At 42.1% G+C, this 288,358-nt stretch overlaps 11 protein-coding genes across 14 annotated transcripts; 5 read left to right on the plus strand and 6 right to left on the minus strand.

The window, feature by feature from the left end:
* Positions 1-12,629: 12,629 nt before the first annotated feature.
* On the minus strand, positions 12,630-15,343 carry mrpl19 (mitochondrial ribosomal protein L19). The gene is made up of 6 exons (XM_070849440.1): positions 15,248-15,343; positions 14,908-15,031; positions 14,697-14,815; positions 14,048-14,182; positions 13,428-13,609; positions 12,630-13,184 (listed from the first exon to the last, which is right to left on the minus strand). The coding sequence occupies exons 1-6, from the start codon at positions 15,324-15,326 to the stop codon at positions 12,963-12,965; spliced, it is 861 nt and encodes a 286-aa protein (XP_070705541.1). The 5' UTR covers positions 15,327-15,343; the 3' UTR covers positions 12,630-12,962.
* Positions 15,344-16,309: 966 nt separating this feature from the next.
* On the plus strand, positions 16,310-82,798 carry LOC139218085 (protein eva-1 homolog A). Of its 2 annotated transcripts, XM_070849620.1 has the most exons (8): positions 16,310-16,409; positions 35,321-35,544; positions 37,469-37,592; positions 40,001-40,153; positions 48,321-48,464; positions 78,776-78,910; positions 81,264-81,437; positions 82,396-82,798. In XM_070849620.1, the coding sequence occupies exons 1-8, from the start codon at positions 16,310-16,312 to the stop codon at positions 82,773-82,775; spliced, it is 1,434 nt and encodes a 477-aa protein (XP_070705721.1). In that variant the 3' UTR covers positions 82,776-82,798. The 2 variants fall into 2 exon arrangements, with proteins under 2 accessions (XP_070705721.1, XP_070705722.1); XM_070849621.1 differs by lacking the exons at positions 16,310-16,409; positions 35,321-35,544; positions 37,469-37,592; positions 40,001-40,153; positions 48,321-48,464 and adding an exon at positions 58,794-58,862.
* Positions 82,799-85,253: 2,455 nt separating this feature from the next.
* efhc1 (EF-hand domain (C-terminal) containing 1) lies at positions 85,254-89,046 on the plus strand. The gene is made up of 10 exons (XM_070849792.1): positions 85,254-85,319; positions 85,819-86,040; positions 86,118-86,405; positions 86,532-86,681; positions 87,071-87,263; positions 87,576-87,802; positions 87,886-88,026; positions 88,272-88,485; positions 88,625-88,777; positions 88,883-89,046. Exons 1-10 carry the CDS (start codon positions 85,254-85,256, stop codon positions 88,909-88,911), a joined length of 1,683 nt encoding a protein of 560 aa, XP_070705893.1. The 3' UTR covers positions 88,912-89,046.
* Positions 89,047-89,496: 450 nt separating this feature from the next.
* On the minus strand, positions 89,497-97,066 carry tram2 (translocation associated membrane protein 2). The gene is made up of 11 exons (XM_070849059.1): positions 96,889-97,066; positions 94,611-94,674; positions 94,362-94,471; positions 93,447-93,563; positions 93,253-93,311; positions 92,339-92,423; positions 92,055-92,125; positions 91,766-91,870; positions 91,342-91,485; positions 90,542-90,699; positions 89,497-90,300 (listed from the first exon to the last, which is right to left on the minus strand). The coding sequence occupies exons 1-11, from the start codon at positions 97,006-97,008 to the stop codon at positions 90,224-90,226; spliced, it is 1,110 nt and encodes a 369-aa protein (XP_070705160.1). The 5' UTR covers positions 97,009-97,066; the 3' UTR covers positions 89,497-90,223.
* A 1,540-nt stretch (positions 97,067-98,606) lies between these two features.
* Positions 98,607-103,175, minus strand: xkr5a (XK related 5a). The gene is made up of 7 exons (XM_070849058.1): positions 103,043-103,175; positions 101,487-101,670; positions 101,132-101,316; positions 100,797-101,009; positions 100,275-100,444; positions 99,900-100,011; positions 98,607-99,553 (listed from the first exon to the last, which is right to left on the minus strand). Exons 1-7 carry the CDS (start codon positions 103,173-103,175, stop codon positions 98,607-98,609), a joined length of 1,944 nt encoding a protein of 647 aa, XP_070705159.1.
* Positions 103,176-104,251: 1,076 nt separating this feature from the next.
* Positions 104,252-113,138, minus strand: prdm1c (PR domain containing 1c, with ZNF domain). Of its 2 annotated transcripts, XM_070849341.1 has the most exons (8): positions 113,026-113,138; positions 111,244-111,495; positions 109,643-109,762; positions 108,440-108,692; positions 106,053-107,080; positions 105,760-105,888; positions 105,198-105,258; positions 104,830-105,058 (listed from the first exon to the last, which is right to left on the minus strand). In XM_070849341.1, exons 1-8 carry the CDS (start codon positions 113,050-113,052, stop codon positions 104,949-104,951), a joined length of 1,980 nt encoding a protein of 659 aa, XP_070705442.1. In that variant the 5' UTR covers positions 113,053-113,138; the 3' UTR covers positions 104,830-104,948. The 2 variants fall into 2 exon arrangements, with proteins under 2 accessions (XP_070705441.1, XP_070705442.1); XM_070849340.1 differs by having other exon boundaries at positions 104,252-105,258.
* An 11,134-nt stretch (positions 113,139-124,272) lies between these two features.
* Positions 124,273-132,264, plus strand: prep (prolyl endopeptidase). Its single transcript, XM_070849221.1, has 14 exons — positions 124,273-124,446; positions 124,786-124,860; positions 125,298-125,431; positions 125,591-125,721; positions 126,057-126,266; positions 126,481-126,602; positions 126,720-126,825; positions 127,168-127,359; positions 127,484-127,681; positions 128,063-128,166; positions 128,753-128,984; positions 129,232-129,363; positions 129,855-130,011; positions 131,146-132,264. The coding sequence occupies exons 1-14, from the start codon at positions 124,309-124,311 to the stop codon at positions 131,438-131,440; spliced, it is 2,226 nt and encodes a 741-aa protein (XP_070705322.1). The 5' UTR covers positions 124,273-124,308; the 3' UTR covers positions 131,441-132,264.
* An 11,005-nt stretch (positions 132,265-143,269) lies between these two features.
* Positions 143,270-157,233, plus strand: lin28b (lin-28 homolog B (C. elegans)). The gene is made up of 3 exons (XM_070849712.1): positions 143,270-143,451; positions 153,781-153,968; positions 156,850-157,233. The coding sequence occupies exons 1-3, from the start codon at positions 143,374-143,376 to the stop codon at positions 157,157-157,159; spliced, it is 576 nt and encodes a 191-aa protein (XP_070705813.1). The 5' UTR covers positions 143,270-143,373; the 3' UTR covers positions 157,160-157,233.
* A 15,439-nt stretch (positions 157,234-172,672) lies between these two features.
* Positions 172,673-226,526, minus strand: LOC139217459 (glutamate receptor ionotropic, kainate 2-like). Of its 2 annotated transcripts, none has more exons than XM_070848760.1 (16): positions 226,403-226,526; positions 209,361-209,528; positions 208,255-208,512; positions 205,609-205,790; positions 203,982-204,035; positions 202,513-202,686; positions 189,280-189,423; positions 188,360-188,467; positions 188,105-188,218; positions 187,773-187,979; positions 186,613-186,836; positions 182,667-182,785; positions 181,473-181,690; positions 180,336-180,561; positions 175,879-176,129; positions 172,673-172,837 (listed from the first exon to the last, which is right to left on the minus strand). In XM_070848760.1, the coding sequence occupies exons 1-16, from the start codon at positions 226,524-226,526 to the stop codon at positions 172,673-172,675; spliced, it is 2,736 nt and encodes a 911-aa protein (XP_070704861.1). The 2 variants fall into 2 exon arrangements, with proteins under 2 accessions (XP_070704861.1, XP_070704860.1); XM_070848759.1 differs by having other exon boundaries at positions 208,249-208,512.
* A 9,923-nt stretch (positions 226,527-236,449) lies between these two features.
* Positions 236,450-274,859, minus strand: LOC139218327 (cartilage intermediate layer protein 2). The gene is made up of 6 exons (XM_070849892.1): positions 274,835-274,859; positions 239,328-239,357; positions 239,001-239,172; positions 237,671-237,774; positions 237,350-237,524; positions 236,450-236,857 (listed from the first exon to the last, which is right to left on the minus strand). The coding sequence occupies exons 1-6, from the start codon at positions 274,857-274,859 to the stop codon at positions 236,758-236,760; spliced, it is 606 nt and encodes a 201-aa protein (XP_070705993.1). The 3' UTR covers positions 236,450-236,757.
* Positions 274,860-277,701: 2,842 nt separating this feature from the next.
* Positions 277,702-286,177, plus strand: LOC139218065 (single-minded homolog 1-like). Its single transcript, XM_070849599.1, has 11 exons — positions 277,702-277,876; positions 279,597-279,679; positions 279,785-279,874; positions 280,037-280,145; positions 280,591-280,676; positions 281,030-281,229; positions 281,360-281,466; positions 281,647-281,794; positions 284,287-284,443; positions 284,559-284,946; positions 285,435-286,177. Exons 1-11 carry the CDS (start codon positions 277,702-277,704, stop codon positions 286,175-286,177), a joined length of 2,286 nt encoding a protein of 761 aa, XP_070705700.1.
* Positions 286,178-288,358: the final 2,181 nt, after the last annotated feature.

Below are 288,358 nucleotides of genomic sequence, written 5' to 3' on the forward strand. Positions count from 1 at the left end.
CCCTGACCAGCCCGCCCAGCCACTGACCGTCTGTTTCCAACTTTTTTTGTTTGTTTGTTTACTCAAAGACACCAGAGACTGCTGCAGCGGGGAGGGTTATCTTCGCAGAGCTCAGGCTGAAAGGAGTTGAAAAAAATAAAGCCTCCAATTACATGTGATTTAGTCCATCCTGGGGTATTATGAGGCTGATGCATTTGATTGGGAGAGATAAGCTGGACTGTGAGTGGGCTCTAATGACCGACGGACCTACGGGGAAGCTGGGTGTGCTTTGTGAAATTGTCTCCTTACTGTAAATCCTAATTTATCCTAATTTTACAAAGTCTGCATGAAGATTGAGGAAACATTTTCTTCTCTCTCAAGCCTGTTTTCAAACAAATCCATGTTGGGTTAGGTGTGGCCCACAGTGAGGACATGTCAGGTACACAAGGTCTCACCCCAAACTATTGACAGGTATTTGCCAAGAGTTCTGTTTGGAAATAATCGAAGACTTTCATCTGCACTTGCAGTCTGTCCCCAAGTGTTACAGTGTGTTCAGATAGGTAAGGAGACTAAAATCCATGCTTTGCTCCTTATGTTGTGATTCAGTTACATGGCTATTTGCCCATCACGCACTCCCATGCTATCCCTCTTTTCCCATCATTTTGCAGTAAAACCATAGGACATAGTAAAGGGAAAAAAATGTACCACTCATACTTGTGCAGGAGTAAAAGTCTTTACCTCCCCTCCAAGGCCAATGGCACTCAGAAGGTGTGGAATTTGACAAAGCAATAACTCACAGCCCTTTACTGTAGCTCACATGGAACTGCTAACAGAAAACCTATGAAGGCTCGGGTGAAGAGTGGGCGATCAATCACGACTCTCTTCTTTTATCTGGTTTAGCTGAGAGGAAAGCCAGATAAACACTCTCTGGTACCGTTTCTCCAAGGTCAATCCCCATGTGACACTAAAGCCTCGCTGGAGATCCACCAGACCATTTAGGTGAGAGAGGGAAACATAGGTGCGCAGACTGAGACGAAGACAGAAAGACGGATAGATTGAAAGATGCAGGACCAAACATAAATGTTTAAGTTCAGGAGCCAAGTGGGGAGTGTACTTCCCAGAGCCATCGCTCGGGCAGATCAATCATGCTAATATCAGACAGTCATGGGAGGAATGTCAACAGTGCTCACCTCTGACCCCATGTGTGAAGGCATTACAGTGGAGCGGTGACCCCCCGATTCTCCTCGTGACGACCCCCAGGCAGCCTTGCTCTAATGGAGATTTTATGGATGGTGTTCCACTTTATAGAGACCGTGGGCGGCTCTGGGAGCCAGATGTGTTATATGGACAAAGTAAGCCAATTGTTGAGACAGAAAGAGCTTTAGATGCTTTTCTCAGGTACAGGCACTGATGTGTCAATTAAACTTGTTTCAGGGCAAAGGAGACACTAATGTGAAAAATGACTCTCCTGCAAAATACATTTATATACTACTGATTTTTGCCAATTAAGTTGCTTCCCTGGATGGCATTCATCTGTAATGTGTTTTTTTCCAAACTACCAAGTATAATATTATGTTACTGTTAGTCATTGGGTCAATGATTGGACGGGAAGTGCAGGAATTTGACATGGCTCCCAGCTACTACCAGTCCTACCTGCCTGCTGCTGCAATCCACCTACTGTCTCATCAAACTGCTATATACAAAATGACATGATTAACATTAATGGTCACATCCAGAGCCGTGGCAACAAGTTGAACCATCATAAACTCAGGAAGGGAGGTGTGGTTCATGAGACATCAGCCAACAACCTGATTTTACATTGAAATCAATGGACAAAGTATTGACAAAGTTCTTCACGTCAGTGTTGACAACATTTTTATGTTCAGTATGACCATTTTGCATCGGCAGTGAACAGTTTGAAGATTTCTTCAACCCAAGCGTTTCTTTGTTATGTTGTTAAAAGGGCAGCATGACTACTGCTATTGCTAATGCAGATTCGTCATGCATACACATCATTTTAGGAGCTGAAAGTTGTCACAGTGGCTTTAAAAAAATATCTTTTTTTACAGTTATTGTGAATGCAGCATCCTTTTTCAAACCTAAAACTTTGTCATATCCAATCAGTAGGAAATGTTTAAAAAAATACCCAAGCAGCAAAAGTTTCCTTTGTACATAGTTGAGCATCTTCATCTTTACACTAAAGTGTTAGTTTTACCAACTGTTAACACAAAGAAGCATGGAGAAGCTGCCTTTTGTTATTATGGAGTGTGGAAAAAAGTGAAGACTGTGAAAAAGCTTTTATATGAATATCCCACACAGAACCTCTGCAACTTTCTTGTTTTAAATGTGTTTTTTTTTCTGTTGTCCATCCAAATTTCATTTAAAGCACATTGAGCTGCATTTATTGCATAAAAGGTGCTGTACACACAAGTACAAGTTATTACTTATTGTTTTTTTTGGAACCTGAGACGGTGAGAAGATTTTCTTGTTAGCTGGGGTAACGAGAGAGCTGTGATTATTGACACTGGTGATGGTGATGGTGATGGTGATCGTACTGATGATAACTGCAGCAGCTGTCAGACAGTGTTAAGACGAAACTGGACAGACCAACAGCATCCTGATCCCACAACGTCATCACTTTTCCTCCTGTCACATTGAGTTGAGTTTCTACTTCACCCGTGTACCTGTTCGGTGAGGGACGTATGCATTAAAAAGGCTCACAGGCAAAGACCAAGCTGGGCAGGGCCGTGAAACTGGAGAGATATAAATGGATAAAGAGACAGAGAGGGAGATTGAAAGACGGAGCACAAGGGGGAGAGAAGCTGAGGCTATGATGACAATAAGTCGGCTAAATTTGATAATGAAAATGCTTTGGTGTTGTTTTCATGAAGATGAAGTGCATCAGCAGTAGAAGAATGGTTAAATCTCCTCAGTCATCCTCTTTTGGTTGGCAAAAAACTAATTTCTGCAAGCAACATCATGATTTAGTCATTCTCATATCTTTCTGTTTTATTGTCAGATGACTGATTGAGCATAAAAACAGTAATCTGACTGTAGCTCATCACTAAGCAAATGGTGGCATCATTTTTATTACTGCAAAGTGTGATCACAGAGTGGATTAGAAATGGCACAAATTTTGGCTTCTTATCATGTCTGCTACACACTGTAGCACCCCTGTGTATCTGTGTAGATGTCCGGCATAAGCAAAAGCATAAGCACACACACAAAAGGCCACAACAGAGAGAGGGAAAAAAATGCATTTTCAAATTTAGCCAACTCAGTTGTGGACACACCAAGAGCCAAAAAAGACCGAGCAAGAGAAAAAAAAAAAAAAAAAGAGACAGACAGAAAAAGTGAGACAGTGAAAGGAATGATGGAGCAAGACAGACAGAGAGTGAGTGCAGAGAGAAAGAGAGAGAGAGAGATAAAACGACTAGAAAGAGAGGCAGAGAAAGAGAAGAGAGATCAAGTGTCAGGTCCACTGTGGTCCATTTTGCCCGGAGACAGCTGCAGCCACAACTGACAAATCCAGAGGGGCCCCTTCCTCTATAGGCACCGGGAAAGCACCGGGAATTATCCAACGTCTCAGCTCTCTGCTCCTTGGGGAACCTCTCTCTCTCTATCCCTCTCTCTCTTTCTCTTTAGTTAGCATAGAGGCGGAGGAGAGGGTCACGGCCAGTTCCACTTCCAGTGCCTCCACTGATACCCCTGTTCCACATGACTCCCCCCCTCGCAGTCCTCAAACGGGGTAAATCCCGGAGATTCAGGGGGCACAAACCTCTCCCACCCTCCCCTGCTCCCACTTCTTCCTCCATACGTCCTCCCATAATGATTTGTATATGTGTGTGTGTGTGTGTGTGTGTGTGTTAAAGGGATGTGGAAGGAGAGGTGGGGGCAAGTGTGAACAGCTGTGATGTATTGTCGTCTGGGGCATGATAATATACCCTTGTCATTAGGGCTGGACATTGCTAACATGTGCGTGTGTGTATGTGTGTTAAGGTTTGGTTTTAAAACAAGCTAGTCACAGTTCAAAGGAGGCCACAGCTTGCTGGCAAAGCCTGATACCTGCTGCGCCCATAAAGGAAGGAGAATAAAGTGAGTAAAGTGAAATGAATGCAGTCCACCGCCACAGAGCAAGAAAAAACACAGGGCAGACTATGGGTATTAGTGAGAGAATGGGGCTATCAGGTAAACGTGTGTGTGTGTGTGTGTGTGTGTTGGAAGGAGGGAGATGGGGGGGGGGGGGGCGGTAGCTAGAAGGGTGAGAACGGTAGAAGGAGGTTTTGATGTTTGGAAAGGGAGTGCAGCAGGGGAGCGCATCGTAATGTATCTATTGAAGTTCAGGCCTGTGTGTTTGATACAGTACATCTGTACCCCATTTCCCTCTTTTCCCCCAGCTGTGCACTCTCACGTGTACAGGAACAATGAGACCCGGGAACATAAATTCCACTCACTCCCTCACTCCCTCTGCATCTATCTCCCTTAGCATCCATGTTCCTCTCCTATTAATCTCTTTTTCTCTATCTCTTTCCATCAGTGCCCCACACCCAACCAAACCTCTTGCTCTCCTCTACCCCCCCCCCCCCCCCCCCCCCCTTTTTGCCCCATGTCCCTTTTTTGATATAATGTAATGATGCAGCCCTCAGATTGCTGACTTGGCTGGTAGCCCTTCATCGCAGACACCGCGCCGTAAAAAAGCTTGAATTAATTGATTTCCTCCCAGTAAGAGGGGTCATGTCTTTCCGACATCCCTTCCTCCCCACCTCTTCCCTCGCCTCGCGCTCCCCATCTCCTCACCCCTCACTCTCGGTGCGCCCCTCACCTAAATCCCTCCACCGCCGCTCTCTGCAATGCAACAGTGGAAGTATCAGTTGGCCCCCGTCAGGTCCACTGGGGTCTGGGTGCGCGGTAAATGAAATATGGTAGCTGTCGCATTAGGAAATCCATTGAAGTTAATTAGGGCCGGTGTTCTCTGCGGAGCCACATCTGTTGCTGTTTAGGCGCCAACACCCCCCCATCCAGACACTACTATGGGGACTGTGGTGGGGATCAGGAGGGTGGGGGTTGATACTGATGGGGAAACTGGACCTGGAGTATTGAGTGGTACTGGCCAGCGGTTGGCTGGGTAGAGTGGCAAGGAAGCTGAGTGGCTCAGAGGTCGTGACCTCCAGGTAATTCGTAATGGTGGCTGGATGGAGCATCGAGTAATGGATACTACGTTGTTATCAGGGATATCAGCTGGCTAAGCGGTTGTAAAACCACGGAAACCCGCCATTCCACACCCACATGCTATAACAACATATGATATCGACCAGCCAACTGAGATTCTTTCAGGATGTATGATATTTCAGTGCCCACGTTTATACACTGGTTGGTTTCATTGAGGGTCAAGCAGTATCACCAATAAAAGAATTAAACTGTCTTATGTTATTGGCTGGTAATGAGCTGTGAAACAGATCTTTGCAATTTGGTAGTGTGGGCTATTGCAGGGTAATGGGGTGTAATTTTGTGATGGCAGCTCAGATAGAGCAGTCAGAGGGTGTGTGAGGCTTTACCGTACGCTGGAGGAGTTATCGTACACACACACACACACACACACACACACACACACAACACCCAACGGCTGACTTCTACTATCAGGTATGTGGGCAAGAGAGTGATAATGACAACCAAACAATGAAGACAAGACAAGTAAACTTAGTGACAGACCGGACCACTACATCGACAGTAGTCACAGAACTCAAAGAGCAGCGTTTTGTCAAAGAGTGACAGACGCAGCAGGGTCAAAAGTTTAATGATTGTGTGTGTGTGTGTGTGTGTGTGTGTCTGTGTTTGTGTGTGAAGCCCGGTGACTGGGCAGTGTATTGGCATGTAGACAAACGGTCCAGAGTTGCCTTGAATGGCTGGTCACAGCTCTTTAAGATCAGACTCCAGACTGCTGGACTGACAAGTCAAATTAGGTTCTGAGTCATCCATCAGATTGGAGGAGTGTCGGGCAGGCTCACGTGGAGTCTGCCGGCTGCTAAAGGGTTTGTTTTTCTATCAGGCTTGGGTCAAATATTTGCAAATTAGTTTTACTTTTTTTGTTTTGACCTACTAGAGGTTCCAGATGGCGAAGGGTTTACTGTATCAGGATGGTTCAAAGAGTGTTTGGTTAGCTGTCAGTCACAGAGTAGTAAGTTGACATTACACTCCATTCATAGTGCTGCCCCACAAAGGAAACCCCATGATTTTTAATCTGGCATAAATCTTTATGATATATATTCGTAGTCTTGTTATACATAAGGCATCAACCACTGTTTCTAAAAATAAATGGTGGTTATTTTTCTTATGATGATCATTAAAGTTGATTCAATCTTTCATTTAACTGTACATACGTTTTGTGTATAGTTGCAGAGGCACACTTTTCCAAAATTGAGGGTCTAAGGACGGTGTTGTATGCTGTACAGATTGTAAAGCACTTTGAGGCAAATTAGTGATTTAGTCCTATATAAATACAATTGACTTGAGATAGCTTTCAAATATTTTCAGCCAAAGAAAACTTTAGCATATAAAGTCGGAGCGCATAGTTTATCTATGAGTCTACCAATCAGCTGGAGAAAGAAGGTGAAGAAATGGTCACTTAACCTTTGTCAAATCACAAAATAACCCACCCTTGGTCGGCCCCAGCAGGGGGTCAGTACACCCACTGAGGTGGCCGGTCATTTGTCACCTACAGTTCAGTTCAGGGAGCATCTTCACTGTGTCATCCATCTTCACTTTGCATTCTAAGTGTGTGTCCGCAGTGTGTGTGTGTGTGTGTGTGTTTCACGCCATTTGTCAATAGTTCAGAGTGCATCTTCACTCATTCGTCTTCAGCGAGCGTCTTAAGTGTGCATTCTTTGTGTCCATCTCAGGTCATTAGTGGTCAGTGTGTATAATGGATGAATGGGGTGGGTGGCTATCAGGATAATGCAGAGGTCTCTCTTTTCTTGTCCGAAACTGATTGGACAACTTAACACGATTGTGTTAAAACAACTTTTGCATCTGTAATTTGCGTACAAAAAAAAATCATGACAACATTTTCTCTCATAGATATAATATAGATATAATCTATCCTGGATTAAAGATTATATATATAATCCTCTCACCACTCAAAAATATAGTATTTGTTTCCCTAATAGTTAGATTATTTGGATGTTTGAGAATGCAGAATGATGTTTGACACAGAGGACTGTTTTCACATTTATGTGCTGAATGTGGAAATATTCACCTTAAATCTGAGTTTAGGGTTAAATCAGTGTGTACTGGACAAGCATGATTAGTAAAGTCACAGCAAGCTTGGAGCTAATCATGGCCATAAAAAAGTTTGATACATACAGTAAGAATGGACTCAGTGAAGTTGAGATCTCATTGAGTTTTGAGATGAAACACATTTGTGTATTCAGACTCTGGATTTTTCAGTGCAGGAGGGGGGAGAGACGTGCTTTGAAGAATTTCCAACTAGTTCATTCAAATCTTTATTCAATTATTCTTCAAGATAGAGTTTTTATTTCTTTAAACATACCTGGAGGGCATATTTAAGTCAACCGTAACCAAGACCTGATATGATTCACCAGGGTTGTTTGTTGACGCTCTCGACCTCAGGACGTGGAGTGTAGAGTTCACCTGAGTTCCCCCTAACTCCTCTGCCCCCCCCCCACCACCACCACAGTCAAAAGACGAGCATTAAGGCGGACTGCTAATCTCCCTTAAATGTAAAGATCTTTCAATCTACTTTTGCAGCACATGACAAAATATACACTTCAGATTGTCAGACAGTCTGAAGCTATGTGGTTTGGCTGGGAATCAAACGATTGCGAGTCTAAACTTCATCCCCTCCTTCTACGTATATCAATAGCAATTTCGGTAAAATTGCCTCTCAGCTGCTGTTTGATATGAGAGGAGAAAAAAAAACTGAAGCAGTAAGATGAAGCTAGCAGTACCCAGTCCTGTGAATGTGTGTTCCGCCTGCATACTTGGCATCAGATCAAGGTGAATCTGGTATGGGCGAGGGAATGAGCTAAGGAAAGTGTGAGTGTGTGTGTGTGTGTGTGTGAGAGAGAGAGAGCAGTGTGTGTGTGCATTTGCAGCCCTCATTAGTAAACTCCAGCCCTGCATTCACAGTATGAACACGCCACTCCTCCCCTTCCCCTCACTCTCAGCCTCTCAACTAAATGAGGTTAATAAACTCAAGCGTTTACTACCATCACCAACACCATCCCTCCTCCCCTGCTTTCTCCTTCATCTCTCCCTCTCCTCTACCTCCCTTCTCCTCCTAAGCCTCCCTCCTTCTTTCATCTCAGCTGAAACGCTTTCTTCCTCTTTTCCTCACCTCTTTTTTTTTATTGTCATTGTTGCACGGCGAAAGCTCTGGGATTTCCTCCCTCTATTTCCCAGGACAGAGCTGCAATTACTGCTCAGGAGAGAAGAGGACCAGCTGTGTGGGGCAACTGGGAGCTGCACAGGAGTAGCGGCAGGGAGACAAAGATGAGGGCGCCCCTCAGAGGGAAGGGAGTGAAACTGCTTGAATTTCTACCACAATATTTCTTCCTCACATCAAAGAGGAAGCATACTTTCAGACCACATGGCTGTTTTTTTTAAAGTACCAGACAGGGTCATCATGACCAAACAGGAATAACAACCCATCATAACGAATAATGTGCGATGTTATGACTTGGCTGGCATGTCCTGAGTGTTAAAACACAACTGAACACACTTGGCTGGCGGTGGCGGGAACAAGCAAGTGATACCAAGGAAATGTGAAGAATGCATCAACCAGCCTTGGGCGCTCTTATCTTGGACAGCATGTGGACAGGGACATCCTAAAAGAAGTAACAACACAAAATATGATTGAAGAGAACACAGAAGCATAAAGGGAGAAGCAACTCGGACAGCTGTGACCTGAATACGTGCAGGAATGCTGTTAGTATGGACAAAAATACTGCGAGGCACGGTGTCAGTACATAACGGGTTTGTGTGTGAAAGTCTCTGAAACACACATTGTTGGTGTTTGACTTGTTTTTGCTTTAAACTTAATGCTTATAGCCTCCAGGCAGAGAAACAATCAAGCACATTTTTTTACAGGCAGTATTTCATGATTACTTATTATACTTTAAGTACCTGCTGTACAGTACAGGACTTGTGGACTGAAACATTTAAACAGCTTCTGTAATTATCTGACATTTGACTGGATTACCTTCAAACAAAAGGTTTAAGATTTGTTTTCACCTCAGGTCCGGTCACAGTGTTCCTCTGATCATATGACTGAGGGCCTGCTATTTATCAAGGCCCAAGCTGTTAAACCTTCAGCTTGTACTTCTCTGGTGCACATTGGATAATACACATCAGTGACGGTGCAAGAAATCGTGACTTTGCCGATGTTTGGTGCGGTGCGTGTGGGGCCGACACAAGATTGGTACAACAGCGCTTTACGCTCACTGATGTGTTTTTGATCACACAGTTGAGGGGCTATGGCACGCAAGAATAAGCTGCATCACGCTATGATCAACCAATGCTCATTAGTGGGATCAAATCATTGTTGGCTTTGGTCTTTTTGTGGGATTTACTGTCAGTAAAAGAAATAAAATATCACCTTTAAGTTGGGGATAATGCCCCCAAATATGGATGTTAACCTTGTTCAAAATTTTAAAAGGTTCAGATACAAAAACTTACAGAAAGGACTGTACAATTGGACATGTCAAAGTTTAGGTACTAATCACAGAGAGTAGCACACAGCCTGTGAAAACAGTTGCATAATGTCTTTTCTGTAGTTTCTGGAAGAGCTTAGTCAAGTCTGAGTCAGTTACTCAAATAACATCTTGTGGGAATTGACAGAAATGGGCATTTAGCACGCAGGCAGGGTGTAGGATCTGACTCATGTTATTTGAAAAATGTCAGGATATCTAGGCCTCCGCTGCATTAATTATGATCAAAACACTGAATTGCTGGGGTACTCCTAAAGAAAAGTGACCCCAGTCCTGTCTTGTACAGTCACCCTTGCTCACATATGCCATTTCAATAGACACTTTTATCTGTGCATTTTTAAAATGCTTGGCCCCAACTGGAAATGAACCCTTGACCCTGGCAGCGCTGCCAGACCCACTCCACACAGGAGCGCATTATTAAAATGACTGTGATATGTGCCTGTTCAACTTCAGGCATCAGCTGCTTGCAATGTAATGTTTCCTAACAGCTGTCGTACTGTCAGGCTGTCTGTGCGAGTGTGTAACAAAGGGAGAGTGATGGCAGCAGGAGCCCCCGTCAGGCCCATGGGACAGTCGGAGAGGAGCAGACGGTCGTGTCGTTTCACTGGAAACATATGGTGAAACTCAAGTGTGTAATTTACCTAGGACTACGGGTGGCCCGGAGTAGCGCGTACACACATGCGCATGCACACATGTACACACACACACACACACACACACACACACACACAGTGACAGGGTGTAATTTACCTGGGGCCTATGGGTGGCCTAGTATCCCGTTGCACTTGTCATACACAAAGAGAGCTCAAACACAGTTCACACTCACTGGCAGAGACACAGAGAGTGAGACTAATTTCCCCAGGCCTGCAGACAGGAGAGTAAGAAATCACACGGTGACAGAGATGTTCGAGAGCAACACGCGGAAAGCTTGAGAGAGTGAAGCGGCGTGTAGTGTATTGGCGCAGTGGAAGACATTACCCCAAAATCTCAACCTGTGGGAGTTGCCGCACACCCTGTATCACATCCTCTCCAATTCATCAACCTGGCTCCTTTTCAAAGCCGGCGCTATCCTCCCTTAGAGAGAGAAAGAGATGAAGGTCGTGGGAGCACCGGCGGAGGGTGGGGAGGGGGGAGAGACAGATTATAAGGAGTGTGTCCCTCCCTACATTCTTGCACTGACCTTCATAGTAGTGTGGCACTGTAGCTATCATCAGCCCACCATGGTTTACAGTTGGTTGTAACTGGGGGGTGGGATTATGGCCTCCCCAAACCTGCATGCCCCACCCCGATTCCACGGCAACCGTGAATGGAGCATATCCTGTTTCGCATGCAGATTGACAGAAAGGCTGTCCCAGACGTTTACAGTTGGCACTGTTTGAGGTGTCTGTCTGTGAAGCCTGATATGATAGTCTGTCTGCAAGTCATGGAGTGTTTTTGTCTGTGTGTGTGTGTGTGTGTGTGTGTGTGTGTGTGAGACAGAGAGAGTGAGAGAGCTGGTGTTTGATCTCTTTTCCCAGCCAAGGGGCTTTAACTTCACTCCAGGTGCAGAGAAGTCAACCTGGGGGCATGGGAGGCACATACAGTTGAGATCACAATCCTCACACACATCTACACACACACACCCACACACACACCGAGGGAGGAAGTTTCCTTGAAGCGGCAACTCGGCCTGAGTAACTCTGTGGTTTAAGCTGGTTTACCAGTCCAGTGGTGTCGCCGTGGAATGCTTCTAAAGGCTCTGCAGTGCGCTGCATGATAAACATTTCTGTTCCAGCCTCCACATGTGAACATCAATCAGTCCCAAACAGAAATACTGAGAGTGAAGAATGAAAAGGTGAAAGGGCCAGCTGGTCCAGTGGGTAGTATAATGACAATGTGCAGGACAGGCTGTCGGCCTACTGTACACACAAGCAGATGGAGTTGGTTTTCTTTGCTGCAGGTCAGGTCTGATTGGGCAGAGATTAAATTCGCCAGAGTCGACAGTGGGTCTAAACACACCGAGCATGACGCTGACGTGAGGCTGAGACATAGTTGTTCAACAGGTGCAGTAAATTTGGCAAATTGGCTAAAAATAATTGAACCATTAACTCGACTCAGTAACGTGTGAATTTCTGTATATTGACGTTAAAAGCTCTTAGCTGCATTTCTTCCACTCGATTACCTTAAATGTAACCGGAATAATCACTCTCTTTATTCCTCTGCATCTCCACACAGGAAATCTGTGTGGTCCATAATGAGCTCAGTAAACATCTGCTACTCCTGTATTAGAGACCATTTTCTCCGCGTCTCATCCTGTAATATGGAGAAATTAGAGTGCAGGGACTCATTGAGCGTGTTTATACACACACACACACACACACATTCACAGAGAGCAGACATAACATAAGGAGTCCAAGTGTTTTTATACTACCCGACTGACGCTCTAACATACCATCTCAACACCACAATTTTCCATCCACAACAGTAAAACACTACCGGGTGTCCTGGGTGTATGGTCCCTGAATACCAGGTTGTTTTTTTTTATTTTACTGGTGACTCTACCAAGAAGCAGGTTTACTCTTTTATTTGGAAATACTTACCAAGTTAATCCAGAAAGCCCTCAAATCTGGAACATGTGCATATAAAAATAATTTTTTTTTCAGGTTTTCAACCAAAAAAACTCAGTGAATCTGCTCCTTGAGAACAAACCCCTCATCATCTGTTTAACCGAAATAATACACTGTCTGTTTATTTAGCATGGCAGGAGTTTCCCTCAAAACACTGAAGGACTAAACAAAGGCTTTGTTATGCAACTGGTGATGACATACATATATAGAGGAATAGTGCCACCTAGTGTCAAGAGTCCATAACTCCATAGCAACTATAGGTATGCAACTGGCCTTAAAGCAAATTTCACAAGAGAACAAAATGTAATTCAAAGCTTGGAAGGTTTAATAGCTTTTATTATAGAAACCACTTCATGGATCTGCAGGGTGGCAAACGTCATAACTAAGGCCAGTGACACTGAGGACTCCTGCACCGTACAGCGGACTGACGACACAAAAAGAAGGCATGATTCGCCTGAATGCAACGCCATTCCCATATTGGCTCCTCCTTATATGCACGGGTGTGGTTGTCGTAAACCATCTGAATACATGTGAAGCTGATCACAATCCAGCAGAGTGTTCCACGTCCGTGCGAACGTCATATTCCAGTCCTTCCCTGTGCCAGAAAAGTCTGTTGATGGTAAAACTGAAGAACATTTTAGGAAGGTTGTCCTCACTTGGTCATCTTCTGCTGGACCTCACGGAATATCTCCTCCTCCAGTTTGGAGGTGTCGTACTCCTTCAGCATGTCGTACTCCCGCCACGGCTGGCCCCACTCTTGGGCGAGCTCCATCTGCTGTGGGGTCAGGGACAGGTCAAAGCGGATGCCCTGGATGTTGAACTTGGGTCGTTCCCAGCGTTTGGACCACGGTTTGGGGCGCATTCTTACTTTGAGCTGGTGAATAGAAAGAAATGCTGTATTTATACTAGATTCTTCTGTTTTTCTTACTTTGTGTGACATGTGGTGTTTTACTGCTAAGTGATTTAGCAAGACAAACATTACCATTGTTAGGGACTTAACTCCTACTTGTCCTTTTTAGATCAGACCACTTACCTAAGGCACATTTTACATCACTATTACCAGAATAATTACACGTGCAGCTATAACATTAAGTACTCCATCTTGAGGCTCTCTCACCTTGTTGACAGGCACCTCTCCTGTGGAGGAGAAGGGCACAGGCTTCATGTCCCGGTCCACAGTGCTGTACTCGGGCATAGCGTCTCTCAGATACATCAGGTTGTCATCCAGCCTCTTCTCCAGCTTCAGCACCTCAATCTTCTGGATGCGAGGTTGGTACAGCTCGTAGCAGATCTCCACACCTGAGGCACACGGGTGAAGAAATGCATGACTGAAACAGGTGTTTTACCTGAAGGCCAGCTGGTTCACTTCCTGTGCGTGTTAAGTATCTCTGGATGGGGAACATGAACAAGCACGCCTTTCCTTTCCTCTTTATCGAAAGTGCTTTATTTCTACTTACTGTTTTTAAGCCTTTCAGCATTAAGTACTAGCACTATGCACCTTATAAAGGTAACACTTGTTACATTTCATGTATTTCAGGCTCTAAAATTGTGCAGCATAGTGTGTGACCGTAGAAGAAAACCCAAAAATCATAGATATATATGGAGGGAACAGGCAGATTTCTCACTGAAAAGCAACACAATATAACTCAGACAATAATTACAGCACGTCATTGACTTCAAATTTAATATATTTTCATGCCCAACTCATTCCACGAGACATCGTTAAATAAACCTCACCTTGATTATCAATGATGTTCCTCAGGATAAACGTGGCTCCCAGCCCCTTTCCACCCCTCTGGATGCAGATGCCAACAAAGCGGTTTGTTTTGCCATTGGCATTGGGGTCGGTCATGGTCACTGCCATGATACTCCCTTAAAACAATCAAAATAATTCACAGCATTTACATAGTGATACAAACAAACTTTGCACTCTCATCAAAGAGAGAACATTTAATACGTGCAATTACATAAGTTAAATAAAAAAAGGTCAAATTTTACCAAAGGAAAAATAACAAAATGCACTGGAAAATGTTTTGAGGTTTTGAGGAAGGAATTACAAGAGGACACAGGAACTTTGCATGCATGAGATCCTGAGGTAGGAAGTTCTACAACTCAGGTGCAGCAAAGGTCTAGTCGATGTGGGAACTGCTAAAAAAGGCTCTGCCAGAAGATGTCAGTCTGCGTCATGAAGATTAACCAATCACAGATTAGATAAAAAAAAATTGATAAAATCTATTCTAAAATAGCAGAAAACTAGAAATACTTTGTCCAGAGAGCTTGGTGCAGTGATTCAACTTGGAGGAAGCATAAAGCTTCTCCAGGATTGTTTTAGTAACCTTACACCTCTCATCTGTCTACCTGTTGAGTTTTTCCTCTGGTTTCTTACCTACGTAGAACTCGGGGATGTGCAGCACCTTCCTCCTGCGGATCATGTCTGTCCTCTCCATGAAGAATTTAAAAGGGTCTGTTCTCTGTCTGGGAGGGATGAACTCTGGGCTCAGAAACCTGACGGAAGGGAGAGCTATGATTATTATTTTAAACCCCAAAGAGAGAGAGAAATTGTGATGTCGTCGCTGTTTTACAAATGAACATCATACTTCCGCTGAGACGCCACAATCTGTGTTTTATCTATGATGACGGGTTTAGATGGAGGGATGAATTTAGGAGGCTGCGGGCCGTCGCTCCCCGAAGCAAGACGACAGAGAGACGTGGATAGAAACCCTGGAAATAACATGAAGACGAGTCATTCATCAGTCATTTCTGCAGCTAGAGTAAAATCAGGGAAATGGCCTTAAGGTTGAACTAGGTTAAGTAGCAGTCAACTGTTAGCTACGTTAGCTTGTGGATGCAAGTTACATTACAAGTATTCAACATTTTTGAGGCCTAATGATAAATTATAACGTCTGACAGAAAACAGCGCTCATTCGGTTTCCTTACGTTCATTTTGGAGCCGGAGGTTTCGTAACAACCTCAGTGAAAAGATACATTTGTCGAGCCGTTTCCCGCAAGCTGCCATGTCTGACCTTCTGTGGTCACGTGCGCGCTAGTACGGAAGCCGTTGTAGGGCGAATGTCATTGAAACGCGATTTGCCCGAAAATGCAGTGTGAAATATTTTCCACACGATGGCGCAACTGTTCCGTCCGCTACACGCAGGCAGAAAGTCATTTTGTTTAATTTCAAGTGCACAGCAGCACTGGAAATTTGGATTAAAAAATCCCCAGAAATTAGCACTATAATACAATGCCCCTATAATTATTAATAAATTAGATTATTAATCATTTTAATCAATTTCATTTAATTTCTCTTTAATTTAAAGACTCAATTTACTTATCTGACGAAATTAAAATTTGACTTTTGTCTGTAACCAAATAAATGATACTATATTTCATTAATAACATAGGCTTTATGTTAACAACACAGGGAGAGTGGAATTTAAGCATTTTACTGCTTTTATAAAGTTCCTTTTAAATGTATTTATCTTATATTCCACTTAGAATTCAAAGTTGGGGGGGGATTGAGATCCTGTACTTAAGTGTAGGTGTATATAATTCCAGTTTACTCCATTACTAGTAAAAGTCCTTAATCTATAATTTTACATAGAAGCACAAACGTATTAAGAACAAAATGTGCATGAAGTATCGCACGTTAAAATCCTCTCCAGAGGATAGAAGGGTGTTTTACCACTGGGTGATTACATGTGACTGCCTGCTGGGGAACTCTGGGTCTTTGAGACCATGCAGGGGAGCGGCGGTCCTCCAGGTGGGCTGCCTCCACCGCACAGCACGCAGTCAGAAAAGCACCCAGAGCGCAGAGAGCCTCTCCAGCCCAGAGGAACCTCGAGCCCAGTCTGACGGCGGTGCGGTGGGAGGATGAGGGAGGACTAGAGACATGATGGGACCGCGCACATCCCGCATGCGACGCACAACCTGAAACCCAATGCTGCTGCTGCTGGACTTTCTAATGCTACGGAGAAACTCAAAAACTCTGAGGCTTCAAGGATGTTCTTCTCAGATGGGACTCTCTCAGCCGTCATTTATGCGCTCCTGTTGGGAATAACGTGCTTCTGCGATCTCACCAAGGGCTCTCCAGATTTTTCAGGTCAGGAATTCTTGCTGTGCTTTGTGGGAAAAGTAGTGTAAAAACCTGCTGTCCACGCTTTAAAAGGCAACAGGCAACACGTTCAGATGAGCAGCACTTGTTTTATTCTGCGTGTGTTGTGAGCTTCATCCCATTTGACGCTTGAGAGATCTACTATCTCCACCTTTGGAGATGAAATACAAGCAGGATAAGTCATTACGCACGCTTCAAACAGTTTAGCCCGACTCTCAAAACAACCATGAGGAGTGATTTCAGTGTCGCTTTAACTTCTCCTCTGTGGCGTGCTGCAGCATGCACCCTCAAATGTTTGCTGCATAAACCGAGTAGAACAACACTTAAACATGCGGAAAAGGCCCGTATCGTGCTTATCTTTTGGCCAATTCTGACACAGTTTGTGAAGAATGACCCACATAATGCAACAGGTTCTCCCTCCACCAGAGCAGCCTGTGTGTAGGGATTAAGGGTTGCTTTATCAGTACAATATAGTAGATCTGCAACATATCCCATTGATGCAATTGAGATAAATGGGATAATGTGGTTAATGTGTCACTAGATGGGAACTATTGTCTGCCGTCCTTCTCTGCAGAGTTACAACGCAGACAATAAAGCAGAGAAGTTGTGTATCATTTTCTGTCCTTCAAGTGATCATATCATATGTCTGGGACCTGCCAATTACCTTTGGTTATAGGATTTATATCTGCCAAGAAAGGGCAGCATATTACTAAACTAATGAGTTATTCTGTGATGCATTATAGTGTATTGAGCCCAAGGCAAGCCTGCAGGTTTTGTTTACAGTGCCATAAAACAGGAAGGGAGCTATGTGTCGGTGTTAATTGGCCTCTAATGGGTCTAATGGCTGGAAACGAGCAGACTTAACACTGTGGGGAGAGGCGCTAAGGAGCAGATGTATGTATGTAACATGCCCTCTGCACATGATTGTGTGTGCATGTGTCCATGTTGTCCTAATGAGCTGCTAAAGATCAGCACGCATTGAGGGCTGTTAACGAGGCTACATGTCTGTAATTGCCATACATGTTTCAGTGGTTGTTGGTTTGGTCATAAAGTCTGTGATTGCTCAGATCTAATGGTGGTTAATAAGGCAAGAAGGGGAAACCAGCTGATTTCAGATTTGCTCTGAGTGGAGAAGGTTTACCAGCAGCCCGGCTTAGACACTATTATGCAAATGCTATTTCATAGGCAGGAGTTAATTTGCTGAAATCTCAGCTTTGGTATAACATTTCCTTGTTCTGAGAGTTTACCTCTGGACCTTTCAGTGACTCATTGATAACTTAGGGCGATGGGGAGGAAACACAGCTGTCATGTTGGGATCTTTTGCTTTATATGGACCTGAGATCTTTTTTCTTTTTATTTCAATTTAAGATGCAATTTCATTTACCGATCTGGGACTCTGTGCGTCATGCCTTTACAAAAATGCTGACCAAGCATCCCCGTGAATGAAATGAGAGAGGGGACTGCCCCAGAATACCTCAGGGACAAAGAAAACCTTCAGTCCTCACATTCTTGACCAGCTGGAGTCACCCTGGAGACTGAGAGAGGTGCTTTGATTGACAGGTGCTGTCAGGGCGCAGGGTGACAGGAGTGGTGGGTTTAGATCCAACATCTGTCAGTCAGACCTCAGTCAGTCATATGGATGAATCAATGGTCCTCGGTCATAGAGATGAATTAACCCTTTATGAATGCAGTTTCAGGTCATCACATGCTAGTTCATGATTCTCTCTGTGTTTTGCATTTGTATCATTTGTCGAAACGTGGCGTGATGGCAGTTTCAAATTTCATTGCTAAAATCAAAAGAAATGAGTGTCGGTGGGTAATTTAATTCTGTCTGTCCCCCTGTTATCATTTTCTATTATACAGCCGCCTGAACAGCTAATTAGAGGTGTGGAGTGAGCTGTGCAACACTTCAGAGCCCCCAAACCTATCAGAGGTAGCATGTTATAGGTAATTAATGCTCCTCATTTCACAAGACATCAATACTCCATTGTTGATCTTTGTATTGATTTTATGAACTGAAAATTCACAGAGCCTAACACACAGATTGATTGCCTCCTCTGCTGTTTGTATTTGCTCAGGTTCACTCACGTGGCGAGCGCTCAGCTTGTTATGTAACTGTTCTTTATCAGACAGCAAATCATCCATTAACATGCTTCTTTGCTTTTTCGGGCAAATACAGACCACATTTCACCTCAAACACCAAACGGCATCTTAAAAGTTTTAACACTAAAATAGAGCTGAACAATTAGTTGATTCATTTATAAGTGGATCGGCAGAAAATCAATATTGCAGCCATTTTGATAATCGATAAATTGTAGCAAAAGTGCCAGCGTCTCTGCTGTGAGGATGTTTTTCTTTGTTTTAGGTGATATTGAATAGAAGATTTGGGGATGGAGACTTTACCCTGGTCTTTAGGATATTGTGATGGGTATTTTCACTATTTTCTGGCATCTACAGACCAGATAATAAGTTAAGAAAATAGACGGTAGTTGCAGCCCTACACTTAACTCATATGTACGATTATGAATGAAATGTGTTTTTAGTGCTTTTAGGCAGGTGTGTCTAAGGTGTGCCTGAGGTAGTGCCACCGTATGTGGCTGTGATTTCTGTGTTTCTGTCTCCGGGTGCTGATGACTGCTGACATAGACAGAAGGCAATTTTTGCCAACGCATATTTATGAAGGAAAAGGGAAAGGATGAATGGTGGACTGTTTGCAAAAAGGCCGAAACAATCACAGGATCCAGCATTTGTCACAGCGAGGCCTCTTGAGTTACTTCATATGTAAGCATCTCAAACAAAACACAGACACGTTGTATGTTTCTTTCAGCCGCAGAACATTTTAGAATCGCTGCATTGTTAACTGCCAAAGGGGTTACAGTGAAGCAACTTTTCTCTCTTCTCTTTCTCTGCCATAAAACCCCACAGGCAAAAAGCCCTATTTAACCTCAGTCAATGGGATGTGAGGCTGTTGAGGGGCCAAAGGGTCAACTGAGGTCAGTCCATAGTATCTGTGTGAGTGTGTGGTTAGGGGGAGTCGTCGTCATCCATCTTGTTCTTCGTTCCCCTCTGTCGAAGCTCATCAGACACGCTGACCACTGTCGGGAAAGGTGAAAGTCACCACAACACCAGTGTTTAGGTCCTGAATTTGAATTCAGGTCAGAAGAGGCTGAAGATTTTCATCAGTTTTTTATCAGCATTGATGTTTTGCATTAAAAATCTACTGATTTTGATGAAAAGATTTGATCCATTAAAACACTCTAATTTATAATAGACTATATAATTTATACTACCAGAAAGAGTGATGGATATTTTTAACTAACTTCCTCAGTTAACGTCTCCTCCTCACCTTTATAGATTAGATTAATGGAAAAAATAGTTAAATTATGGAATTAATGGTTAGTTGTGGCCCTACAGACAGTGTATTGATGTAATATGTTTGCTAGCATTTTCTTCTTGTGATGTAAAACGACCAGAGAGCTCGATTCTTCTGTGCTGACAGATCAGCTGATTGCTTCCCTATGGGCAAGTGCTCTAAGCTGCCTGACTCTGCAGCCAGCACATAAACAGACACACACATCCACCTATGCTATTACCCTATGGGTAAATCCTGGATTAGGCTACTCCTAACTGCCTACCCCCACACATACACACAAACACACCCCTCCACCTATTACTGAGTCCTACTCGAGGCCCCTCAAATCTTAATCCGCTCTGTTTTTTGAGTGGCCCTGGATAAGGGCAGCACACTGAACCCCATGCTCTCCCCTCTCAGCCCCTTCCCCTCCCCCACTCACACACACTTCAGCTCCCCTGCCTTCTTTCCCCACCACCTCCTGGCTGCCTCCACTCCTCCCTAGGGCTTGCCTGATCACTGTTTCTGTGTCTGTGTGCGCCAGGTGAGCTCTGTCTAAACAAATCCTGCCTCCCGCTTGTTTTGTCTACTGCGGTGGAGGCAGGCGGCTAGGCGGACAGCGAAGGCCTGGCATAAGGCTGCTTTTCTCTCCAGCTGAATAGAGGAGGAGGGGTGGTGCCACTATTCAAAGAATAGTCTCTGTGAATGAGGTCCCCAATGGAGTGACTTGTCAAGAAATTTCAAGTCATTGCATGATGGTATCAAAGCACGCAGTGTTGTTGGGTGTCAACAAGGAAGTGCGTTCTTTTATATCATGAATTAGTTTGCTGCATACTGAATATATGTAGAAGTGGTAGAAGCACCAACCAAGTGATTTCAGGATTGACTTGATTTGGTAAATCCAAACTTCTTTACAGACGGGGGAGAAGTTGCAGAAGGATAGGTTTGGGATTTGATGGCATTCCATCAAATCTGAATCTACTTTTGAATCTGCTCATCCGATCTAAATCTGGTCATATCCCTTATTAAATCCATTTTGGGTGTTACTTTTATAAAATGTAAGCCACAGAAGATGTAGATAACTAATCATTTAAGATCTCCAACTCAGAAATATACATTCAAGGAGCTGAAATGGATTGTTTTCTACATGTTGTCCTTTACCAATGAAAAAGAGAGAGAAGAAACAGCATAAGGATCAATAAGGAAAGTGTTAGTGTGAGATGAGCTTGTCATTACGGAAAAGTGACTACAGTATAAAGATTTCTAGCTGAGCGTTGCTGGTTAGTAAATCCCATCTTTAAAGTTTAGTACAAACAACACTCTTGCACCCACAGTCTAATAAGCAAAGGGAGATGTGAAACTGAAGAGCCTTTGAGCGCACACTGCTTGGAGATGTAATGTAGATACCCTCTGGATGTGTGTGTCCCTGCATGCATTTACGGCACAGTGTGTGGTGTGTGTGTGTGTGTGTGTGTGTGTGTGTAATTTAAGGTGGAAGTCTGGCCTGGCACAACATGATAGCGATAAAAGACATGACCTACTGTGTAAGGCCCTCCCCTGGATACAATAAGTGCATAAACAAACACACTCATAAAGCAGAGCTTGACATCATGCCGGGGAACACCGAGGTGCTGTTGGTGATGAGAGACAGGTGTTTACAACAGGAAACGACTCTTCCCCTCCGCTCATTTTAAGAGGAAATTATATTATCACACATCACACTGCAATAAACACGGAAGCTTGAACGTCGTAGCATCACTTTGGAGTGATTAAAAAGTGAGTTATTGCGCAGTGTATTTTACAACATGAGCCCTTTTTCTTTTACATGGATCAAGTTTCTTAACTGGTTCTCTACTAGAGCATTATTGTGCTGAAGGAAATTCCAGAATAAAAGCTCAAAGCATTTGATAGAAACGTTTTGACAAGATTAATGTGAAAATGTCTTCAAAGGCAAGCTTTGTGTCAACTGAGTCAAGTCCTAGCATATAAGCCATATTAGCGTGCACCAATCAAAATAAGGTTTTGTCTTGTTGCCAAGATATGTGTGGGAAGGGAGCTCATCCAGACTGTGGTAATGCTTAATAAATGATTGGGCTGCTGTTGGGGCAATATTACACTAAATTAAGTCCCGGTATGTCAGTAATGTCCTGGTACCACATGAAGAACAGAAACACACTTGGCAGGCGAACTGTTTTGCAAGCAGTGAAGGTTTTGTCTTTGAGGATTTCTAGAGTGTTATATGTCAATAAAAAACACTGATTCTGTGCTGTCCCGCTGAGCTTTCATTGGGATGATGATTCTGTTTTTCCATTTTGAGGTAACACTTCACACTATGGTGTGGTCCAACACCGCCTGATAATGTGAGTGCCTGAGAAAGTGGAAAGGAGTTAAAACAGAGTTGTTTACTGCAGGTGTCTTACTCCGTGTAGTGAGTCCCCACACTGTAACTAACCCACGATAGTATCATGGTACAAGCGTGCTCCAGTTGCAGTCTAATTATACAAATAATGCTCATAGTCAGTTATATCTTTGCAGGCTCATTGAATTCCCCATGTGGGCTCATGTCATGCTGAAGAAGCAGGGTGACCAACTGGGTCATCGGCTGTTTTGTGTTCACAGCTCAAACAAACTGGACAAGAGCAAAAAGACAACAATTGACCCTTTTTCTTTTTTCCAAACAGAATTACAGGTATGAACACACCCTTAATGTCTCAGCAATATAGGCTACTGTGTTATCTGTATGTTGACTCAGGGCGTATATTGGCTGCTGTCCAGTAAAGAAAATTACCTATCATTTGAGTGAGAGTAAATGTCACTTTTTCAAGCAGTGTCTGGCTCATACCTGATTCTTTTGGGGTGAAACTCCCAAATTAAACCCAGACTGGATTCAAAATTACCTACGCAGGCCGTGGAGGAGTTCTAACTACCAGCTGGATGAGGAGGCTGCGTGTCTTAATCGAGACTTAAAATCAGCAGAAAACTGCTCAACCACTCAGCCCTTAATGTGATAATCATTATTTTGCACAGATTTCTGTTTATCCCTAAAACCACCCAGATTGCACAACCCGATGTTGAGCTGGATGGTTTTATAGTAATAACTGTTATCGGGGAGAGAAGTAGGGGGTGGGGGGGTGGGGGGGGTTCTAATTCCTAAAACATTCACCTGCAAAGATGTATATGTAGACAGTGCAGGTGTGTGTTTGCACTTGCCCTCTCTTGCGTGGGGGAGGTGTAAGAAGCCCCAAAGAAAACACAGTGTGAAGAAGATTCTTGAGTGACACCCCGCCGTTAGCAAGCTATCCTCACATCTTTTTTTTTTATCTCTGTTGAGGCCACAATTGTGCAATTCATTAAGAATGCAGCCTCATTTGTCATATTTTGAACACAGACTCTTATTTTCCAGAGAATGTTGGGTTCACTTTGTGAACAGCTCAGGGAGAAGCAGATAAGTAGTGATACCTGCTGCTGCAAGTACAGGGGGCTGCACCAGCCAGTCTAAACTCCTAAACCCTGCAGTTTCCAGGGTTAAGGTGGGGCTTTTTTCCAGCCCTAACCCATATAGCAGAAGAACTGTAACGTCAAAATGCAAATATAACCTTTAACCCTAACCCTAACCCAGGACACCGGCGTGCAGGTGGAGTTTTATCAGCTAAGGATGAAACTGAGCTGTAGGTAAACAGGAACAAGTGCTTAGAAGGAGACTGGTGGGTGTGTGCACTGGCAATTTACTCCTCGTGTCCACTCCTCTGTTGAATTATGTGCTCAACATTCCCCATGATACACACTCCTTCAAAAACCACCGCACACACCTTTTCTGCTCCTGCATCCCAGAGAATGTCAGCCATGCTTTGATGCCCCTCCTCCTCCTCCTCCTCCTCCTCCTCCTCCTCCTCTCTGCCTCTCTTTTTTCTCTCTTTCTCTTGGTTTCCCGTGAGCTGATTTATGTTTAGTTTAAGAGTCAACATGTCCGCCTTGATGTGGCTTCCTTTTTATTCTTTCTCCATCTGTCAATCCTCCTCACCCTGTGCTTTCAGGAGAGGGAGAAGAACATTTTGAACACCATTAGTTTTTATGGTTTGATTATAACCCCCAGAGGCAAAGAGAGAGAGTGAGAGAGAGAGAGAGAGAGAGATGGAGAGGTAGAGAGGTGGGGCACAGAAGGGCCAGTCTGAACAAGGAGGCATTGTGTAGCCCCCCAACTGTGTCGGACTGACAGTCTGCATTACAGCACGCTACAGCAGCCTGCACCCCAAAGCACTGCTAATCTGTTGCTTACTGGCCCCTCTGGCTAGCTCAGGTAAGGGGGGGGGGGGGGGGAGTCGGAGAGAGGGGGTGAGAGATTTGCTCTTGTTTTTTCCATGTTTAAGCCAAAATCAAATTTTTACCGGGCAACTTCGGACTGCATTTGTTCCATTTGCAGCGTGGCGTCATCGTTAGACGATAAACCTAGAATGCGTGTGGCAGAATGAACTATTAGATTTATCTTTAATGATGTTTATTTTGCTTGTATTTGGCTCACTTCTAATATGTCTGTCTTGGTTAATTACAACTAGTTCAAGATCCTGGGCTGTTGGCTGATTGGTAGGTAGAAGTTGTTATAAATAGCGTCAGTTTATAGACCTTTACTGTGAATCGGGATAGAAGTCAGTTTTAGTTGGTGAGATATTTCTGTACTTTCACTTTGCTTGTGGGTCCACAGCTATGCAGTTCGCTAGCCACACTTCCAATACAGTTTAAAAACAGAAGTTGGTCTCTTCATTTTTTACTGAAAGGAAGTCTAAACCAAGAAGTACAGTAACAAGGAACAAATGAATTGAATTGTGATTCACAAAGGTATTGTGAATATACCAGCTGTCAAATGAGTTACACCGTCCCTCATGCCAGGAAGAACAGTATCAGTATCAGTAACAGTATCAACACTAGTCCCCTAAGTCACTAATCCAGTATAGTCCAGTAAGAAAGAAATGTGTAACAGCTACAGCAAGAGTCATTTAATAGTTATTCACAGTTAAGAGTATTCTGGTCACAGAAAATCTAAACTGAACTAAATCAGCACTCAGTGACCAACAATGAAGATTCCACAGCCACATTAGTACATCAGTGAGGCTGCACTCTGGTGCTTTGAGCTGAATGTTAACGTTGTCAGTGATGCTAACGTGCCCATGCTGACAACAATTCCATTTGATTTGCAGGCATTTTCACAATTCATGTATGTTTGTGCAGCATTTCATGGCAATCCATGTGATAGTCAACATCATAGTGGTGTTAAAGGAAAAGTCATTTATTCACCAAAGTCATTAGAACTAAGTTAAACTTAAAGTTTGTGGCAATCTATCCAGTAGATGTTGAGATCTGTTACCGGATAAGTGAAAACTTAAGAGACTAGCAAGTCTATTTCATAGATATTTCATATTGGTATATGTGCAAAAACAAAAAAATTGATAGATTAATCCATTGAAATATTATGTAGCTATAATAGTAGCGTGGCAGCAGCTGTTAGGTGTAGCAGTTGACATTGCACAAGCCTTTACCCAAGGAGACCCCAGTTAGTTGGTGGCTACATAAACAAGCTCTCCATGAAACTCTGAATGAATAGAGCAAGGTAGGCTTTCACATTTAGTCTGGTCATTCCTGCAGATCTGTCTGGGTTTGTTGTAAATGGAAGGGGATCTCCGTGCTAAGTCCCATTGGACATGCTGCAGATGGCTTTTCACTCCCTCAGCTCCTCAGGAATTGTCCTATTGCTTGTTTTCACAGACCAGCCCCCTGATAAGCTTGTTAATTCCCCAAAAAGCTCAAAAAGCTCAGCCTTTCTGTGCCCACCCACTCCTACCTTTTTTTTTTTAAAGGAAACACCTCTCTTTTCTTCACAGCGCATGCTTGAACCTCGATAGAAGTATGCTGTCTTGCTGTTATTGCATTAACACTAGTTAGTTTGGGGCTTTTTGTTTTTTCGAACAGGGTTTTGTGGGTTTAAATAGAGGAGTCGCCTTTATGTTTTGCATAGAGGAGCAAAATTAGAAGAAACCTTAAAATAATTCAGCAGTATTAATTAATTCAGTCTCAGATTCTGAAATTATTCTGAAATAGCAAACAAAATGACAGGAAAAATGATTTTACAGAACAAAAGTTGAAATAATTCAAACTAATGGTCTTAATATGAACTTATATCGTTGTATAAAATATTGTAGAGACTGTTTCTGTGTTTATTCCTGTTGAGGAAAATAGATGATATTGTTACATACAAGGTTTTTCATTGCCCTCAGTGTACTCACAAAGAATACACTTACAGTTGAAAGCATGGACAACATAGCTGAACAACCATTTAACTACTATGTGCAGATATTTGAGAAAGTATATATTATGAAGTATATATCAGCAACCAAGCAATTTTTTTCCAGTATCATAATGGAAACCTGTCACTCCTCACTATTTCTATACAGATATGCTCATACCAACATGGTTTTCACCAGCCCAACCTCCTCCCTATGAGCTATGGTATTGTTTGGTACCATTTAATGTTCATGTACGTGTTTGTTGAAAGGGGCTTAGTTCTCCAGCAGAATCACATTCACACTCATTGAGAGCCACCTGAAAGCACAGAGCCTTTCCCACCAGCTCTAACTGTACAATCATTTGCTGTAAATGGCATGTGTCTGACTGAACAGCACAACAACAGAGAACACGAGAGAAAGGCTCATTGGTCCTTTATGACCTTTCTGTTACAAGCCTTAGGCTACCACTGCCCCACCCAGCGGTCACTTAAATCCAATCCGCTGTGGTGAGGATGACTGAAGAAAGATACATCTGTCATTCACTCTGTGACAATAAAGCGCACACACTGATGCATCTGTCTGGTGTCTGCTGGACTGGTGTCGGTGATTGGGCAGTCTGGCTGCCACCCAACTCTCCCAAGCCATAAAGGCGATCATTAAAATGACAGATTCCTCTTCCTCTGGCTCTTTCTCCGTGTCTGTCTTTTTGTCACACACTCTCTCTGTGATTGTGTGGACACGCATCCATTAGGCGTGGCGGGTGTTCCCGGAACCTCTGTGCCCCTCACTCTGTCACCCTTCACCCCCACATCCCACCAAACCAATGATAAGAAACACACAGCACACATGCTCGGAGACTCTGAGTAAAAGAGTCCACTCACTTAATGCCCTTTGACCCCCAGGGGTCAGAAGGAGAGGCACGTGCTAACAGAGGTCATGGGAGGGCTTGGGTGGGACCAGTGTTTGGTTTTTGGGGACTCCCTAAGGTAGACTCAGCAGCCGCTGGTCCATGAGGCCATCTCTAAGGCTGGCAGATGCTTTATAGCCACTCACCCCCTCAGGACGAGCTTAGACAACAGACCCACATATGGACGTCCAGCAATTGTCTGTAGAAGTTAGCCGACGGCTATAACCTGAAAGATCAACCGTGGCCTTGTTGCTAACATGACTGAGTTAGCCTTTGACTAAGCTTTTCCTGTGGTTTCATTTAAGTCACACTGCTCAGTGTGGATTTGTTTCTTGGGCTGTGTGTGTGGTTGTGACAACTCAAGAAGAGCAAGCTATGTTCATGTTCTCCTCTGGAGCATGAATTCCTTATCCCGCCTGATATTTGTCTGACTTAGCATGTGACATCCCTCCAGTTCTCTCTCTATTTAATCCTTTTCTCTTGTTTTTTTTTTTTGCCTGTCAGATAAAACTCCACTGTAACTAAAACAAACATCATGCTATCATTTCAGTTAATGCAACTTTCACATAGAAACCCAGCGTTTATTTTATGGGGCTGGAATTTACCACCATCACTCATATCAACTATGAGTTTACATCAATCATATAATAATTCTCATATAATTGTATAGTTATCCAACATTTATCATTGAAATTTGCTTCCTGTCATTTGAAAGTTTAGCAGGAATCTGGTTGTTCAGCCCAAGGACTTGAACGACCAGTATGCTAGAGAGCACTCTCCCCTACCATCATCAAAATAACAAATGAGGGAATATGATTAGAAACAATGATGCTTATCCCTCCAGTAGACCTCTAGGAAGTTGGAGAATCTATGCTAAGGAGCACTGAATCTGTTCTGGCTGTTACTAAGACGATGAGCATGAACTCCTTGCTGCCTCGGCTATCTGGTCTTTATTTCTTTTCAGATTTAAGTTTTCCTTTCCTGTTGGTGTATTGAAAACTGTTTTTATAGTTTCATCCCTTTAAGACCCTTAGACCATAGCACATACAGCCTGTTATAAGCAACGGAGACTGCTCATGGTGTGAACAAATAAATAAGGAAGGAATAGGAAAGCTGGGACCAGAGGTGGAGGTAGAAGTTTGTTGTTTATGTCCGGCAGGCTGAACTTTGTGTGCCTCTGTAGGTATATGTGTGAGCGTGTGTGTGTGTGTGTGTGTGTATGTGCGTGCCTGCATGTGTGTGTGTGTTGGTGCGTGGAGGTGTTGGGAAGATAAGCCGTCTCAGAGGGGAGGAAGGACCGGGCGAGCAGAGTGTTTGTGTTTGTGTCTCTGGTTTTAATGGCTTCAGCTGCTCAGGCTCCAGTCCCTGTTTGTTGGGGGAGGAAGGGAGAGCAACTCCGCCATTCAAATGAAAGAAACAATCACCTGAGGATATTGATACACACCATGAGACGTGATTTAAAAACAAGTTGGATAGCATGCACCCACTCATCCTCTGCCTCTGGATTGCAAACCACAGAATTTTAGTGCATCAGTGAACCAAATCTAAGCATGTGAATTTATTTTGTTTTGTCATATCTGGCTGGCCCTGCTGATGACAGACTCCAAAAAGGTGAGAAAAATACAGCACCTTAATGCTGCATGCACCCAGATGGCCCGTGTTTTGCCACTGTGAATCACATCAAAACAAGAAGTCAGTTTCAGATGAACGCCATAAGCACAGAACCCTCATCTTTTCTGCTGTTCTCCATTTACTCTTCCTCGATCATGTTGTTTGTCTCCTTCCTTCTATTTCTGACGCACTCTTTCCAATTTCATTAGCTGTTGTTTGATCGGTCCTTAGTGAAGTCTGATAGCAAAGTGTGAAACACGCTGGGTTAATATCCTGTGGAGAAGGGCAGGATGCTCTGGAACAGGAACAGTGGGGTTAAATCCGGGGGACCAACCTCATGTGAGTAAGCCCCCTCAGCTGACACCCTCCACCCTCTCAGTAGCTGCGTGTACAGTGCGTCTGTGTGTGTATGTTAACATGTTCAGTAAGTATTCTAGGAAGTCTGCGCCTCACTCACTTCAACCGCCACCATGTGCCGGCCATTACTGCTGTCAATACACAGCCCCGACTCCTCTCTCACACTTCTAGATCACCACGCCACCACTGACTGTATTCAGTCAACTGCTAAATCAACGTCATAGCTGGCTGTGTGTTGGTTTCCACAACTGTAGGATTTGTCTTTCACAATAGTTAAAGGAGAAAGTCCCTGATTTTCATAACTTAAAGTGACTATAATCAATAGTGATATTAACAATGGATCAAATGACTGTGGAATGTCAAAGGAGTTGCTCATATTGATGAACCTACAGGGAATTATCACCCAGCTGTGCAGCTTCTCTCTCTGCTCTACAAAGAATTTTTCATCACCTTTCGGAGATTTGGTTCATTCTTTCGGCTCTCATTGATCTTGTTTTCAGGTTTAAGCGTGAACATGAAATAATTATGAGTAAAGACACAACAATCAGGTGTTATGTTTTGTTAGCATTTAGCACTCAAACACTAATTTGCTCTATCAGGACTATCAGACTTGATCGGCACCGACCGTACAAGATACAGACTATCATCACTTTTTCATTCGAGTGTTGCTAAATCCTGACTGGCACATATATGTAAAAATCTAAAAACATGTGTGAAACATTTTGTGTTCATGCAGGACCCCGCCATGCTTAATAAGAAGCTGATTGAGACAAAAGGCTTTCATGACCTATAAGACATTTTAGCCCATTGAGAGCTGACTCAGTGATGGATCTTCAAATCGTCATATCACAGCAGTCCATCAAATATTTGCAAGCTCTGTATCTAAATGGCACGCAGGTGTATGTTTTTATCAAATCCATGCACAAAATCTTCGACGGTTTAAGTCAACACTCAACTTGAAAGAACATTCAATCAGCTACCCCTTTACAGTATTTGTAGCTCTGACTTGTGATGAATTTAACTGCTTAGGTTTTCGCTAAATATCTCTTGCTCTTTGTCTGCCCCATAGTGCGATTAGCAAGAAAGTAGGCTAATCCAAAATATGACTATGGTAGCAAGACTAATGTATTGTAAGCAGAGGAATGCAATGTATTTTAGGAATGCATTTTTTTAGACACACTACTGAATGGCTTAGAAGTGAGGACTGTACTTGGCACATTTACAGCAGCAGTTGATTGTAGCTTTCCTTTGACATCATGTCCTTTGTGCAGTGTGTCTTTTGTGGCATCCATGTGAACATTTACTCATTTTTCTTCTTAAGTTTGAGGTCTCATTTCATGTCAGCACACCTCATCAGCCTGTCTCATTTATGTATCATGTGTTAAGGTGAAGTTCAGGTCTGAAGAGGTGAATGCAGAGTTTTGACCGCATATGATTTAGGACCAGTAGTTGTTCTGAAAGTCGTGCAGTGCTCCAGGCCCTTCTGCCGCCTCTGTGGTCTGTGGAGAAAAGTAATTACTACAGGGCTTAAAGCCACAAGCTCTGGCCTTTGGACCTATGCTGCCACATCCTGTAAGCAGTGGCGACGCTTTTTAAAGATCTCTTTCCTTTTCTCCGTACTGCTCTTTTTCTCATTGTCAGCACTGCTTTTTTTTAAATCTCTTGTCCAATTAAAACCACCATGCTATTAACGTCTTTTTAGAATTTTTATCAACACTTACTTAGCAACCATCTTTCTGGATTCAGTGTGTGTTTATCCACCTTTTTGCTTCTCCGTCACTCATCTTCTCTGCTTTTCAACATCCTCCTCTTCTCCTCTTCATCTCCACCAGCTTTCTCGAGAGTGTTGCCAGAGCGCGGCCTGCGTCTGTCTTTGAGGGAAACCTCCGCTCTTCCCAGTAATCACCACTTAAAGGGAATTCCTTCTCCAGCAGCAGGCCTGCAGCTCTGCATCTTTGAAGATCAGATGGTTTGATGGCTATAATTTGCTTAAAATAACACCAATAAAGTCATGAAGCTGTAAATGCCTAAATACCTAATGTACCAAGATGAAACACGATATAGCCTTTGAATTTGTAGCTTTCAAGAACGTATCGGTTACTTAGCTCCTGTGGAATGTGTTTTGAGGTGTTGTTGCAGATTTATCTTTATCATACATACCGGATCTATTTAAAGAGTTTGCAGTTACGACTCTTATTCAAACAGCCTTTTGATTATTTCTAAAATGCAGTGTAAACAGGCACTTTTGTGGCTAAGCTATAATCTTCTAATATTTTGCAATATTATACATTCTTGCCCAATGCAAGAGGCTTTACAAACATTACTTCACAAGCAACACAAAAGTGAGTTAAACGAGTAAGCAGCAGTGTAATAAGCAGCATTAAGCACGCACTATTATAACACATCAGTAATACTTCATACTGCAGTGCATTGTTCATTCACCGGGCTCGGCCAATAGGAGGAGGCGGCATCTTTCAAAAGCAGGGGAAAGCCCTGAGAATGAGTAACAGGCAGACTCTCCACCTGAGCTGCCTCTGGAGTCAAAGCGCCCTCTCTCCTTTCTCGTCCTGCCACCTGCCCTCGGTTCATGTCAGAAATGCGTGTCGAACTCGTGCTTAGCAGACACTGAACACCTCAGCTCAGTGGACCATGAGGTGACTTAGTAAGAGCTTCCTCCCAGTCTGACATGAAGGAGAGGCAGGTAAGATTGCAGCTGAGGCTGCTGCAAAGGGGGAGGACTTTATACAGAAGTAACAGATATGGTAATATTTTTATGCATATTTACCTCAGCTGTAAATTTGCTTCGGTATGTGACGTGCGCTAAGTTGTGACTAACCAGTAATTCGCAGGGAGGGAAGCATTCTCCAACAGGCCTCTTTCTGTCTCATGTTGACACAACACAGTGGCCCGTCACTAATCTCCATCATACCTGACCCCCTCCATCGCTGGGTCAGACTTAAGGGCCATCACATGACCATAAATGAGGAGCTAACAATCACAAGGCCCTCTGATTTCTACCAACTGGCTGAAAATCGTGTTGGCTGCTGAAACCTTCTGCCCAGTGGTTGATTAAGTTACATCATATGACAAGATCCCATTCGTGTTGGATGATAGATGCAGAAGGCAGGTGCAGTCATCTGCGTTTATGGTTCGAACAAATCCCTATGCTGCTTGTGCCGAGATTAAATGGACCTCGAGCGCCTTTCAATCCAGCTCACGACAAGAGCGACCTGCTTGTACATGAAAAGCATCGCCACCGCAACCTCCTGTCTTTTAATGACCGAATAAACAAACCAGTAGACATAATAGTGCGGCGCTTTTGTCAAGGGAAAGGGCAGAGAGCTAGTTAAGGAAGGAGTCTGGCCCCACATGAAAAGAAACAGGGAGGAGAAGGGAGAAGGAGAGACGCCTGGGTGTTCCTCCAGCATTGTTCAGCCTTCTGCCTCTGAGGGACACCTGTCATTGGCTGGGCGGTTTACACAGGTGCCTTAACCCCGCCTGATTTTGTTGGCCTTGAAAGGAGGCCTCAGTCAACAGGTAGCGTGAAGGGAACAATAGTGACGATCCTGAGGAAGACAGAGACAGTGGGAGGAGGGTGGGATGGTGAAAAAGAGAAATGGATTCTTTGGAAAGCACCTGAGGGTTTGTGTGAGATAATCTGTTTGCGTTCACCCGTAGTCCCACTTTGTAGGGTGGAGGAAGGCGTATCGGTGTGTTTGTGGTGCTTAGACTGTTGCTTAACAATCCCTCTCTGAAGAAACTCCTCCTCCGAGTGGCCTGTGCGAATTTAATCATCTATCTTCAGACCTCTCTGTTTCACCCTCTTCATAACCTCGTCGGTTTCCATGGTTACGCTGCTGTACCCGAGGCTCGGTGAACTGGAGGGCTGCGCAAACTCGTGGTCTCTCATGGCAGTGGCGCTTTGCCAAGAACCAGCCCTAATAATGTGATACTGTTACACCAACACCACACACCCTGGCTTCGAGAGCCAAGCAGCGAGGCTTGTTCCTACCACGTTGTTTGTGTTGACGTTTTGTATGCATGTGAGTGTGTGTGTGGTCCCGCTGCCAGGGGAAATGCCAGGTTCCCTCTCACCCCGTGTGGAATGTGGCAGGCAGAACAGACCTGTGAGTGAGAGGGAGATTACTGTGGAGGGGGGAGAGACTAGCTGAGAGACTGGAGCGAGAGAACCAAAATTTCAATAGTGACGCCATAAGTGCAGCTTCTAAATCACACAAGGGAATCGGGATACTGTGTCAGACAGCCTTCAGATCAAAAAGGTTCTCCTTTCACGTTCAATTGGGGTGCGTACACACACATGGTGTCGCACAAACAGAAAAACTTTCTTCATTCAAATCCAAACACCTTCATGAGCACACACAGCAAAATGACTAAATTTGGATTAAAATAGATAAATTAAGGCAATTAAAAACAGGTATTGTAGTTATTAATAGTATTAAAATGTAATTAAATCTGAGCTGTAATAAAAAAAAAGGTAGCATGGTTGGTTTCTAGTTCACACACTTATAATCTGGTCTATGGCATGCAAATAATCTCTGAATTAACTTAAAAAAGGATTGAATGCGCACCTGTTCTCCATTTTCACAACCCAGCCACAGGTGGGAACCTGTTGCTGTGAGCAATGGTGGTTTAATAACCATCTCTATTTAGAGTGAGCCTGACCTTTTGAAGCCTGAGAATGTCTCTCGTTTCCCTTCCCTCCTTTTGACTGTGGCCATGGTGATAAGGGGACAATGTGTGTGTTCTGTGTGTATCCATGTGTGTACGTGCACTCGTTCTAATGTGTGTGTTAGAAAACACTGTTTATTTCCTCTTCCCAACCAAACACTAACCAAATAAAGGTAATTGAATCACAGAGCGTCAACTTTGTGAGTGTGTGTGAGCTTGTGTGTGTGTTGACTTCTCTGTTAATGTGTTTGCAGAGCACTTAGAGGGAAGCTTAAGCTCGCTTAGGAAGTTGTTTTCAGTTGTTTAAAAAGTAGAAATAGCTGCATTTTTACTATGTAAGTTGACTAAATTGTGCCAATATGAGTTAGATATCTTTACCTGGACACATTTGGAAGTAGAGAAATTCATTTGTTTTAGGTTTCTTTAATGTTAATATCTTACTTTTACAATACACTCAGTACCCCATGCTTTCCCAAACGCTTTCAGCAATCTTGCCTTCATCAGGGTAGGTTTATGAATTCTAGGATTTGCAGCAAAGTGCAGAAAATTGCAGAAGCCAAGACGTAAAGCAAAGTGTTTTCTCCTCTGCTACAGCCAGCACATAAATGGTCCAGATAAGTCCAGAAAGACATTATATGACAGTGGCGCAGGGATCGGCTCCCTCCTTTATCTGTGCTTTCCTTCTCACAGGCTGGAATGTTAATGGTGGCTTTGTGATGGGTTCAGTTATCCCGTGTGACTGACAGGCTGACTGGCAGCTCTCAAAGACTCTTAATGGGAAAGTAGAGTTAGCCGAGGGACTGCAGTGTCTGAGAGCTTTTATTTGATTTGAAGCAGCCTCCAAGGTTAAAATGGAAGTTCACGTGGTGCTTGTTCCGTGAAACGGATTATGTAACGTTTCTATTCACAGTCTTGATACCAGCTGGTGGTTTGGTGCAAGTAAACATGGTAACTGGCAACTGAATAACATGCAAACTGCCAGAAATTGCCAGAAACTTAAGACGTTTATCTGAAGCACATGGCTCTTAAGTTGGTGTTTTTTTAAATGCAAAAATAAGCAGACCATCACACAGCCTGGCGTCATTTGAGATAGCAATGCCTCAAAATGCTCTCATAACTCTGTTGCAAATCTCTGGAAAAAGTTCAGTAAGTAGGTATATATGCGCTGTATCCTTGTCTAATAGTGCAATAATGTCAGGCTTTAAAAACCATCCTTGGCAGTTATTTTTTAATATTAAACATAAGAGTATGTTCTATGGCCAGGACTGGAGGGCTGACGCTAACAGCTAAATAAGATAAGGCTTTACCTTCTCTGTGTTGGAGCGGTATTCTAGGCCTGGAGGCGTCTTTTAGATGTAAGTGGTGATCTGTCAGGGCTTGCTGATATGCAGCACTTCCAAAAGCCCATGGAAACACTCCATTATTGAACAAAAAAAGATCACTGCATGAGAGAGTAGCATGAAATGAGGTGGTGATTTAGCTCGGGCAATGCAAAAACACTGGTAGCAGCTTTTATCTGTTAAATAAGCATTTTCCTCCTCAATGGTTCCAGTGAAATTAAATGAAACAGCTTAAGGATGCGTGTACTGCATGTATAATGCAGATGCAAATCATGCTACAGGGCTGCAATGTGCAATATCAAGAATGGTGCAGTGGTAGAGAAAGTGTCTGAGGTAATGGCTGCTTTGGCTTTTTTTCTGTCTCACAGGTTACTTGTCCAAAGTGTTGAGGAACTACACCGAGCAGGCCTGTGACGGAGACTTCTTGTCCGTTCGCTGCCCACCACGCACCACCATCACCATCCAATCAGCTTTCTACGGAAGGAGAGGCGCCTCTGACCCCCTACAGTGCCCTCAGACCTACCAGGCCCTCCTAAGCTCTTATAACGCTCGGGAGGATGATCGATATTGCTCTGTGTCCACTGCACTGCAGGTAAATAACAAAGCTCGCATATTTCCTGATTATGTTTTGTATCATGGTCAGTTTGTCATCACTTTGGTTACTTTTCTTCATGTTTTTCAAGAAATAGTTTCCTAAGCCTTTGTTCAGCTCTGTTGAATTAATTCCCAATATCTCCCACCTGTCACAGAACTGGATATCATCTTCTTTTTCCATCCCGTTCCTCCCTCTTGTCACACACACAGTCACACACACTCACTTTTGGGCTGTAGAACCTTCTGCGGAGAGAAAGCGTCCCGCAAAATGGTCAAATCGGCCAAGGGTTATATTTTGGAGGATCACTGATTATGTAATGCTTTGTGAGGACGTTTTCCGGCAAATTACACTCTCTAAAGAGGAAGCTGGCTTGTATGTTCCCATGACACAAAGCGATTTCATGGGGTCTTTGCCTTAGCATCCTCTCATAAATTGGGATGCGGCTGGACTAGAACCCCCGCTTTGCAGCACCCATACAAACACACACAAACATATCCTGTTCGGCATTCATGCCGTTGTTTGGTTTATTCTTAGTCCCCCTGCCTTCTAGCGTCGAACACCCTCCGTTTCCATAATAGACAGGACAGCCATGAATGCACAGACACAGAGAGTGCATTGTGTTGAAGTGAGAGAATGACTGACTGCTGTGCCACCCACATTAGTACAACCCTGAAGAATCCCATTGTACCACCTGTTCGTGACCCTCGGTTTGTTGGAATTGCAGCATGAATGTCTCCATATGAAAACGCTCAGTTCAAGCTTATCCCAACATGGTGCAGCAATGATAATTTTCAGTTTCTGTTAATCTGGTGATTGCTTTTTTAATTCATTTTCTAATCTATGAAACATGCGTACATAAATACCCTACATCTTTTTTTTCATTTATTTTTTGTCACCAACAAAAACCAGCAAAACAAATCATTGCATTTGAGAAGCTGTAATAAACAAATGTTTCATGTCATGTATCATTTTTACTTGATAAATTCCTCATTCATTATTAATGGATTATAAAAATTGTTGAAGGTTGATTTTATGTCAGTCTAGTAATTAGTTATTTGACTAATTGTTTCACTTTTCCAAGTAATCCTCACATTGAAAATATGTCAGCAGCATTTATCAGTGTCGTACTAATGAATGCAAACATTTTGTTCCTTTATTGACATGTGATACAAAGATCTATAAATCCCTGGTTATTTTTTGCTGGATCCATTTTTTTTTATCTTGTTTCATTTTTTAAAAAGCTCACAAAAAAAACCAAAACCAAGAATGTGCCTCATCTCTCAATACTTACTGATTTCATGGCAGCCCAAGCCCATTCCTTCCCACTAGAGATGTAAATCTTCAGGTCAAGAATATATACACATGTTTTTTAAAACCACCCAAATATTTTGATAGAACAGTTTGTGTTAGTTTTTATTGTTGGTTTTTCCAAGTTGAAGTCTCCATTATTATCCTCATAATGAGGATGGTGTGTTTTAGGGGTAAATACATAGACATCCCTTATTTTCCCCACTGCATTCCATGATCCATTGTAACAAATGCCTCCCCTTTATATAAAATTGGAGGGGAGGCTCTGAACAGGATCCATTCAGTCTTTCCTCCAGCGAGTGGGATTTCAGTACGGGAGAATGTATTGTGCTGGAATGTGCTCACCTGGGTTACAGCCGGCTAAAGAAGATGAAACTAGAGAAGCAAAACGATGCCAGGAAATGAGTGGAGTGGAGCTTTCCAGAGATTTCTTTCTCCCATTTTCTTTTTTCTCTTACCTGCTCCTCTCCTCCATATTCCCATGGCCATAAGCAGCCTGTTTGAAGTGGTTTTAGGTTTGCCTGCCGCTGGTCTCACCATCGCTGGCTTATTGTCCTCCCTCTAAACCTCTCTTTGGTCTTCTCCCGCTCTCTGTCACTCTTTCCTTCTTTAGAAAATGCTGGACGAGTGCCAAGACAGAAGGAGCTGTCAGGTCCTTGTCAACAGCCGCGTGTTTGGGGCAGACCAGTGTCCTGGCAGCAGTAAATACCTCATTGTCTGGTACAAATGCAGACCTAGTAAGTCCCTCATCGCCTCAAATCCGGACAGTGACACATATCTGTCCCTCTCTATGCCGAGACACTTTTTTTTCCTCTCTTTTCTCACACACCTTCACATTCAGTCAAATACACCAGAGTTGGGGTCACATCATTTGCATGGAAAACTGAAATACACATCAGCAGTCAAAGGAAATCCACATTCTTTTTTTTTTTAAATTTTGTACAGCTGAAGTTTTAGAGGTAATTATTTAACTGATCAACCGTAGGTCTGCCCTGTAGCAGTTTATAAAGTATCACATTATTAGGAGAAGTTAGGAGAAGTGTTGCTTTGTAGTGAACACCCTCCTTTCAACTATTAGCCAATTCCATGTAATATTCTGTATATGTGCAGTAAGTGCAGGCATATTTCTAACTGAACATAGCTTTTAAGCTTTTTAAGATTGTGCATCATGCACATCAGGCAGAAAATTTACCAAAAAAAAACAAAACCACTTGTATCCCAGTATCAGGCAGCAAAGCAAGATGCTGAAATAGGACAGAGGAATGTAAGTAAGTTGTGATAAATGTCTGATCTGTTTGATCAGTCTGCTCCTAACATTGACTTTAAATGCATTCTATAACAATATATATACATGTTCTGTCATGTTTTGCTCATTCAAGTGTGTTCCACTAAACTATATTAAGGTAATTGAAGGATAAAGTTTGGGGTTGTTTTTTCTTCCCACCAAAACCAACTCAATCTGTGTCACTCAGCCTAAAGCTACTGGCTCCTACTGAAGATCTAAAATAGCTTTAAAAGACTAATACATTTTTTGACAGCTGGGCACTGTGGTTTTTGGCAAAGGTTACTCAAACTGGACAAAATAATGTACTTGTTGGGGACTATTTTAAACTGTGGATTAACACATACCCGGTGCAGTACAGTCCCTGACAAAAGTCTTGTCGCTTACCGAAGTTGTTGGAACAACAAATAATAACTTGACTTGTAGGCTTATATGAAAGGCAAAGGCCTCTGGATTATGTGTATTGTACCAAAATAAGGTTTTGTATCAAGAAGGTCAAGGTGCTCCAGGATTGGCCAAGTCAAGTTATTATTTGTTGTTCCAACAACTTCGGTAAGCGACAAGACTTTTGTCAGGGACTGTAGTGAGTATTAAAGGCACCAAGGTGATATATGTGCAATTGACTCAAAAAACTACCTTCCATGTTCGTCATTATGAAGAATCGTGTCATCTAGAGCACAAATGTGGCTGAATTATGTGTTTTAACAACAGTAATGGTGGAATAACTTAAGCAGGGCTTTGTCTGCAGAGGCAGTACTTGCTATTAGGATCATTTCATTGCATTTGGTATTTTCATGGGATTTGTTGACCGTAAGAAAACTCTGGAATTTTGTCAGCCATATATTTTAGCGTTTACCTCTTATTTAACCAATTTCTTTCATCAATTTCAATCATCATATTTTGCAGTACGTTCCACAATAAATTAACTGTCACAGCATCTATATGAGTCTTTCCTGCTTCATTTAAAAGAAAAAAAAAAACTCCTTGCATGCCTCTCCCTTCATCCCTTTCCTTCCCTCTCTCTGTGAGCTAGGAAACTAAGAGTATCACTCCGGAGGGGAGCCACAACAGTGCAGTAATCCCACCCAGATTCTCGTCTTCATTCATGGCTCAGTGCTGTGCTGAGCCGAGCCGCACTGAGCTGTGCAACAGTTCACACTAGAGTGACCAGAAGTGGGCATTAATCCACTGATCCCCCTGCCCTCCCCACTTTTTCTTTCTCCACTGGACCCCGGGGCCAATCAACAGCTCTTTGTTCACTGTCACTTAACCAATGACTTCTCAGGGGAAAGGAGAAAGGCTGCTTGGGGTGTTAGTGAGGTGCAACGGGCAGGTGTCACTGCCTCTGAAAGGAGAGGTGGATGGAGGGTAGAGGAAGTGAGAGAGAAAGGGAGGGAGTCAGAGCGAACAAGGGTGAATCCATCACCAAGAGATACAGCTAACCAGTCCTGCCCCTTTTCTCTGCTCTCTTCCTCTCTCTTCCTTCTGCATTCCTGTTCCACTCCCCACATGGATGTAGAAACGGCTGCTGTTGTGTTTTTATTTGCTGGCCAGTGGAGCTGCTGTGGCTGTCACAGGTCACTGTGGCTGGATGTGTGTGAGGAATGCCTCTGCATGGCTCTACATGTCCACTGAGCAACTCTGCCTCTGTTTTTGCATGAAAGCTTTTGTCAGGCCTCTGTTTTCCGTGCTTATTCAACGCTGCTCTACAGAAGTTTGATCAGATAAAAAGTGGGAAAAATGTTTACTTCACAAAATGTATTTTTGAAAAAGACCCAACGTGTTGATAAGGCAAGACACGAGGTAGGCTTTTGTTTTTTATGTGTAACATTCTGCATCCTCTCTCTCTCTCTCTATCTTCAGACGAGTACAAGAGTAAGGTGGTCTGCGAGGACGAGAGGATGAGGCTGAGCTGCAAGCGGGGTATGCAGATCGCTGTTTACTCCGCCATGTTTGGCCGAACTCAACAGGGCACCCTGGAGTGTCCCTTGCACCACAGGAGGGCCCCGTCAGTAGGTGAGGCGCCTTCTCTCTCTCACACGGGGGGTAGCAAGATAGTTGAGTGGCTGATCTACCAAAGGATAGATTTAAACTGGATACAGAACACACACAAGCTTTCATATTGAGATTAAATATTTAAAAATCCCGACTGTCAGTCACATGTAACAGTAAAGTCCAGTTTACAGTATTATTAAAGTATTACACACAAACTTAGTAATACAATTACAAATAGATAGTGTGACCCATTCCTCGTTTCTGGTGCTGAAAGAAACTGTGTATTCCTATCAGGGCCAACAGTGCTGTTTTGTAGTGACCTTCCTCTTGAGAGTGTGAGCAAGGGGTGATAATCATATTGACATCAATAATGCTTGACATTATTATCATTCGCTCAATTCGTAGCATGAGTCTTGGTGTCAGCCTGAGGTCAGGAGCGGAATGAAGTGACATGAAGACACAAGCTGGGAATGCAAATCAAGTCTTCTTGCTTTTGCATGTTGTTAAAATGAGTCTCCTTGTCCTGCTAATGTTCTTATACATGTTAATGATATGGGAGAGTTGGGCTTCAGGTCATTCTGGGCTTTGATTTGTCAGAGCAAAGGCGCCATTATGCATGTAACATCGGTGCGTGGGGGAAAGGAAACATTTTTACCGATGAGTTTTACACGTCAGCACTTGAATACCTCTGAGCCACAACTACAAACACTGCCAGGCTCATGTTGAATCTCTCCTTCATTAGCTTTCTTTAACTCTGGTGATATTGTCTTGAGAGAGACTCTTGTGATTTAGAAGATTTTCTAATTCCTCTACAGCTACTTTGCTTCAGAAGCTCTTAAACAAACAGCGGCTTGTCACACCCGTCATTGATGTCATCTGTTTACACTGATTTAACTTCTGGAAACAGATCATCATTTAGCATTTCTTCATCTTGTTAGAAAAGCATGCTGAGATATATAAAACCGGCACTCAAGCTCGGGTAGGTGCGCACACACACACATTGCCAGGGGAATTGGGGTGGAATGTAGATCAGGTGTCTCTGTCATCCAAAGCACTGAGTTTGGCTCGTAGAAAAGGGACAGTATTGAGTTCCCTCCAAGTGTGTGTGTGTGTGTGTACGTGTGTGTGTGAGTGCATGGGATATCCAGATGTATCCTCGCCCTTGTTTAGGGGAATGTTAATGACTCTAAGCTTGGATCCATGACAAGTATTAGTTTAACCATAGCTACCGTGGTGGCCCTGGCCTCTTTGCTGGGCAGCTCATTTATTTTGCTTTGTTTCGTTAATATATAGAAGGAAATGGACACTGAGGTTTGCGCTTGTAAATAAGTAGCCCGAGCAAGTGCAAATTGTGGTGTGTGTATGTGTGTGTGTGTGGCCTGTATAAAGCTGTGAGGGAACAATGTACTCCGGACCGATCCGGTGTGAGTTTGCTGGGGTGTCTGTGTGAGCTACCGTCTTTATGACAGAGGTGACAGGATGAGGTTGAAAGGCTGACACAGGCGTCAGTCACCAGGTAATCAGAGACAGATATAAAGAATGGCATTGTGTGAGTCTGTATGCATCTGTGTGTGTGTGTTATTGTATTCTATCTGAGCACTGAGGGCTGCTTTTAAGCAACCTCAGCCAGTCCTTCCTTATGCAGGTGGACCAGGAATGTGCGACAGGTAGGTGTAGCGGGTGAGACAGGACTGGCCTGATATCTGGTTTCAGAGTCGGGATTAAATACAGTAGCTGAGTTTCTCCAGCCCTGATGGAAAATGGACTCTACTGTTGTAGCTGTACAAAGGCCAGATTAGAGCAGAGGAGCGGTAGTATTTACTGTCAAATCACATGTTAACCTTCACCTCACAATCAACGGCACACTCAGACGTACACAAACGCCTTGTTGTTCCTGCTCACCCGTTATACAGCTTGATGTTCTGTCCCTCTATCACGGACACACAGACATATATGTGTACACATTTCAACCACCCACAAACACCTCCTCAGGCTGTTGCAGGCAGTCTAGCAGTGCCCTAGTGGGATTTTCCCTCTCAGCTCCGTCTTTGATGTGGCTCCCATGTCACCAGGAGCAGGAAGTGAGGGTGTCTTGAGTGACAGGTCAGGCACACACCGTTAATTATTTTTAAATGCTTTCTCCTCTCATTTTGCCCTCCCATCCAAGGTGGTATTGTGCCACGCACACACGCGTGTGTGTGTGTGTGTGTGTGTGTGTTTGCAGCTCTACATGTCTGAATAATTGGGTTTGGCAGTTGCATCATGGGCAAGTTTGTTTTATACCTATTGTGATTTTATGTCTCTTTAAATGTGTGTTTAAATGTGTCAACAAGGTAGTAGAGTGTCGTAATCTCCTAAACCGCACCGTCCTGGCAACCTCACCGCTGCCTGAGGTGTGAGATCAACAGCTGAAGTCACACAGCTGGCTGCGCCTGCCCAGGTGAACTGTGCATAATGCCAGTTAGAAAGATATTACAGTATATGGCAGCTTATTTTCCCTACAAACAATCCCCTTACATCTTCTGTTTCTTTTTTATTGTTAGACTCGGGGTGCAATTCAACACCAGTCTCTTTCAAAATAAAGGTAGATTTTTCTTAGTAGTAGTATTTTTCTTTCTTGTAGCTTGCTGAAAATCAACTTTTAGAGGTGCTTTTTTTAGTCTACAAACTGAATTCAGCTTGTGAAGTCTGCTTTCCATTGGCCACCACGGAGAGCAGCTATCTAGGACGTCCAAAGTCCTGGAAAAATATAAAAGACAACAACAAGTGCACACAGAGGCATGTGCGCACAAAAGCAAGACCTCTTTGATCCTGTCTGCTGCTTGGTTTTGGTTGGGTGGGAGTGGTGGAGTTGGACAGGTCTTGGCGGCGATGGAGGATCCTCAAAGCAAAGAGGCCTGCTTCAGCCCTCCTCTCTCATCTGCCCCATTACCATCACAGACACCTCTTGACATCTAAATAGCCCCCCATGCTTGGCATGCAGCGTCCTCTGACTGCATTTTTTTTTTTTTGAAGACCACTGCGCTTTCACTTTTGAGTACATGCTTCAAACAAGGCCCACAGCGAGATGTTTCAAACTGTAAGCTCATACGATCAGCAGCTTTAAAAAGCCAAGCGTGCACAGCTGCAGTCCAAATTTAACGTTTGGCTTTTAGAAGACCGCTCCAGTTGTTAGGCTGCAAGCTGCTTCACTGTAACTCTATCGGCATTCATCTCAGACTTTGATGCATGCAGAGCAGATAAGTAGCAGGATGTCAGTGTTGTTTTGGTTGTTTGGTTGCTTAGATGAAATGTACAGTTCTGTGTGATTAAACATATCCTGAAAGATAATCTGCAGTCCAACCATAGCAATACTCGACACATTTCACTTGAACACTTGTTGGTGACTAGTTTTCCTACTTAACTTCTCTAAAGTAACATCCTTGATGTTTGTATTCCATCTCTAGAGAGCTTTAAATGTTCCTGCAAACATTTTCCAGGATAATAAGTTCATGCAAGGCTTACCACCACTCAGTACTGATTGAAATTCAGATGTGGCATTTGAATAGATCAGGTACTGTGTTGTGAGTGATGCCACACGTGCGAAGGGTTGACTGTTTTGGTACCATGTGCCTCTGACTCTAGAAATAGCCTGCTATCAACTTGCAAACAAAGCTAAATATGTTTGTTCTGCTGGACACTTAAAGGCTGGAAATAACTTCAGCAATGCTGTTATACTTGGATTCACTGTGTTCCAGTAAAATGAGACCCTGCTGAAGTGAATAGACCATTTACAGTAAATGTGTGGGAGAGTGGTCTCAAATTCATCAATGGCATTCACAGAAAGTGCTCGGCGTGTGCAGGTCCACTCCCCCTATCACGGCATCTGAAAGTCACTTCTGTCTCATACAAAGACTTTTAATCCCATAACAATGACTTAAGCCTCCCTATCAAATGATACGTACCGAGGTGAGTCAGAGTGGGAGAGGAGAGGAGTACTTTTGACTTGTTTGTCCGCCCATTGTCTTGGAAATTCCAGGAAAGGTGTGCGTGGGTGGAATACCTGGAGGATTGTTATGGAGCGTTGCTGCGAGAAATTTCTGGGAAAGGATGTACTGTATCTTTGTGTGTGTGTGTGTGTGTGTGTGTGTGTGTGTGTGTGTGTGTGTGTGTTAGTAGGTGGGCTTGTTAGTTTGGATCTTTGTGTGCTCAGAGGTGTGTTTTTATGTCCGAGTCGCACACGCAAGTGCTCCTATGAAGTAGTTCGGCATTCAGTCCACCTGCATATACTGCACCCACAATGCATTCACCCAACATTAATCTTAATAAAAGGGCTTTGTGACAAGTAAAACTCAACGGTTTCATGATATTATCGTAACGCTATTGCTTTCTGAAATTGTGGCATCAAAACAATGATTCCGTGGAAGTGGTGGTGAGGACACAAGCCAAGGCTGATGCTGGTTTCGAGGGAGGCAGAATGTTGGACGTATGGTGGATGACTGATGTGTCAGAAAAGCAGCTGAGCAGCAACAAGGTGCTGCTGGTACAGGGCGGCACATCAACACACACACACTTCAAATGCATGCAAGACAGAGAAGAAAGACATTAGCAGAAGGTTCCTCGACCTTAGTGCTCTGCTTTACAGCACTCAAAGAAGATGTGGGCAAACAAATGTAGATCATAAAGAAAAAAGGTTTTTTTGTGAGCGGCTCTTAGTATGTGATCTCAGTCTGTGATCAGCCATGAGTGAGAATACGTTTTAGTGTCTGTCCAGGAAACTGCCCCCCTGGAAACTCCTCCCTTTTCCCTCAAGTCTCTGCTGCTCTTGACTGTGGACCCTCTCTTCTGAACCATAGGCCTGTCCTTGTCGGGCGTGTGAGGGCTAGAAGGTGGGTGCACAGGCTCTGAGGTGGTTGAGGGTAAAGGTTAGTGGTATCAGGGGTTATTCATGCCTATTCCCATCTGTGTGTGTGTCTGTGTGTGTGTGTGTGTGTGTTGTATGCCTGTCTGTCTGTGTTAAAGCCACTAATGAGAGCCAGAGGAGGTCAGACCCTGGGGAATGCTCTTTTAAACTGCATAGAAATGCTGTGTGTATGTGTGTGCCCATACATCCACGGAGAGCCAGCGGACAAAGAGTAAATGTGTGTGTCCATCCTCTTGTCTATAGAAGTCTCCATCTTTCTCTGGAACCCTCCAGCCCCACCCGTTCCTCCGCGGGCCCCCTGCTCTACTAATCACCCAGTCACGGAATCAAAGCTGCAGCTAATGGGGGCCTGTCTGTCAGTGGGCTCCCTTGTCAGAGAGGAAAGTTTTCAGCGTCGCACACAGGCTTAAACGAGCCCTCTGGGGAGGAAAACAGAGAGGGAGGGCAGATTGAAGCACATCAGGCGGACCAGGAGGCTACTGAGCTACAGCATCAGCACATAGATGCTAATATAGATACATACACAGATCTGTAGACGGTGAAATGGCATTTTGAGTAGAAAAATGGATGAAACAGACTTTTTTTTGGCCTTCAAACTTGATTTGAAATAGGAAGTTATATGTGATTTAGAGCTGTTCTCATTAGTCGATTAATTGATTTGTTGAAAGCCTAACAATTAAGGACCATTTTTGATGATTAATTAAACATTTTAATAATAGTGTAAGCAAAAATGCCAAACATTTGTTGCTCCCAGCTTGTCAAATAGAATTATTTTATGGTTTTTTTCTTTTTTTATCATATATGATGATCATCAATATAGATCATAAAGATGATCTTTATTTTTTGGGCTGTTGGTTGAAAAAAACAATTTGAACATTTTGTAGACAAAATGATTCTCTAATTAAAATGATTAAATATAAGTTGCAGCCCTAATCTCGTCGGTTTTTACAGTATGTCTGTGATCAGAGGATTATCAGCTGAGAGGGATAACAAGCTCTTACATTCAGTGCTTCCTTGGTTCGGGTACAATGCTGATACTTCAGTCCTGTCCTCGGGATGCAGTCCAGCATGTGATGCAAGACAACGCTCAAGTTAGATTGTTTCTCACTGTCACCCCATAGATGCACACTGGTACTGAAGCAATTTTATTTACCACATGTAAGAACACACATTTTATCTCACTTTAACACTCTAACATTCATTCTGATTACACTGATATCAACCACCTTTCTGTTACACATGCTGTATTTTTGTGGGTTATATTGTATTCCAGTCCAGTGGAAACGCCACCTTTCAGACATCTCCACTGAATTCTCAAACAATTGTTGCAAATTAGGCAAGGTTGTACATTTTCCTCATCAGCGAGTCCACATGTGTTTTAAGCAACGGTGCGGTCTGTCTAACCTTTGAGGTGTCTGACTCCTTATCCGGTTACACTCACTGGTTCCCACACTGCATCCTGGTTGGGAATTCCAGTGTGTCGGCTCCAGCTGGGGAGTGTCCGGTTGCCCCTTCGAACCGTGTCCAAATGTACAGACATTGAGGTTCACATTCTTAATCAGCTTTGTCTTTGATCCAGTTCCACTACAAACACAATCATCAGGAGAAAAGTGTGGCCTTTGATTATGATTGTTGGAATCCAATAAGGCAGGACTGCACAGTTATGGAGCATTCAGTGAATTCACAATGTTGACACTGTTCATGACTACTGGATTGCCCTCTTTCACTTCCCGACTGGGACATTTGCCCTTTGACCTGTGCCATAATTTGTTTTGGCCTTTTGACGTGTGAGCCAACCCTTAACCAGCCTGTCACCTCTACCTCTCTGATATGTCTCTCTGTCTTTGGGGCCCACCAGGGCAGACAGTGCAAGAGCAAAGTGTCCACTTTCAAAGGCCTCATCTCCTTGTGTTGTTTTTAGGGGTTAGATGGACCGTGGGGGCCTGGGATGCACCCATGTGGAACCCCGGTCCATCCACATTCCCACAAGACTCAGCAGGAGCTTCTTCCGACTTTATCAGTGTTTCTAACACTTCAATTTGTTGTGTCGCTGAAGTTCATGAGGGGGAACATAGAATACCGATTCCACTAGTATTATGCAATTCATTAAGAGGAGCGCCATTGTTCAAGTTTGGTTAACAGAGTTTCAGCAGTGCCTTTAATCCCACAATAATCAGCAGATGAATCAATACTGATAAAAATTCTTTGTTGTAGCCCTACCTAAAAATTATGTTTGTAAAAATATAGTATTGTAAACCGGGCTTTATGAGCTCTACAAAGTTAATCGTACAGTTTGCGAGCATAGCGGGTGAGTTTATCATCCTCTGTGGTCCCCTTATTAATGTGAAAGAGGAAGGAAGTGAGAGCGGAAAGAGGAAAGAGAAGAGCCTCATCTGTCCATCCACGCTCCACACAGGATGAGAGCTGCAGTACAGAGGGTCTGGAGGAGCGGGCGGGTGCTTAGTGATGATGTGTGAGAGCCACATCCATTACGCTGTCTGGTCTCCATATACAAACACTCTGACACACACACACACATATGTTGTATCAGGTATCCTTTAGACAATGTGAGGCCCCAGTAAGGTTTCTGTGTGTGAATCTGATGTGGACAGAGGCTCCACCATGGGAGCTGAGAAAGCCTTTATGGGAAGGAGTGTGTGAGATGTCCCCTTGCTCTCATCAAACTGTGTGTGTGTGTGTGTGTTGTAGCTGACAGAGACTCATGTAGTCTTTTTGTGCTTGAAGTGCTTCTTGTCCATCAAACACTCTACAGCAAAGCAGTGAGAGACTCATGTAATATGAACATTCAGTATATCTAAAGTTAGTCAAACTCTGGTTCTGATGATGCTTTGTAATTGGATGACAATTTTCCCTGGGAGAGGGCAGCTGCAGTATAAACTTCTGATTAATTCATTGGTTGTCTGTCTGCCATGTTGATTAAAGAACTATAAATGGCATAAAACAAACAAGGCTCATGGCAAAACCCAAATCTTTGCGTCTTAAAACATCACACCAGGAGAATTAATCATTCAATCAATATGTAATAAGATAAAAGACATGATACTGGAAATATGCAAATTGCCTCATTTTATAGGTCCTGTAATTACATGATCATTTCCAACTATTTTAAAATGGTACCAAAAGACTCAGTGTTTCACAGGACATGTAGTAACTCATTTGTTTGAGGTTTTAAGAAAGAATCTTCAGTCTCTTGTAATAATTAGGTAAAATATATTACTTTTCATCTGTCTAATGTGTCTGTCTGTCTGTCTGTCTGTCTGTCAGACTGCCAGTCGTCTGTGGCTCTGCAGGTCCTGACCGCCCGCTGTCAGGGAAAGAAAAGCTGTCTGGTTCGAGCCTCCACCAGAGACTTTGGAGATCCGTGTTACTCTGGCACCAGGAAGTACCTCAGTGTCATCTACACCTGTGGTGAGTCCCGACACACCTTTAAAGATGGCTTCATTTTCCTACCACCAGAGGGTGATGTTCACTCACTGATCAGCTCCACTCAGACATTGTCTTTGGTGTTTTCGCCCTGTGTTTCAGAGTTACTAGTTCTTCAATAGGCTCTGTTATACACAGAGAAGAATTATATGTCTTTTTCAAGGTATGATCGTGAAGGGGATGCTAAGTGTAAAGATCCTTACAATATGGATCTGTCTGACAATAATGGTGCCACTATTTGTAGACCTCAGAGGAAACATCTTGTCCTGACTGCTATCATTAATAATTTGAAGTACTTTTCGATTTAATTTGAAATTAATTTCAAGAATTTCATTAAGAGGCAGAGCATTGTAATCACTTTTTAGACTATATAAGTGGGTTTTTTTTAAGCTGGAGTCAGGAGAGAGCCAAGAAGTTCAAACCTTCTAAACTTATTGTCCACATTAAAATCACGTTATTCAAGCAAACACGGCGATAAGAGCAACAACTTTGACATTGTATCTTCTGTTTTGACTTTTCGTCTATGCGGATGAGGGAGAATTATGGTCTTCCTTTTTATCTGCTCCCCACCCCTGGGCTAAACCTGACCTGTCAAGGCTGTAATTCATTAGCCACACGCTTGGAGACACTCAAACACTCGCACACACGCACGCGCGTTTTCCAGGCGCCTCCAGCACCAGGAATTGATCAATCAGCACTGTGGCCTGGAGCCTAGCCTCTCATGCCCGACATAATAACTGGCACTAAACCCAGATCCAGACTTGGGCGACCGTTACACATTTTAAGGACTGGATTTTATGAGCTCTGTGCCTTTCCCAATTGGGTCACTATTATATTTAATGTATTTTTATATTTTCATTTATTTCAATGAAAGTCTGTTGGCGGATCACATTTTCTACTGTGTTCTTTCAGCTCTTTTCAGTGCTTGAATTTTCACTTGAATTAGAATTAGAACTCTAAAGCTCTGATCTCAGATTCTGGCTTGTTTATTCTGAAGATCCATCACCGAGTATTTTGTCTCCAAATGCTGTTTGTTTGTCAGATAATTGTCCAATAATCCATCCGTCCTTTATCTCAGCAACAGACCGCTCAGCTGTGTTTATGGAGTCGTTTGGCTTGAATCTGCGTCTGACCTCCCTTATCTGTCGCCGATAACACAATGTACTCTCCTAACAGGTCTGGTGCCGAGTAAATGTGTGAGTGTGTGTGGGGTATGCATGGGATGTGGGACGGTGTAAATGTTCAACAGATAGAGGAACGTGCTGTGAGTTGGTTTATTGATGGTTTTTCTGGGCTGCGGTGGGAGTCAAGAGGGTTGAACGTGAGTGAATCAGTCTAGCTGCTGCAGACATGAAGTCACTGGTTGCTCCAGGCTCCAGCAAAGTGGTAATTTTGGGGGATCCTCTTTCATTGGTGGTTGAGTGTGTGTAGAACTGACCCCGCTTGTGTCGGAGTAGGGAACGGTGGCTGCCTGTCTCCACATGATCGGTTGCATTTATGTGCATATCTGCGTGTGTGTGGTTGCCTGTACAATGTTTTGTTCCAACCGAAAAATGTGGCATCTATTTTCACAGTGATTCTTTGACTGAAATTTTTAAAAAATGACAGTATTGTTTGATGGATGGTAAATGAGTAAATAAATAAGTACCCATGATTTGCAGAAATACATGGACTGGTCTTAGAGTAAGAATTTGTACGCAAGGACAACGCTGCCTGAAGGTGTTAACACATTTAAAATGTGTCCCATGATGACCTGAGTGCTATTTCAGGGACTTTTGCAGCTTGTCAAGTGTAAAATAATTCAGGAAACTGTGTGTATAAATGTGCATGAATATGTTTATGGGTTGGTGTTTGGGTGTGCTGCACACACACGCAGGCATGAGTAAATGTTTAATTCACACTGCGGACGCTCTCTCGGCATCAGCTTGCCTGTGATTTATAAAGCCATCAACCCTCTGAGCTCCAGCTTCTTCCTCACACAGCCCCAGGGGTGGACTTGCTGCTTAGCATTAACACAGCAGCAAATGGCCCAGAACCTGTCATCAGTCTCCCAGCAGATCACACACACTCCACGCAGCCGCCACTGTCAGGCTTCATTTACATCTACTCCCCCTGCAGGAAGTCCCAGGGTTTGTTTGTTTGTCAAAAAATACTTTAGCCAGGAGCCCGATCGCGGCTCTAAATTTTTTGACATCTCTGTATTTTATCATGATGCTTTTGGAGCTGTGAGTTCTGTCTTGCAATTTATTCATAGAATAAACTTGGAAATGTTTACCCCCAATGTGGAGATTGATGGATGAGTCTGCTTGCGGCACTTTTTTGAAATAATGGTCCCTTTGAAGATTTTCTCTTGCAATGTTGCCTTGGTTACTTTGTCAGGGTTTGACCTAAGCCTTTTGAAGCTGCAGGAATGGGAAACTCTGCCTCTTTACAACATGTATCCATCTGTAGGTTTGATTAAAAAAGTTCTGTCCTGGCTGATGTTGTCCACACAGTGTAAGCACGTCTTTTTGGTCATGTGTTGCTATAACAGATGTAGGAAGGGTCCTGTTGATACAGCTTGCTCAAGCAGACCTCTGAGGCCTGTCCTGCAGCCCCAAAATATCACTCTTCCTATCTGCCAACATCCTTCCTCTGCCTTGAGGCTGAGGAGATGCAGCCTGAAGGAATCCTGCTTCTGTGTATTTGTACCATAAAGCACGGCTTTATTAACTTTATTCAACAAAATACTAACTTTATTTAACAAAATATGATTTACCAACCCCCATGCTGATCAAATCATACTCAAAAAGCATTTTCTCCTTCCTCTCCTCCTTCCTGTGTCAGTCCCAGATGCAGGCCTCCCTACCCAGAGCACAGCTCTTTTCCTCCCCTGAGAGGAATTAAAGCTTCAGACTTTATATCACGATGAGGAGGCCTCTCTCCTAAACTTCTCTCCAAGGCTGCCCCTCAGGAGTGTTCACTGTGGTGTAATGGATCACCCTGAACAAGCCACACAGCTTCTTTTCAACCACGCAGAGCAGACTTGCAGCGGGATAAAAGGCTCTGGAAAGCCTAATGAACAGGTCTAATTTCTGAGGAGGAAATGGATTAATTGTGGCACTTAGATGGTTAACATGGGATCTGGTTTTCAAGAAGGGGTAGGGGGTGGGGGGGGGGCTTGGTGGAACAAGCAACTCAGGCATTTCCAACCCTGAGGTTCAAACCTCAAAATGGAAATTGGATCCCTAAAAAATCCTAATGAAAGTATAATGAGCCCATTAATATCCTATATGTGCTTTCAAATATAGGACAAGTGCCACGACTGGGCTTTTGGACCGGATGCAAAAACAAATTTAGCTGTTGATCTGATTTTCCACTTACACTCCCGCTGAAACGTTACTATAAATCAAATGGAGAGATTATTTTGACAAAAAGTCTTACCTCAAGATTTGTCTAGTAGCCATTCTGTAGCTTTTGATCACGTCATGCAGTCTTTATTAGCAGATTTGACATGAAATGACAGATGTTCAAATTTACAGTTTTTTTTCTGAGCACTTAAAGGTCTTTTTTGTCTATTGTAGATTTTACGTTGAGATTCAAAGTTCTTGACCTCAGAAAGACAAGTTAACAAACTGGACTAAGCAGATTTTTCATGTCTTTTGGATGAATTCATTTCCAATTCTCCCCAAATTCAGGCGTGTTTGATTTCTTTCTATACCAAGAAAACTCAACTTATTCAAAACCTACAATATGTTTTTTAATAATGGACTCACAGGTCAGTCAGAGAGAGTTGAAGAGATGAACCCGATTCATTCATTGTTTTAATTCCATTATTTTACTGTAAACATTTGAACTAATTTAACAGCTGTTTCAGTTTCCACGCAATACTTGACAAAAAGTCATATTACATTTCTTCTAATGTAGGCACAGTTGTGAGTAATATAAAAACAAACATGTTACATATTATAAGTATGTGCCTGTCCCTTATAATTAAAGAAAATGATCGCAGACAGTGTCATATTTATATGCCAAGTAGACCACTTTGATTGAAACGAACATTCACGCTACTCACTGGTGGTTGTTGAAGGTAATTTCATGAAATGTACTAAAACGACACTGTCACATTATACCAATTATTAGTGGTATTATATGTCCTTTAGCAGATAGGATACTGTAGGGGCTGGTTCCATTCATTCTGGTGAAGATCACACTGTAGAAACTAAACTGCAGAGGCTGACGGAGGTGAGGTCAGTGGACTGTATGGGTGTTTTTAATGGACACAATCCGAGCAGCGGAGGCTCTGGCTGCCTACATGTGGCCTGGGGGGGCGCTGATTTAGATGTAACAGGGGAAAATGGTGGAAGATTAAGATGTAATTCAGAAACTGTGGGGTTTGGATTGGCCCAATAGGTTATGCAGACATACACTCAGACACATAAACTCAAATATACATGCACAAAGATATTGAGGTACACATGTGACCGCTGGAAGCCGCACTCTCCTCCAGCTCCCCCGCGCACATTCATGTCATTTCAGCAGAGGAGACTGTGGGGAAGATGTTTATTTTGGCTCAGTTGCGTTGAGCTGCAGTCCAGGCAGACAGGCAGTAGCTGCTGCTGGGCCCCATCATTCTCCCTTATAGCTCATCCTATAGCTGCAGGGCTGGAGGTCAGGCAAAAACACACACATTTGTACCGCAGTGTAACAAATTTCCAGTATCTCTTATCTGACACATACGAAGGTTTGCCCACACAGTTGGAACATGTCTGTTTTCAGGTACAGTAGGCTCAAACTCTTTTCTTGTCAGCACAAGGGGTGGAGTTCCTCATCTCTAATCTAACCTACAGTATGTGTCATAGTCACTCTCTAGTCAGGTCATCACCAAAATTTGGGGCAGTTCACTGACAGTGGGCCTCCTTAAACCCCTTTTTCAGGACCATTATTTGGAAAAATGGTGTAGATTAAACATTAAGCTACTACCAATAGATAGATAGCAAAAGAATCCAGTAGAAAACATATTGGGGTCTGCTTAGCTCATTTTTGTCACTGAATCAAGTATTTTGTGCTCTACATTTCATCCATATGCATATGTGTGTGTGTATCACAAAAAAATGGCCAAACTTAACTCTCAAATTCTCCAGTGGTAACGTCAGAGTATCCTGGCTCTCTTTGCATCATTATACAGTACATGACCGATCCCACCCACGGAGTATTTTATTAGGGTAAAACAATCCAAGACCCAGGAAAAGGTGTTTAAAAACAGTCTTTGCCCCACATGTGATCTGTAGTGTGTCTGAGTGAGTTTAGTGAGTGGAGAAGCAAGCAGAAAGGAATGAAGTGGCCCCTCTGAATGCTCTCCAGCCTCGTAACACAAACCTGACTCTGCAGAAACCCTGGAATAACAGCCGCAGCTGGCACTCTCAGGAACACTGCTGCGAGAAAACACACAGCACGTGACCTCACCTGACCTGTGTGTGTGTGTGTGTGTGTAACGGTGTGTTGCATTAAAAGTTGTGGTGGTTGGTTCAGCCGATGCCCATAAAAGGTTCTGAGCTTGATCCGTATAACATCATCTCTGCTAAGCTCTCTTGTCTCTGTATCCGCACAAACACACTCACACTCACACTCACACACACACTATCAGGGCGTGGCCTCCGGAGCACCACGACTAATATGGGGGGAATTTTTGGCGGGAACGCACTGTTGCCATGGTGATTTGCTGATGCAAGCATGTTCGGTCAGCTGATGCCTGCTCACACCGTGTCTCCTCGACTTTCATCATTTAGCAGCACGCACACATACAAGTAGTATTAAAACTGGTTAAAACACACCTTAACTCTGGTTGTTTTCCCTCTTTCAAACGCATACACACTTGGCTACATGTAGTGTGGTCATACTTTACAAATCTAGTTTAATACCCAGTCCATGTGGTCACTGGCCCCGGAGGAAAGTCTCTAAGAGGTTTAATTAGATTAAAACACAGCTTGAACAAAAGGTGTTAAATTCCCTTTTAAGTTCACACAACTCTGATTTTCCAGGTTCTTTTCCTTTTTTGCTTTCCTCTCTTTCCCTCCCACCACTCACAGGTTTCACTCTTAGGCTTTTTCTCTCTGTGTCTCCCGTCCTTTTCCTTCTCTCTCCCCCTTCACTGTTCTCCATTTCCTCGTCCGTATCAGCCTCACAACCTGTGAACCTCTGCCTTTCATCTCATTTCTCTTCCTTGTTTTCCTTCTGTCCACCATTTCCGACCACGCAGACAGCGATAGCCTAGAGGTTAGAGCTGGAAGTTGACTAGTTCATGCCCCTGACTGAGGTAATTACTTATTGAGTTATGCAGATACTATTTTCAAAGTGCCTCTAAGGAACCAACAGAACCGTCGGCTGTTCCCAAGTTGGTCTGTGCCACAGAATTTATTTCAGCTGCTGCGTATAGTTGCATGTATCACAAATCAGACTCCAACTAATTCTACAGGCTGTTGCTGTAAATAACCTGTGTTTGTACCAAAGGGTATGAAAGTGTGTTGATTACTTCATTATTTAAAATTAAAGACTGCACAAGTTTTAATTGATTATTTCTATTAAGAACAAGATTAGTAAAATAAACTATGAATAAACAGGACTCACAGTGCTCATGAAGAGCATTATTTGTAATTCCATCTAGCAAATTCCTCATGTGAAAGAAACTTCAGAAAAACTGGTTTCTGAATAAAATTGCTAAATCACATTAAGAGATTCATTGTCAGGACTTCTTAATCATTTTGCCTGGTTAGTGTTAAAAAACTTCCACACAGACTTGTATCTTGCCTCAATATCCTGGAATAATGTGAGTTAAGAGTGTTCTCAGCACTGAGTCATTTTCCTTTTCCCCTGAGCCAGAGGTGCAGGGTTTTTACATCCATCGCTATCCACTTTGGCTGGTGTCATGGTACCAAAATCTGTACAAAGTGCCTTTAATGTAAACAGAGAGAGAGAGAGAAAAGCTGGAAACGGAAAGTAGACTGTGTGCCAGCCAGACGCTTTGATTCCACCATCTACAGACTGCTTAGTGAACAGGAGGCAACAAGAGAGGGCTGCGGTGATACAGACAGATAACACAGGTAACTGCAGCGTGATAGGATGAGTGCCAACATCCTCACTGGGTGTGATGAACTCATCAGCTCTGTTGGCTGATGTCAAAATGTGCATCATCATCTGTTAACCAAAACAAGATGGGGCCGTGCAGTGATAATACTGCACAGTGTTTCTATCTTGTGGGTTGAAGAGGTTCAGTCACCGAGAACCAAATGTACAAATAGGAAATGCTTGAGTGGTACTTCTACTTCTACTCCTGTATTTCTTCACTCCAACACTAAAACGTATACAAAAACTTTGTAAAATATGATGAATGTTATGTTAAATAGTTTAAAGTTATCCAGCTACAAGAGTAAAATGCTGCTTGCATGCTGAAATATAAAGAATGATAATCCAGTGATCTAATATATAATAGTATAACACTGCATCATGCCATAGATACATTTCTTGCTTTCTCAGACTACTTGTTTTTTTTTTTATTTTATTCCATTGTGGATGTATCTATAAGTCCTTGTCACGTGTGTGTTGTCAGTGGCAATAGGTGTAGATTTGTAGTTTAGACTAAATTATCAATTGATTATCTGTCTGAATAGTGCAGTGTATTCTAATTTGTAGAACAGTTACTTGTTAGATATCTTTCCTGCTTTGACTTTAAAGTCTCATGACATGATGATGATAACCAACGTCCATATTCCCTCCTTTCTGGCTCAATACTCACCACTCAGTCCCACCTGACCTCTGTGGCACTTTTATAGGGGCCATAGGTCTCATCAGGACCGGTGTGTATGGGAATGGGATAAAGAGGGCCTCACAGACAATCATTTTGGGGTCTGTCGCTCTGCTGCCATTAGTCAAAGCCACTTATGTCCAGCCCCCAACATAGGAAGCGCTCTCCAGAGCAGAGGAATGTTCTGCATTTGGCTTTAGGCTGTTTGTCTGTTTTAGAAATGTAGGGTAATAGGATGGATAGCATGCAGTCAAGTTAACATTAATGCATTCACATGTTTGCACCCAAACACCCGTATGCACATGTACAAACAAACCTGCACGCAGAAGAACATGCACAAATAGATTACACAGTACATGCACAAACTGAATGCACAAACAGCGTACACACAAACACACAAACATCTCCCCCCCGTCCTGTGGTTTTTGCTCGGCCTGTTTTCCCAAATGAGCAACTGCTTCTTTGTTGGGCTGGAAACTGCAAAATAAGCAAAGCTTAGGACCAGAACTCGCTGCCAACTTTGTCAGCTTCACGAAGTTGTAAACTGTGTACACTACTGTTGTCATGTCACTGTGCGCTCACGGCGAAAACTACTCTCTACTCTTTTTTTGTGATCCATCGTTCTTGTTTTCGTTTGTATGTAGAGTGTGTTGAATCAGGAGTGGAGGGGAGGGGAGGGGGGCAGACTAATGCTTTCCAGTCTGTGGCTGGTTTCAGTTTTCCTCCTGCGGTGGACGAGGACAGAGGGAGAGGAAGAGAGAAAGGGAGAGGGGAGTATTAGTGTGTGAGTTGTGTGTGTGTGTGTGTGTGTGTGTGTGTGTGTGTGTGTGGAGAAGCAGTCTAGGGGGTGGGAACCAAGAGGAGAAATTCCCAGGGCATCTTAAGCTAGAATTATAGTTCTGCTCGATACATTTAAATGTCTCTGTGCATCCATGCAGAGAAGGGTGTTCTGGGTAACTACAGGTTTCTGATGCTCGCAGAGGAGTCAGTACACACACACCTCCCAAATCATTTTGTTTTAGCTTTATTCATAATGATGCGTCATGAATATTATTTGCAGCCAGGTGGGATGCCTTTATACTAAAACAATATATGGAGCTCATTCTAATCTAGTTTTAGCAGCTTTCTTGTTTGAAGAGGATTGTGTCAATATATTTCATGAAGAAGTGCTATGATTAAATAATTCATTGATTAATTCAATTCAATCATATTCTACCAAACTACAGGGAACAAAAAGCTCCTTCTCTAAACATAACTTAAAGCAGCAGACTGTGGTATCGTGTACGGATCTCGTAATGTCTCTCCATGAAGGTTAAGGTGGAACACAATGGCAAAATGCTTCTCAAATCTCACTCTGTGTTTCCAACAAGCTGATTGGTTCATCTAACTTCCTGTCAAGAACACAAAGCAGAAAAATAAAAGCCCTGATCACATTTTAGCCATATCTGTAAAACATTTTTAAAAATATGTCTGTTTAAATCACAATATGTATGTCGTAATATAGAACACTTTCTGGTAAATCAATTAGAAAGAAGAATGTCTGTTTTTAGCTAATGTAACAAATTTAATACGCAACCAGTCCGAACAATTGACTATATATATATATATATATATATATAAAGCAGTGTTTCAATAAAGCAGTCCTGCCTCTAACAATGCCCAACCAGAGATATTAGAGGGACAGATACAAAGTTATACATGTATGTTGTCTAATGGTACGTGTGGTTTTATTGTCCCACCATACTGTGCATGTTCACTTATATGCAGCCTGGAGCAGCAGATTTCCAGTGTGAGCTGAATGAAATTCTCAGGTCATTTCCTGGAGCAGCTCTCTGACTTTTTTTCCCTCCCTCTCTCTCGCTCTCTCTCGCTCTCTCTCTCTCTTGCTCTCACACACTCATAGCCCTCTCCTCCTCTTTTGCTTGCCCCTTCCCTCCCCTCTCTCCCTCTCTCTGACTGCTCACTCACATAGAAGTGGGCTGTGTAGGTGAACACTACACATGTCCCTGCTTCTCTCTCTCTCTCTCTTGCTCTCTCTGTCTCTCCTCAGTCGCAATCCCTCGCTCCCTCCCTCACCACCTCATTCTCTCTCTTGTTCTCTCCTGCTGTCACATTCCAGTTGTCTAAAGCCGGGTTTAACTTTCTCTCTCCCTGAGAGTAGGAAGGAAAGGAAGACTAAAAGAGAAGCATTAGAAAAGCCTTATTCTCTCTGGATGAGGAGAAGAAAAGAAGAGGAAACTCTCTTCATACTTCATTTGGCTTAAAAAGGGGGAGTCACCATAAAGGAGCATACCTTCTTAAAGGGGCAATCCTTTTCTTTTCTTCCCTCCCTCCTTCTTTCTCTTCCTTTTTTGGGCTGCGCTCTCTCATTCTGGTCGGACCCACGGTGGACTATTCATATGAGCGCTTGTTTTCACGGCAAAGCTAGTCCCAGCTCTCCTGGCGGGACGGAGAGGAGGAGGAGGAGGAGGAGGAGGAGGAGGTGGAGGAGGAGGAGGAGGAGGGGGCACTGTTTGACAAGCCAGACAGACGCACACAAACACACGCTCAGAGAGAAAGTTACTGCCTGGACCCCAGAGGATTTTCCATTCAGCAATGTGTGTGTAAGTGTCATCTCATCTTCTGCCTGAACACGCTTTTAAACCTCTCTGCTGTAGTCTGGCTACTTTTGCCTGTTGGTTTCTGTGCTGGAACTGTGCGTTATTTGAGAAGTGGGATCGTTCCTCTTGTTTTTCCATCACGAGAACCGTAAACTCTGGATGTTTACTAGTCATTTCTCTGCATATTTAATCTGCCGCAAGACTCTTGTTTTCACCTTTCGCTTGTTGTGAAGTTTAAATGCCTCACCCTGTGTTGCTCTCAGGAATGTCACTGCCGCTTCGGAGCTCGCTGTGAGAACATGTGAGCGGATAAATTGGTGTGAGCGTTAATTATTTGGAGGATGGCCTGTGTGTGTCTTGGGATTCCTGTGAAACACGAGGAAACAAGTGCTCAGGAGCTGAGAGGGAGATCTGCCAGGTCGACTGGATTAGACTCTGACAGGGAACTGTGGGTTTCACGTGCGGACAGATGAGGCAACTGAGAAACAACTGTGTGAGATCACTTAGATACAGACAACAGTGCTCACATGACTAGACTGATACCTGACAACTCCCCACTCAGTATTGGTACCTTTAACAGGAACAGTGAAACTCTTTTTTTTTTTTTTCATGTATCCTCCCGTGTGTGTGTGTGTGTGTGTGTGTGTGTGTGTGTGTTTCCATAGATGGTCAGTGCTTTTTTTTCTAATGAGCTGTTGGTAGAGAACAGACTCTGCTGGCAGGAGTTTGACTCCACTGTAATTAACCACACGGTGCATAATACAGTAAAACCAACAGGGGCAGCGGGTCGGTCACAGTGTTAATACGGGTGCTGTTTCAGAGCAGGCAGCAGGGTTGATCTTTGAAAGTAAAATGTTTTTAGGGCTGAAACAAGCATTTATTTTCATTATTAGTTAATCTGCTGATTATTTCCCTGATTAATCAATTAATCATGTGGTCTAGGAAATGTCAAAAAAATAGTGAAAAATCAATTAATGGACAAATCATTCCAGCACTAATCATATTTTACTGCATCTGGACTCATTGGTCTGATGATATTTGCTAAGGCTGAGTGATACAAAGAAATTATTATCAGAATGAATATCACATTTATCTCCAACATAAGTACTTTCAATACCACTACTAATCTATGACACTTTATTCATTGTGCTGTCTTGCTTTTTATGCCTTTGTTTAGGTCAGAAAAGGAATGCTGCAATTCAATAAACTTGACTTCATCGTCATATAAAAGTCTGTAAACTGAATCGTTTTATGATGGATGACAGAGTTTCGTGAGTTTCTGTCATCTGATTCTCAGCTCAAAATATGGTTTGTGTTTAATCCACATGTTCGATGGTAGCAACGTCTCCCGCGATTCGTCGTGTGTTTTCCTGCAGGCGCCTGCCTTGAGCTCAACACAACTGCAGGCTTAACTCCCAGAGGGTGCGCGCACAACACCTAAACACACGTCACCCCCTCGTAAACAGGACCGAGAAACCCAAGCAGGCCGCTTGCGCCGGACAATGCCGCAGTCAGTTCCTGTGCACCAGAATGACAAAATTGCTTAGATGGCTTCCAAATGGCGTGTGTGTTTTCCTGCCTGTTGTGAACATGCGTAGACAGTGGGCCTGTGCTCCTGCCTCTCTGTTTTGCGGGACTGTAAGTGTGCGAGCCTGTTAGTGTGTGCACGCATCCACACCTTCTTCTCCCCGTCAGCCAGGTTTCCCTCTAATTGACACACTGCCGTTCCCCTGTAGCGCCAGTTTGCAGCGCCGGCCCGGTCCCTCCCAAACCACAAGGGACTCTTTGTTTGTAATTTATGAATTAGTGTGTGGTTTAGGTTACGAGAAGAAAGGGCAGGCCAGAGGCTGACGGTGCAGGAACAGGAACAGGAATAAGTCCAGCCCGCTCCAGCGCTCATTTTGACTTGCTGGATGTTAACTGGCTTTTGTTTATTATTCCAGATTAGCAGTCTGAATGTCCTCTAGAGGGGGAGGGGGAGATTGAGATGACAGTAGAAATGATTAATGGGGAAGATGAATGGACGTCTCTGTCTTTCCCTCTGTTTTTCTTCTTCGGGCTTTTGCACCCCTTTCCCCACACACAGAGATGTGACTTCATGTTTGACAACGCTGTGATAATCTGTGTAAATCTGCGTCCGGCTATCAGATAAGGCTGCTCAGTTGTAATAACATAAAACAGAGAGTGCGGAGAGCCATACCTCCTCTCTCTCTTTCTCCATCTCTCTCCCTGCATCTTTATAACTTCGTACAGCTTCATACCCCCCTGCCTGGAACTCTCTTTCTGCCATCAATTGGCTTCCTTTTTTCGCTCTTTTTCATCAAGTGGTTTTATTTACTTTGTCTAGTCTGAATGGAACCTGGCGCTGTACTAAGCTTTGGCCTGGTTCTCTCACAGAAAAGCAAAGCTCTCTTTCCTCTCCAACCCCCATCTTTTTCTTTTTTTTCCTCTACTCATGATTTGATTTTTATCCTTTTCTTCTCTGTTCTCTGTTTTTCAAACTCAGCATGCATTCCTAATGGCTTCAGCTCTCCTAGAGGGGTGTTTTCTTTTTTCCTTCCTTCCTACTGCCCTTCCTTCCATCCCTCCTTCCCTTAGTCTTGCTCTAAAAAACACTACTAAAATAAAAGTCATTTTGAAGTGTATGTGGAGGGCGAAGGGTCCCCTGATAGCCAAAGCAGATGTGCACCCCACCAAAAAAACTTCCTGGCATTCTTCAGCACCACCATGCAGCTGCTTGCGGGGGGTGCTGGGGTTCTCCTATCCTATACTTCCCCACACCACCATCTCAGTAACACCTATACATCCTCATACCATTATCTGTATGGCTGTTGCCCCAGATCTCCTATCTCTCTCCGCATTGACTTGACCCCTGTAGTAACATAGCTGCCAGGGACCCCCACTCTGAATTATTACACACCACAAGTCTTTGTTAACAAGCTGGCTGCAGCCCCGTACTTTATAGTTCAAATACAAGAACTTTTTATTTCCTCTTGGGCCAATTCTTTTTGATTTGAAAGGACCACATTTTTGCAGATAGTCTTCTCCTGGAGCAACACAGTTTTATCGCTCCTCTGATGTCTGTGTATTGCCCAGACTGGTTCTGGATAGTGGGATGGCTGTGGGGAATCATTTATCTCCCAGCTAGATTGCAGGGGCAAGTCCCCTGGATCTTACTAGATTTAACAGGTCAGCGAGGTGGGAGAGGGAAAGAAGAAAAAAAGACGGCTGAGTGTCGTACACATGGGACCTTGCACAGAAATAAACACATGAAGATCCAAAACACGGACTTGCACATTCACTCTTGAGCCGCCGGAAGATACATACCGAGAGCTAGAGATTAGAGAGAGAAACAAAGCAGGAAAAGCATTTATCCCAGACTTGTTTATTCTCATTAACGCATTTCTAGTTTCAAAGCCAATTCTGGTTCAACAAGCAACTTCCACGAGTGTGATGTGAATACTTGAAACCAGTGCATGTATACTGAGGATGGACTTTTTAGTGAAGTATGAATATCTTGTGTCAATTACCTGAAGAGATGAACAATATTGTCATATTCATAGATTCTGGATCTTTGAATGGGGAGGATTAAATGTAATTTACAAATTAGTATTCAAAGCAGAATATTTCTATATGTCTTAAAACATGTCTGCGGGGATCTTGTTCATGTTTGTATCTGTCTTTGTAAGTCTTGTTTGATGTTGCAGTGATAACAGCTACATACAGTAGAGTGGTAGCCGCAGTAATCAGATATCCAGAAAGCATGTGTCCAGTGAAGAAGTCTGAAGAACTTTGGACCTTGAACCTCTGGAAGGGCATTTTTCAGCAGGCTTTCTGCCTTTTAAGTTGCCCTTTAGCAAACCATGCTCACCCAGGAAAATTAATTTTCTCTCCAAAGCATGCTGTTCAGGGTGAAGGACGCTGCCCCTCTCACTGTGTGTGTGTGTGTGTGTGTTTTCTGAGATGTGCTGGCCTTAGAAGAACCTTTACAGTTAATTAAACCAGAGCATTGCACCATGAGGAGAGCAGAAAAAGAGCAGTGTTCAGGTGCATACCAACTGTGTGTGTTCATGTCAGTGTTTTGCCAAAGGTGTGTATGTTTGCTCACTTGCCTGTCCGGCCAGGCTTGTGTGTACCAGACGTGGGTCGACTGGTATCTGCCAGTAACTGTGACCGATTTAACCTGCTCGGGGTAAAAATGGATGCCGTTTGTTGCTGCAATTTGTAATGGGGGTTTGGGTGTAAGAAGCACTGTCAGAGGCAGTCAGGCTGCTGTTCTCCTCACAGGGGCTGGCATGGTGTAGCATGTGGTGTGTTTTTACAGCCCTCTCTTTGCTCCCCCCCCCCCCCTCAGCTCACCCTGCCTCACCCCCATTAAACTCAATTTGTTCTGAGAGGCAAGGATCGCTCTGAATCCAGAAACATGTGCTGCACGGGCATAAGAAGGCAGAGAAACTTGATTTAAGGTAGGATTTAGTAGCGTAGTGGGAAAAAGAAAGAACTGTTGACTCAGAGGGGGAGACAGAGACTGGCAGAGAAGAATGAGGAGACATTTATAACGTACATTTTTACCTAGTTAATCACCAAAATATAGTTTGAATGTTGGTGTGCTTTGGCTAACTTCCCAATAACTGTACTTACAGTACTTTTTACAACCTAATTAAACTGAGAGAGAGAGAGAGAGAAACAAAAAGAGAGACAATGACAGTGAGAGGAGGAGAGACAGAGCCGTTGACTCCTCATTAGAAGTCTGGTGACTTTGAAAAAGCCCAAACACTCCTAAACAATCCACAGAGACCTCCAATAAAGGTTGAAATGTTATGCAGCAGGATTACAGGGTGTAAATGTAATGAAGACTCAGAGTCTCAATGAAGAGACTTTGAGAGGAGGTTTCTATCTAAACATGTGTTTTAAGTTGGCCTACATTTGTTCGGTTTCAATATACAGTAAACATGTGTTTGGGGTTGCATTGCCTTAGTAGTTTTATTACTGCTGTATTTCAGGTTTTAGAAATTAGCAGGCATGCTTAATGATGTCTGTAGATTTTACAGCCCGGGGTTTTTGAATGAAGCGTTAAATGACTCGCTGCAGATGCTCAGCAGGTTTTCAGATGTCTGCTGGTTGACGGACGAATTTCTGCTCTGATTTGTGTAAGTGATATCTAATACAGCAGGGAGCTTTTAGGGCAGAATTTTATCTTATTGCTACAACTGAACCTCAAGAAGTGTAGGCAGTATCTATATACAAATAAAATCATGACTGATGTTGGCTTGAAGTACGCTTTGAAGTATACTCAGTGCAGGTGAAAGCCATGGTTACATGTAACTGAGTACTTGTATAATGATATTTGATATGCAGTATATGTCAGTATGTTTCTATTAACAATGGATGGTCTTTAATTCATTTTTCTTGGAACAACTAATCTTATAAAATGTATAGCCTAGTTTAGATATTCATATTGCAGTAATATATCTTAAAAATCCATCTTATTTGAGCTGCAGGTCTTAAATTAAAATAATCCACTTGGAATTTAGATGCATTACATGCTCAAACACTAAACAGTCAAATTAATCGATTGCACCTCGTATCTTGTAGAGTCCCTAACTGAAAACTTTTAGGGACTGTATAGACGTCACATGATCTGACATGGTCTTGGCATGAGAAGCTTCATGTTGATAAAGATCTGAGACTTGAGATTCAGAAAACACAGAATGCAGAGCTCAAATGAGCGTGATGGATCACAGCCTCAAACAGCCAGGGTCAGTGCTTTTATCAGTGCGTTCTCTGTGGAGGGCGGCCTTACTCAAGACAATAATGATCTCTGATCGCTGTTTTCAAAGGTCAAAGGTTATCTGTCATCAGCAGCTGATGGGTCAGTCCTGTGTACCTGGCAAAGGTCAGGAGGTTATTTCAGAGGAAGTCAACTTAACAGGTCATCTGTTGAATGTGTCTCATGGTGTTCAGGTATCTCTGATCTGTAACCCCTTTTAGCCAAAATGTATATTCATGTTCACACACAGTTTTCCTCTGTGCAGCAGGATTATTTCTCGCACTATGGTTGCACACACATTCAGTTTTACTTCCAAATAAAGTGGTTTATATAATCAGGCATAACATTTACCAGTATTCAACATCAGCTTAGTTTAGCTTAGCATAAAGACTGGAAGGGGGAAACAGCTAGCCTGTCCAGTGTTCAGTGTTTCCAGCCTTTATGCTAAGCTAAAAGGCTACTGTTGCTACTGCAACAGTAAAACTTCAGTATATTGTCTTTATTAAGCTCTTCTTCCAAACTTTTTTATCATGACATCCCCTCTCACTACATTGTAAATTTAGCACTTATATTTGTGGTGTCAGAGTTCATCGCAGCTCTTGAATATTATTCCCCGAAGGCTGAAAATATGTTCTCACCCATTGGGATGTGTCCTCCAGTCTGTTTTAAATAGCGCACAGACTGTCCCAGCATAGCCCAGTACAGTAGAGCCATGCTGGGCTGTTATTTAAAAATCTCCCAGAGAACTCCATCACTCTGATCTCGAGCCAGAGCCCACTGATCTAGCCTCCAAACACCACCACGGCCTCAGTCTTCCTTTTCCCTCCAACCGAGGATGAAGGGATGATAGAAGGAGCGATGGAGGAATAAAAAGCAGGAGGGAAGCGTTCTCTCTGGCCTTCTTTGGCATGCTTTTTTCCTGCTTTTTTCCCCCAGCAGGCCATCTGTTTCCTGTCTGCAACATGACACCGGTGCCCGATTGGGTTCTGCTACTCTTGAGGTGTGTGTGCGCTATTGTAGGGTTTATGATTAGCTGCTATACTAATGCAGCTAGTCATTTATGTCGGTACAAACTGGCCCATGTGCTCTCATGTGATTCAAGTGTGATATAGCGGACACGCTTCACCCGAAGTGTGTGGGAACCGCTTGCTTGTGTATCATTGATTCATATTGAGGATGCTCAGTGGCCAATGTGGTGTGGCAATGAATTATTGCCTGTTTCAGCCATATAGAATCATGCAAATACTGTTTTTTTAACACTTGAATGTATGGGACAGTGTGAAATAATGCTCTTTGTGTCTGTTTCTTAACTAAGAAAAATACTGATGTCTTTATACTCAGCAAAGAGCAGGTAATAAATATCCAAAATCTTGCTTGCAGTTGTCTAATCAGGTATATAGCATGGTAATTCTGGCTGGCTTGGTTTGACCAGCGTTAGGACTTATGTACGCTTGAGGGGGGCAGTCTCTCTGTTTGGATCTTGGCTTTTCTCCACTAATAACAGTAATAGAGCTGGCTGGATGAGCCGGGATAATCCCCTCTCTCTTCTTTCACTTGCTCTCTATGAAAATGAAGGAGGGAAAGTGAAAGTCCATTGAGCATTCAGCTTTACTGTAAATTCAGTTTTTGTTTAAGCAGTAAGCTGGCATCTTGGCATTTGACAAGCTCAACCAGCAAATGAGAAAAATTAGACTATCCTGTACATTAGTTAAAAGTAGTTCTGTCTTTTGCTTTTTCACTCCGTCCAACCCTGTCAGATGGGAATTTTCCACCCCTAGGCCCACACTGAAAAGCTGGACGTCTCTCTCTGCCAGGGTGTTTGTTTTTAATCGATGTGCATAATGACGTTCGTCAGCTAAAGTGAAGCCAGACCTCCAAGTTCTGTTTGTTTAGTGAGTCCACTGTGGATCCAGGCCTCCGTAGGTCTGGGCATAGCCTTAGCCAAACCAGACAGATTTTGGGATGCTACTTTTATGGAATCCAAAATTTTGGTAGCTTGCTGATGGAAGCAAACATTCATCATTCATCATCTCATCTCATCTCAGTTCAGAGTAGGCCACTTGAAAGTGTGAGGAGGAGGAGAAGTTGCTTTCCAGTTGATTAACTAGAGCTTTTTGTCATTTCATGAGGAGTTGCCGTATTGTTTTCTACATAACAACCATTTAGGTGGAGTTAATGAGCAATTTAGCTCTGTTAGCATAGAAAAGCTGCAGAAATGCAAATGCGTTCTCTGAGATGTGTCGATAATGGATGAATACATTTAACAACAACAACAATAAAAGTTCTGAGAGAAACAGTAGACATGTCAGAACAAGGTTGCAATAACTACAAGTGATTTCTTGCATGATAAAAGTACAAAGAACTTTTAAGGACCCAGTCTAAGGACCCACAGACCTGCTTTAGAAATGTTACAGACGACCACATGTTATATGTTTTGATGACAAGATTTCTACTCTTTCATTTGCCTAATAAAACGCCTGGTAACGTTAATATGACAGTTGCCCTATAAAGGTCAGTGCTGATGGATTCATGGGTGGTCTCATACCTCATAAAAATCCTTTTAGTTTTAACTCCTCACAACATTGGCCTTTTCTTGACCCTGCTAGAACAATTTCACAAAATACTGCATCAAACTTTAGATTGCATGACATGTTATTGTGAAATTAGTATTATTCATTAGCATACATTCTAGTAAAGTCAATAGCAGATATTTACAGGAATAGTTTAACATTTTGGGAAATACAAGAGTTAGATGAGTAGATTGATACCACTCACTGTCTGAGGTGTAAGTATGTAGCTGAAGTCAGGAGATGGTTAGCTTAGCTTAGCATAAGGGCTGGAAACAGGGGAAACGGGTTGCATGGCTCTGTCCTAGCAACTCTAACGCTCACTAATTAATCTGTCATATGTCATTTGTTTAATCCTCTCAAAAACCAGTCTTTTAATCTGTGTAAAAAATTACAATTTGCTGTTTTACAAAACGTACCGATCTATTTCTTGGTTCCTGTTTGCCTGAGAACCACTTCCAGCTAATCTAAACTCTCAGTGAGAAAGGAAATAAGTTGATTACTGTAGATATTTGTCTGCATGTTCCTTGTTTCTAAATGTCATTCATATTCCTCAACCTATGCTTACGTATAGTATCGATATAATGGACACAGTTATTTCGGACTGTTTGGTTTAAAGCTGATCTGTCTGCACCACCCCCGGGGAAAACCATCATTCTCCTTCTCTCTTCCTGTCCTTCCCTTCCTCCCACTCCTACTTCCTGTCGTCTTCTGTCTCAGGGTTGAATATATGTTCTGGAAAGGTGTTCTGTGTAATATGTGTGTGAGTTAAAGTGTCAAGTGTTGACCTGTGTGTCAGTGTATGCTTGTGTGAGTCTGCCTTATGTCAAATCTGCAGCAAACCCCCCGCAGCAATGCGAAGAAAAAAAAAAAAAAGTGAAAAAAGACACAACCATTGCAGGTCAAATTGCATTTTCTAGCTCTGTAAGCCACAGTTGGCCCACTGTCGGAGGGTTTCTACAGCCGTTTGATACTGGAAAGATTTACAGCACAGCTGGAATGACAATACTGCAGGCTGGGCTGGGGAATGAGAAGACAGATCTTCTCAGTTGTGATATGGGGTTGATTCCTGCAGGCTATAGAGTTATTTGTTACTGTATTCAGGGATGAAGTGATAAGGACTGGTAGATAAACTCTACTTTTTGTCAGCTACACTATCCACCTGCCCTCACCTGCATTCCTGTCATGGTTAAGTTTATCTATTTTACCTCTCAAAATCTATTAGTGTTAAATATAGAAGCGTTCATTCAAAATGAAGAAACAGTTGATGCTTCATAACTAAAGCATCAAGACAACTTGTGCTCAGGTGCAGATCAAAACAGCTGGCCCAAGAGCCTTTAGAGCAAATGAACCATAGATCTGATCGAGTACGTTGATGGTCACTCTGTGGTCAGGTCTAGGTGGTCACATGAGGATACATAATCCAGTGGAAAGCAAACTGAGCGATCTTTGAATTCCCAAAAGAAACTGTGACAAGGAATCCACTCTGAGGGCACTAACAGGCGTAGATTATGTGTAAAGCCTCATGAGTGCTGCACAAATTCTGTTTTAGAAAAGTGTTTTATGTGCGTCCACCCTCCTACAGCCCTGGCTGCACGTGCGAGTTGTGTGTCTGCTCGTGCCCATGCAGGATGTCTAATTGAGACTTGAGGATTTAAGAGATAGTTTGTAATGCTGTAACTCCTTTAGCTCAGTTTCATTATCTAATCACAGCCATGCGGCTCTGATGCACCCCAGGCGCTTCAGCCACGGCAGCAGGTGTTTGTTTTAAAGACTGTTGTAAAAGTGTCTCTGGCAGCCTCTGTGTATATCACTCCTCTCTTTGTCTGTTCCCCTTTCTGTCTCCACTCTTAACCCCGAGGACATGCATCTGCATCTGTTGTGGCTCAAGCTGTTTTAAGACCATGGCTGAGTTGACAGGGGCAGAAGAAGAAGACGGGACACAGACTGGATGTAACAGGAAATATAGACAGCAGAACAAACAGATAACCAGCTGTACCCAGAAAGTCTCCGCAGTGGGCGAGGAAGTGCCAAAGCCTTGGACCCACATGGGGACACTTGAGTTTCTATGTCATCATCTATGGACCCCATGAGTGTACTGTTATTCATGACGGTTGTGTTCACAGTTGCAACATTATATGTTATATATTACTGGTGCTCCTGTATGCCAAGAAACCCAAGACGTAAGGGGAGGAAGGAAAGGAAATGTTTATGGAATTTCTTCTCCTCTCTTTTCCTCTCTCATCGCCCTTTCTCTTGATCACAAACAGCTGCTCAGCGTAGCCTCTGATAGCACACGCTTACTAATGTCTATTTTCAGAGTTGGTTCTAATAATAGCCCGTAGCAGAATAATGTCAGAAGTCTCCTCAGATGAGACGGGTTCAGTCCGGTCCAGTGTACGGACTTGGCTTGTCAAACCTCAACTCCTTCAGCAGTAAGTAGCACCGAATATCAAAAATTGCCTGAATCAAACGGTTGCTCCTATTCATGCACTTACATACATATTCTTATAGAAAGCTACCAAAAAAAGTATAATTTTGGTATTGATACTGCAAATCATGTATTAACACTGTTCGAATCATCACAAAATTTCAAATAATGTCAGACTCAAGTCCAACATTGTAGTAGCAGACTAAACAAAAGGTGTGGGTGAATGTGTGTGAGTGTGTGTGAGTGTGTGTGTGCCATTTGTGGTGATAAGACCGATGACAGACTAATGCTGACCCAGAACTCACCGTCATTATCTCTGCCCAGGCCTGACCGCTAATACGGCTCAGCACCCTGTCAACACATGGAGAGAAAACATGCCTCCCTTCCTTATACACACGTGAATACGCCAACTCCCTCATACTTTGCTTTGGTTTTCATGGGTCTTGTCTCTGTGGAAGAGGGAAGGTATAACTTAGACAGAATATTGCCGGTTGTGATTCACTCTCACTTAAGGTTCGTCTAATTACCCGACAATGACGGGGCGCAGAAGCTCCTATGATAGACAAGCGTTATATGAGGCAGGTGGTAGTGTTTTACCGAAATGATAAAGAGGGAGCAGTGGAGCGCATTAAATCATAGAGCATATAATGACACACAGATGCTGAAACAAACTCTGCGGTGTTTTTTTGTTATGGCTATATCCTCTGTGATTTTGAACAATGGCTTGTAATCTAATCTAGTCATTTCTGGTGTTTACTGAAAAGCCACTGTGTTATGGAGAGGGTCCTTAACACTGCATGTGACTCAGAGGCCACACTTTCCTCCAGTGTCTTGACTATCCTTACTCTCTGTGGTCACACTTACTGCTTTAAATCATGACAGTGTTTACTGTTGCAATCTTTGCACTTCAAATGTCCAGTATGTTGAACTCAGTGACCTCCGTTGACCAGCCCCAGGGTCGCTGTCCGTAGCTGAAAGCACGATTCCTGATAGCCATCAATAAAATGCCACATCAGTAGTGTAAAGGGCAGTCACAACATTTGCATGGACACAACAAGACAAGCAGCCATTATCTGTACACCTCTCAACTAACTACTTTAACAGAGTCAGCTTTATCAAAGAGGCCCATTCAACAAGTTAGGTGCTGACCTCGGTGAACCGCATGAGGATTCTCTGTTGTCGGATGGAGGGAAGCACAGATTCTCATTCTTAACTGACTCGATCTCTTCTACACGTTCTACATGACATCTCTAATAACATTTTGAGATTTTTAATTTATCGCCGATAAAGAATGTTGAATTCTCGCTAAATGTTGACGTCTATAGTAAACTCTAAACCTAAGGTTCACTTACTTAGCTGGCCCTGAAGCTTTTTGCCATACGCACGGCCTCCTTTAGTGAGTGGAGCTTGCTCAGTGAACTGTTAAGTTGTGATGGAAGTAAGGGATCCTTGAGTTTAGATTTTTCGACACAGTATGTATGATTTGTCAACATTTGGTTTTCTTAATAACGGCTAAAATCAAACTCCTATGTCTATTTTGCTCGTTGTCTTCTCATCGTGCTTCCCAGCTTCCCCCGCATCTTTCTTATTTCACACTCATGTGACTTTGCTGCCATGGACAATAGACGTGAGTGATTCGCAAAATCTGTTTTTCATCCAATACGAAGTAATAGCAGAGCCAGAATCACAGATGCTTTTGATGATTTAAACTGACATAGATACTACCATGCTAGGGAGAGCAATTATGAAGTGAACGCATCAATATTAGGCTAGCCCTGAATAGATGACCAACCAATGACTTGCCAAACAATAGCCATTTGTTTTATTGATACTAAATAATAAATGTTAAGAGGAACAAAGTGTTTATGGGTCCAGAACGTGACCTACTGTAAGACGGCTACGTTTTTTGTCTTACTGATGCTAGTATCACTTCTCAAAACAATACTGTTGGTGGAATGGGTACATGGACATGTTTTTTTATGCCATATAGAGACCCACTGACACTGTATGTAGAGAGACAGTAATTACACATACCAGAGATTGGAATGAGCCTTTCTCCATCTTATAGTGGCTCTATCAGGGACTAACGAAAAGCCTGATCAAAGGCTTGTGATGGATTCAGAGAGACTGAGAGGTAAAGAATGTCGACAGTCAACCCTTGAAAGTGTCACACAAAGGTAAGTTAAATAGAGGCCCATTGGTGTATTCAGAGAGCTACGTTAAGCTAATCTGAGTTTATCTGTTATTCACTCCTCTGCTCCTTGCAGACTTAAATGTTGCCAAGTGTTGATCTTACGAACTGTCATGTATGACCAGTTGTTCCCCTTCTTCCAAAGATAGCACCATTGTTTAGATCAGCCGAGACATGTGTTGGAACATGTTAGCTGAATGTTGCTGCCTTTATTTTTGTCATGATTGTGTCTAGACAAGACCTGCTACTATCTGTCCTCAGTCTGTTCCATGTCAGCGCCAGCAAATGACAAATTCTGTCTTGACTGTTTTCACAAGTCATTTGACGACCTCAGCAGCTCTGTAGCCCAATCAAAACCCAGCATCCCATGACCTCATGACTCTGATATGAAGGAGTGAGTTTAGGCGGGCGGCGTAGTTTGATGATTCAGCGTTGGCCACATCCTTGTTGACCCAGTGGAACATCAGATAATGATGAGGCTGTGCTGACTTCGACACTGGACCCGCCTCTCCCACGTCCAGTCGATAAAGACGTGGAAATACAAACATTAGAGCTAACTGAGGGCAGCATTCAGTGCGGCACTGTAGTCTGGCAGGGTCAGAGGTCATGTTTAGCTATGGACAATGTCAAAATGTATATTTACTACTTTAGATGTAGAGCAGTGAATTTTACTGAATCTAAAATCAAGACTTATCATTCCTCTGATTGACTGCAGGCCAACAAAAATGCCATTCACTGATGATAAAGAAGTATATATATATAGTGTACTGTAGTGTATTATGATGCTCAGCACCTCCTCTTTGTGCATATTTCAAACCAGGATGGAGGCTGTGGATATTATTAGTGTTGAAGACATCAGTGGGATTGTAGTGTGTGTGTCTGTGTGGGGTCTGTGGGGGAGCTCCACAACTGAGTGATTCTCTCGCTGATTGTTATGACCCCACACTGTCAGCAGAGCATCTATTCCTGTCTCCACATCTTTGTTAATGACGCCAACTGTGTGTGTGTGTGCGTGCACATGTGCGGCGTATGAGGAGTGTTTAAATAGCCAAAACAGCTGGGATTTTGGAGTATAACTGACGGCTGTGGTGAAGTGAGAGTGATTATGTTCAGAGCCGATGCTGCGGCATCTCGGTGTGCGCACACATTTGCATTTGTGGATGTCTCACAGCAGAGGGATGTGTGTTATCCATTAAAGTAAATGGGGGGAAAAAAAAGTCTATGCTTTGCAGATGAATGTAGGGCAGAAGGCTCAGATTGGCAAGATTGGGGGTTGAACTGTTCCTTTCTCCATCCTGGAATGTACTCGAAACCCTCACTACCCCAACTCTGCATGCTTTTAGACTGTGTCACCATCCAGCTATGTCCTGCTTTGCATGAAGGTCATATATACCTGCGTTCTATTAAAGAATACTGCATGTTGAGCACAGAGACCTTGTCAGAAATTCCTGCTAGCTACGGATTTTCGTAGCCTACACGATTCACTCTGACTTGATAACTTGAGACCACTGATTTGATTAAGCATTCATCTGAGCCAAAAGACCAAGCCGAACTTTTCCTGGATCTCCAGGATTTGAAGCTCGGCTCTTATAATTTTTTGTGAAGGTTTTCCTGAGCTGTGCCTGCTTCTTATTCATGTAGTTACAAATAATAACTCTAGTGAACTTCCCAGCATGGCCAGTTTTCCAGCAGTGGCCTTAGATTAGCTCCAGAAGTGCTTTAGGGGTGGATTAAATGTCTTGGTAAAGTACACGCTGATGGCATTTTGCCAACTCATAGCCATTGTTTGTTTATGGATTTTAAATGACATCTTACTGATTTTACAATTTTAGCCTTTTCCCTTTGGATGTTCCCTTAAGAATATAAAGATTTATTAGACAGAAAAAAGTTAAAATATCATCCATATGTTCTGTTTTTTGTTGTTGTTCTCTAAGGTGGGAATTGAATTTAAACCTCATGGTATGCTTTGGGAAATTGTCAACAGTGGTGTAAATTAAATGTAGTTTATGGTTAATGGGCTAAAACTTTCAAAACCACTGGTATGCTTCTTTAAGGCTCTTTTAAGGTTACCACAGTCCCAGTGTATGTTGAAACTCTTTAGTAGACATACACACACTCTCAGCAAAACCTAATAAAGTAGTAGACTACGTTGCATTGCCCACTCTTACCATAAAAAATGTAGCAGAACCAGAAAAAGCCCTCAGCTCAGACCACCAGTCCCTTGATAGAGTTCACATTACCAGACCTTAAACCTGGTCTACTCTGTATACACGAGACAAGAATGAGTGTGTTAATCATGTCCTATGACACACATGCTCTCAGTCATTCAAGCACACATGCATTTAGATACGCACACAATCTTGCAGCCATTAATTTTCACAGCGTGAGGTCAGAGTAGTGCACCCATTTGGGCGAAGATAAACATGACGGTAATGCCTCCGCATGGCTCAGGTCAGGGAGGTTTGGGTTCCTTCCTTCCTTATACTCTGCCACACTCGACCAAACAATACACAGCTACGTCTTAATAATAATGAATAGGCACTCCATCTCTAACATGTAAGGCTGTCAAAAGTGCCCAAGCTTTCACACATAGACTCACACACACACACGAGAGCTCCGTCAGCTGCTGTCAGCTGGATGCTGTTAAGAGTGTTTCGCTGGGGGTTGGAGGAAAAAAAAAAGGAGAAGGGAGGGAGAGGAGGAATGCAATCTCAACACCTTGAGCTCCTGCCCTATTCACCTTGCATGTTGTCCTGCAGGAATGCCATTAGCTAAATGAAAAATGGTTGTGTGTGTGTGTGTGGGTAGGTGGATGGATGTGAGCGGGCAGATGTCTGCATGCCTGTCTGAGTGGGAAGCGACAGAAAGAACTAAAACAGAATAAAAAGCATTTTGTGAGTGCGTCTAAGTGTGTCTATAAACATTGATTTGAGTTTTTAGGCACTGCCTTTTTTTGTGTCTGTTTTCAAGTGAATGCTGGGACTTAGACTGCTCTTTAATGTTGTAGATTAAGTAGGCACTGGCTGTGTGCTGATTGAAACCAGACGCTTTTGCTCCGACTTCTTACACACATGCTCACATATATCAGCACATTGTTTCAATGCACCCTTTTTCCAAACTGCTATAAATCCCTTTAAGGGAAAATGAATACCTTAAGTGTTATGCATTTTGTCATCTTAGCGCTCAAGTCATCCACTACATAACTAATTGTAAGATTTGGGCTATTTTTCAAATGGTGCATATCTGATTTGGAGCAGAACTCTCCATATCTTCATGTAGCTGCAGATGAATGCCCACTCCTTTCTAAAGCGTGTGTTGTAGACTATTTTATGGTTTTTTACAGTTGTAAGAAAATTCAGAATATCTTCTCAACCAGGCACATCATTCTTTTGCTTAACCCGGGATGGAGGATAATTTAGATGAGGGTCACCACATTAAGACAGCTTGGAGTGCATCGCAGAAAAGTGCTAGTGTAGATTAAGCTGTCTTTTTTTGTTTTGATTTTTAGGGCCAAAATCTCAGAGAGCTAAAGCAGACCAAGCGTGTAAGAATGCCCAGAAACAATCTCCAAAATGTTTAGTCCCCAGCAGCCATTATTCATAAAGGAGTGTTCAAATTATTGGCCCAGGTCTGATCTCATCTCAGATTTAGCGCGGTTTAATATTTCATTATATCCCCTCTGGCTTACGGGGCTTTGTCCCAACTGTGTTCTGCATTGGTCAGCACATGGCCCACAAACAGACACATGCAGATGTGCACGCACACACACTCTGGCCTGCAGAGCCCAGTGAAAACAAAGCCTGGCTTTTCCAGTGTAAACACGGGCCATTGTTATGGGCACTCTTTCCCGCCTCGTATCTTCGCTCCCTGTTGCGATCCAGGGCTCTGAGAGGTACAGCGCTGGCACAGGGCCCATTTAGTTATATTAAGAATTGCTAGCACTCATTTGCCATGCATTTATATGACCATGCCATTATAATGCAGGCTGTAGAGTGTGATTTATGTCTTTGGTTTCTCTCCCTTGCACTCCTCTTACTCTCTTTTACTGGTTCAGTTTTTACTGCTTGGCTCCTTAAGTGTGGTTTGCGGCCGTTTGTCTCCAAAAGTTTTAGCTTTTTGACAATTATTTTTAGACAAGAAGCAGTCAATTTACTCTACTGTACTGGCTTTTGCTGGCTAAGTCAGGCCATAGAAAAACATGAGAAATGGCTGTTTGGAAGGATATATACTCTGATGTTAAACAAGCGTGTTGGACTGCGTGTCTATGCATATATGCCAAATAATCCATATGTGCTCTATGTATGAACATGCATCTGGTCTGGCTGTGAGTATGCATGCACTTTTGTTTGCACTGAATTATCTCAATTATATGTCCTTTAATTGTCTGAAAATGTGTGTGTGAGAGAGAGAGAGAGAGAGTGTGTGTGTGTGTGTGTGTGTGTGTGTGTGTGTGTGTCACATCATGGCGTCTCTCAGCTGTGACCCTGGGCCACATGTGCAGCCAATTAGGGCCAATCAGAAGGCTGTAATCAGGGCGTGGCGTGGGGATGGTGGCAGCGTGGCAGTGGGGGAGTTTTAAGACCCATGATTAGTGTGTCAGACTGATGAGGAAGGACAGGGGCAGCTGCCAGGCCGAATCCCGTTTCTTGATTTCTCTGCCTTTTTCACCTACACATGTGGAGAGCTATGTTTATTTAGTTTGTGCCAACCAGACCTGAATAAAATGGGGTTTCATATTCTTGGTTTTTTTAACCTATTTAAGCGACAGATTGGTGCGGTTTGCCACATGACATGATGTAATTACAGAAAGGTATTTAAATGTAAGAGTATATGTTTCTACGATTGGTGACTTACCTGACACCGTATGAGTTCTCTGGAAGCAGTAAGGCGAGCCCCTCTAAGCAGATTTAAAGAAAGACCAGAAATCATTTACTACCTCTATTAGTCTTTTCCTCCAGGCAAGTAGAAAAGCAAAGACTGAAACCAGATTCAGCGAGACTCTTTGAAGCCTATGAGTTTAAGTCAAGCAGCTTTGTTGATTAGATGCAGTAAGATAGCATCAACAACTTCTCCTCTCACATGTACATTGCTCCATATAGCTCTCTCTGTTCAGTTGACAGGAGATAATATGTATGGCAAAATAAATTAGAGTGCTGGTGCGTGACTTTGCTCTTTCTGGGAGACATTAATCAGTCACCGATCTCACAGGCTGTACTATGAAAATTTTAGTAAGTTATGAACTCACACAGTACTGAACATGAGCGTGCAGAGTCATGGTAGTTGCATTATATGGACGCAGCTCTAATTGATGCATGCAGCCGCATTTCTCAGTGTCATTTCTGTGTATCAATACTGATACAAAACGATCCTGCGCACTCCTCATCTAATTTTTGAATATTCCGCATCTGCCACAGAATTTTGTATTTCGTTGTTTGCAAATCACAGCACGAACCACAAGCGCTGAAGTCAACTTAGTATCAAAGAGCGGCACGGAGAAACAGATTCTGCAAGATGTAATAAGGCATGATAATCAGGCTGAATTTAAAATGTCTTGTATTGCGGCACGAATCTCACCCACGCCTGTCATCATTTCTTTCTGTGCAGCTATGTAGCTAGCAAACGATGTAGGAACAAAACCAACATCCATGTAGCCCCCATCTTAACATATATACAGCTCAAAGATGGCTGTTATGTGTAGGCCGCGTCATGTACCTTCCCCCACCAATAAATCCTGTCAATCTTCTGTCCACTATGGAATAATCTAATCTGAAGTACAGTAGTGTGCATGTCAGCAGTTAAATATTCCTTCTTAGTCTTTTCATCATTGCTTACAATTGGAAAAATCTTGTAATGTGTCCAGAGAATAAATAGCATCCAGAGGAAAGCTTTATGAGATCTGCTCTGCTCCTTCCTTCACTTTGATTGACTCTTGGTCCGCTGCCAAAATCCATCTGTAGAAATTTGATCTGTGTGTTTATTCTTCTGCCCTTAAACAAATGGTCCATTTTTACCCCAAATCACATGTTGCAATTTCACTATTAGTGCTACTGATGTCAGCAAAACCAGGCAGCCGATTATTTGTCACTGCCCATTTGTTTGTCTAGAGCAATGGAAAAGCAAGAGGCAGACAGACAGAAAGCTGGACAGTCAGTCATCTGTTGAGCTGTAAATCACCAGTGATCTGACAGGGCAGACAAACACAGTGACCGGAGCACGGCCCGGCCTCCAAAACCACATGTGAGCGGGCAGGAATGTATAGCCCACTGCATTGTGGGTTTGTGTCTGAGGGAAGTAGTTCAGACTCCCTGACTCACAGGACACTGTGAGGTTGGGGAATGTGATGGGGTAAGTGGGGGGGGGGGGTGACAGCATAACTTTCGGGAATCAGAGAGCAAGGTCAGAAGGAGTGTGTGAATCACAGCCATCATTCTCATTCATGCCTCATTCATACCGTCTTACTCTCCCGACGCGATAAACTCTGAGTTCAAATAATTCCACTCTCATTTTAGCTGAAATGAAACATTAATGTGAAATGAGATTAGGACAGCTCATAATCCTGGAAGATGTAGACTATGCAGCTGTGTGCACAAGAGTGAGGAGAATGTCCACTGAGAGAGGCAACTGTTTGCCTTATAAACCTAAAAGATGATAATATGTCAGCATTTCCATCTTGTTTCTCAAACACTTACTTCAGGTTCAATGTTTTAGAAATATAACACGATATTCAACTGGAATTTCAAAAATGGGGTTCAAAAACACTTCATAAGGCAGCCTATTTCCATTTATTTACTGTTATTTCTTTTTGAATGTTTGCAGACGAGCTCTATGTAATACAAATGCGTGCTATACATCTTATTTTCAAATCAGACATCATCTAATTATCTTCTGTGTAAATTTCTTTGGTTCCCTCTTCCCCAAACTCCCCTCCTTTGCTCCACCTATCCATCCTCTTTGAAGTCCCAAAGAAGTTGCTCCAGGAGCAGGGACCCAGACCGCCAGTGTACTCCCCCCCATCCAGCGCCCATGACCCCAACATCGTGGGAGACAGCCCTCCGGAGGGGAGCTCAGTGAAAAGCCCTGACACTGTTCCAGGTGAGCAAAACGACAAACATAAGCTTTTTCACTCTCAAACACACACTGTGACACAGCCTCCCATGGAGAGCAGTTAACACTAAACAGTCCCAAGGCCTCCCAAGCATCAAGAGAAATAGTTTTTTCAGGTCTCAAGTCAGGACACATATTTATGTATATTTTAAGTCACACGGGTTCAACTGTTTCCACATGTATCCTAGCACAGCCATTGGTTTGGAACATTTATGATCATTGGTCTTAAAAATATACGGCTTTCCAAGAGCGAACGATTGCACTTATATGTGACCACAGTCTAAATCAGACGGTTATATGGTCAAAGTCCCATAGAGTGAAAGAGGGAGAAGACGGAGCAAGAACAATGAAATGAAAGAGTGAAAAAAGGAGACGCCAGCAAGGAAGGAAACTTAAACAAAGCTTTATTCATGAGGGAAGGTGGCCTGTGTCCAGCACACTAAGTACTCTGCTCAGCTACCGGCACTGTACTAATTAGGAGGATAGACGAATGAATGAGGAGTTAAGAGAGGGAACGGACAGGAGATGCTTGCTGTAGTGCTGACAGTTCCTAACGCATGAATGGCTTCACTTCCTTGCACCGGCTTCAAACACTCCACTTAGAGCTCATCGAGAAAAACCTGTTTCCAACTCTGATGAACCGATAGGGGATGAAACACATGGAGAAGTATATAGTAAACAGAGTTCATTCATCTCATTTAAAAAATATATTTTTTTAACTGGACGAAAGGATATCCGTAAATTAACAGATTTGATCTTTTTGTTTGACCAAAAGTTGATTTTACTGAACAGCAGTAAAGGTATCTGTCTAGTCATCCAACTCTCAGTAAGGAAGCTAATAAAAGTATTTCCAAAATGTTGTCATCCAAAGTCTGGGTTCAAACTAACCCGTCTGTGCCTGTATACTCTTACTTCCTTAAATTCTTGATTTTTTTAAAATCTCTCAACTATCAAAATATCGAACACTACTTGGCAGGACAAATTCATTTAGTAGAAACTGACCCACCCCTTAGAACGGTTAAAGAGGTTAAAGTCATAAACTGCAAGAGTCTGACTTTTTATTGTCTCCATCTTTGGTTCTAACTGCTAGTTTCAGTGACGTCTCTGCACTGCAATTCCCAGAGATCATTTGGCCACTACTGTCTTTTTTCCCAGAATTTTCTTTCATTGAAGTCCAGTTTCTTTTTGGCCCTTTAGCCACGATGCCGGCTACACCCGGTCGCAACTACCCACTTCCTCTTATGTCTGTTCTTGACACACGTCCATTGCTGATTTCACTTGAATATATCATGTTAAAATGATTTAATCAAAAGAGCAACTACTGCATTTCTGTATGTATTTTGCATTTTTGAGCACTGCAAGTGCTTTCTGTTGGCACTTTGCCTATTTTTATGTGTGTTAGAAAGAGAGATTGTGGTCTATTGGTTGAATGTTAGCTGATGTGTCCACCACAGCAGTGGGTCCAGGTGGAAACATTTACCTCCTCAGTGAACAGTTCCAGTCTAAACTGCATTTATCAGATAAAGAGAGCCTGACACACCTTAGAGACTCTATAATTAGAGGTTATTGGTGTGTGTGACAGGTCAGCAAAGCATGCTTACCTACACTGAATGCTGAATGCTTCTGTTTATTTTGGCTGATTTGTGGAGGTAAAGTTACAGTAGTTACACTGTCCCACTGAAACGCTTCTTCAGGATAACTAGAGGCAACTGTGCTCAGAAAATCAGTATTAATCTAGGTAATCAAATCACCCTGTGCTCCTCTGTCCTGTCATCTCAACTCGTTTTGTGTACACAACACAAGCCAGCATGTAAACACTGCAAGAGGTCGCACTGTGATGAAAATCCAGAGGAGGAAGCAGTTGTTCCCATCTATAAATAGATTTGGGGGAAGCTTTTGAAACGTCGCCAAAGTGCAAACTTCTCCCATGTGGTTCTCTGTTTCTTAATGACCTGAGTCAGAATGAATATGACAGAAGCGGATGTTGTGGTATCTTCTGAATCAGTATTTGTGTGTGAACATGTGTGTCTTTTTTGCGTGATGCATTTTTTTTTTACGGCAGCGTATTTTGCTAAAATCAAAAACTGCTGAGAGGCTGCAGATGACTCAGTGATCTGAATGCTTTAGTCACAATACCTCAGAAACTATACACTCTTACTTTACTGTAAGTTACCCAGCCGGTGCCGTCACAATCTGACTGTGCATGTGGTAATGAAACACTCCTTGTGCGTCATTGCATGTGGGCCCAAAGGCATCTGTATCTAAATAACGAATTCAAATGCTAAACGATGTACCCACTTTCCTCTGAGAATATACAGTAATCTGCTGTCATCTTTTACAGATAGGAAGAAGATTAGGGAGACAACCCCCAACGAGGAGAAGTTTTCAGAAGCTGGGGGAAGAGGAGAAGAAAGCCCACTGCAGCCCCCGGGCATGAATCCCATCATCAACTCCACCTCTGGCGCCAACATGGCCCTCATCAGCAACGCACTGGCCGCTTACACTTACATATCAGGTAGAGCAACATTCATAAAGCCTTGTGTGTCGCATGAGTGGAGGACAGGCCTGGATCTTAACATACACGTTAAGACCACGCCAGCTCAAAGTTACTTCTCGGAGAGGGATATGAATGACATTGGGATTTGAGTGCAGGGTTTCATGTGTGGTACGTGTGTGTGGCATGCTATCTTTTGGGTAATATCCCTCATTTCCTCTTTCTTGGGACTGAAAGGTAGGTAAATGTGGGCCAGAGGAATGCAGATGTTAGGTGGAGATAACAACCACACACACACTACACTACACACACACACACACACTGTCAGTCACCTGCTCCGGCCAGCTGCTAAAACAGACGCTGCAATAGTTTGTGTGTCTGGATACTTCCTGTTTTATTACCTCCCTCTCTGTGACTCAAATAAACAGTTTATACATTGTGAAATGTATAAGTCATACACACTTCATATGTAATGTGTAATGGAAGCTTTATGTAAGTAACTTTTATGATATGCATTTGTAGAATGTATCTTATTGAGGAATATCACACCTATGTATGACCTTTAAGAAAAGCATGAACTGAATCTGTTGCATGGCTGGATAGTAGTGTGAGGGCATGGAGGGTGCTGCAGACACAAGCCGTAGCTGCAAACCAGCCCTTGTAGGATCACACCCAAGTCTTAGATGATTGGAATGAGTGTGACTTGTTTCATCAATCTCTGAAGATGATGGGAAGGAGACGTACAGCACAGTACGTAGCAGTGTTGAGACATTTTGGCCAAACCGAAGCTGGGGAAGTGAGTAATGTAAGCTGCAGCCGATGTTCTTTACAGTGAGTGAGCCATCAAGTGAAATGTTGTACAGCAGAGCAGGCTGAACAGAGAGACTAGTCCCAGAGACACAAGTAAATGTTTGACATGTTTTCTGTAAGAAATCAACTAAACCGTCTTTCTTGTTCTTTCCTCTCTTCCCCATAACAGACCACCCAGAGAGGGCCGCGCTCTTCTTCGTCTGCGGCGTGTGTTTGGGCCTCTTCCTCACACTCTTCGCCCTGGTGGTCCAGATCTCCTGTCGCACCGACTGCCAGCCTCGCCAGCGGCCCCCCGCCAAGAAGCGAGCGCGCCCCGCTGACTCGTCGTCCGATTCCAGCGACTCGGACTCGGACTGGGACACCACCTCAGATCTGTCGGCACGGCGGCACCGGCGATTCGAACGCACGCTCAACATGAACGTGTTCACGTCGGCGGAAGAGCTGGAAAGAGCGCAGCGGCTCGAGGAAAGGGAGCGAATCATCCGAGAGATCTGGATGAACGGGCAACCTGACATCCCCGGGACACGGAGCCTCAATCGGTATTACTGAGGACTGCTGAGGTGCTTTTTTTTTTATAGAAAAGCCTACGGGACTTGAACAAAAATTAGGACGCACTTGGGTAGGAAGGGGCAGGAGACACGGCCCTCATGAAGCTTTACAAGCAAGCGTGCAAAAGCAGCTGTGGACTGATGTGAGCGGTGGAGAGCATTGCAGACTTTGGAAGAAAGTCCTCCCTCTCTGCTGGTTTGCATATTCCTCTGGGTACCATAAGCTATACCCCACTCAGTAAGAGAATAAGCTTCCACTCTGCATGGTAAGCTCACCTCTTTCTGCCGGAAGCGAGGGGTGAAAGGCTACACTGCCTTGCCCGTGACCTCAGCAGGCCTTTTTGAAGTGGGGATTTATGGGATAGCTGCCTTAGACACACATAGGCCTTTAGAGACTACATGGTGACTGAAGGGCCGAGGCCTCAGATGGGTCTGTTTCGTACAGAATCTGAGGCAGCTGCAGAAGACTGTGACACTTGGAGCTTTATGCTCAGTACCCTCCAGTATTCAAGTGTGGACTTAACAGAGGGGGCAGCATAAAGCAGGAAGAAGTGTACAGGACAGTGGGACAATGTAAGACAATCTCTACACAGTAAATAACCATGCTGCCTTTTGAACTTTCTAAAACCAAAAGATATTTTTGGGGAATTCATCTCAACCCTTATGAAATCTATTTTATAATATTTAATAGTTTATTGATGTTGTGTATTTTTGTTCTCAAGTATGGTTTATTATGAGATATTTTTATACTTGGCAAAGGTTGTCTGGCACCTCAGGGATGCAATCCTAGTGTTTCTGTGTTTGGTTGATGTATTTGCTTCCTAAGAAGGGGATCAGCCCATTTAAACAGCTATGTCAGCATTTAAAGAAAAGAATTAGAGATATCATATAAAAGAGCCTCAAAGAGGTTTAGTGATTTAACCTTATTTTTGATACAGTACGTTTAATTTCACAGCGCAGTGCCTTTTCTAGCTATTAAGTCACTGTTGTCGACTGTGTGTAACTCAGTAGCTGCTTAAATGATGTATTAATTGGATATCCCAAGTTCATCTTATCATATATGTCTGATCTTTTATCATTGCTGTTGCTTTGCTGAAGTGGAGCATGTGTAATATCTGAATGTCTCTGTCAAACGTTGCACTTGCTGTTTGCCCAGATGTAAATTTACGGAATTGGAGTATGCCAATTGTTGTACTAGTGAATTTGCTAAAAATTATTTTCTGGTCATCACTCGTAGAAAACTGTGCAAATTTTAGGTCTTGTCTCAATCGTGCCCTTATTTCAGAGATACCAGTGCTAAACCAGACGCTTGTGGTAACCGGCCGCCTGGAGAAGGAACCAGCACTGAAAAAAGGTTCACAGTGGACGTGCAAACTGCGTCTCTTAAATCATGTTGCCAGTTTAAAAAAATAAGCTATTGCCAATCCAGTCCTGTTTGCGCTGCCCTGGATTCAAGCATAGAAATAATTTTAGATAACATAAAAAGCTTGGTATTTTCCTGACTGAGAGTTTAATCGAGAGTACACAGGACATATTAGGGTCATCCACAGAAAGGCTGCCACTCTATATAGTTTCGATATAGACGGTTTTAAATGTGTTTAAATTTGAATGGGATTCAAGTGTGCCAATAGCTGGTAAAGTGAGACCAAAATATGACTCCTGTGCTTGGAATAAACTGTGTTCAAAAATAACTTGTTGACTGTTTTGTTTAATCTTGCACATTTTCTTCTATGTTTTGCATTTCAAATGTGCACAATGCGTGTATGATAGGTTAGTTATGCACAATACTTGCTCTGTGCTAAACTGCTTTTATGTCATGATGATATATCACTACAAATATGGAGAGTAAACAGGCTGCACAGTAAGATCATCATGGACTCACAAGACTGTGTGCTTATGGTGACCTGCAGGCAAAAAAAGTCCTGTCAGTGAGCTTTATTGGTGTTGTTCGCCCCCTGGTGGTAAAGGTCGAGCACTTCAGTTTATGTGAATTAAGAATTTCTGAGTAAAAGTCACCCAAATGTAATAAAGTTATACATAATTGTGGCAAATCATTTTCCAGTGTAACTCCTTGGATTGATTGTAGCATGTAGACCTCTGGTGACAGAACTTTACAGAATATAAACAGCTTGATATTATGGAGGATGTGCTATTTTACTCTATTTTGCTTGCTATTTTTTTTTTTTTTAAATGTTTGTCAATATTCTTATCAATCCGGACATGACTTTATTTCCTTGGGATTTCACTCTGCATTTCTTTTAGTTGTCGTTTTTTAGGCATATTTGCATTATTTTTTAACATTTTCTGGTAATTGTTGCCGTGGTACCGTTGCCATAGATACCATAAACTTACCACGGCGGAGCTACTGGGTAACTTTACACGCGCACAAAACCAGGTTTAATTAATAAATTACGACAACAATAACTATTTACCATCTTGAGGAGGCGAAGAGATCGAAAAACATCGTTCAGGAACAGCAATGTCTTGGAACTTGAGTAGCCACGGACTACCATTTTTACCTGGATACACTTTTCGGGATGTAACGGTGAGAATGTAGCTAGTTAGCTAAAGTCAAACATAAAACTAGCTAACCGAGGTTTAATTTATCGTTTTCTTCTCACTTACAGGAAAAAGGCAAATTGCTGTTTTCTTTCTGTGATGCAAATGTAATTCCTGCATTCCTTCAGTCCTCTTGTCGAATAACTGACAGTGCTATTTAAGCCTTACCCAGCATGCTAATTAAGTTAGCGCTAATTGCTGACTGTTGCCTCAGCAGAAGGACATTAATGGCCTGAATTAAAAATGTTTACTCCAGAGTTGTATTTTACTGCCTAATCATATAGAAGTGTTAATATTATTCTGTCCACCTGTGTGTCTCTCATAACAAACTGTGGTGCACACTATTGTGTTGGACAGTAGGCTCATAATTGATCATTGATTTGAGTGTGCACTTGCATCAGTGGTGGAAATTTACCTCATTCGGACTTTCTTGTTGTTGGGATTTACCAGAGCTAATTTGTTCTCAATGTTCCTTTTCTCTGCAGAAGTCAGCCTTCCATCGCTCCCAGACACTGGACTATAAGAATGGCTATGCTCTACCCCGTCGCCCCACTGTGGGCATTGGACAAGATCCTCTTTTATCAGAGGAGCTGATCCAGCAGGAGATCAACGAGTTGTCCAATGAGACACTAGACATGACTTATAGCTCCTTCAACCAGAGCCTAGCTGAAGACTTCATCCCAGCTCACGTGGCCCTTGACAAGAAGGTATGATAAAAACTTGAAGATTTTTTTTGTTGCTATCTAATTAACTGTCCGATTAATACAATGTTCTTGTCTCGTAGGTGTTGCGCTACTATGCATACTTTGAGGAAAATGTCCTTTTCTCCCCTGAAGAGGTCTACCGTGTGCGCCCCGTGGTCATTTACTACTACCTCGAGGATGACAGCATGTGCATCATTGAGCCCATGGTGGAGAATTCTGGGATACCGCAGGGGAAACGCATCAAACGCCAGCGTCTGCCCAAGAATGAACGTGGAGAGCATTACCAATGGAAAGACCTCAACCTTGGCATGGACCTAGAGGTGTACGGGGTCAAGTACCACATCACACACTGCGATCCTTTTACAAAGGTAAAACAGCTGCATGAATGCTCTCACTGCGTTATATATCTTTATTTCTCTGACACGAAAATATGGATGTATTGTTGTACATGTAGTCCATACTCTCCACCTTTGTCTGTCATTCATCATATGCAGGAATTCATGGAAAGTGAGGGCATTGTTCTGAACGATCCAGAGCCGATTCCTGTGGGTCCTTATGACAAATCTCGCAAAAACCTTCAGCCTACTCACACAACACCCTCTGAATTTGACCGCACGCACCAGTTTCTCGCAATGGATCGTAAGGTAAAGGACATTCCCTCTGTTCTAAACTAAGAGAACAAGGAGCAGAATAACATCTCATACTCATCTCATAGAGCAATGAAATAACTAACATCACTACCAAGGTGGAAATGATGTATCTGTTGTAACTAGGTCACCTCCTCATCCCCAGGATGGTCACTTTTGTTCTTGATTCATGTTTGTTCAACTTAAGATTGAGCCTATATTGACAGTCACAAGTGAAGCCAGTTTCATTCATTAACTGAAAAAAGGGACATGTAAATATGCTACGTCAACCTAAAAATACTACAAAATAACTGTTGCTATAGATGTTTCTAATAAGTGATCTTGTAATTTCTATCAATGTTCATGTGCCAATTCTAGTCTCAGGCTCTGAACCTTTTCTTGGTTAGGTGCTGCGTTTCTTTGCTCTGTGGAACAATGCTGACTGTCTGTACGGGGAGACCAGGCCCGTTACCATTCAGTATTTCCTGATGGACGACACAGTGGAGATCAAAGAGGTCCACGAACCCAATAACGGCAGAGACCCCTTTCCTCTCCTGATGCGCAGACAGAGGCTGGCCAAGAAAATCAAACCAGGGTTTGGTGAGATGCAACGCTGTGTCTGTGTCACTCTTATATTATATTATATTATATTACATCACAACACAATTCACATCATATTGCATTAGATACAAGATAGATAGATAGATAGATACAACATGATCATTAAAATATTATTTTCAAAGAATATAGATAAATGCAAAAATCAAGCAACATTCAAACGTAGCAGAATGGATTATGGAGACAACATAAAAAACAAAGGAACCACAAATAAGTAAAAATAACTGACAATAAACACTGTGGGATTTTCTTAATTAACTGCTACATAACAGTACTGTTTTGATCTATTTTCAGAGATCTTTCCCAGCTGTGTTTTGGAGGTTTCAGCGGACGAAGTGGATGAGTACTACTCCCCCAAAGACTTCCAGGTTGGTCAAACGATGACACTGCTGGGCCGTCAGTTCCAGCTGTATGACTGCGATGACTTTACTAAAGAGTATTACCAGAAGAAGTACCCTGACATGGAGATGAAACCCACAGAGGTACCAAAGAAGACTTACACGCCTCAGGAGAGAAAAATGGTGAGAAACTGCTTTATATTCATATTATATTGTATAATATTTATATTGTTATAGATAATAGTTGCTTTTGTCCATGTTTGCAGGACGTTCCTCCCTACAATGGTTTTGGTTCAGTAGAAGATTCCCTCCAGAATTGTTTATATTTAATTCCTGAGCCTCCCAAAAAAGATGTGATGAAGCTGCTTGAGAACGACCACAAAGTGTTGCGCTACACTGCCCGGCTGGTGAGTCAACATGATGGAGAATATGCTTCTTTGGCTAAACCTTCTGTATGACAATGAGTGGTTATATGTAGTGTTGCTTGTCATTCTGTATATAATCCAGTGAGCCAGGGTCTAGCCCTGGATTCAAAACATTTTAAAGGTTAACGTAACCCAGGAAACATCTTCCCTGACAAAATCAAAGCCATCAATGACAAAACAGATCATTTCTTTCTTTGCTTAAGCTGTATGTGTTACTGACATTCCAGGACTCCCAGAATCCAAACGATGAGGGCCGACGTTTCATACTGTCCTACTTCCTGTCCAATGACATGATTAGTGTCTTTGAAAAGTCCACTCGCAACTCTGGCGTCATCGGTGGCAAGTTCCTGGAAAAGACACGTGTCCCCAAGCCGGGCTCTACAGTGGAGAGTCCTGAGTTCTACTCTCCTGCAGACTTGGCTATTGGAGCCACTGTGGAGGGTAACATTCTCTGTTACATTTGAATTGTTTAAGTTCAATTTCATTTTAAAGTAGGGGATCACTCCATTAGATGGTGAAATCTGAAAGCTCAGCTTACTACATCTTTCTCCTCTCCCTCTCATTCATCTGTTTTTTTTAGTTTTCAGCCACCGCTTTGTGTTGATCGATGCTGACCACTATGTGCTGAAGTACCTGCAGTCCAACTCGAGCCAGATCCCTTCCCATACACTGGATTCTTTGCAGCAGAAGCTGGGTGTGTGGACAGCAAATAACCAGCCAGCTCACCAAAATGGTAAAGATCATAGCAGCCATTTAGCAAAAACACACTTCTGGTCACTTTTTTAAAGTTTGGACTTTTAACATTTTACGCTGATTTGCCTTTTTCATTCTTTATCAGGTGATAACGTCGCTGAGCCATCTTCATAATGAGGCCGGATTAAAGTGTTCTCCAATAAATCAACCACAACAGTATGACTAAAAAGACTGCATAATGTTTCTTAACATGATATATAAACACTGGACTACAGAAAAAGTGATTTGCTCGACAGAATCTGACACCTTCTGGACATGTATAAAATACTCTTATGTCGATCATATGCCAACTGGTTTGACAATGCCTACCCTAAAATCTGATCAGCTACTTATAAAAATATGAAATTATGTTAAAGACAGTCAACAAAGCAAGTAAATCTTAATCTAGAAAAATATGTTTCCCAATAAAAAAAAAAAACAGAAAACCCAACAAGTTTAATTACACTTTTAGCATGCTGCTGTTAGCATTAAGCTAAAAGCGTAAGGGGCATTCCCTCAACACAATACTGTGTGTGGACATATTCTATGCATTTCTGCATGCATTTGTCATGCCAACATTTTTCATTGTGGCAAAATTGAACATTATGTGGACCAAAAATGTAAACATTTGCCATTATGGTAACAGATGTATCAAGTATATAAAATGAAACCGAAACATGTAGATATGACTTCAGTCATAATAAAGGAGTCCAAATCTCATTTCAGAAAATTGCATTATTTAATAAAGTAATTAACAAAACAATTAAAAGAAAAAAAAAAACATGGAATGGCATGCAGTGATATCCAACATACATACTTGATGCTTATCTGTTAAGTGACCAGTGACAAATGTAGGATTTGTAGGAGGAGCCCAGGTGACCACTTTTTTTTGGTTGGCCAGCATCCCCTCCCTGATGTGGTAAAGGGAAAATGTTCAGGCCAATATACAGTAAGCTCATATCATCAGTAACGTTCCTCTGCTCCAATGGAACAGACTAGAAAACAAGCAAAGCCGGCTCAATGGCAAGAGCTGAAAACAGCTGCGACATCAGACAACACTACAACCAATACAGTACTTATGTATGAGGATATGCATCAACACATTCAACATTGACACACAGTAACATGTGTGCTGCATACTGTGTTCACGTTACATTTTAATCATTCTGCGTACAATGGCGCTCCTTAGGGTGGGATAGCAGACTGCGTGGATGTATAAAAAATACTGATATGATGAGAAGAGTAAATGTCTGTTGGGCTCGAGGGATTTCCTTGGATTTCATTTTCCAGCATTCAAGCCTAAGTCTGTAGTGACTGAGTCTCTGTAACATCTCAGGACATACTCAACAAGAAGCTTGGCGGTCAGTGGCTGCCAGCGTCCCTGCTGTGCTGATGAGGAACCTTAGCCGTGGCTAAGGCCACTGTTCAGGCCAGTCAGTGTGTTGTCTTAGGGGGATTTGAGCTTTTTGGTCCGAGGAGAGGCTCCATTCTCAGCTTTAAGAACTCCGTTTTCATGGTGGCCAACTAGCAGGAGAGAGAGAAGTGAGAAGTCAGGATCTCTACTAACGCAGCCCATATCAGACATTCAGCATGGTTAGGACAATGAAGAAAGCAGGGAATGATGGGAATGAAATCAAAAAAGGAATCAAGTCACATTCGTGAAAATGTTGATATTACGAAGCACGTGTTGCCTGACTCTTCTGTAACTGTTAGGATATGACGTCAGTGTATCGCGAAACGTGTTTGGGTGGGGGTTCACACTCACGTGAGTCTCTCTTCAGTGGTCGTAGGACTTGTTTTGTGGAAGTCTTCTTGCGAACAGCCTGTTCGTGTCTGAACTCCCTCCAGCGCCTCAGCTGGAAGCGGATAAACTTCCAGAGTAGCCAAGATTGGGTCAAACATACCAGCAGTAGAACAGTCATCCTGAGTGGAGCCCAAGGCAAGAAGATTAGTGCAACTGCGTGTTTTGGAAAATAGACCTGAAGCTGTGTGCTGAATTAGTACAATGACTCATTGGCCCTAGTGTGAGTGTGTGTGTGTGTAATAAAATAAGGTCTGAAGAATATTTGTTCAATTTCTCAGGCTTTGGCAGTAACGGTTGCCCAGGACCACATGGAGACCACAGTTCAGTTTGGTCTGGTTACTGCTATCATACATCATCACAAAGAGTGGCGCTAAAATTAAAAGTGGAGTAAATAAGTCAAAAATAATAAGGTACAAAGTCTAAATATATTGGCTTGTAAAATCACTGTTAATTCAGAGACGCGTTTATGCAAGTACAGTGAATTAGGATTTGAAATGTCACATTGTTACTGTGACATGTAAAACCTCATTGAATCCATTTGCAGACATGTTTTTACTTTGAAATTAAAGAGTCATTTTCTGTCAATCAGTGTCAAGATCTGGCTGTGAGTTATGATATAAAATGATAAAACGTTAAAAGTCAACAGTTTTTATGGGCGCTACGTGTGTTTTCTACGATACAGTTGATATAGTAGCTATAAAAAGTAATGGCAGTGCCACAAAATCAGTCACTATCCACAGATGCTGGCCATAGGTCTTTACCTTATCAGTACAGAGTTGAAGTTGCCCATCTCCCAGTCCAGGCCCTGGTTCTCAGCACGAGCCAAACCAAACCCAACAGCCAGGAACATCAGGGTCAGTGTGGCCATTCGTGTAAACACAAAGCTCACCGCCCACAGGTCAAACCTGAAGCACGGCACACACAGAGAAAATGAGGTCAATAAAAAAAGGTGCAGGGATGATAAACTGGCCAGTGATACTCTGATTAAACAAGGCAATAATAAAACAGTACATTTTAGGAGACTAAAAAGTGAAAAGCGTGTGATACAGTAGGTTAGAGAGGAGGAGGTGATAACCGAGAGAGAAAAAAAAATGGGGTTTAAAGATTTCAGTATCTGTGATAAGATCATATCAGTGGATCTTAAAGTCAAGTTAACAGCAGTAAAAATATTCTGAGGTTGCTTACATTTTCTGATGGTTCTCATCAGTGAAGTAAAACAGTCTGGCGATGTGGAAGCCCAGCTCTGACACGTACTGGAGGAAGAGGAGCACCAGACCCACGCGGCTCATGCTGCACCAGAGAGAAGCGAGAGGCAGGCGATATTATTAGGTGACAACTGATTCAAGGAGTTTCAAACTTCAGGGTGTTTCATTACGGATCTTCTGATATTTATTTTTTATCACTATTAATGCATATTTTCCTTGACAAGCCTTTGAGTTAGCTTGTCAAAAAGGTCCCTCGGCTGAATGCTTACTTTAACAAATAGGCTGCAGAGATGTGCAGCAGATACAGGCAGATGTACTGCAGCTGACGAGAAATCTCCTCCTGAGGAAAAAGAAGAAAAAAACACATTTATTGGCAAAGGCACAATATTTTCAAATCCTGGAGTTCTTTTGTTCTTTTTTACTCTTCTTGTCTAGTAAGAATATATGCAGAACACAAACACAAACACACACACACACACACACACACACACACACAGAGCTTATCTAGTCACACTCCAGAGCTCCCTCCAGTTCTCAGGGCCTCCTTACTGACCTTGCGTACTTTCTGGAAGTAGAGCTCTGGCAAGGCATGGAGCCAGTATGCCAGCTGAGTGAGGTAGAAAAACTTCACTTGAAACCTGGAGCACAAATACAGACAGAGGAACAGCAGGAGAAAGGAAGACATTTACACTGCGGTCACAGTATTATATTTTCCCAGTTTCATTCTAATGTAGCTGTTAAATGTGTGTTAAATTCTCTCCTCGAACCATATTGCCCCATTAACATGAATGCTTCTGAAATCAGGTGGCTGCCCAAACTAGAGAATAATAAACTATAGAATAGGCTATAAACTCTGCATCTTAACACAGCTAGTCAGGAAGGGGCCCCAAGTAAGGAAGTCCCTACATTTATTGTGTGGCAACTACCTTGCAGTACTTTGCTTAATGTGAAACCTGTTCTGCAATAAGCACTAGTGATGTTAGCAGTATTTGTCAGCTTTAACAGAGATGATCAGCACATTGGTGTGACCTTTGCAAAGTAAACAACACCTACACCAACACCTTTCAGAATCGTTGCTGATCATTTTATGGTTTTAGCGCTACCATTTACTGTTCCTTAGAATGTTAGTCATATTAAAGCACAATTAGTATCTTGTCTTTTTTAAGCAAAAATGCCAAAAATTTACTGTTTTCAGCTTCTCAAATGTGAATATTTGCCTGTTGTCTTGGTCCTCAATGATAGTAAACTGAATACATTTGTTTTTTGGACATATTGATGTCAACTTGGGCTTTGGGATAATTTGACAGGCTAGCATGTGGTTCTATGGATGAATGAGTATGTGTGAATATCTTTTACAGAGAAAAACAAAAAACGTACGACTGCCATAGTCTTGCAGCCATACTGCCAAGACTTTGTTACCATTTTTATGTGTATAAATCAGTGACAGAGCTGGTTAGAATGTCGTACCTGAGGTGTACGTGGGGATAGTTCTCCCAAAGGCTGCTGGGATGCAGGAGATATCCCTCCTGTGTGAAGAAACATGAGAAAAGAGCACACACAGCTCCTCAATGTGAGAAAAAGTTTAAATATGTACGTGACATTTCTCTGCAGTAACAAGGAAGTAGTCACTGAACACAACAGAATTTGAAAATGTCACTCACTGTTATGAGGATGTAAAAACTCCACACGCTCGACACCAAGTGAAACACACACAGTTGACCAGACTCATTAAACTTGGTATTCTTGCTCTTGGACAGGTGGAGACGCCTGTTGACTTTCTGCGATGTGAACAATACAACAGATCATGTGAATGCAGCTGGATCCAGTCATAATGGCTGGCATGTTGACTATGTCATTGTCAGGCACAAGGAAGCGTCACAGTCATACAAATAACTAGGGCGAGAAAAGACAGCAGGTACTATTTATGGCTGCTGCCGAAAAACCCTCCTCTGAAGAAGTAGTCCTTTTAAGACACTTTAGCGAAGCGCGGTGATGTTGCTAAAATAAAACCTTGTTCCTCCTCGCTGGCCTATTTCTAAACAATGACACCAGGGCTCATACTTTCAGATGGATCAAATGCTCCTCTCTCTTCCTGTCTCCACAACTCCACAGAACTGGAGCAGCATCAGTTTGTTTTCAGTCTGATTTATTCTCAGCATGCTGCTCCTCTGTTTTTTTTTGTTTTTTTTTTATGTAGGATGTCCGTAATTAACAATTTGGATTTGGAAAGAAAGATGTAATTTGGTACTTATCACTGGGGAATATAGAGAGTGTTGAATTTGTAGACTTGCAATGATTTATTTTCAATTAATTGCTGCAAAACATAGAGTCTTTTCATCAGTGCACATCAGGTTAGATAAACATGCAGAAATGAGAAATAGATGTACTGGCAGTTAGTACCAAACTGCATGTGCTAATTCTGTGCTGCCTTTTTTGCTGACCAGGAAGCCATCTGCAATATTTGTTTCCTTCTCTTACTATAATAAGGATACATTTCTGGTAAACAGCTACAAAATGCCAGGGCATGGACTTCTCTGTGTGACTGGTGCACTGTGTCACAGTGGCTGGGTACTTACATCCAGAAGATACTCCTGCACTACTGCATGGAGGATGATGGCGATGAAGAAATAGAAGAGGATGGTGGCACAGTCCTTCCATCCGTAATAGTACAAAGTCACCTCTCCCTCTGAGCACACATAGGAGGGGCAAAACACACGTTTGCAATCAGAGGTACGTTAAACATCCGGGAGCGGCGTTTTGTGATCACAATATCGCAATGCTGGAGATGCAGAAAGGTCACAGAAATTGGTCATTAAACTGCGTACCTGGTGATAGCGTGGTGACATTGTACTGTGGCTGAATGAACAGTATGGCTGTCTTGGCTGTCGCCTGGAAATAAGACATGGTGGTAATTAGCAACATATGTCAGTGAACCTGTCTGAATGCAACCACATGAGGCCAGTCATCAAAGCATCACCAAAGTGTGTACGTGGGTTTGTGACAGGGGTTTGTGCGAGTGTGCAGGGGAACACAGAGAGTGAGCGTGAATCCTTGCTCCTGAGATTATATAATGTTATTATCACACTGCCAGTCAGCCCCCCCCCCCCTCATGGCATCCTAATAGGCTACTGGGAGCTGAATTCTTTAAGAGGTTCTGCTGAGAAATCTGTCTGGCATGACAAGGCCTGTATTGACCTGACCGAGATTCCTAAATTATCATATGTGAGGCATCCTGACACGAAGATAAACATCGGACCAGTGTTTCCCCAACCTTTTTTTTTGGCTTGTGACCACTTTAAAATAAAGCAATGTGTAGCTGCAGCGTCTCGTCACAGGTTGCGTGCGCCTATGAGCTGCGACTAGTTCAATCCAATGATTATTGTTAGATTTCAGATTTGTTTCTTTTGATTAACCTTTGGAGGCCTGAAGAGGCAGAACTATCGAGTATCTCGCAAGAAAACAGATTTAAATTCATCATTTAGTCTCATAGAGAAACATGCCCGTCAAAGTTTCTCAGAGCCCACAATGATGTTTGTTTTGTCCAACCGATGGTCAAAAACACTAATGCATTCAATACGTGACAATATATAAAGACGAAAAGCAGAAAATCCTCACATGTGAGAGCTGAAAACAGAAAATTATTAGCACATTTTGCTTGATAATTTACTTAAGCACATTTTTTTGTCAGTTGACTTATACAATATTTGACTAATGATTTTAGTACAGTAGTAAAATTAACATTTTGTGCAAACATTTGTGTCTCCCTCATCTAGTTGATCAGCATGTGAACACTCACAGTTATCTTCAATCCCCTGGGGAGATCACATACATATCTTAACACACATACACATTTAGTCTCCAACCATTCCCCTCTTCGTAGATCTGACTCGGTACATGATGATCAAAGTGTCTTTCTCACTGAGAGCCCTCAAGGGCCCCTGTTGGTCCCCCTGGCCCCAGTTTGAGCACCACAGTGCAACAAGTCACCAGTCACTCCTTGCGCACCGAGGCCACAGGTGACCAGTCAACGCCAGAATGTCAATTTCAAGACCAGTCATCGCACCGCTGTTCTCTTTTCTAAGGAACTAGAAAATGTTAGGAAATCCCCTGCTTGTTTTTTTTTTTTTTTTTGACCAGCTGTGTGAGCACAACCAGGGTTCCGGATTGAAACTTAGCTAAATGCTCAGGGCTAGGAGCCTGTTTGTGCGCACGTAGGAGAAGCAGTTAGCTAATGAGACACCCGATTAATTCAGTCACTGTGTTTCAGAAGTGAAATCCCTGCAGGTCAAAGCACTCTTTCGTTCAGCTGAGCCCACGGGAGGCAACAGCAGCAGCTCAGAGATTGAGACGTGGCAGTTAACGACGACCGTCAAAGTAACGACCAAAAGTCACGCATCTTCCATCCGCGCTTTTCAAAATAAAATCCCCCAACGGCGGACGTGTACTAGAACTCATTCTGAGGCAAACGGCGATGCTTTTAAGTTGAATGCCGAACACGCTTTACTTCCTGTCTGTCTTTGGTAACTGACAAATCTTGGACTCAAAATGTTGCAGCGGACTGTCTTTGCTGGAAACTGGAACAAGACATTGTCAAAAGGGTAAAACGTGAACTTTAGGAAACAAATGAGTTACGTTTTGTTGTTTGTAAGTAGCCACTTGTGTCTGTGCCGACATGAGTTTAATTGTTTCCCGGTTTAAGAGGCTCCATTTGGACTTTAGGTTAAAGTATGAAGAGCGACACGGCGAAAACTTTAAGCAGAAACTAGTCAAGTTTCAGTTTTACACCCTGTTTGTTTTCAGCTCTCTCTTTCTCTCTCGGTTTAAAAATCATACGTTGCTACTTGGACTGCGAGCAACATACATTGTTCACAAAACATGTTAAAAGTGCAGCAACTAGCCACCATATCCGCGAAACTGATCACACCGATATAAGCCTCAGATGCAGTCAAACAAGCAAACTTTTTTCTTTCACAAAGCAAAAGATAATTTCGACAGAATGAGACGTCATTTGGCACCAAGTTACATCCCTGAACGTGCAGCAGGCTTTCCGTCTTAAAACAGCTGAGTGAGACGAGGGAAGAAAAGAATCTGAGTTCATCTCACCTCAAACATCAGTCCAATCAAAATGAAAATCACCAAACTGAAGACGATGTCGGCATGGTTTTGAATTAAGAATTCCTGGCTGAAGAAAGGGTAACTCTTGTTTCTTCGGCGAAATGCCATGTCAACTCAATGGTGTTTTCCCTGCTATTTTATAAATCACAATTTTTCTGACTACGAAGTTCAGGAGTAAACTTTCTCACTGATTTGCGCATGCGCGGCTTCTTAAAGGGCGAGTGCCATAAATACCTTCCTTGAGGCACAATAAGTTGAGTCTGACATGACAAAAGACTGCCTCCACATGTGTGACCATACAGCACTGCACGTTTTAAATGCTCAAAATATTCAGAAAATTCAACGCCTTTTAACACTTCAATTTAAAAAAAACAACATAAATATTGGGCAAAGTTTTAAAAAAATTAAAAAACACCTCCAGTCTCCCCAATATGTAGGCTGTTTATTGCTTATTTAAAGCCACCAGTGGCCTTGCACTTCACAGTTCAAAATTTCATATAGGCAGTCACCTGGGCGCGAGAGGGCACCCAGCATTATGTCACTGTTTTGTCAGTGAATTTCATCCCTTTTACAGAACAGTAATGAGCAAAAACGCATTTGTCCCGCCCCCAGAAATAGCAATCAAGAGCACATAAAAAAGTCACTACAAGTACCTCAGAAGCATCTTTTCATTTTGTTGCACAATAGACAGTCTGAAAGCATTTGGAAGTCAGTGCCTGAGATGTGATTTTTTTCCCCCCCAACATAATGTAAATTCAAAAAACATTTCAGCAATTACATGGTCAACATGTAAATTAAGTTAAAACATCGAACACAGTTTCGCCAGGTTGACACACCGGCCCTGCTCAAAGCAGTGCCAGTTGACATGATTATACAAAAAATACAGTATATTATTCTCTGAGGGGATGTGGGGTTTGTGTGTTTTTTCAAATGGGAAATAACAAAAAAATCACAGCAATAGATGTATAGTACAGAAGATAATTGTGCTTTTAAGAAGCCAATAAAGCTCTGGCTTATGCTGAGATGGTAAAGATTCTGAGGTCAGACACTCCTGTCCCCTTTAGATCTAGGAATCACTCCTCTGTTCTCATAACTGCTGGCAATTATTAACATGAATAACAGCAGTGTGGAATATAGATATCATCAGTTATCTGAGATCATAAAACAGCTGAGTATTTCTAATGACGTTTACTGATATAACTCATGGCTACTTTTTAAATATGTCATTACACCCTTACAGAACCAGTGCTCACTTTTTGCACAGTATAATTCTTGAGGCTTTAGTTAATTGCTGCCAAAAGATTTGTTAAATTGGTAAAAAATAAATGTTTATTGGATGTTAGGCTGAAGGTGTGTCTGAGCTCCATACACCACCCTTGTGGCCAGTGAGCTCTTTGTCTTCATATCTGATGAAAACACTGCTGAAGGTTTCACCTCTGTGTGTCCAACCTTTGGGCAAAGTGATGCTTTTCAGAAAACAGTTGATGGTTTGAAAAGAGCATGGGCTAGCTTAGCATTATCCCAAAATTGCTGCATATGCTATGCCTCACAGTGTACTAAATATATAGACATTTAGAGGTGAAATTTCTGCCAGCGTTTTCATCCTACAGCACTGAGCAGGTGAAAAGGCAGCCTTCCAAAAGCTGGTGTACTTTAGTGTTGGATAAGCTGCTGTTGCTCTTTCCCTGATTCTAGTCTTGAGAAAGCTAGAAGCTGTCGTCTTCATCTCTTCGGGACATTATAAGCTGCCTCCTTGGACCTGTGAGATGAGGGACAGTAGACGGGGAGTCCAGCACTCCAGAGTCCAATTTAGGAGTGGAAGTACAGCGTGGCCCAACCCGTCCCATGAGCCCACGTATATCTCTGTGAAGGGCTGGATCACTGGGGATGGAGTTGAGGCGCACCCCGTGTTCCAGACCCCCAATGTCCCTGTCCAAACGGGGGTTACTGGCACTGCTGGGAGACTGAGGATCAGCGCTGAAATATAAGGTTGAACTTGACTCTGTAGGGCAGAAGTATGGCTCCGGACTGTCTCCAAACACAGACTTGCCCTCTGGCGAGCTACGTTTGAAATCTGACGTGGGTGACTCCAGCGGGCTCTCCATTTCCAGACTGTCGTCCTCTTCTTCAGGTTGTTCGGTTGAAGTGGGCTCGCTGACGCTCTGGAATTCATCTTTGCAGTCTGAGAGAGGTGCCAGGCCTTTGCCCTGAGACTCAGAGGTGGACACACCCCCGCAGCTGCCTCCTCCTGTGGTAGTAATGCCCTCGTTGCTCTTAAACTCCTGGTTGTACTCCTCCATGTCCAGTATGGCTGCTGCTCCGCCGGCCCCATAGGCTCTATTGATCTTCCCCAAGTCTCCTGTTTTCAGAGCCAGTCGGATTAGGAGCCAGTGGTGGTGGTAGCAAGGGCAGGAGCTGTTAGGCCGGCCCTCACAGGTTCCCGGGTGCTCCAGTAGAGAACCAGCCACACCTGAGAGGGAGAAGCTGCCGTGGTTTTGAATGGAAGGAGCTGGCAGGCTTTTATCTCCGAGAGAGAAGGAGGACTCCCCTCGTTCTATGCACGTGCTGCCCATGTGGTTGTGGTTCAAACCCTGGGAGATCTCTGTTGACTTGGGGTGGAGGAACCGGTAGTATAGGACAAGAGAGGTAGCGCCTGGGAAGCAGGAAACAGGAAACAATTGAATTTAGCACACTATGTATATATTATATATATTTTTTATTTCTATCATGTTTGGCTGTATCAAAAATATGCAGAATATCCTGCATTTGAATGTCTTGCACAGAAGATCTGTGTTGAATGGTAAATTTGTATGAATTTGTATGAAAATAATGCCAATTATCTTTGTACTATTGCTATCACAGCTGGAGTTGTATTACTCAGATACTACAGAAACTATTAGACGTTTTGACACTAGTCTAATTACAACCACGGTGCATCAAAACATCTGAGGCAAATCTGTTCCACAACAAAAGGAGCGCAGCTACAGAGAGTGACTCACCAAGGAGAAAGCTACACAGCACAGTGGTGGGAAGGGTCATGTTGTCCCATGATGCTTCGCTAAGGAAGTCGGAGGCGGCCAGCAGCAGAGTGGCATTCTCTACGAGCATGAACTAAAGGAGGAGAGAAGGTCACATCATCAGTCATCTGCAGACAGCATTACGTCACTGTAAACTAAGGACGCAGAGGCGAGGATGACAATGCAAACTGTCTGTGTGTGTGTGTGTGTATGAGCGTGTGTGCAGCTGCCCTGTGTGTAAGTCAATGAGGCAATGCTGTATATGGAATACAAAATAGCATATTGAAAACACACACCAGAATCAAGCACAGGGCAAACAAGATGAGGAAGAGCACTTCGTGAAAAGTCAGGCCTTACTGCATAAAAGCTGGCCATGCGGAAGCGCGAGGGTCCGTCTTTGACGTTGAGGAAAAGGAAGACGTGGACGAGGCCCATGATGCCATTAAAGGCACGCCAACACCAGGGGCCTGTGCAGATGTCTGGTTGCTGTGATACCAGCCAGAAGGAGGCCGTGAGCCAGTGGAAACCTGGAGGTCGACGTAAAAATAGACTAGGAGGTACAAGCGCAACAGGGGATCCATATGCAGTGTTTAAAGCTGATGCCGAGAAGCAAGTGAAAAACTGGATTAAGAGGACATGCTGCATCACACTGAGGGTAGTTACATCACTAATTAACTAAAGAATAAAAATCTGATGTTTTTTATAATTCATAAATGATGGGTTATGAGGAAGATTTAGAATCTCTACCTTGCATTTGTGTCCCATGTTTCTATGTTGCAATATTTCATTATCACTTAATTGCACCCTTTCTCTTCCCTTCAAGGGTATCAGACTGTAAGTGTCAGCTACACAAAAGCACCCATGAAGATTGATGCTTACCAGCTACTCCACAGACCCACCAGTTAAAGACCCTGGCAAAGAACATGAGGCAAGTCACCCTTGCACCCAGCATGCCTGCCCTCCACACCAGCTGGCACAGCAGGGCTGCCGGAGGCATTGCCAGGTGGCCTGGTCTTATCAGACAGCAGGCTCTGCTGTACAGTACCAGGGCCCAGGAAATAGACAGCACACACAGACCACAGCAATAGGCCACTGAGGGTAAAAACAGAAAGAAGTATGAAAAAATACATGTTTCCTATTTAGACACCAACAACAAAAACTGACAGGCCACAGACAAGATGTCGAGCCAATAATTCATGCTATGATCAGTCTACCTGGGGACATGATGCCCACATCAGTGGACACCACGACATACGCCTGCAGCAGGCTCTGAGGCAGCGTGAGGACGAGGGCCTCCAGCAGCCAAAGAGCAGCAACATCTGCCTGCTGCATGACAGCGGCTCCGAGATCGGCCACTGAGTCCTGCATGTGCAGCACAGACCTCATACAGTCCCATAACCTGCCAGAAGAGGGAGATAGAGACAGAAACCAGAGAAGTGATACACAGTAACCTCCCTATGGAGGTTTCAATGACAGATTGTTATTAATAGATTTTTTTCTTTTCTGTATTCCGATCCTCCACATACACAATTGATATTATTTTTTATAATACAGTTGCAAACATCTTACCTTTTGAAGATGCCCAAGTGCAGTATGTGTATGACAGAGAGGTAGCATCGCCTGTCATCGCCGTCGTCATAGTACCATTTCATACTTAGCAGTTGAACTGCCGTCCCCGGTAGAAAAAGGCCGAGAGTGAGGCCTGCCCACTGCGTCTCCTCATTCCAAAGGTAAAACCCTATACAGTAGATCACTGACACACACACACACACACAAACAGATACAGACACACAAATGAGGGGCAGCGTTAGGATTTTGTGTCTCAAGTGACATGTTTGCTTTCAGTAAAGAATTCATATAGCCATGCAGCTTTTAAAAGAGACACAGCACATAAAACTCAGCATATGTGTGAGAATTTTGGTGAGAGCTGCACAAGCCAGCAGAGTCCTTGAGAAATTAAAGAGCACTTACACCTTGCTCAAGTGAATTGTCCTTTAATTTAAGAGGAAGCTGTTCTAATGAGCTGATAATAAGAAGACCAGAGTCTGACTCCTGGCTCTAGCACAGCCTGCAGTTATTTGTCTTTAGTTACACAAGGCTTCTTTCACTGTGTAAATAATAACTTGTCAAGGACCAGAAAGTGCATCTCGCTGTATTGATCATTTTAACGAACGCCTCATTTTTCTGTGACAGGCTGGGTCCATGCAGCAGCACAGTATTTTTATCTTCGGGGAATGGAATACCTGCTGCAGGCAAAGTCACACTTTGTACACATCCAGTCACCTCGACTCTCTTGTGTCCTGCCCTTGGCCCATTGATCTGCTTAGTCAGGGAATCATCACACCTGAGTGCTGCACGCTGTTTCCAATACAGACTCAAGATGCCCATCAGTTGAGATACGCAAGTATTAATGATACTAACATAAATATTAATAGACCCTTTACGCAACAGACATTTGGCTTGCTAAGGCGGGAGGTGGCATTAACAACATTAGTGACTGAATGGCTGGATTCCATTTAGGTGAGCCATTTCCAGGGCTCTGGTATTGCGTGCGAGACACTTACTGGGACACTTGGTGCCATGGAGCCATCTTTAATGCTATTATTCACACGTGCTTTTCTTGCTTTGACAAGTCAACATGTCTGCCTTGAAAAGGGTCTATCATAGTAATAACCTATGTAAATAATATATGCTTTTGGATTATTCCTATGGATATCAAGTACAGCCTTTTACAGTGGAGGTTAATTGTAAAACTGAATCATCTGTGACCCTGCTGAATGACCCCTGGAGATCCTGGGGCCCAAATTTGGCCAACCCAGCCGCGCTAACCAAAGCCCACGTTACAAAGCTATGCATTAAAAAAAAACAACTAGCTAGGTTTGTCAGTTCAGCAGCATGAGCTCTGCTACAACATCACCATTTCAATTGTGTGTCTAACCTGAACTACGGCTGCAGCGGGAAAGCTCCAGCACGAAGCATTATGGCTGAGGCACAGCACTTTTCATTCATTACCGCCAACGCAAACACTCCACACAATCACAGCATTCCCCTCCTCTGTTTCCACATTCAGTTTCACAGCAGCAAACTAGCAGCCCGCTAGCGCAGGGAATTCTATGCCCACTTACGAGCGCTCCGTTCGGCCACGATAACCAGCGCCGACACGCCGAGCAGGACCGCCTGGCACCACGCTATCCAGCACCCGCTCCGCCGGGCCACCGACGGCATCCTGCGGGCGACCGCCCCGGCAGCGTTTATCATGACACGGATAGGTGGGAGAGCGAATACACCGGTGACATTATGCTGGGCATCCTTCACCCTGGGTACATCCGCTCCCCTCTTCTCCCGCTGCCTGCCCCCTGTCAAAAATATCTGACGTCACCGCGCAGGTTTAAAGGGGCATCCGTTTACCAGCCGTCCACTGTGGCTGTTCCTGCACAGAGCTCACCTCCCTCCACTGGGGAAGCTTTACCTCCGCTCCACCTCTGACCACTACACCATAAATGCCCTCATATTTCATTATTACTTATTCCCTAATGATGAATAGTGATCAGTTTGTTTGTTTTTTCCCATACAGGGAGGTCACAGTTCAGGGCTTACATGGGGTTTTGTGTGTGTGAGTTGTTCAGCACTATATTAACAGATAAACAATATTCTCTTATTTATAATATATATATCTTCTCCCATTGCTTTGTTGCAGAGCCAGGGTCAGCTCCAGAGCAGCTGGTAGGCGCGCTGTGACCTGATCAGGAGTGTGTCATCAGTCATCAGATCAGATGAATGTTCTGTAGGTTGTAAGTTGTCTCATACATGGATGGCCACTTCAAACAGTACGCCACCTGACACCCTTTTTAAATTGTAATCTGAGAATCACAGAATGCTGGTGCTCAGAGAGTCATAGAGCATGTCTGGTCTTCTGCCACAAGACGACACAATAATTTTATGTATCTGTGCAGCATTCATGCATTTTGATGATGTGAAGATATGTGGTCGGTAAATGTCAGCCTGTGTTTCAGGTAAGTGAAATACTAGTCATAAATATTCTAACACTAGTTGTGTGTCATTGTCTGTCAGTTGATTGATACTGAAACTTCACTATGAAGTGAACGTACAAAATTAACTCCAACACCTTACTGATAGCGAAGATAATTTAGTCGTGGGTTGTTTTTTCTGTTCTGAATGGTTGACACCTACTGGTGTTGAGAATCTCAAGACTCATGACAGAATGTTTATCTGTGTCACCGATTTCTACAACAGTGCACTACACACACAGGGGCAAGTATATACATTACATACTAACAACTGAGGTTTCCGCTGTGTAATTACTTTAATGCTGAGCTCATTTACACTTCAGAGTCATGCCTGTACAGTGATTGTCACTTTAATTAGGACACAAGCATACACACAAACAGAGACACTGAGTCTCACACAGTGAAACCACAAATAAAGACAAACTTTTTTATGCATAATCACATATTTAGTTGCTCCATGAGGGTGTTGGAGAGATACAAAACAAGCAGCAGAAAATGTTACAAATCTCTGTTTTTATACATTTTAGATTAATATTAGCAACAGAATAAATTAACAAAGATGTATACATTAAATCAACCAGGTCACTGGTCCCAGGCCATGCTGGTAAAGTCTTGATTCTTCACACACTACAGCCTCTGTAGAGTATAGGATAGGCAATCCATGATTGAGATAAGGCTTTACTTCAAATAGGGCAGTAACAGACAGCTGCTGAGTTGACCTGCAAGGATTATATGGCTGGATTAGCAAGGCTGTCTTAGGGCTCTGATATGCAGCCTGACTCCAGCTTGATGCTGGTTGGGTGTAGAGGTAGAGAGCTGCCATGATGCAGCTGAACAGCAGAACACTCCTTTGCTGATTTGTAGAAACTCAGCTGAGTCTCCTCTCTGGCGCCTCCCTGGTGACCAGAGGTATGAGTCTCCATCTTCTTTATAAAGTCGATAACATTCCCGTTGTCCATCTCGGCCTCTGTGGCCATGGCGTCGAGCTGATCTGCTGCCTCGCTTATGTCAAACCTCTCAATCTCTGAGTTGACTCGGTGTAGCTCCTCTGGCGAGTGTCTGTGGGAGGCCGAGGGGGAGAGAGGGCAGAAGCCTTGCAGGTGCACCTGGAGGCTGCAGTGGTGGAGATAAGCACAGGGGCAGCAAGGACACCTATGAGGTCGTTCTCCGGTGTGGAGGCGCTTGTGGAGCTTGAGGTGGACGAATTGTGTGAAGCGGGCTGGGCAGAGCTTGCACTGGTACGGCCTCTCACCTGAGTGTAGCCGCTGGTGGGTCTTCAGGTTACTGGTGCTACTGAATCGCTTATGGCACACCTGTGTGAAAACACAGCAAAGGAGAAATCATTTTATGCCTCCAGTTTTGATACTGTAACATAATGAGAACCAAAATCACACACCAACTTACATTAAATGGAATGTTATATATCCTTGGTTGTAAACTAAAAACATTCACTTTTGGGTTTTATGGGGGATATGTGCTGGACTACTTCTCAGCCAGGAGTAATTGTCAGGCAGTCAGCAGAGAAGAAGAAATAAATAACACATAATCAAATGTTACACTCTGAATTTTCACACTTGCGCCATTTTTGTCGGGATTGAACAAGTAGATGTAGCATGTTAAGTAGTAAGCTTTAGAGGTGCTGGTAGGCAGATATTGCTACCTTTGGACAGAGCCAGGCTTGCTGTTTCTCCATGTTTGCAGTCTTAATGCTAAGCTAGGCTAAATGACTGCTGGCTTGAATTACACATTCACTGTATAGAATTGTATAAAACTTTTCCAAAATGTAACTATTGATTTAACAGCTGTGGACATACCTTGCATTCATGAGGCTTCTCTCCTGTGTGAACCAGGTAGTGTTTCTGCAGGTGGGCCAGCTGAGTGAAGTTCTTATTGCAGGTCTGACACCTGAAGGGACGCTCTCCGCTGTGCACTCGCAGATGCACCTGAGGACATCATGTCAGACATGAACATTTATTTATTCTGACAAACACGAATGGTAGCTGGTAAATTCTGATAAGTGTTAGATTCAGCTTGCACCTGCTGTATTTAGCTGATGGTTGGCATTTAATCTCACCCTGCTTTACTGATATGATGAAGAGGAACTAACCTTGAGGTTGGACAGCTGCCCAAAGACCTTTCCACAGATGTTGCAATCATACCGGATCTTTCCATTCTGCCTGGTAAGGGGGTAAGACAGCGTCTTGTATCCAACAGTCTGCCCACCTCGTTTGGTCTTCCTGAGGTCCATTGCATCATCCTCAGTATTGCTCTGAGTGGCGGAGATGGGTTTGGAAGGGGGGCAGTCGGAAAAGGCAGCCATGCCCACTGGTGGTGAGCATCCTCCGGATGCAAGAGAGGGCAGTGCTCTGCGACTCTCTGAGGTGACCATGGATGAGGCACTGGATGCGGCAGGTATGGTGAGGTCTGCTTGGACATTGTTGGGAGGAGAATGTTTGAAATCTCTGAGGTGATCTGAGGGGATTCTGAGGTAGTTTGTCCTTTTGAATATGAGGTCCTTGTTGTCTTTGTGCTCACTGGTTGGTGACAGAATGAGGTCTTGTTTGGTGTTAGATAGTGCAAGTGTCAAGCCTTTGTGTCTGTTAGTCAGAGGTTGGAGGAAGTGTGCATAGCTGTCAAAAGGCAGTAAATGAGATGAGAGTGTTAAGTGAGGTTTCAGTCTATCACTGTAGAATGGGTGTGAATGAGGTAGAAGGCCAAGTGAGTAGTGAGGCAGTAGATAGGGTGCATGCCTCAGAGCAGGATGAACTCGATCGGGCACAGAGGGCTCTTGGAAAGGTTTGGCTATAACAGGGCCTTGACTGTGCTGAAAGGTGAAGTGCAAACTGGAGGGGACAGGACTACTTAGAGCTGGCCTTTTGGCAGCTGGAGGGCTACAAGATGGCAGAGACGGTAGAGTTGTATATCTATGGCCGTGGATAGATTCTGAGTGGGGCTGGAGTGGGTAGACAACACGGGGACACAGGGGAAATACTGCTGAGGGGTTGGTCTGAGACAAGGGACTGTCCAGACGTCTGGGGCAGGTAGTCAGGGATTTGGAAGGCTCGTCTCGTAGGATTTCAGAGACACTGTGTCCCTTTTTTCCTGTTGTTGTCTTCTCCTGAGCATGAGTTTGTTCTGTGGGATAAATGAGTAAAAGGAAATAATGAATAACGAATAAGAGAAATGACATCATAAACAGACAAAATCATTTTTAGACGTACAGTACGGTAGGCATACTGGTATCATCGTTCAGTTGAGTGACACATACCCCAAAGACATTAACTTGATCATACACATGAGTTCCTTGTTAAAATTACTGTGCACCTTTACTTTCAGTCCATCTTGTTGCTATTAAGCATTAAAGATTAGAAGATAGCCATACGTGTCTTATCAGTGTGTATGTCAGTCTCCCAGACTTGCCCTATGAAAGTGGACACCACATATGAAACAATAGGCTTCTGATCAGGACACAGATAGCATGGAGTTAACGGGTACAGTATGTTATTTGAATTAAAGTGTTGGCCAGTTGTAAGTATTTTCCACCACAAGCAGGACAGGATGCTTGATGGAGTAGAAAATATACCAGTCACAACACATCAGCAGAGCTACAGATAATATTTATTTTCCACTAAAAATCTACACATAGGTCATCACCAAGGAAGTCACGAGGAGAGAGTGATTTACTCCAAAATAGACACGAGCTGACAAACAGAGGAAGACAAAATACAGAAGTATGCATGCACATTTCACCTACTCTCGGACACAATCAACATCAACTCACACAAACACGGAGCAACTCTTATCTACTGTGTGCTCCCCTGTGTTACCCTTCCCCCTCTCCTGAGAGGCCAGCTCTCAGCAAACAAACAGCCGACACTCGGTGAGATCAATCTGTCAGCGGGTTGCGTCGTCAGGAAGTTCAAGTAGTCAGTGGAGCGCTTCCTACCTCTCTTCCTCCTTAAGAGGCAAATAAATAGTCGTGCCAGAATGCTGTCAGCACCTCAGGCAGCCTCATGTGTGTGAGCGTGCGTGTAAATGAGTATTTTGGTGTGTGCATGCGGCCTCTCTTTGTGTTCGTGAATGAAAGCCAAATGCTTTGTGTGTCAAAGAGCTGCCAGCTGTGTTTCTATGTGGAGTTGAAAAAGGGAAACTGAAACATTGCCTAAAGTCCCGAAATTGGTCTCAGCTTACTCAGGTATTATGGCTATACCTGGAGATAGACCCTCTCTGCTTTCAGGCCTCTACTCTCTTCCTTTGTGTCCTGCTTTAACAAAAGAGCTGTGGGTGTGACTGAGTAACTTCTTAAACATCCACACAAAGAGTGCGTCAGTCGGCCGGCGCTTTGATTAGGAGCCTTACGCTACAATGACAGTACTCTAGAGATATGTCTCAAAGCGTGGGCACATGAATGGTTCCTGTTAACTTCAGATGTCCAAAAACTTTCAGTCTGCACCTTCCCAAATGCACTACTACTACTACTACTCATACACTTACCAACACTGTCAATAGGCAGTTGGCCCAGTGGAGGGTAGTTACAGCGTTGGGCAAATTCAGGGCAGTACCACACCAGAAGCTCCTGGCCCGGCTGAAGTGGTTTGATGGTGTAGAAGTAGATGTCCAAACCGCTCTGGCATGCAACCAGGTTCTGCTCCTCCGCAGTGCAGGCTGGGTTGACGTAACGCATCCAGTTGCTCCGCTCCTCATTCAAACCATCCAGGATGTGGTGTAAACTCCCCTCAGAGAAGACCTACAGAGTGAGATATAACAAGATGGGAGATGATTCAGTTGATGCTGACAAATCAACATTGTGACCGGTGCTGAATTTGAAACCATGACATCACAGATTTCCTGATGCCTTTATGGTAAATACTATATGTTCTTTCAGCTGAAATCCCTACTGCCTGTATTTGTGGCGCACGAGTCATCAAAAGTTACGAAAGCAGCACTGAACAAGGATTTCATTGTATGACTGGATGGTAGTATTGGATATCATCATCATCACTGCATCTGCTGACCCTTCAAAAAAACTATTTAAATGAACTCATGTAAACAGTTACCTCACGTCTTTGGGTCTTTAAAACTGTTCTTTATGCTATCTGCTCTTTGAAGCTGTGCTGTCACTTGAGTCATGGCTATAATGTCATCAGATTGTCTGCGTTATGACTGTTGCAAGTTTTGGTCGGGGTTGCATGATTTCAAGGTTGCTGACTCTGAACTGTAGAATTTACACAAGCACTTGTGTGTAATGGAAGATGTCCTGATGCTGCTTATTTGTCATATAGCAGTTCTCAGGCTCAAAGCCACTTCCTTGCTTACTCAGTGTGAGAGTTTGTGAGTCTGGAGAAGCGCGGACATGTGTATGGTGTCTTTACTGGCAGTGATACCACTGCCGAGAGAAGCGGAGATAGAGGAGAACTGCTGCGTCACTGAAACCAAACAGCTGTGTGTGTGTGACCTCAGTGCATGCACATTTAAACCAGTCTGATCTAGCGGTATTTAAAGATATCCTGGCACTGGCAAATGGAGTCATACTTTCACAGGATGTCAGAAATTTACCACAACTGCTAACTCGTGCCATGCCACAGCCACAGCGGTGTCTCCAGATGGAGATACAGGATGTGAACATTTTTGAGACACACACATATGATTTTCACATGCGGGTACACAAATCCAACGTCTTACATGCAGCTCACTTACCCTCCAGAAGTACTTCCTGTCAGCATCTTTCAGCAGCATTTCGTTGGTGTAGATTTCCCCCACCAAAGGGCCAAAACGTGTCCCCTTAGGAATCAGCTCCTTACCGGTCACCCCAAGCACCTGCTCAAGAAGGACCACATGAAATCATCAAACTACAGAGTAGCTCACAAATTGGAGGCCTCAGCAAGCAGCCGGATGCACTCAGAGCTGAAAAACATAATTAGAGGGATGAGATTCTTGGGAATACAGTCCTTGTTATCCAACTCTCCACCCTCTGCTTGTTTCTTAGTGATTAACGAAAAGGATCAGGTCAATTCACTGGAAAATTGTTCCCCTGAGAATTACTATCTCCAGAAAAAAGGAAATAAGCAACCAAGCTATTAGCTGTTATTTTAATATATCGGCTGTCATGACAAATCCTCCTCTCTCGCAGAGAAAACGAGGATCTTGCCAGGCTGTGGCTAAATGTGGTAGTTCTTTCACATGCTGAATATTTCATAAGCCAATCGCCCAAGTTATCTTTAGTTTCTCTGCCATATTAAAATTTCACCACTACTCTTGTTCTGCTACCTCCAGGTGTGAAACTCACCCCTCTGTCTCAAGCCTCCAGGGTGTGGGAGTGAGGATAAGGTGTCATGGGCACACCCCGACCAGTCAATTGCACCTTGAGCTCCGTGTTCAAATCCCCTAAAGCAATGGTAATGTATTCTCTCTTTCATCTCGGAGCAATACTGGCGTACGTAGCTGGATCAACCGCTGCATGCTCAACCATAGAGTTTATCTCCAGTCTATCTGGTCAGTTTTACCTTTCATTGGCTTTGTCTGATGGCTCCATATGAGGTGCCCTTGTGTCACAGATTACTGTAACATATCCTGCTCTTTGGTGTCAACCAGACTGCAGACAGAATTTATTAAAAGGTCAAAGTGGTAGTACAGGTATTTAACTCCAGACACCAAGGCTACTTCCGCTGATCTCGCCTGACTATCTTTCATCTACAGAGGTTCGACCCTAATCTTGCATAAGGAAATCTAAAGTGTCCTTTTCATGACTAGTCCACTGGGTTAATCTTTTATCATGAATTAACCACACTATCTGCAATTTCCCAGCCCCTGTCCATTCAGTTAAACATAAGTTAGCCTCCACTGTAAATCATTGTAACTGTCAAGCTCTTAATCGAGGACATAGTTTATGGTGTTATCCACAAGGTGGGTCCCAGTGTTGGTGCTCTGCTTTACGGCGTAATTGTGTGCTAGGACAAAGGGTTGGGAATCTGAGGTAGCTACTAATCATAGGGACCTCAGGCTGTGCACTGAGGGGCTTGCCTTTCCTCGCCTTTGCCTCAACACATACATAGCAAAGAGGAAAGGCTGAAATTAGACAACAACATGCCAGGTACTTCCTGCCTGAGGATGGATGAGTGGATGGAAGGATGTTGAAGTGACGTAAAGACTCAGCAGTTGCACAAAACATAAACAGCTTAAGTACATGCTTGCGTACCACTTAGATATATTGGGGAAAAATGGGAACAACTCTTTAAAACGCCACATTCTTGGACAGTTTCAGTAATATGCAAACAAGGAAGGTTTGCTTCACTGCGTACCTCTGTGGAGTTGCGTTTCAGGGCCAGGTTTCTGGGTAAGGATCTCTCAGCTCGTGTCCTGACGTTGTTTTCGGACTCTTCTTCCAGAGGTTGGTCCTTCACAATATAAGTGCACTTGTCCTCAAAGTCTGCTTCGCTCCATGATGTCATGTCTACATCCCACGTCTCTGGCTTTGCTGCTGTGATGATCCCTGAGCTTTGCGGTGACCTTTCTGAGGTTAACATAGCTGCGGTGCACTGAGAGGAGGAGGCCTACAGAAAAGATTGAGGAATAAAGTGGGGAAACACGTTGTCAAATGTCCATCATTCCACATCTCTGGGGAAAAAAATTATTCCAGTCGTGGGACTGACTAATTCTAATTGTTGACCAAAGACACCTTTTTCCTTTAACCTTTTTCCTTTTATGTCACAATTAAAACACAGACAATACAAACAACAGCTGAGGGGAAGTCAAGTTTTGAATGGAGCTAAAATTAGACTTGAGTACGAGATGTGACACAGAGGAGGCAGCTACAAGTTGGGGATGTTAAGGAGAAGGAGAAGAGGGGGAGAATCTAACTTTCCCATCAACTGCTACTACCGGACAAACAAACTTCAAAGTGGAACCTTAGTGTTTGCTGCCCCATTGCCCCCACTGTCCCATGCATCCTGTGACTCTCCAAATCACAACCCTTGGGCTATAAGGGAGGTTCCTGTGCACGTCAGCCCCGGAGCAGGACCACTTTCACAAGGAAATCAGTGCTTCCACTGAATCGACCAGACTTCCTCTAAACTGACTGTGATTTGGCTCTAAGCCAGGTCTAAACTCTCTTTCTCTGCCTTTCTGTCTGTCGCCTACTGTCTATCCCTCCATTCTCAGGAAGACTGTTGTCAGGGACCCCAGCCGTCACAAAGGTTGAGTGCCCCAATTGATGGGATGAAACAGTGAAATAGTGAGGAGTAAAAGAGAAGGAGATAGAAGACTTGTGATTAGAAGACAATGCTGAGATGTGCCCTCTCTGAACTTCCTTTTTCAGGCTCATCAGTTTACCTCTGAGATAGTGATAGATAACATCTGTGGTCGGTAATATCTGGTAAACACTCATGTGACTTAAGTTCCCACTTGAAGTGAACTTAGGGGGAAGCTTGCAGGGCATGAAAATCTTAAATTCTGCACAATAACATATAAACAACACTTAAGTTAGCAAGCCTAAATGGAAAGACTGACATTCCCCTTTTGATGTTTTTCAAAAAAAAAGTTTTTAGTGAATAAGAAATCCCTCAAAACTCACATAGTAATCTGACATTTATGTGTATTGGTGGCACATTTGCTGCAATAACAAAATATATCAACTTATTCTCAGAGAGGGAGAAAAAAGGGATGCAAATAAAAGTGGAAAGAGATGCACGACGTTTCACCCTATTTTTCTCTGAAGTGTGTCACCACAGCTGACACGGAATGACTGTCACAAGTGTGACAGCTCACTCTGAAACCATCGAACCCAGTGACACAGCATAAAATATATTCTAAAACTCAAGACATGAGTCAAAAAGGCACACAGCTGTAGTTCTCAGGACAACATGTCACAGGTTCAGTATAGAAAGCACCCTTTACCGTAGGGTGACATTACATTTCGCGAGAGAATGTCGCCATGCAAAAACAAATTAATTGATGAATAAGTAAATAGATAAAAGAGATAACTCCAGTTCATGCTGGTAACAGATAGAATAGATGAATAGATAGCACAAGCTCCATTATACATTAATATCTATAAAATGATTTGAGAGAGATGTCACACTTACTGTGAAGCCTTGAGAGGAGCCACACATAAGGCAGGCTGTCAGTGCCCTTGTTGAAAGCTTGAGTGTCTGTGAGCAACCAGTGGCTGTTGTCTGTCCCTTTGTCCTCTCTCTCTGTGTCTCTCAGTCTCTCACCCAACCTCAGTATCCTGTCTACCTGTGTGTGACTGCGCGACTGAACACTCGACTGTGTGACTGTCTCTTGCTTGTTGCATGGGAGGACGGAAGGTGTGTGTTTGAGACAGAGAGAGATAGAGAGAGAGATAGAGAAATACACTCCCTTTTCCTCCAGTGCTCCCTCCCCCTCCTCCCCTTTGCCCCATGACTCCTCCTTGGAGCATGTTTGTGTGTGTGTGTGTGTGTGTGTGTGTATCACTGTCTTGCCCCGGGGCGTGAGGCTTTCTCCAGGGGGGTGAACTGGCTGTCACACAGCTATGTCCGGATCCAACAAATACATCTTCATTTTCTGACAGTCACCCACTCCATCTTTGGGTGAGGAGAAGAAGGCATACCTGTGTTGTGTTCGGAAGTCAAGTACACCTCCAGGAGGAGATGAGATCATTTTGTGTGCTTGTGTAGTGTCAAGCAAAGTCTGGAAAGTTTTTTTCTATGCGGTTCAGTTCAGTTCATATCAATTCCATTTAAGCTTTTAGTATGTCATGAAAGAGCTTGCTTGCATAGAGGATTAAATATAGCTCACCACATTGTCACACCATAAACCACACAGACAATTCTTGATCTTGACTCTTCCATAATAGCGCTTGAAATAGTCAATTTTGATCAATTTAAAATGACTTTAATGCAGTTAGTAAAGTGACACTTCAGATTCAATATCCAGCTCTTCATCACAGCTGCAGATTGAAATATATCCACTTGACTCATCAATACAGATACTTGCTAATGTTGAGCCTCAGAGAGTAGAAATCTTGAAATATGTAATTGGCCACAAAAAGGAGAACTTTTCAGTCAACAAATAGAGCACAGATGACAGCAAAAACAGGCCAGTTATTTTCTCAATGAATAGTTTGGTTGATAAAATATCATGATATCCTAGAGCCAGATACCCAAAATATTCAAGACCAAGAAAAGCAGTGAATTCTTACATTTTACATCCTTGGACTATCAAATGTTTGGCCTCTTTTGCTTGAAAATGGCATAAATTATTAATTATCAAAATACTTGCTAATTAATTCTCTTTCTAATATTGTTGCAGCTCTGGTTGAAATTGTCAATAATAAGAACATACATTTGCTTAAACAAACAAATGCCAAGAAAACTCGTAGATTATTGACTGTGGATTTAATAAGAACTTTTGTCACCTGGTATTTTTTTCTGATTTCTCTGCTCTTTTGTTCTTATTTTCTTACTTCCTGAGGTGTTTGGGTCAACGCGTATTCAAATGAATTAATTTGGCATTATGTGCATATTTAAAACGGTCCTTATTGTATTTGTGCTTATCATAGTATATCCTGAAAATAGGTATTCCAGCCCTAGCTACTGAGAAGTGCAGGATGCTGCCGCATGAAACCGCGGCATCACTTAAAATACACATGAATGAATGGAATGCTGTGAACACAGTGTTTTCTGGCGCACACAGGAACAGCCTCATCCTGTGTTTTCCCTTTCAGGAGACTTATGTCCAGCTGTCCTTCTGTACTGCTCAGTGGTGCTGAGATCCACAATGTGTTGATGCTGTAAGTTTATCTGTAGCCTGGCTTTCACCCTGTTCTGCTCTCCCCTTGTACTTTTTTCCAAAGGCAACATTTGACTTGGCAGGCTGCCAGCCAGCTTAAGAATTGCCAGAATTTTTAGACTCGTTATCCACACGCTTGACACGCGACATACAGTGAACAACAGCCTTGTATGCCATATCTGTGAGTTTGATTCTATTCTTCATATTTGCCATGCACACCGCTCTCAATCACTTTGCCCACTGCGGGGAAGTTCATATTGCATTGCCCTGTGTCAAGTGGATTCTGTTCCTCACAGACTCTCCTTCGTTTCTGCTGTGTTTTGTCCTTTTCATGCTTCCTGTCCAACTCATCACACCTGACCAAGCTACTAATTACAGCTGCTGACATGAGCCACCGTGTAATTTAAAATCCACTTCTCTCTCGCTGTTTCATTCTGTCTCTATGCCTTTAGTCATCTCATTCATCACCTTCCATTCAGCTTGCTTCTCCTCCAGCTCCTCCTCTTCCTCTGTGCTGCCTCTCTATCTGAGCCGTCCTACTACATCAATTACTCACACATACTGTGTGAGTAATTCGCATAATGACAACATGAACATCTCATGGACATGAGCCGTGTAGAGGCCAAAGACTGCACTCAGAACTCACTGTGTGGGTGGATGTTTTGGAGCGTGGGCATGTATGTGGTTAGTTGGTTGTTGGCTTGGACTGCCTGATATTTGACATGACATTCTTAGAGTGACAGGATGATGAGCAGCCTTATGGAGGCTAATGACTGCCCAAAAAGAATTGTAAGGAAGTGTAATTTGCCTGTGTGTAGGACAAGAGGAACAAGCTCACTGACTGACAATGGCAAATACTGTGATACATGAATGTGTTTTCAGCATTGTAGGAAGTGACAGAAAAGAAAGGTGCCGGGCAACACGGGGCATTCACATGAGGTGTTTATATGGTGAAAATGGGTTGCTGTGTGCGCTCACAACCTTTAAAAACTACATTTATGTATTTATTTTCTTAAATAGAGTTGATGTCTCTGTGGTTTTGAATGATCAGACCACAGACCAAACAGTCAACAGGTTTCTCGATGGAGCTTCTACCCAAGATATAGTCCAGTCCGTATGTTCAGGCTAGTGAGTGATGCTTTAACAATAATTTATTAGGAAAGTGAATTTACATTTTAGTCAGTCAACGGTAGATGTCAATAAATTTTAATACAGAGCTTGAACACAGACTCAACGCGCCTTTGGGGCCACTGCAAATGACGCAGGTATCCTAAGCCCTGTAATTTCCATGCTTGAGTCTGTGCCTGCCTAGGGTCATTTCTCGCAGCGACCACTCCTTCCCTGTCGCTTCCCCCGAGAATAAGGACAATGATGTTTGGCAGAAATGGCCGAGACAGAGCCCGTTTTATAACCCCTTACAGCTGAAATGTTTGACGCAGCCTCCACTTCTGCCTTTCCTAAAGTTTTATGGTTGACTTAAGGAGAAATGTTTGGCATTCTATCAGAACTGTCTTGTTGTGGCAGCCCCTACTCTCACACATCACCCTCACTTTTTCCCTGCCATGCTGTGCTGTTATCAGCCTGTCAAGCTTGTCAGCCTCCCCGTCCATTTTATGTTACTTTAAGTGATTTCCTTTTCCTGCACATTACCCAGCACTCTATTCAGCTTGTGGCTGAGAAATCACTCATAGGCACATGCATTTCTTCCCTCTTTTGACAGTGATCAGATATGCTTTATTGACATGACAGGAACTATATGAACTTAATATGTTTTGAACAGGACAACAAAGATGTAATTTGTCTTCCTCCATCTTCTTTTCCCTCCTGTTTTCCATTTCAGGTGTGAATGTGAATGGACGTCAACACTGCACCAGAGCCACCACCCACCTAGTCCACCAACCATCTCCCCTCAACTGGTGGATGATCTCCCGTTGACAGGCCAAGGGTTATTATTGTGGTTTCAAGGGTAAGAGGAATGCTACCGCGTTTCATAACAGATGTCTTCTCAAATCCTGACAAAACCACCCACAGAGATGAGGAGAAAACACTATCATTGTACTCAGCTGACCCACAGAGTAGATATCTCTCACCTGTGAATGACAGATAATAACAGATAAACACTGGCGACTGCGAACAATCCAAGAACAATCCAAGATTGGAGTTCACCTGCACAGACAGTATTTACAGGTGACCCAGATAAGATTTGCATTTAAATATCCAACCGGTATGATGGTAATCTATTTCAAGTAAATGTCAAAATTCAGTCACCTTAGATTTACATTTTTTATAGTTTACCTCTTCACATTTTAAATTAGAAAAATCTAAATCAGGGATTAACCTCTTTGATTGATCATTAGTATTGGTAGAGCGTAGTTTGAAGTGTGCTGTGTGAGGATGAGTTGTACAGAGTCTAAAAGCGACAGGGAAGAAATGTATTCATCATACAACTAATGGGCTGTCCTGGTGTCAGGCTGAGGTGTCTGCAGTGTAACTGAAACAGTCTAGTCATTTGTCATGTGTCATTTCTGTCGCTACAATGATTTACAAAGTTCGATCTGGATCAAATGAATGAGACTAACCCTGTTGTAGTTCTAATGACCATAGCTGGGGACAAAAAACACATTATGTCTTTGGAATAATATTTTCTGTGTCACAATAACCACACGTGTGATTGCTGCTTATTTTTATTATTCTCATGTAAGCAGTTCACAAGAATGGCAAGAATGTGACAACCATGCAATTCATTCAAAGTAAATGTTTATTGGAAAGAGGATGTTTCCATAGTGGATCAAGCTTTCTCCTTTGTCATGGAGATACACAATTTGTCATCACATAACAGATAAATGACGTATTATACTTCTGTCATAACAAAGATTGTCATTAGCCTCTTTCTCCGATCTTTCTCTGGCTGTTCACTGACTCCTGGACGATGAATCTGACCCCTTCCCAGTCGAGGCTGTGACTGGTTTTGGCGAATGAAATGTATCCTCACACAGCTACACATACTGTATCTGTTGCATGTGCAACGTGCCAGTGAATATTAAAGTTTATTTCAATTAATAATCTATAAGCATAAAAGAAAACACATCCTCATGTAAAAAAAAACATGCACTCAAATTGGATTGGTTGCCGATCAGAACCACCAGGCTGTCCTGAGAACTCAACCTACTGGTTTTGACCCTTGATGTCATTCTGTTAAAAGAAAAACATCCTTTCTGGGTATTTGGTCTCGAGTGAAGTGTTTCCTTTTTCCCACACTTGCTTTCAGTTCCATCAGCCCTGTTTATCGCCCATTCTCAACAGATTACTAATACTGATGTAAAACGTCTGGCATTCCTTTCAACTGACTTTCAGTAATACATACAGCGGAGACTCATCTCTTAAAATCTCGCTCTTAAAACACATGTATTATTTGTACTTTTAGCAACTCAACTATTCTCAAATAAATGTGAGTCGCAGCATTACAGTCACCTGAAAACGTCTTGTTGGTTAAAAAACAAAAAGATTTTCCTGCTGAAGACCAGATTAACTGACTTCTTAAGGTGGGTGGTTATGCAGCTGAGGAAGTGTCAGACCCCCAGGAGCCACACCTTACTGTATTAAAAGGCTCCTCACATTGTTTTGTCTTCCTCTTGATTACTAAGGCAGACTATAATAATGAGCAGCAGTGAGATCCAGGAAGGACGCACACAAATACACCCCTACACACTCACTCACTGCCACACTCTTTTGCATGTCCTGCAGAGGCTAAGATGATTCGGTGACATACCCTAAAGAATTTAATGAATTCCTTCCTTTGAGAATGTGTGTGTATACATAGTATATCTGGTTGTCTGTGTTGCTGTCCGTTTGTGTGTGTCTCTCAGGAGCAGCTAGCCGATTCAGCTCAGTCAGCCTTGGGTAGCTCGCTGTTCTCAGATTCCTGCCATATTTCTGGATGGCCACTGAACAAACAGAGGTGAACCTGATCTGTGCTGTCACACTGTGGCACGGGGTAGAGTTTCCCCCAACTCTCTCTCTCTCACACACACACACACACGCACACACACACACAACTTCCTCCCTGACTTCCCAAATGAAGGCACACAGAGAGGCTGACTGTGACCCCTGTATGAGCTGATGCAACATGCCTGTGTGTATGTGTATTCATGCATGCACATTCCTTCCTGTGTGCGTCCTTTCATAGCCTTTAAATAATCTTCATCAAGCGGTGAAACCTGTTCAGCAAAGCAGTATCGCTGCATCAAACATGGTGGTTAGAGAGGATGCAAGTGTTTTCATGGACAAAAGCATCAGCATCAGACAGGGTGAAAAGTTCACTCTGGACTTAAGTTCACTTAAGATCCTTAAATATAATTATGGACAATACACTTATTCATGTTCTGTTCTACCATTAGTTGATCAATATTGTGATAGGAGATAATGAGCTTCGAATAAAGACTGAGAGCGGAGCTAGCATGGCTATGTCCAAACCCATTTGGATTCATATGTGAATATGTAACAAATAGTGAGCTTTGGACAGAGCTGTTTCCGCCGCATACTTCCAGTCCTAAACTAAGCCAACTGTCTCCTTGATGTATGTGTAAATCCACAGTCTGAAATTTTGGAAAGTACACTTTTTACTTTCTTTCCAATACTTGCATAAAATGATTGATATTACTCGCATTATCTGTACAGTTAATATAGCCCAGATTAGTAAAAAGAGAGGAAGCACTGGCTCTGGCAAATGGTTAAGAATCCATCTTACAGCATCTTTAAAGTTGATGAGTTCACTTTATCTAATTTTTTAATCTGTACAAAAACAGAAATGTGCAAAACAGCAACTTGTGGTTTTGCTACTGACAATTTATATGCTTAAGATGTGCTGTTAGGCTGATTTTTGAAACTGAGGACAGAGCCAGGCTTGCTCTTTCCCCCTGCTTCCAGTCCTATGCTAAGCAAAGCTAGCTGTCACGTGGCTGTAGCTTCATATTTAATGGACACATATGAGGGCGGTATCACTCTTCTCATCGACCTCTCAGGCATATTTCACAAAATGTCAAACTGTTCCTTGAAGATATACTCGCTGCATTCACAGACTGTGTTGATGACAGCCCCGTGCAAATATCGTAATGCCCTCATTGAGCAAGAGCACAACAGTACAAAACAGTGTGTTTAAATGGTTTGAGGGGACCGCTAAGGAATGGTGTCCATTATAAAAGGGGAACTTTACAGCCACTCAGTGACAACATCAGTGACATCACCAGGTGCCACAGTGTCTGTCTGCACATCTCAGTCTGTGTCTGACACTCTAACACACTCACGCGAAGACACACACTCTCTCTATTTCAGGACCAGTCAGACAGCACTGTCCTCCACCTGTCTCCAGTGTTACCTGCCCCAGTCATTACCGGGGTCCCACCTCCCCACTGTAAGTGCACATGTCAACAGCAAAATTACAGGGCATGCACACACACATATTTGTTTTGCTTTTAAAAGGGTAATATCCGTCTGCACGCAAGCGATACGTTCATTTTCTCTCCTGCTCCCTCCTCCTCTTCTTTTATTCCAGACAAGCCCAGAAAACAAAGCAAGTGAGGTTCAAAGACAAAACAGAGAAAAGGACATGAAGAGAGGAGATGTGCGGAGATGACGGACACACATTGGTGGTGTGTGTGTTTGTATAATGACAAGGAGAAACGCCTGTTTTTCAGCCCTATTTCTCCGGTCAGTGCCGACTTAACCTCAGTGATCACAAACCACCTCTCCAACTGAGGTCAAAGTGTCATTACATCTCAGCTTTGTTCCCCGACTTAGCTCGCTCTTGCCTAACTAATTAAGACAAGAAAGTCTTTGCAGATGTCTTTGGTGAGAGTGTCTCTGTCTATGAATGTGACTATCAGACTTTGGCAAGAATTGAGATAGGAGTGTGGAGGGAAAGAGTGCACTGACAAGTTTGACGAGGAGCAAAACACCGTGTCAGAGACACAAGTTGCTTTGACTGAAAGATAAAGATCTATTTCTCAGACAGTGACATCAGCCTTTCTTTTCACTGGAGTTACTTTTGCCATTGGGTTACTGTTAGTGTAAGTATGCCGTGTTGCATGCTGAAGCAAATCTACACCTGAAAGTTTTGTTTTTGTAAAACTGTCCTTTTATCCTCTGCTCTTTCACCAAGTTGGCTTTAGGTAACCTGAGTGCTCTCTTTCCCTTTTCAACATGATCAGTATAAACAATGACTAGCTTCCCTTCTCCTCAGGGTGACTGACTTGGTCTTATTGTCGCTCTTATCATGTGTTTTTTTTTTTTTTTTTTGCTGAAAGAACTCGTGACTGTGTGTCTGATAGATGCTGACAGTGCCTTATTAGATGTGGCATCGCTGTCAACCTGAAACACACAGAAATGAAGTCACGCCTGGACAACACCGGGCTTGTTTGAGTAGAAATTAATGGTTGCTCTTTTGTCAGTGGTTAACTTGTGATGTTAGTCACTGTGTTTTGCCTTAACCAGGGCATCAATGAAACTGGCACACCCTCAAACATGAACCGACTGCACACGAGTGAGCAAACGTGCTATGCATGTATATGCATGATGACAAACGTGTTTAGCATTTCCTATAATTTGAGCGCCAATCACATCCGTCTTCCGTGTGTGCTGTAATTTCCGTAGCTGGATCCTCAATAACATCCTGTTGTCTGAGGACATCTGAGGGGCCAGGTTGGACTGACCCTCCACCACATCACACACAGGCCAGGACAGAGCAGAGACTATTATCCTGGCCCCGACTAATGACAGCTGAATGAGACAAACAGGCAGGAAGCTGTCCCCTGTGATCTCTGTATTTAAAAGCGTCCTTATTATTGCTTGTGTATTGTTTTGTCGCGTTGGGATCCCCTTTGGACTACTATTATTAAGTTGAGGGACCGTGATAGTAGATTTTAGCTGAGGTGAGATATAAGGGGAACATCCGTTATTGCCAATGATAGCGCGATTGGGCTATAAATAAAAGCAATTTAACCCACTGCATGTTATAACCACATTAACCTGAGTCTGTATTATATGCAAAGCAGTTCCCCTGTTGCTACAAACACACTGAATAGAGAAAAAGAAGAAAAAAAGTCAAAGTCCTGCTTGCTGCCATGATTTCTTGTTAACCTCAGAATGAATCCAGAGACCTGTGTCAGTATGTTAAGCGAAAACCAGAAGTAAAGATTTTGTAAGGCGTGTATGTTGCCAAAGTGTGATTGATATCGGAATAAGTCAGTAAGATCAGTGTTTTTCCTCCATCTCACAAGATATGTGTGTTGGCTTACAAGAGGGGATTTCTCTGTAAAAGAGGCCATTGATCAACCAACAGGGCAAATCGCTTTAACTTAACTTTTAGTTAATCTTTAATGTTATCCGTCTCCATTGACAGGCATGATCAGCACCTTCTTTTCTGCTTTATCAGTTTATGCAAAATAATTTAAAAAAAAACGCCTTTGACAGAACGCGCTGCCTCAAAGGGGTCGCTCAGAGTGAAGCGATGGAGATTTATGAATGAGTTAACCTTGTGTTAACCCTGTGCAGTCAAACACAACAGGTGGTCATCCTCCTTTGTCCACTGCAACAGAGACAGGTGCTTCCGACTGTGGGGGACAGATCGCTGTTGACTCTGGACAATGGAAGAAAACAGGGGAACAAGAAGGTCTAATTCATGCATGGCCACTTCCAACCAAGCAAATGCATAAACCCACCCACTCCATGAGTATAAAAAGTCCATATTTCAATGCAAACACAAACATACTCATTCAAACTGTCAGCATTTTTCTCTCCCCAGTATGTTCGGGAAACAGAGGCGTCAGAGGACAATAGTTCTGTGACCCATATCTGAGCCTGACATAGGCAAACAGGAAGAGATCCCCTTTGCATAGAGGGGTATTCCTGACTCCAGCTTAAGGAAGGGAAGAAGAATGGAGTTGGAGGGGAAGGGGAGGGGGGCAGGGACCATCCTTTGACCCAGAACGTCCACCTACAAACATTTCCGTACCAAAAGTCCATCAGAGGAGACCAAAACCTCTCATTCCCAAGAGCAGAGGAAAACTGAGCAGACCTGACATCAGCAACGGCACCAACCTGGCACCCAAAACTACATTTATTTTTTTCACTGAGAAAAACAGAACACAGGTGAAACGCTTCTTGTTTTCCCTCCACCTGCACTCGGCTCTGCTCGGTCTCCACTTTCACTGTTCATCCAGCCGCGAGAGGATGCCACGGGCCTTCTTCTCTTCCTCTCAAAATCTGGCTCAGCCGCGTGACAGCCGTGACACACTTCAAATTGAATCTGAAAGTAACAACACCTTGGAATCTCCTGGACGACATCTCACTGTAAAATCTGTATCGGTATCCAAACAATGTGTTTGCTTTTTGACTGAAACGCTGCAGTGTAATTACCCCTGTCTCAAGGCTCTTATCTGCATAGCTTTTGAATGACTTACAGTCACAAGAAGAAGAGCACATTCGCTAAGGTGGCCTGCGTACATAACCATTCGATGACATCTACAAACGCAGACAAAATAAACCAACTAGATCTAAAGTCCAAAATCCCAGATAGCCATTTCTGGAGAAAAAAACTTGTCTCTTAAAATGAATCACTTCAGTGGATCCACTCATGTCCTCGAGTTACGTGCTGCCTCAGAGCGCCTTATCTCATGTTATCAGTCATTGTGTAAGACTAGGTGCCTGTGATAATGATGGTTAAATCAGGATTGATTGATTAAGTAAGGAGAGGAAGGAAGGGAGGGGAGGATGATGAGCAGAGAGAAAGAAGAGGGGTTGACCTCTATCCTCTTCTGTCACATAGATAAGAGCGGTGATGGAGTCCCAGTGTGGACTCAGATAATCTTTAACTGAAGGTGTAACGTAACCGTTTACAAGCACTCTTTTCTTTTGGAAAGAACAGGCCCGTAGTTGTGCCGTGCCATCTAGATTTGTTAAAGCTTTATTCCCAGTTCAATGAGGAAAAATACCACGTGCTTTAAAACTGTTGAGTGTCCCCTGTTTAGTTTTCACACCATCAACACTGCTGAGATTTGGACTGTGTCTTTAAGTTCATCTTCTGATCTGAAAGAAAAGTGAATAAAAAAGCCTGTCTTTAATAGCACAATTAAAAAGGGAGGATCTGAAAGAAACTGGCTCTCAATAAACCATTGGCATGTTTTCAGAACAACACCATTAAAGATAATCTGTCAACTATTGATGTTTTATCCTGTTGGGTCATGCTTCTGTACCTTTGTCTTCCAGGTTAACTTCTAAATTTGCTGCAGCAGTTTTCCAAAAAGTGCTTTTGCAAAGCTCTTCATCCAGCTTGAATGTTTTATAGCATACTTCTAATGATCATTAGTAAATTGAAGCATGTCGTTGTGTTCATTAGACTCATTTTAACTGTGATGATCTGCCTGGTTAAACTCACATTGTTCAGCCTTCTGTGATGTCTGTTCGTACTTTTCGTCCATAGAGGGCGCAATAGCATTTGTGCTGCTCACACGGAGAGCAGCGGTGTTCTCTTCAAAGTGCTTGTTGACTGTGTGTAAGCAGAGCATCTCTTCTGCCAAAAGCCTCAGCGCCTTAAGTTGATGTTTTACAGGATCCAGAGGGTCATTTCAAAACCACTATTTCATTCTCTGAGGCGGCTTGTTTTGTTACGCAGTTCCCAAAAACTGACCTCCAAAATGTCTTTTCAGTATCCCCAAGCTTACCGTGACGACGCAGTTGTAAGTAAATGTGGCTAGCTAACTAGCCTAGCGTGCTAATAAGCCGGGATGCTTAATCATCATGCTTTTTCATTCATTGAAATGGGCGTCTGCTTTGTTAGCATGCTAGTTAGCTTAGCATGCTCTTGCAGCCCAGGCTGACTTTGTTGACAAATGCAGCAGCAGCTGTTCCCAGTTTGCCGCAACCTGCTACAGCCCTGATTTTATAGCTAACATATCCTTTGCTATTTGGTTAACGGTGCAAACTGACCCGGACGTGCCAGCTTGGCAGCACATGTTTTTTTGCCACACCTAGCTAGTACACATCTAATCACATCTTCACTGTTTCACCCATGTCAGGTTGATGACTATCATGGCTCCAAAGTACCAGATCCATACAGCTGGCTGGAGGACCCAGACAGTGAAAAGACACAGGTAAATCTTAATCAGTAGGCAGAAAAAGTATTTCTGTTTAATGGCATGTTTAGCCAATAAACTGTCAGCTTACACTGACAGACTGTGCACACGGGATTTACTGTCTAAATGCTACTGATACCAAACATCAGTGCTGGTTGTGTTATGCAGTTACTTTTACTTATAAATATTAAATACTGTGCATTAGGACGTGGCACTCTTAATATCCATCAGCCCAAAGTTTTGTTGGTATCACCAGGGCTCTGTATCAAGAAGCCTGTTTGCAGAGCGATCTAGATCTCTTTGCTGAGTAAAACCTGAAACATGCTCTGGTTGTACTCAGCAAAGCTGTTCATAGAAATCAGTACCTCTGCTTCTTGGAACTGACGGCAGACATGATAATACACTGATATGTAAGACCTCTGCACATTGGTATGGTTTCTTATTCCCCCCCCCAGGCCTTCGTCAGCGCTCAGAACCAGCTGACGTTGCCGTTTTTAGAGCGCTGCGAGGTGCGAGACCTGTTCAAGGAGCGCATGACTGAGCTGTATGACTACCCCAAGTATAGCTGTCCCTTCAAGAGAGGAAGCAGGTGAGGCGAGCCGCAACGTAATCATGCTTTAGCACTTCAGCGACATCTGTGTGTCAGATTTGACGTCTGTCTGCCAGTTAATATTCCATATTTTATTTTAAGGAACGCATATCTGTGAAGACCCTTTGTGCCTGAACAATTTATTCCCCACATTTTCAGGTACTTTCACTTCTACAACACGGGCCTCCAAAACCAGAGTGTGATGTACGTGCAGGAGAACCTGGATGCTGAGCCGACCATCTTCTTGGATCCAAACACATTTTCCGATGATGGGACCGTTGCCCTGCGAGGTATCAGTGACTGTTTTGAAAACAAACTATCAATTTTATTATTGGTTTTAGTGCTGTTTTATGATTGCGGACGTCACTTGCAATTCTCTTTTCCTGGATATTGCACTATTTGCTCTTTGAATAGTAATTATATATTTACAACATGCATTTTGTTTTAATTCCTTTGCCAAATTTGCTGGAGTGGATTGCAAGAATAGTGTCTCAATTAGTGTCTGAATCTGCGATGACTTCATGTCCAGAAATAGCTTTCTATTTATAGCATTGACACTGGAAGCTAAATAAAGAATGATGTCTTGATGTTGATGTTTGGTTTCTGTTCCTCTGATTGTTTCAAGGCTATGCATTCTCTGAGGATGGGGAGTACTTGGCGTATGGCACCAGTGCCAGTGGTTCTGACTGGGTGGAGATCCGCTTCCTGCGGGTTGAAGACGCTGAGGCTCTGGAGGACCGCCTGGAGCGAGTCAAGTTTAGCTGCATGTCCTGGACTCACGACGGGAAGGGACTTTTCTACAACTCCTACCCTGACCAGGAGGGCAAGAGTGACGGTGAGGTCAAAACAGGACTAGGCTGCATTGAGACATTCTCAAATCCTAATCCGAATGCTTTAGCTTTCGTGTGCTTCTATTTCGGTCTGGTAGAGTTTTAGCTTAAGCAGCCACCCACCCACTTTACATCTCCTTACCTCTCTCATCAGACAAATTCAGGGTTTTTTGTCACCACTAGGGGGCGATAAAGACAGTAAAACATTTTGTTTCCCAGGCACCGAGACCTCTACCAACCTGCACCAGAAGCTTTACTTCCATGTTTTGGGGACTCCACAGTCTGAGGACGTGCTGTGCGCCGAGTTCCCTGACCACCCCAAATGGATGAGTGGAGCTGAGGTATGCTATATTTTTCTTGCTCCTAAAAATGAAACAAATGATTTGAGAAGGGTGTTAATTGATATTCAGGTACCGTTTAGTGATTGCATGTGTATTTTTTTTCATATATATCTATAGGTATCAGATGATGGACGCTACGTGCTGCTGTCTATCAGGGAAGGTTGTGATCCGGTCAACAGACTGTGGTATTGTGACCTTCAGACCACCCCTCAGGGTATTACAGGTAAGTCACTCTTATTTACTTTTCCTGATGATGTTGCTGTAATGCTTTTAAGTTATATGCCATTGCCTGGTAAGTCTTTTGTGACTGTGTGTAGGAAAAGCACAGTTTGACTTGCAGTTGGGTTTAATTATCGAATGACTGATGGATTTTTATGCTATGTTTTCAAACTGAGATGCAACAGTAATTATAGTCTCAATGTATGTCCTCAAAAATAGAAACAACTTCCCATTTTGTGTCATATTTCTGTTAGATCCAAGAGGCGATTCCTCATTTATTAAGAGTCACATTTACTTCATGTTCAGTGCTTTTCTCATAGGACTAAAATACTCCTTTCATGTTTAGGACTCTTGCCATGGGTGAAGCTGATCGACAACTTTGACGCTGAGTACGAATATGTAACCAACGAGGGCACCTTGTTCACATTCAAGACTAACTTAGACGCTCCACGTTACCGCCTCATCAACATCGACTTTGCCTCTCCAGCTCAGAGCAACTGGAAAGAGCTCATCCCTCAACATGACAAGGACGTTATTGGTGAGCTGCTGCAATACTCGTGACCTGTACCATTAAAGCATTACAATTGGGTGTTTTTTTTTTTTGCTTTCATTTGAAATACAAATTGTAATCTGCTGTCTTTCTCGGACATGTGCCCCTGCAGTGTTCGCCACCTGCACATACTCCAGCTACCTGTTTGTGTGTTTCCTCCACGACGTGAAGAATGTGCTGAAAATGTACCGTCTGAGCTCAGGGGAGGAGCTGAGGACCTTCCCTCTTGACGTCGGCTCCGTGGTGGGTTTCACAGGACGGAAGAGGGATTCTGAGATCTTCTACTATTTCACCTCCTTCCTCTCCCCAGGTACGAGAACGTAGCTGCTCGAGTCTGGGCGATTAGATGCTGTGTCACTCCATGACATTTGTGGCTGTAGAAAATAGTTTAGTTTTTTGAAGTGCTTCAAAATGTCTGGATATTTTAAATGGTACTTCAGAGATGTAAAGACATGATTATAAAATTAGTCATGTAAGTATAGTTAAGTATGCTTTGAAATTGTATCTTGCTTCTGTGCTCAGTACATTTGGTTTAATGTCTAAGTTGCTTTAAGTATGCTCAGAACTAAACTGTGCCCAATATCTGGATGAAATGAATGTAGTACAGAAAAATATCTCCCCACGTATTGTTGAAATTATTTATTGTGGAACAAATGAGTTTTTTTTTTTTTTTTTACTCTCCGGCATCCAGCCATCATTTATCACTGTGACCTGACTAAGGAGCCTCTGCAGCCCCACATCTTCAGAGAAGTCACAGTCAAAGGCTTCAACCCCTCTGACTATCAGACCACCCAGGTAGCCAACAATTATCGCTTCTTTCACTTTCCAGTGTTTCATTTTGTTTTTGTGCACAATTCACAGAAGTTCTAGCAAGAAATCATTCTTCTTTTCTCCTTTCAGTTTCTGCAGTGATAACCGAGGCACTCTTTGTAGCTGTCTGAATGCCCAACCTTGACACAGTTCATAAAGGACTGACCCAATGTACAACATTATTGCATTTTATTCTTTTATTTTTAAAGTAAAGGCGGATGAGCTCCTATAAGGACAGTCTCTTGGGTTCAGATGTATTGTATTCATACTGAGGACAGTGATCATAGAAATAACATCGCAAGAGTGAAAAGAAGCGAGGCACCGACGACAGAAGAGAGTACATTTGTGCTCTTTCTCGTGACTCAAACACAAGGGCAGATGGGGATTCAAGAATAGCTTCATTGTCCTTGAACAAAACCAAAAGCACATTAAACCCTCATTAGCACCAGCATAAACATAATTTGTGTTGCTCCTATCTGTGTCCAAGATATCCATTCGCTGTCATCTCCTGGCTCTGTCTCCGGTCCTGTTTGTGCTCCTGAGGCTTTGTCTTTGTGTGTGTTTTTGCCAGATCTTCTATCCCTCCAAGGACGGCACTCAAATCCCCATGTTTATCGTTCACAAGAAGGGAATCAAGTTGGACGGCTCCCATCCAGGTTTCCTATACGGCTACGGTGGTTTTAACATCTCCATCACGCCAAGCTACAGCGTCTCAAGACTCATCTTTGTCAGACACCTGGGGGGAGTCCTGGCTGTGGCCAACATCCGAGGAGGAGGAGAGTACGGGGAGACCTGGCACAAAGGTGAGGAGACACATGTGCAGTTTGTCCTGGTTTCATGCGGTTGTGTGCAACAGGATAAACAAGGATGTCTTGATTATTATGCTGATGTATGTTTTTTGACCTGCCTCTTTCAGTCCTGCTGTAGCATTTAGCTGGTGTGTAGGTTTCACTACTAGCTGATTAAAACGAGGCGGAGGCTCAAAAGAATTCTTGATTTTTATCAGACATTTACATACTTTGTATTTTTCTGGGTTTTTCTGTACTTTAGCTGGCATGCTGGCGAACAAACAGAACTGCTTCACAGACTTCCAGTGCGCCGCTGAATATCTCATCAAGGAGGGATACACCTCTCATTCCAAACTGACCATAAACGGAGGCTCCAACGGTGGTCTGCTAGTAGGTACGTATACTGCTGGCTAAACAACAACATAGGCTATACTGAAGAAGAATCTTTCCAAACCATTTATCCAAATGGGCACGATGGCTCCCAAAAGTGAAGTCAAAACATCTGTCGCCCCCTGTTGGCCGACTGCAGTATGGGCCATAAAGCCCCACCCTCTCTGTGTTAGCGGGTGGGGCATGATCTAAAAAAATCAATGCTTATGTAGTTTCAAGTGTTCATTAATATAATTTGTTCGGTTTTAATTATTTATTAGATGCTATCATAACCCAAGGTTGGGTTTGGCGGGTGTATTTGCACAGTAGTGACCGAGGCTCCAAATGACATCGCCAGCACAAGAAGGTAGCGGGCATAGTTCAGCCACTTTGGCTTCATTTTTGTACAGTGTGAGGAAGTGGAGACGCGTCGTCCGTCTTAACATACAGTCTATGTGTCAGTTAGCTGTAGTTTTAGCTGTACACTGATGTCTGACTCCGTGTCTCCTCTCTCAGCGGCCTGTGTGAACCAGCGGCCTGAGCTGTTTGGCTGTGCTGTCGCGCAGGTCGGCGTCATGGACATGCTGAAATTCCACAAGTTCACCATCGGCCACGCCTGGACCACAGACTTTGGGTGTTCAGAGGACAAAGAGCAGTTTGAGTGGCTCATCAAGTAAGTTCTGTACTGAGATCCAACGCATCTCGTGATTAGTGTTACTAGGTGATGGCTCTATAACAATATAAAGTATTTATGGAATAGGAGCTCTGCTTTTTCCCTGAAAGTTAATGTTTTATTTTGTTTATTATAGTAGTGGAGGTGGTCTTTGACTCACACAAAGTGCTCCACCTCTGCTCTAACAGTGGGGGAGACGCTGAAATTCAATTATTCGTTCACTCATTCATCCAACCTTTATTTAAACTTCAAGGAATCATTGAGAGCATGCCCTCATTTTCCATGATGTCAAGAGTATGCTTAAAATGGAGTGAATACACACCAAAAATAATTACTGAGAAAACAGACAAGCAAACAACAACAGAACACAGTTAAAAAACTGCTGCACTCAAGAGCGAAATAGTTTGTAACCATGGTTTTAAATGGCAGCGGGGGTATAAGTGTGTTAAGCTTTAGTGTGTATTGTAAAATGTTGCAGCACAAAAACTAAAGTCAGTTTTCCCAATTGTGGTGTTTGCACACAGTACATCAGAGATTAGCCTTCACTTGAGCGAGTGGAATAATGACTGTAGGACCAGTTAAATAAAGAGGTGATATATGATGGTAAGTTGCCATTAAGGGCTCTTTTAAATAAACAGACACCAGTAACTGTCGCATCTCACTGTGAGAGTGGCCATGCAACCTTTTTCTACAATATGCAATGATGAGAAGAGTAAATGTCACCAGTAATAAATCAGAGAGCAGCGATGAAGTGAATGTAGAGGTTTACATATCTGATTGCAACATTCTTGATTTTAAAAAGGTGCAATGACTGGAAAACACCCAGGAAGATGTTCAGAACAGTAATATCAGTTGCACACGGTGGCAAAAGACTCTTTGTTTGAAGCACACGTGTCTATTACACTGTGTTTGGGTGAAATTTGTTACTTAAATGAATTTGTAAAGCTTAAATATTTAGGCATCGCTGAAGTATTTTTCCAAGGCAATTCACTCAACAATGACTGAGTCAAGGGATCAATAATGAAAATACTTGTTAATTGCTGCCCAAACCAACATGCAGCTCGGTTGCTTATGTTTCCCTGCACTTGTGCCAATATCTGAACTCGGTACGTTCCCACGGCTCCTCTTTGCCAGATACTCCCCGCTCCATAACATCCGCATCCCAGAGGGCAACGGGGTCCAGTACCCTGCCGTGCTCCTGCTGACGGGGGACCACGATGACCGGGTGGTGCCTCTGCACTCCCTCAAGTACATCGCCACCCTGCAGCACATTGTAGGCCGCAGCCCCAAGCAGTCGAACCCTCTGTTCATCCTCGTGGACACAAAGTCGGGCCACGGCGCCGGCAAGCCCACCAGCAAGGTCATCCAGGAGGTGGCTGACACCTACGCCTTTATCGCTCGCTGTCTCAACATCTCCTGGGTGAAATAACCTGCCCGTTAAAGTGTGTGTGTGTGTGTGTGTTTTGTTTTCTTCCTTTACTCAGATCTTCTCTGGAATACATTCACACGTTCTTTCTAACTTCACACCAACACTTAAAGGATCTTGTAACTCACATTTACCCAGCTGCCATTACAGTTCCTTTTTTTTTTATGTTCATATATTTTTGTGTTCCCCCCCCACCCCACCCCCAGCGTGAGCCTGTTAGGACACAGAACCATCAGGATCTCACAGAAAGATAAGCCAACATGCAGCACTCTAACTAACCCTCTCCTGTCGGCCATGTTTGTAGTCCTAACACGTTAGACGAGTGAAGACATTATCAGTGACGTATAAAGGGAGAGGGTACCTTCACGGTTACAGCAGTTAGCCAATCAGCAGTTACAGTCATGAGGTCAAAGTGGCAAAACTTTATTTGAAGCTCCTCTCTGCATCCTTTGGGGCGCGTCAACACGATGCATATTATTTATTTTTCATTTGTGCACAGAGCGGAGGCTGTGGGACGTCGAATGATTTCCGTATGTACAATTCTGCCGAGATGGTAAAGCACGACAGTATTGCCGTGGATGTGGGTGCGGAAACTTGCAAAAAAAAAATAAAAAAACACAAAATCATTGTGTGTGCATGTGAAAGTCTGCGTGTGTGTGTGTGTGTGTGAGAGAGAGAGAGAGAGAGAGAGAGTGTTTAAATGTCAGTCCCCACATCGCTTTCAGACTGATAATGATTTCTACCTCTTGACATGTGCTGATTGTTTGCCTTTTAAAGGGAACAAAACACAATGCCACAACTACAATAAACAACTTTTTAAACAGTCATTCATCATGCTCATCTATTCAGTCACACGGTTCACATTTAATGAGTTTGATTACAAAATTGTGGAGGAGGAGGAGACCATGATGGCGACCATGTGTGGTCAGGTTGCCGTTAGTGTCTCGGTGTCGCACACAGTATAACGTACTGAAGTCATGATTGTCTTTGATCACAGAACAAACCAGAGCTGTCCCAGCTCCAAACTAATTTTTCTTTTTTTATTTTATTTGACTTTGCTTACGAATTTTTTATCTGCCGCAAGTCTTTACAGACAAGTGTGAAGTGAGAGGAAGTGTCCGCTCTCGTCCACCAGGGGGCAGTCAGTGTGGAAATGACCAACACGTGCAGCAGGAGCAGAAAATGAGGGTGGTCTGACAGAGGGCCCCATGTGGATTACTCAACATACATGTTCCGTGTTCAAGAGCTCCTTTCCTATCCAACTTTCATGTTCATGGAGGAAATCTTAAAGCACTGCTACTTTTTTTTGAGAGACTCCACGCTTTCTATGTCCTCCTGACTTTTTCCCCTAAAAATTAATTTAAGAATTAAAATGTAACCCCAAAAAATAGAAGCAAAAGACACTTTTCTTTCATGAATGTTATATTCATTTATTTGTCATTTTAAAAGAAATACTTTGTGATTTTATAACCTGCATTGAACATTAAAATTAAGTAAAAGGTTGTAACTTTACACAATTTACATAATCACAAAACAAGAAAGTAATTAGGCTTCAAGTTACAGTTTTATTGTATTTGACAGCCATTCATTTCTTTCCTTTTATTAAGACATCACTTGCTGCAAATGCAACTTTTCAATCACTTCAGGCCAGCGAGTAAAGGCTGTTAGGCCCCGACAGCTGTGGACAACCATGACATGAACCTTGACTAGAGAATTTAGCCGGATAAAAACATCTGATGGCCTGTAAAATGATTTCTTTGTATTTGTGGGGTTGTTATGTGTCAAAACATCTGCAGCTCTTAGCAAAAGATCCTCAGATTCTTACAGCCAACACACAAATATTAACTTCTTTCATTTGAATAAAGACATGAAACAAAGCACAATTTTCACATGCTTATTTCACAGTAAAGTTATATAAAATAAGTTAGAAATAAAAACAAACAGTCAAATTATGACAATATGATAACTTTTGCAATCACACGACGAAATGAAATCCTTGATTCCATCCAAGACGAGTCAAAAGCACATACATTTTTCTTGCGTTTTTAGGGAAATTTAAATCGGGGCGCTGGAAATTAGAAAAGTTTAAATGCTTGTGACATTTATTTAATTCCAAACATCTGGATGAACTGAAAAGACAAAAGTGGAAAAAATGTAAACTAAAATGTTCATTTTAATGAAAGACGTTGGGATTTTAAGATTTTGATTAAATCATTCAGGTTGTTAAATTCCACAAAAACTGCAACCAAATACAGTGATTATTAACAAATTAACCAGTTTTATGCGCACAGAAATCTAAAACCGCCTCTTGTGTTTTTGTAGCTATAATAAAAGCCTTGCATTGTTCTTTTGACAAACTTACTCTATTTTTGTCAAAGTAAAAGTTTTCTTCACACACAACATTGTGCATGAAATACTTCAACACTCCGGCTCTCTGCGGACAGTAATCCACCTCAAACTTTAGTCTCTGAGACTCACTGAACAACTTTCAGAGTAAATGAATGGAATGAGAAGTGAGTGGACTGACAGCCAAAAAATATGGGAGAAAAAGGTCCTTTTGAAAAACAGACTAAATAAATTCACATTTTCATGGCACATCAGCGAGCAAGTCTGGCTTTGCATGTTTTGGAAATCTCAGGGTGCGCATGTATGTGGGATTTGACTGACATTAAGTAAAAATAATTTTTCCATCCAACAAGCACCATAAAAGACCAGGAATGCAAAATTGAATTTGACAGGATGTGATAGCAGAAAGTGACATACTTAGCACATGTATTAGGTGTAAATTCTGTGCACGATTGATCACTTCAATCAATTCACATTTTTAATGATGATGATCGATCTTCTGATCATGCTCCATCTCCCTGTAACCACCTCGCAACCACACAAAAGCAGTTCATGCAGCCTATGCAGTGCATGGTCGTGCGTGCACTTGCGTGTGTGAGCGTGAACAATGAGCCGCCAGGGGGCGCCTGACTGTGCAGTGACTCCCTACAAAAGGGCCTGTGTAGAGACTCCAAACACATTCTTTGGACCAGAGCTTGTTGGAAACACAAAGCAGCTGACACAGGCTGTTTCTAACGGAAGCTCTGACTTCATCAAACAGACGCTGTGACTGAGGCCGCGCGCCTTCACACGGATCCTGTGAATATTCGTCTCAGCTTCTGTGTCCCAAACTGTCTCGTGAAACCGGTGCAACGGGTCGTAATTTCTGATTGGCTGACACATTTGAAGAAGTTCTAAAATACCCAATGAGCACACACCTGTGGCCATACTGAAATATTAATGCGCCAACCGGAAATCGCTGTTCAGCCACTGCTGGGGAACTATATTACACGGCGGAGGAGCAATAATGAAATAACCCCCTACAACATATCAGTAATATTGCTGTAAAAAAAAAATATTGTGTGGTTGTTTTTTCCTGTAGTTTAAATCTGCACTCCGGGAGGATTAGATGAGCAAATACTCCAAAGTAGCAAACTTTTCTTTCTTTCTTTCCACCTTTTTAAAATAATTTTACTTTAGTTTCTTTCTCTACACAAACAGTTTTGTTTTTTTTTGAAAGATTCAGAACTATTTAATCTTGGTATTAAAATTGATTGAGAAAGTTAAGGGAAGGGTAATGTAGGACTTTTGGTTTTGGGTCATAAAAGAAACTACAGCTGAGCCATTTGGTTGTTTTCCAGTGGCTTCGTTTCCTGGTGGACCTTCTTTCTTGTCCAAAGTAAAACATTTATTGTGAGGAAGTATGCTCATTTTAGTAAAAGCATTTCAAGCCTCTGATTTCTTTTGAATAGTTAGACACTTTCTTGTTACACATTTGTCATATTTCTGTGGATTTTTATGACATTTTATTACTTCCTTGTAAAGAGATCTATAAACCCCTGTGTGGTGGAAAGGTTACTCATTCACATCTCTTCTTTGCATGTCTTCAAACACGCCAGATCTACCTACCTATCTATCTATCTGTCTACCTACTCTTCTCACTGTGGGTGTCTCATGCAGGTGTTTGTCTGCACAGGGCCGATGGGTGGCGCTATTCATTCCACTTCCCTCCCACAGTTCTCTGGTCTTATCTGCTCCCTATCACTGGTCTGGGAACAGTTTACTTGTAGGTGCAGCTCAGTTAGGACGCAGGGCTGAGTGAGTGAAGAGCAGCTGTCAGATCAGGGGGGTAAAGGTTCGCGGTTGCTTACGGAGAGAAGAAGTTATGTTGTTCTATATATTCTGGTTTGGGCTATAAGGCCTCCTGAGGGGACTGTTTGATGTGTGTGATCAGACATAATTACTCATTTTAGAGAAATTGCACGTTTTCCCATAGTTTTGAGAAGCTGGACGCTGCTTGTTAACAAGCTGGTGGGGGATGTGAAAGTGTGGATCTTCATCAGCGAGAGAGAAAGAGGTGGGGGAGGCAGGGAGCATGATGGGGAGGCCATGGGTGCCACATGGTTTGAAGAGCCATGATATAGCTCTAAGACATGCAGAAAACTGGGCTCAGATTCACCAAAGAAGTGGAAGAGATCATTAACTTGGCTGTTGGAAAACATAAAAACATGAGCGTCCTTTACAGCTTTTTTTTTTCTCAGAAAATCCAAAGAGTTGAGGACCAGAGGATTGGCCGACACCGCCTCTGAGCTCTGAAGGAGAAAAACTGGGGCTTGACAAAATGTAAAATGTCCCTCAGCTATGGATCATGTTGGAGATGTTTCCAGATGTGTGGCGCAGGCTCGCAGCAATCTGTTGGTAACACATTTAAAACAAATCTGCCTGCCCTTCGGGCTGCAGCAGCTTATGTTACAGTGTCACTATAAAATATTCATCCATGGAAAATCTCTTTGATTCCAGCCGGTCACTTGGCTTCATACGGCAGGTTAAAGTCAGCCTAAACATGTAATTCAAACTAGAGCGTCCAGCAGGCTTCAAGTCCAGCAGGCTTCAAGTCCAGCAGGCTTCCTCCACATTTGCTCCATCAAAGGCAGAAGCGTTTGGTCTGCCTGTGCCATCTCATCCACCCACGGAGATAAAGGGAGAAGAAGAAAAAAAAAAAAAAAGAGGAAGATGTCCGCTCCCTCTCCTACAGGTGAGTGCACGTTTTCTTTTTTCTTTATCTTAACATTTTCCCCCCCTAAAAAAAAAAAAAAAAAGCACCCACTGTGCTGTTTGGCTGCAGCTGAACTCCAGTTCCCAGTGAAGCTGTGCAACCTGCTTTTTCCTGACCTGAAATGACCGCCCTCGAACAACATGACAAAGTGATGGATCGGCTCTTCTATCAAACCCATTCAGTGAAGTTTTGAAGTTAAAGGTGCGCAAATAGAAGCCCATGATTTAGAGAGAGGGGGGGGGGGGACTTAAACTAAACTTTAAGTCCTTATATGGAAATAATAACAAAAGAGTCTGGAAATAATAATAGTAAAGCAAAGCTAATCGATCACTGTGAGATCGCTGCCGACCACGTTTAAGTCACTGTAAGAATATTATCGGAATATCAGCGTGATGTTTCGTTGAGGAAGTGCATCAGAAAGCCTGTTCACACGCTGCGTTGGCCATCAACAGATAATGGGAAGCTTTAAGAGGTTAAATGAAGCTGAGAAGAAGCAAATGAAGCCATACTGACCGGTCGGGTCCCAGCAGGAAAATAAAGGAACACATAAAAAATTGGATTTTGGAGATGTGTAAACGGCTATTTTGTCCCATTGTGCGCAGTTTTTGGCGCACCGGCTGCAGAGGCGCTTCTCCCCCAACCTCCCCCTCTCTCTCTCTCTGACGTCACCGATATCTCATTCAGATATTTTCAGCCTGTTTACTCCTGCTGGGGGAGAGATTTCGGATTTCTGGTTAAGGCCACGTCTACTAACAAAACAAAGTTTGCTCTCGTAATTTTTCTCGCTGTTGCCCACCCAAAGCGGGCTGCGAAATAGTTCCTCTGGGATCAAGAAGTGACACAGAATAGTCCACAGACTCTGAGAAAATGTGTCGGAGTGAAAGTGTCTTGTAAAAACATTTATTTCGCCCACATACGTATCAAATCTGATTTTAAATGAAGGGTTCGAGATGACGTTTGATCCTGAAATGAAAAGAAATGATCCTGAAAAGTTTGGGATTTACTTTTGTGCTCAAGTATGGAGCACATGGCGCACGTGCGCTTTTGTGAGACTTGTGCAATTTTTTTCGTTCATTGAAAATATCCCTTAACGAAATCTGTGCATAAATCAAAGGAGGAGCTTCGATAAAATGGGAAAACTATTGTTTTTGTCTTCCTCTGCAGAGATGGTGTCATAAATCTCATTCTAAGCTAAGTGCAGTCAAACTAGCCAGTGCTCCAGACTTTCAAATGAATAAAAAAAAAAATTAAGAAAATAATCACCTCTTTGCATGTCAGAGCTTTTCACTTGTTTATGCTCTCCAGTTCTGTGCAAAATAACTCTGAGAGTAGCTGACCTGCTTTGCCAACACTGTTTCCACTTCCCTGCAAAGGATCTGAAAAAGTTGAAGGATTGGTGGCTGGAATGCATGAAGCAAACGACAAAAAAATAACCTCTCCACTAAAAAAGAAAGGAGGAAAGGGAGAGACGGACTCAATGAACCCTTTGAACTGCATTGACAGCAGCAAGGGTAAAGGCAAATTTCCTCTGGGAGCCTACAGGCTGAGGAGTGGGGGTTGGGTGGGGTTAGCTGGGGTGAGGGAGTCCAAAGTCTGCTCAGAAAGTTGGTACTCAAACAGCTCAGGAATCTGCTGTTTGAGAGTGTATGTGAGTTGAATATAATCTATGACTTCCAGTTTGTGTTCACTACAGCAAAACATCACTGACGTCATAAAAAAAAAAAACAGGGGGACACGTGTTGTTTTCCCCCTCTCTTTTTAAAAGTTCTTAAGTTTAAAGACTCCATATCTTCATGTGAGATACACAAGTTTGAAAACTGCAGGGACAACAATGAATCTAAGTCCAGGATATCAGCTTTAAATGTGTGCCTGTAATGTCTGACATGTTGTGTTTGATGAATGCGTTCACATTTTGTTCTTGTGGCAAATTTGCTGTTCCAGCTACAAAAAGCAACATGCCATCATTGGTTTGAGAGTGTGTTAATCGCAAGTAGATGATATATTCTCATGCAGGCAGTTTTTATGAATGGAATTCAACAACGAGAGCAAAACCTTGTTGTAAACTTCAACAAAATAGATAACACACTCACCACAACCACCTTTACATGCTAACAAAAGTAATAAAAAGGTTATTAAAAAATAAGGTCATCTCAACTTAATCTTAAAAACGAGCCAGTTCGTAGAAGTAGGAGCTCCCCAACCGTATACAGAACTTCATAAGAAAAGTTCTCCTTTTTGTTCATATGCTCGTCTACACACGTAGAAAAGTGTTTCAAAAATTGATCTGAAGTTTGAAAAAAAAAAATTCTTGTCCTGCAGCAGGAGGGGAAACAAGAGCTGAGGAACCACTTCTAGTTGGTGTTGATTAGGAAAAAAAAAACAACTAATGCAAACGTAAGAGTATTTTCAGTTCATCTTAAAAACCGGTCCCATTCATAGTTATGCAACAAATATAAATTCTCCAACTTTTTGCAGAATGTAATGCGAAAAAAAAATCTGCAGAAATAGAAAAGTTGGGAAAAGACTGACAAAAAGTTTGAAAGCAATTAAATCCTGCAGCATAAAGGCAAATAAAGTGTGACTTCTAGTTAGTGCTGATTACCAGACATATGACAGTTAATAAAAAGACGGCTTAAGTTTGACTTCTAGCAGGTCGTGATTTTAAAAGAAACAACTAATGTAAATAAAGGAAGTTTTATCTTCACTTAATGTAAAATTAGGCTGATTGATAGCTGTTACACACATGAGCTCCCTGAATTTGTGCAAAACTTCATGCAAAAAAAAACTGCTCTCTTTGTTCATCTACTTTACTATTTACTATACACAAACACACACACACACAGTGGTTAAGAGATTGATATGAAAATAAAACAAGTTTGAATAAATAGCTGAAGTAAAGACTCTACTGTGCATGAATTATAAGAAAAACAACAATGCAAACTGAAGAAAATGATCTATAACCTTGTTTGCCAAACTCCATTAGAAAAGTTGCTCATTTTAGTTTATTGTCTCCACAGATAAGAAAAGAGGAAAAAAAGATTTATCTGAAGTGAAAACAAGTTTGAAAACCTGTTCCTTTGAAAACCTCATCCTGTTGCATCCTGTTCCTGTCACAAATAAAAAGGTGTTGTTGATTATAAATCAGCTAATGTAAGAAAAATTAGTTCTATTTTCAGTAAAGCCAGTCGGTTTGAGCTGTTTCCCCTTCACCTCACATTAAATAGATTTTTCTCAGGTTACACATTGAGTTGACGTGCCTTAAAATCACTAATCTCTGTTTTTGGCATTTCACTTGCTGCACACCCATATATCTAAATTATTCCTCGCCATTAGCTTGCACACACGTCTGTGAGCTGCACTACGGTGATTTCCACAGACTTGTCCTAATCAGAAAGCTCCTGTCAGGATATGAGTGAGTGGATAACATCTGACACTGGTATCCAACCCCGTGACCCAAACAGTAATTCTATGGCCACTGTGGAGGCCTCCTCTACAAGCATCTTCAAAAACAGGCCCTTTTTTTGCGCGGGGGCTGGGATGGATGGGTTGGGGGCAGGGGTAAAGCTCGTGAATTCCGGAGGGTGGGCTCTTTAGCCCTGGTGGGTGGAGATGGGCTTGTTGTTGTTTCATTCCTCCAACGTGTTTTTCCCTCTCTCTCCTCATACCCGGGAATAACCTCTTGAGAAACGTCCCACCGGGGTAGATCTGAGATAAGATGGGAAGTTTCTCAATGAACGTACTATTTTTCAGGCTCGTTGTTATCGACCGGCTGTGTGGCCTTGAGTAGCCCTTAGCTTATGGTTATACCTGCTCTCCTCTGTGTCTCTGTGAGTGTTTGTCCCACGTCGGTGGACACAAAGTAGGACTTGAATATGCAGTAAGACTTCTATTGGAGCTTAAATATGAGCAAACTTGAATTTCTCCACGTTTCACTCTTGTGGAACAGACTTGCTTTGCTGGAATGACACAAGTATTAAAGTGATACATATCAAACTGATACATGTTATGTATATGAAGTTAAAACTTGTTAACTAAAAAAAAAAAAAAAAACTCCGCAAGTTTTCATTTGTTGTATCTTTATTCTTTTGTAATGCAGAAGAGAAACAAGCTCAAACATTCACAGTCATTCATTCCCACTCATTCTGTGCTCAGGCTGCAAACGTAGCCACCGTTTCTTTAAACATTTTGCACATCTCTCTAAGTATTTCTGAAAAGCGTCTCCAAAGTCTGTTGTCTGTTGCAGATCAGAGGACTGAACACATCAGTTTTCAGGTTTGTTTTTCTGGGTTTTCCAGTCACATTCCAAAGCTGTGAGTTCAGCTCTCCTCTGGTGCCCACTATGATGCTGGGAGGTAACTGGTCGTATGTTAGGAACACGAGCTGAAAAACAACATGTCCATGCATGGAGAGCCCAGAGTATGGTTATTACAGTTTTTACCCTGTATAGTTTGTAAGTTATTTTGGTGTCAGGCGAAGGGGATGTTGGCCTCTCTGTGAGGTTGGTAACTATTTCTGCATCAGAGACATGAGTTTAAAAACTAGGTTTCTGTGCAGGTTTGGGACTGAGTGTTAGTCTGCGGTAAAATAAGATAAAGATATAGACATATGTGCTCTGTGTCTCCACGTTTTACTGGCATTTTAGGCTAATTTTGCAGCCAGTGTAGGAAGTTAACCTGCTAAACTGTATAAGAAGTCGTTTAATTTACACTATGAGTCAGTACAAATCTTTCAAATGATTTAGGATCTTATTCTGGAATAGGACATGACTGAGAGAAGATGCTTAGATGCTTTCTATTGATGCACAATTATATATATATATATATATAAAAAACTGAGCTGTGTTGTAGGAAGGGAACCTTTTCTTTGGCAGATTTTACGACAGAAGTTCTCTGGTCCCGGTGTAATGCTTCACACAAGAAGTTCATGTTCACGTCTGAATATTTCACCTCATCAGTTGGAATTTTGCTGCCCTATAAGTCCAACTAGTTCAACTAACATGTGAGTTAACATCTATATTGTTAAATCTGCTCCAGCTCTTGGAAGCACCACATAGGAGGCCTGATAAAAGGTGGAAATCTTTGATCTAAGATGCCCACAATCTTGTGGGTGAACCAGAGCGGATGCTGAGCCTTATTCAACTTTACCATATGTCTTTCCTCTAATTTCCTGTCTTATTTTTTCATGTGTTCTCCCCTGCTGATATGACTTCACCAATCAGCCCCAAAGGAGTCAGTGAAATCTAATTTCATCTGATCTAATCGCTTTACTTGCAGCCAAACCCCTTATGATACAGTTGTATCACTCCACTTAAACAGTGGACTGCAACATGTAGAATGCTTTTTCTTTTTTTTTTTTTTTATTATTATTACTCTTTTCTTGATTTGTGGGTGCTGCTGGCGGTTGCGAGCCCGATTCCCCTGTTCCCCGGATTCTCAGGGCAGAAATTAGTAGCAAGAAAGCATGTAATTGACAAAGTCACGTGTTCTCACTACGGGCACGGGCACAGCCAGCTCGGGAGCGAATGAGAGCGAAGGAGAGAGAGCGAGCGAGAGGGAGAGAGAGAGAGAGAGAGAGAGAGAGCGAGCGAGAGAGACGGAGGGAGGCAGAGAGAGAGAGAGAGAGAGAGGGAGAGAGCAGTACAGAGGTGGTGTGAGTGAGGAGGGGATTGAAGGGAAGAAAGAGAGACATGACAAAAATATCAAAAGGCAGAAAGCACGCCGTACCATGCGAGCGCAATTGGTGACCGATGGGATCGAGGATGTCGGATTAATGGTGACTACCGCAGCCCGTTTTCGCAGAGGAAGCTTCTCTATTGCAACTTGGGCGCAGAGGGTCCGCGGGGAAACATGGCCGAAGGTTATTCTGCAATTATTTTTCTATTTTCCTGCTCTTTAGTTTTTTCCGTCCCTGTCTGCTCGCGGCGAGGAGGGGAGAGAGAGAGAGAGAGAGGGAGAGGGAGGAGAAGAGGGGTGAGGAGAGGAGAGGAGAGGAGAGGAGAGAAGGGGGTGTGGGGAGGAGGGGTGTGGGGGGGCAAGGTGCAACGTGATTGTTGTTCCAAACCTTACCAAAAAAAAAAAAGAAAAAGAAAAAGAAAAAAAAAAAGAAGCCGACCCGAACCGCCCCTGCCGAGCAGCACATCTCACCATGTCTGGCTGCCTGCACGTTTTAACGCATTGTTCGGGCTGTTGTGGGCGATTGTGCCCACTAGTAAAGCTCGAGGAACCATGTGTACACCTGCCTTTTTGGATCCTGTAGCACACAACTCCACAGTGGTAGATGGCTGTAGATGCACGAGAGAGAGAGAGAGACAGAGAGAGAGAGAGAGAAAAAAATCCTCCACAAGTTCCACCGACTGAGCATGCCTGTGCACGAACCACAGGCGATCATCTGTCATGGAGTAACTACCAACTTTTTCGGGGGATGTTTGCGTTGATGCACACCGGATCGCAGCACCACGCGCCCCCCGATCGCGTAAATGTGGTGTCGAAAATAGTAGTGTTACACATTTCCACCGGCCCTGAACTTCACACAGCCTTGTGTTTGCAACAAGAGGGGGATTCCCCCCCCCTCCCCCCTGAGCTTCTTGGAGAAGTTTTTTTTACGCAGCTGCAGAAGCGCGTTGAACTTATATAAACCGGTATGTGCGCAGGGAAATCGCCATCCTGCGGTGTGTCTGAAATGTTCTAACTTGCTTCTTGTGTGCCCCCCCCCCCTTGTTGCAGGAGGGCCGGGTAAAGGTGGCGGAGAAGACCCCGCCAAGTCCACCGAGCAGGAGGACCGGACTCGACCTCAGATCCTGTCGGGATCGGGCTTCTGCAAATGGTTCAACGTCCGGATGGGCTTTGGATTTATCTCAATGACCAGCAGCGAAGGGAGCCCCGTCGACCCCCCTCTGGATGTTTTCGTCCACCAAGTAAGTTGACGCCGAAAACACCTAAACCAGAAAAGGAAACAAACATCTGCTTGTTGGTGATCGGCCTCATCGGGGTTTGTTTTTCTGCAACGTGGGGAGGAGGAGGGGAAGGGGAGTAAAAAAAAAAAAAAGGCGAGGAACGAGCGATTAGTTTTTATCTCCTTTTCCAACATTTTCACTGTCGCTTCAAATCCCATCTCGATACCCGCAGGGCCCCCTTTTATTTCCCCTCAGAGCACCAGCCACATTGTATCATCCGGATGTTTTGCATTGGCCAACATGTTACTGTGTAATCACACGTTGTCCACGGGCTTGAAAAAAAAAAAAAAAAAAACACGTTAAGTTTCCTCCTTTGAGCCACATGCGTCCAGCTTTCCCCTCCCTCGCTCCCCTCTGCACCGTAAAGGGAAGGGAAGGGGAGAAATGTCGTGTGGCTGTGACACGGTTAGTTTCACACTTGGCCCTAATGGACAGCAGAGGCTGCCTGAGATCCAGCCAACATGTCGGAAAAGCGTGTTTTTAAAAAGTCAAACTGTGCCCTCTCACACCGGGCTGTGTTCTGGGAGGCTGCCTTTCGCTCCTCGCTGTTGTTTTTTTTTTTTTTTTTCCTTCTTCTTGTGATGCATTTGAAACACCGACATCCCCACGTTCCCACACACACACACACACACACACACACACACACACGTGTAATGTGAAGCCTGGCCCGTTTTTCCACCGCATGTACCGTTTGATTTATTACGCATGAAGTTAATTTCTGTGGCCTATTATTTCGACTTATTCTGCATCAAACAAAGAGAAGTGCAGCCCTCCCTTCTCCAACCCCGTTTAATCGCCCTTTTTTACTGTCCTGTAAAAAGAGGCTTTAAAATACTCTGGGAGGAACGACAGAGGATGAGGAGGAGAGAGGCATTTCCACCATTTCATTTGACACCCTCTAGAAGTGTCTTTATTTTGGGCTCACGAGATGTTGTGCTGGATTGCTGGGAAGGAGGAGGAGGAGGAGGAGGAGGGGGGGTATTAGGGGTCAGATGTCAGCAGTGATGTAGGGGTGAATAAAAAATTTAAAAAAAAACCATGGGTCCACTGATCCTTACCAGGCAAACTACTTTAGTGTTGAGAAATATAAATGATGGATTCCACAAAGGCATTATTGTAGCTTAGATAGTGGATCTTTGATGGTTTGATTTTTAGAGTTGTTTTCTAGACTAGAAATATAAAGTGGGACCTCTGAGCTTGGTCTGCTTTAAGAGGCTTTCAGCCTATTTGTTGTGTTTCACTTGAACACCAGCGAGACAGTTCGCAGCCATGAAATGAGCTCTTAATCACTGCCACATTTCTCTACAATTTTTTCTTGCCTTCACCTCCTTTTATTTTGACGTTTCTATATATTTCAAACCTGTGATTTGCAACATCTGTTCATTATGATTAGCCTACTATGAACCTTGATGATTATAAAGTTAGTTCTTTTTTTTTTTTTTTATATCATTTGAGGTAAAAGAATAGATAATAGGAAAAACAGATTTAGCTGTCAGATGTGAAATGATGTCAATCCTGCAGCGAACTTGATCAAATTATCTTTAAGCAACGTGGAGACCGATACGTCGACCTTTGCTCCATCTGTCCCCACGAATCATCATGAGTACATCAAATAATGTATGTTTAATTATTTTATTTACATTTTTTTTTTTGTAAAATTGTGTGTGGATGTAGTTTTTGGTGAGCGAGCACTGCTGCGAGTGTTTGAAATCGAGGAAAGTGCATCGTGCAGCAATGCGTTATCAGTGTTTGATTGATACTTTCATATTGTGGCTCCATTGACTGAATGCACTGCATCTGTATAGATACTACAGGCTCATGATTTCCCTGCTGGCCAGAGATTTTTTTAGAGGTGGATTGGGGCAGCAAGAGAGGAGGAGGAGGAGGTTCTAGTCTGAGAAACAGCCTGAAGAGCTGAGCAGAAGTCAAATAAACACTGTTGTCTCAGCAGTTTGTAACCTATAGGACAGGGCAGGCTGGTGCCATATAAGTGTCTGTCTGTGGAGTATTTTTCATATATTTGTACATGTGGTTTTGAAAGGCTCTGACTTACTAGGTGTTTCGATTTGTAAAGGCCCTGGATAGTGACTTTGTTGAATCATAGCTAGCATTTTTGCATGTTCAAAAAATGCAAATTGTTCCACAAAAACTCTTTTTATAGATGAATTAAGAGGAATACAATGAATCATATGTTTACACTAGTGCATTTCCCCCCAGTGTTTCCAGCTCTGTGTTTACAACAATACAGCTGTCATTTAGCACAAAGAGCAGACAATATGCATTCATAAGCACATTGTCATATTGAATGCAAAACACCCTATTCCCTTGCAAGCATTTGCATTTGTCTATACACTCTCATTAAATCAGTCACTCATTTTTCTCTCACTGGTCCTCCCTCTCGGTTTCTCTGCTGACAGCCTCAAGTCATTTGGACATATTGACGCTATATCTAGGTGTTAAGGAAAGGTTCAAATTGATTATGTCATATGTTGCTGCAATATCTGAAACGTATATATTTTGTATTGGGAATGTTTGTGTTAGGAATTCAAATCTTTCAAATGAGTGAGATACACTTAAGCAGACCAGCGTAAAGAGTTTTATTATACAAGCCGTTTAAAGAAAGAGTTTGGCTCGACACAAAGGTCACACAATATTTTCTGCTTTTACGATACAGGCTTAGCTGTCAGTTTAAAAAAAAAAAAAAAAAGAGAGAAAGAAAAACAGTGGAAAAATTGCAGATCTATTCCTGCACATTACACTCACCCTATATGTAGGAGAGAGAGGTAAGAACGATGGGGAGGGGGAAGAGGGAGCGTGAGGACAGGAGAAAGAGGGGGAGAGAGGAGGAGTTTTCCTTGGAGAGGGAAAGAGGAGGGATGTGGGAAAAATAAGTGTTGGTGAGGGGTGGTGGAGAGGGGTCGGGGTGGGGGTTGCTAGTGGTAGCCGAGGAGGAAAACATGAGCGAGAGGTTGGAAAAAGGCGAATGAGTGGAGGAGCAGGAGGTAAGAGAGGGAGGGTCAGAGTGTGTATGAGTCAGCGAGAGGGTCCCCGCCCGACCACGAGTTCTCTTCCTGGGAGGCCTCTTCATCAGGGCTCCTATCTGATCACTTCCTCTTGGAAGGTGTGTGTGTGTGTGAGTGTGTATATGAGAGAGAGAGAGAGTGAGTGAGTAATTAAGCTTCTTCACCCGCTATACCTCTCTGTTTCGTGATTCCACACACAAAGCCATTTCATTATCTCTGTTTGTCAACCCCTTCTCTACCTGGACCTGGAGTGTTTTTCTGAGTGTAAGTGTGTGTGTGTGTATGTATGTGAGCGAGTTCCTGCTGGGACACAGGGGTGGGTGGGGGGCTCTCTCCTCGGGCATTCTTTAAAAAGAGGAATTTCTTTAAAGACAAAAAGGCAGGAGGGTTGGGTGGGGTGAGGGGGTGTGTGGCGGTGAGGTGGGGGGCTGCTTGCCCTTTGTCGGTAATCAGTTTGAAATGTTGAACAGTTTGCTGCTGCTGCTGCTGCTGCTGCTATTCTCCTGAAACCTCCAGAGTGTGTGTTCAATTTATGGAGCCCCTATGAGTGTGTGTGTGTGTGTGTGTGTGTTACTTTCTCTTAACCACCAGGTTGTTGGTGGCTGCATGTGAACCGTTGGAAGATGTTTTAGGTTTTGAGTGTGTGTGATTGTGTGCACGCGCACAAGAGACAGTGTGTGTGTGTGTGTGTGTGTGTGTTTTGTGTAGCGAGGTTAAAGTGGGCCCCTAGTGAGATTAACCTCTGGTCCGTGTCACCGTTTGGCATGCAGGCCCCACCCATCTCTGCCTCCAGATAGCCAGTATCAGGCTTTGTCTCTCCTGCAGCCACATTACAACCCCCCCCTCCCCCCACCACCTCCTACACCAACCCACCCTTCTCTTCTGCACATCAAAAAACGCTAAAGAAGAAGAAAGACTAGTCATGTGACTTCCTTTTGAGGAGCTGGCCACATACAACGGAGATGATTGGTAATTGGAAAGGTGGCGGAGTAGAAAGCAGAGCTGGGCTAAAAACAAGTCGCAGTACACCTGAAATACAAAGAGAGCGTCTGCAGAGTGTTCGACGTGTTTGCACTTCTGATGTTTAATAAATTTGATTTAAAAAGACATTGAACAGTACAACATTAATTAAAGCTAATGCAGATGCATTCAGACTGAGAAAGAGGCTTATTTGTCTGCTCCTTAAATTTTGGACTTTTTGGCTGTTTGGTTTATTAGCAAAATAAAGAATTTATCAAGTGTTTTTACACGTACGGTAACAAAGATTGCAGGGCTGCAACGAGAGATTATATTCATTGTCAATTAATCTGACATTTTAAAGAAAAAATACTACTAAGTTTAACTTCCCAGAGCCCAAGATGATGTATTCAAGTAGTTTTTTAAGAATCTGATCATAGCAAAATATACTCAGATTGTTATTTTAAATGAATAAGAAAAGAAAAGTCTCAAACCTCTATATTTGAGAAGTTGGAACTGGAGAACGTTTGTCATATTTGCTTAAAAAGTGACAATTAATTGATTCATCGATAGATCGGTTATTTTTTTTAACCCCTAAGAAATAAAGGAAAAACTAATTTTCTAAACAAGATCAGGATATATTGGAAATGACAATGCTCATGTGTACGACTTGCTGACTTTCTTTTGTCTGCTGCAACAAAATCAATGAGACAATTATTGTAATTTAAACCATGTTCCAAAATAATACTTCAAATGCAACTTAAAACTCAAACTAAGACAAATGCTGTCAATATTTCGTAAGTGTAACACTATCCATTATGGTGACAATTTCCTGCTTAGTTTAAAAAATTTTTACTTTTTTTAAAAATCAGTTCAAGTTTATGTATGAATATGTGTATATATATATATATATATATATACACACATACACACATTATAGAGTATACTACAATACTTTGTATTATGTAACTATGTGTGTATAATTTCCTATGAGTAGGTGTGTCACTTCCTCAAATGGTTAACGCCGAAGGAACACGACCATTTGTGCAAAAACAGATATGCTTTGGAGCCGTGCTTCTGTTTTGAATGGGTCCAGTTATTAGCAGGCTGTGTGTTTTATCACCAGTCACCTCAGCGAGGTTCATTTCCCCTCTCATGCTGATAAACGTAGCAAGATGATCTAGTGCTTCCTCCCCTAGATCAAATATTTGCCCCACTCATAATCGGGGGTGTTGGATGTTGTTAATTTGAGGCAGGGGAAACATGAAGGCTTTTAAGTGTTTGATGGGGGCTGGGCAGGGTTCAAGGGTCAGGGCCACTAATGACAACGTGTTGAGGAGGGCTTGGGTGTCAGCGTCATAAGAGCGGCTCTGTTGGTGGTTTTCATCGGCTTGTTTGTGTGTGCGTGCGTGTGCTTTGCTTCCTCTCCCTTTCTCCTCTTTCTTCTTTGGTTTATATGCGTCCTGTTGGGTTATGTCCATCTGAGCTGATCTTGCCCAGCTTTGTCCACTTAGCATTTCCTGTGTGTAAAAAAGCTACTTAATGGCACCACGCCACATGGTGACGGCCATCTCTGTCGCGCTTACCCCTACACACCCCCTTTTCCTCTCATACGAGCACCATCCAGCACGCGACTCTGCAGTGGCCACCTATGATTTAAAGCATCCCATAATTAGCCATTTCATAGCCGGTGGTCACCATGGAGAAAACGCTGGCGGAGGATGGCGGGTCTCCTCTCTCCGCGTTCCCATCCCCTCACGTTACAGCTTCCTGTATTGATTGCTGGGCCTGGTGATGACGAGGGCCTGGCTGATGAAAAGGAGGGCTATTTCTATCCAGGATGTTGGAGTCTGTATTGATCGCTGGCTCCTTCCTACACACACACACACACACACACACAAACACACGTGGAGCTATAGGAAGATATTTATTACATATAAGGAAGCTCGTAAGCATAATCAAGCCATTTTAGAGTGTGTTGGTATCCATTTTGTTGGCTCGGTTTCTTCAGTTTTTAGGATGACAGCTGCTGGTGGCTCTGAGTTAAAGCGCTGAGAGCTGGTGTGGTCCGCCAGTCGGGCAGGGGGTGGTGCTGGGATGGTTATACCACTGACCCCCGAATTTCTGCTGCTGACCTGTAGGGCTCCTGATCAAATGGGGGTTTTGTTCCTGGGCTCCCCCCAGGTCCAGCCACTGATCAGGAGTTGCTCCTCCATTGGAGCTGAACAGAATGCGCTGGAGGCATTTCCATGAACCCCCCTTCTCCTCCTCCTCCAAACTCCCTCCCTCATCCACCACCCCCCTGCTCCAGGCCACTCCTCCATTTTGTGCTCTCCCCCGCTCTCTCTCTCTCTCTCTCTCTTACGTTCTCTCGTTCCCTCTCCCGGGCCATGCCCTTTCCTGACCTCTGTGCGTAAACTGAAACGGGTCAGGACACCCGCTAGGTCACTCGAGAGGAGGGGGCTCGGGTTACAGGTTCTGATTTGTGAAGTTTTTCTTTTTTCACACACATTGACACACGCATACACCAGCACGGAAGCACACACACACACACACACGTAAATCCACATGCTGCATTTTATTACGTAATTGTAGAGAGAGTGAGCTGTTGCAAGCTCATGCTTCAAAAATTAAAACTCATCTGAGACATGAAGGCGTGAGCGTGATACCTCCTCTTGTATGGATGTGTGTGTGTGTGTGTGTGTGTGTGTTTTCCTGCATTTCTGCAGAACAAAAGGGGTTGTGTGGTTTCCTCACTGGTGCATTGTGGGCATTGACGGGGTTGAAGAGGGGGTAGGGTGCTGAGACAAACCACTCAACTTTGACCTGGAGAGACGGGCTGCTTGTGGACTGAACACAGGAGAGGAACAGGAAGGGCTCATGCGCCGCATAGTCTAGAGGCCAGTCGATGATTATTCATCAATATTCAGAATACATTTTGTTTTGTGGGGGATGGGTGCAATTTTTTAATTTGCTTTCTGCTGATTTTTGCTGCAAGAATGCCTTTCAGCCATTTGGGTGGTCTAATGATGGTAATGATAAAATCAATTGGCGTTTTAATTTGAAAACAAGGCACTGACTGCTAGAAGCTCCTTGGTTTGTTATTTAAAAAAAAAAAAAAAAAATACAAACCAGGTTTTGGGTATGCACCTCCAGGCAATATTGATTAATGCATTAATAAACAATTGATTGTTGAATCTTTGAAGTCATCGTTTTTGCAGCACAGCGACTTTATCGATCCTTATTGGTTGCATAAAGCCACAAGCTCAGTTTGTGACTCACGCCATCATCCCTTCTGTGTTATTCTCCTTCTTACATCTGTTTGGCAAAACCTTTGCTTTCGCTCATTTACATTCCACGATCCTCGTCCTTTCCTCAAAGCCAAATCCAATACGCAAATGCCCGAAATGGATGAGTCCTCCATCAGTGATCGACTAGAAGTGAAGTGGCCCTTGCAGGGAGAGGACATCTGAGAGAGAGAGAGAGAGAGAGAAAGGAGTACGTGATATTTTTGGCAAATTAGGTGCATTGAATATTTCAACACCAGCAATTTTACTTTCTAATAAATTGCGGAATCCTAAAAATTGTTTGAATAAGGAGGAAGCATAGCTTCAAAGAAGTTTGACATTAAGACATTGTTGTTTTGTGTGTATGTTTTTGTGGGAAATAAACTCGGTGTATTTTTTTAATGCATGTTTCAGTTCTTCTAATTTGAAGCACCGTTTGCTGCGTGATATCTGTGCAAGGCCTTTTTGAATTTGACACAGTTTACACCAACTTATATTAACATTTACTCAAGATAAATGGTTGTGTTCTAAAAAAAAAATAAATGTTTCCAAAAAAATCCAAACACACACATTACTTTAAAGTGAACTAAAATTAGACAAATACATGTAGGTGTCTGTATTTGACTTTTTTGGGTTTAAGCATATTTAAAACATATAAGTAGATACTGTTTATTTCACGGCCCTTTAGAAACATTTTCAGTAGAAGAAATCTTAGTTCACATGGTAGCAATGAGAAGAAATTGTATAAACCTATTATTTTTCTTAGATCAAAAGTAGTTTTTATAAAATTATTAAGTATGTCTGTCATAATAGATAAAGGTAGGTTTAAAGCTAATATAGAAAACAACTAAACTCGAACTCACTAAACTCAATAAAAAAGAATGTTTTTAAACTCTACTTGCATGCAGAATTCCTTTTTAAGAAAACCGTAAACTCATTTAATTAATATAAGCTTGTGCAAATAATTTCTTCCATCCCGAAAAGCCTTTCGTGCATTACGAGGAAGCTCTGGCCTATTCTACATTATTGCATGTACTCAGAGCTGTATTTGATTTAGTAAAAGTCACTTGAGCCATTAGAGTTGAGATTATTTTGATTATGCTCCATTACCCCTCTAGTTTTTCGATTGCCTTTATTGTAAATTATGTTTAAGAAAATGAAGGGCTTATTAATGAAACGGCAATTTAACATTTTTAACGAGTTTATTCTCAATAAACTTGTGTTTTTTTTTTAGAGGCTTACAATCAAACTTTGTGTAATGTATTTTTATTTTGTTTGTTTTATGTAATCCCAAATTTATCTCAATCTTACACTGAAATCTTTGACTTTCTACAGCTGTAGTTAAATAGGTATCCATTAGAGTGCAGCGAGTTCAAACATTATTCTCATTTTGTGATTAATTCACATTTCTTTTGCCTCTTTCCCTCTTCTCACCGCTCTGCACATTCCCACTTTTTCACTCCCTCCAACATATGCATTTTGTATCTGCTAATAGACCACCTATAGAGCACCTTTAGCTTCCTGTAGCTGCAGTCGTTGATACAGACGTTATAGGAAAAGCTCTGCTGAGCACATTCTCTCTCCTTCCTCTGTAGTTTCACATTTGATTCCCTCTGCTCATTTGTTCCTTTCTCTTCCTGTCTCCTACACATCTGTCTCTACGGCAAGCGCTGAATTTACAGATAGCCTGTGTGTTATTTTTAGGCCCTGATGTATAGTTGGTAGTAGGTTTGCTCTGCACACTGCATGCTCGTGTGGGTGTGTGTTTACCTATGCTGAGATCTGCAGGGCTTGCTGCGATTCATGAAGGTCATGGATACAGCACATAGCAGCTGTCCATTGTGTGCGTTCGACAAGACATAAATCATTGTCCAGTGGTTATGTAGTAACTAAATCAATAATTCCGATCATGTAGATAAGATGGATGGTGGATATGCCGAGAGAGAATTATTGCATGGGTGCGACACACTTGTCTTTTCTCCCCGCAGAAGGAGTAGGAAGTGGTGCCTCTGCGAAAAGTAGATAAAGGGAGTATAGCAAGGACGCTGTGTGTGAGATAAGTCCCTCGGTGCACAGACTGTCATGGCAGTTGGTGCAAACCACACAGTCAATCCACCATGTTTGAAATGATGTCTGTCTGTGTACATTGTGTGCTACTGGATGTGGTGTTTGCCGCATCCAGCAGCGTATACAAGCCCCCACAGTAATCTTCTCAGTATTAATAAGTGTCGATTCGTCTATGACAGTTATTTGGAGATGAAAAGTGCCAGTTGGAGGGGGAGGGTGGGGGGTGTTTGTTCACTCACAAACTTGATAATGCTCTCAGGCAACTGTTCAATATTTAAATGTCAAATCAGCTCTGATGGGTGTGGACTTTTCTAACATCAATGCTGGGCTTTATGCTGTGCAGACAGAATGTAAGAACTAAGTCTTAAAATAAGCCTTTTCATTGAAAAATGACCTTTTCTGCTCGAGACAGAAGCTCTCTGTACCTTTCACTTGCCTACTGAAGATAAAGCATGCAGTCTGTCATTTTACTGTATCGTTCGGGGGTTAAAAAATACCCAGAGAACCCATTCAAGGTAAAATACATCTCGATGCCTCTCGGTGTGTAAGTGTGTATGAATGTATGCATTATTTGAATTGTCTTGGCTCCCAAATCATTAAACATTATTCAAGGACATTTGGATGTCTCCAATATTTTCAATATATTCACTGCTGTTACAATGAATTCTGCTCTTACAAAATCATACAAAGCATTTATAAATATATAAATACATATATAAATACCCTTCAGAAGTGTTATTGTATCAGATTATATCTTCACATCAGTCAGCCCCAGAGGAGCAGACATAAATTAGATTCAATTTCAATAATGAATCTTACTTTTGGCCTGCAACAAACTGGATATCCCCCCATCTTAAAGACACACCCACTGCATGGTTTATTATTTCTTTAATGAATTAATTGAGCTGTAAGTGCTTGCCACTTTTAAATGGATGACTGCTTTTGTCTCCCAACAGAGCAAACTGGTGATGGAGGGCTTCCGCAGCTTAAAGGAGGGTGAGCAGGTGGAGTTCACCTATAAGAAGTCCTCTAAGGGCCTGGAGTCCCTGCGGGTGACTGGACCTGGTGGGGGACCCTGTGCAGGCAGCGAGAGGAGACCCAAAGGGAAGGTCCCACTCCAGAAACGCAAACCAAAAGGAGACCGGTGAGTATGATCACATTTCAGAAACATGACAATAAATTGTGACATGACAATTTTTTTTTTTTTTTTTTTTTATGTTTGCAGAACTGTAATGATTCATATGCGTGTGTATCTCGCCAGGCTCATCTTCATTTGACAAAAGCTGCATGTGTGTCAGTGTTGCTAGCCTGCATTCAGAGAGGATGCCTATAGTAGAAGGAGACATGTTATATGTACATCTCACCGCAGTGAGCTATTTCTGAGTGGGCTGAGATTATAGATTAAATCTATTCAATCTACCCGAGTACATGCCTGTTGCTATGGTTATTGTGCACCATAATAAGGAATTGAATAGGGCACTTTGCCTGCCATTGCCGCTATTTTAAATCAATTTGCCAGCGTTTACATCGGAGACGGTATTAGCACAGGGGTGGATTGGGCTTATATGCATCTCAATGCGGTAGTAGCTCAATCAATTGCTTTGTCCTGTGTAAAAAAAAAAAAAAAAATCCTGAAGGCTGCTTTGCTAAAATCTGTCAGAAGGAGCCATATGGAGCTCCTCGAAAACGCCTGGTGGTTCAAGCAGAGGAGGCTGTCTTCCCTCTGACAGAGAGTGACGTACAGCGAACCCTACCAGGCAGTGGACAGTATATGCTGCATCTGTTGCAGGAAGGCATCATGTGACCACAAGGCTACATTTACATCAGAAAGTCCAGCTCTGCCACTGTTCATGTTGCGTGTTGTTGCTGCACCACAGCGGGACAACCCCATGCCATCCAGTTTTAAAGGTGTGAAAAGAAAAGCTTTTGTGAAAAGGGGGAAACCGTATCTGGAGGAGAAGGCTCCCTCATTGTTTTACACAGCTGAATAATTCAGTTTATTTGGGATAATTGATCCAGTGTTAGGTCAAGTGTCTCTGCCTTCTACTAAGGTGGTAGCAAGGCAGTATTGGATTCAGAGATGGCAGGTAGATGTCTGTGATGTCATCCGTCTTTGTGAGCCTGCTCAGTGTGAGCAGCTCCTGTGGCAGTCACGCTGCTCTGACCCCTGCTGGTCACTCTCTTATCAACTGACTGTTGTGTAGTGCATTCTTTACACTCGTGCTCTGCAGCTCGCAGCCCTCCGAAGGTGTTCGATGTTCAGAATGGTGCCGAAATATTCAGCTTTTGTGGAAATAATGAGTGAAGACATTGATGAAAGCAGCAGATTGCTGAAGTGCTCGCCAGATACCGCTGCTTCCCAAAGAAATTGTTTCCATCAAAATCACAATCGATGAAACATCCATGCGTCATTCCCCAAATGTTCTCAGCTATCTGGTCTTCATCAGGAGGGCGTTACCGGTGGTTTCCTGTCGGTATGCACAATATAGTTCATTGATTAGTCATGTGATTCATGTAAATCACAATAAATACAAGGTATCCAAGACAAAAACCTTTTTATAAAAATAGTTTTTAACCGACAAAGTAATTAATCGATTTAAAAAAAACAAAAAAAAAAGCTTTAGACCTGCCAACTTATTGTGCAGTCCTTAAAGAGCAGTGCCTCAGTGCTGATGATTCTTGGTTGCACAGATCCTGTTGCTAAGCAAAATTGAATTTTAATTTCTGCATTGTTTTCAGTAAATGTTGAATATAGGTTAGAACCTTTGAACCAAACTGATTGTCTTCTTCACAACCTGAGACATGAAATGAGGTTTGAATGTCAAGATTTTTGAATGAATTTTTAACATGATAAAGATGCTAAAATTATAACCTTAATTCTACTACAGATGAATAAATAATTAGATGTATCATTGGTTTATTGTTGTGGCTATTAATTTGAATTATGCTTTTGAAACTTTGAAAATTTTTATGATCTAAATCTAGTTGTAGTTTTGAGGACACTAGCAACAGTGACCTTCCTCCAGCTGATATTTATTATAAATTCCCCCAAAACACATTAAGGCCCACTCATGTCTTTGTTTAATTCAAGCTCCAACTGTGAGTGTGTTTTTTTTTTTTTAATTGATTGGAAAGGATGTATATTAAATGCACTCTAGAAATAATTCAGCCCCATTTTCAAAAGCAAGGAGAAACAGACTTCAGCCTTATTCAGAAAAACCTGGCATGATTTGTTTTCTTAGGAAGTGGCAGCAATTTGCAAACATGCTGGTTGACCCTCTCTGTGCTTGTTTTGTTAATTGACTGACAAATTGGTTGCATTTCCAAAACCCTAATAGTGAATCACTGTTTCACGATCATATACTAATGCTGCTCTCAGCTCTCTACAAAAAGACTTTGTTTGGATCAATCCTCCAGTTAAATTAATCAGGAAACCCAGGGATCACATCACATATGAAACTGTGAAAACAGTGGATGTGTCACCTGTATTTAACTTTGTGGCCTGAGGCATGTTAAGCATCTTACAGCAGACAATCGATACAAAATACAATAAACCCTGAAAAATGACTTGTATTAATACATCAGGCTTAAAATAACGTTAAAAACAGTAAAAGTTGCCCATTTGGTTTGATGTAGAGTCAGAACAGCTGGGGGCACCCTGACAGGCTGAGATCCTGGACACTTTTGCCTTCTTTTTTTTTTTCTTCACTTTTTCAGCACCCAATTGTTTCTTGTCAAATTCAATAACACAGTTTAAGTTTGGCAAGCCACAGAGTGCCACTCACGGTTTATCTGAGCAATATCATAGTCTCATACTACCATCTAGTGGTGAGTCCTCGGTGGAGCAGGTGTTTGGACGCCACAGTGCCAATGTTTTAAGAGGATACACCGTGTGGAGTCATGCAATGATTTTTGTTACAGTTAACTGTTCTGTTTTTCTGCAGATCTAAAACTATAAACTGTATTTTCTCTCAGTGTGATAAGAGCATCCTGTCTTTCCTCCTTGTCTCCTCCATCCTCTGCAGCTGTTATAACTGTGGAGGTCTGGATCACCATGCCAAGGAGTGTGGCCTGCCCCCCCAGCCAAAGAAATGCCACTACTGCCAGAGCATCACGCACATGGTGGCTCAGTGTCCCCACAAGGCGCTGGCGCCCGCCACAGGCTCTCAGGACCAACATGCGTCTACCTCGGCCTTCAGCCCAGGGACCGGGCCCTACCTCTGCCCCCCGGAGGAGGAGGAGCGCTCTGGCTCGTCTCCCCTGGAGGGCTCCTCCTCCTCACCCGAGGAGCCCCACACGCGCGGCCCCCGGACCCAGAGGTGGAGGAAATCCTGAAAGCAGCCCATAGAGGTGAACCTTTCACCGCTAACCCCTGACCCTCATGTCTCCCCTCAATCAAGGATACCCGACGCCCCCCCTCATCTACCTCACACCTGTGAAAAAAATGGGAGGTCTTGATTTCTTTACTTTTATTTTATTTGTTTTTTTTTTTAATTTTTCTAACCAGCGCAGCTATGGCAACGATCAACGGGGTACGGACATGCGTGAATGTGTGTGACTGACTGACTGACTTGCAGTCATCTGGTGCAGCTATGGCAACCACCGCTGGAATGGTGACTGCAGGGAATGACTGTTTTTTTTTTTTTGTTTTGTTCTTCTTGTTTCAATCAGTGCAGCTCAAGAGTGAAACAACATGGTATGAATCTTGGTTTGATTTTTTTTCTTCCTTTTTCTTTTCCTCTTGGACCTAAGTGTTGGCCATTTTGAATGCTTTTTCCTTACAGTTGTTGTTGATTTGAAGCCACACATTTATATCCCGTAGGCCTAATCATTCCGAAGATCATGATGCATCCTTTTAGCACACACAGTAGCTCATTTTAAGAAGGATTAGAAGACTTTTAAAAGCTAGAGACCCTCTAAGCGATAATCCAGACCCATAGGATTGTTAGCTCGGCTTATAAAGATCTTAAGGGAAACTTAATGGACTCCAGAGGGAATTTCTAAAAAGACAGTGGGCTGCTAAACACATTCTCTATAATCTTGAAACACTCACTACATACCTCTCTCTTACACGAAACAGACTGGACCAACTGATTGTCGAAGAGTGAGCATGGGTGTTTGTGCATGCAGGTGCACGACTGAGAGGGAGTGTGTGTGTGTGTGTGTGTGTGTGTGTGTGTGCGCGCGCTCGTGTGTGTTGTGCATGCTGCGAAAGAAAGCAAAACTGTCAGACTGGAGTGCCTCCACTCCAAGTGCGAGTCAACATTGTTAACTTTCAGTTTCCTATTATTAGAGATAGACACGCCTTTAGAATAAGACATCATATAATCCAGCTAGATTATAGCCTAGATTCAAGATTCTGATCATTAGACTTCCATTTTGGTTGTTGCATAATTAGTTGAAAATAACATTGCAGTTTATAAATCATAGTATAAGTCATTAATATATATGTAAAGTCACAAGATATAATTGAAATTCTATTAACTCTAAGTAATGCATAAATAAGGATTTAGCTCTGACATAGGTGAGTAGCCCTGTATATTGCAATGGGATACTTTGTTGTGTGAAAACGTATAACTCTCTCTCTATTTAACTGTTTTCATCCATGACAATTTCTCTTCTTTTTCAAAGTTGTCCTCCACACCTCCGCGGTCATTAGTACAAATAGCCAGCAAACCAGCCCTGACCCAGCATAAAGCCTGTCCTCGTTTCGATCATAGGTGTAGTGTCAGACCGTTACAGCATCATCACAGCTGCTATACTTACCTAATACCTCACCAATTATTCCTCTCGGAGATGAATGTCAGAGAACGTCAGAGCTCCCCGGCTGTGTTGCAGTGAGATCGGACCACCTGTTCCTCTTCCATCTGTGCCTACCAGTTGCTAGTTAGCACCAGCCAGGTAATGCTCACTCCTCTTTAGGATGGGACACCGTCACTGCTGCTGCTTCGGACTCACTGAGAGAGAGAGAGAGAGAGAGAGAGAGAGAAAGAGAGAGTGAGAGTGAGAGAGAGAGAGAAAGAGAGAGAGAGAGCGCTGCTTTTGGTATAACTTGAATCCTAAGCATGGCTTTAGTGGCACTTATTCGTGACCTAACAACTCTTCTCTGACCATATTGAATGTGAAAAGAGCTTATCTGAAGTCGACTCCACACAAAGTTTCTCGTCGGGTCGCTTTGGAGTTGTATCTTAATGTTCTGACAAATCAAATAACTTTGTATGATGATCTCAAACTAGCTTGTGTGTTTTTAAAAGCTCTAAGTTAGACAACCAACTTTTTTTGGTATATTCCTATACCAAAGAGTTTGGCTTTATGTTTTTTTTTTTTTGAAGGCATTTAAAGTTAAGACTTGCTGAAGTGCTTGCTATCCTCGCTCTTTCACAATAAGAGGGACTTATTGCTGAAAGCGCAACACTGCAGTTATTATTATTATTTTCAATGTACAGCTTTTTGAATGTGTGCGTGCGTTAAAAATCAAATCTCAACAATGCAGCATGACAGAAAAAAAAAAAGTGAATGACCAAACCGCATAAGGAGCACAGCCCATGCTCTAATCTTTATGGAAACAACATCTTTTTGTATGATGTATTTTTACATTTTTACACACAATTCCTCTCAGGATGATGAACTGTTCTCAGGGAATTAACCAAAAAAGTGTATTTTATTCTTTTGGGAATCATCCACTGACTGACTCAACAAACTCTGTTAAGCAACGGTGAAGATACACATGTAACTGATTCATGTACTGATATTAGCAACTACCTCTTGAGTTATACATAGTTGTGCATTTCTTTTTGTTTTGTATATTTTTTTGATGAGCTTGTATGATTAACTGTAGGTCTCTATTGTACTGAGGTGTTGTGTGAGAAGTTCCCTAGTGTTGCCACAGACTCCCTGGTCTTCCTTCCCAGATTTGATGAGTCACTCTTTCTTTTTTCTTTTACTGGAAAACTTTTTTTTTTTTTCTTTTAACTTTTTTTTTTTTTTGTTTACAGCAAAAGCCTACCTCATATGCGCTGTTCCTCCACAAACTCCTTACCTCCTCCCAGCCCCCTCTACCTCCTCCATGCAGTTGTTATTAATCATAATGAAATCGCCACTTGCCGCACTAGAGTCACATAGAATTTTCAATGGCTCGTCTCATGTGACTCTCTTACAATCAAAGCTCTTTTTGAAGGTTTTTACACGAGTTTTCAGAATGGGCGTGTTCGTCTCACACATCCAGGGTGAAGTTTTTCTGCCAGCTCTGTGTCGGCCTACGCTCATCACTTAGCTGCAGACCGCCAGTGAGTTTACCTCAGTTTGTTGGGCGAAATAATAGCTATAGACATGTTAAATATGAAATATTTTACATTTCCGTGTGAACACATTTTGAAAAGACATCGACTGTTGTTTTTAGTTTGTAAGTATTTTATCATACCCGTTTTTGTAACCACTTGATATGATGGGCTTATGGTGGAAAAGAATAGGATTGTACTTCGCACAAGGAGTGCCTATCTGTGTTTTGTTTGTCTGACCCTATTACCAAATAGATATTCTCCTCCTTTTGGGCTCCATGGTAATGGCCTTTGTCGGCCGTTTTTACAGCCTCGGATAATCAGAAGTTGTGTGGTTTGGAGATGATGCCCCTTCTTGTTGCAAACTACGTTTGTAGTTCGGAGCGGCATTGTTAACAGTTAACATGGAATTAGTAGATTTTGTACTAATGGTGACATTGCATAGACGTCATTCTAAAAAATGTTTATGAAGATGAATATTGTTATCAGTACTTTTTTAACTAACTCATGGGATCAAAGATTGATTTTGCATATGACCACAGTATTACAGTTCACACAGCTGAGAGAATCACTATGTTGCAGTGGGCCTACATATACAACCAAATGCTTGTTTATGACAGTTATGAACAAAATACACTACCGCCGTAAAATATAGTGATATTATTGTTAGTAGCTTTATATTTTCTTCCAATCAATGTAACTACTGATTGAGCTCTTGTTTATTGTCCTGTTCAGTGTGCGACACAGCCAGGAGACCCTCTCACACAGGAGAATAATCTCCTTAAGGTAGTAATAATCAAATGGTTATCGTAGAGGCTTGTTAAGGCTGCACGTAGGATAACAAATCGTTAGGATTGTGCTATTAATGTTTTCCCACTTGTCTTAAGTTTTGAATCATGCAAACATGAGACAACACAAACAAAGAGTCTCTTTCACGCAGTTATCAAAAATGTTGCAAAGGGTTTTTTAAGACTAAACATTTGTGAACCTGAATGTACCAGTTGTATTTCAACAGATGGCTCAGTTAGAGTCTCAGGCCTTGAAAAATTGAGCATGGTATTCTCAGATGTAGTTTGCTGCCATAGAAGACAACAAGAAAAAATAAAAACAAGAAAAATCTAGCGTGTTGTCACAAATTTCTTTGGACCACAGCCCAAATTACTACTCTGTGGCTCCTTCATCTTAATTTACACCAATCTGAGAGTCGGCACTGGTGCATTTCTACCCCACAGTGGTGATGATGGCAAAATTTAAAAATCAGACAGAGGGATACACCTGTCATGTGTGTGTTCAAAGGCACTCTAGAGGAGATTACATCACCCATTACTTTACGCGAACAAAGATTGTGATATTTATTGAAAACCTGGGATGAAAAAATGAAAAACTCTTTGTTCTGTTATGTCATTTGATGGAATTGTGTAGCGCTGAAAGGATCATTCAGGCTTTATGGTCTTATGTACTTTTTTATTACGATAGCCGAGGTCATGATGTCGCCTCCAAGCTAGCCCCCCGTTCCACCTAATTCAGCGTTTCTTTGGTCTTTCTGGAAAAAAAGTGAAGGAAAGTGCTTCTGGGGTTTATTTTTCATATTATAAGACAAATCAGAACAAAGATTACTGCGTGAGCACAGAAAAACTACATCATCCATGAAAAAAAAAACAAGTGCAACAGTGTGGATACTTACGTCATCATAACTTGCTTTTGTGTCATATCATGGATATATGATAAGAACTTTTAATACACGGCTTTTTGACATCTCTCCTCTGACTGGTCAATTACACCTTTCTGTTATTTCTTTCTAGCAGACCATTGCTATCACCACAATTCTGATGGCAGAAGCAATAAAATCATTTTTAAATGAATAAAATTATTTTAAAATCTATATTTTAAATTATTGATTTCTGTAGTATAAAGCCGTGTAATAACTAGGATAATGTACAATGGTCATCAGCAGTCATTATTGCAGAATGAATCCTGTCTTGCAACACCCTGTGTTTTGCATTAATGACGGGCTCACTGTAAATTATTCCTTAATAACGCATTATACATACATATATTTCTTATAATACATCCATGATCCATATCCATAAGCCTTTTCAACGAATTTCTTTTAAATGTTTCCAACTTTCTACTTGTTCTTTGTCTGAGCTAGCCATGACCCCCGGACTCGCTCAAAGTCTCCTCGCTCCTCGGTCGAGCTGTTTAACCACGTTTAGCCTGTGAACGTCTATGGCCACTATAACATACACATTGAATAAATATATTTGATTTTGATGAAAGACCACTGTCTTCATCTGAAAATATGAAGTGAGTCACACACATACTGTTAAGAAAGGCTCGGTCACAATGCTGTCTTTACAAATGTCAAAAAATTGGATTTTGAACCCCTTCAGGAACAGAACCTGGATGTTCAGTTTTCACTGTGGCATCATACCAGCTGATTTACTCACAGTCCAGTGAAAACCATGCATCTCCAAATGTTAAGAAAAGCTTTATTCTAAAGAAGTAGTATCAGTAGTAGTCATCATTTTGGGAAATATGCTTACTTGCTTTCTGGTGTCTCACTCATTGTATGTCTGAAATATACAGTTACAGCTGGTTAGCTTAGCTTAGCAGAAAGACTGAAGCTAAGCAACTGACTATGTTAGCACTGTTCAAAGGTTAAAAAAAACAGAAATTCTGAAAGTCTAACATTAATAAGCTTGTTAATTTATTGTTGAACATAACATGTTAATTAGTGGAACAAATATATCTCATTTACTTGGTGAGGTTTTAAGGTGTTCGTAGGTATTACTTTGTTACATTAGGACAGAGCCAGGCTAGGTGTTTCCACCCGTTTCCATTCTTTGTGCTAAGCTAAGCTAACCGGCTGCTGACATAGTATAAAAGCATATTTGTCAAACTGTTGCTTTATGCTTTGTGGCATTGTACTTTGGAGATAATCCAGTTTGATTTTAAAAGTGTTCTTTATGCATTTTTATCAAATCTTAAAGGCACAATTAAACACTGAGCTAATTTGAAAAGTTCACTAAATTTTAGGTTTTCATTGAACAGTGACTTAATGCTAATCAAATCGGAAGAAAATGAACTAATGTAGCTGTCAGAAAAGCGTTGGCATTGTCAAAAATTTTCAGATGAATCCGTGCACAAGCCTATTCTGAAACCCAGGAATTATATGAAAATCAAAAGTAGAAACTATCCTTAACCATGTATCAAAATCCCAGGATGACAGACAGGATGTACTATGCCATGATCACTGACAGGGAAACCTCAGCAGTCCTCTCACTGCTCCCTAATGTGGTTGTTTAGGAGATGATTGCATAAGGACTGAAGTTCACATACCTCAACTGCTGCCTTTGTCAGCTGCTCCGTGCTTTGCCTTGACTGGAGAAACAATGTATTGTAGGGGATGATCATTTATGATGTTTATTTTTTTAACTGAACTGTATCATGTCGGAGTCATATTGTGTTTATGTGCATGAAATCATACTGGAACATTGGACCTCTAAAGGACCTATAAATCCAACCAAGGCAGTTTTAAAGTGCAGATACCTCCGTGTATTCACCAATAACCTCACATTTCTCATGTTTGTCTATGTTTTTACTCTCTACATCGTGGCCAGAGGGAGTCTTCTGCGCTCTCTTTCTCTGGAGTATGTCTAGAGCCAAGCACTGATTGCTTTTGATTGGGGAAAAATGTTCTTCTATGTGCATATCACTCAATATTTTAGCCCCAATATAAGTGTACTGCCTTTTTTATTTCTGTGAATCTTGGATTGGATTTTTAAATATGTCTGAAATGTTTTACTTGATTGGAAAATAAACATATTATATTGGCATTAAAGTATGTATAATTTCCTACTAGACACTGACGTGGCTGGATGCTTGCTTGGGTATTTGTTTCTATGTTTCATTCTGCACACACTTGGTTTACTTTTTTTTTCAAAGTTCAAAAAATATGTTTCACAGTTGAAGGGGAATTCCCCCAGATGTACACATTAAGATCAGTTTAATAATCTCATATATATATATATATATATATATATATATATATATATAATCAATAAGTAGTGATCACCTGAACAAAGCTTGCATTCTGAATGGGGTTTGGAGTGTAATAGAAGTGGGTGGAGGGTCTAATGAAAGATGCTGTCCAGTTGCTGTTGCATTATGGGTTATGTAGGATCTGGAATTTTTAAAGTTGGACCCATTTTAAGAACTAAAACTCTGCTTGTGCTGCATTTCAACTTTTCAGCTTGATATTTATGAAATAAGTAATAATGTCATAATGTTATCACTGCAGATGAGCAGGTAGTTTGCTTCTAGGTTAACCAAACAGCTAGTCGGGTTAGCAAGGGGCTCATCTCTGTGTTTGAAATTATACTTGCTTTATACAAAAAAAAAAAAAAATCCCTCTTGCAACTCACACGACTACGCAAGTTCAATACTAAATGAATGGACTGTCTTTTACAACCTATTTTCCTTTCCTGAATCAATTAAAAAGCAATTCCCAAACACACCCTCAAGCCTGAGACTAATCATAATGACTAAAACTCATACTAGACCTAACTCTACTTATCACCCTGAAAAACACTGCCAAGGCCAGAAAAAATAGTGACTGCATCACACTTACTGAGTTATTGAATATAACTCTCTCCAGTTTCACATTTTCAAAGCAGCCTTATAATGTCAGGTTATAATGGCATTGCCTGAAGTGCTGGTTTATTATTCTATTAAGTTCCTATAGCGGGCCACACAATGGTGCGGTGGTTAGTGCTGCTGCCTCACCAAATGCCAGGTTTGAGTCTGCCGGCCGGCTGGAGCCTCTCTGTGTGGAGTTTGCATGTTCTCTACATGCTTGCATGGATTCTCATCAGGCACTCCGGTGTCCTCCCGCAGTCCATGCAGCTTATGTTCATTCCAGCAGGTTAGGTTAGCTGGTGACTCTAAATTTCTTTGTGATTGTGAGCCATGGATGGTTCTTATAGCTTCAGTGCCTGGGGTGACTTTGTTTTTGTGGTCTACACAACAATACATACACCATACATACCACATTCCATAAGAAATCAATGGGCAAATTAATCAAGGCATCAGAATTAACAACAGACTCATCCACTGACATAAAATTTTGATAATTTAAGCCTTTTACAATGCAAAACATCCAGTTCCAGCCTCTCAAATGTGAGGATTTGCTGCTTTTATCTCTGTTATATAACTGAGAACTGAATATCTTTGGGTTTTACACTGTTGGTCAGATAGAACAAGCTATTTTTTGAGAATAATTTCTCGGCAGTTTTTTTTAATAAAAAAACTTTCTTTTTAATAATGTACAGTAGACAGACTAACTGGAAATTTAGAAATTTACGATGACAATTTATAGATAAAACTTAACAACATTAACAACAAAACAATCAATAGCTTAATTTAAAATGAAAATACACGTTTGATTCAGCCCTTAAAAAATATGCAATTTGTCACTTGATGAGAGCAAACTGAGGAGAGCTGCTGTGCCGCCTGTTTTTCTTTTAGTGCTTTGTGAGGCCAGTTGAACTCATTCAGTTCCCAGCCTGACCTTGAATAAAGTTGTCTGACAACAGAACCAGTGAGATGCATCGATCACGACACCTACATGTCAGCGAAACTCAAAGTAAGTGATGGCAGAATTTAAAGTGAAGGAAAATGGCTTTCTTTATTCTAGCAGTCCTCCTTCTTTTCCACTAGGGGGCAACGTGGTGCCGCTGTATCATTGTTTCCCCCTCAGGCCTGTGAAGGACACAGCCAAAGCAGATTAATCACCTCAACACATCTGACTCACCAAAGACGCTGGTGTTTCTTCTCAGCCCTCTGTCTATCCTCCTGCTCCTCTTTAATGGCCCAGCGCCTTGCTTTTTATAACCAGCTGTCTCTCTCACTGTCTCTTTGCTAAGCACATCCAGGCTTGAGGGGGTCCATTAAATGAGCGCTCTTTGTTTACAGTTTCCCTTTGTTACCCACCATCATTTTCCTATACAGCTCTCCTTTTTTTTCCACACACAATCTCTGGAGATGTCTTTGTCAAGGTCAGCTATTTTTATGGCATGGGATATTGGAGGTATCACGGGGAGGCGGTGATAAGAGGAAGACTGGGGAGGAAGGATAGAGAAAACTAAAGGATGAATACTGCCGAGCCTTTGGTGCAAACAGAGCAGTGTGTGTTTTGAGGACATCAGAGACAGTGCGCAGGCCATAGAGAAGAAAGGAGTACATTTCTTCACCGTCTTTCGCTCCTATTCCTCATTCCTAAACTGCATGCTGACCTTTGTAGTACCGCCTCCAGGCTGTATGCTTTAACCTTTCCAGTGAGATAGAGGGGGCCCCTGTACTGGGAATACAAGATAAATCACAACTGCTGTCTGTTAATGCGACAGAGAACAACACACACTGGCATGCAGGCACTGGTGAAACCTTTGTCCTTTTTTTTTTTTTTTTACAAAACCCCCCCCTCATCCCAAAAACACACCGGCGTACATGCACACAGACAGCCATAAAGATATCCAGAGCATCGGTGCGCTGGGCTATTATATCTACAAGTGCACCTTGAATTATTCATCTTTCATTAAAATGCACTATGAGTAATGATATCCAAGAGTGTGTTTTGGGGTAGTCTTTTTTGTTTGAGCAAAACACAGGGGTCATTAGGAGTCATTTCTGGTCAATTTTATATGATCAACCATGCTCCAGAGAAACCCAGAAAAAAAATCCCATTTACTTTCTGTGCATTGGGAATTCATGTTGAAAGAGATCAAAGGGGACAGACAAAGAGATGAGAGAATCGACATCTTCTCGTCTCCATTTGGCTCCCTATGAGAGGAGGAAAATTACTTTAAAGCTGCTGCCTTGATGAAAGAAAAAGGCATTATGCCTGATGTATTCCTCCAGAGGTGGAATCAACAGTATGAATGACTCAAAGGCAGAGAGGGGAGTAGAAAGAGAACATTTGTTTGCAAGAACCTAATGGGGGATTTCGGTGAGGAATGAGGGTGCTATTTGACAGAAGTGAACAAAACAGCAATTCCCCTGTCAGGAGATGTGACTGGTTCAATGCTCAGCGCTGTTATTTCCGGTGTGTGCATGAAAAAAAGAAAAGAAACGTAGCAGATGTCATCAGATAGTGAGCTCATTTGCAGCATCATGTCTGGGGATGCTATCAGACTGAGCACCAGCACGATGTCTATCTCAAAATGTGATCTGGTGTCATTGTCAGCATCAGCCCTGTTTTTCTCAGGACAAGTGTAGAATAGGTCATGAAAATGAAATAGCCTCCAAACGTCCCATTAGTTTCTCTCAACCCAACTCTAAGAGACAACCAGCACTGTCATTTTTCTGACAGAGCTGTCAAAGCATCGAGCCCACCATCCTAGTTACACATAAAGCAAATAGAAATGAAAACATTGTCAGTGAAAAGACTCATGGGGTAACGGAGACGCCAGGAGCAGGGTGAATCACTTAGCAAGCTGTGCTGCTCCATTCTGCAGCTGCCACCCACCACAACACATCTGCCACTGGGAAAAAACACTCAGATAGAAAACCACATCCAAACAAATTGTTAAATGACACAAAAGATCACTTCTTCAAATTGAAATTCATTTGCAGTCGAATCGGGGGTTTGTTCCCGTGGACACACGTCTATGACTGTAGAAACCCACATACAGGAGGCAAATGGCAGCAATTTTACGTACAAACACACACTCTCACAAACACAAACCACACATAGTTCCAATAAGACCATTAGATTTCTTCATGTGGGGCCAATGGTTCCTCCAATATGCTCCCCTGTGCTATCTCTGGGCAGACACATGCCACTGCTGGGCGAGATCCTAACGCGTACCAAATCATTGCTTTTCAACCAACAACGCCTGCCCGGCTCAGCCAGTTACTGCAATTCCCCTTTTATTGCATTTCCCCAGGATTTCATATTACGCATGCTGAACTCCACAGAAAGGAGTCAAAGCTCATTTCTGGACCTGAAATGTCTACAGAATGGGAATCATGAACTGCAGGCTGAATATTGCATCAAAAATTGCTACTAGCTTTGTTAACATAGCCCACATGGTAACAAATCATTAAATTATTTACACAGACTGTGCCAGAAAACAGTGAATTGCTTTAGGGATGGTGAATAAATTGTTGTTAAATTACTGACTTTTTTGCCTTTTTGTTTGAGAACAAGTGCTTTTGTAGTTGGCACGCCCATTTACTTCTACCTAAAACACAAGGACTCTGCTTAGCAACAGATTATGTTATTTTGATTTTATACTGTATATTTACACAATGTGTAACAAATTCCTTTACCTGTTAAATTTTTTTGTCACATTTCACACACATTTGCTCAAATGAGTGACATTTTCAAGTGTTATTCTATTAAGCAGTTGCAGTGATTTGTATGTTCATACTTAATTGCTGTTGGCAGTTTGGTTTGAGAAATATAAACGGTGAGCGTTATGGATATGGATGTATGATAACATGCATATGTACTGGGATATTTTACATTTTCTGGAAAATCAAGTCAGCAACACTGAGAGAGTTTAGAACCATGCCTGCAGCTCTGTAGGACTGTACTTTGGGACAGTAGTGCATTAAGCTAAATGCTAACGTCATAGTGACAGTGCTAACATGTTGATGTTTTGACCCAATGATAACCCAGTGAAAGTGAAAAGTTACAATTCATCCTGAGGGGGACATGAATATCTGTACTAGATTTCATGGCAATCCATGCAATATATTTCCCTCAAAACCACAAATGTGAAGCTCATGGTGGCGCCAGAGGAGAAGTCAGATATCAAAAAAGTCAATAAAAGTCAATAGTTCATCCTCAGGAGATCATGAAGCCAGGTACAAAATTTTTTTGAACTGATGGACCCACCAATAGACTGACACTGACATCAACAGAGCCCCGATGCTGGTGTGACTAATAAGAAGTAGAAGTCGGTGCAAAGATAATATAAAAATCCAATTTCTGTTCTGTTCATTGCTTTGTACTATTGCCCTCAACAAGGCATATTAAGGGAATAAATAGCACAGCATAAACTGTATGGCAAAATCTCTGATGATAGACACATTTATAACATGTCTGTTAAATCACCCACTCCTACTGTGTGTAATGACTTTGCAAGTGTATATAGTGAACTTACAGTACATGATTCTTAATCTGGGATCCTGAATTATTAAAACCTTTGGGAAATGAGTGGAGGAATACATTTCCTCCTTCACAAAACCTTCCTTGGCAGGTGCTATTAGCCTATAATATCTCTATGACAAACCAAAGTCACATTCAGAAAGCAATTTTCTGTCCACAACGCAATCTCTGCCATTAATTGCCTAATGAACAAGATGTTATCCAAGGATACCTTTCCAATGACCACTTAGGAAAAGGTGGAAGAGGACTTAATATGATGGAAATAAGTGTGACAGACTAAACGGTCCCTGCTGAACGCACTGACGCATACTCTGACCTTCCCTGTCAATCTGGAGGGCAGACAGGGTGGCCGCTGATGTTGTGGCGGCAGAGCTCGGGCTACAGAAACAGTTTTCATCATTACTCCCCGAAAACCTTGTCAGGAACCCAGAGCTGTCTGGCTGCCCGCCGCCTCCTGTGGGAGGGAAATAACAATAAACAATGAAAAATCAGAGAGTCAGAAGGCGCGGGACATTTTCAGGCCCTTTTTGTCAGCCTGTGCACTCTCCTGTGTATCACTGTGATTTCTGTGCACTTACAGTCATCTGGATTTCGGAAATTCTCGGAGGAGTAATTTCAGAAACTCTGCGGTCGGAGAATGTGATACAGAGGTCGGCGCACGGCCAAGTGGCTACATGGACCAGTGGGCTGGTCAGAAAAAGAGCTGCTCAACATGCTTACAATCTTGATTTGATTAACAATTTAGCAATTACCTAATGCATTCCTTTGATAACAAATCAAGGGTTTGAACGTTTAATCAATTAGAAGAGCCTGACATTTCAGAATATTGCAAGACATAATGTTAGTCATTATGCTTGATGGCATCAGTTGATGCACTCTAGAATTAGTTACCAAAAAAAAAAAATCCCCCATCTTCTGTTCATTTGTTTGTATATGAAAAAGTTGAACAATGAATGATATAAGGCAGAAACTACAATTAGGACATTTTTAATGACATTATTTGTAAAACCTTGCATCAATGTCAAATTCCATGAGCTTATATTTGTTTTCGACAGGAAAGCCAAGCCTTTGGAGTCGTTTCTAATAAATGTTTCCAGGTATTCAATAACTTCAGCTGGCACCACTAGATCTAACTGAGTGGAAAATGACAAGCAACACTGGTAGAGCGCCACTGGGTTTCAGGATTATGTCTTCCCTGTCCATTTTCATAGTGCGTATATGTAGTTGTTTTAAATAAGTGATTAACTACATCCATTCATGTACAGCAGATATGTCATCACTAGCCTTGGCCCTTGTGGCACTGTTTGTTTTTCCGTCTCTGTTATCAATAGAGTAACAGGTCGAATGATGAGCGGGGTAGTGTAGGGAGACGGGGGCAGTGAGGAAGCAACCTACCAAGTATGCTTGTCATTTCACAACATGGAACAGAGTTTACAGACAAGAAGTGTTGTGGGGCCAAATGTAAGTGTGTCACTTGAGGCAACATGAGAGGAGCAACACCTGGCATGACAGCCAAGGTGAGACATTTACTGCGCTAACAAAGAGAACAGTAAGTACCTCAAAGCTGCTCATTATCACAGATTTCCCGCGGCCATACTGTTACATACATTCATAAGTCGCCTAAAACAGCAGCTGAGAAAACAATCTCACCACTTTGTAGGTGTTTCTGGAGCTTTCGATCGTCAGCTCAGCTGATAGAGTTGGAAGGGTAGACGTTCAATTTTTCCATTTCTATGAGCATGTTAAGGAGTTCTCATCCATGTTGGCTTAAAAGTGAAGACATGGAAACTTTCATGTGCTGATGAAGATCATGTGATACGACTGAAGGCTCCAGAATAGCTGGTAAATTGACCTTATGTTGAGATTTTCTTCATAGCTATTTTTTCACTGCCTGTTCACAATCCAAACAATAAACTGAATTGACTTTTATTGATCTGTGGTATTATTTCAACCTTTTTTCAATTAAATCGGCTGGTTGCAATGATTTTCTAGAATTGAGTGCCATTTTCCTCTGGTGCAGCGATTTGCCCTATTATGTCTTAAGTAAGATGTTTCTATCCTGACACTAGTTAAAGCCTATGCTGTAGCCTGGTTACGACAGTTATGTTTTAACACAAGCAACATTTGCATGTTTTACTACGTCTTCCACGGTGACTCATCACAGCTACTGATAGTTAACCACGCTTGTTGTCAGTGGGACTTTGCTGACAGAAGCACTGTCCCAATTTCTACAATGAGTCACCGCCTCATCCTTTCCTGTGCACCACTTAGTTTACAGTTTCATTGTTCTTACCCCCCAAAACCCTCCACATTGTCTCCAGACAGTATGTACAGCTGGCCCCACGATACTGACAGACAAAAGACTGAATCTCTGATTGATGAGAGAAATGAACCCTACACAGCAGAGTTTGAAGCCCCATAGCCAACGGTTGTCAGAGTTTGAGGGCTAAATTGGTATCTGCTACATATGTTGTCCAGAGAAGGGGCTACCATGATACAAAGTACTACAAAACTTCTTGTTCTTGTACAAAAACAAACATTTTTGTAGAAATCCTGCATTTTAAACAACAACTGATATAGAGTGAAAACTGCAGTCGCATGTAAGGACGGACATGGATAAGGACGTTGACAGTATACATTGCTTGTAGAGGCTTTGAACATAATAGGCAGGGTAGAAAGTTCTTCACAATGGCAGAACTTTGGCACGAGAAAGGCGTTACAGAAGAAAACGATGACGTCTCGACAAGGTCAGCATAGATGATTCCAAACTAAATATCACTTTTATACATCAGTTGATAGGAAACCATTTGGCACTGACTACCGTTCCCTTTGTTGGTGTGGGATTAGTGTTTGTTTAAATCATTTAAAAGAAACTCAAGTCACTGAAGGGAGGGAACGATGGGGTCACACACACATGGAGGTAAGACAAAAGGGCATTGACATCAACAGAAAAACTACATCTGGTGTTACTGTCACAATAGAGTTTTCCCCCTCTGCACAGGTGTCAAGTCTGTCAGATGAGTGTGTGTGTGTGTGTGTGTGTGTGTGTATGTGTGTGTGTGTTATGCATAAGTGTGTGTTTTTGTGTGTGTTTGAGTCCACTTCTTGTGTGGACCAGACTTGTTTTGTACCCAAACCTGCTTAGATCCTCTTTCAATTTACATAATCTTCAGTCCTTCCTTTTCAGCTCCCTTCAAAAAGTGAACGTCACAGTGAGGTGACACTGCTCAGGTATCTATATTTCCACAGGAAACATCTGTCTACATAAGCAAGTGGGTTCAAAAGAATCCTGTTTGGACTGCTAACCTCAGTCTGTGTTTAAGTCAGCATTAGTTTGACCCCCCGTCGCCCCTCCATGGTTTTTACTGAGGGCTGTGTTCGGGGTATGCTCAGCGTTCATGCCATGGTTTCCTTTCCTGGGAGTCTCCTGTCGTTGAACGTGTGCATGTTAATGACCTCCTCTGTCTTAACGATGACTGGCGGCTGAGGCTTCTGTTTGAGACGCCGTTGACACTTCAGAGACACGCGCAGCTCATCCATCATGGCGCTGCAGAATGATCGCTGCAGAAGGCAACAGGAAGGAGGGAAAAGTTAGAGCTGACGCCACGCTATTCAAAACAACACATCTCTGCTTTGCAAAACATAACCACCAGCCAGTATTGGCTCTGTAAAAGATAATGAATATTATTATTATTATTATCATATTCATTGCCGATATAGCATGCATTCATTGGTAACATTTGGACGGGGTTGTCCATTGTTAAGAAAAGTATGTGTTCTAATGGATCACACCAATAAAATACCAACAGTATGTGGACACCCAAACACTACAAATGTATGTTGCATGCTGCAGTCATACAGTTCTATCAAGTCAAGTGAAGTCAGTCTTATTTATGTAGTCCAAAATCACAAAGTACAAAGGGCTTTACAACGTAGAACATATAACACCCACTGTGCTTAGACCAACAGTTTGGATAAGGATTAACATTGCACTTTCATGATGCCGTGAGATACAGATGATCAAAAGGCTGGTAGGATGTTAAGGATGGGACTCCCTAGTAAGATTCGAGCTGTAAAAAAACACCAGATCCAATAACTTCCATTATGCAACTCAGCAGCATCTTTCATTAGATCCTCCCTGTCTGGTCTCTCAAACTCCGAACCCACAGTGTGTATGCAGCCTTTTTATTAAAAGAATACGAGCCTCAAACACCAATCTAAGATTATTTTCTTCAGTTTTATAGTTCGTCTACAGCTGCAGAATACAATTAACAACTGTTTTTACAGGCTGTGTCGCCATCCTCATGATGAGGTCACTGATTTTAATAAATCAATGAAGTGCCCCTATGTTGCCTCTACTGTAAATGTGATGGGCAGTCTGATAAAGCTACTGAGTAGCATCATCAACAATCTGAAAATAAGCTAAGAAAAGTGACATAAATAAAGTTGCACCTCTTAATTTGATTCCGAAACAATATTTTGGGAAAAACATGTATTCATTTGAAAGGTCTGATGTGTCCCAGATTTTTCTCTTTTCAGCTCCACTGTCACACAACGGTCTGAAGGCTGTTTCAGAGATTTCTGAACCCTGCCAAGAACTAAGAGAAACATTCAACTCTTGTAATGGCATGCAAGCAGACAATGTAAAGATATTGAATAAAGGACAAAGTATCCACGTCAGGAGATTAAATCCAAAAATATTGGTGCTACCTCCTTTTGAAACATCAATCGGCCCCTCGCAGAGTGACACGCGTTATGTAACGTCCGTAATGTGAGCCTCTGTTGTTGCATTATGTATGTGGTGTGAAATCCTATAAAATGTCAATACGATTGTGCGCCAACGTTGCAAATACGAATTCCTATACATTCACTTCTCTGATTATGCAAAATCTAATTCAAATTGTTGGAGGGCGTGGGAGGAGAGGAGATGTGAAAGGGGAGGGAGAGCAGTAAAGTATGAAGCTATTATTTTTCCGTTTGTGCATGAGCGTAGGTGTGTGAGATGGATATCTGTAGGTGGCTTATGCTCCAGGTACTTTTTTTGTCTGTATTTACATATATGTGTCTGGCATATGAATGAGATATTTTGTATACTTGGTAAGATGAGTGATTACTGGAACAGAGAGGGGCAGGGAGGGTGAGAGAGAAAAGGAAAGAGAAATGGTGGAAAACAATGGAGGGGGATATGGATTAGTGATGGAGAAAAGAAGGAGAATTAAGGGGGTAAAAAAGCTGGTGATGTAAGGGTGGAGGAGGTTGGCAAGGAAAGAAAATATAGAAGGAGAGGCTTGTTGTCAGCATGTAAATTACCAGCACCTTGGCAGCCTAGAGACAGTGGCATTTGCAAATTATCTGAATATTGTGACCCAGTCTTGCGGCTCTTGATTAATGATATCTAAGATGTGCTCTGAAACATATGCAGACTGTAAAAGAAAGCCAGAAACTAATTACTATTGCAATGGAGTAACACTCCGCTGCGCTGTGCTAATTCTGTAGATGTAAATAATTAAAGCATGCTATCAAACGGACTTTCACAATTATCTGGAAACATCATTGTACAAGTTAAAGTGCACCAAAATACATACTCCACGCTGTGTGATGAATCATGAGCACTCAGTACTAAAATAGAGCACAGATAGAACAGTCTGAAATATATTCAGTCTCTTGCTAGAAGGAATCATAACCAGAGGGGAGAGAGAGAGAAAAAAAAAAGCTGCAAACATGCTGCACTCTATGCATGGTGAACGTCTTCACTTTTCAGACTCTCAAGATTAAAGGATACGTTCACATTTTTTTTTTTCCCAAGTCTCTCTCAACACAATACTCACATGCCCATATGTGCACTGAAATTGTTTTTGGTCCCTGTAATCATTCCTCTCGTCCACACTGGTCGTGAGGAGAGCCCGGCGACATTTCAGATCAAGAGATGGGGGACAAAATCCACAGTCCTGCCTCCATGCAAAAATGCATTGTAGATTTCAGCCGAGGCTAATATGAGGCATTAGCAGCCTTAGTTAGACAAATCAGGTAGGTAAAATACGCACCAAAGATAGTCTTTTCAGTACAAAATGATGCCGCTTTTATATTATCCCCTCAGTGCAGCTCAGTAGGGAAACGCTGTTTGAGGGAACACACAACTGAACGTTGTACTAAAGAGACTAACTTTGTAAAATACCCACCTGATTTTGTTAGCTCAGACATTAGAAAGCTCATATTAGCTTCAGCTCAGGGCATCTCTTCATGGCCTACTGGCCTTAAGAAACAATTACAGAGACCAATGACTCACGTACAGATGGCAATGTGTTTAATACAGACATGGAAAAAAAAAGTGAAGTCATCCCCAAAAGGGAAGTAAAATACAGTATGTGTGATGTATTGCACTAGATTTGTTAGTTTGGTTTGATTAGTTAAATTTGGATTTCTCTACAATATACCTTAGAAATAAAACAAGAAACTGAGAGGGATGGTTGAGAGACGTCAAACCCATAATGAGGCCCAAGGAAAACGATGGAAGTCTAAATAGAAACATTTACTTTTTAGACCAAGAATACATAGAAAAAGCTTGAATTCTTAACATGCATCAGCAGCAAAGCCTCCAGTACCTTCTCCAGCTGGGCGTTCTGCTTAGACTTATAAAGGACCTCCCCGACGGCCACAAACACTGACAGCACCAGTCCTGCAGCCAGAACGATGAAGATCCCACCGATGTTCTGCACCCCCAGAGCGCTGGCCTCTTTGCTCTCCTCCTCGGGACAGCCGTTCCCTCTCCACCACTTCTCCTTCATCATGTGCAGCTTCCCCTCCTCCTGCAGCTGCAGAATGGCTATCGTGATCTTGTCTCTGTACGGAGAGCCTGCAAGGTGGGGAAAAACACAGTATGAGACCGGTGAACGTGGATAATAGCCAGATATGAAAAAGCCTCATTATGCGTCAGTCAGTCATTGTTGAGTAGGTATATATAGAACCAGTGGTGGGTGTCTGAAACACGCTCGGGCTCGCATGTGATCATATAACCTGTCGTGTTATTGTTGGCTGCTTAGAGGGAGTTTTTTTGTAAGTCCTTCTTCAAATCCCACTAATCCCTATATTCACAGAGTGATTTCAAAATTCTCACTCCTCTCTGCAGCATGTGAATTGTAATGCACGGGGAGTTGGCAACAAAGACTTGGCTTTGTGTTGCAGAGCTGCTGTTGATTCTGACGAATTAGCTGCTGTTTGCACACGCTTTCATATGCCATAAACGGTGCGTATAAAGAGGAGAAACAGAGAAGCCCAGTGGGGTGTGCATTACATGGGTGCATATGTGTTTGGGATTATATGTGTGTATCTGAGATAGTGTTGCTTTATCAGTGCGTTTTTTTTTTTTTTTTGTGCATTTTAATGTCACGATGAGTAAAAGAATCCAAATCCACAGACAGTGGGAAGGCGCCAGAATTAGCGACAAGGCATTAAGGCGCAGCGGGTGCTGGCGTGATCAAAGGAGGAGTAATCGTTGCAGAGTACCCGAGTGGGGCCGTGTTGCACTCCCATCCACAGCGTGTGTGTGTGTGCGTGTGTGTGTGTGTGCGGCTCATCGAGGCGCAAGCGCAGCGCGCACACTCTGTCCCAACCAGGCCAAGGAAGATTAACACTCACTGTGAGCGTTCATGTTTTAAAACTGTTTTAAAAGCTTGTTAGTGTATTTGTGTGATTACAGAACGCATCCACACCGAAGCCTCTTTGTGCGTTTCCATTTCAGGGATTTTTTGGCTTCTACGCTTACTCTGGGTGACTTAAAATAGATAAAACAGTAGCAAAAATGTAAATGAAAAATTTAAAATGCCGACTTAATAGAAATCGTTTCACAAACATTTGGGAACATTTTGTTTCTAAAAGTGCGGGGAACTAGACTCAGCATGGCCCCAGGTAGCAGGTAGCATCACTTTGTCTGTTGCTCTCACACAATTTTGCCTGTCAGCCCCTTCAGTTGATTCCCTCTCTGTCTCATCTATCATTTATCTGTTGCCATCCATCATCCTTTCATCTCCATGTCTCTATGTATTTAGACTGACAAAGGGGGCATTAATAGAAGAACTCAAAATTACACAAAATGCCACTGACTTCTGAACAGCAGAGCAGTGTTTGCTTCTTTGATCGTAAATTGTATTTTTGTTAGTGTACCTGTGGTGTACATGTGCTTTTTTCTTTGTAAAGAAAAAAAAAAAAAAGCACATACATGCATCAATTAATTCTGTGCATGCACAGTAGATATGCATTACTCTGAATACACAGTTGTGTGGGTGCATGTGAAAAGCATATGCTTACTTCATTTGAAGATGAGAGATCTATCAAGTATCCGAGTCCCCTGATTCCGGCTCCGCTCATATTTCAAATGATTAATGATGGCCTAACAAAGCAGGCCTTGGATAAATGCTAATAGGATGGGTCCTCTGAGAGGAGGATATGGAGAGCGGGGCCCGGGCGAATGGAAAAGCGCTGTGCTTGACACACTGTGCATACACAACTACCTGACAGATGTTCAACACCAGAGGACATCCATCACACCCACACTGTCTGGCCTCAAGTATTAATGTGATCACAGTTTGAGTCGATAGCTTTAGATGACGCATTTCCGTTTTGGGAACAGGACAAGTGAAAACTGAAAAGCACTAAAAGGTTAAGACTTGTTATACGGCTTGCCCTGGTTTATTGCTGTAACAGCCCTACGGGGAATGAGCTGCTAAACAGTGTTGAGCAGGACAAAAGGTATAGGCTAGAGGTTCACATGAAGACTGGGGCCCTCGTCAGAGGTGGAAGAAGCATTCAGAGCTTTTGCTTAAGTAGAGGACCAGTGTCACAGTGCCTAAAATAATTCATTACAGAAATCAGAAAAAAATCTGACAATAATGAGAAAAACCATCACATTTATCTGCAGCACGGTGGTTCTGTGGTTCTGGGTGCAAACCCTCTGGCCAGCAGGTTTGAACCCAGAACCTGTCTGTGTGGAGTTTTCTCCAAGTAGTCCAGCTTCCTCCCACTGTCCAAAGACATGCGGGTTAATGGTGACTCTAAACTGCCCATATGTGTGAGTGTGAGCGTGAATGGTTGTCTGTCTCTATGTGTTGGCCCTGTGATTGACTGGCGGCCAGTCCAGGGTGAACTGTCCCTCTCGCCCAATGTCAGCTGGGATTGGCTCCAGCCCCCCTGTGACCCTGGTGGATAAGCGGTACAGACAATGGATGGATGGATCACAATTACTTAGAGCCCAAAGTGACACCTTCACACTGCTTGTTTTTTCTAAACAAAAATGAAATTACTTGTGTTTAAAAATGCTTAGATAATCAAAATAGTTCCCAATTCATTTTATGTCATTTGACCAAACAATTAATTAAGTGTTTATTTCAGCTCTACTTATTTATACTATTGGGTACTACTGTTCTCTGGATCATCTGAGTACAGAGAACCATATTTCTCTCTCAGATGTGGTGGAGTATTTGTATAAAGAAGCACAGAATGAAATACTCTGATACAATGCGAGTGCCTCACATTTGTACTTAAGTACTTTTCTTAAGTAGATCAACTTGGTGACACTGCAAAGCCACTTTTTGAAAAATGAAATATTATAATTTTTCCAAGACAACTGCAAGCATAAAAAATGAGCTTACTTTGAATTAATGAAGCAATTAACTACCTCAAGACCTCTTCCATCACTGAAGAAACATTTCAGAGGATGTGATCGGCTTTATTTCTGAAATATTGAGCAATGAACATCCGGATTGGAGATTGAAATGAGTTAGAGGGCAGTAATAACTTTGAAAGCAGGCATTTTTAATCATTATTTTAATGCATTAAAATACTAAACCACTTATCGCTGAATTAAAGTGATTTGGGATATACTTTCAGTCATATATTTGATGCACTTTGTTACCACGTGAATGAAAAAGGACTCGTCCGCATTCTAGCTCTGTGTGTCCATCTCAAGGGCATCAGTGTAAGTACTTCTGCACAAATGGAGCCACAGTGGGACTATACATCACAGTGTCGCCTCATCTTTGTTACAGCCATGGCAATCATGGCATCCCTGCAGATCCATAACTGCTCCATACTCATCAGCAGTAGCCGGGTCCAGATGCGCATGGCCAGAATTAATCCTCCATATTTTGATGGCCTTCATATCACTGATGAAAGATGTGGCCATTACAGCTGGTTGCAGTGCTCTCCGTGGCCTCTTCACGACCACTCTAACCTCCGTGACACTGGGACTGTAACCACCACCAGCTTTCTGCCAGGGAGTGCCAGGGCTGCCAGCTGCATTAACCCTGACAAAGACTACTTTATATGCAACAAAACTGTTATCATAATACAGAAAATGGAAAATTTAAAATTTATATCATTTGCTAAAGTGCCAACTGAAAGGAAAACTGATGCTTTAAAATGCCAGAATACTAATTTTTGACAGCAGCTAGATCAAATAAGTGGCTGAAAAAAGCTGTTAGTGCTTGTTTTATACTCTTTGAAGTGCTCTGTTGTGGTTTAATGCTCAGACATAATTTAGACAGTGTCAAGTTAGTCACAGGGAATTGTATTAAATAGACTTTCTGTGATTGTTTCACTGTCTTGCACTCACAATCTCGCCTTATGTGACTCTGAAGCAGGCCAAAAACACACCATTAAAAGTATTTGCAAACGCTGTTTAACCCAGGTTTGCTTCTGTACTTGCTAAAGAAATTCTGTGAGAAAATCATTATGGTCAGAAAAAAAACCCCACCGTTAGTAAGGCCGAGCTCGACAGATGTCTGTTTCTTGAGCCCCGGGCACATTTTAACCTTATCCATAAATTCAACCTCTTCAGCCGTTTGCTTTTCATTAAGCTAAACCTTTTACACCTCGTGCTGTTGAACCATTATACTGGTGACCCCATCAATAAAGGTCAACCTTTCTGCGCTCACAGCTTATCCATCATCCACACTATATACCTTTATCTGTCACGTAGTATTGCAGTATCTCTCTCTGACCTAAAGCTTTTGAAATGTTTTCTTATAGCCCAGCAGGCAGCACAGAGAGGTTGGAGGTCATTTACCCATAGGTGTTCCCACTCCGTAGGCTTTGGAGTCTATGAGGCCTCCGATCTGTGTGAGGTTGCAGTTGCGTTGGGTAACAAACTCGATAGTGGTGGACTCCATGAGAAAGGCATAGTCCGAGGTCAAGACGCGCTGGATGCCCTCCTCCATGTTCTTGACCATCACAGATTGCCTCCTGCTGTTCATGAACTCCCACATCTTGTCATAGGTGGAGATTTTTGTTTTCTACAAGGTACCAGAGAAAAGAAGTGGAATAAGACATAAAGGTAGTGGTATTAGGAATAAATGTGGCGGTCTACTCTAGATTATTCTGCTATATACACTGATATTTGTATTAAAAAAATGTTAAGATTTTCAGGAAATCAAACCCATTTTTATATGATGGCATTTGTTTAAAAATAACTAATGTATTTATGTTATGTAAATACATCTCTTCTTGGAATAGTTTTCATTGTTAGTACCGGTGTCTGCCAATCCCAAAATGAATTTAAACCGCCTCCCTTTGCATAAGGAATTCACATAAACCAATGCCTGTGCAGAAATCCAGCATTTATGTTTGTAATTTACTCACATTGATAACAGCCTCACTGTTTGCTTTATAGTTCCTGCTGATGCAAACCCAACATTTCCTATTGCTGCTGCCTCACACTGAAAATGTTCAACTGGTGAAACATGGGGTGGCTTTGCAGTCACACGAAATGCAATATCTTTGTTACCAAGGTTGGTGTTAAGCATGATCGATCATCAAAAACGAACATACAAAATAGAACTTTTTTTTTTTTTTAGTCGCATTTTTTGACAGCAGATCAGTTTTAAATATTGCAGGGAGCAACGGAACAAGACAGAGCAGTGAGCTGTGAGCTGACAGGCTGCACACCTCAGACCACTTGGCAAGGTAACCAACTATTTTTCAATGGGACCTGCTACTGGTTAGAAAAATACTTGCACCATGTTCAGCACGTCCTTTTTAAATACGATTTTGTTTGGCAGCACAGTAAACAGATACTGTGTTCTATTAATGACAAAGTAACTGCTGCTACAAAGTGTTTGCTTAAGTATGTAAAACAGAAATCTTAAGGATTATGAAGTTAATGAGTGAGAAATCATAAAACCACTCTATAAGCAGACCGAGCTACCTTGAAGAATGTCATGGTGGCACCATCCTCCACCACCCCGTACAGGATTTTAGTTTGCTTCGCCAGGTCATCAGCAGAGTCTATGGGCGACTCCATCCTCTCCACGGTGAGGAAGGCTGCCAAATTGGCCGTATATGAGGAAATGATGATGAGGGTGAAGAACCACCAGATGCCTCCCACTATTCGAGTTGACAGGGCCTTGGGCATGAGCTCTGAGCCTGGTGTGAGGGAGGTGGCAGGAGTGTTTGTTACACTGCAAAATGTATTAATCTTTCAAGTTCTTATTATGATTCTGTATTCAATTGTTAAGTTTATTTCTAACGTGTAAAAATAAGATACGATTTAAAAACAGTCAAACTTGTTTTAACAACTGCCTTTAAGCTTTCAGCTCAGGCAGATGTGCCTCCTGCCTCGCGAAGAAATCACTGGAGAGCTCTTAAAACAAGACGACTGCTGGATTTCAAAGAAGTGAAATGATCTCGTCTCAGTCATAAGTGAGAGCTTTCAATAATGCAGGAGACTCAGAAAAAAGCTATTGAAAATGTCCCCTTAGAATGAGGTGTTTGCATAAATCAATCAAATCAATTCAAACACATTCAATACTGAATATTCAGAACAGTGTGGAGAAGTGACAGGCTGTTTGGGCCAGAGAGTCATGTACCCAAGGTAACCTCACGTCCTGACTCCACACCCCACTGATCTCTAGGTGCTGATGGGCCAAGGGCAAGAGGAGAGGACTCTGGGTATTATAGTTCTGTCATTATTATGATAAAGAGCATATTTATAGATTGTATATTATCTGAATAAATCCCAGTAGTTAGAGATAATGCTATTTAAGCTGCTGTTAAGAAATATAAAAACACTGAGATAGATTTCTAAAAATGGTCATTGCTGATTCAGGGTTTTAAAACAATGGCAATGTGATTTGCTTAAGTGGTATCACTAATGTACAAATCTATACCTTTCATGTACAGATAAAAGCTTTTTTTCCATGTTCCTATGAGCTGCGTTGATTAAATTAAAAAAACATTACATGCACATTTACTCTAAGTTCAGTCTTCCTAACAGGGGAACCCTCAGAGATCTCTCTCTGTTGCCGCTGGCTTGGATAAAACAACCCAACCCTCAGAGACAGTGGGATACAGAGAGCTCCAGCTCCACAGAGCAACAGTAGCCACAGGCTGAGGCAACTACCTTGCTGCATGAGAGCCCCAACTCCAAACCAGAAACTATTGAGCAGCGTAAAATTGTTTTCCACTACATCCGAGTCTGGGTTGCATGGATGCGGGTTGTACCACTCGTAAGGGCTAAACCTATAAAAGGAGAGAACACAGAGACAGATATGTCAGCACAAGGCAAAGAACAGCGTGTTCCCTGGTGCAGATTAAACGCCCATAAAACATACATTTTAAAACATTGTGAGCAGGAAGAAAAGGAAAGCGAATGTGTTGGAACCCAGTGTTGTGGCCTCAGGGTCAGAGCTTCTGCAGAGACCAAAGCAAATCATTCTGGCTTTCAGCGAGATCAACTTATTGGCATATTCAAATGCCATCAGTTTATTGTGAGAACAGATCAATAGGCTGGAATAACACTGTCACTAGTGATAATGTCCCAGAGCGCGATGATCTTTGGAGCTCATTTGGATTCACTGACTCAGGAGCCTTTATGTGATTCCCCCAGTAACTGCAATCACCGTTACTCTGCTGATGCCACATCCTCCTCACACCCCCAACACGGAGCTTGTGTTCTTCTTTCCTCTTCTGGTTTCCCAACAGCCATCTCTGTTCTTCCACTCCCTTGCTACTTTTCCTCTTTTCTTACACTCCCTTGACACCCTCATCTTCTTCCCCATTCCCCTCCCAACGACCTACACCTCCCTCCCCTCCCCTATGAACCTGCCCCTTTTACCCCGAGGCTCCGGCTGCCTTCCTTGGCTGATTGTCTGTGTCTTCAGGTCAGTTGTGGACATTTTTCATTTATTATCCTAAGCGAAAGTGGCATGGCATTAGCGCAGGGTGATTGGGTTAGCGTTAAGCATCAGGAACTGATTGAGTTTGTGCTGAAGTGGGTGATAGCGGGAACATTGCTTATGCAGAGTTGAGGGACCCATCAGGTAAGGAGCTTTTCCCCAACATGCCGCATGCTAATAAGCCTGTGGGTAAAGTCTTAAAGGTTCAGACTGCGTAGAAATGTGATTCCATTTGTCAGCTGTGCTTTTAGAGACACACAGGGACATTCATATATATATATATGTATCTATATATATATATATATATATATATATATATATATATATATATATATGTACAGAGCAGCGTTTTACATTAACAAACCAAATGTTATATAACTACTGTTTTACGTCAACACTATTCGCCAGAGAGACTGCAAGACTGCTGTAAATCTACATACCGATATGTCATTGGATCTTTGCTGTCGCAGCGGCCTAATTAACAGTCTTATTTCACAAGTGTCGTCAATGTGGCAACATTTTTGTCATATTGCTCTTCCTTCACAGCTATTTTCTATGCCGTCCCCCTTGAGAATCATCTACGTGGACATGTTTGCGATGACACACTATAATTCTTCCTGTCAACCCTATCAAGATGCCCGATTTGCTGGAATGTCAATGAGCTCAGTCTCCTTGAAACCACAGGCAACCCGGAGCGGCACAATGGTCTTGTGGAGTTGTGAGGAATGCTGTGTGCGCGCTTGCATGTGTCTGTATGGTTTTATGACCTCAAGCCTCTGGCGCATGAATGTTTGTGCAATTGCCTTTATAGTTGTGTGGGTGTGCATTTGTCTTTGGTAGCAACTGTGTATTTGCATTGCCCCAATCAATTCCATCTCAAAGTCAAATATTTTCTGTGATGGTATATTTAGGTTGTCAGATGTTACATATAATGTTGAGCTGCAGTGGGTGACGTCCGATATGTGCCGTAGGTGAGGTGGTGTAAATCTGTGTAAATCTATACAACATGCTCTTGATTGGATTGTGTTTGTTCCTCTCAGCGTCTACATGTGTCTTCTGTATGCACCAGGCCTGATAGCTCCTCTGTATGACCTTTGCCTGCAGCCGGCCCGTATTCCTGCGGGCCGTGTTCTGCACACCGATCACCAGGAAGAAGTGGATGTGGAACATGCGGACGTAAGGTCACCTCCTCACACTGAGCACGGGGGACATGTCGAACTGCCACAGAATTCTAAAAAGATTCTTCCTCTCTCTCCCTCTCACTCCGCCTCTCCTGTTCCTCTTCTCCTTCGCCCGTCCCTGGCCACAATAACACAACACGCTCCCTCCATTAACTGTCAGTTGGATTCAATTACTCTGGCTGGCATTATAGATCTGCTGCCTTTCTTCTCTCTGGCCAAGTGAAGAGGCCGTGTTGGGGAGGTGTTAAAATCATAGGCATCCTGGGCTCGGACCGCAAAACTGCATCAGCCTGTAATTACATGTAAACATGGTATGATGCAATTGAAATCATCCATTCTTCTCGGCAGGTGGACATTTTCTACACCGGAAAATGTTTTGCGATCTGCGAGAATACCATTTGTATTATTAATAAAGAGAGGAATCAATTCAACCACAAACAGAGCTGGAAGAAATCACTGAGTGAAATGCATTTCTCTGGAGCTTGAAATGAGATAGGTTATTTAGTCAGAAAAAAAGTGTGTGCGTGGGGGAAGTAGTTTAGAGACGTGAATCCCTGGTGAGATTGAGGTGTTTAGTGTTTTATTGTGCAAAACCAGGACTTCATAAGCTCCCTCCACTCACTCTATTTGCAGGGGATTAAAGAAAATAATATACTTCGCATTTGAGGGATTGACCAATCAATTGGTGGCCGCGCAATCAATACTACAATTATGAGAGAACCAGCTCAGCGAACTGTGGAAAAAAATCTGTACTTCAGGTTTAAACTTTGCTGAATATTTTTGGTCACATAGTGTGAGGACAAGCACTATTTATTGCCATGGTTTGCAAAAAAGGCACAATGCATGCATGCAGATAAGAGCATTACAATTTAATAAAAGTACCGAGGCCATTTCATTCCAACCAGAAGAATATCAATATAATTGCATGCTAATCACTTACCCTGACCAACCGTGGAAACAAAGGGCTATGGGTAAAATTTGCATATTCTGAACAAACTTAGGTGACAGTTGCTGCTTTTCTCTGGTGTGATCATTTTGCCGGTAACATTTGATGAAATGTGCATTAAACCCAAACCTCTCAGGACTAAAGGAGGAGAAGAGGATTCCTGGGGTTAACACACATCTGTCTACATTGGTCATGCATCGGGGGCTTTAGGCGGGGGTGGGTTCATCTGGATATTTGTAAGAATGATATTTGTACAATGTCAGCATTGTACATTTCTTTACATTTCTTACAGCTGATTAAGAGATATTTAATGGGTAGCTGATTCTGGCACAAATATACCGAAAACACTATGAGGAATCAGCTGATTTTAAAGACCACACCAGTGTTTTTCCTTGTTTCTGCTCATTTACTTTAAGGTACTGTAGGTAATGAAATCAGAGTAAACATTTACTCCTTTTTATTGCCCTTATTTATTCTTTTCATAAAAGCTACTTTATCACTGCATGATAATGAAGCTAAAACAATGAATTTTCTCTCTTCAGGGTGGTGAGTTCAAGAGCTGGTATGGAGGCTCTGAAATATGAGGTTTGTTGCTTTGGCAGCCAAATGCTGACTGCACTTATTTTCTTCAGTTGTATTTCAGTGGCAGCGATAATCCAACTCTGACAAAAATAAAGAATTTAAAAGGACAGGCTGCTTTGGAAAATAATCAGCTGTAGTGTAAGGTATAAGCCAACATGTAAAAACACTGGTATGGTCTTAGTAGACATAAAATAACATATTGAGATTTGATATTCCTTTGTTGTAGACCATATTTACATCACTAAAGTCATCTAAGAACAATGAGGCACCGACTGCCTCTTGCAGGAGTGCTTTTTCCACCAGTCACATCTTGATGATTTTCAGTGAATGAATTTCCCTCTCAGGCCCAGAGGGAGCAACTGCTGTGTGTTAGTGAAAGCAGGCAAACAGGTAGGGAAGACGGAAGAGGAGGAGGGAAGGAGGGAAACAGGAAGGGAGGCAAAGGGTGGGTTGGCATGTTACCTGGCTATGACAAACAGCACACAACTGACACCCAAGCAAGCCAGCAGAATATACATCCAGATATCAGGCGAGAGGGGGTTGAGGAAGGAGAAGACCCCGGGGTTGGTGCCGTTGGGCTTGCGGTACAGGATACTTATCCCCAGCGTCATGAAGGGCTTTGAGAAGTCGATGACCTTCTCTCTGACGTAGGTGATGGCCAGAGGAGCCACCGCCAGGTCTGCTTTCTGCAATGAGATAATAGGGGTGGAGTGTGGTGGGGGAGGGGCAGGTGTTTGAGCCCGCCAATAAAAGACAGTCAATCGAATTAACATCTGATTTCTGTCGACAGCTGGTCTGATCAATATGTACAGGAGGAAGAGCCATGACAGAGGAGAGAAAATAGCCGGGGTCATTAGTTCAACTAGATTAGCAGGTAGGAGGCTGACATTTTCTGGAAATTACAGGTTATATGTCTGATCCGTCTGTGGTGGCAAAGGTGAGTCACAAAAGCAACAATTTTGGGATTAGATTAGCCGGTGACAAATTAACCCTGTGTCCCGTCCGAACACAGGATTAGCAAAGTGCTTGCTCTAAGCTATTTTTGCATAATCTTCACAAGAAATAAGTTATTCATCAAACAGTGGCAGTTTTACAGCACCTTTTTCGTCAGGTTTTCTGTTTAAGATTTTGGAGATTCTGTAGGTGGTGCTGTTATCCTTTTCTGCTGCTCATGCTAACTAACAAACTACCATTCACAGGGGTAGGAGGTAAGATATATAATTTCCTCTGTGCTAAAGGTTGTAAACCTTACATCTTATCAAGTCATTACAGTCTATATTTGAGTCCTAAAAACCTTATTATCTAAGTGAGCCTGTGTGACTTTGCTCAACAGCATCCATGTAGAGGAGGGTAATAAAGTCTGCAACTTCAGACAGCAATGTCAGTTACACAGCAATATCCACCTATGGTTTGCCAACATGGCCACCGTAAACTACCAGTCATACCAGACCACATAAGGCTGTAGTACCCACTGGACCATTGCATTGTTGGTTATCACAAGTTAATAAACTCAATAGAAAATATCTTGCTTTTAGGGATTATTTAGAGACATTTTTTTGTCCTTCTTTTGCATTTTTTTTTTTGCATTTTACGATGTGGAAGCCTGATGATAGTTGACTTACATGATCCATGAGCTCCCGCACCATGCCGTTCCATTGACCAGTGCTCTCATCCAGTGCGCCGTACCTTCCATCTTCCACTAATCGCACCTCATAGCGGAAGCCCAGGATGCCAGAGAGCTCCCTCAGCAGGTCGATACAGTAGCCCTCAAAACGGTCGTTCCCATACAGAGGCTTGTCTGATTTCTTAAACATCACATATGGCTCCTCCTATACAGGGAAAATAAATTGCATCTGTGTTTTGTACTCAATATCGAGCTGTTTTTTTTCAGTGTGTATTTGTTGACTGTGTGTGTTTGTATGTGCTGTTTGTGTTTTCCTGTGGTTGTGTCTACCAGTATGGTGGATACACGCAGGGATTTGTTAGCCAGAGAGTCTGTGATGTTGGATGTCTTGCTTTTGTGAGTGTCTGTCATATTCAGACCGCTGGGAGGATCCCATGTTCCAATCTGTTGAAACAATTCAGTGTCAAGTTTATATCACCTTGTCTTGTCTACTGATTTGAAGGCATTAAAGCATCCAGAGTGACACTTTTCTTTCCTTTAAGACTCAGAAGCCACAGTGGTTAGCATCAACTACGTGTGACACACCTTTTCCAGCCCCTCCTCCTTCAGACTGATTACATCCAGGTCGAAATCTGTCCTCAGTCCATTGGTCTTGTTAAAGAGAACGCGTCCCGTCAAACCATCCCAGTGAGCCTACAGAAAATCAGACGGCATGATAAACTAAAATCCTCAGCTTTCAGCACAGTCAGTCCATTAACCTTAAGGTATCGTCTTTCTTAACAATATCACCCCAACAAGCTAGCCATAAAACTTTTTCTGTCCCAATTATGAATTCTGTCTGGCTCTCCCCTCACTGTCTATCTCAACAACATAACAAGAAACAATAAAGCAGCTAGAATAGAAGCAGGTTTGACAGGTAAGAGTTCATTATGCATGTGGTTCATTGTGCTTGAAGTTTCACTTCAAAGCCATTGGAGGAACAGACGGGCATGGAAAGCGATAGCAGACACAGGAGGGGGAGGAAGCACCAGCTACTACAATGGCTCATTCTGAAAATTACCTGCAATGATACCATCCACAGAATGAAAGACCTTTGTAGAACAAAGCAAATGGCTGACCCTGACTACAGTTAAGGAGACACGCTGAGGCTTTGATATAAACACGGGTGGAGATATGCATGGGGAGAAAGTGGGAGAGAAGGAACCAAACATCACAAAAACATGTAGTTACTGTGGCTATTTAGACTGCATTATCATGAAGATTATAGTTGAGAAGAAACAAAATGATTGATGTTTATGTGGGTTTTATCATTACGATTGCAAAAGAAAGAAAATGTTGCAAAATATGCAGGTAAGTTCACAGAAAGCACTACAGTGATTTACAAAGGAAACGCTTGCAAACGTGGCGCTGATCAATAAAACAAGCCCAATAGTACAGTGTTCAGCAGATTCCATAGGTCAGAGGTCAAGACAGGTTTCTCATTGATAGCGCTGATGGCCTTGTACCTCTTTGATAAGGCTGATGAAACGCCCCCCAAAGCGCCAGGGCTTGTGGCGATTACACTGCAGAGAGCTGACGGTGATCTGCTGCGATTGCTGCACTGCCACCGCCACCACATGCACGGCGTCATACATCAGTGCCGCATCCGTCTGCAAACAGGAAGATAATTTCATTAGACATCTTTATAACACCTGTCGATACATCTGTCCACACGACCTTTAAATCGGCCCATTTGTTCACCTGCGGAGGAACATAAGAAACTGTGTGAAGTCTCGGGTGACTTGCTTTACTCTTCAGTCAGGACAAGAGGACATAAATTAGGAGTAATGCCAGCAGTAAAAGCCTTGCACAAATGGCACAGTGTCTCAGCCTGTTAGTAAAAATACCCCACCACTGTCTGAGGCAATGAGAAAGCTCCACCAGGGAGAGTCTCTCAGTGGAGGGCCGGCCTGTCACTGTGAAGACTAATGGTTCCTGATGGGTGTGCATGTTCTCCAGAAAGAGAGAACGCGAAGCAGGCGCCAGTGCAGACAGGACTGCTCTGACTTAGTGTAACATGCTAAGAACACGGCCCAAAGCATAGCTGGGATACACAGTGAACTGCACTAAAAAGCATATAACCCCAGTAATAAGTCATCAAAGGGAGTAAATGCTAAAGCCGACATCTCTCACACTGACATGCTGAGATTTATCTGTCCCACTCTGCCTGGCACACATGAATTCCTTTCATGCTGTCTGTCCTCACAGTTTGAGACACTCTACATTTACCCAGGTCAACACATTATAGCTCAGCTCAGATCCTCTTTCCATGGTCCCGAGCAGGCTGAAATACACTGTGGTGATCTTATTTGACAAGTCGTGGATGACCAACCTGCGAGGGAGTATGAAAAATGACTTTGAGAACATAAAGCATCTGCAGCTATAGGGCCTTTGCGGATGTGCCGGCTGTCAGAGAGAATGAGCGAGGCTTCGGTACAGCTAGGCACACAGCAGGACACTACTGAGCTGCTGCTCAACTCATATCAGTTCCTTATGTTCTCTCTATAGGCGCAGTGGAGCATTTGTGCCATCCGTGTGGGAGAGAGGGAATGCATGAAGGGTATGGGAGGGGCAAAGATGATGCTACATGTACTATCTATCCAACCCATATTTATGGTGGCAGGTCAATTACAGAAATAAATCTTACTTCCAACAGCACGAAAAGAGAAAAATTTGAGATAGAGAGGACGGGAGGGAGTTTATGTATGGTTGTGGTGGTGGGCAGATTGTCACTTTTTAGTGTGTCCCCCGGTTCTCCTGTGCTTTTGGAGTTGGTGACTGCTGATGTCAAAGGCAGGAGGAGATCAGAGGATGGGAGACCCATCTCTGCACTCTTTCATCCCTGATGCTTCCCAGAGAAAAGAAACAGCTAGTGCCATATCAGCTTTCCCAATGCAGACAGCTGATGTGTGGATGTGTGTGTGCGTGTGTGTGTTGTGGTGCTCATGGCAAATGCTGTTTCAGAAAGTAGTCTGTCACTCTGCTAATCTATTGCTTGAATAGTGGGGAGGAGTTCTACACACAGTCAATATCCAAACACTATTTTCTCCACTGAAAGGAAAGTTCATCACGTTCAGTATTCAATTATTGTGCTACCAACTATATACAAAGACATGCAGTTGGACTGAATCTAGACTTGTTTTATTTTTTACAGATGTATTTTCAAAAACAGCCAAAATGTTGTAATAATCACAGTTAGGTTCAGGCGTATGCATTCCTCTTCAAAAGTACATGGGTTTGGAATACAGAATTAATTCCAAAAATTCACTTTGGAAGTAATTTTAGTTTGACAGTACCACGGAGGAATACATGCAATACAAATAACACCTGTGCTGCCTTCTTTTGACCTTTTAACTTTACTCCAACAACATTGACTTTTTCCCTCTAGAATCAGTCAATATCACATTAACATTCCCCAATGTACAAACTCTTAATTCATGCAGGTCGAACTACACCATGCATGGCATTTTCAAATAAATTATAATGCATTAAAATATATTCTGTGAAAAACTCCAACACCTCAGCATCACATCTAAAAACAGATCCAATTTGAAAGTTCTGCTTGGAAAATTATTTTTTACTTTACTTTTCATGCTGAATTATGGGTATAAAATCCAGCTGGGATGTGTCAGCGCAACCTTGATGTGTTACTGACGGCTGATAACTTGAGAATTTTGTAAACGACAGAGACTGCTTTATGATGAATCATAAATGTGCAGCAAAGCCCGCTTCAAAATGAGGACTTTAAAAACAGCCTTATATGTCGAGTTTGCAATGACAATTTCATAGAGTGATGACAAAATACATTAAACATCAGCTCAGTGTGAAGAGATTTCTATCTGAGCAACATTAGACACAGGAATTAGTTTATTGTAACATAAAGATTGATTAGGCTCCAAGGTATAGCAGTTTATTTTAGAAAAGGAGTTTATTAGATGTTTTACAATATAAACACAGTTGTGTATGCTGCGCTCTTGCCAAACTACTCCACTGAATCCCCCATCAGCCGCTTTGTTTGAATGATTTATGCTATTCTATTAGCTTCTCCTCTGACTTAACAACCATTCCTGGAAATATTTCTTCCATCCTTTAACTTTTGATTGCCGTGATATATCAAATATTGTCTGACTAAAATGATTTATGTGGTAAAGATCTTTTTTTTTCCCTACTTGCCTTTGGAGCAGAACAATTCCTGAAAATGCCTTTGTGATGGAAACAAAAAGAGGTTGGCATCAAGTGGAAGAAGGAGAGATCAAGGGGGAGAGGGAAAAAAAAAAAACAAAACCCTGAAATGATGGCTCACAGCTTTGGCAGATTGCATTCAATTTAAAAACAATCCAAGAGCGATCTTGATATTTATTTCAGAGCCAAGCACGGGTCCGTTGGGGTGTTTTAAGTGCTTTAAGTGAAACCAATCTCGAACCCCTGGGGCACTCAGACAGAGAGGGGAAAGGGTTTCAAACAAGATGCCCAAAACCTTTGTTGCCTTGTCTTTCTCACCTCTCTCTCTCTCTCTCTCTCTCTCTCTCACTCAGGCACCCACATAACCATCTGAAATCATACAATCCCCTTCTGCTTCAATGGAAGTGAAAGTGCAGATACCCTTTTCCTACACTGAATGACTCAGTTTTTTTTTTCCACATCTTCCTTTCCCGCCCGAAATGTCCGTAGCTCTTCTTTGCATTTTCCCTCTCTCACAAACATGCGAGGAACAAACAAATATTAACACACATGCAGGAACCGATTAGGAAGATGTGTGTACATGGCACACAAAACAGGAACACAATCAGACATAGTGACAAACCTCAAATTGCAAGCTTCCCAGAGGCATGCCTCATTTGTCGTAGTCTCAAGAAGTTTCCTCATTTAGAACAGGTGAGCTGCAATCTCTGCAGAGCCACATGCTGTGTGTTTGTCTATGTGTGTGTGTGTGTGTTTATACAAATATATTCCCTTTTCACTGCATCAGTATTCACACCAGCTCTCCACCTGTGCATAATTCCATAATTCCTCTGATAACGTTGCACCCTGAAAAACGACGTCTCGCGTTCTCTTCTCACCTTTTCTCAATCAGTCGTCCTCGTCCCAGCACCCCTCTAAACACACACACACACACACACACACTCTAGTGATGGACGTGTACTGTGGCTGCTTGTGTACAGTAGCACTCCACTGTTTATACATATCATATACATCTGATTAGCCCTAATGAGATTAGCACTGACCTGTTATTCACCATGCATCACTGGGCTGCAGCTGGCAGGCAGAGAGCAACAACACACACACACACACACACACACACACAAACACATGCAGACATGCACTAAGACACACACACACGCACAGGCAGGCAAGCAGCATTGCCATCAGCTTCAGAGTCAGTGTCAGCGGGGGAGAGAGAAGCTCATTGTTTTCTTGGAACTGAAGTCAGTCTGCCCTCAGATCACAGACGGGCCCATGGGGTTTGATGATTTGATAGAAAAAGGAGGTAATTATTCATTTCATTCCATAGTTTATATGTATTTGTGCTGCTTCGCTGCATGGTCGGTGCAAGTATTTGAGTCACAATTTCTGCTGTCAGATAAATTACTACATTTCTTTGACATTTTTAGCAATTACGTCTTCACTTGTCAAAGTAGAGTTTTCGGGGAACAACACACAATGATTTATAATTTCTACTTTAATCAAGAACCCAAATCTCACTCCCCCTCCTCTCTGAGTGAAAGGCTGTTTTATCCACTTCTTTTATCTTTCAAGACTGAATTCTCACGAGGAGTATGGACACTGGTGGGGAATGTCTGTACGTAATTAGTGATGAAATTCAACTTAAGGAGATGGTATTTCTTGCTAAACAGCAGCTAACCGCAGATATGAAAATGAGGCTCTGTAACAACACCAGTCACATCACTTACAATGAGGATTTTGGGGAGTACATTTATTTGCTTTCTTGTTGAGAATTAGATGAGAATATGTATAACACTCTAATATCTCTCCATTTAGAATAAAGCTGGTGCCAGGTTAGCTTAGCTTAGCATAACAACTGGAAACAGCTACAACATGTTATTTAGTGAACATTAGAAATGTAAGTAGGTGGATTTTGTCACATCTGGACAGAGCCAGGTTAGCTTTTCCCCGTGTTTTTTAGTTAAGCTATTAAACTCCTGGCTCTCGCTTCATCTTGAACTGACAGATATGAAAGTGGGCTCTGTATTCTAATTTTACTATCAGTGAGACAGCAAATATGTGTAGTTTCTTTGCCAAATGTTGCCTAATATAATACCTGATGCTTGCTCATGTGGGGATTCTTGAATCCTTAATTTTGAATTCCTCAATCGTTGGGTCTCTCTCTTAATTAAAGAGTTTGGTCTAGACCTGCTCTTTATGGAAAGCGTCTTGAGATAACACTTTTTGTGAATTGGCGCTATTTGAAATAAAGTTTGATTGATGGATAATGTGGAATGTTTTCATGCATTTCTGCCACTGGTGTGCTATATGGGGCCCTCGACAATGAAACTGAGTCAGTGCATTGAGAATAGTGCAAACTTTCACTCCTAGTACAAAAATGAAAAGACAACAGTTGAAAAACACTGAAATGTGGCATGTGATTTATGGGGCACATTATGGCTGGTTCAGGCCTCCGAGCAGGGAAGGGAGAGCAGGCAGTGTCAGATCATTTTGGTGGGGAATAAGCCCTCGGGTGACTGCAGCTGTAGTGCTAGTTCTCTCTGTGTCCATAACTTTTCCACTTCGCTTCGTCCCTTTCTTTCTGAATGCCTATGTTCTGACCAAGTCCCTCCTCCGCGCACTTCTATCTCTTCGTCCCTTTCATCCCTTTTGTCTTTCTCTCAGTGTCTTCCCCCAGCCATCCTCGGTTGTTCTCGACAGTGTTTCGCTGAGCTGTGCGTGAGTGTTGCTCAGAGTGTGAGGATATGGGGGGCTTTGCCAGTGCAGTCACTGTCATTTTTCCTCTTTTTCTTTTGTGCGTTGGAGGTTTAATCCCTTTCTCACATTGCATTTCCACATGCTGAGGCAACAGAGCAGCTTGGTTGCTTTCTTTTTTTTTAGAATAAGGTTTTTGTCACAGGGAAGTAAGACTGGCTTCTTCCGACGAGGACCGCTGGGTAACGGATCCATTGATGGTGCTGGATTTATGTGAAAGCACGTTCACGGTTTTATTGTAGATTTAAGAACACTTTAGAGAGGGATAAAGGACTACACTGCAGAGTTTTTGGGTTGAAAAGAAAGGGTCCTGTGGGAGTGGTGAGAGTGAGCACAACACTGTTTGATGTATGTCTATATACATTCACGCAGTACTGATGTCGTTTTATTCAGGTTCCCTTATCTTATCAAATACTAACAGATGCTTCAACGTTGGCAAAACCTCCAATCTGACCTTCGTATTTTTTTTTCAATGTCCTTTATTTGTGGTCTTTTTGTTTCAAGAATAACTTGTCACTGTAACCTCAGGTTTTTTTTTAGGTTTTTGAACTTGGGACAAAAAAGTCAGAAGGAGAGAGAGAGAGTGCCCTATCAAACATTGAAAACAAACTCTGTCTTAACACAGCTCAATTGGAGAGGCGCTTCAAACATGCACAGACTGCTTATGATAACTACTTAGTCCCTGTTCTGCTTGTTTAAACCAAACCATTGGTGCTGCTGCCAGAAACACTTTCTTGCACAAGTGATTTTTCCCTCTCAAAAGTAATACGCAGAAATTATTCATATAGTATATAACAAGATTAAGAGTCTACAACCATGCAAGCAGCTCTCGAAGGCTGCATTTCAGAACAGTGTTGCTTTGAGCTAAATGCTAAAATGTTCTCAATGACAATACTACCATGCTTCTGTTTAGCTGGTAATGTTTACCATGTTGTCTATGTTCTTGGTTTAGCAGGTTAACATGCTAACATTTGCTAAGTAGTACTAAACACTAAGTGCACATGAGGCTGATGGGAATGTCATTAGTTTTGTGGGTATTTGGTGATAAACATAAATAAAACTGATATTTGACCACCTGCTAAATGAAAAATGAAGGGATCACCAAAATTATTACAAGTTGTCACGAGGGGCGCACACCGCACACAAGAAACATGAGCTATGATACCTGCCTAACTATTTTATTAAATCTGACAAAAGAGGTTGTGAATGCTCTGAGCAGTGGTGTCCCACCAGACCCTTCAGGCAGCAGCATGCTGTTGGCAGCACTGTCCACTTCAGAGTCCACCCTAATTAGCTCCATGCTGCCTAACCTACATCTGATTAAGTGGCTGTTTAACATGATGGCCTTTCCTCATATTTAATCAGTCTCCAACCAGGTTTAACTAAAGAGCCTAGTAGGTTTCCACTCTGCAGGGTTTTCCTCCCTTTAGTTCATCAGCTACACTTTCCAAAATGTCCACATTAACAAAGCTTTTACATTTTAAACCCCTCGGAGATAAGCCAAGCCATTGGTTGTGATTAAATTGTGGATCACTTAAGAGCAAGGCTTCATCTTCGACAACCACAAGTTAGAGCAAGGCTCTACAGAGTGGAGGAGGAGAGGAGGGTTGGTTTCAGGGCTAAACAGTCCTTCGCATTTCGCTACCATCTGGTTGACTTTGGCCACTGAGAGAGAGAGAGAGGGAGAGAGAGAGAGAGGCAGGCAGTATGGAGGGAGTCTACAATTGATTCATAGTGTAAACAACACAGGCAGTGTTAATTACATGTGGGTTACCACTAAACAGTGGGTATTTTGCAAAGGTCTCTCCAGAATACCTGAATAGGATGATACTATAACTTTAAAAAATGGCCACTACTTTTGTGTTTTGTGTGCTGTTTTATATGTATATTATATATATTATATATATATTATATTTATATATGTATATGTATATGTATGTATAATCTATTATATGAACATTATAGAGTTCTAACCAGCTAAATAACTACTAACTGTAACTGCTAAATAATTGCAGCAGCATAAAAAGGTCAAATTATCTAAAATGTAGTAGACTGCAGGTAAAATTGCCAAAACTGGAAATATTTTAAATTATACTCAAGTAATTGAGTGAATGTATTTAAGTAATTTCGCCACTAATGTATTGTACATCTGTTTCTGTGTCCACTGTAAACGCACATGTCTGTGTAAACCCACTGACTGTACACCTCGGTCTACGTCTGTGTACAGTATGAACTGTAGTCTTGTGCATGTATGTTTTTCTTCTTAAATGATTACACTGTCTGCAATACTATATAATACAGTATATTCTATGTACATGCTTGTATTTATGGGTGTGTGTGTAGGTTGGTGGTTTGCAAAGGATAATAACTTGCAGAGAGATCCCAAGGCCAGCCAATATCCCTGAGCAAAAGTGTGACCATGACACACACACAGCTCCGGCTGCCTGCATTGGCCTCCAGGGGTGGACTGTATGATAGTGATCTGATGATGGTTATAGTCCCTGATTGCACGGGGTTTTATTGTCCTATATAACATCAGCAGGCGCCTGCTTGCTTTACTGTTGAGGAATGTCTGGTGTGCATGGGCTTGTGTATGTGATAATAAAACCATGATGTTAGGGAATCTGTTTTGTCATTTTAACCTATTTGCATTGTACTAAATTCTAAAGACAACAAATAAATGAGACATGAAAGTAAAATGTGTTAGAGGGAGCAAAATCAAGGGGAAAAAAAAAATCCCCTTTTAAATTCCCCCTCCCTGTCTCTCTCCCACTGCCTGTTTTCACTCACAAAAAGCTTCTATGGTCAAGGGAGCATTGGTGCTAATAATGTTGATGCTGTGCCAAGCCCAGCTGGTGGTGCCCGGCACAGGGCATCGAGTGTCTGCTCTCCACAGTTGCTGTCTTTAAAAGGCTCTCTCCTCTGCCAACTGGGATCAGAGGGAGGGAGATCACATTGCTGTAATGGGCACAACCAACCTGTGAACCTGTGTGCAGCTCAGTCCGTTCTATACACATTCAAATACAACATCAAAGCATCACGATGTTCTATGTGGTTGCAAAAAATGTTATGTGTTACCAAAGCATCTGAGAGCAGGTTGCAATGACACCTAATTTGAGTCTGATAGACGCATGTGTATGTGTGTGCATGTGTGTATACACACACATACACACATACAATCAGTTGGGTGCGGGATCAAACATAATCTGCTACAGAATACTCCAATGTGCTGTAGATCTTATTTAAGCTGGAAGGTGAAAACTCAAGTCAATTTGAACAATCAAAATTAATCCCCACATACTGAATCTAATTTCCAGTTAAGTTTATTTGCGCAACGATTCATATCGTGCAAAATTACAGTGTGTGTCCTCTATTCAATATCTTATTGACTGAGGAATATAAATTTGACTAAGCACCCACACCGAGGACCCTCATTTGCTTGAAATGTTGTATGAATGAAGCACACCGGGAGAGGGATTCATGTGTCGGTACTCTCTTCCCATTGTCAGACAGCAGGCAGCAGGTAGATACCCAGCAACAAACCCTCCATAGAGGCCAAACCTGAGCCAAGTCCTCCCCTTCGGAGGAGCCACCAAATGCGCGGAAATGAATCAGGCATCCTACAGTATGTGCCCCCTGTGCTTTAGACATTACAATAGAAACACATACTTGTATGTAAATATGCATGATAAAACACCTTCTAACCAGAGTGTAGTAGCCACCTAGCCTGTTCTCACTGTGTGGGTGGTACCTACTCTACTCCCAGCAGTGCTTGTTAATGCAGCAAGGTGTTCTCTCTCCCCCCTCTCTCCAACAGCCTCCCCATCCCCCCATTTATTTCTCTGCGACCATGCTCCCTCCCTGTTTCTCTTCCTCTGTATGCAGTATTCCTAATTTGAGAAGTGAAAAAAATATACTCAACTGAAAGTAATCCTGATGTAGTTCTTAATAAGCATATTTTTAAAAGCACAATCAATAAAATTAATATGAATAAATCATCCACCACTAACGATCAAATATGTATAACCTGCTAATATAATTTCAGTCTTAGGTTATCTTATAGGCTACTTGTGTTAACTGCAAGCATGTTTTAATAATACCAGTCCTAGAGTCCAGCTCAAAATGAAATGAATTAATGAATGGGATTGAGCGCACCTCGAGTCGCGAGCAAACCGTGTATGTGTTTACAGTGCACTCGAACAAACAGTGCAGAGATGATTCACTGAGTCATTATAAATGACGAAATCCACAGAGCTCATGACAGAATGTCTTTTGTCTGCTGCATTATGTAAAAATGCTCAAAATTTTCTCTGAAGAGTAACATCACAGAGTTTATTTTGAATAGTGAAATGTGGCACAATGGACATGTTGCTTGCATGTTGCAAATTTGGTGAAATGGGACCCAGTATGTCCATGCATCATGTCCTGTTATGCAATTTGTTTCCCGCGGGGGAAAGGTACGCTGTCATTAAGACATATATATGGTGGCAGTTACAGAATACAAATACACTGAATAGCTACAGCTAAAAAATTAATTAAAGTGTGGAAAATATACAAAATTTTCACTTGGGTGTCTCCATGTATCTGTCTCTCTCCTCTCCTCTCCTGCATAGCTTCACAGGGGGAAGAAAAGAAGCAATTTACACTTCTGTGTTAGGGACCAATGCTCTGCTGGTGCTATTTAAATCACTGTCATTAGCAATTATTTACAGTATCCTGGGAAAGTTTGCTGAGTGTGCAAATCCATGTGCTGATTTGAAGTTAAGATTCTTGCTCAAGGATATCTCAGCAATAGCTGCTGGTGGAAAGGAAAAGGTCACATTTGCTCATGTCCGATTTTCTTCACTGGTTTGAAAGAATTCTAAGTTACTTCTTGTGTTTGATGTGTTTCCAATGTATTTAGCATGTGTTAAACTAACATGCTTTTCACTGTGTTCCATGGGAAGCAAAGGGGAAGGCTCATCATGTCATACATATTACCCAAACAACTGCTCTCTATTAATAAGAGTCATTATTATGAGCTATTACACCAGAATTTTCAATTGCGTTTATGACACTGGAGAACATCCAGCCCTCTGTTGTGGTAATTATAGCTCACTGAAATGTAGACATAAATGAAATGATGCAGATGTAGAAAATATCTGGCCCTAAAGCCTCAGTGAAGCGTACAACTGGGAAACTGTTTTTTTCCTCAATTAAATCCAAGTATATACTTAGCTCACTGAATGGGGATTTAAAAGAATTCAAATTACAACGAAGCATTAAAACCAAATATCTCATTAGCTACAGGCAATAATTATACACAGATGGTATAAAATAATAATCACATTAGTTATAAAATATCTGTCTTTCTATCTCTCTATCTAGCTAAAAACAGGTTGTGGATCTCTATCTGCTGCTAACTCTTATGGAGATGGAGGGTTACAACAATTTGAGCTTGAAATTACTCTAGGGATGTGGTTAAAGAGTCGACGCAAACAGATGAGATCACCCACACTTGCACGTCCACACACAAATGAACTGGACTAATTAGCATTCCCACTCTTATTATGCATCCCTCCACGTCAAAGATAACTCTGACAAACAGAGTTAAGAGGCAGGGGCCGAGTGAGTTTGTGGCTGCAAGCCTGCCTGGGCCGAGGAGGGACTTCTCATTATGCAGCCTTCCCCGAGACAACACTCGGTCTCACCCAAGGCACAGAGTGTCACTGTGATTATACACTACCCTGCATTAATGCGAGCCTAGTGGTGTGAGAAAACATCGCAAGCACCTCTCAACACTAGAAACATCCCCACCCCCATCTTTCCTGCCATTTCTCCTTTTCCTCATCAATCCCCCCCTCCTCCTCTTCCTCCTCTTCCTCCTCCTCCTCCTCCTCCTCCTGCTGCCACCATCTCACCTTCCCCACTCCCCCTCACTCCCCTCCTCCTCCAATCTGAGTCAATCAATCCTTCATGAATTCACAAGGTGACATGGACGGCGTTGTCCTGGTAACCATCGCTACACAACTGTTGCCTGGCCACCAAGCGCAAACAAGACCAGAGCCCAGCGAGGCTTCTGTGTTGCAGAGAATAAGAAGGTATGAGAGAGAGGAAATAAAAGACTGGAGGGAGTGTCAGGGGTGGAAGGTCACACACTGGCTGCTGCAGCCCTCCCTCATTTTCATTTAATGATACCCTTCAAGGTGGCTTCTCAGCCCGGGGCGCTGTAGGATAAATGTCAAAGGCAAGTCAACAAATTAATTAAACGCATTTTAGTTGTAGAGAAAGCAAATATTATCATAAGTCATACATTTATAAAGTTTGGCACATGGTATTTTTAATCATCAGCAGAGGTATTTCTCCATTATGCCTTTATTATACCATTAAAACAACAATAGTTTTTATCCACTCAGTATATGGAATCCTCTTAGGGTGGAAGTCTCGGAAGAATAAAATACATCAGGGCCGGGATTCATAAATAGAGCACTCTAATGAAGTGCTTTATCAAGCCTGCACAAGCCTTTGGACGTATTATTTATTATCTTAACGGTGGTTCTAGTCCACTGAGATATGTCAATATGTAGTATAGGATTTGACAAAATGATTCATGCAATGTAATTAATCAATTCAACATTCTCCACTAATATCCATTAATTTCCGGTAGAGGAAAAAAAAAATCAAGTGATTTAACCTCTTTCTACGTTGCATTAATCTTTTTGCGCACATAACTACTTAGCTTGTTTTTGAGCACTCGAGTGCCACACAGGGAAAAGCACATTTAGTTGTTTGAGGGAAAGAAAACATGATATTTCTTTTTTTACAACAGTGCGTACTTTAAATTTCTGGCAAGGAATTACAGTACACTTTGGTATGTTTACGTGGCTTTATTTAAAATCACATTGATTGTCTTGATGTAGGTGTGAATTAAGGCTGTGACAGATACACAACTAGATACTATGCACCTTGTCTAATTCAAAGACTTGTCCTTGAGCCTTTGATGTAATGACACTTCTATCATTCCACCGATTTCTTATACTAGATCTTAAATCGGGCAAGAACAAAGAAAGGCTGGCTGACAGAAAGAAAAAAAAAGGTGTTTCTCTGCAAGGAAGGTGTTGTGAGGGAGGTGGAGTAAATTGACTGTTTACAACAACAGACCCACAGAGGGACCTTGAATGTCCATGACGAGCTCCATTCCTTTTTTCACTTTCAAATCACCTTATCCCGTGCTTTTTTGGAAGCCATCCTAAAAAAACCAAGGCCATAATTTCCATCCAATTTGTTCCCTCTCTCTGCATGAACACTGACAGATTGTCATATTTTGGCCACACTCCCAGAGGAGAGTTGTGAGAGGCAGGAGGGCAGATAAACGGCTATTACCATTCACACCAGCTCATTACTGAGCATTTAGACCCAGGAGCACCAACCCAAAAGCCCCACGCAGAGGGCGTTCATGCTGCTCCCGTGCCCACCCCAGGAGCCCTGCACCGTGGACCTTGTGATTGACAACCGGTGCTCATTCGTTCTCCTCCAAAACTGTTGTGCATTTCAAAACATTGTTTTTTTTTTTCACTCTACAGTCACCTTGCTTCATGAAGGTCATTCTGTATGAACACAAGTGCTTGCAGCATAAAAGACCTAAAGGTGCCATTACAGTACACACTTCCAACTGATCTTGTCCTTTGGACAAACAAGGATGAAGGACAGCTATAGGCATGTTTTTGCATACACAGCTTACGTGTGCATTATGTAAGCAGCATCAAAGGGTGTATGCCTACCGTCATGAATCCATCCAATAGGCCTGAGTCCGGTTTGGGTGGGGCCTGTAGCCGCTCCATTGACCACTTCTCGATGATTGACGACACCTGAGAGTTTTCTGTGTTGAGGATGCGGAATCCGGTCATGTTGACTCCACTATAGCGATACGGTTCCATGTCGAGGGCAAAAAGGTCCTGGATGCACACAGATGAAAGTCTAGCTGTGTCTGAGCTGCAGAAATGACTAATTTTTCATCTTTGCGTGAATAGTTTTGTATCCTCAATAATAAAGAGTAGCCATTTGAATGGCAGCCTTTGCAAAAGAAGTGAGCAGAGGAGTTATTTTATCTCATGCTGAGGCAGTAGCCTTGATTAAGGCAAGGCTTTCAAGGTTACAGGCAGGCCTTTGGTGGACTGCCATCTATCATGTGGAAGTGAAAGGACAACCCAATTGTCCTGCATACAGCATGTCTGGCATCTCACCAGGCAGATGTCTATGGGATGCAACAACTCAGTTGACAGCGAAACAGCAGGTTATGGACGCAGAATGGGGTTGCTACGGTCAATGTTTGCTGTGCTATTCCGAAAGCAGCATGGATGGCTCTGTACCAGTATACAACAGCTTTGGCCAGCACAGTAGCCTCCAACCTGCCAAACACCGGCTGACGTTAAAGTAGGCATGTTTCCATGCCGACAAGTAGCAGCAGGCTACTGAAACAGGTCTATAATCACTATTCTCTTTCCTTTCCCAATGCCACACCTGCTGTCACTCACACCCCTTTTATCTAGCCATGTCCTTATGTGGATGCACAAGGAGTGGTTACATGTCCTGTGCGCTGGCACTGTAAATATCTTTTTCAGGTTGGTTTTCTCCAACCTTTCCCCCCAGTCTTTCCAATTGTGCTCCAAACAACACAGCATGCCATTTGTTTGTTAGCGCTATAATGGGCCAAATGGGTGACAGTCTCATTTGCTCGGGGCTGTTATCTGAGCTCTCAGTCTTCTGTTCTCTGGGCTCAGCGAAGATGCACTGCTGTTCGTCTGGAGCGCAAGTAATGTTTGTAGTGCCTAGATCAAAGAAGTTTGGAGAACTTCAAGCTCTGCCAGAGTCAGAATAAAATATATCCAACTGCTTTTGTTTCCAACTCTTAGGGCTGCGGACATCCAGGATGGTGCAGAATTGAAAAAATAAGCTGACGTTTCACAACAGATACTTTAAAATTCAAGGGGCATGTTTGTAATCAACTACATGACAATGTGTCAGCTTTTCATGGCAGTCTACTTCTATGAAAACATATTAAGGCCGTAGTTCAGGCTCAAAATGCTTTGCAGAAACTGAATTTTTTTTCTTTGACTGACACCTGGTTGAGTAGCATTTCATTAATTGCTCTCGGAAACCCAGACAGATGGATGTTTTTCCCTTGCAACAAGCAAAAAAACGATACGACTGCATTTTGTCACCATGAAAAAAAGACGTGGAAAGTACTCACCAGGGTTGTAAAAATATAATGGTAGTACTCTGTCATCATACCCATGGCCAGGGCCTACATGGGGAAAAGAACAGGGAGTAGTCACACACAAAAAAAAATCAAAGATTAATAGCGTAATGAGCTAATTACTCTATTCATTTAATTCAGTTCCTCATTTAGGTTTTCTTCAACCTGTATAGTCACTCTAACGCTGACATCTCTTCCCTGGCCAGGAAGGCAGCTGAGGAACAAAAGGTGTCACGTTAAAAGAGACCAGGGGCGCGTCTGGACCATTTTGAAACGGGGAGCCAGGTGGGGTTGGTGATCAGTTAAAAGACATATTGGCTTTTCATTACACTTTAAAATGAGATGGCATCATGTAACCTGCTCACATAGCATGATCAAGCCCTAAGGGAGACATCGATGTTAAAAAGAAATAAAAGTAGTAGAGCGACATCTTACAAGAGCTCACCGCACATCTAAAGCTTCTTTGCCTGTTTAAAAAAAAAAGAAGAAGATTTTTACATTTGTATTTTACACACAACCTGTGCTGTTTGTACTGATGTGATTTTGTTTGTTTCCTCTATGAGAACAGGCAAAAAAGTACATCAAATGTTTCAAATTCCTTGTTATTTTCTGTAAACACACAGTCAAGAAAACACTTTGGCCATAACGAATACAAAGAAGCACTGCACGAAGAGGCACTGAACGAAGCTGTTGACATAAAGTATAAGTTTTGTTGTGCCTACCAAGTATTCACCATCAATAAATAATCATTCTTGTTGCTTCCCGTGGATACACAGTTGTATAGAGAAATCAAGCCGTGCAATATGCTTCTGAGAAGACCTCAGTTCAATAAGAACCCCCACCATTCTCATAAATAATGTGCCTCTGTTAAATGAATTTGAGCAGAATTTGCCTGCGAGCAGAATTAGACTTTCTAATTAAAAAACCTTTATTGTCCAATAGAGAGCATCCTTTATGATGGGTCGGTGGCAGAGATCTAAGATTTTACAGAGAGAGTAAAGATGCACTGAGCAGAACGTAGGTGTCTGATTCATTTGCATCCGTGTTTAAAAAGAGAAATAGCGAAGGGAAAATATATGTGCTTATTGTTTTAGCACATATACATAATAAATGAACTATAAGTCTATGTACTGAGGCACAATTCCATGTTTCTATGAGGGGAAATTATGTAAATGGGACTGTAGTTAATTCAGCTTTAATTAAAGTCAGGAAGCTCTACTTAAAACATTACTCATCATATTCATATTCATATTCATATTCACAAATGTAGCAGACTGTTTTGTCAACTTAATTGGTCTGACTGACTAAATCTGACCTTGCTAGCTTAAAAGGCAAGAGGCATGTGATTGGTTGAAAGGTGAGAAGGCAGGGACAACGAAGAATAATTAAGTCATTTTTCACTATAATCAGTTGACTTTTAATAACTTTCACTATTATTTCACACATTTTGGTTTCATTCATGTATGCTGCAGAACTCATTCGTGTGACGATTCATTTCATATTGATTGATGCATCTATTCCTTTAATATTAATCACTTCGCAGTGTCATAAATACTCCCTGAGGTTTGGTTTTTGCACTGAATCTGACAACCTATCATAGCTCATTAAGTCAGGTACATACCTGTTTTAGGATCCAGGCGGCCATCTCATGTCCGCAATCAAAGATGACGTGGAATTCTTTCGCCTTCTTCATCTCCTTCAGAAGTGGCTTGGCGTCCTTGGTTTCTGTGGGCAGCTGTCGGATCTTCAAACGAATGTTGTATCGTGACGGTGCCTTAATCAGCTCCTGCAGTCGAATGAGACCTGCAGACAAAGAGGATACATATAGCATGAAAAAGAAATTTTAAAGATGCAGCAACATAGTGTGCTTGATCTGCTGCCATTTTGAAGTATCTCTTGGTGCTCAGAAGGCCACAAAAACCAAGTGGATTCAGGTTTTCTCAGCAGAAAAAGGCTCATATGCATGCCATCCTAATCCACAGTCTATTGATCCTCCTACACATGCTTGGCAAGCAGACTGCTACAGACCTATCAAGAGAATTTAACACCAACCCAGCACACTGCACTCTTTTATACCAAAAGCACAAAATGGAAAGAACCTCGATGATCTGTACCCGCCTACAGAAACTTCCAATCCCACAGAAGCCATCCAAATGCTGATCCGCTCTCGTCCTCCATGATACCATACAGTAGCATGGAATAGGTTCAATTTTATCCTGATGGAAAGCCGTGGTCAATCCTGCCTCTCCTGTCGCTCTCACACACACTTCAGATGTGCTCTGATGAGAGAGGCTCTGTTTGCCCAGCTTGTACTTGCCCCTAGGGAGCCCGACGCCGCCGTCACATATTGAGCTACAATCTTCACCTTTCATTTCTCGACCACACGCTCAGGTAGAAAGCTCTCCGGGAGATACTGTGATGAGATTACAATGAGTTTCTCCCTCAGTAAAGAACTTCAGAGTGCAGGGATGAAAGAGGCTGGATTGATGGGAGAGATGATTACTTGTCATGGGTATAAAAATGGATGGAGCAGCAAGGATAGTTTGAGAGGGAACTGGAGAGAGATAGGATTTTTTTTTCCTCTTTTTTCCATGGAACCACTTTAAGATAGCTCAGTCTATTTTTTTTATTTTGAAATGAAGTGCTGGGTGAGCAGTTTAATGGTCTTACTGTGAGTGGGGCTGGGTCTCCCTGAGGCCTATAGAAAGATTGGTGTGAAATAGGAACATGCAGGTCTTGTTGTGAAAAGTACCATTGTCGGGAGGAATAGTGAACCTCCTAGAGCTTTCCTCAGGTAATCCCAATGGATCCCTACTCTAGGGCATGTCTGCATCTCCCTGTTTTTGTTCGTACTGACACTTTGGGAGGTGTTAAGCAAGAAAAAAAAAATCTGTCAAGGGAGCTCAACGTTTGGGAAACACTGTCAGCGTAGATGTTTTCGGGCTCTGGCTAATGCCTTCAGACTTTCCCCCTGGATCTTCTAACGGCTGTGTGTGAATATTTTATCCCCTCCGATAGTTTTTCCTGCCAGCCGTCAGATAGGCTCCAATCAGCAGTGCAGGGCCCTGGAGCATGAAGCTGTGTGATTACAGCCTGGGACCAGGTGGAAGCGGTGGGGGGAAGCAACGCGGCTATGCAGCTGTCACACTTTTCAGGGCGTCAGGTGTGTTACAGCAGAAACGCTTCACAGAGGAGGCCCAAGCCGCTCCTATCTGACAGAGTGAGGCGAGAGGTCATCTTTTGGCATCTCGCTGGGGCAGTTTGCCGGAGAATGAGAGTGTTAACGTACTGAGCTCCGAGGCAGGAAGTGACGAGAGGTCAAGGAGAGAGAATAATGTGGCAAGTGGGACGAGTCATTGGGATTTCATCTGAGGTCAGAGTACGGGTGCTTGCATGCTGCAGGAGTGGCTGTTTACTGACGTGTGTATGCAACAGATGTGTAAGTAGAGATTTTAGAGGAAGAAAAATAGCAGTAAAACTGTTTCACTGGTAGGTGTTAAAAGGAACAGAAAAGGGTTCACAGCTACAAGCTACTTTACCCACTGACTAGAATCAGCTACTAGACGATAATCTTTTGCTCTGAGTAGGGAGTGAATTTATTATGCCACCTGTCTAAAATGTAGCCTCCTCTCAAATCTGTCTAATTTACTTACATTAAGTTGTCAACTACATCATGCAAAATAGCTCATAAATTGCGAATGAGCATTTGAACGCTGCTATCTTCTCTGGAGCGATTACATGTTACCTCATAGAAATATGACTGCACTCCAGCTAAAATACCACACGTCTTTAAAAAAATATATTACAAGGCACTCCACAAAGTCATGCGACAGATGAAATGGCTCACAGACACATTGGATAGCCACCCTAGGAGATCAAGTGTCTGTGTGTGTTATTAATGGCTGTTGTCAGCCCCCACATACTACAATTCTGCATTGCATTAATCTGAAGAGACACTGGGTCATTCTGGGTAATGTGGTTCTCTTTTTTTCTATGCCGCTGCTCACTCTTCTGGAAGACTGACATGGGCAGCACCTGCAGGACTGAGGCAGAACAGTAAGCTATTGATTTCTGAATTAACTTGACAGGTTACAAAGTACTCGCTGAACTCTGAGCAGCGGTGCTGCTTTTTGTAGTTCACCTGTTACGCCCTGTTTTTCTGGACATTTTGTGGCGGAAAGGCTGCAGGTTTTAAACAATGTCACACACATCATGCAAAACAGACACGCCACTGGAAGATGAAGACAGACACCAACTGTACCTGTACCTGTGCTGTCGTCATAGACCACAGTGACTGTTCTCCACTTGAAGAAGTGCACCAAGTCGAGGATGGCTCTACTGAGGGAGGAGAAGTCAGGGTACAGGCTGACATAGTACGAGTCCCTGTTGTCTGACACCTGATGCTTCCACTTGGTCTGGACATGGGGCACACCCAAAGCATTGCAGATGGACTGGACTGCGTTGGCTGACGAGCTGTGTGAGGGGCCAAAGATGGCCGCCACCCCGAGGGAGAGCTGATCACATGCTGGAAGGGTAGCAAGCGGAAGAAGCAACAAGTAAGACGAATGTTTCTGACAGGTGATTAAATTTCTCTGTTTCTAATTTTATTTGGACCCTCTATTTTGTTTGTGAGGATGCATGCCTTCAAAATAATACATTTATTAAAAAATAGGCTCTGTAAATATTTTATGTGGAAGGAAATACATTCAGCATGTTTGTCAGACCCCAAAGACACAAGCAGTGCATTTGGTGAGTACCACTGAAAGTAAATGTGAACTTTGTTTATAAAAATCTGCACAAGGTAATGTGAATAGCAACAGGCTACAAGGACACAGTTAAGCTTTTTTTTCCCCATTTTACTCAACTCTGGGTCAACCAGTAGCCTAGTTTAACAATTTAATATCCAACCTTTGAGAGTGTTTGGTGGCAGACTCTGCATCACGGTGTCAATCAAAGTGACTTCTGTCCGAAATCATTGCCCTGTTTAATCATTCACGACTACTTTCTTAAGAAACACTGGATAATTTTCTCTATAGTGAGCAGTGAATTCAAATTTCAAACTACTAATTTATAATAACTTAAAAAATAATAATAACTTACTAATCGTTGTCATTTCATTGACAGTTGTAGGGCCACTGTAATTTGTGACACATTACATTATGGTATTCATAGCACAATACATTGAACATGGCATGGAGTTTTCCTTTCGCCGTGGGAATTTTGAGAGCATTATATGGTACAGTGCATAAATTTCACACAAAATAATAGACAGTAAATACAGTGTAGTAAACGATATATAGGAAGTGATTTCATAGAAACTTTTTCACAGAAAAGTGATTAAATGGTGAGGTTCTGCTAAATGTCCAGACTCACCTTTCCTGGAGGCCTCAAAGCTGTCGAAGATGTTTATTCTCTGGATGTCATAGGTCAGCGTGGTGTTGGGGAGCAAGGTGCGGTTCCTGTTGATTGTGTTCAAGGCAAATTTAAAGGCTAGTTCCTCTGCTCCGGAGGGACCGCTCTCAATGGATTCAAATATTCCTCCTGACAGTCAAGAAAAACAAACCCAGTTGAGAACAAGACCAACGAATAGCCGCTTTCTTCTCCTGCAAGAGATTCCTCAACACAATTGACATTCAAGTAATTGATCAATATGTTGCAGGCAATCACAGCGTTCACAGTGTTCACTGTTTTGCGCAGCTCAGTCACACAATGACATGAGACTGATTTACAGCACGGATTAAGCGATTGGGCCTCATCTGATTTGCATTCTGCAGCAGTCATCTGTGTAATTATAGGCAATTAGTTACGTAGGGAGGTGAGTTCAGGGGTGGGTGCCCTTCTTTAACTCCCTTGCTCAGCCTTGAGAGAAAGGTTCACTCTCCCATTTTGTCCCATTGATTTCAGTGATTCTTCAATGAGAGGAGAGCAAAGAAAAACAAGCGTGCAAGGGGGCAGAGAAGTGACGGCAAAAAGAGAAAACAGCAGAAGAAAGGGGAGAGAAACAACATATTTAAAGCGGTATAGAAAGAGAGGAAAGATTAGAGAGGCGGAGGTAGTTTAGGAGAAGGCCAATCAAGTCAGAAATTGAGGTAAAACATTAGGGAATTTCAAATCACACTCATTAAAAACAAATCGACCCAAAAGTTTAAATTGTTATTTCTGCATCATATTTCACAGTTACTTTTCTTGATTTTTAATGGGAGAGCATCCCGATGGGAGCTTCCTGCTGTGCCTGCCTGAGAAATCTTGTTACCTTTTGGATGTATGTGAAGCACACCTCGTGTGTCTCATTAATTGACAGAGTAAAAGCCTCAACACAAAAACAAACAATGCACGCTGTTTCACCACGCCGTGTGAGCCAGGCAATATAATTACCACCACAAAGTAAGGTGTTGTCAACTTAAAACAGCTCCCTTCAGACTTGTCAATTATTTTGAGCCGAACAAAAACAATTAAAGCTCCAGATGGTCCATCACTGTGGTTCAGAATCCTAAACAAAGGTAGGCAATGTTTGAAACGACCCGCTACAAATGTGCCTCATTTCGAGATTATGTCGAGACATAATTTACCTGTGTTCATTTGACAGTCACCAAATATGCATGTCAGTAAATGTGACTGCAACATAATTTACTTGCTCTGTTTTTTTTTAATGTGTTTTGGGAACATTTCCAAAATATATCTATTTTTGCTCCATCTAATCTACGAGCCAGTCAGCCAGGACATATTTAATTTCAGGTGTAAATGGGGTCAGTGAGAAGGACATCCATCTTAAGAATGAAGTCAAGGCATGTTGTAAGGTGGTGCAGTGCATTGGGGTTTGTGGCAAATTAAAGTTTCACAGTGAATATTTCTATGTCAAACAGCTGAAACAGCTGTAGAGTCGAGCTTTCAACTTTCAAAATAAACATAATGAAAAAAAACAGACCCACGTTACGCAAGCTGGTACATCTTTGAGGGTGGACTAAATCCTGAGAAAGCTTTACAGAAATCAAACTTAAAAGAGAATGGATTTGGGGGTGGGGGGGGGTGGGGTGGGGGGATGAAAGGAGGTTGTGAGAGCAGCTCTGAGAAACACTCTCGGAGTCAAAAGCGGAGTTCAGTAGTCCATCCACAGCTCCCATCCTCTTGGAGGACAGTGAGTTGGTTTGACGAAATCCTGAAAACGAAAAAAAAAAAAACCCAAAAAAACTTTAAAGCCTGTTTATCGATTCAATTACAGAGAGCGAGGGAAAAGTAAGGTTGAAAGAGAAAAAGACAGGGAGAGTGACGCATTTTTAAAGGAGTGGAGAAAGAGAGAGAGCTGTACAATAATAGACACAGCAGCTATAAATAGCATCTGGCCATGGCAGGGAGTGATAGAAAAGGAGTGCAGGAGGGCGAAGAAGATGTCATTAACTTAGGGAAGTGAGCTTTATCATTGTCACCGTGGTACAGCCATATGCTGGGGTCCCTTATTCTACTTTATGGCATTTCCTTCTATATTATAGTCCAGCAGATAATTGAAGAGGGTGACCAGGAGAGGAAATCGCAGGGGGAAGCTACAGTGTAGTTTGAGTGTAAACTTATAAAGGCACCTTAGTGCACGTTTTGTGCAGTTTGTCCTCCTGCTATACAGGAGTGATGTGATCATGTGGATATTCACTATTCATGGCATTTCATTTCACTGAAATAGCATATTAATCTTCAAAAGAGCGAATACCCGAGAATCTCCGTTAAAGATGATTGGAATCGTGTCAGTCTGACCTAATAGATAATTATTACACTATTGCCCTGGGGGAACAAACCGAGCTCCACTGGCCTGGTAGAGTCTGAAAATGAGCATGAGGGTATTAAGTTATGCTCGTCAGATTTCCTTGGCAGACTGTATGTCTTGGACATGCTGGTTTAAAAGAAATCGTATACCTTTGAGATCAGAGGAGAGCAGAGACATTAAATTAAGTCCACAAGGGGTTACAATTGATATTTCCAAGGAGATGTCAAGTATTAAATTATGCTGGAAAATGGTTATTGTTTGATTTAATGCTCCTGGAATGTAACTTGTTACATGAGATCCTCTGTGTTGTTCACACTGAATGGTGATGCTTGCACACATTGATATCGGGTGTAACGTATATTTAGCTTGCTTTAAGTCTAATTATACTCGGTCTTGTATCATCTATCTATCCGTCCTCTTACTACTTGGTGTTGTCGTCCGTCTGATTGCAGGTGTGTGAGTTACAGCTCGGATAATCAGTGCGTGTGTGAATTATAGAGCTGCCATCATTGGGATTGGTGTGAATTATAGTGCAAGTGAAAGCTCTGAGTGAGTTATGAGCTGGATAATCACCCTGATGAGAAAACAGGCCTGCTGATCTGAGTGTCTTAGTGTGTGTATACGTGTGTTTGTATGTGTGTGTAAGTATGCATGTGTGTGCGAGAGAGAGAGAGAGAGAGAGCTTGAGCAGAAATTCAAAATGAAAAAGGCAGTGTGGGAGGGCATCTGCTCTATGCAAATTTTATTCCCTTTTAATGTTTGTTCAGAGTTAATGAAGTGCATTTTGGACTGAACATAGTAACTTGGTAACTTGGTCATTGGCTTATTTTCTGACAGAAATTAACTCAAATTGAAATTTGTTCCTGTAAACAGAAATCAGTCACCTCTTACGGACATACAAACAATAATAGTAGACAAACCTTGCAATTACTGTACACGTGATCAAAATATCTATCACTTTCAGCAATGTATATTCTATTGCTCACATGCTGCTCTGAATGAGTTGAAACCATCGTCATATTTCTGTCTTCAGTACACTGTAACTACGAGCAGGGAGAATATATTTAAATTACTACTAAAAGCAAAAGGATTACTTATTAAACTATGCATGAAAATACAATTAGCTCTCTCTCTACTCAAGGATGCTCTTGTACACTGGGAGATGGGAGTCAGATATGTTGCCATGGTGACTCATGCATCTATGCTATGGCTGAGAGGCATCGTCAGTTTTGGAATCTGAGCAGCTGATTGGTGGAGGGTGGGCGTTGTGATGGTGCATACGGCCTGTCTCTGTGACTAATGACCAGCAGCGCAGCTGCAGGATTGCGGTGGGCTGTAGGGTGGGTGCCATAGCAACCAGTGAGCAACCCTGTCGCTAGGGCAAGTGGCCCAGGTATGCGCATGAAGTCACTCAGTTAGGCTTTTAAGACCTCCACCCACCACACCCTAACACCCTGGCCTGTTTCTGTCTCTCTCCGTCTTTCGGCTGGTGAGCATCGGTGCTCGGAGCCAATAGGCAGGAGGCAAAAGTGATGGAAAAGCTCCGTAAATATCCCCGAAATTCCCGGAGGGAGAGCTCCCTGACATGTTTGGCGGTGAATGGGACATGATGCATGAAGGCCTGCAGAGAGTCGCCGCCCCTGGTCATTAATCTGTAGCTCCCCTGGCGGTAGACTGACCTTCCTATGCTGCACAAGGGCCAATTCTCTCTCCCTGAAGATCTCCAGAAATCTGACCATGGGCATGGGATACATCAACTGTGCAGAATGCTCACCAGGGCTATGATATCACACAAACAAACCATCATCAGTGTAATCTGTAGAAAATTAATTGAAAAGCTATTTTCAAGGAACTGAAGTCCTGATGTATGACCTTTAAACAGCATTTGCTTGCCGAAGACCGACATTCTGTTCTGCTCTATTCTACATGTATGGCCGATGCTTTAATACCGTCAGTGGCAGAGATGATGAGAGTGTATTATATGACTAGCTACATCTTCTTTGGCAAAGGCTCAGAGATAATATTATACACAGTCTTGGTTTTGTGAGAATAAAATAAGAAAAGCAGTAAACTTGGGTAACAGAGGTACATTTTCTAAGAAGAGAGAGATCTCCAAACTTGAGCTTAAATCAAATGAAACAAGTTAAAGAGGGTGAAAGTGAAATACTACTATTTGTAAAATATGTTTGTGCATGTTTCTCATTAATGAATAGAATAGAATAGAATAGAATAGAATAGAATAGAATAGAATAGAATAGAAATATCTTAATCAGATTTCAGGTGCTATATAGCCTGAAAGGCCATGCTATAAAAACTAACAAAAGATCCACAACCAGGGGAAAACATAAATCAAATGAGTACAGAAAAAGTAAGCCAATACAGAAGCTCAGTAATCAATAACATAATCATGTTACTCTGCTACAGTTGTAGAAACGGAGCATTAAACCATTAGAAAGCAGCTTATGTGAACAACAGTTGAGCTGTTGTTATCTGACTTGTTTGGCTTGTTGTATGTTTTTTCTCCAGAATAGAATCACTCCTGTCACCCTAAAGCCTCTTGACACTGGACTGGACTGTCACCTGCCACTGCTGGACGCTAAGCCTCAGGCTGACTCACACACTTCAACACACGCGTGTAAACACACAATCACACACTCCAAAGATTGAGCCTAAACAAACCTGTCAGGTAAGAAACAACTGAGTCCGGGGAAAATGTGACTGATGTGAGAATTTTAAGCCTATGCCTGCAGAATTTAGAGATTTGTTCAGTTACACTCAGGGTAATAATTAGCTATACCACTGCCCAAAGGTCACTCTCATCAATCTCTTATAATGAGTACACACAGTCTTCAATTAGAAATGTGTGCCACCACCCTTGTCCCTTACCCAGCTCCAAGTGGGAAACCAGTGATCATATAACATGCATTAATTCTGAGTGCTGGCAACAGATGTGCTAATTTGCCAGGCTCTCTCTATTCATAATAATGTGCCAGCTCTCTCCTCAAAATATGCGCTAATTTGCAAGGGCTTATTGTGGATGTGCTAAACTACCGGCTGACATTTTGTGTGCTAATTTGTCAAGCAGGGACCCCTTTTGGTACTAATTGTGCCAAACTGTGAGTACACTTCCACAGGCCTTGAATTGCTGAAGTCCCAAATGACTTCTGTCTGCTCGCAGTTTTCAACCTCTCCACTGCTCTCAAACTGCGAATGCAACTGAAAAGAAACACCAACTATAATGTGAAAATGTGATGTATAAGCACTCAGTGCACACGCTCGCCTGCACACACACACACACACACACAGGCAAACACAGATGTGCACGTAAATACACATTCCACAAAAAACTGTGCCAGCTCGAGATTAGAAGAGCTCCTTAAAGAAACATAGGAAGGCAGCAGTAGGAAGGCAGCTAGAGTCAAATGCTCGTTCTGTAATATCTTCAGACACACTATGTTAGAAATAACAGCCTGTTCCTGAGATTAAAAAAAGGTACTCACATTAACATAAGGTCACAATTAGACTATGAAAATGTGTCATATTAAAATGAACTATTTTGCTGTAATATTTCGTATCATCATCATCAATCTACTCTGCAGTAAAAGCTGAGGCAGGCGCGCACATACTGTGCATGTGGACACAATCTAGACACACTGTTGTTGAGTTTCAGCTACCTGCTTAGACAAACATAGAAACACAGCGAGCGGCATGTTTTGTAGTGTCAGTACAAACACATTTCACGAGGAGAAGCTTTTTTTCCCTAAATTGACGTGTACACAGAGAATTTCACAGAATATCACATTTTACAACAAACGCTGATAATTCTATTCAGGGCGGCAACTCATGATTATTCTCTTTGTTTTGCCTGATCTGCCAATTTCTATTTCGATTGGCTGATTATTTGTTTGATCTGTAAAATATCAGAAAATGGTGAGAAATGACAACTCAAAATAGTTACTACTTAATTTTCTGTTGATCAGCTCATTGATTAATGAGTCCTGGTGTCAGCTTTAATTATTTTCAGTACTCAAGTACCCTACTTTACAAACAAAATTAAATAAATTCCTTTTTTTTATTACAAAAATCCAATCAATCACACATTCTCCTATGTGAAAATTGGAAACGTTTTTAGTCTGTGGAGATTATAAATAAAACAAATATTGCAGCAAATAGCCATTCTTATTTGTGGACGTGAAACATTGCTCATTGCTCAAACAGAGCTCATTTAGTACAAATCACATACACTTGATGTTACCACCAACCACTATCCAGACATGGAGTCACAATATAAAGTAAAACCGTAAGCTACTTGCATACAATGAGTAAAAGTGTTTATTAAAGCTTCTGGTGCACACAAATCAACAGAAGCACACAGAGCAGGAGACAGCGGCTGTAATATAACATGCAGAAAGGTGGCAAGGCACTTTAAGCTCTTCCTCAGGCATCATTCAGCGCTGCCTGAGGAAGAGCAAGTCAAGCTTCAATAAATATTTTCACTCTTTGCAACCAAAGGGTTGTCAGTTGTCGTAATGTTGTTTTTCTGTGGGCCACTTTAGAAATATTTTCGTTACCACTGTATCTGACAGACACCAAAGCCAAGAGATTTTTGAATACATCCTTTCCACCTGCCCAAACATTGAATATTGAGGGTATTACCATGGAAACATGATTTATACAAAAAACAAATTCTATAAAATGGGGCCAAAGACGGCTATTAGCATATAACTGTCAATGTTATCATGCTTGCTACGGCAGCAGACAGTATGTAAATTGAGTTAATAAATGCGGCATTGAAGTTTGTCATCAACATACCAACTGTACACCCCACAGTTGTGATGTACTGTATATTGCAGCTGTTGCTTTCACACACCGTGAGTTTTATGAGCCTTAGGGCTCTCACACTTCCTATCTGACTTCCAAGTGTAAACACGAGTATTCCCAAAACTGCAGTCACAAGGTTATAAAGTTCAAGTAAAAAGCAGAAATCCTGAAACTGCAGTCAGTAGCTTTTTCTGCCAACACAGTAAATATGTGATTTGGCTGTAATATACAGTCCAGTGAGTGAAAAGGACCAGCTATTGAACAGAACGCTTCCCAATGCTTCATGCCTCACCCGTCTCAGCCATTTCTTTTTCCATGCCCCATCTTTTTCTCTCCTTTATCAAACGGTCACACACACACACTCACACACACACACTAACATCTTTCTCGCTCCCTCTGACTAGAGAATATCTCATGGTGGCCACGACAGGTGACAGATGGCGACCTCACAGCACTGCTCACTGTAAACTGAGTTTTAATCAAGCCTAAGCACGTGTGAGAGATGCTAATTATCCACTGCAGGCTAAGAGAGGCAGGAGTCCAGCCTGGAGAACATTGTGGCTATATGTGTGTGCGTCCCCGCTTTATAATCCCTTTCCCCATTGTGATAAAACCATTGGGGCATTATTACCCATTTATGGCATCGCAGCTGAGAAGCATGAAGCAGGACGGACTGGGTGTCTGGAGCCTCCCTGGATACTCCAGCCCTCAAGCTGTATCGCTCACCAAAGTAAATATACTGTAGATGAGAACTTGGCTAACAGTAATCTTGGAGTCTTAAAACAAACTCTCTGAAAGTTAAGCTGTGGGATTTCCAGCTGTCTCTCAGCACACTTGCAAGAGAACTCTCGCGCTATTGTTCCTTTTCTGAACATTTACATTTTATCTTATCTGAAAAGAGCGTGATAGTAGGGTGAATTCACATTACAACATCTCTGACACACATTTAACATATATCATATGTAGCCGACCTTGGTATACAGTTTAAAGGAGTTAATTTTATAATAATGCAATTAGTTCACAGCAAATTGTATGAGACACTATCATCCTCTTTGCTCCCTTCAATGCTCTCATTCTAATTCTCACTGTTCTCCTGCTCATCAAAATGGCCCTGTATTACACGCTTCCTATTGTAATTTTGTATAAAATGGCTGTAGAATTAGACTTTCTTTCTTGTAGAAGGGCAGATGTTATCTCCCGTCAGAGACAAAGGTCAAGAATTAATTCAGGAGGCGGCTCTTTAATGCTCACAGCTGGGTTTTTGAAGGGAGATGGAGAGGGAGAAAAAAAAAAGAGAAATTTTACAGGATTTCAGTAATCTGATTATAATCATTTTTAGTCTTCATAAATGTAGAGATGCTTGTAAATCCTGAATTTAATACATCAAAAATATATGAAGGAAAATAGAAGTATATACTGTACAGTAGATTAATAATAGCAATAATATCAGCAATAATGTTCTTACACACAAAAATTTAATTACAATCACTAGCAGAGTTTTTTCACTATAGTAAATCCCTATGGTATCTATATTACCTTGTCAAAGCCATTTCTATATGGGAGACTATAGAGGAGACAATATAAGCCTGTTTTTAAGCTTGGAAACAAATTAATGTTGTGCACAAAGGCCTACACCATGTTCCACATACGTTAGACACCTTAAAAAAAGAAAGTTATGGTGATAAAAGTTACAGTACAGAGTTCTATGCCTGGACTGGGGAAGTTCATTGGAAATCCGAGATTGAAAAGGTATTCTTCGCTTTGAAATTCGAAGGTACAACAGGAAATAAAGCTTTGGAATGGGTAGCCTATGTCATATGAGGATTCGTGCTTTTGTGCACAAGGACACAGAGACCAGGGGAAGGAGGAAAGTGAGGCTTGATGATAGTGTGAGAGAACAAAGTAGAGGGGAAGGACCAGGAGACAAGCTGTGAGCCAAAGGGAGACAAAGACGACGCAGACAGAAGGACAGCGAAGGACGTAGGGAAAAATGGACAAAAGAGTAAAAAGAGGAGAGGGAAAGCTCTATTTTCTGGATTCTGGATGTTGATTCGACGCTGAAAGTGCACTTCACTGTCATACTGTTTCCTCACAGCCCGTCAAATGTGCTTAGAAAACAACAGGTGATGGCCATGGTGTAGGACATACGCAGATGGCAGATGGGTGTACTGTCAGACAACCCAATAGAGGAGAGTTTGGAGAAGGAGGGAGGCAGAAAATGGAGAAAGGCAGGAGGGCTGGGGCATGAAAAAAAAATAGATGAGTGAAGGAAACGAAGAGGGAGAAATGGAGAATAAAAGAGGTCACTGGAGGCAGATAAAAGACACTCAATTAAACGACTGAATGGATGGCCCATTAGACCTGAACGGACACCTGCACCCCCACAACTCTCCCTCAGCCACAGGGCAGGAAAATGTCAGCTCCTGGTTTGGGTTCATCAGCCTCCCATCAGCCACTGCTGTACAGAAGCTTTCTGATAATCAGAGCTACTGGTACAAGTCAATATGCCACACTTTGCTGCAAAGGTGTGTCAATTTTTCTTGTTTGTTCAACAAACACACACAGTGTGCAACTGCACAGTGTCAGAGAGAGAAAGGAATGAAGGAGACGTGCACACTGACTTTAGAGAGAAAAACAGCCCGAGGCTCGCAGATACAAAAAAATTACTGAATAATGAAGTTACTCAAATATGCACGCTCATTTTTTCTCATCTATTGAGCATAAATGTAAAAAGACAATAGAGGTGAAATTGGTGGAAAATCAAGAGTCCTGTTCTAATCTTTCTTATGATCTGCCGTCTATTGTTTAGTTCACCGTTTCTCATTCTACCGTCTTTTATCATTTTTAAAAAGCAATGACCGGGTGTGGGCACACCTCGTTGGTAGATGTGTAAAGGAAACAGAGGCGATTGGCTTCATTATGCCTCTTCAAAATCTTACAACAGAAGCAAGATGGGAAATCAATCCACGTCTCTTCCAGTCCACTGTGATGCTTTGTGTGTGTGGATAAGTGCGAGATTGGTGGGTCATACTGAACAAATGGGGAAGTGCGTTGTTTTGAGTGACTAACAAAGGAACCTTGACTGAGGCTGCAGCAGCAAAAATTTTTGGTATTTTACCATTACAGCTTGATTTCTAAAATTAGACAGATTGCTTCAATTATTCAGCTAAAGATGCACTTGCACCGTGCTCTCCTGTGGTCTATTTACATTCGCTTAAGCTGACAAAAATGAGCTGCTTTCTCTCCAGCGCATATTTCTGCTCTCCTCTCGCCTCGACTTTCACTAATACCGTCAAAACAAGAAGACTGATTTAGAGGAGGCTACACAAACACTTAAAAATCCTCAGAGCAAAAGGAGAGGAAGGACAGAAATGAATGAAATTCAACACTGCAGGAGGAGACATTTTGCATAGCCCTGGTGGATCGTGGACAATAGAATGTCATGCTGATTCAAAGAACATGATTTTAAGTAAGCCTGCCTCAATACGTCCTCCCACAGAGCCCATTTCCCCCTGTGTCCTTGGTTCACACAGAGAAACGTTCAAACATCCAACCGGCTGTGCTGTCAATGGGAGCCCGAACTCTGCTTTCTCGCTTTCAGTCAGTCGCTCACCCGCCTCCTCTCAGTCCTTTATTCAGCTGGCTGGAGATGAAGGTGAATCACCACGTTCTAACCTGATCAGTGCTTCACATAATAGCCAACACAGGGGGGCTTTCTGTAATCGATTTGACTTCTGAGTCCCATGTAGTTTGGACGTCAGTGCTTTCATTTCACCGTCAGCCCGCAGACATTCACATTCACATGAGATTCACATGAAATTGCCTCAGCTTGCAGGACACATTAAGACACGGTTTTAAAAGTATATATCGCCGCATGGATGAAATTACAGATGCCTATTCACCACTGAGCCCTATAGCACCAAACACATCCAACCAAACGCAATCAATGACCCTCCTACGTGAATTAAGCATAGAGCAAATACAAAGTAAACATTTACTCTGGCTCCCAATTAGCGCTATCACAAGCCTTCATAATAAACCATTGACAAGCCGTGTTTGTTTCCCTCTATTAAGCAATCGCTGACTTGTTAATTACCACAGTAGAGCTTCTATGAAGTTATAGGTCTGAAATGTTACTCCCACATCTGACGCAAAGTACGGCATGATATTGCAGCACGCGGAAGGTCGATTTTTTTCACACCACTTAAAGCACACAGCCAGTTCAGAACATACATCACACTGCGAGCAGTTGTAGAGTCCAACTGAGTCTGCAACATGTCAGACAGATGCAGAGCAGAAACAACAAATCACGTCTCCGTCTAAACTATATGGGCGTTCGAGAGTCTCTGCGGCTTGTGGCTGTTTAAGATCATCATACATTCACAGTAACGTGCAATATTAATCCAATCCCACGCATCCATCTTATAGGACACATTTGCTGTTTTATTTAGTTTATGTGTTTGGATTTTCACAGATGGCAACCTATGATAGATACACACAGGGGGAGCCAACCAACACTTGGCACTGGTTACTTGCTATGCTGCCAATTTGCTTCTTTTTTTTTTTTTATATTCCTCTTACCAACACAAACATATTGATTTCTATTGATCCCCACCGTTTTGCAGTCTGCTGGAAGAGACGATATGGATAAATTCATGATATCCTAATTAAAAAAAATGCATTTTTGGGTTAAGTTCCTCAATAATATCGCGGATATATCGGATATTTGTTCTACCAATGGTTCTTTTTTTAAACCGCTTTTCTTTCCTGTAAAAGCTATTTCATGCATAGCTGTAGTCCCAGGGAAATTTTCAGCTTGCTAATACTATACTGCTGGCATTTACTCAGAGCTGCAGTGCATGACTCCTGGCCTCCCACTATATTTCCACAGCACACTCTACTGTCCTTTCTGTCTCTCTTCACAGTAGCCATCAGAAAACTGTAATAAAAGACCACAACTGAGAGTGGGCTGAGAGTGGACTGCTCAGAGGCAAACTAATCTATCTTTACTCTGTATCTTCTGGCCTCAACACTCATTGTTTTCCTTCTCGCTCACACTTAACACAGACTCCCTTTCTCTCTCTTTTTTTTCCCCCTCTCTAACAAATACTCTTGTTTTTCTTACACCTCTTGGTAACTTCAGATTTTCTTCCATCTCCCTTGGTGGGATTGTGAGAAGGATGGCTCCACATGTGCTAAAAAGATGCAACAACAACAACAACAAAAAAAGATTCCTTGTGAGCGTTTTCAGCTCTGACCTTCGGTCAATTCTGAGCCAGACAACCAGGCTGCAAGACATGCTGCAGGGCTCCTCTCGGGGGACAGTTTCACAGAACAATTGCACATATAACCCCTAACCCCTCTGATAGCGAGGGAAATCCTTAAGCGACAATGACAAAGACTGATAGGCTTTGAATAATAAATGCCAATACACGAGTCAAGCCATCCAAAAGGTAGTGTAGGAATACAGGACTCGAATGTATTCAGTTTGATTTTCAAAAACAGATGATATGTCAGAGGAGGCAGTTATGCTTGACCTGGTTACCCTGCAAGCAAGGTCAACCATCTAAAGCCTCCTTCATGTAAATAACCTTTTTTTTTTTTTTAAATCTCAAAGATAAACTGAATGTTAAGCACGAGAAGAAAACTAATTTCATTCCTCACAGATATTTTCCATTTGGAAACGGCAAATATTAATCACCAATGAGCCTTTTGTAACTGAGGCATGACAGCAAGACCTTCAAAGACTCAGGAATGTAAACATGTTTAAAGAAACCCATCTTGATAGCTCCCTGCTGGAAGCCCATGTGTGGTGCTGCATGCTAATGTAAGACAGATCTCCTTTTTGTTCTTGAAACCCACGGTGGGTATTTTTAAACCATGGAAATCATTTGCCAGCAGAGAGGAGATAGTTTCATATTTCTATAAGCTATAGCGGGGCCAAGTGACACATGAATATTTTAAGCAGCTTTGTGCCTATTTAAATGTGTTTGCTGTGAACGCGCTGGCAGTGGGCCAGGGCACAGGGTGTTATCCGTAATTCCTGCAATCCCAAACTAAACTCCAGCATGCTGATAAGTCAGGCTGGCGGAAAGGAAAAGCAAATAAAGTCAATTAACTACAAACTCCCCTTGAATTTGTTCCCTCTACCCTTGCTTGTTCTCGACAACCTTGTAATTTCGCCGCCATAACGAAGTTGAGGGGATGAAAAGAGTGTTAAATATTAGAAATGCAATAAAGGACCTTTATCCTGGCACAGCATTGTGGAAGTAGTTAGATAAACATAGCTTTCACCAGAGGGGACTGCGAATTTTGCCAGAGGACTGAAAAAAAAAAAAAAAACTTGATTTCCTTTCCAAAATGAAAAACAATGCTGTGTTTTAGTCATGAATATTCCCAGACATGTCTGTACTGGGAAAGTCTAAACATAAGCAGGATATAAACAAACAAAATGAGCATCTCTGAGTCAACAATGCTTTCAGCAGCAGTTTGCAGCCCAGGGACATATACTGTGTCTGCCAATGTGGTTTGAAGATGGCAGTGATAATGTTATCACTCAACCTCACAGCCACAGACCAACTATGGTCACCAGAATTAAAACCCTGTCTCAGTTTCATTGTTGCTTTTTCTTCTGTTTAACTTCTTCCTGAGGCGCTGTGAATTAGACACATGTCTGTAAGTAAAACTCACTTAGCTTTGATGGAATGGCAGATGTGGTGACTCATCGTCACCACTCGTATGACTGAACATTTGTTATGGGGACAGCCAAATAAGATCATGCACATATAGCGTTATATCCATGGAAGGGCGTAAAATGAGCTCCTTTATTTTAGCCTACCAGCTAGCTGACACATGATGATATAAAGACTTTAATGCAACCCTGAATTTACAATTCGCTGAATTCTAACTATGACTAGACATGAAATTATTTCTCTTGACATTCCTGTGAGAATATGAATATCTTAAAATTTAAGGGGGGGGAAAAAGCCAACCATATTTCAGTACCAAGTTCAGTTTTTTGTGCCACCCATCTGTGCTGTTAGATTTAATTTCATTTTTAAAGTGGACATTTCGCAACTTTTTTCTTTAGCCTTGAACAAGTGGAAGTGGAGAGAAAACCAAAGTGGCAATTGAAAAAGCCATTTTGTTCTGGGTGTCTGAGACCCTTACCGTGTCTACTCGTCGAGCGCTCCCAAAAGACAAGTGTGAACTAGTTGTAAAAGGAGAATCTTCTCTCAAGCGTATTTTATTACACCGTGTAAGGGCTGCACCGGGTCCATTTCAGCATCAAAGTAAATGAATTACCTATACGATTTATAAATGGGGAACAGTGAACACAGTAATTCTGTGTGGAAATTAGCTCAGCATATTTGCCTGCAGCTGGTGGCCTGAACACTTCTTGTTTTTTGTTTTTTTTCCCCCCTCCACTCTCTCTCTCTGACACTTGTCGCTCTCCATGGTGGGACAGATGCTGTGAATACAAAGGGCCGACTATGCTTTGGTGTTACAGTGTGCGTGTGTAAAGGTCTCAGCCTGACAGGAGAACACTGGTTGTACAATGTGAGCCTCCTGTCTGGGCAGAAAGGAACTTGGGGCAGGAAAGGAACAGACAGACCCGGGGGGAGCTGACCTCCTCATTTAGCCAGCCTCCTGCAGGAGCAGCTGGGACTGTCTGCTGAGCAAGCACATCCTGCAGGACAGCAGATACATGGGAAAGGGACCAGTGGGCTCCAATGCCTCTCAAGGCATTTTTGTATTTCTCCTCTCTCGCACAGCACACCCACTTACGCACACTGACATACATTTTCTGTCTTGATAAAAATCACCCACACACAACTCTATCGTCATCTATCTTTGCCTTTTGGAAACTCAGCCTCTTTATGAACAAACGCAGACAGATAAGCATATCATCTCTTCTAAAGAGAATGAATTACACCACGCGAAATGGAGCCATCTTACAACTGAAAGATGTGAAGTGGATGCTGCTTGACTGACACAGACAATGCTGTGCAGAAACCTAGAGACGAGATGCTTTAACAGAGCGCCTTAAGCGTTGCATGTGTGTGTGTGTGTGTGTGTGTGTGTGTGTGTGTTGTTCAACAGGCGCAGAGAGGGAGCCGGTCTCTGTCCGTGGTCCTGAAGGGGCTGATCAGTGTGGCTGGTTCAGGACCACGGACAGAGATCTGGCTCACCAGGAGCCAGGCATGAGAGCCACAGATCTCAATGACACGAATCACCACTTATCTCGTACGATTTTGTCTGTCGTGCTACTGATGCCAGATGCTTTTCAGATCCAACCTGTCATCAGTGGCGACATATTGGGTATGGCGAGGAATAGGCAGCTAGTGACTCCAGATCTAATCCTACACTGTTTTACTTCAAATAAGCGCAAATATGAATACTGACAGGCAACAGTAATTTTACAAATATCTCATGAATATTGTCTCTTCCAGGAAATGTACTCATTATTTGCCGGCTTGGAAACTTTAGTGTCAAATACTATTATGAAGGGACTTTGCCGTCCCCAAAGGATTACTGGATAGACGCCCGGCGTCTGTCAGACAGCGTGTGAGACTGGAAATCGCTCATGGTGCTGAGGATGCAGCAGGAAGACAAGCACATCCCGTTGCCATAGCGGCGGCTTTTGCGGACGCGGCCTGACTTTTAAGCAGGACCCTCGGGGGAACTGGGGATTGTAAGGATGTGTTGTCAACACTTGATGACATCCGCTGTCGGGAGGGGGGGGAGGCAGGAGGATGGAGGGAGGGAGGGAGGGATGGGGGGGGGGTGCTCTGTCACTCCATGATTTTCTCTGTACATTCAACAGAGAGCGGCCAAACAGACATCCTGAGAGGGGTTTAATTGAGCAGCAGACGAAACCACAGGAAGCACTGCGATTTTTACCAGCACTATTCTAAAGTTATAAATCAGCAGCAATGCTCCGCAGTGGCAGCTGTAGAGGAACTACTTTAATAATCAGCCTTAATGATGTCATTCTCCTGTCGGGAGATAGTTCTTGAGGAGAAGTGGCTAATCAATGTTTGGGCAATGAGCTGCACTTGAGTGTTATCAGCATCTGAGACGAATCTCGGTTGGTGCATTTTTTTTGTTGTTGTTGTGTGGCTGCACCTGTGTGGCTTCCAACATGACTCAGCCACCAGTGAGAACCGGCTCTATCAGTTTTTTGTTTTATTTTATCAATACTAATAACCGTATAAATGAGCAAAACTGCCGGAATTCCCATTTGGCAGCACGCAGGTCGGTGGGATTAAGGATGAAAAGTACTGCCCGGCATATTGATTGACCCTCGTGTCAGATCAGAGTGATTGATCAACACTCCGGGGATGTTTACATGTAAACATTTACTGCAGAGGACATGTTGGGGTGTCAGCAGTTTAAAAGGCCGTGGAGATAAAAAAAAAAAAAAAAGATTGGAGTTTCATCAGCTTCTGTCCGTGAACTGTTGCATAGGAGTGCTCCTTCTGGCTACAGCTGATTTTTCTTTCAAAGTTGCCGTGACACTGATTTTCAAGGTTTGTGGGAGACAGCGTTTATCCCCGATGGTGTGATGCACTCGGTAAAAAGGCTCCGAAAATTGTGTCACGAAACATCCTGAGATTATAAGGACAGAAACATCATCGATAGATATGAATGTCAAGAGTGCGGGTCAAATTGTTTTGCCAACTCTAGACTGTTAATTACACAGCAAGGCAAGAGTGGGACCAAATGTCTCGACACAGCTGCCATCCCGGGAATGTCATTGCTATGCAGTCACACAGGCAGCCCGTGTGGTTGGACACCGTTACACAGGATATTGTATCATAAACAAGCAGATTCTTACCAAATCTTAAAACGTGTGGCATCCCGCGAGAGTAACCAAGAAACAGCAGCAGAAGCGGGATCAGCCTGAGGTTGGACCTGAAAACGAGACTGGTTATCATCAGATGAGGGGAGGTAATCTTCATGTTGTTTTTAAAAAAATGCACAGTGGTTTAATCCACCCGGTGCGCGGGTTCGATTCCCCCGTAATTCTTCTACGGTCGTTGGACGGCGGCCCTGGATGCGCAAGATCACGGCATGGTCACTTGCGCTTTCCCTAAATCCATTAGCAGTCCCGGCATGATTCCTTCCCCTTCCCCTTCTCCTCCTTCACTGCGCCAAGAAACAACAATCCTCCGGGTCGAGGGACGGCGGGACATCCATGTCGAAGGGTACGGATCCAGTGAGGAGGGGGGAGCCCGAGCATGGGCTATAGGTGAGGTACTGGAGAGGGTTGGTGAGGGGCTAGAGAGCGCCAAGCAGAGGATACAGCAGCGATATGCAGCCCCCTATGAGGCGCTCTGGGTAGCTTGCGCTCCCATTATACTGCACTGCTGCACAGGCTCTGACGTCGAGCCAAGGTTAGTGTTGTGAACGCGCACCAGAGAGAGAGAGAGAGAGAGACAGAGAGAGAGAGAGTGGGAGAGTGGGAGAGTGGGGGAGGGGGTGGTGGAGAGGGGAGATGGATATACAGATAAAAAAGAAATGAAAAAAGGGAGGATGGGAATGTAGAGAATGATACGTGGCTGAGGAAGGGGGGAGGAGGGGTGGGGTGGCAGAGAGAAAGGGAGGGAGGGGTGGGAAACTTTATTTCGTGCCACCCTTCTGCCTTGTACTTTCCCCCCTTTGCTTTATAACTTACCCCCGAGTGTATCTGAGGATGCGTCTGTAACAATGTGATCTCTGAAGTGCTCACAGCAACAGTAACAGTCCGAACTATCACCAGATGTGGATAAAAACTCGAAAAAACAAATTCAAACTCCATATATGATGAAAATACATTCATGTTGTCACTGATCAAATGTGATCACCTGACATTGAACTGCAGCCTTTTTTTTTTTTTTTTAAATGTTTGTGGCTTGTGTGTTAGTGCTGGGTTTCTATTCAGCACCCTGGACAGAGACACAGCAGACCTGCATGCTGGCAGCAGAAAGCATTGAGTGACAACCAAAAGTGAGTCAGATGTACTGGAGAATGTTCATAGGCTCAGGCTAATGTTCAAGCTTTGGTGACATTCCACAGGCACTGTTTCCTGCACTGGGCACATAAAGATAAAACTATGCACACAATGCCCCGCGCACTATAACAGGCCAATCTCCGCACACTACAGATCTAATCTCGTGCCTGCAGGATATCATTGCACTCTGCACACCAGAGTAGGTTATGTAGGCTCACTTTTTGTTCTCTCATTCACAACTTCCACTTCTAAAATCTCTTTCAAGGGCTTTCAAGCAACAACATTATAACAGTTTCCATCGTCATTCCAGAAATGTGAGAGGAGTGGGATGAAAGGAATTAAAATTGGCAGAACAGCAAATCCGTAATATCGACAGAAGCTGCTGAAAGGCACCAATATTTAACCTATGCAAATAACTCCACTTTAGACTTGAAAGCCTTCCAGCAACTGACTATTCTCGAGTGTGAGCCATCATCCGATGTTAAGGTGTGAGTGGCATACACACAAAGGCTTCACTGCTGGTTACATTTCACTGGGAGAGATGGGCACTATCTCTCCAGATGCAGACCTATCACGTTTCTATCTGATTAGCGAGTTCAAACGAGGCTTTATCCTATAGGATGCGTTGCGCAGAGTAGATGGATATCTGCTGCCCTTGACTGGGCCTACATGCTATTGATTTAACACTACACGCACCGGCGTCCGCCTCCAAAGAGCAGCTCTTCATGGGCCAGCGCATCAGCTGGAGCTGGAGGTACAGTGGTGGCCCCCCGCCCCAAGAGGGTGGAGGATCCATTTAATCCCAACGGAGACGTGAAAGGGGCTCTTTGATCAGCGCCACCAGAGTCCAAAGCCTGAATGAACACCGTCATTGTGCGACTCAAGTGTGAATGGCTGGCCTGTGCGTGTGTGTGTGTGTGTGTGTGTGTGTGGTGTAGATCTGCTCCAAAATAAAGTTGTTACAATACTCCTGTATGGCCTTACAATGTATTTCAGGTGACCTTGGCGTACTTTATGGCACATTTATCTCCTAAAGTCACCTAAATATTCTTATATTTTCACATTGGTGGATATTGCCTCAGTACACTGCAAAGTAGTGAAAGTAGAAGTGAACGTGTAGACAAGCAAAGGACACCAGCACCCACCCTCCACCTTTGTCGGAGTGCTATTCCATTATACGTTACCGGATCTGTCAAATCCCCATTCAAAAATAAAAGCAAATGCATTTAATAGTTAAGAGGGCGCTTGTATCTGCTAAAAGAAACACGGAGTAATTACACGGGATCAAGTGTGCGGTGTGAACACTGACTTTGAACGTGTGTCAGTTTGCGTGGGTCTGGCTCACAAGTACTCTGCAGTGCGAGAATATCAAAGAGAATGGCACTCATCATGCTACCATCTGGACCATTAGCATAATTATGGAGAAATCCAGGGTTTCCGTATAAGTCAGCAGAGCTTCACACAGCATGAAAGGAATGCTTATTGAGCTCAGGGAGAAGACATCAACTGACAGGCACGTCGGTTTCCTCTTAAAGTCACAGCGCCCTCTGGCCCAATACTAAAGTATTGCGCTAAGAAAAGTCCCCAGGGGCCCCTAAACTCAGTGCATCCACACTTTCATTTGCAGAATAGAATTAAGGCTGCCACAAATGGTTCTGACTTAATTTTCTATTACAAACCTAATGGTCCTGTGTGTCTGTGCCTGAGCACAGGACATTTAAGGACAAAAGAATCCGCTATGCACCCCTGTAAGCATCCATAGTTTATATTTTCTTTGCTGATATCTTGATTACCTATTATAAGACGCAGTTTAACAAACTTTTCACTTCCCCCGTAAGCCAGTCAGTGTAAGATAACTGTGTGTCTAAACCTGTTAGAAAACAGGAGGTGATGGGAATGGCAAATTGTCTCATTATGATGTTAAAATGACTCCTGCTCCTTTAGCTCGTTGTGACTAATAGGAAAATACCATTTGGGAGATGTACTCTTTTTTTTTTCATCCATGATCAAACCGTGTCGTTTTTGAAGGAGACCACAAATTAGATTACTTTATACACACCCACTCGCTTGTAACCCACGGAGGCTTCCACATGAGCTGGCTGGTGTGTTTATTCAGACGCCATTCATGCACTGGGTAATGCAAAGGGGACTTTATGCAAAGGAGAGATAACCACTGCTAAAAGCCTTCTGTCATTCTCTCTCTCCGTTCCTCTCTCTCTCTCCCTCCCCTCCCCTGCACGCTCTCTCTCTCGCAGGCAGACTGGTGGAAAGATAGCATTGGCACAGGGAAGGAAACCATGGAAACGAGAAGCTGATGCACTTTGAATGGTAAGACCCTGAAAGAGAACACATTCATTCAGCTCAGTCGCCCTGTACTAAAGGCTCATCTCCACTGCATTATTCTGAATGCTACAAGTTTATTTTAACATGGTTGGTCCCAGAAAGCCAACAATGGTCTCACTTCATCAGCTCATTATGTCACGATGACTGTAGCTAAGGACGTCTTAACGTTTTGGCAAGCTGAAGAAGGATCCTACAAAAACACACACACTTTAGCACTCACACTTGCAAAATGTGTGAACCTGTTCCTTTTCCCAGCGACAGTGGGACAGCGTTGGTCCCTAAAAATGCACCACACAACGCATGCCTCACTCGAGCCTGTAATCATGGCAGTTTTGAGTCCAATATGTCTCGTTACATTTCCAACTTGTGGCTGTGCTTCACCAAGGCCTTTGAACGTAGCAGCATGCTGAAGTCAGCACTGGCATAACTATGTGTCTTGAGCAGTGCTGCCAACGAGGTTCCTGGGACCTCAGTGGGAATACATTCTTCAGAGACGACAATTAGTCAAGTGAGACAGTAATTAGGACCTCTCTGCACACTGTCACTTCCAGTTAGTGCTGACGGATGCCCGCAAACCCCCCGCCCCCCCCCCTCCCCTCCAGCAATTGCAGTCAGACAGACTTACTTCTGGAGCTGCTCTTTGACTTTGTTGTGACAGCCATCTGTAATATCTATCTGCAATGGTAATAGTTTTTAAAAATGGCATGGTAATTTGGTCAGTAGCATAATGATTAATGTGTGAAATTCTATGGTCATACTCTGTCATGACTGTGACCTTATGTGGTTGAACCTTTGTGCTTTATCATTACTGTAATGACCAAATTACCATGCCACAGTACTACAGTAGTTATGGAGTCCCACCATAATGTAGCATTATAGAAATAAACTACTACATTACTATATAATAACATGTAGGATAACCAATATTACCGCAAATACTAAATCTAAGTTGAAATTTGTACAAAGAGCACACAGTAGCCAAATACCAACCACAAAATAAATACAACTCTGATAAGAAAATGTAATGAACTGGATCCAGCTTCTTTCTGCAGTCGAAAAAACATCAACAACACAGAGAACGCAATATAAATTTGAGAATACAGCAGCAAAGAAATGTCTTAGTTCATTAAAAGCATAAAGCTAGCTTACGTAACACTAGTAAACAGAAATACCCTCGGTACTTGGCAATAGGTATAAAGTTTGACATTATTTGTAGTCCGATTTAAGCCTAAAGCAACTAAGCATCTTAGTTGCTCTATTACAATTTTCTTAGCAAGATTACTGTGTACATTGTGGTGAAGTTAGCTTAAAGAGGTATTTTAGATAACTGTGTTTCATGTGCCTCATTTGTCTCCATGAGTCCTTCCGTGTAGTACCACATTTTGAGTCACTGTGTATATCATTTCTAAATTCCGTGTGTCTGCATTGCAGTGCATCCATGATAATTAGAATCAATACTAGCGATTATCTTGATGGTTGTGACCCCTACACTGCCTTGTGGGATACTTGTAGCTTAGATCTGCACTGACACAAATATAGACCTTTTTAACCGCAGACATGTCACATAGCAGGAAAAGCACAGGTGTAATCAATAACATGAATAATAACTGCACTCGATTTAAAGTAGCACTTCCAGCCAGGGCTCTGGTTTTATACATGCTGGTTCACTGTCATGGCTTACTGGGACTCTTAATGGTACTGAGCTGTTATTAATGATATTCGTGTCAAGGCAGAATGTGTGTCCCTGTATGGCCACACAGTTCCACTTACTCTGTCTGATTAGACCTATTCTTATGTTGAAGATGGGTGGAGAAAATGATAAAGGTGCAACTTCTTCCAACAAAGCAGGTGCAACACAACTAACTGTGTCAGTAAGATGCCAATCAAGTACATTCTTTATATGCCCACATAGCCCAAATTGGGCAAAATAAGCGAAAACACCTGTGTGGGTACATGGACCATAGGTTTATGGGGCCTTTAAATTGGTTCTTGGTTACTTGCACTATGTATCTTAAATTAAATCTATTCCCTCTTTGAATCTATAATTCTAAATTAGTTTCAGTTAAAGATAGCATTTTAATTTCAGACAAGCCTGAGCAAGGCTACCAATAAAAGATAATGCTTCATAGACCTATAGGGTCCATATCCATTTGCACAAAGGTTTGACATAAAAGCCAACAGATAGTGGAATCCAACGTTTACAAAAGATGACCCACGGTGCCATTATTATAACATCTTTCTTCTTTTTCTTACCTTGGTTTAAATGCCACTGCAAATGAATACTGCACAGTTTGCCCATTAAGCACATAATGCTTGAAAGGTGGGTCTGAAAAGTTCGTAGAAGTTGGAGTCAGTTTGGATTCACAAAATTTGCGGTGGACAGCAAAGTTGACCCAGTTTTCTGGTGTAAATAAGTCAGAGTGTCCACAGAAACTTCTCAAACTTCTTGTGCAGAATAAATCACTTCTGTTTGTCCGTACGCTCACTATGTTCCAAACCTTCATCCATTATGAATTTTATTTTTATTTTTTCATTTTATGGTTCTCAGCATAGTTACGCCAATGTCAACAGCATTATTTATAAGATAATATAATATGCTGAGATTTTCAAATAAGGACTCCTAAACATAATCACATAACAACAAAAATAAGTCTGTATAAATAAATATCTTCATTTTTTCCTCATCTTCTGTGAGTTGCTTAAATCTTTGTTCTTGTCAAGAAAATAAATGCTTTTTGTGCTTTGTGGTTTCAGATCTTAAGAAAAAAAAAAAAAGAGTACATAATCACAGAGCCACACACACACATACTCACACACACAGCAGAGAGCCAGGCTGATTGGATGGTGGACGGCTGGAGTTGTTATGACAGAGCATCCAGCAGAGTCTGGTTTGCAGGATAAGGACGTCCTTACAGGGCATTTCTCAGTGTGAACGATGAGGAAACAGCTAGTGAGGAAAGAGTGACTGTGTGTGTGTGTGTGTGTGTGTAGAAGAGAGAGAAAGCGAGACAGACAGACTGATGGAGACCCAGAGAGAAAGCTCGAATGAGAGGAATAGACAGAATGTGAACAGACGTATCTGTCTGCCTACATATTTTGGCTATCAAATAGAAATCTTGGCAATGCTTGCAAAAAGCGACTCTCCCCACTGGACTAGTCGGTGCCAAGGGTTTGCCTGGAGACAAAGAGACCGCAGAATAAGAGAGGAACTCACAAGGCTTTACATTCAAATACGGGAAAGCCTCCAATAAACTTTTCTCTCTGCGTGGACGCCTCCATGTTTGCAGTCCATGAACAAGAGGGCCTCTCAAAGCCCGATGTGGAAGTGTAAATAAAGAACGGACACACACGGTTAATTTGTATACATCTGGGGATTTGTTAATGGACTCTCTAGGTGCCTGTTAGTAACTCATTAGTGCTTGATCTAATTCTCACCATTTCACAGACCATTGACAAAACCAAAACAATGACACACCAACATGTATTATAAAAACAGACCTGTGGCGACACACAGGAGGTGATGCAAGAAAATGCAGTCATCAGGCATGTCAGACCATTACAAAGACTGCTGCTTTACATACAGTTGCACACCTGAAAAATTGTCTTCCTCTCAGGGAGGGGTTATAGCGGACACACATGCCTGACCTTTTTAGGCTTCCATCTCAGTAATGCAATCCGTTCTGTTTCCACAAAGATCCAGGGATCAACTGTTGCAGCAGGGGATGAGAGGGCCCAGCAGTCGCCTCAAACATCCAGGATCAAAACTCCAAACAGGGATAACACCCTCTCAGCATTCAATGTTTTCAATCAAGGGATCAGCTACTGTGACTGGAAACAAAATGTCCCAGACAGCTATCACGCAGGAGTTGCCGGCAGGCAAAAGCTGGCACGACTAATATGGCTTGTCAGAGTGAAAATAGCCTGGTATTGTTCTCACCTTCCGGAAAGGTACAGGCAGAATGCTTTTGTCTTGTTCATCTCCCAGGAGTCATGCTCTAATAGCTTTTCAGGCTCATATTGCTTTGGTAAGAGGGATTTAAAGTTGCTGTTTCACTATCCAGAGAGTGTAGTGATGGAGGTTGAGCTATTCATTTACACATAATTCAGCATGAATCAAATTTATACCATCATAAATGTGATATATTTGTGTCTTTAGAATAAATAGCATTTGATGCTTGGATTTGGGAATTATGAAATTGCCTGGTTATGGATTTATTAAAAATAACTCTAGGTACATGGACTGTGCCTTCTACCGCTTAAGTGTTTTCATGGATTGCCAAGACTGCAGTAGTGCAAAAATATATTGGACAGATAAACAGAAATACTAAATAGTGTGACAAATTTGTCAAGCACTGGTTGTTCTGTGGTTGCAAAGAACTGTGAGATTTAAGGACATATGAGATGTGAAACTCTTCTGCTTAGTGGCAGAAAGACATTTCTTTTGCTCATGCAAACAATCAAATTCATTGCATAAGAGATAAACGGTTGCACAAATTCTCTGACTGGAAATCTAAACATCCCCCTCACAATTATACGCAGAGACCTCTCTGCTTTTTCTGACTGACAAGACGGACATTTTAATATTTTCAAGTCTCAAATCTTCGGAATTACTTTCAGTGGTTTCTTTTCCTTGCATAAACCCTTGAAGTGGTTTTAATAGACAAATACTTGTTATAAAGGTCCTCGGCATCTACAGTAAGCCCTGGACAAAATCCACCCTGCAGGAAAACGTTGCCACCTAAGCCCCTGTAAAACCCAGGGAGAAATCTGGTTGTGGGCCAGCAGCTAGAGCGTCAGTCTGGAAACATAAAGAAGGGTTTGATCTCATTTATGCCCTCGCTGTTCTGGAGGTGATGAAATGAGGCCGGCTTGAGCTCGGCGAGGTAACTCCTCTCCTATCCTCTCTCCTCTCCTCTCCTCTCCTCCTTTCCTCTCCCCCATTAATCACGTCTGTACGCATTAAAATGAGCTTAAGCCTTTTTCATGTGCAGTGCTCCACTTCCACTCAAGGACACCTTGCAATTGCAGGTAGGATCTCTCGGCACATATTTTCCTACTGCATTTCCAACTAATGGACACCCTTCAGTCATGACTTGAGATAGCCATGATAACACGCTGGATGGGGCTTTATGCTCTCTTGTTAAGGCTGTCACTCTTCCTTGTGTAGCCTCATAAATTAACACTTCCATAAACCCTTTTGTCAAATTCTTAATAGAAAAAAAAAATGAAGGACTTATCCTTACCCCCTTGTGTCTAACATAATTCCACTGACAACTAAAGTATGTGAAAGAAGGTTAGTATATAATATGCTGTATATGCTCATGAAAAAGAGGAGGAAGAGCGAGAGAGTAGTGAGGAAGACAATAAAGACGCAAGGGGAGGGAAGGAAAGAAAGTAGGTAGAGAATGAGTAAGGAAGAGAGAGGACGGGAAAAAGAAAATGAGCTTGGTTCCCTTTGTGGCACAGTGCTTCACCACTTAATCATCCCCTGGTCTATAAATAGGCCTTAACACTCATGGAATATTGGGAGATTAATGGAAGAGAATGGAGCACCATAATGCTCTGAAGCTTCAACACTTCTGTTGCACTTCAGCACTGCAAATTTCATTTTACTTTGCCATCGATGGTAGAATTTCTCCCCTTCAGTTTTATCATAAAAAAGGGAAGAGGGGAAGTTTACCATATTGCATCCGGTTGACTCCCTCCCTCCCCCGCTTCTGTCTTTTCATATTTTGCATACTTCAACACAGTCTTACTGGATGACGTACACTCCAAGGCACTAAATGGCACCAGAATATACATAAGGACAGAAATACTGATGCAGTGCAAGCATGCGAGCGTTAGCCAAACGTCCACAGAGCATACGGTTTTCCCTCAGTAGACAGTGGGAAAGTTTTCTCCCCTCATTTTACATTCTGTACGATGCACTGCAGACTTTCTTTTCAGCACCTATCACAAGTGCTTATCTCCTGAGGAAATGTTGACGGTGTTGATGTACCAGGAATCACCTTGTATCTCCCTGCTCCCCTCGCTGTGTGTGCGTATGTGTGTACAGTCAAGGGTTTGCAGGAGTTAGTGGGTGTAGGCTCAGATCAGGAGCATTTGACTTTGAGGGAAACGTGGCAGAGGTGTGATTTAGGTCAGAGACAAGCCAGCGAGGTTCGAAGGACACTAACTATTACTTCTATAAATAGAGAGGAAGTTATAGGGTGAGAAAGACAGAGGCATACTATTTGTGCCTGGTATAACTTTGCTTGTTAGTGCATGCATGCATTTTGATATGAAATTCAGATTCACTGACTTGTGGCATTTGTGGCTTTTCCCTGTTCCCACATTGCACCGCTATCCTGTACCTCCTAGTGTCTGTACCTCATATCATTTCTCAACATCTGTTGAAAACACATAAATCTAAATGACTCACACCGAATCATAACTTCATGTAAACCTGTTAGATCATTGGTGCTATACTAATAAGCTTGGTGGAACATACCAACAGAATTTGCCGTTTATTAGTAGTTTTATTGTTGATTATTGATTTATTTCCTACTATAATCATACAAGATAATGATTTCATAATTACCAAAAAGATAAGATATACTCATGAAGCACATAATAGGCCTTTTTCCAAGAAACACATTTTGGCATATCACTGTAGGATATGCATAGGCAACAGGGCCATCGCCGAAGTCACTAGTAACTCATTTACTTCTCCTACAAAATGTCTGCTGTGAAAAAGGCCTATTTTACTTCGTCAACGAGTTAAAAACTAAAATATAAAAGAAAAGAGTAAGCTGACAACAATTTGAATTTGAATGTCTTCACTCCTTCTCAGTCTTGTCTTGTCGTGGAGTAGGGCCTCATTCGTTGCAGTGGCATCCAAACCGAACTTTGTAGTCACGGCACATGCCAGATTTCTGGTCCTTCTTGCGGCAAGCAAATCCCTGAGTTGGATTGTAACTGTAAAATAATTCCATGCAGTTAGTGAAGCAGTACGATATTTAAAGCGAGAACATCATACTGAAAGCAAACAAAAACTCTCTAATGGGGTACATTGCTAAAGCCATAATATGACTTAATTATAAATAAAGAACACCTATGTTGGGAAAACCATATGTTTATAACTTGTCAGAACACAAAGACTGTATTTTCTGAGTCAAAGCAGTTAGCACAAGAGTAAAGTAAGGCTCAGCTGGGCTTAAAACTTTCAGACATTATGCGCCTGTTACCCAATTTCCTCATGGGGCTCATTAAAATTTCATCTAATCTAATGTAAATGTGCATCTACATAGTTTCCATTCACTGTAGCAGCAGTAGCTCCAGGCAGTACATCTTGATGAGTTGGAAACTTTGGAAAAGAGGTGTTAATGTTGAGAAGCATTGATTGATTGGTGGGCTGTGGGTATAAAAATTAATATATGTACATTTTTAAATTCTTTCCCTATTACTTACATATGGAGGATCTCCCCTGTGGAGATGGCTGGGGTCATTGTGTCAGTGGTAACAGCCTCGATGTACAGAGGGGTGTCACAAATCTGTCCTGGGTTTTCTTTCTTCAAGTTGCTCAAAGTCTCCCAGTCCCCTGTTCCACTGGGATTGTCCCGGTCATACCACTTTGTCCAGCACACTGCAAGGAGCAACGAAAGAGAGACAGGGTGACTGGTGGGAAACTGCGGCGCCCAAGCACCATTCTAAATACAATAACAAAGAATGTAAGAGGGAGAATCCACTTCGCAATTGTAGCTTAACACCACACATGTTGGATGTGCTCACCACCACAGAAGGGGGGGTGGCAGCTGAAGCGAACACGATAATCATTGCACTTCTTTTTCAACTGGTCCTGGTTTCTGCAGACGAACCCTTCATTTGGGTCATTTCTGAAAAAAGAAACACAAAAAAAATTCTACATGATTAATTCACTTAAGTATTTTTTAGCCATGGCTTTAGGGGTGCCAATGTAAAACTACTAATAAGCAAATGTTAGCACGCTAACACACTCAACTCAGATGGTGAACGTCATTATTATTATACCTGATTAGTATCAGCACGTTGCCTTTGTTATTATTAGCATGTTAGCGTGCCAACGTTATCAATTATCTCAAAATTAGTCTGTGCAATGAAACACAACAAATGCTGACAAAATATGGATAATCTTTTTGAGATATATTTAAAAAATTAAACATAACACAATAATACTGTGACTGCTATATGACTGGGCACCCTCTAACTAGAAGAGGATCATGTCCACTGTTTTCAAAGATCTGAGTATTGTGTTACCATTTTAACAACTGTTCAGATAAATAGATTGTTTTGCTAAATATGCTTTTTTTCTGCTCACGGGTGTTGAAAGAATCTTAGAGAAATAAGATTTCATTCAGGTCCCAGAGTGAAGATAAAACTCTTTACTTAAGGGTAGAAAAATAACAGGTGGTTATGATGTGCATTTCAGAGAGAGTTCACAGCAGTCATGAAATCTCTTCTGAAGATTAAGGCCAAGGTTCCACACCTCTACAACAAAGGTAGATTACAACAATAGGTTGTGGGCTGGACTGATCAAGATGTCTGATTGGCAGCAAAATGTTGAATGGAGCTCAGGAAGACCTGGACTGGCTATTTAGCAATGTAATATGATTTAGTCAGTTGGTGGCTCAAGGCTATTTCCTGAATGAGTAGTTCAAAGATTTTACACAATGATCTGATATTCAATGTAGAATACTGTGTCAGCACAGAACTTGATGTCATGTTAAAAGGCTTAAGTTAATCAGGAAACAAAGGAGATAATATTAGAATAAAATATAACTTTTTAGCTATGGTGTACAGAATAATCTTCTACACTGGTTACTAAGAACAGAGTAGAATATATTCTGAAAATAACATAAATAATATGTACTGCAACACATTGAGTAGAATACAATATAGATTTCATTAATCAAATTCATTTTTAGGGTTTTTTTGATCATTTTTATGCTTTAATGGATAGCAGACAGCAGATATGACAGATAAGAGAGAGGGGAGATGTGCAGCAAATGGCCTGGGCCTCAGGCGATTCCAGGCCGCTGCTGTAAAGACTTAGCCTTGTGGTAGGTGCTCAACCAATACTTACTTAAAAATGACATCCCCTGCTGCAGCCACAGTGAGTCCAGATAGAGTTCTGACTTCAATATCCACTGGGTCTTCACAGATCTTTCCTGGGTTCTCTTTGCGAAGATTATAGAGGACTTCCCAGTCTCCAGTGCCACTGGGGTCATCTCTGTCAAACCAGTCTGTCCAGCATTCTGATTCGAGGTATTTAAATACGGATAAGTTAGCAGCAAAACATTTCAAATGATGTTGTAATTGCACGTGTTGTGATTTGGTCTAGATTAGTGTAAAAAAGACACAATGACAGATGCAATGTAAATGTAAAAACAAAAAAGTGTGATCAGCTTACGAATGTGGGTGGGATAGTCACAGGGCTGACCTGAATGGAGTTAAAAAAACAAAAAAAAAGAATGGGTGTCAGACATTTCTATGCAAAGTGAGCCACTGAGTGGTTTAGTTTGTACTTTAAATGTCAGGATCTCCACTGACAGGAATCTCTAACCCGGCTTTACTGACAGACCTTTTCATGTGTGACAAGTCTTATTTTACATCTTACAAGGACCTAATGGAAAATCATTGTCACTCCAAAAACACAACCTAACTGTGCCTAATTGTTACAGAAATTGACTTGATATTAATTTGACAGTCATTCAGTCTCTCTTCTCAGCTGCATGTAGCAGTCAGAGGCATGCTTTGCCGCAAACCCTGAAGTTTTTTTTTCCCCCCTCACTCATAGAAATACTACACATTGAGTGTAAATTTTCTGAAACTACAGTGAAAGGTCTTACTGGTTTCAACAGGTGGCAGAGGCCTGAACTGCTGGTTGCTTTCTGGTAAAGGTAATCAGAAAAATGTTGCATACTGTGATTGTGTATATTTCAGATTATAGAGTAGTCAAAATTGTACAGTATGTATGCCATGACCATTGCAGTTACTGAGATGAACGTACCAAAAATCATTCCTGCAACAACTGCAACAGTTAACTATTACAGAGAATAGAAAATTAATGAAGAGAAGATCACAGAATACGCATACTACTGTGTATACAGAACGTGTAAATCTATGTAGAAAGTGTCACACATATTTATCTTGAAAAATTGGAAATGTGATACAAAAAGTCATACGTTACCAATTTGATCATGATTGCAGATAATGTGGGACCTTTAAAACTGTAGGGACATTAATTAAGACGCATGTGTAAAATAATTCAATTCTCTACTGTCTTCTTTACTTTTATCATCTGAGTTTTAAGTAATTTTTGATTTGAAACATAAAATTTTGATTTAAAAGATACATTGAGAGTTAGAGTATGCTGGACCTCATTTCTAAAAGTGGACCAGAGACTACATGAAATTCTTAAAATGTAAGTTAAATTAAGAGACATTAATATTACCTTTCGCTGCAAATATGAAAGAGACTCACCCAGAGAAGCTGTCAGTTTAATCATACAGTTGCGTGAATCTCTGCTTGGCTTAATGAGAATCTCTCCCGTCTCTCCACTTATATATACAGTGCTGAAAGATGCTTTGATACAGATACATAAGGGTAGAGTAAACAGTCACGCTCACTGGAATTGTGAACCAAAGAGCACAATACCACATTGAAACAAAATGAAATTTTAGAACAAGATAGCTTAGCAAATAATAAATCTCACATTCAAAAGGATAGATGAGAAAGTAATAGCTGGAGATAAAGTGCACAGTTCTGCATTCTTCTGTTGTGAGTTTAAACCTCTCTGCTTACACGCCTGTTTCACACAGACAAATGCAAATATAAAGGAAATGCATGCCTGTTGGTAAACAATAGGTCCGAAGACATATTCTGTTTCAAAGTTCTCTGATTGCAGAATCTCATCTCCTTGTCGTGAAAAGGGTTGAGATGCTCAGTAGGACACAGAAAATGTGTTGGGTGATCAACCAGGTCACATCTCCGAACCGGCAAAACAGGGTGTGGAGACCCACATTCTCACAAAAGCTAAGGTAAGGTATCTGTGAGCAATACTTAACCCAATTTAGGTTAAACTGTCAAATACATTTTCAACTGATAGATAGATAGATAGATAGATAGATAGATAGATAGATAGATAGATAGATAGATAGATAGATAGATAGATAGATAGATAGATAGATAGATAGATAGATAGATAGATAGATAGATAGATAGATAGATAGATAGATAGATAGATAGATAGATAGATAGATAGATAGATAGATAGATAGATAGATAGATAGATAGATAGATAGATAGATAGATAGATAGATAGATAGATGCTAAAACATAACATGCAAAAGCCCTGCTTTTACCACATTGTGCTTAAATAAAATGATGTTAATGAACATTTACAGCTGAAGCAGTTACCTTCTTGTCCTTTACAAAACGGTAGGTGACAGCTTAAACTGCACAGCTGCAGTGAATGCCATAATCCAGGCAGAAATTTGGCTGCCTCTCACAGTTAAAGGTAGCTGTCATGCTATCTCTGCAATTATAAAAGGATGATTCAGGTGCAAGTGGCTGATAGGAATTAGTGCATAGCACCTGTCCTCTGAGTCAGTACCAGCATTACAGTTATTTTTTAAAAATTGATAAGGTGTGTGGTTATATAAGGTGGGTAATTAGTCATGCAGTAACTGAACATCTTGACACCCGGGTACATCCGGACTGATTCTGATTGACAGAAGTTAGACTAAACTAAAGATCTGAGCTACAGCGCCCACGTCCATGAACTAAAAATCTTCCATTTATTACCACAAAGTAATTTTCACTCTGTCCAGCTCTTTGAACAAGGAGACCAAACAAGCCATCACCATGAGACAATCGGTGGAAAACATCTAGTAAGTGTAATTAACCCTATGATTGAAACTAGCACGTACAAGTGAATGAATTGTTCTTCGGTTCAGGGTGTGTGTGCAGACACGAGGTTAACCTGGCCGGTTAACGCAGCTTTTATGCACAATTGTGCATATACCACACTTCTGCTGTCACGTCGAATTAACATGTTCCTGTTTAAGAGACGTTCAAAAATATTGATTCGTCCGCACATCTAACATCATTACTAACAAAGTTTACAGGGCGAACAGTCATGTTAGGTTAGTCTCAAACTTTTTTCTGTCTGCATTTTGGTGCTGATACAGTAACGTACAGTGAGTCTTTACAGCCTTTTCACTGAAAACGCTGTGAGAGCTGTGAGAGTGGACCAAAATATTTAAGTTGCTGGCCGTAAAAAATCCAAACAATGAGGCTTCTGTATAGCTGAGAGTCATTTCATCCATAGTAAATATAAATATACTGATTAGAGTAGCTATAAAAATGCTACTAGGAAAGGCCATTTAAAGCCTCAACCTCTAATTACATCAATGTCAGAAATGAATAATGCTTTGTGTCAAAATGCTTCATTTTATCTGCAAGTGTTTTCATATAGTCAGGGCCTTCAAACCTTCTCTTGGGTGTTTCTAATAGTCTAACATCACTGATCAGTAGATTGACTTCTCTGCATTTTGTTGTTACACATACAAAGCCCAGAGTATGGCTGCCCTTTTTCAGTGTCCATCCTCTGCAGTGTTTGTGTGTCCACTAATTAATTGCCCTTTGAGAAGAATAGCTACCTCCCTCTGTTCAATAGCAGCTGGGGATAGTCTCTGTCTATTCATACATCAGCATTAAACTTTGTCATCTGAAGGGGCCAGCGTAATATTTTACACTAAATTGTGCTTTGGACTGGATGCCAAAGTACAAATGACAGCATGGTGTAGACTCATTTATCATCCCCCCCAACACACACACACCTCCTTCTATCTCTCGACCCCCCCCCACCACACACACACACACACACACACACACACACACTCTCCCCGTCTCCCTTTCTCTCTCTCTCTTCCTTCGTCTCCATGGAACTCATTGGTGTCTCCATCCTCCCGTGGTGAAGGAGCTGACTGCATACTTTCTGTTGACCATCAGCCCCATCTACACAGATGGAGCTCGCTCTGAGAAAACACAATTCGTAAGTAGCATCTCAAATAAACACACACCTTTCATGTTCATCCATCTTTCTGAGAGCTTCCCACCGACCCTCTGACTGCATTTATCTCACCACATCAAAGATGTATATACCTAATGTCTGCCACATTCATTATGCAACTCTGCCTCTTCAGATTATGTTCACATGCAACTAATCTGCATTAGCAGTTAACGCTCAGCAGTAACACTCAGCACCAATCAATGCAGGAAGTAGTGTGATGGTCATAAAGTGGAGTAATCAGTAAGGATGTGGAGAGCAAGTGAAGGATGGGTGTATACTGCAGTAGCCTGGTCAACATTTATTTGCACAATTGTTCAGTTTCCATCTTGATCCTGACAGCTGGGAAATTAAAAGAAAATAGACAAAAAACTCAATTTGGTATTATCTTACTTTTTTGTTATTTCTTCATGCCAAATGTGTCTTTGTCTTTTGTCTGTCTTAGTGCATGTGTTCGTGTTATACTCTGTTACTCGGCCACCTCATACCGACTTCTTAAAAAAAACCAACACACACAAAGTCTCTGCCAGGAAAAGATCTAATCTCACTCTACATGTCACAGTTACAGTCAAACAGAATTGTCAGGCAGTTATACTTATTGTAGAAAGTTGAGTCTCACTTAAGAAGAAAAACAAGTCAATGCAGGGTTAGTTTACCAAAACAACACTGTGGATAATCCACACGCAACCTGTGTCATCAATTTTCAAGTGAATCTCTTTAGTGTAAACTGATTTTGATCTGATTAAAATTTTAAGGAAAGGTCTGCAGGTTAGCCGAGTCATGGGGGGCATTGTTTCTAAAAAGCCAGATCAGCTGTTAATTTAAATTCAAACCTTCAATAACTGATTTTTGTTTTGGCAGTTTAAGGACAACAAAGGGACAACACAACACTGGCATATCATCATCTTTTAAGATGATACGTCAAACTTGATAGCATGAAGTTGCCAATTCACATTTCTTTATAACCCATAACTCTAATATTTACTTTTCTTTTACAGTTAGGGTTTCTGTGTTGGTTACTATCAATTCCTGGGAAATACCTGGTTCTTCAATTGCTTCATTAGCGCTAATTTTGTCTTGGTGCTGAGCAGGTAGTATACAGAGGGTTTTTAAGTCTTTTTTCCCTTAAAAAAGCTATCTACTGTGTGATAAACACTGATGAGGGTGTTGAGAGTGAAACAAAATATCTAAATTGCAGGCTGTTAACTAAAATAATAAGCTGAACGTTGCTATTAAGCTCCATGGGGTACTGCAGAGCCAGTTCACCATTATTAGCAAAATATTTCACATACAAGTAGCCTTGTGATCCAGACACGTTAAATTAAATTCTTCAGTGCCGTATGTGCCACAGGCAAAATTCCATTAACGTCCATTGTAAAGTCAGAAATCTCAAAGACATGTAGGTACTTCAAAACCTGAACATATAAAACAAAAACTATCTGCAGGGTAGATCAGTACCACCAGTGGAATGTGAGAAATTCTGGGGAAAAACCCTTTAAGCATCATGAATACGGTGCCCAACATAAAATGTTTGGGATATGAGTACCATAGACTAATGGCTAACATATTGTTCTTAATACTCATCAAAGCTTTTAACTCAGCCTTAAAACCTGAGTTAGCTGCTTAGAGAAGTACAAATTTTGACCACACATTGACAATTTCTTCACTACAGAGGTCTAAAATTAAGCAGGTTCCCATTAGAGTAAATGTAAAGGCATAAATAGACTTTGTATTTATATATTTATTGCTGAATATCTCAGCTTCATCAGTGCTAAAGGCAGCAGGAAGGTAAAAGGCCAAGTGTTCCTGCACTCACAATGCATCATGACTACTATGACATACTACAGTACGACTGCTTCATGTCTACGACGCACACCTGTGACCTTCCGATGCTCCACCATCACCTCTAATGAAATAGGCCGTTTAAGGGGTCATAAACTTAACCGCAGCATTTGTGAACCACTAATGCAATTGGCCAGCACTACTGCTGTTCCCAGTCGGCCTCTGATTACCTGGTATATCAGAGATTTTGACAGCAATATCTGTTCACTGGGACTGGCTGGTTTTCCCATGAGTGGTTTTGCTTGTGATTGTTGGTGACAGTGTCCCTGGATGTTAGTCAGAGTCATTGTGACCCGATACAAGCTAACTGCCGTTTAATAAAGAGAACTGCACACCGTATTCACATTCATGCTGGCCGGAGAGTTTTAATGCAAATCAACAAATTCAAATTGAAGCTAAAGGTCAAAGTGCCATGATGAATGTCTGCACGCGCCTATAATTTGGTCAGCGATGATCGCTATAAACTGAAAAGCCTATTTTCTGTGTATTCACATTATATCCTTTGAAAGTAGTTTTGTCTTCTGCATCCAGCTGTTTTAAATTCCATGCAGAAGAAAGTGGCCCGAAGATAATTATGTAAAGTAGAGGTAAGGAGATGAAAATGTGGTAAGGGTTTAATTACCATTGGAAATAAAATTCACGTTGCATAAGGACAAGGAAGACACAGCGCAGATTTTGATAATGTGCCTTTTAAATGCAGCTCCCTGTGTCTGGCCCATCCTCATTTCACACAAAATGTTCACCTACTGATAACTTGTTGCTCATTTATTGGTATTGCTTATTAGTGTGTGCAAGCAATGACTTGGCAAGAAACAGTGGAATGATTCAGATTGTAACCAGAAATTACGACAATCTTTTTCTCAATTTGGAGAATTGGTATTTTGTGAACATTTGCACATTGTTGCTACAAGATATTATTGTGTCTGTTAAACATGTAAATTAAGGCGAATCTAATACATGTACATACAGTTTTTTTTTTTTTTGTTTTTTTTTATGCATTCATTACTTCCTTGAGAATTCATGCCATAAAAAATGCATATGTGTGTTTCCAGGATGAGGAGTGAGACAGTGTGAAAACGCATTGATATTTTTCTCAGGCTGGCAAAAATCCTTCTAGACCCCCCGGTGACCCACTCTTTCATACACGGTGTATACAAACACGTCTGCACTTGTGTGCACACACAAACCTTTTATTGCTTTTAACTGTGCCGCTGTGTGAAGTGTGCCTGTCAGTACTGCTCTTATACGTCATCATTCGTCTTGCATCCTGACAACCATTCAATCAAACAGTGGCCTCCGGGATTGAGCCAGAACCCCTCTCCACGGGGATGGCTGTTTCCATGGTAACTGAGGAGGTATGCGACCCACCAACAAGCCGAAGAATGCAGTGTTGTCTTGTTTTTCTCCCTGAGAAAACATCAACTTTGTGTTAGTTTATCTGTCTCTTCCTGTTTCTTTCTTTCTGGTTTCTCCCCGTGTGGAGGAGTGTGTGTACCTCTCTATCTCATTTACAATTCTGGGGCTTGTGGGTAATCATGATGCGCCACAGGTGTGTCCGAGTGCAAGGTTTCTCCCATCAGTTGTCAGTCTGCAAAATCTCCAAACTAGCTTTCCAAAAAAAAGTCTGCAAACACTGGTGCAGAACAATATCCACAGGGTGCTGTGTAATATGGTGTTGGCATTTGATTATTTTCAAATAATTGCCCAAAATTCATACTGTACTTTAATCATAACTGAGTTCAAATGCTCAAGACAGACTGGATGCACTTATCACCAATATGATTAAAGGGTAGATTAAGTCTGAAGCTATGGTTGATGGCTATACACAGTGGTGCTTTGAGCTAAACACTATTGTTGGCATAGTAACATACAATGCTAACATGTTGACGTTAAGCAGGTATAATGTTAACCATGTTTACCATCTCAATTTAGCTAATTAATAATTAACACAAAACAGCGCTGAGGCTGATGGGAATGTCAGTAGCTTTTTTTTGTAGGTATTTCGTCATAAAACAAAGTAAAACAAATCAAAAAACTGATGATGGTGCTAGATGAAAAGTCAGGGGAGTTATTACAATTCATCCTGACGGGGGGGACATGAATGTGTGTACCAAAGGTCATAGCGATCAACAGCTGTTGAGGCATTTCACTCAAAACCACAAATGTCAGCATCATGATGACAGTAAAAGTCAGAGGATCACCGCCATTATTAGGATTTATCAAGTAGGAACTATGAATGTCTGCTCAAGATTTCATGACAATCCATCCATTAGTTGAGACATTTCAGTCTGGGCAAAAGGGATGGACCAACCAGCATTGTATAGAACCATGCCACTAGTATGGCTAAAAAATCTAAATATATAAAATTAAATTAAATTAAAAAAAAAAACTTAAACTAAACTAAACTCTGTAGTTTCGAATACATTTCTTTAAAAAAAACCCTTCCTATGTGACTACTATAATTATCCATTGAAAGTCGCATTCAGCTTACCGTGATGGATTGTGTGTCTACAGAATCCTTCCCAGTGCTGTAGTCTGAATCTCTGTTGCCCCACAGCAGAAATCATCCAGCATGTCTTACATGGAGCCTACTTGCTATTTTCACTTGACGTCCTCTTTTCTCTGTGAGTAATTAAAGAGAGGGTTTGGGCACAGGCAGTGACAGGAGGTCCGCTGAGATAGCCAGTGGTCTAATTAGAACCACATATCTCCTTTCTCATCTATAAAAACACTAGTCACCTATGCTTTTACACCAGCTGTGATTTAAGTGTCCTGCTGCAGAATGGGTGTTTAATGAAACAGTTTTGCTGCAGGAGTTTCAAGGGTGCCAAACAGCAAACAAAACAACACTCGGGAGAATTAAGGTGTGTTTTCTTTTCAGTATCAAGTCTGAAATTATGATTAATCACCTCGGAGGAAGAGACTTGTAGAAAACAATCTGCTGCCTCTCACTGAAGTCACACTTAACAAGAAATGTGGAACAGCATATGGTCACCATTCTGATGGATGCTGGTTCATCACTTTGTGGTGTTTCCTGTGGATGCGGTGCGGGTGTTAGTGATAAAATATTAACCGGGGAGAATATTTATGCATATGTTTTCATTCATACCCGACAGGCTTCTGTTGTCAAGGAAGTGCTATGAACTGATTCATTACGCTGGAGGATCATGTTTACTCAGCTCGGCTCTGTATTATGTCTCACTCACAGCCCCCACGGTGCCTTAGCTCGTTCACGTTGAACGCCGTTACAGTCAACTGCCAATCTGTACTCTGTTGTGCTGGGCTTGCCTGCTGACAAATGGCCCGGAGGAGAGGTCCAAGGAGAGTCCTGTCAGAGCCAGTCAGCACTGTGCTGCTGCAGCAATCTGAGGAGATATGGGGGGGAGGAGAATAAGAGACAGAGAGAGAGAGAGAGAGAGAGATATATAAAGACAAAGACAAACGAGGGACAGAGAGAGAGGTGAGACAGAGAAGATGTTCACAAAATTCAACCTTAAAAAGTTCTTTAAAATGCTTAAACACGGGTTCAGCCCCTGCAACAGACATTCAATCAATTCACGTCACAGCACCCTTTAACGAGACGCTGACGCTCCAGATGTGTCTGAAAAGGATTTGCAAAAGGTGATTTAAATTCCTTAGATTTGCTGCAGCAGGCAACGTGCAGCCCTTTAATAAGAGCAAATGATACAGAATGCTCACAACTCATGGTATTTTACTCCCTGGCCTCAGCATAAGCTATCCCTATAGTAAATGGATCTGCCTGGGGGTTAACCAGTGTGCAATTGAAAAACCATGCACACCAGCTTGATTTACAGTTTTATTGGCTGATTATTTAGGTCAAAACTGCTGAGTCTGGTTATCATCCAGGGAGAGACAGACGGAGAGCAAAGGTTCAAATGGAGACTTGATGTTTAGCACAAGGGGAATAAAGCCTCTAATAATCCCATAATGTGAATGTGAGCTGCATTCCTCAATGTTTGATATCAGTCTGCTGAGTATAAGGCGAGCAGAGGAGTAAAGGGGTAATAAGCTGGGCTTGGATACAATAGATACTACTGCCAAGAAGCTGCACAGCTTTCACGGGCAATTTGTTTACCCACCATCAATGTTGAATTCATTGACCTGTTGTCTGATTGAAAATTAAATCATAGCAGCGTTCATACACAAACAGTAGCTCAAAGCGCTTTTACACATTTTTAAATAAATGATGCTTAAAATATTAAAATGTAATAATTAATAACATGCTAAATGTAGTGGTGGAAAGTGATTAAGTACATTTACTGTACTGTATTTTGAGTTTTGTGTAGATTCGTAGTTCCTATGCAGATGAAAATACAATACAATTGCTACTTAGTCAGAAATGCTGTAAAGTAAGAAGATTTGAAAAATATAAAATTCAAGTTTATTTTTGTCGATTATTTTATCGAAATCGAAATCATATCAATATTTGGTGTGGCCACCCGTTGCCTTCAAAACAGCATCAATAATTCTAAATATCATACCGGTGCTAATGATCAGAAATTTCATATGGAGGTTGAAACAACATGGAGGCTTAAAACTGGGTGAGGAACAGGAAAACTCTGCTATCAAGGTGAGGCTGTGGAAGATAGTTTCATGTCACAGGTCATCATGGCAGGACTGAGCACAGCAACAAGACACAAGGTAGTTATACTGCATCAGCAAGGTCTCTCCCAGGCAATTTCAAAGCAGACTGGGGTTTCAAGATGTGCTGTTCAAGCTCTTTTGAAGAAACACAAAGAAAGGGGCAACGTTGAGGAGCATAGACGCAGTGGTCGGCCAAGGAAACTTAGTGCAGCAGATAAAAGACGCATTATAGTTACTTCCCTTCAAAATCTGAGGATGTCCAGCAGTGCCATCAGCTCAGAACCAGCAGAAACCAGTGGGACCCAGGTACACCATCTACTGTCCAGAGAAGTCTGGCCAGAAGTGGTCTTCATAGAAGAATTGTTACCAAAAAGCCAAACCTCTGATGTGGAAACATGCCAAGCGACTCAACTATGCACAAAAACACAGGACCTGAGGTGCAGAAAAATGGCAGAAGGTGCTCTGGACTGATTACTCCAAATCTGAAATATTTGGCTGCAGCAGAAGGCAGTTTGTTCGCTGAAGGGCTGGAGAGCGGAACAATAACGAGTGTCTGCAGGAAACAGTGAAGCATGGTGGGGGTTCCTTGGAAGTTTGGAGCTGCATTTCTGCAAATGGGGTTGGGGATTTGGTCACGATTAATTGTGTCCTCAGTGCTGAGAAATACAGGCAGATACTTAATCATCATGTAATACCATCAGGGAGGCGTCTGATTGGCCCCAAATTTATTCTGCAGCAGAACAACAACCCCCGAACGTCCAACCAATGTCATTAGGAACTATCTTCAGTGTAAAGAAGAACAAGGAGTCCTGGAAGTGATGGTGTGGCCCCCACAGAGCTCTGATCTCAACATCATCCAGTCTGTCTGGGATCACATGAAGAGACGGAGGGATTTGAGGCAGCCGACATCCACAGAAGATCTGTGGTTAGTTCTCCAACATTTTTTTTTGCACAGTACTGTATATTCAACTTTTAAAATATGATTGTCTTGTATATAACACAACAAAGTAGTGAGAAAGTAGCTCCATTTCAGCCAACAGCAGCATTAAAATGATGCTTATATACTGTTAATAATGTATAACTAAGAAATGGGTCACTTTGCATAATGAATATTTCTATGTTTGAAAATATTTAAAATGTTTTTATTTTGAATGCAGGACTTTCACTTGTAAGAATTTTCACATCGTGGTATAACTTGTACTTAAATAAAGGATCTGGCCACTTCTGTCACTATATGGCTGAAATGCAACTAAAACATTCATTTTACAGAGCGTGATGTATGTCTGGATTATTCATATTCTTTCTATCTGACTGGGTAGCAGGCTGGCAAAGTAAGCAGCAGATTTCTGCTGCTGATGTGTCCTTGAGCAAGACAAAGAATCCCTGCGAGGCAGAGGCAGAGTTGGAAAGTCAAGCAGAAGTGAATCTCTCCTCTGGGACTCGAGGGAGCCACAGTAAAATAGAATTAAGAAAATAATGTGGGGGACATCTCTGCTTCACACACAGCTCAGCGAGGAGGTAAGACAGGGGGGTTGGCTCGTCCCACAGCAAGAACTCATATTTAAATCCATGATGTGCTGAGTGCAGTGCTTTCACATTAATACCGCTGCTCCACCCTGATATTGCGCATTATGAATCATTTCATTGTAAACATCCCGCAGTAGTGCTCCAAATTCCACATTTGGTTAAACAGCCCAAAGTGGTTTATGTGTTCAAAATGCCGCCTTTGTGCAGAATACTACTGAAGCTACTCTGGTGGGGAAAAAAGTACACACACTTTCAGTAATATCACAGTCAGTGCTTCATAATAGGAACAAGGCAGAAGGAGTAACACAGCCATAACACCCTCCCTCTCTCCTTCAAGCAAATGTAAGTACACAGGGACACATGCACATTACCATGAAAACATACACACACACATTCACACACATTCACACACACACGCACGCTCCTTGTATCCCTCTTGGCTTGCGTTGCAACTCTATGATAGAAAGATGTCTTACTCCAGGGGTGCAGTATTGCACTGTCAGAGGTGTGTGACAGATATTAATGTCATGGAGGAACATGATGGATGGAATTCCTTTATGATGTTGCTTTCTATCTCCGGCTCTGTCTCCCAGAGCCTGGCACGCCGCAGACAGCCCTTTAATGAGCTCTGGAAACACCCATATCCGCTGACAGTCCTTCCTTAGCGGCCTCTTTGCCTAAAAACGGTCTGATGGGTGCTGACTCCCAGGGAGATAGGGGAAGTCTATAACAGAACACCCAGAGATCTTGTACCAGACAACAGGAAACATTAATGAGTTAATGAGGGTATGTTTTTCTTTAATTATGAATGAGAATGCGAGTGTGGCAGTTTAACACATGTTATATTGTATTAAAAGGAAAAAGCGCGCAGGATAAGTTGATTTTATGGGTAAGATATAGCACTAACACAACCAGAATTAGAACATATGTAGATCGTATATCACTTCCCATTATAATATCAGTGACAGGAACATATGATCGAGCTCTGACAGCACCTGTTCATTTATACACAGACACAGGTAAGGATCATCATATTTATCCTGTCTCCCTGCCTTGCTTATATCATAGTCCATGATATTAATTCTGCAATATTTTCACAGCAACCTTTCTCTATAATTCATTTTCATTATGCTGAGGGAAAATCGTGAAACTGCTAATTGACAGACAATGTTATAAATCAGTGGTTAGTAAGTGCTGTCTGGGCTTATTACCTGTCTGTTCAATAAAGATGGTCACAGATTAGAAGAAAGTGAAACTGCTCAACTACTGATTGCTACCTGCATTGCTACTTTTGATTTTACGGAGCTGGTAAATGCAAAAGTAAACATTAAATCAATTTATTAGCCAGATTGACAACAAAAGACAAAAGTCATGTACAGTATATCACAGGACACAGCACACGATATAAGCTGCAGTATCTCGGAAATACATTTATATAAAGACAAACATGTTGATTTTTATAATTAGGTCTGTCCTTCAGAGAAAAACAACAACATATTTATACCCTGTGTACTTTGATATACTGTACATGACTTTTGTCTTTTGTTTTCAATCTGGCTAATAAATTGATTTAATTTTTAATATTTACTTTTGCATTTACCAGCTCCGTAAAATCAAAGGTAAGTAAAGAAAAATGTGTCATAAGTCATGTCTTATTGTATGTCATTACCATCAACTCATGCCAGTGTATCATTGCACCGGATTTAGAGCTGTGTATTCATTCTTTGTGTGCTCTGAAGCAGTAATTCCAGGACTGTTGCCTGTGCCTCTGCAGTTTTACAGTAAAACTAAGATGACACCTAGTGGCGGAAATAGTTAGCAGCTGCTGTACAGTCCTAACCTCTTTTACCTTAAGGTACTTTATTGATCCCAGTAGGGAAGTTCTCCTCATGTTTGCCGTCCTCTAGGGTGATCAGAGGTCAGGATTAATTACAGAACAGCCTCCCTGGAGCTAAAAGGATTCAGCGGATTGTCGAAGGACAAACCAGCAGGACTCGACATGACGCAAAGACTTGAACCCCTGGTTCTGTGGTTGAAGGACGAATCCCCCTAGAAAAAACAGCCCCCTGGTGCCCCAGGAATCCAGCTCAGGCTAGATTCCAGTAATCACATGTAAATTAACTGTTCTGTTACCATCGCCACTGCTTAAAGCATTTTTGCTTCAATATATTTTGAACATTTAGCAGAGTATAATGGCAAACAGCACCCTGTTTAACCCTGCAAACACAAACTATCCATGATTGGATTATTAGGAACACATACAACTTTTCCTACCTTTGGCATTGTGGTGTCAACTCTCAGCAAGTCATCTTGTTTTTAAAGATTTTCTGTTTTTAAATGTGACACTAGAGACAGAACGAGAATGTGGGGAGAGAGTTAAAGGGATGATAGGCAGCAAAGGTCTCAAGGCACTGAACCAGAGTTGTTGCTATCACAAGATGTGTGGCTCAAATCACTACGCCACAGGAGCACACTGGCTAGAATGATCAACTTATTTACACGGTTGTCTGTCATTCAACCACCCTTAATCAGTATGGAGACAGGATGACAAGATAAACAGTATCAGAGAATAAGAACAAAGAAAGATGAACTGAATCAGTCATGGAGGAAGTATTTAGATCCTATACCTAAGAAAAACTACACTGCAAGTAAAAAAGTGAAAGTGCACAAGTATTGTCAGCAAAAGGTACTTAAAGTATTACAAGTAAAACTACTGTTATACATGATGTTTTTTGGATTAATATGACTGCTGCCGTAATGTGTGTGTTGATTTTTTTCTGCTGTAGATGTTTCAGGTTGAGCTAATTTTAACTAATTTATCACATAGTGTGTAGTTTAATTTACAGAAGTGCATCATATTCTATAAGATCATCATATGCTTGTTGTGTTGCTGTCTGGTGAGACCCATGTATCTCTAAAAAGTCACAACAGCACTGTCTTCAGCTTTGTGACATTTTATTCCCAGTGAATTCAAGCAAAAGTGATTAGTGACTAAAGCTGCCAGGCAAATGAAGTGGAGTAGACGTACAATACTTACCTCTGCGATGTAGTCGAGTAGAAGAACAAAGTTGAAAATAAATAAAGTAGAAATACTCGAGTAAATTACAAGTACTCCGAATCTGTGCTAAGTAAAGTACTCGAGTAAATGTGCTCAGCTCCAATCCAACACTGTTCACATGAACAAGAAAAAGCTGTAGTATAGATATAAATAAACTAATCAGAGGCACTAATGGGCTAATTCTTATCTCATTATTGTCTATTATCAGTTCTAGAAACACAAACATCCTTCTCCTTCATAGATTCTTGGTTGACAAAGATATAATGAGAATCTAATGAATTTTTATTTATTTTTTTTTAAAAAGGATGAAGTGCAAATAAAAAGTAAAATTTCACTCCAAATTTATGAATTTCCTAAATCTGTATCTGTCTTCAGGGTGTTCAGACCACTAAAAATATATTGATTAGGTGCTTGAAATAATGCAGAATCATATCCAACACTAGAGGGCGCTATGGTTCTATAGGTAATCTTGTTATTCTCCTGAGCCTCATGCTCCATGTTGTTGTACATAAACAAAGGAGTGTTTCAGTGTCTCCTCTATATGTGGGATTCTTAATCTACACGTGAAACTTTTGTTTTCAAAGTTCCACTAAGAAATAGTTTGCACTGCTCGAGCGTTTTGTCTCGTCTTACTCTGTAGTCTGAGGGAGAAGCAGGCATTAACAATTCTGTGCCCGAGCTGACAGCCTCAGGCTCAGCGGAGGTCAGTAAGGCGTGCAACTATTTCCTTTCTGCAGGATATTAACACCTGCATATCTGTCCATCACAGGCCTCACACCTCAACGAGTGAAATCATCCACTTCCTGTGAGCGCCCTCTCACTCACCTCTCTACTTTATTGTTCATCTCTGATGTGTGACGGCGTTCATCCGAGAATGTCTCTGTGCTGACGCATGATTGGTAGAGCCCCCCTGCTGCGCCTATCTCCTCCAGGAAGTAGGCATTTCAGCCCAGTTCCTGTCTTCCTCGCTGACCCCACAGTCAAACATGTGCATATTTACAGGCAGGGGAGCGACGGGAGAGACACTTTAAATTCAGATAGAGGCTGAGCCTAATGGCTGCATTGGAGGGACAGTGAGATCTGTTGATTTGTGTTTGATCGTACCAGGAAGGCATAGAGAGAGGACGGATTATAAGTAGGCGAATAAGAGCATGGCAAAGCTGGCAAGGTTGTCACGAGGGGAACCACGGGGCGAAGGGGGTTATCGACTGTAAAAAAGTAACACAGTCCTGTTGTTCTGTCTTTCAGGTCCAAGGAATCGTGTGTGAGTGCAAGATTGGGTGTATGATTGCACAATTATTCCATATTGAGTTCCGCATTCACTGTATCAAGTAAGAATTTAGAAAACCAATCACAGCCCATACGTGGAGAGTCAAGCCTGTGTCTGTGGACCACATCTCTTCCTCTCTGCAGAACCAAAACAGGTCCATCCTCTTGTTCCTCGTCCAAGGAAAAGAGGAAAGGTCCCGGGCTCTGAAGGCAGGAGGGTAAATATTTGTTTTGTGGTCTCTGTGTTGAGCTCCAGACCTCTGTGTGCCTCTTAAGAAAACTTTCTCCCGCACGGGAGCAACAAAAGCAAACAATCCCACATCACGCCGTCTGGCTTGTCATGGACCCTCACGTGTTTGTTTGTTCAGACAGCCGCCATGACAGACGGAGGAATACTGGGAAGGAAAGAAATCTGAAGAACAAGAGAGAGAGGGAAGGAGAATTGGAGAGGAGGAGGAGGAGGAGGAGGATGGGCTGTTTCATGAGATAGAGGACTGATGGAGGACTACACCACAGATGGTGTGCTCGTCCTATTCCCAAAAGCTTTGCTCTCAGCAGACATGGGTCGAACAGTATTTAAAAATAATTCTTAGCATATGTTGTGACCCGCTTGGTGTCTGTAGAAGACGAATGCACCACACAGGACAACAGGGTGAGAGAACAACGGGAGAGTGTTTGGAGACGGTTAGGGATGCATCACGATCGCTGACAACTTCATGACAGTATTGTAAGGGTCCTTATCTGGAGGTCTTCACCCTAACGATGCTTCAAGTAGGCATCAACAAAAATATTCTTTTAGAAATACACTACAATGTCTGCACCAAATTTAACAAATTTCATTCTGAAGCTTTTCATGTAAATAATTTGGATAAAAACTAGTATCTTAAGGCAACTATCTATCTGTGTATGTGTGTGTGTGTGTGTGTGTGTGTGTGTTTGCATCTATACAAATCTTTGTGTGTGTTTTTTTGTGTGCGACTGCCTCCTCCCCTAAGCTCAGGCCTGTTTTGTTGTGTGTGTGGGGAGCGGAGAGGTTTGAAGGAGCAGATCAGAGGACGCTGTAGAGGCTCACTGAGCACTGGGGTGAGATTAGCTCCCTCACAGTGGAATCAAACTGACCTGGGAGGCATGCCATCAGAAGGACAGATGGATAAGAACTATTGACCTGCTGACCTGCATCAGATTCTCACTAACTCATGCTAATTCGCATGCAAATGGGTACAAATGCCCACTCTGACTTTTTTTTTTCTTTCTCTCTGTTGTTTTCTCTCACATTTCCTCTATTTTTTGCTACTCACACATATATTCCACAACACATACAGCGCACGCATAGACAGGCATAAGATACATACACACAGACATATAAACACACATACATGCACACCAACATGCAAACACATTCTCCCTTGTGGCGTGCCCTCATGGTGGTCGGTTGCACTTCTAAAGGCTTAATCTGTTGGTCCCACCTCCCTGGTTAAGAGAACAAAGGCCCCTCTCCCCTGACACAAAGGGAGCTCACACACCCCTACACACACGTCCGATTTCAGCCCCAGACGGACCACCCATCCTTGAAGACCACTGCCTCACACACAGAGGGGAGACAGCAACAGCGGCTGTGTATCAATGGCAAGAGTGTCGAGCAATTCTACTTATGTTGTTTCAGACATTAAAGTCTCGTTTCCATTTTTCCCAGAGTGGGCAGTTCACACACTCTTCAGGGGCATTTTGTTGTTGTGGTAGAAAAGGCGGTCAAGGGACACCATGTTGAGAAGTCTCTGGCAGCTTTTGATCCAAAGGTTTGCTGGGATATGTGGTCTCGCTGGTGGAGAGATTAGATTGTGTCACCACTGAACAGAATTATCAGCATTCCTGAAAAGGAAAAAAAAAAAAGCATCAAATAGCCAATTTTGTCTTTAAAGAGCCGCTACTCACGACAACCACTTTAAAGGTCAGAGGATGTCGTATTGGAAGATGTCAGTCATGCTTAAAATGACTCAAGTTTGCATTATGCAGCCAATCACGCTTTCTGTGTTAATTCAAATTTCCCTGTGGTACTTATTTTGCAGGCTGATGTCATGGGGAAGTAACCATCCCTGCTTCAGTCTCTGTTAACCAGCCAGCTATGATGTGTTCATAATAAAAGCCAAACAACACTTCAGGACAGCAAAGTGGATGAGAGCAGCCAACACTTAACTGACATTATATTTACGAAATGTTATCTTGCGATCCAACACAGACTTGTTGTACAAACAGTCATTCTATTGTCAGTGTATACACAGAGGACAATCCTTCCAGTGCTTCTCAAAGTTTATCCACCACAAAGTATCTTTGCCCACATTACACTGTACTCTTTACACTGTGGCTAAAATAGCAACGCCGGGATGATTTAAGATGCACAACGTAATTGTGACGATGCAACTTCAATTCTTTTTCGTCTCCTCTCTGTTTCTGCAGTTACTGTCTCATTGTCTCTCACACTCATGTGGAACCCAACTAAAGGAGGATGGCCATAAGCATTGAAACAAAGCTTAAACTTTCTTGCCAGTTAGCTTAGCTTAGCATAAAGACCGGAAACAGAGAGAAACAACAACACTAGCTCTGTCCAAAGGTTACAAAACCCACCAACCAGCATCTCTACAGCTCTCTCATTAACAGGTTGTCTAACCGTGGGTGCTTTAATATATTTAATGTATAGACATGAGAGTAGTATTCTGAATATTAAGTCTCAGCAACAGTGTAAACACAACACAGTAAATAAGTGTATTGACAGAAGTAAATACACTTAATGAATTCAATTTATTTTTGAATATCAAAATGCACGTTTGGATGCCACCTAGTAGTTTATTTTCTGTTTTGGTCCTGCAGCCACATCACCTTGAACATTAACATTCAAAATTAGAGTCAAATGTCAGACACTTGTGTGTGCAACACTAAATTGTGAAGTCCTGTCCCAAGGTCATCATTTCCCACAAAGTATTTATGTTGTTTACTTGTTTCTCTGAGATAAAGGTATCTACAAATCTTTACACACCAGCTACAGTCATCCATGTGACTCCAACAGCAGTTTTCTCAGTCTGTCTTTGATTACTCCTGTCAGTATCCGGGGAAAAACTGCCTGACATGGATTATGGTTTACCACATGTTTCAAGACTGTTTTTAGCTTTAAGGGTCCATACAGAACCCAGTTATCTCTAGATTTTTCATGTGTGTGTGCCTTAATGATTGAACCAACCTTCCCAGCAGAGACCCTCCTAAGCCCACATGCTGGATATTCCCCCAGAGATCACGCCAGTGTGTGCCATCAGCCTTATACTGCTCCACTGGCTGAGTAACTGCATTTGTTTGAGCTGAGCTTTCTTCCCGTTTACTCACAGCCTCGGCCGAGTTGCCAGCCAGATCTCCATAATCCGCAAACAATTATCATATTTGCCTCAGCGGACGACTCAGGTTTTTGTTTACTGATTCAAAATTGACAATTTACACAGCTGGGTTTGTAGCGAACACCTTTCTTGGCTGGCTGCGGTCCATCTGGAACCAGAACAGGAGGTTTGATGTTTGTGGCGATAAAAATGAAGTAGACATAAGCAAATGAGTCTTTGACAAATTGAGAAAATATTGTGATTTTTCATTTGAATGAACTTAAAAATGGCATGGATATGAAAATAAACAAACTTAAGAACAAAGAGAAAGAGAGAGAGAGAAAAACTGGATCCAATAATTCAGATTTCACTTTAGTGACCAAAATATATAGAAAGGATTCAAAATGTTACAATGACTCATAAACAGAAAACATTAGAATATAAGTTTAAAATAGTTGGAAAAGTTTAGGGTTGAATTTCAGCGTCTTTATATTAATGAGCAGTTCCACTGTGTTGGCTAGTGACCAACCATCACTTCCTTGTGTAAACCATGTTAAATGAGGCATAGCTGCAAAGGTCATAAAACTGTCAAAGCACAAAGACTACAAGCCAACTCCTTATGTTAAAGCTAAAACAATGTGAATTCCAAGTAGGACTCAGTAGGTTTCAGCAAACATATACTTTCTTTGATATCTTACTTTGAGTAACAATTATCACACCGTTCTTACAAGTTTAACACACCAGCAAGTCAAACACTCTTTGACTTTAAGTGAACATGTGATTGACAGTGTGCAGAACTTTTGGTTACTTTTTCAGTTAGATGCTTTACTTTGACAAATACAACAGATGTTAACGAACCTCTGTTTTATTTAACAAATATACCAACAGTGTAAAATGCTTTATTATTATCTGAACACAAAACAGCTGTAGAAGATTTTTCCATAAACACAGTCTAAAGCTATCAAAATTATTGTCCAAATTAGGATGTATCTAATTAAAGATACATTAAATGAGATTAAGAATCAGTATTAGATGGCAAATTTCAGTTCTCAACAGTTCTTGATGTTTGCAGCCTCACTGTGATCAGTACCAAAAAAGTAACCTAACCTTAATGAAGTACTTATTTAAATTCAGACCATGATCTTTCCCTAACCAAGTTGTTTTTACGCCTTAATTTAACCAAACCTTCACCACAGCGTTATCACATCATAAAATGGGTTTCTTTTTCAACAGTGACAAATGATATGATTGAAATAAACACTTCTGTGTCTTTTAAGAGGGAATAGGAAAACAGCGTATGTTGGTCTTTATTTAGAGGACTTGTTGCTAATTCCAGCATTTCTCTTCTCAAATTTAGAACATTTGCAGTAATCACTACATTAGCTGGTCTGTCCTGCAAACATAGATTCGGATTTTCTCAACATTTTAACCACATCACACTCTTATTCAGAGTGACTTCTAAGCTCCAGAGTCCACAGTGCAAACTCAAGAGTTCTTTGCTAAACCTAACCCTGAAATTGAATATCAAATGGTTGTGAATTATTGAACCAGAACAACAAGTATTTCAGTTTTACAAACTTCCAGGTAGATTGTTCAGATTCACTGGGGCTCTCAGTACCGTCAACCGTCAACCACCTACAGGCTACAACAAACTGACAATGTATTTGCTAATGCTGTTTGGACAACTGTGAAAGAGAAAAGAAGGATCTGGAAACTGGATGTATTTGGCAACAGGTATTATGCCAGCTCTGCTGACTGCGCCAAGTCGTAAATCTGGGTGGAACTGTTTGGCATGCAATTCCCTGTATCAGCCAGCAGATCTATTGCTTAGGCTTTGAGATTATGTTAAAACATGCAGTCGTCCTGGTCTGCTGAGCTGCCACTAGCTAAAGTTAGCAAGAGGAGGAAGAGTCATGGGGAGAGAGGGGGAAAGAAAGACAGAAAGAGGAAGGCACAGAAAATTAAGCTCAAGAGAAAATGTGACAGCCTCAACAACACCAAGCGACAAGCAATTATTAGTAAAACCCTTGACCTATACCACTTTCTCACCCATCGATCTTCCTCGTACAAATGGAAAAAACGTATTTTTTTACTCATGAACACTCATGTTTCCCTCATGTCACCAATTATTGCACCGGTAAAGCTGAGCTCTGGTGAGTCACGCTCAGATCTGCTTGGTAATTGCACCACAGAACTCATTCACCCTAAAGTGTTCATGACTGGTCATTTTAAATGACCGCAAACCAGTTACTTCTCATACATTTCCTCCATCCTTTAATCCCACTTTTTTTTTTTCCAGGTCTTTGCTCGGTGATGAGTTTGTTATTGTGTTGTTGCCACTCAGCCTCCATCATTAGATGTTTATGTGGTAGTGAGTGAAATGTGCATTATAGAGTTGGTATTTCTATCTTGGAAAATGAATTGAAAATTGAATTGATGAATTGGTGTCTCACAGTGTGCAGCCACAGCGGCATGTAAACCCCTGTTATTTGTCATTGGTGGGGATATTCATAGGAATGTTTACATCGGCCTTTCAGAGAAATGGAGATATGCCTAGTGAATCTGTGGGCACATCTTCTTGAGTTGGTTAACATTTTCACACAAGCAAATTCTGAGGGGTTCATGAAATGACAGAAAACGTTACTGTTCTCGTTCAGCAAGTTTGAAAGAGGGAGGAAACTATGGGATGGACAAGAAACTTGATTTCCCGCTGTAGATGTTCAACGTTTCTGTTTCAGCCGTGTAGAAATGACTTTGTTCTTTCAAGCACGTTATCGTTACTTCACACGTGGATCGTTTTCAATCACTGCTAAATGCTGAGTTATAAAACCAAAGTCAAGCAGCTGATGAAGACTCATGCCGTCCCTACGTCGCGTTCATTAAATGCCATTTTTATATCTTTGAGAGGCCAATATTATCGTAGGTCAAAACGTGCCGCCTACTCTCTCATATCTGTCCGTTAAATAGGAAGCTACAGCCAGCAGATGGTGAGCTTAGCTTAGCATAAAGAAGGTAGTATGACCAAGAAATAGTCCCGAACATAGCCTTTTTATTTTTTTTTTTTACATGTTTAACGAGATACAGCATGCTAATTAACAAGCTTTAGAGAACTTTGTTACCTTGCTACCTGCTTCCTCCCTTTTCTGGTGTCTTTGTTCTGAGCTACACTGACTGGCTTTTGGTTCTAGCTTGATACTCGGGCAGATATAGTGAAACTGATATTTACTCTCGGCAAGACTTTGTCTGTGAAGGTTTCACTGATACGATCAGTATCAATATTTCTGAAAGCAAAAGCATAACATTTTCTCATCATGTTAACATAGAAACTGCACTTTCATTTCCTTTCGTTTTCCTGCTGAAAATAAGTTGCATACAAACAGAATTTCCAGGAGGCAGGGCTGCTTTCACACACTCCAAACCTGTCTCTATGTTCATGTTGTACATGTAACGTGTGTATTTGATGTATATGTTGTGGCTTTTGGAAGCAATTAGCTTTCACAGTGGAGCTATTTCCTTACCAACAGCAGCCTGTCCACCAACACCTCAGAGTGAAGTTGCCTATTTTACACATTGAACTCTGAAGAAACCCCCTTGATAAAGATAAAACACATCAAAAAGACAAATTTAAAGCTGTTAATAGATTTCTTTTGTGTTTCATTTTCTGGGCAGAATCTGTATTTTTCTTCTTCCAGTCTCGAACATATGCATTTTATCTCTGTGGATGCAATGGAAATCTGACTGTGGGTAAGATGGTAAATATAAATCCCCAAATGCCGGCATGTGTATAACTTTTATGTTTAGTGTGACATTGCAGGAAAGGATTCGCAGTTCTGTGGAGAAATAAAGGTTGTAAATAGACTGCTGGCAAAGATTCATGCTGTTTACCGTGACTTCTATCCCACACACTCATTCTTGGCTGAGTCTGCACCCTGAGAGATTGGAAGATTGATTATGGAGGCCTGTGTGGGTGTCTCATGTAAATACATGCTTGTCTTCTTCCTCATCACGGCCGTTCCTCAATCCAAACCAATGAGCCACTTTTTCCAGGAGCACAGTCTATTATTTTCTGGCCCAATTGCAGGCTTTTCATGCTTTTCCTCATCGCATTCCGGGATAAAACGAGGTGACACTGACATCTCAGTGCCCTCTAAGTCTGTCTATGAAATGGAGCATGTGAACATGGGACCACACAGCTCTAGTTCCTTACTGCTAGTTAACTATTTTCATACGCACAGCATTTATTATCCAAATGTAATGTTGGGCTCATATGGCTCAGTTTCATAGTCAATAACAAGCTGTGATAGTGTGTGTAATACAGACACTAAACCTGATGAGCCTTCAGCACACATCCAGAGTTATGAAATGTGTGTATATGAAAATTAAATGCTAAAATATGTGATTACGTAAGTCAACGGATCAATTCTCTTTGAAAATTGAACATTTTGATGTTTGATAAAAAACAATCTTGATCTGACAATAGTTTCAAATTACAAATAATAACAGATAATAATAAATGATAAATAATAGAGGTCAAAGTTTCGCCAAACTATTATCTAGAAAAACATGGACATTTAATCTGCAGCAACTCCAACAGAATTATGAAGAAATACTTTGAAGCCTGGATATGGATTTATTGCAAGTGACATAAAGGTGGGTGTTATAGCTTGCACATTACATATATTAAAAAGAACCGCCAATATTCCCATGTAACTTTGATAGTTACACCTCTTGCAGCAGTGTCAATGTCAGCTATGCACCATCCCTGGAGGACATTTGTGAAACTTGATCTGTAGGACAGTTTATTCTTTATGAGCTGGAACAAAGCTGTTTCCACAGCTTTCACATTTGGATGTACTCATAAAAAGCTCTGCAAAAAGGCAACTATGTTTTAATATTACACAGAGAGATGGTTTAATAGTTTATTAATATTATTATAACACCGAATGCTCGAAATGTTGAAGAGATTTTTATCCTGAAGTCTCAGGCTAATGAAGTCGTTTGTTGACCAGAATCATTATCAGTCTTGGTCTAATTATTAGTGCACACATTCACTTTTGTGAATAACACATGCATTTAGATCATGTCACAAATCTCCTCTCGTTAGCCATGAAACAATCACTAAAAGAACTTGTTACGATTGTTTGTTACGATTAAGGTTTGGATTAATAAACTTTGCTTATGGTTAGGTAACAAATACAAAGGGTTCTGCTCATAGTTAAATGAGACACTTTTACTGAAAATGATAATGTTACTCAGAAAACTTCCATACATAAGTTAAAGGCAGTGTCTCAGCTTTTCTGCTTTGCTAAATCTTGAAAGTGTCAAATCACGGCAAGTCCAATCCCTGTTGAGCAACATGGCTGCGCCTGAACGTGCATAAGCAGTTTCTGTATAAATGTTTTGCTAAAGGGAAAGATGAGTGTTGAATATTCTTTCGTTCTTGTTTTCCCCACTGACAGCCTTCTCTCTCTACTATCTAAGCTGACAATTAACCTTTGCGTTCAATATGATATTTGCCTCTGGGTGTTACTTTTGTGTAAAATCAATCAAATAAGCGGCGCTACTTTAGCTGTCAGAATAATGTTGGTTCTATAGCCGTAAAAAGTATAGACGTGACTAGAGGGCAGTCTCGGCTTTGTCAGGCGAATTGTAAGCTGGACTGTGTGTGTTCCAGTGATTTATTCACCTCCCCTGCTGAATGCCATGTAGTGGCTGGACACCCTGCTGACTGCAATGACAGGCTCCATAGCAATCTGCCAGACACACAGCAGGACAAGACAAGCTCCCAGCTTCTGTTCTGTGTCTGGAACTGCATATCCATCCTATTGCTTTTCTCCAGCATCACCCCTCTCTCTCCCTTTCTCTCTCTTTCTCACACACACACACTTTGATCCAGCATTTGCATCTTTTTTAGCTTATAGTTACAGAGTTGCAATATTTGACTTTTTGAACAGCACTAAATCTCCTCAGGTACGCATTGGACTTTGCACTAATCATGGAATAGTAACAAATGTTTCTGCTACTTAATGGTACTTAATTTCTAAGACACTTGATACCGATTATGTACGTTGCATTTATTCATGTATGAACTTGTCTTCCTTTATATTCTAAAATGTGCTATCCCAAGGGTCACTAAAGTGGTAAGAGCAATGTCCTCTCTGAGAAAAGCAACATTTGGAAAAGAAAAACACAAAAGCATGTAAGACTTGGAAGCCATCCATAGCCATCCATAAGTCTGTCGTTGTCTAAGACATACAACAAACACGCATAAAAAGGCATACACATGCACAGGCAATCAATTTAAAAACGCTCCGGCCATTGACACATTCTTCTTCATGGCTGTATGAGTTTTGCCATGGAAAACATTACGCCGGCACTTTGCCTCTGCTCTGTGCATATCCCTTCCCCATTCTCCCCACTCAGCCAGCCATCACTCTCTAACGACAGATCAATCACTGCGACCATATGTGGTGATGTCATGTTCCTTGAGAGTGAAAGGGAGGGGCCTGTCGTGTCCATCTGCTCCGATTTGTGGAACATTCCAGTGCTTTAACATTTGCATGGCTGTCAGACGGACAATAAAACCTAATCTCTCTCCGCTGAATTAAAAAAACGAAGCAAGTGTGAAACAACAGATCTAGAAAAGATGTATCTATATCTTCTTAATGTAGGAAACAGAGGACATCTCTTCATCTTCTGCTTATGTGTGTTTTATTTTATTCTGCACATCAATGAACCTGAATAAGTAGACCTTTATTGCCTCATCTGTGAGGATTAAAGAGTCATTATGGAATATGACCATTTTCGAAGGGGCTTGAGTGCACTGACAACTAAACGTCTAACAATCTAGCATTAATGTCAAGCAGTGATAAAAAAATCAATCAGCATCATCGGTAAAGAATATCACCCATGTAGATGTGAAAAACTGAAACATGTGTTATTGCATCATATCACAATGAACAATGCCATTCTTTACTAATAATTTAGGCTGGGTAGCATATATGTCACCTCTGAATGCATAAAATATGGTGCGCGCACACAAACACATGCAGATAGATCCCCTGGGATGCATCATCACAGAAGTGGGACAGCCCTAAGCAACACACCTCCTCTCCTGCTACACGTGCCATGGAGCAATTACCACCATTAAACTACTCGCCACCTGTTAACTGCCATGTAAATATTCATCTGCAGCAGGGAGAGCGTTTCAGCCACTGGCCTACATGGAAATGACCTGCCCAGTAAATCAACCCAGTGACATGTCGGTGCTTAGTGAGCTCATGAAATGTAAATGCTATGATACCACAGGAAAACAAAGCATGAAGGGGGGTGTTACTCCAAAACATTTGCATGAGATGTGGAAAAAAAAAAAAAAAAGAGTTGTTGCTATTGCTGTTGCTCTAATTGTTATCAATGACTAACATATAACTTTCCTCAGGGAGTAAAGTCTCACATGGAAGCGTTTACCAGTAGGCGAATTACAATGTAAATGGGAGCCATATTTGCTGCAGCATTTTGCACGAGTACGGGCTGCACGTTTAGTCTGTCTGGTGAGAAGTATAGAACCGCACAAAAGCTTTCAGGATGTTTGTTTTTCAAGGATAAGAATTATGCTCTTATTGGTATTTTTGAGTTTATGTAACAAAGTAACTACCATTACTGCAATTACTTATAGTACTTTCAGGGCTGTGGCCAGGATTTTAGAAACCCCAGCCACCCACCCCAAAATCTTAATTATTTGGATTTTTACCATTTCAGTTACATTTTCTGCATATTTAATTTCTGATTATGAAGGTCTAAATACTGTTAAAAAGCTCTCTACATTTTGCAGAGACTAAAATTATGGTGGATAAACGCTGCATCTTTTATCTATTTACAAATGAAATCATCAAATTTACAGTTATACTAACTGCTAGAATCATCCAGTCCTATTCCCACCATATGCTGCTTTTTGTGGAATGTAAAATAAAAAATATCATGTATGACCCTATTGTCCTGCTGTTAATCTACAGTCACTTTATGGGAAATCTTTTCAAATAAATGTTTTACAGTTTCCTATATTTGATTTGCCCTTATTGGACCCGAAACTGGTGTTTACAAGGCAGCCAGCATGTGTTATTTAATTTAATCCAGCATCATAAAATATGAAAAGATTGTTAAAAGTATTGCAGTTGAATACAGTTTAAAGAGTGTGCTTGCATTGTCAGCTGCATCACTTGCTATCACGCATTTAAACAAGGCCTGCTAGATAGTATCCCAGCAGCACTTTACTTTAAGTCCACCTATTTTAGCATTCATAGGCAGTACAATGTAAAAATAAAATATCTTTTTATGATTTCATTTTGGGATGTCTTTGATAATATTTACCTTGTCTGGTTTTTAAAAAGACTACCAACTGTTTGTTCCTGTTATACGACTGTTTTCTTTTCTTATTCTCCAATAATGTCAGAAACTGACTTGAGAGAAAATTATGAAAATAAGTCCAGAACTTTATCATTCAATTGATAGAGTTTGATATGATGTATCTTTATAAATACATTGCGCTGTTGAATGAACATGAACTGAGTGAGACAAATTAATTGGTATAATTTTTCCCTGTTGTTGCCCCTGTTGTCACAACACTGTGTTGTGAGGTCAAAACACAGATTGCAATTTTGCCTAATTGTTGTAATTGCACCAATCAATATGGGCATGTAAAGATGCTTGGATGGCATCAGTGACTCAGTAGTTACAAAATCTTGACAGCTAGTACAATTATCTTCCCACAGCCTGTCATTGTATCTAAAAACGGTCACATTAAAACAAAAAGGAAACAGGACTTTAAGTATAAATGGTTACATGGTTATAATTGTCTATTTAAGTAGTTCCAAGGAGCTGCATGAACAATAGCATTTTTTCTCAAGTTCTTATCAACATGCTGTTGCTTTACTTCCAACTTTTGCTCTCAGGCTGCTACTGTCTAGACACCAAGTCACCCAAAACCTGTTCATGTGGATCTAAAAATGTCCAGTGCCTCATGCGCGCTGGCTCCAGTTCAGCACCCAGCGTGATTCGTTAGGGGTTGAAAGTAATGACCCATGACCAGGAGGTGTTTTAACATGGGGTTTGTAAATCAATATTACATTAAAAGGAACTGCTTTTATGTCCCCCACAACTCTCCAGCTCATGTTTTATAGGCTGTGTGGTGTTTAGAGCTATGGCTCACCTCTTAGGTACAACTGTGAGCTGCACAGATGAAACAGATTGTATGAAGTTTTCACAGATTTGATTTCACTTTGTGCAACTGGATATTCTCAGCCAGTATTGCAAGAAGAAGGGCGCTGTGTGTTTGTGCCATTTACATGTTTTGTCTCCTTTCCACTGTAGCATGCTAGAAGTATGTTATCTTGAGAAATGTCCTGCCCTGATCTTGAGGTCTTGTCCTAATAATTTTTTATCCTCAGCCTTTCAGGGATGAGACCACATCTGTCTCCGGTCACTATTTACACGCTCTTTCACCATAAAGTACTCCGAGTCACACACACGCACACCAAGACAAACACACACACATCCTCCTCCTATCTCATGCCTAATTCAAACCTGCCTTATGAGTCCCCTGACAGATCCACACAGAGTCAGCTCAACACATGCACACAGACATTCAATCACTGGGAAGCAGCGCAGGCCCCATATAAATCCATCTAGTAAAGCATCTTCTAGACCGTCCCCAATGCGAATGAGATGTCCCAAAGCCTTACGGTGTTATCTGGCCTCTGCTAAGGCAAGAATGTGATCTATGCCCCCCTAATTGTTGCAGTGGGAGGTTTTATAAGCACACTGTGGATAGGCTAAAAGAACAAATAAATCTTCAGGCTTGTAGTTTGCTTATAAATCCTCACTTTCTCTCCTTTTCCTGGTTTGTAATCAAAGGTAACTTCTGTCTGTAGAATGAGGGGAAAATACACTTTGAGAATAATTCTTAGCAGCTACTTAGTCAAGAAAATGTAGATTTACACTGTGTGTAGGAATACGCAACCACCACCAAATAGCGTATTTTGCAAAACACAATACGAACCTCAAGAATTACTTACAAGTGCTATCTGACCTCTGTCTCTGTCTCTGTCATTTCTTAGATTTCACTCTTTCTTTCCTTCTCTTTTTGTCAGTATAGAATAGTTCACTATCAAGTGTGACCAGTCTTGGCAGGTCTGATGTCCGTGCCTGTTCTCTACAATAGCTGGTTAGCCATGTCTGACATCTGTGGCTCCCCACAGTCAGGGTGAATACCAGGCTGAATAATGCACCAGGGCTGCACTGCTGGGGGAGGCACACGCCATTCTGCTCTGCCTCTTCTGGTTTCTGGACCTGTGACGTGCTGCAAACAATTCATGAAAACACCTCCAAATGTTCTCTGGGATGAATCATGCACACTGCTCGCTCTATTTACTTGAAGAGGATGTAATTGTTATGTTTATATTCACAGCGGATGACATGACTGCTTTTATGTGAAAGAGGTCACTTGGAGTGATGAACCAACAAAGAATGATAAACCCATTTCCCCTTTAATCTGTGGAGCGTTTTGGCATCTTTCATCTCACTGTTTTAGCTTTATGATCTTGAAACGTTATTATTTTGGTTCACTCTCATCAGCGCTGCCGTGAAGCATTTAGTTGCAAAAAAGCCAAATCATGGACATTGGACTTACATTCATTACACATGACACCAAATTAATGCTTAAGTTGCTGGATGTGTAGCAACTGTTTGCTTACATGCTTGCTATATCAACTTAAAGTGTAATAATATGTCAGGGTTGTGTTTACAGTTTATTTCTTCTTCCCCAATGCTTTATGGGAAGTAGTTTTTTCCCCCCAAAATGTATTATAGCAACTTTTGGCACAAGCTCTGATGGTATTATTGCTTAACATGAATCTAACAGGAATTCTGAAGCTGTGAAAAATGAAACTTAACTCTGAGGTTAATGTTTAAACTTTTTCGTAAATCAAATTCTATGATAACTCATAGCTTAAATAAATAAGATCTGTAAATCCTCAGTCCCACCGCCTGCTCAAAAGATGCCAAAAACACCATTTTGACCCTAAAAGAGTCCGTGTGCTGCCATTGATCCTTCAGACAGAATTTACATAACACCAGGGGTGTGAGTTTCTTACACACTGTGTAAACCGTCCGAGGCCACGTTGGTGCGGTTGTCAGTGTGGAAGAATAATCTCCGCCGTTCCCTCCACCACAGGCTGCTGACCCCTGGCTGACCCTTGGGCCAGCGGCTGGGGTGTTAATGTTCACCCTCACCAGGGTCGCACCCAGCATGTTTATTTTATGACACAGGAGAAGGAACCTCAGGAGGGAGTGTGGCCTCAGCACATTGACCCCCAAACCCATTAGAAAGAAGGCTACCGAGCTGTAAAGGCCCTTTCTCATGCCCGAGTCATGTAGCTGCACTGGTCTGTGTTGTGGGGCTACTGTCCACCACAGTAGCATAAGAAGAACAGTGCCCCTTTGAACGTCCTCACGAACGAAACTAACTCTGTTTTAAAATGCATGACATCAAAAATCCATTGTCATACATTTTCTCACATGTTTCCTGTGAATTCTGGCATAACAACGATTCAGAATTGCTGTCAGTGTTTACCTTTACATTGTGGATCTATTTCAGTTCACCTCATTTTAATACAATTCAAATCTTTGATGTTCCTCATGGGGAATTTGGTTTGCAGGCAGGGTTTACAAAAACACAACAAAACCACGACATTTTGTACTATGCAAACACGCTTCAAAGACAACAGAGGCTGCTGAGGTATGCACATGTGCCAGTTTGCATTTGTCATCATGCTGTAAGAAGAAATCAAAAGAAAAGAATGATGACAAATTTCATAGTTGCTCAAATCTCCCTGTAGTGGTCTGTATACATCAACATCATCAGAGTTCCTGTTGTGGCAAAATGTTTGCGTAAATGCACATTTGCATTTGTTTGAACAGGAATGCAAGTGTGTGTGTGTGTGTGTGTGTGTGTGTGTGTGTGTGTGTGTGTGTGTGTGTGTGTGTGTGTGTGTGTGTGTGTGTGTGTGTGTGTGTGTGTGTGTGTACTCTGGAGAGAATCCGTCGGCCACATTTCCAATTCTGCTCAATTTCAGCAAGAATCTCAGTAATCCCGCTGAAGAGCTGCAGTTCTCCCACAGTGACATCCCATAATGGCGCTAACACCAGAGTGGTGGGCACCCAGCTACAACTCCCAGGCTACATTCGGTGCACGTTCCAAATCCCCCAACCTGTCTGTATGCAAACAGAGCCCCCCTCAGAGGAGAACACTGATCTGGCAGCCTTTCACTGAGCCCTGTGTAGACATATTTAATGCCTCAATAACCACTGCTTAAGACAGAGTGATGAACGCCAGGGGCTTTCATTACCACGAGAAGTTTATCCGTGTGTGTGTGTGTGTGTGTGTGTGTGAGTGAGAGAGAGAGAGAGTGTGTGTGTGTGTGTGTCTATGTGTGTGTGAGTGTGTGAGTGTGTGAGAGAGAGAGAGAGAGAGATACTACAGTATGTTCCCAAATAAGTGTTCCACTGTCATTTACCCATTGGGAATGTCAAGCTGCTGTTGTTTAAGGGAAAAAAAAAATCTCTCATGAATTAGCCTATTAAAGAGGATACTAATCTGTCTTTCAGCACTTCAAATTTATTTTGTGCTTAACATTTGAAAGCTTGTAGACAGGAGAGACGCAAGAACGCGTAAAACTCAAGGTGATTGAGGGCACATGTCAGGTGATCAGGAAACAAAATGGAGAGGGTTTGACCAAATTTAAGAAGAAATGCAATGGGAATCCAGTAAAAACATTTCTATTATTTTGATGGCACTTGTTTTCACCTCTATGGGTTTTGTTTCCACGTGCCTATCAGTGTCTGGGAGATGCAGAGGCAGCTGGATTGCAGGGTAAATACAGTCAGAACTGTGTCACAGCATCAGTGCTGCAGCTTATTGGTCCCTCACATATGTACACAGTCTGAGGCGATGTGGAAGCATACCCGCAGGTAGAGCACATGCACACAAACAAATATGCATTGATGTGCATGTGAGGTATTGAAAAGCAGGGGGAAAGATCATGTGAATCCATATTTCTTATGGGGCAAAACGGAATGTTGTGTCATAAGACTTCTTCTTCACGTTACGGAGAAAACTGTATGCATTTAGACACCGATCTTTCTCACACACCATTAGCTTCATCTGTTGGCTGTTTCTGTTTTTCTTCCACTTTGGCAACAATGACAAGAACACCCAAGAGGAAAGTCTCTCTCTCCCCAGACACTCATCACCCAGAGAGGGAGTGAGAGAGAGCGAGGGAAAGAGCTCATGGAAGGATCAATTTGTCTGCACAGGAAACTGTGTAATGTTAATCACAACTTTAATTTGGGCTGAATTAGCATTTTGATGAACTTGCGGGGCTGACTCGTGTACTCTAAGCACCTTCAAATGCAGCACACACAGAGGAAATGGCAGTGTGGTTAATTAACGCTCGCACACAGCAGATGGGCTCAGTGAAGGGCCTGGCAGAAAGAGACACAGAGAGTGCGAATTGATGGGAAGTCACTGTTAATGGGAGAAAAGCAACACAATATAAAATGTCCAACCATCGCTCTCTAAATAAAATGGCTGGTTCAAAACCAACAGCTAAAGAAGGTGGGGAGTACTAAATAATATTTCCGTCTTTTAGGGAAAACCGAACACAAAGAGTCGGTAATAGCTTGCAGAAAACACAACTGGCAAATCTTGGTCAAGCATGCAGCCTGTTTACATATGCCCAACCGTTTCAATCTCGGAGCGCAGAGTGTAACCCAACATGGGGCCTCAGTCTCATTGCTTTTTCACTCGTTCTGTGAAATCTTTTACTAACACATTTACAATCGACTGTTTTCCATTTCCTCTCCTTCTTCTTCCTCTTCTTCTTCTTCTGTTTTACATCTTGCTGCCATTTCCACGATATCTCCTCAATGTTCCATGCAGTTTTTTTTTTTTTCGTTTTTTTTTTAATGTCTCTTCTCCTCCACATACAGACGCTATCTCTCTTTACACCGGTGGTGTATTAGTCCATAATGAAGTTATCTTGAGTGTATAAAAGAGGAGATGCGAGAGAACGAGGAAGTGGAGGAGAGGTTATAAATACAAAGGTGGATCTCCATGGCATTTACAGACAAATTAAAATACTGTATGTGGAAGACGTGGGGCAGTATTTTCAACTGTCTATGAATGTAATGTTCCCAATTAATTTCTATAAGATAACCATCAATTCACAGAGACTAGGAGCTTTCTTGAGAAGGTATGCTATTGTTGTGCGGTATTTAGGAGCAGGAACTGTTGACACTGTAGAAAATCCTGGCAGTCAGTTATAAAGCAGCAACCAACTGCTTACTGCAAAAAAATTCACATTATTTGTTTCACAATTTCCATGCTGGCTTATCTTTCAGGTTTGATTTAGGTCATAAATACGATGCTTTTTGACGGCCCATTTGCAAATATCAGCCCAGTCTGCCAATTCACAGGACGAACTTCCAATGGTAAAACAAAAGGTCTGTGTAGAGTAACAGGTACAACTTCTTGTGGATAGAAATGTTGGCTTTTTAGGGCTTTAAAGGGGAACTCCACTGTTTTTACACATCTGTTCGCAGGTCTTGGGGAGTACTACTGTCTGCTTGAGGCTATCAGCTCCAGGCTGCATCACCAGAAAGAAAATTGTAGAATAAAAAAAAGATGGTATCTCTGGTTCTTCTGCATTGATTTTAACACATCTAAAACTTTCCATTGTAAATCAATGAGACACAATGTTCTACGAGTGAAACGCTAAATCAGTGAGCGCATAAAATTCCTTCCCCTGCATTGTGTTTAATGGTGGCACAAATCTGACAGACGGGTACCTCAGGACCTCAGCAAACACAACAAAAACTATCGAACTAGTTCCATTTCTTAGTGTTGTTATGTGACGTCCTGGGGTTTCTGTGTTGTTTTTGTTTTATTTGAGCTTAAAGCACATTCATATCAAGCACACTGAAACGGCTGTTATTGAAAGAAGAGAATCAAGTACTGAATCCTGAATCTTTAATCTACCCGCTTGAATAGATGCCGCCAGAGGTGAAAGAGAACATATGTTGTTTAAAGGCCTTTCAGTGCCTTGCTCAAGGGCCAACATGCTCAAATACACCATGTTCCTCACCCCCCCCCCCCCTTTCCTTGAATCCTTTCCTTAAGTAACCTTCACTGACCTGCCACAACCCCTCCCTCGTTTTTTTTCACGTTGGAGAGAGAATGTCAGGCCCGGCTTCCCACAGAGAAGCGTGATTTGTGAAAACACAATAAAAATGGAAAGACGGGTTAGACTCAGGTGGCGAGGAGGGCGGGTTAGAAGGACAGCAAAGCGAGCTCCCCTGTTGTGACAGCCTGTGGTGGGGCATTAACAGGATGTCCGGGCAGGGTAAATCTTCTACCAGCCGCTCCGAGCTCATACCCTCAGAGAACTTCCCAATCAGTGACAGGCTGCCAGTCACTGCAGGAGCGGCAAGGATGATGGGAGGTGGCCTGAAGCCTGAGCTGTTGGTGCTGAATCTCCATTAAAGATTATTGCTTCATTCGTAGGAATGTTTTTGTTTGCATACACATGAAAAAAAAAAAGAGGTTTAGAGCATCAAGTGTTACTTTTTAAAGAAAAATACTTTGCATGGAGAAGAATCTATTAGGTGAACAAATCACAGTGACCTCTGACCCACACATTGAAAGAGAAATGAGATCCAGTGATGAGAGATTTGTCACAGAGAGAGATGTGGAGTAGATCTGAGCTTGGGGTAACTTCAAAGACTTGATAGATGTACTTCTTATAGAAGCATCAGACGTGAAGGATGCACTAGCATGTTGTCTGATTTAAAGTGAGGACATAAGACCGGTCAACATCTGGGGCTGTCCCCTAATTGCCAATTTGGTGTTGTTATCCGTCAGAAATTAGAAAATAATAGAAAGGTAAAGCCTTGTGGGGCTAATCTTGAGTCCAGTAGAAGCCACACAGTTAAGTCTCTATCTCTCTCACTCCTCCACACACACACACACACGAGGAAGGAGAGATATCTGTTCCCAGGCAGCAGGAAAATCTCCAATTATGGCAGGATGCGGCATCAATTTTAAGGGCTAATTATGTGCGTAATGAGCTCACCGTCATGCGTCCGCGCCCCCGTCATCGCGCCCGCTGCTCTAACCAGCAGCCCCCTCCTCCTCCATCTGAGCTCGAGGTAGCTAATTAAAAAACTACATGCGCCGCGGCGCTCTCATCTGATTCACACCATGGATATTAATCCTCAGATAAACGTGTTTGAGGGACACCAAACCATTGCATGAGCTTTGGACGCGGCGCACTGCTCCCTGAGACTGGTAAAAAAAAAAAAAAAGAAAAAGGAAAAAAAAAAAAACCCAGCTCCAAAATAACTCAAGACAAAACGGGTTAATTTGATGAGAGGAAAAATTAGAAACCACAAGTCCAGTGGTTTCAATTGGCACAAAATAAAAAAAACATGCAAATTCAACCTCAAGATTTCAATTTTAAAAAATTCAAAGTTTGTGAGTAGATACATAGCTTCTACACTTCACAGCGTGTGTACCTACTTCTTTTTTAATAGCTTCTCCTGTATTTAGAATAACCAAAATGAATGAAGAGAGGTTATGGGCCCAAAAAGGTTCTGAATCCAGAAGGAGACAATCAACCAGAAAATCAGCTAAAAATCCAGTGCAACCACCAAAAGGGGTGAACGGGTCCATGTTGTTGTCACTTGTGTACAGTTCGGTATAATTAAAGAGACGCATCGCTATCACGCATAATAAGCAGGGTGGGGTGGGGGGGTGGGGGGTAGAGGGGGTAAGGCCTATTTATTGGACAACTCACAGCAGCAGCATGAACACAGAATACAGTGACACCCTTTTATTTATTTCTTCATCAGTTGTGTTTGTGTTTTTTATGAGTACAAACGTCGCCAAACCTGCGCACTTTATCCACATTTCATCACATTGTCTATTGAGCTTTTGAGAAATTGCATTTTCTCTGGGAATAATGAAAAATACTTTATTCGTGATGACAATTTCCTGGATTTATTCAGTATATTTCCAAGGGAGTAAGAGCAGTTCTACTCAATAAATCAACACTGAGATCATTCTGCTCGATGTCATAATGAATCGAGAGCCGATTTCGCATGATATGAAACATGTGTAAACTGATGAAATTTCGTTATTGATTGTCATGAATGTTTTTTTTTTTTTCTGGAATAAAACACGATTTGTGTTGTGTTCTGGATATCTTTCCCTTTAAAATGGAGGACGTTGCAGGTTTTTGTTTAGCCTATCACCTGCAGGACAATCCCCTGCTATTCTGTTTTATGCGGATTTATTCATTTATTTCAGCTTGATCCGAGATCTCCACGCTAATGACAAAAACATAACAAGATCACATCTAAGCTCACTCCGGGCACGGCCAAGTGCCGCGCATACCTTGCCGCACCGAGTCGACGCCTACGGCGAGCGTCCAATCACGAGATGCCTTTCAGAGCCTCCGTCCAATCAGAGCGAGGTGGGCGCACGGTGGGCGGGCCCAGAGCAGCTCCGGAGAGGGACATTGAGATAGTTGAGGAGAGGAGGCTTGTTGGGCACGAATGCCACTCGTTGCGCGTCCTTATAATTTGGAGAGGTGTATGCAGTGCACGGCCCGTTCGCCTTTCCAGGTGGAAATCCAGGAGGAGCTGAGACCAAACTTAACTGGGACGACTGGTGAACCCGGTTCAGGACAGGTGAAATTCCCAGCAGGCTGCCCAGTAAGGCCACAGGATCGATTCAGATGTAGGAAAATACAGTGCATGTCAGCGCGGGTAGGAATACTGCAAATATATCCATCTCAACAAGTCTGACAACTTGTGCTGGATGTTAAATATGTATATTTTTTTATTTTCTTAAAACAAAGTGAAAAAAAACAAATCGACCGGCGAGGTGAGATTATGTCACAGCTGGGTTTTTTTTTTCTCTCCCAACGCGGCAGCACACGTTTGAGGAATTGTGTCGGCTCAAATGACATTTTTATCGATAGGCAACTCCTGCAGTGACCATCAGCAACATGACGCCTTGTTTTACAACTCCTAGCAGAACATGCCAGAATGACTTCATCTCACTGGCAGAGGTTTGACCTGTTTTAGGATGAATATTACAGGCTGCTTTAGCGGCTACAATGACTTGAGATGGACATGTTTGCAGTGTGCCCTTCACTACATTGAGATTTTCTTTTTTTTTTCTCCCACCAGTATGATGAGGTTGTTTTCTGTGACATATTTACCAAAAAAAAAAACATGCATTAAAACATGCATTTACAATTTCATAAAATTAAATGACATTATTGCATGTAATAACTTGCTGTTGTTTTTTTTTTTTTGCTGCTGTGATTGTTTTATTTTGTTAAATTGTCGCCATTGTTTCTGCTTCTCGTAGTGATGCTGCTGTTTAAAGCCGAGAATATCCTGATTTTATGTCTCCTTCGCTCCATCAGACTTTTGTTTTCATTGATGACTGATGTGTACTTTAATGTGCAGCCTTGTTTTTCCAGGATCTGCTCCATGTGACATGCAGGCCTGCATCAGGCATACATCAAAATAACACAAGGGTCGGTTACATCATGTCCGCTCTTGGTGTTAACGCAGGGCCTCTGCACCTTTGCTTTCCCAACACTGGATATGGCAATAATGATTTTTTTTTTTTTACCTCCTTTATGTGTTTTGCAGGTCATGGATGAAATCCTGCGGCAGCACCGCGGAGGTTTAACTACAACCAGCTGAAGTTTCACAGCCACCAGGAGTACCAGGGATATTCTCACTCTGCTTTTCTTTCTTTTTGGATTCTACTATTTATATTAGAAGTCCAGCTTTTTTTTTTTTTTTTTAGTTGATAAAAACCTGCAATGAAAAGGAGGCAAAGCGGAGAGGAATCAGTCCACCTATTTTGAATGAACACCGTCTCACACGAGGAAGGATACAGTAAAAAAAAGGCGCCGAAATGAAGGAGAAATCCAAAACGGCCGCAAGGACTAGACGGGAAAAGGAGAACAGTGAATTTTATGAACTGGCCAAAATGTTGCCTTTACCGTCCGCCATCACCTCCCAGCTGGACAAAGCCTCCATAATAAGACTGACAACAAGTTACCTGAAGATGAGAATCGTTTTCCCTCAGGGTGAGACTTTCAACACGTCTGCTGACCTGTCAGCTCTGGAGCTCAGTTTAGAATGAGAAAACTAAATATTCTCTAAGTATTTACACTTGTTCATTATTAGCTTACAAAATTATTTACATATTTGCGTCACGTTAATGTCACATAGTCTGAATAAATAAAAAAAAAAATAAAATAAAACTATAGTCAACAAATGTGAAATTACAAGAAAATATAGGCTATTGAGTGAATTCCACGAGACCAAATTATTATTTTATAATAAAATAAAAATAGGAATTAAAAAAAAAATCACGGCTGAGGAGGAGTGTTACTGCACTGATTAATGCAAATAAAATGAAAACTATTCATTGTATCATCAGAAATCCCTTCAGTCCTCTTAACAGTAGACTACCGCGGGGAGGTTGTGGAAGGTTAGAAAAATAAATTAAATAAAATTTAAGTAGGATGCTGTTAATTAACCCACACGGAGCATTCACAGGCCCACTCTGCGCCATATAGAAACATTATAGGACTATTACAGTCACTTTTCGATGAGCAGCAGGGGAGACTTTACAAATGGATTCATGATCGGTTTTAATTCCGTGTGGCCGAAGCAGACGGTGCAGCCACCATCTTTTATACGGATCTCTGCAGGCTTCTCTGCCTGCGTGACTGAGAACAAGACGTACCAATTTTTTTTTTTTTTTTTTTTTTTAAAAAGGCCCTGCACAGCTTCTGATCACCCAGAGCCATGGAAGCAGGAGGAAGCACACACACTCTTGTCTTGTGCAGGAAAAAAAAAAAAAAAAAATGCTGTTAATGATCTGCACGAGCTCAGATCACCGCAATCACGTTTCTGCTGCCAAGTAAATACAACAGTCAGGAAGCCTATTTTAATATTTCTCTGTCATAACATAAAAGTGTATGTAAAAGGAGAGCAGATTTTTTTTTTCTTCCTTTAGTAATATTTCTGGTGTTGTGCATCCAGCAGGAACACATCCTTGCTTTAGTTGTAGGTCCCTTCTTCTCCATCCTCTCGTTGGGTGTGCTGATATTAGACCTACTTTCATTTTCGTTTAGGCTACAGCAGGGGACACGGACACCTAATTTATTGATGATACCCGAGCTCCATGCGATTTCTGATGAAACTGAATGAATTTCAATGAGCAGCGCTGGCGACTTGCTTTGTTCCACTTAGAAGATAAAATAGTGAGAACAGTGTCCTGCACTGAGGGATTTATCAGAGGGAGAGAAAAAAATTAAAGATGGACGCATTTGTGGTTGAATTAAGGGAGGCGTTAAAGATCTGCGTTATTATAATAATTATTATTATTATCATCGTCATTATTATTAAAGTATTGATAGTCTATATTTCAGTTGTTACAAGTGAAACATTTCCGGTGCATCTTGTAAACACCAACAAATTCGTTCATGTCCAGCAACATGTGACAGACAGGAGAGGACACTGTAAATACTTAAACACTAAATTTTAACAGGCACGCCTCCGCCTTGAGGGTGTGTGTGTGTGTGTGTGAGAGAGAGAGAGAGAGTGTGAAAGTGAGAGTGAGACAGAAGGAGGGAGGGAGGGAGGGGGAGTCCTGCCTTTGGATATACAATAATATTAATGTATGCTATGAAATCATTTGACCACTACATATGCTATCATATTTATCACTATTACTGCACATGTCTTGATAATGTTGTGTGGCAGCTCAGCAGTAGCCTGTTATTTCACACTCTCCAGGTTTGGGTGAGGCGTGGGGTCATACAAGTCGAACAAGATCTTTGGAAAATGTTGGACGAGAGCTGGGATCTCATTTACTGCAGGTATATTATTATCATTATTATCACTATTATTAATATTATTTATTATTATTATTATTATTAGTCACTTATTGTGAGGGGTAATTGCGGCCTGTGGTGTATTTGCAGACGTTGGACGGATTCATCTTTGTTGTGGCTCCAGATGGGAAGATCATGTACATTTCTGAGACGGCATCGGTCCACTTAGGACTGTCTCAGGTCCGTTTGTATAATTAGACTCATTTCTAACAGATTCTTTTTCTGTATTTTCTCTCATTTTCATAGCCCGCAATTTAAAGCTAAGTCAGTTCAAACGGAGACTTTCCCACCTAAAAACACAGACAGCCACAACCTGTTAATTACCTGAGTTATTCTCAACAGGTAGAGTTGACCGGGAACAGTATTTATGAGTACGTCCATCCCGCCGACCACGACGAGATGACGGCCGTCCTGACGCCACATCAGCCCTATCACTCACATTTCGTCCAAGGTAAAAAAATAAAATAAAAAATGCATTTCCTCTCTCAAGCTTCCCGTGCGCAAAGTCGTCCATTTGCAATTAAATTACAACTTACTGTGCAGCATGTGGCTGTTACCAATGCAACGGATGTGTGTCAATATCACACAGATGGGACACAAATACACTAGTGTGTGTGTGTGTGTGTGTTTTAATCGGATAGAAATTGTAATACCTGCATTTTGGGATGCGCTTTATATTTTTCCACGTATCAAATAATATAATGCAAAAATAATGCATTTATTTTGGAGTCATTAAAATGCATTTATATTTCAAATAGCCCTTTTTTTTTTGAGACGCAGACATATGGCGACAGCCTTTTTTTTTTTTTTTTTTTTTTTTAAAAATCAACCCACGGCAGTTTCTTCTTATCCTCTGATTTAAAATCGCTCAATTTAAACTGTTTTCCCTCCTGCAGAATATGAAATGGAGCGCTCTTTCTTTTTGCGGATGAAATGTGTGCTGGCAAAAAGAAACGCAGGCCTTACCAGTGGTGGATACAAGGTAGGCAATTAAGCTTCGGCGCTGGCCTATATGAACATTTAATTAAATATTCATTAACAAAATATTTAATTGCAATAAGATAATTAATGGTATAATTTGATAGAAAACAAATGGAGTTCAGTATTCAAATGACTTATACTATATTCTTTATTTTCACCAAAGAACATAATGTAGTATTATTATAGTATACTTTTGTATTTGTATAATATTTCAATACTAATTCTATATTTCTGGTCAGTAGCTTACAATCTATGCAACAGGGATCTGAAATGTAGCACGCAAATTTCAGGGTTTAATTATCCACATTTAATTTTCATCTTAGCTTTTCTCGCTGTCCATGTGCTCCACCACAGGTGATCCACTGCAGTGGCTACCTGAAGATCCGTCAGTACAGTTTGGACATGTCACCCTTTGAGGGCTGCTACCAGAACGTGGGTCTGGTGGCTGTGGGTCACTCCCTGCCGCCCAGTGCTGTGACTGAGATCAAATTACACAGCAACATGTTTATGTTCAGAGCCAGCTTGGACATGAAGCTCATCTTCCTGGACTCCAGGTACATGGCGTTTCTGAGTTCCCTTCAAATCCAGTCTTCTTAATCTTTTCACAGACAATTACGAACTATCCCCAGATCACTCTGCATATTATTATTTTTTTTTTAAAACAACACCTCAATTCCTCTCCAGGGTGGCAGAGCTGACAGGTTATGAGCCCCAGGACCTGATAGAGAAAACTCTGTACCATCACGTCCACAGCTGTGACATCTTCCACCTCCGCTGTGCACACCACCTCTGTGAGTTACAAGCCCGCCTCTATTATGCTTTCAAGGCTGACCTTGTCAGACAGTAGCTGTTCAGGCAACCTGCTGCAGCTACCACATGCAGACAATCACACACACACACACACACACACACACATATACATGTTATTAATCACGTTAATCTCTGTCTTCTGATTCTTTTATCTCCTTCAGTGCTGGTAAAAGGCCAAGTCACCACTAAGTATTATCGTTTCCTGGCGAAGCACGGCGGCTGGGTCTGGGTCCAGAGTTACGCCACAATTGTCCACAACAGCCGGTCCTCAAGACCCCACTGTATAGTCAGCGTCAACTATGTCCTGACGTGAGTCTCGCTTAATTTTCTCTTCGTAAAATCAGAGAGAAACTTTTGAGAAACAGATTAATTTAAGACTAAAAGTTAGATTTATATGTCTTTCTTCAGAAGTTTGTGCAAGGGAAGGGTACCATTCATGCATATAAATTGGTTGGAATCTTTAATTTGTGACTATGAATTCTACATTTTAAATATTAAGTTTTTACAATGATTCCATTTGGGATTGAAATCTCTAAAACTACAGCTACATAAACACAGAAACACATGGTTTACGGTGCTACATTGGACTAAAAGCAGATGCATTTTTAATGGTGTTTGCAGAGGGAACAGCATTGAATATTTAACTAGATTAAGCAAAATCATATCATACACTCTTATGATCCATGCTCAAAGCTCACTGTATGATATGATGGGTCTTTGTCTCTTGGAGAAATCCTTCTCTTTATCCCTCTGTAGCCTCTGTACAAATCCATCAAATACGGTGGCTGCAGGGCTCAGGCAGTTGTGTGTTATGAGAGCACAAAGCACACTAAGGCCCTTTGAGACAGCAAGACAAACATCAGGGTTCAACCCCATCAAAAAACCTCTACTGTCACCATCGATCTGCAGTCTAAGGAAAGCAAAATCGATCAAACGGTGAACTAGGAATCAATAGCTATCTCATAGCTGTAGCACATGTTGGATTTTCCTCGTTAAGTTTAGTTGATCCACACGTCGTGTTTCTCTGTGTGTGTGAGTGTGTGTGTGTGTGTGTGTGTGTCACTCTGTGTGTGTAACGGTGTGTTTGTGCGAGTCTCTGTACGTGCATGCATGCATGTGGCTGCACTCCAGGTATTGATCTCTTCAATGCAGTAAGGAGAAAACAAAGTAACTACATTAAAATGACAGCGAATTTCCAAACGCATAATTAGCTCTTACACGGGAGTTTCCAAAAAGCTCACACTTAGCAAGAGCATAAAATAAAAAACAACTACATTAAAAAAACAAACAGCAATTCAATCACCTTGTCCCAACAACATTTTAACCCAAGAAGAATCCATTAATAAATTATGTTTGGAGGTTGGCTGGTGGCATATTGCAGACACGAGGTGCTCTGACATTGACCCTGAGGTGGAATTCGGCTAACACAGCTGAGTTTGCACAAAGGCCCAACATTATTGGCTCAGACTTAAGTCAGCCAGGGCACAGATAGGATGCAGAACCAGCCATCGCAACTATACCTGCAAGAGCAAATAACACTCACACTGTGTACTGGCTATCCAAACACAGCCTTTCCCCTAAGGTGTTGTACATAAAGAATGGGTCATATTTAGAGTCATATTAAAGAGGCTGGCTGTGCAGGGTCAGGGATGGGCCACAGGGTTTAAAATGCCAGGCAGCTGCTATTACATACTGTTGATGTGATAAGTTAAGAATAGGCTCATGTTTGCTGAACACTTGACACAGGAGCCTTTTTACTCCCTCGACAGTGACACTTGGATTGAGTTCAGCCACAGGACAGTGGGTTAAAATGTCAAACATGGTGCACAAGCTCCATGCACATGTACAAGTAAAAAGACGCCTGCATTATACAAAAAAAAACATATATATATATTTTTTTTAAACGATTCTTTAGCAGAGGAGGTTCAGTGCAGTGATAGTGTACATGCAGATGAATGCGTCTGTGTGTGCACACTTAAGTTGCTCTCTGGAAGGGTTCTGGCAATGGTTGTACGGCAGAAAAGAATGATTAACTTTCTTCATGGTGTCTGTTATTTTTCTCAGAAGTGGGAGGGCTTAATCTCTTGAACTTATCTTAAATGTTGTTTTCACTTCTCATAGTCCTCACATCATTCATGGCACGAAAAGTGTGTTTGTTAAATAGGTCTGCGCAGCTATCTATATTCAATATTGGCCAAGACGTCTGCTGCAGACTAATTACTGATTATGTCACGTGGTGCAACACTAGCACCAAGACTGTATAGGAAAGATAGAAGATGACCAGATATTTGGGGAAACTGCAAGCCTAACGTTTTGAGAAGCTCTGACTGATTGGGAAAACCTGGAGGGCCAAGTAACACTGTGACCTCCCTTATTAACATTCAAAGCATCCTTGAGCAAGGCACTCAACCATCAATACTAAAATTAAGCTGCTCAGTAGCCCACGCTATTCACACTATCTTTAAAACTAGTAGTCTGCTAGCAGCTAGGTGATGTTGGGTGCTTATGTCCAACAATGACAACTGACATGCTGGAGGACCTAAAAGTCAAGGTATTGTTAAGTTGTTAGAACTTATTCTAAGGGCACATGAATATTCGTACCAAATTTCATGGCAATTCGTCTAAGCACAAGAGGAAAAGTCAATCAAAAGGGCAATACGTTCAAGAGATGTTTAAGTCCTGACCAAAATGGTGGGCTGACCGATTCCAAAAGCTGCTAACATGGCTAACAAAAGCTCTAACCTGGATAAATACGGGTTAAAAGGGTTATTATCCAAAAAATATTGTGTTTCTGTCAAAAGGGATACTGAGTATAAGGGAATGCAGCTGTCCTTGGACCAAATGAGCCCCATCAAGCCAGCCTTCCCCTACGCTGACAGCCACAATGAAGACAGGAAGAGCAGCAAGTCACGTCTGACCCAGACGAAGGTCAAAGCCAGAGCTTCACCCTACCCACAGGTAATAAACTGTCTGTTTCATACTAATAAACTGAATCAAGACACAAGACTTGGTGCTTAATTGTTTGAAAGAGGTTTACAAAGTTTCTCAACTGCAATTTTCTTGTTTCTGTCAGCAGTTTTCAGCTTTCAATCCAGAGCGCTCAGAGTCAGACCAAGATAGCCAATGGGGAGGGAGCCCGCTGACAGACTCTGCATCTCCTCAGCTGTTGGATCCCGGTGAGACTGCGGAGACATCTTGTGCCTACCGACTGTATCCAGACGCAGGCTCCCTGTGCTATGGCCTGGGTCTATCAGAGAACGATCTCGCTCATGCCCAAACACATCCTCACACCACTACCTGCGACCGCGTGCGATGCCAGAGTGGACGCTACTTCCTAGGAACCCAGCAGTCTGGAAGGGAGGTGTGGTGGGATGCCACGCGTTCTGTGCTCTCGCTGCCGAAATCATCCGTGGAGAACAGCGAGGGCTATGAAATCACATCCTACCATGGAGCCATTCACGGTGAGGTGTTAGGGTTGAGACCACAACCATCTGTCTCTGAAAATAGCTCTGGCCTAGCTTCTCCTGGTAGCTGTTTTCCAAATGTTGTTATGGGACATGCTAAGTTGTTTACGCCGTCTCTTGCCAGTGTGCCGATTGCTACCATCTGTTCAAAAATTGCTTGCAATCGAAAGCCAAGTTATTTCACATTTCACATTCTTAAACAGGGAAACAACCCCCACTGTGCTTCTGCCAAGACTTCCAGTCCAACAGACCATGATTGTATATGCGTTTAAAAGCAGAATTTCACACAACATACAGACAACTTGTAGTAGTTTTAGTGCCTGGCACCTAAAACATATGAGACGCAATGTAGGATACAGATCACGTTGAGTCGTATTTACACGCTTCGTAAATACAGGCAGGCAAAGGATCAAATTACTTATTGACACAATGTAATTCATTGATTTACACTGTATTGAAATGTGGCCATTGAACTCTTTCTACAGGACGGGGCCACTGGGATGAAGACAGTGTAGTGAGTTCACCTGATGGAGGCGGGTCCACCAGTGATTCGGGTGAGCGTTACCATGGCGATCACTTCCGGGCAACCCCTCGTGAGCCCAGCAAGATGGAGACCCTGATCAGAGCCACGCAGCAGATGATCAAAGAGGAAGAGAGCCGTCTGCAGCAACACAAGGCGCCGCTGGACGTCTCAGGCCTCGCCAAAGCTCACAGCCCATGCTTCGCCACCTCACTACCCCACCACTCCCAGCTCACCATGCCCAGCGTGGTGTGCTGTGGGCCGGGAGCCCCCAGCATCGACCTCCCCTCGGAACGCCTCCATCACCGGGACAGCATTAAAGTGCTCGGTCCACATGACAATGATGAAAACACAACCAGTCCAGCATCCCTGTCTCGCCTCAGCAGCCCCAGCTCTGATGGGATCCCCAGGTCGGCCCTCTCCCTCACTAAGGACTACATGCAGACGGATCTGTCCCCCCACCCTCCACAGCCCCAGGGGAGCCCGCTGCTCTATCCAGCCCAAGAGAGGCAGCCACTGGACAGACAAGCAGCCTATGCTTTGACTGGATACTCCCTGGAGCACCTGTATGACCCGGAGAACCTGCGGAGTTACTCTGGCCTGGCCTGCGGAGGAGTCCAGTATGATGTGGCATCTCATGTGAGGATGCAGGCGGAGCAGATGCAGGGACACAAGGCCACCTCAGTTATCATAACCAACGGGAGCTGACGACATCTGGCAAAGATAGGTCCTGTTCTCTAGATGAGGATGTTACTCTAAGGTGGTGCTTTATGCACATAAAAACACTGACCAGGTGCTTGATACAAACAGCAGTACAGTTAAAAAAAAAAGAAAAAAAGAGATAAAGAAATAAAAGGTACTCGCACTGGGTTGATGTACCCTTGGTGGCTCATTCAGCACAAATTGTGTTTGTCAGCCTTTGTATCATCCCATTCGCTACCATTTATCATCGGAGGACGACATGAACGAGTGTTCACAAACTGACATTTGGTATGCCACTTCACACGATGGAGGTTTGCTCCATTACATAGGAATACAGTGTTATTTTAATGGGGGTGAGCTGAATTTTCCTTCCTGCAAAGACGACCGAAGTTTTAAGGTCTGGTTAAACATCAAACCAGCGTCTCTGTTCCAAACGTCTCACACACCATTGGCCATGTGAGTTAATCTGTCGTGGACGCGATTTCCAAAGGCAGTAAAAAAAACGTGTTGTTCCACTGCCCCTTCACCCGAAAACTCTGTCGCACAGAGCATAATGTTTGACACATGAAGTGCAACATGGGAAAGGCAAGCGTTTTACTATTGTAAGATGTCAATGTTTCCTGGTATTTCTTTGTCAGTGGGCTATTTTATGTATGTGCCATTTTTTCTGTCCAAGTAGAATCTTAACTGGTCGCATAAAATTAGTTTTGATGTTTGGATTACACCGACATTAGGTTTAAAAAAAATGAATAGTGTGGAAAAACAGAAAGAAAAAATGCTTCTGATATGTAAAAGTGTCACTTCAAAAGGTCAGCTTGAAATTGTTTTAATGTATTAGTGAAAAGCCCTCAGTTAGAGTGCAAAGATAGATTACAAAACTATTTGTACACATTTGTAATCTCTCCATGCCCTCTGAATACTGGCATTGTATGTACAGACTAACAGTTGTGGCTTAAACACTGTTATTTACATATCAGAGTATAATCTTTCCTCTTTTTACCTCACTAACCTGTTAACCCAACTTATTAGCATATGTAGAGTATGCTTTTGAATCCTTAAAATCCTGCTGCACATGCAATTGTTCTGATAAAGAAATCCATTTGCTTTTGTTTTTTTTGTTGTTGTTTTGACATGACAAAAAAGGTGAAACGTCTAAATGGTTAAAATAATTGATACAGACTTATCTAAAAAATATGTTGAATGTCTTTTGTTTCTTATTTAATTTATGATGTAAATATCATCACATAATGAACTTTTGGACAAGAAGTGATAAGATTATTTATTAATTGGTTTTAAAAAAGTCTCTTAATCTGAATACAGTTGCAAACAAAACTTTTGTCTCTGTTGATTTTTGTCTTACAGCTGTTATTGGTACGAATGAATGAACACACACATAATGCTGCAACTGCACTTTTAGACATACTGTAGATATACATAGCTGTTGTTCATCCATCGTGACCAGTCGGGACAGCTTTGTATGATTCATTTTGTGACATATATTTAAATGTAAATAGATAGATATACACAAATACACTGTTGCCCATAAAGTTGGAATAATTGTTCAAAACCCCAAATTTTGTTAAAGCCTGAATACACAGTTTGCAAAGGTTAATTGTGGTTTAAGTTTCACTGTGATATGTTTGGAAGAGTTTGATCAATAAAGTTGAGAAGATATACACTTTATTTATCAAGAATAAATCACATTGTCACAATCATTTCATGAGAAGAGGTAAAAAAACATTTTATTCCAACTTTATGGGCAACAGTATAGATTAGTTAATTAGTTTTTATGTTAGTTACTGACATTTGGTCCATCCCACACAGGACCACAAGACACTTAACTATTTATCAAAGATAAAAAACACAACGTTATATATAGATATAGATAAAACGTATGAATATACAGTAGGTCTTAAGTCGATGGCTATGAATTTTTAAGTGAGTTTCATCTAGAATTATTTTGCAAAAAGAAAAGACTGAAACCTTGGAGGGTAGGTCTGGTATCACACTATACGTTTTTAATTGTCACAAATTCAATGAAAAGATCAAAAGAAAGAATTCAAAAAAGTAAATCTTTAAAAAAAATTGGTCCATTTTTGAAAAAAAGCAAAATAATTTCCTAAAACCGCTGGGCACTGTAGTTTTTAGCAAACTTGACTCTGCTAAGAGAATGTAAAGTATTTACTG

Source organism: Pempheris klunzingeri, chromosome 18, assembly GCF_042242105.1.
Source record: "Pempheris klunzingeri isolate RE-2024b chromosome 18, fPemKlu1.hap1, whole genome shotgun sequence".
Classification (NCBI taxonomy): domain Eukaryota; kingdom Metazoa; phylum Chordata; class Actinopteri; order Acropomatiformes; family Pempheridae; genus Pempheris; species Pempheris klunzingeri.

Bases quoted from the DNA above. Each gene is read 5' to 3' on its own strand.
- mrpl19 (XM_070849440.1), bottom strand. From the start codon at position 15,326: ATGGCAGCTTGCGGGAAACGGCTCGACAAATGTATCTTTTCACTGAGG. The intron at 15,032-15,247 runs GTAAGGAAACCG...TGTTATTTCCAG, and splicing joins CCTCCGGCTCCAAAATGAAC to GGTTTCTATCCACGTCTCTC. The intron at 13,185-13,427 runs GTGAGAGAGCCT...TCTATTCACCAG, and splicing joins GAGAGGTGCCTGTCAACAAG to CTCAAAGTAAGAATGCGCCC.
- LOC139218085 (XM_070849620.1), top strand. From the start codon at position 16,310: ATGTTCTTCTCAGATGGGACTCTCTCAGCCGTCATTTATGCGCTCCTG. The intron at 40,154-48,320 runs GTGAGGCGCCTT...TCTGTCTGTCAG, and splicing joins CAGGAGGGCCCCGTCAGTAG to ACTGCCAGTCGTCTGTGGCT. The intron at 81,438-82,395 runs GTAGAGCAACAT...TCCCCATAACAG, and splicing joins CGCTTACACTTACATATCAG to ACCACCCAGAGAGGGCCGCG.
- efhc1 (XM_070849792.1), top strand. From the start codon at position 85,254: ATGTCTTGGAACTTGAGTAGCCACGGACTACCATTTTTACCTGGATAC. The intron at 86,682-87,070 runs GTAAAGGACATT...TTTCTTGGTTAG, and splicing joins TTCTCGCAATGGATCGTAAG to GTGCTGCGTTTCTTTGCTCT. The intron at 88,486-88,624 runs GTAACATTCTCT...TGTTTTTTTTAG, and splicing joins TATTGGAGCCACTGTGGAGG to TTTTCAGCCACCGCTTTGTG.
- tram2 (XM_070849059.1), bottom strand. From the start codon at position 97,008: ATGGCATTTCGCCGAAGAAACAAGAGTTACCCTTTCTTCAGCCAGGAA. The intron at 94,472-94,610 runs GTACGCAGTTTA...ATGTGTGCTCAG, and splicing joins TGTCACCACGCTATCACCAG to AGGGAGAGGTGACTTTGTAC. The intron at 92,126-92,338 runs GTCAGTAAGGAG...CTTTTTCCTCAG, and splicing joins ACTTCCAGAAAGTACGCAAG to GAGGAGATTTCTCGTCAGCT.
- xkr5a (XM_070849058.1), bottom strand. From the start codon at position 103,175: ATGATAAACGCTGCCGGGGCGGTCGCCCGCAGGATGCCGTCGGTGGCC. The intron at 101,671-103,042 runs GTAAGTGGGCAT...TGTGTGTGTCAG, and splicing joins CGTGGCCGAACGGAGCGCTC to TGATCTACTGTATAGGGTTT. The intron at 100,445-100,796 runs GTAAGCATCAAT...GTCGACCTCCAG, and splicing joins GTGGGTCTGTGGAGTAGCTG to GTTTCCACTGGCTCACGGCC.
- prdm1c (XM_070849340.1), bottom strand. From the start codon at position 113,052: ATGTGTGGCTCCTCTCAAGGCTTCACA. The intron at 109,763-111,243 runs GTACGCAGTGAA...CTTCTTGAGCAG, and splicing joins TGAAACGCAACTCCACAGAG to GTGCTTGGGGTGACCGGTAA. The intron at 105,889-106,052 runs GTTAGTTCCTCT...TGATGTCCTCAG, and splicing joins GGCAGCTGTCCAACCTCAAG to GTGCATCTGCGAGTGCACAG.
- prep (XM_070849221.1), top strand. From the start codon at position 124,309: ATGTTTTACAGGATCCAGAGGGTCATTTCAAAACCACTATTTCATTCT. The intron at 124,447-124,785 runs GTAAGTAAATGT...CACCCATGTCAG, and splicing joins CTTACCGTGACGACGCAGTT to GTTGATGACTATCATGGCTC. The intron at 126,826-127,167 runs GTAAGTCACTCT...TTTCATGTTTAG, and splicing joins CACCCCTCAGGGTATTACAG to GACTCTTGCCATGGGTGAAG.
- lin28b (XM_070849712.1), top strand. From the start codon at position 143,374: ATGGGCTTTGGATTTATCTCAATGACCAGCAGCGAAGGGAGCCCCGTC. The intron at 143,452-153,780 runs GTAAGTTGACGC...GTCTCCCAACAG, and splicing joins TGGATGTTTTCGTCCACCAA to AGCAAACTGGTGATGGAGGG. The intron at 153,969-156,849 runs GTGAGTATGATC...CATCCTCTGCAG, and splicing joins CGCAAACCAAAAGGAGACCG to CTGTTATAACTGTGGAGGTC.
- LOC139217459 (XM_070848759.1), bottom strand. From the start codon at position 226,526: ATGAAGATTACCTCCCCTCATCTGATGATAACCAGTCTCGTTTTCAGG. The intron at 209,529-226,402 runs GTAAGAATCTGC...CTTGACTGTCAG, and splicing joins GCCACACGTTTTAAGATTTG to GAGGAATATTTGAATCCATT. The intron at 208,513-209,360 runs GTGAGTCTGGAC...CTACCCTTCCAG, and splicing joins CTTTGAGGCCTCCAGGAAAG to CATGTGATCAGCTCTCCCTC.
- LOC139218327 (XM_070849892.1), bottom strand. From the start codon at position 274,859: ATGACGGGGGCGCGGACGCATGACG. The intron at 237,775-239,000 runs GTAAGTATTGGT...TTCTTTTTTCAG, and splicing joins GCAGGGGATGTCATTTTTAA to AAATGACCCAAATGAAGGGT. The intron at 237,525-237,670 runs GTGAGCACATCC...TGCTCCTTGCAG, and splicing joins CCACCCCCCCTTCTGTGGTG to TGTGCTGGACAAAGTGGTAT.
- LOC139218065 (XM_070849599.1), top strand. From the start codon at position 277,702: ATGAAGGAGAAATCCAAAACGGCCGCAAGGACTAGACGGGAAAAGGAG. The intron at 279,875-280,036 runs GTCCGTTTGTAT...TATTCTCAACAG, and splicing joins TCCACTTAGGACTGTCTCAG to GTAGAGTTGACCGGGAACAG. The intron at 284,444-284,558 runs GTAATAAACTGT...TGTTTCTGTCAG, and splicing joins GAGCTTCACCCTACCCACAG to CAGTTTTCAGCTTTCAATCC.